This window comes from Tursiops truncatus, chromosome 9 (genome assembly GCF_011762595.2).
Source record: "Tursiops truncatus isolate mTurTru1 chromosome 9, mTurTru1.mat.Y, whole genome shotgun sequence".
Classification (NCBI taxonomy): Eukaryota; Metazoa; Chordata; class Mammalia; order Artiodactyla; family Delphinidae; genus Tursiops; species Tursiops truncatus.
The window spans coordinates 6,423,754-6,712,111 of NC_047042.1; the positions used below are offsets into that span (position 1 = coordinate 6,423,754).

The 288,358-nt window shown below is 46.9% G+C and overlaps 1 protein-coding gene and 1 long non-coding RNA gene across 6 annotated transcripts; one reads left to right on the top strand and one right to left on the bottom strand.

Annotated features, from left to right (window-relative positions):
- Window positions 1-15,554: 15,554 nt before the first annotated feature.
- Window positions 15,555-210,309, top strand: EGFR (epidermal growth factor receptor). Of its 5 annotated transcripts, none has more exons than XR_004528039.2 (29): window positions 15,555-15,785; window positions 146,306-146,457; window positions 147,560-147,743; window positions 150,853-150,987; window positions 154,504-154,572; window positions 155,332-155,450; window positions 156,759-156,900; window positions 158,269-158,385; window positions 161,838-161,964; window positions 162,065-162,138; window positions 162,893-162,983; window positions 165,286-165,485; window positions 166,515-166,647; window positions 168,410-168,500; window positions 170,404-170,561; window positions 174,191-174,229; window positions 176,234-176,375; window positions 177,131-177,253; window positions 177,878-177,976; window positions 183,432-183,617; window positions 192,941-193,096; window positions 193,915-193,990; window positions 197,010-197,156; window positions 198,548-198,645; window positions 200,107-200,274; window positions 200,658-200,705; window positions 201,304-201,493; window positions 202,117-202,764; window positions 208,866-210,309. XR_004528039.2 is itself a non-coding variant. In XM_033862782.2 (28 exons), the coding sequence occupies exons 1-28, from the start codon at window positions 15,698-15,700 to the stop codon at window positions 202,476-202,478; spliced, it is 3,714 nt and encodes a 1,237-aa protein (XP_033718673.1). In that variant the 5' UTR covers window positions 15,555-15,697; the 3' UTR covers window positions 202,479-208,714. The 5 variants fall into 5 exon arrangements, 3 of the variants coding, with proteins under 3 accessions (XP_033718673.1, XP_033718674.1, XP_033718675.1); XR_004528040.2 differs by having other exon boundaries at window positions 208,940-210,309; XM_033862782.2 differs by lacking the exon at window positions 208,866-210,309 and having other exon boundaries at window positions 202,117-208,714.
- Window positions 210,060-236,586, bottom strand: LOC109550610 (uncharacterized). The gene is made up of 4 exons (XR_004528041.2): window positions 236,413-236,586; window positions 227,556-227,684; window positions 210,336-210,495; window positions 210,060-210,191 (listed from the first exon to the last, which is right to left on the bottom strand). It is a non-coding gene; the product is annotated as an uncharacterized lncRNA (long non-coding RNA).
- Window positions 236,587-288,358: the final 51,772 nt, after the last annotated feature.

The following is a 288,358-nucleotide window of genomic DNA, read 5'->3' on the forward strand; positions in this document are numbered from 1 at the left end:
GGCACTAACTACTAACTCAGCAATAAAAGGCCCTACTGATAAAACCAACAGCATGGATGAATCGCAAAATCAATAAGCTGAGTGAAAAAAGCCAGACACAGAATACGGTTGACCCCTGAACGTTGAGAATGGACTTGAGGACACAGCGGGGGAAGGGGAGGCTGGGATGTAGTGAGAGAGCAGCATTAACATACATACACTACCAAATGTGAAATGGATGGCTAGTGAGAAGCTGCCGCATAGCACAGGGAGGTCGGCTTGATGCTCTGTGACCACCTAGAGGGGTGGGATAGGGAGGGTGGGAGGGAGGCTCAAGAAGGAGGGGATATGGAGATATACGTGTGCATATAGCTGATTCACTTTGTCGTACGGCGGAAACTAACTCAACATTGTGAAGCAATTATACTCCAATAAAGATGTATAAAAAGAAAAGAAGAACAACACAGGGGTTGAAAATTCACATACAACTTTTGACTCCCCAGAAATGTAATGACTAATAGACTACGGTTGACCAGAGGCCTTACTGATAACATAAACAGTTAATTAACACATATTATATATGTTATATGTATTGTACACTGTAGTCTTAAAATAAATTAAGCCTCTGGCTTAATATAAAATCTTAAAATAAAATCTTATTAAGAAAAAAAATCTTACTAAGAAAACTGTAAGAAGAGATAATACATTTACAGCAGTGTACTGCATTTATCGATACCCTAAGTTTACGTTGCCTGTTTACAAGATGAATCATCTGTCTGTCAGTACCTACGTGATACTGGCTTATGCAATAAAAAACACTGTAGATGTCTTACATATCACTAACACTAGACATCAAAAATAAAAAGATAATGTAGAAAAGAAATTCATATGTATTTACAGGTAGAATGATTCATGCATTGATAATGAAACAGCAGCAATATGATGGCTTCCCGGTCGCCCAGTGTAATCAACGTCAATTGCTTCATGGTAGCCTAGTCTATACACTAATGAATGAGTTGTTACCAAACTTTTATGGCATACAGTAGTACAGTCATATTCATAATGCAATATTGGAAATGTTGTTACATTTTTTAAAAAAGACCCTTACCTGTGATGATAGGCTGATACATAGTTTCTCTGATTATAAGAGAGAGAGGCATGCTGTATGGTAATGTAATTCTTTGAAAGCAATGTTATAAGACTGTAAGAAAACCAACACATCATTAATTTTGTATTCATTATCTCTCACCTTCTGCTTAGGTAAGGATAGCCTATCCACTTCATTACAAGTCTTGCACGTGATGTTCTACACGACGAATACTCAGGCGTTGATGATGATGACACAATAAAAGTCTCATATAGTTCTTGCTGTACAGTTCTTAGATGTTCACACAAAGACACACATACATAGTTAATAAACAGATAAGTTTATTAACTGTGTGATACGATGATGATTTACTATTCATTAAGTGGAAGTGGGTCATCATAAAGGTCTTCATCCTTGCCGTCTTCACGTCGAGTAGGCTGAGTGGGAGGAAGGAGAAGAGTGTTGGCCCTGCTGTCTCTAGGGGGCGGCAGAGGTTGAAAAGGTGGAGGATTTGGGAGCGGAGGCTGAGAGGCAGGTGCACTCGGTGTAGCTTCATGGAAATTCGTCGTCATTTCTGTCTGGCGTTTTTGCTTTTCCACTTCTCAAAAAATGTTTCTGTATAATATCAATCCTTCTTTCACCATTTGGTTTAGTTTCAGTGCCCATATCATAGAGGGTCCAGGCTGTAAAGTGTTGAAAGTGGTCCTGAGTAATCAGAGCCCTTCTGCCCTCTTGTCCAGCATCAACTTGTTTCCGGGCGCTGCTTCTTCCTCGTCTTCTTCCTCATCGTCTGGCCCAGATTGGGAAGTGCTCTTCTCCATCTAGTCGTCTTCTGTCAATTCTTCTCACGTGGTGTCTATTAGCTCTTGAATATCTCTAGGATCTCTATCTTGAAACCCTCCACCTCCATATCCACAATCTCTTTCATGGTTTTTTTTTGCCATATCCACAATCTCTTTCATGGTTTCCTTGATTGGCTCTGTTGTAAATCCTGTGAAGTCATGCACAACGTCTGAACGTGGTTTTCTCCAGCAGGAATTTATTGTTTTAGGCTTGATGGCTTTTTCTATAACAGCGATGGCATCTTCAGTAGTGTAATCCTTCCAGACTCTCATGACGGTCTTTCTGTTGGGTTTCTCTTCCATAGCTTGACGATCCTTTCCACAGAGTACCATGTATAATAAGCCTTAAGGGTCCTTATGACCTCCTGACCTATAGGCTGAATTAGAGACATTGTGTTTGGGGGCAAGTAGACCACTTTAATGTCTTTGGTGTTGAACTCATGGAGTTCTTGGTTTTCAGGGACATTGTCCTATATCAAAAGAACTTGAAAAAACGGTCCCTTACTGGCAAGGTACTTTGTGACTGCAGGGTCAAAGTATCGATGGAACCAATCCAGAAAAAGTGTTCCCACCGCCCAGGCCTTCTTGTTGTACAACCAAAAGCCTGGCAGCTGGTGTCTACCTTTTCCTTCAAGGCTCAGGGGTTAGCAGATTTACAGACAAGGACCGTCCTGATCATACACCCAACCGCATTTGCACAAAACAGTTGAGTTAGCCTATCCCTTCCTGCCTTAAACCCTGGTGGCTGGCTTCTCTTCCTTACTAATAAATGTTCTTTATGGCATCTTTTGTTTCCAGAATAGGGCACTTTCATCTGCATGAAAAACCTGTTCAGGCAGATATCCTTTCTCCTCAGTGATTTTCTTAAAAGCATCTGGTAACTCATCTGCTGCCTCTTGCTGGCAGATAGATAATAGGTTTTCCCTATTATCTTGACATTTTTAAAGCCAAATTTCTTTCTAAAATTATCAAGCCATCCTTTGCTGACATTAAATTCTCCAGCATTAGATCTTTCACCCTCCTTTTGCTCTAAGTTTTCATATGACTTCGCTTTCTCTAGAACATATTAGAGTCTATAGGTATGCATTTTCAATAGCAATCCTGCACCCGCAGAAATGCTGCATTTTTCAGTACAAGATGAAAAGGTATTCCACAAAAAGTGTAAGCCTGCTGGAATAGCAGCAGTGAGAGCTTCACAATTTTTCTTCTCCTTCTTCCTTTTTTTTCTCCCCCACAATGGTCCTTACACTGGATTCATTTGTCTTGAAATGGTAGCAACTGCAGCTGCAGACATCAACCTACCGTACATATCAAGCAATTCAACCCTTTCTGTATGTCCAGCATCACGAGTGGCACTTCATGGGTCCCGTTGTGTTGTTTAAGGATTACGGCATTGCACTAAACATGATGAAAAACACAGGAGAACCCTGAGAGATCCCTTTTTACTGAGATATCCAATTTACTGGAGAGACACGCTGCTCAGGGGGAGCTAATGGGCGTCACAGGGAGTTTTAAGCAGATACAACACTTGAGCTCACATGAAAGCAACAGAAGGGGCTCCAAAGTATTACAGTAGTACAGTGTGTACTACAGTTAATTTTATTCAGCTTTGCTTTAATGCTGCATCTTCACATTTGTTTACGTTTCTCTTAACTGCAAACGGTGCCTTGTGTGCATACATTTTGTTAGACTTCAACAAAACTTTTGACAATAGAGTTGCTTATATTTCATGGTAGTAAATGATAAAATAGACTAGCATCTACAGATATTTTATGCATTCATGGCATACCTTTTTCTTAATTGATTTGTCTAGGCTACTTGGTTTGTCTGCAAGTTTTTACAAATTGTTGCAAATCTCAAAAAATTTTTCTGATGTATGTATTGAAAAAAATCTATGTAATATAAGTGGACCCACAAATTTCAAACCAGTGTTGTTCAAGGATCAAGTGTACTTCATACAGTATAATTCCTTTTGAAATTCTAGAAAATGCAAACTAGTCTATAGTGCTGTAGGGGTAGATCAGTAGTTGAGTGGGGCAAGGGGCAGAGAGCTGGGGTTTGCCAAGGAGCATGAGAAACCTTTCGGGGTGATAAAAACGTTTGCGTCTTGACTGTGGTGGTGATTCACGGGGCTTGTATTGTACACTTTGAACAGATGCAGTTTATTATATGTAAACAATACCTCAATCTAGTTGATAACACTTTTTTCCTTTTCTAAAACTTTTATTGGAGTATCGTTGACTCATAATGTTGTGTTAGTTTCAGGTGTACAGCAAAGTGAATCAGTTATACATATAGATAATACATTTTTTTTCATTGGCAAGAGACTTAAAACAGATACTTCACAAATGGCCAATAAATACATGAAAAAAAGCTCAATACCATTAAACAATAGAGAAAGGCAAATTTAAACCACATAAAACCATAAAAACGTGCATTTCATTTCATGTAAATTATACGTTAATTTTTTAAATGCAGATCTCAAAAAGAGAATTAAAAAAATTTTATTTTTAAATCAGAAACAAAGCACTCAGAAATTCCACTTGCAAATGCATAAAACCAGTGCTATAGGTTATTCATTGTTTGGAAGTATTCAAAATGTCCTTCAATAGGGAACTAGGTAAATGAATTATAATACAAACATAAAAGGAAATACTCTACTATGGAAAGAAAGAATGAGGAGATGTTAAATACTGACGTGAAATAGTTCCACAATGTATTATTACATATACTTTTTTTTTTTTTTTTTTTTTGTTCGGTACACGGGCTTCTCACTGTTGTGGCCTCTTCCGTTGCGGAGCACAGGCTCCGGACGCGCAGGCTCAGCGGCCATGGCTCACGGGCCCAGCCACTCCGCGGCATGTGGGATCTTCCTGGACTGGGGCACGAATCCTTGTCCCCCACATCGGCAGGCGGACTCTCAACCACTGCGCCACCAGGGAAGCCCTACATATACTTTTTAAGTGAAGAAAGAACACTGTGTATACTGAGAGTATTGGAAGAACCATTCCTGGAAGGAAAACCGCCTGACTGGGAGGACAGGGGTGGGACAGAGTTTCACTCTACACATTTTTAATCCTGTTTAGTTTATTTATTTATTTTTTTAATTTTAGGCTGCGTCAGGTCTTTAGTTGCGTCAGGTGGGATCTTTGTTGCGGCATGCAGGATCTTTCGTTACGGCGCGGGCTTCTCTCTAGTTGTGACGCGTGGGTTTTCTCTCTGTAGCTGCGGTGCGCAGGCTCCAGAGCGCATGGGCTCTGTAGTTTGCGGCATGCGGGGCTCTCTAGTTGAGGCACGTGGGCTCAGTAGTTGTGGCTCGCGGGCTTAGTAGTTGTGGCTCGCGGGCTTAGTCGCCCCGTGGCATGTGGGATATTAGTTCCCCGACCAGGGATTGAGAACCCGTGTCCCCTGCATGGCAGGACGGATTCTTTGCCACTGGACCACGAGCAAAGTCCCTAATTCTATTTAATTTTGAACCACGTGAACTTATTTACTCCAAGTTTAAATTAAGTTCACTTAATAAGTAGACACAAACAGCCCACCAATCTTCATACCTAAGTGTATCAAAAGCCATTGCCTTTTGTCAAGGGTCCTTGGAACTCTCATCTCCTTCCAAGCCAAGCCAGTGAGCAGAGCTCACCCGCCCCCCTCCTTTCTCCTTCCCCCTCCCAGCTCCTTCTGATGCTTGGATCTGACACTTGTTCTCTCCCAGACCTTCTGGCTTCCATTTCCTCCAGTAGTTGCCCTGAAGGAGTAGCCCGGCCCCTCCCTCTGCCCTCCTTCCACAGATACCTTTCAGATCCCGGCACAGCAAAATCATCACTTGATGTCTGCCTATGAAATAAAGGGGGGGAAAAAGACATACGAGTGGGAAAACATTATTTTTCTGAATGTGAAGATTTAATATTATCAGCAGGTGGATAGAGTATTTTAAAGAGGTCAGTACTTCTTAAATATTCCTATAAATTTAATAAAATTTCAATCAAAACCCCACTCCAATCAGACTCTCGCCCCACCACTCTAGTGAAACTTCTTCCTGACAAGGACACCAGTGACATTCCGGTGCCAGATTCCACTGAGGAATCTGCAGCTTTGATGCAGCTGATTAAAGTCTCCTCTTTGAAGCCCCACTTGCCTCCAGGACAGTAGATCAGGCCACTCCTTCTCAGTCTCCTTGATTTCTTCCTCCTTATCTCCTGTGTCTTCACAATGGAGGCCCCAGGGCTACTTGCGGTTTATATTTTCTTGTAATCCCTTTATGACCTTATTCAATCTCAAGACTTTAAGTAGCATCTGTATATGGATGTTTTTATCTCTTGCATGGACCTCCCTCCTGAAGCTCAAACTCATAAATCCAACTACTTCTCCAGTATCTAAAAGTATCTCAGACATAGCAAGTCCCAAATCAGACTCTCAGATGTTCCCTTCTAAAACCCTCCTCCCATCTCAGTAAACACTACCATCAACCCCTTGCTGACCCCCGCCTTTCTCTCACACCCAGATTCATCATTATTTTGTGCCAGCTCTTACTGCCTGCCCCTCCTCCGTGCACTCAGGGGCTCCCTTCTCAGGGAGCACACCGCGCCCCCCACCCCCACCCTGGTCACCACCACCATCTCATTTCAAATCCATTGATCTTCCTGCTACTTCCTTCCTTCCTTCGTTGTTCTGCACAGCACTTACCCTAGAATGCCTATGTTTACTGGCAGTCTTCCACCCACTGCAATATGTGCTGAGCCCGGTCCTAACAATTGGAAGATTGAGCAGTAAGCAGTGCCCAGCACACAGCAGGCTCTCAAATAATGCACGCACGCAAGTATGGTGACCGAGGAGTTTACTACACAAACCAGACAACTTCACATTTAATTGGGGCTAGCTGAAGGCCATCTTCCACTCACTTTTCTCCTTAACCCCAAACAAGTGTGGAAACAAGGGCAAAGATCAAGTCTTCCTACCTCCGTGTCCCACATCTGGTGAAGAAGTGACAGATCAATGGGCTGTCTTGGGAGGTGACCAGAGCACATTCTGGTTACCGCTGGAGAGAAAGAACTTGGTGATTCTGTAAACGGCCTTGGAGAAGGCACAGCCTGCTGGAGCTGGTCCTGGGTTAACCCAACAGTCTGTTTGGTTAGCAGTGGCATAATTCCCTGCCTCGGGGTCAAGTAACATTTCCTAGCTGGAATTCTATGCCCAGGAATGCCTGCAGGGGCTACGAGCAGCTGGAACTTGACACAAAGCAGAGGTTCTGCTTTTTCCAGAATATTTTATACCCCTGGAGGCCCCCTTAGGTTCAGGAGAAGGTACTCATCAGCATGAAAGCTGATGCCACAGAATTTATCTTACTCCTTATCTAGAACTTGAGGTCATTAGGTGTCCTAAGGCTAGGTAAAAGTGTCCCATCCAGTAAACACACTGTCAGCTGACCTGTGGGAGGGCTTGCAGTGTGGGAACTGCCCCGATTAGATGACAAGGACCTGGTGAGAGCTTCTGCAGAAGTGTTTGCTTCCTTCAGAAGATGTGGAGCTCTTTAAGGTAGTTCCAGCCTTGGTCAAAGAACAGTCGGTTTAGAGGGACTGTGCATGGGGGTGACCAGGATACTAAGGAGGGAAGAAAGCAGGGCACAACCTTTAAAAGGATGACAAAGCCATTAAAGACATGACACAAACTGGTTAAAACCAACTAGGTCCAAGACGCTGGAAGATTCGACTTCCAGTAGACCTTGAGCCTCATTATACAGTCATTGTAATACATTAGCATCTAAAAGACACACCCACAGGTGCCATGACAGTTCCAGGGAAGACGGTGAAAGGCCAAAATGTGGGCAATGGCCCAATTCCTGGAAATCCCCACCCTTTCTCCAAGATAGCTGTAATAACCCTCCCTCCTGTTAGCCTATGAATTACCCAGCCCATCAAAAGTAACCACATCCACGCCTCCTGCTTTTCGCCTTTGGAGACAGACCATGTTCTGTGTATGGACCGTGCATCCCCCAGGGCCGCCTCTCGCCTTCTGGGCAGGCCCACACCCTGTCTGTGGAGCGAGTATCCCTCTAAATAGATCTATTTTCACTTTACTAGGGTCTCCCTTTTGAATTCTTTCCCGCGCAAAGCCAGGGACCCTCACTTGGCGCCCGTCGCAGAGACCTGGTACAGGAACATTCTCTTGAGCCCCATTTTCTCCTGCAACACTACCACGTGGCACTTCCCTTGATAGGACTACGTCCAAAGGACCAGGTCTGTCCCATCACACCTCTAGGAGGAGGAGTTGAATTCGCTCCACCCGGCGGGGCTGGACGCTCGGCGCTGCTCCTCCCTTCCCAGCCGCCGGCAGAGCGAGCCCAGCCAGCTTCCCCAGACCTCGGCGGGTCCGGGCGGGCGTCGGGTGTCTCTGTGGCAGGTGCCGGGCACAGACATCGCAGGAGACCTCGCTCACTGTTTGTTTGTTTGTTTTTTCTTTTTTTTTTTTTAACATCTTTATTGGAGTATAATTGCTTTACAATGGTGTGTTAGTTTCTGCTTTATAACAAAGTGAATCAGCTATACATATACATATGTACCCATATCCCCTCCCTCTTGCATCTCCCTCCCACCCTCCCTATCCCACCCCTCTAGGTGGTCACAAAGCACCCAGCTGATCTCCCTGGGCTATGCGGCTGTTTCCCACTAGCTATCTAGTTTATGTTTGGTAGTGTTTGAAAAACAAACTTGAGGAATTCCGCAAATCTCAGAAAAGAAGGGATAACAAAAGCAGCCAATATTGCCCTCCCTCGTCCTGCTGAAATCATGGAAAATCCAATTCTCCCGCTAGGCCTGCTTCCAATCCCTCATTTAAAAGTTAAATATTTTTTTTAAAAGCACACAAAAGTTTGGATAAGGTGGGGGGAGAGGGCAAAGTAGTAAAAACACGCAGTTACAATGAAATCCTTACCCGCAAAATCACAATACAGGGTCAGACCATCATCTCCGGTCAAATCAAAGAGCGCCGCACGGGCAGCACATCCCAAAGCGACCCAGACGCAGGGCCGGGAGAAGCCGGAACAACTCCAAGGGCGACCCGCCCCGCCGCGCGCTGCCGAGCTCCGCGCGGCCTCCCCTCCCCGAGCCAGACCGCCGCTGGGTGGCCGCGCGGGTCTGCAGTCGGACGGCCCTCGGCGCCGCCACCGCGAAGGGGGAAGCGGGCCGCAGGGCACCCGGGAAGGGAGGCTAGGGGAGCCGCTGCGCGGCGCGGGCGCCGGTGCACCTGCACGGCCGGCTGAGCGCACGGCGGGCGCTAGCTCGGAGGGTCATCGCCCGTTTCCCCCTGCACCTGCCGCAACCAATAGCAGTTCTTCGGAAGGCAAGGAACACCACTGGTCCTCCAAGTTCCTAATTAATGATTCATAAAATATATCATTTAAATATTTAACTAGGGGTTTAAGTCCTTCTTGTATAAATTAAGTAATGCCAGGGTATAACGGAGTAAGAAACAACCTGCACATCCAGGTAGCCGAACGAAGGTGAGTGTCTCTTCCACTCTTCCTGTCCATCGTGTAGACGCGACCAGCTGAAGGGTCTGCTCCCTGCCGGCAACCTTTCTCCAGGCCCAGCCCGAGAAGCAAGCCACTCTCTGGACCATTACCAATCAAGGTAGAGGAAAGGGTGTCATGGGGAAGTGTACCCCACTTTTGAGAGTCTGCCCAGAAGGAACATGAATCCCTCCATTAACATGTTATACAAGTCGAAGGCTGATTTCCAGGGGACCAGAAAGTACCATCCTCCCATGGAGGTGAGGGCAGGCAGACCCTGCGGGACACACTACTTTTCTCCACTGGGCTACAATGAACTGGTCTCCAGTGAGACTACTGAAGAGGAGAGGCAGCAGTGCCCTTGCCAAATGATCTCAGCATGTGACAAAACTAAATGCCACCCTCAGAACAACTCACCAATCTCCAGTGACACAACAGTAACTTCCCTGAATGCAGGCATTGAGGATTCTAGTTACGTCTGACATTTATTTTTATAGTGGAAGAGTAAAACATCCTATTATTTTGGTAGCATTGAAAAATCAGTGAAATTGGTGAAAAATAAAGAAAGGTTCCTATTCATACACGCACGCAAACACACACACACACACACACCCCTAGTTAGTCTAACTAATCTTTTACAGGCTGATTGTAAGTTCTATGAGGGCAGGAACTGGTAGCTGACCTCTGTCTCCCAGCCACTTTGTACTCAGTAAGTGAGTATTTAGTAAATGCCACTTATTCCAACTCTGAAGTTTAATAAAATTGCTAACAACCCTGAAAAGTTCTATGTGTTTTATTAACAAGGTGTTTTTTATTATTCCTTTCTCTCTCCCTGAAACAATTCTTTTGGACAAGGTGCTTACCTGTCACCTATAAAATGGCAGGGCCGTATCTCCAAGGTCCCTCTCACCTCTAAGCTTCAACCTCAGGCTTTCTTGTGGCTCAGTTCTACGAAATTAACATGTGCAAGAATTTCTGATTTTCTATTCAATTGCAGAAACAGAAAAGCAATTTACCTTGGATTGCTCTAGCCCTGTTAATCATTTTTAACCTACAATATTCTCCCCCTTGCAGACCCTCTAGATCTACCATCACCTAAAATGCCACTTTGAATCTAACTTCTGGGGACTTTCTCAAAAGTGATCTGCTCCCTTTCATAGTACTTCTCTTGCTTAAAGACAGTCTAAAGAAAGTAGTTTTCCTGGCCCTTTTGAACTCTTCGTACACAGTGTCCATTTGTTTGGGGTGGGGGGTGAAATCTCAACTAAAACATGAGAGAACACTTTAAGACTTTCAAAAAATTTCTCTGCATCTATATTCTTTGTGAAGAAAAATAAACTGATACCATTCTCTCTCTTCAGTCTCTTTAGTTGTTTCCTAAGAAAGCATGCATTCTATCATTTGTTACAGTTTACTATGGACAAATCGGTCAGACAAAACTTGTTGACCTCCTAATGCTCCACCTCCTTCCCTGGGCTTCCTCCGTCGCCAGCTCAGGGTCTGTTCATGCTCATCACACACACGTCCCATAACCGAGAGGTAGAGCCTTCTCTCTCGGCTCTACAACAGGGCTGCATTTCTCCCCAGCAGTTTTTAATTGGTTAAATTCAATCCTATGCCTCAAGAATGTCAACCAGAATAATGATAGGGTATCATCATGAGCTGTGATAAACATCTGTCCTTTTACATTATTCCATATTTGAAATATACTAATTTAAAATAAGGTCTATCACGGTATTCAATGCATTATGACCTCTGGACCAAAATCTCTCAACAAATAGATATGCACACGCAGGCCATGAGCCAGAATGAGTTGGATAGAGAAAGGAAGGGAGAGGTGAGAGGAAACCACACCTAAAAAGCGGCAGTAGCACTATTTAATCAGTGCTGCATAGGCTAATGCCTATAGTAGCCACGCAGGCCCCATGAACTGGTGGGTCAGGCTTGGTGGTGTCGGCGTGAGCTGAAGACCCAGTGTCCTTTCCGAAGGGGACAGTGATCACCCCGCCAAGTGCCAGCTTGCATGAAAGCACACCCAATTGGCGAGCACTTTCCATTTTTCAAAAGAAACACAAAATTCACATTTTATATATGAAATCTCCTGATTTTTAAATGCTGCTATTAACTCAATTAGAAGAAATATTAAATAAGCCCCACAAAACCACATCTGTATCCTGAACGTGGTCTGCCGGCCACCAGTTGAAACCTCCAGGCTAGTGTTTCTAGTTATAACTATTCCCTGAGACAAGTGGTGACACCTTGGACGAAATATTTAGCGTCAGTTGTAAACCCTTAACATGGGCAAGGCATTGTACAGAGTCCAGAAACCTCCTACAGGATCCCTGTGCAAAGTAATTAACAAACATCTCAACAACGCCAGAAACTGGCATTCAAAACGCGATCTTGCTTTTTGAGCATTACGTAACCCTCAACCCTAGAGATAAGGAAGAATACTAATAACATATACTACTACTAAGAATACTAATGACAAACGAAGGCCTCAGCACTTTGGTGTCAGTGTATGATCCCTGAAAAAGAAGCTGCTGTTTTCTATTCTGCCAGAGATAGGTCTCAACTCAGAGTCAAACGCAAATAACTCGACTCAAAGGGAGAGGAAACCTGGAAAGCCTGCCACCAGCACCGCCCAGGAACCTCGACAGGCTTTCTGAGGCCACTGACTCCTACGTCTCAGAAGCAGGTAATGCCTGCTCACAGCGTAAAATTGTAAGTGTGTAAAAGGACAGACATTTGAAAGACAAGTCTCCTTCTAATTCCTGACCCCCAGCTACCTAGCTCTCCTCCCCGGTGACAATTCTTGTGTCTTCTTAAAATATATCTTTAGAAGAGCTGTTGAGTGCGCGTACATTGAAATGGGAACCTGTTTTAGACATGCATGTTCTTAGAGAATTTTAGGATTGGAAGAGATCTGGTTCAGCCCTTAATTCACAGCTTCCCTTCGCACTCTTTCTGCATACAAACCTCTCTATGGATGGAGAAACACTTTCCACTTGGAGGCAGCTCGTCCCACTTTTAGATAACGCCAGTAGTTTACAAAAGACATTTTTAAAAATTCCGAAATCTGCCACTCTGGTGTTTCTTCCTCTTCAATTCCTGCTTTGACCTCAAAGGCCAGAGAAAACAGGTGGTCAAATGCCTTTTGCCTAAAATGGAACTTAAAATATTTGAAGCCCTCCCACTGTCACCCTGCCAAATAACCCCGGCTTCTCCTCCCCTTCCACAGGGTGTGTGGTTTCAGGGGATTCACTGCCATGTTCCTTCCAGAAAGGATTAAAGTCTTATTTAAAATACTCAGAAACTTCTTCAAAGAGGAGAACTGCTCATTAGAGGAGGGAAAAAAATTTCCGATTTGCGGCTAGCAAAGTAATGAACAGCCTGTGTCATGAAAATGGATGGACCACAGAAGATTTAATACGGGATGCACTACAGTCTCAGTGCATACTTGGTGTGCACGGATGCTTTATGTAGGAATTTGGGGGCCAAGTAGAAATTTTGGTTGTACCTCCTCTAAAAAGTTTCCAAGATATTCTGAACTAGAATTTGGGGGCCTCAAGTCTCCATGTGTCTCAGGTCTGGAAGAGTGGCAGTATGAGAGTGACGAAGGATGTGGCCAGGGTTTGAGTTCAAGGCTGGCCTCATGACTAGCAAGGATGCTTTGGGACTTTGGGCAAGTTATTTACTTAACCTTTCCCAGCCACAGCATCATCTTGCTATAAAAGGCAGACAAAAGCGTAACCTAGCTCATGGGTGGTCAGATAAGCTAATTTCTGATCGGTACTTAATACCGTGGCGTCAAGGCTGCTCCTGCTATGCCTGGGGTGGTGGTAGGGGCAGCTTTTGCTCGGGATATGGCCCAGGATGTGACGTGGGATCACTTTTTGCAGAGGCTGGGTGCTCAAGCACCCTGTCTACAGGGCCCAGTCTGGGCAAAGCTCCGTTCTCTCAAGAGGATGTCCTTTCTGTTAGCTCAGCCACACAGGTTTTTTTCTTAACAAGTAACACATTCATGAGTACACTCCACTCCACGTACCTGTCAAAGAGCATAAAGTCATCCTGAATGTCACCCCTCACATCACAAGCTCAGAGGAGAAACGGAACCTTCACATACATGTCCCAGGAGGATGCTGAGCCTCCCCATTCCTCTCCAGTCACTGGGACCAACCCTGTATGGGTTCGTGTGCCTGAAGTGGCACCCTGCCTCTTCAAGTAATTGTTCTCACAGAGCTCTGCTTCTTGAGATGCCATCAGGTCGTACGGAAGGATGCACTATGAAGGTTGTTGCTCTCTCCTTTAGGGAGAGTCATGGGAGAAATCCCTGTGCGGTCTTAAATATTTGATGTAGCTTGAATAGCTTGGTGTTTTAATGGAAAGTATTCACGTGCTACCACACAAATGTTTCCTTGACAATGGCTTAGGGCCCAGTCTGTGGCCCTTGTGGAGTAAACGCACAGAATTTCTGTGAGCAGATCCGCTACCAGACGCACCCTTGGCTGCATTCTGTGCCCCCACTGCTGTGTGCCTCGGTGTCCTTCTCTAGCAGGTTGTCCTTTCCTGAGGTTGTTTCTTTACAAACCACTTTAAGTCCTCGTTTGGAGCGTGTGGAGCGGACCGAAGCCACAGACTGCAGAACGTACACAGCCCTCTTCATCCAGGGGCTGGATGAGTTCAGCAGGCTCAGTGGTCGTCCTGATTCATTAAAACAAAGAAACAAACACAGATGACTCCAAACTTAACAGAAGTCTCAGGTTCCATGGACTTGCTGTCTGGGAAGGAAAGATGCAAAGTTCTGCTCCTTCCACCGTAGGAAAGGTCCTGCTTTAACTCCACTTACTGTAGGTTTGTGATTCCTGCTTAAACAGCAGGGAGACCAGAGCTGAACCGCCTGAATGTCACGGTGGACCTGGTGAGGAGAGGGAATCTGGCTGTAGACAGGCGGAAGACATCTGTCCTGCGGGCTTTGCTGAAGGAATTTAGCTTAAAAAGTTCCTGCAGGGGCTTCCCTGGTGGCGCAGTGGTTGAGAGTCCGCCTGCCGATGCAGGGGACACGGGTTCGTGCCCCGGTCCGGGAGGATCCCACATGCCGCGGAGCGGCTGGGCCCGTGAGCCATGGCCGCTGAGCCTGCGCGTCTGAAGCCTGTGCTCCGCGACGGGAGAGGCCACAGCAGTGAGAGGCCCGCGTACGGCAGAAAAAAAAAAAAAAAAAAAAAAAGTTCCTGCAGCCTGAGAAAGCCAAATTTCTTCTAGCCGAGTCCTTAGTGGTTTCCCTGGCTTTCCTCCTGCCTGAGGTACAGCGTGGTTGTCTCTGGGCAGAGGGGCACCTAGCTAGTGTTTGTGCTGAGCCTTGATTCTCAGCGCTTGACTTTTTGAAGTGATTTACTGCATGCATTTGCTTTTCAGGTACTCCTGGTACATGAAATGCTGCGGGCTCCTTCGGTGCCCACGCACTCGTTCAACACACATTTTTCCAAGGCTAGTCTCTGTGTCAGGAGTTGGGTGCCCTTATTTCAGATGACTTCGAGGGTGCCTGACGGGATCCGAAGGACCCTCGGACTTGAGAGCGCATCTCAAGAGGCCAGGCACCCACCGCATCCACGCGGGCGCGGCTAACTGCCTTCTTGGAGGCCAGGCCGCCGCTGACCCCCCACTGGGATGCCGGGGTGCTCAGAGGAGTTGGGGGCCAGAATAAATCGGTGGTTTCCCCCTAAGTACCATCATCCGGCCTTGGCCTAAGGCTCGGCCAGTTTGCCCGGAGCTAGAACAAGTTTGCTCGGCAAGTTGAAGGGAGGAAGAAGGGAAACGGGAACCCTGGCATAAAAGTGGCTCGCAGTAGGCTGGGTCAACGAGACAGCAAGCAAGTCCGCGGGGACGCGTCCCGAGGGACAGCGCGAGGAACGCCCGGCTCGGCAATGAACTCCCGAGGCCTCGCTCGGCTCCGCACGCCCCCTCCCCGGGCACCCGGCTCCCGGGGCCGCCGCTGTCCGCCTCCCCCTGTCCTGCCGGCCGACGCTCCTCCCGCCGGTTCCTCCTCCGCTAGGCGCGCCGTCCGCCCCTCCTCCCGGTCCCTCCTCCTTCGGCTCGGCCTCCCAGCGCCCCCGCCCCCGCCCCAGAGAGCTAGACATCCTGGCGGCCGGCGCAGCGCGCAGCCTCCGCCCCGGCTCGGTGCGCACGCCCGCGGCCCCGCGTTAGCCCCGTCCGCCCCGCGCCGCCGAGTCCCGCGCCCCCTGCACGGCCGCCGCTGCGTCCCGACCGAGTGCGGAGCCCGGCGCGATGCGACGCTCCGAAGCGGGCCGCGCCGTGCTCCTGGCGCTGCTGGCCGCGCACTTCCAGGCGAGTCCGGCGCTGGAGGAGAAGAAAGGTAAGGCTGCCCGCGCCGCCGTCCTTCCCGTCCTGGGCGGCCGCGCTTCTGCCGGGCCGCCGAGGAACGCGCGCCTCGGTTCCGGGCGGCGGGGCACCTCGGGCGCGAGGCGCGGCGGGCCGAGGAGCCCGGAGCGTGGCTTTCCCGTCCGCTCTCCTGTCCTCCGCCGGGTGGAAGCCCCGGCGAGCGCTTGGTGCGGGGCGGGTGCGTCCCGGCACGTGCGTCAGCAGTCAGCCCGGGCCCGGGGGCCGAGGAGAGGCGCGGGGTTCATCCCGCCCCCTCGGACCTCCGGAACGGGAGCGGCCCTCCGCACCCGCGCCCCGCCCCCGGGCCGGCTCTCCGACCCAGCGAGCCCTCCTCCCGGCGCACCCTTGACCCTGAGAGCTCGTCCCGGACACCAGCCACCTGTGCTGCGCGGCTGGGAGGGCCTCCCCTCCCTTCGGCACGGCCCGTCCGCGGCCCCCCTGCCGCCGCGAGCTGCCCCCGGCAGTCCGCGCCCTCCCAGACGGTGGGCTCTCGTGAGTGGTGGCTTCCCGGGACTCCCGAGACTCGCCCCCACCTGCAGCCTTTGGGCCGCGTGTCCGCGCTGCGCGGTGGAGTGGACAGAGCGGTGGGACCGGCCTCGGCGCGACAGCCGGGTCCTGGTGCGAACGCCCCAGGGGCGGAACCCTTCCTGGCCGGGGCCCCGCGGTTTCAAAACAGGACTCACAGCAAGCTTTCCTCCTCAAAATCCAGAGATTTTTCTCTTTGGGATGTGTCTTCTAGCTTTTTGAAGAATTTGACATTAGGCCAACCAAAATATTAAACTTAACTAAAAAAAAAAAAAAAAGGATTGATGTCCATGGTTCATGTGTGCCCTGCCCAGACCCAACATGAGCGAGTCTGGCTTCGTGACTACCGACCATAAAGTCGCTTGACGCGAGAAACATGCCTCAGAAGGTTTAATTGCACAATTTCAAGATCGAGCAGCCCGGGTTCCGAGAGTCAGGTCTGTACTTGCTGTTGATGTCATTGGCACAGGGAGTTGGGTTTGGGGCTGAGCGCCTTTGCTGTGGGAGCGCTAAGGCATAAAGCAGTGGTTCCCAAACTTGGTTGCAAATTAGAATCACTTGGACTTGAAAACAAAACACAACAAATGATGTGTGGCTCCCACCCGCAGACTTTCTCATTTCTCTGGGCTGGGGTGAGATCTGGCATCTGTATTTTAAAAAGCTCCTCCGGTGCTTTTGTTGGGCAGCTGGGTTTGGCAATCACTGGCAGTGGAGGTGGAATCTCTGGAGAGATTACCTGCCCATTTACAAAGCTCTTTTGGAACATCTGGAGTTTTAACAGTCTTGCAAAAATATGGGAACGAGGACGTGGGGGTGATTTCAGTAATAAGGGATTAGTCTTTTCACTGACGGGCTCCCCTACTCCATGCTGTGAACCCGGGAGGCTGTGGTCCTGCGCCTGAATCAGTTGACAATAGGGTTCTTCTAGGCAGGTGGCAAGGGGACCCCATCCTTATTTTAAGTGAAACTCTTGGAGTGCCTCCAAAGCGTCGCTTTTCTCACTCCAGAAATGTTCCCAGCTCCTTGCCGTTAGCCCTTTGAACACTACTGTTAGTGCTTGGCGATTTGTTTCTAAGAAATATATAAATACCACTTAATTTGCCTGTTATTCCCGTGTTTGTTGAAAACAGAATCCTCCTGGATAGAATAGTGAGAGTAGGTGGGCCAATGTCATTGGGTTAAAGTAACATAAAAAGACCAAAGTGTAAGGGGCAGATTATTAAGAAAAAGTGTGAAAGACCCATATCAATCACATTTGGTCAGTTCTGTTCTAGAACATTTACTCATTTTAGAGAGATTTGTTTGGTTCTAAGATATGGTGTCTTTTGTTCTTCCTGCACTTGGTCCTGTCAGACACCGTTTTAAGTGTCCTCTTAATCCTTACATCGACCACACGAGGTGGGTCCTCTCATTATATATGGGGAAACTGAGGTACAGAGAAGCGACTTTCCCACAGCCAGCAAGAGGCAGGATTCAAACTCAGGGCTTCCCCCAGCCCCTGCCTGTGCTGTCCTGTGTGAGTTCTGGTTTCAAGGGAGCCCTGTTGGTGTGTGTGATGTAGGAAGCTGGCAGGGGAGGAAGAGGACCGGGGATGGGGAACCCACCTGGCGCGTGGTCTGGATTCCTGCTGCCCGTCCTCAGGAGACACCTTTTGTGGAGGAGCTCGATCACCAAGTGAGCAGTGACCGTGGAGATTGCTGGACAGATGTTGAGCAAGCCCCTTGCTCTTGCAAAACGGAAAGGTGAAGGCGCTACTCCGGAAGTGATCCTGGGTGGTATTCCCAGCCAAGCCATCCTGCCTGGCCCCTCCTCTGAGGACATCCTTGGTTCAGTAGGTCTGGGCTGTATTGAAGAGGACAAACTCAGGGATTCCAAATTGTATCCAGAGTGAACCCTCCTTCCTCTAAGGAGACCAGAGGACTGCCACTCAGTACTGGCCTGGAGGCCAGGAGCCTGTGTCCTTATTCCCACTCTGTGTGAAGGTGGACATGTCCCTTGCCAGCTCCAGGTCCTTGAGCCCTCATTGCTCAATTCAACAAATATTTATGGAGTGCACAGAATGTGCCAGGGACTCCCGAGACTCCTGGGCAGGGGTAATCTTAATGGTTTCTGTTGTTGCTTCCAGAGTGGTTCTTTGGGCCACTAATTAAGTATTAGTGGATTGCTTTTCAGATCTGAAAAGGAGACCAGTGTCTGTGTGTCTGTCATCTGTCCACACCCGGGTAGCTAGCAGCAACAGGCTGATAGCTCCCATCGGCTTTGGACTGCCATTTCAGACTTCATATGTTTAGTTTTATAGTCCATAGATTTTCAGAAACTTATTCTGAAGTTTGAAGAAGGCGGTTGCCAGAATCCATTGTGCTGTGTAATTAGACTTGGTCCATGGGATGGCACTAACATGTTTTAAAGTGCTTTTAGAGGTAGTGTCAGTAAAGAGGAAGAATTCTGCCCTGTTTGAAAAGAAAATACTCTTTGTTTTTCCGTTGATCAAAGCTCCAGGACCAGCAGCTAGTGTCTGAAACTTTCTTGACAGGAGTGGCAAGCCAGCTCTAACATTAAATTGATGATCATGGTGTTTAAGAGAAGATAGCCCCATGCCGGTGCCCCAAGCGCTGATACGGGGGCAGGATCAGAGTGTTGCGGACACACGGCTTGTTGAAGGACACCTAAGAAATCGGCTGGCACTCGCCCTGTGGCTTGCTGTGAAAGTTGTGCTTGTGTGTGTGTTTGTGTTTTCATTTGGACTCAGTATAGTAGAAACGGGCTTATGGTTTTACCAACAGAGGTATGTTTTGAGAAAAGGTCCAAGTTCTAGAACATGGCTCACCCATGTGTTGTTTCCTTGTGGACACAATTGAAAAATTATATTATGCCCCTCAGATTTCTGCTGAACAAATCCCATTTTTGTTTTCTTCTGTCACTTGTGGACATTCAAAATTATGATAAGAAACATTTTTGGTCTCAGTTAATTATTACTGGCTTATTTCTGAACCATCCACACACATGGAACAGAACTTACATCTTAGCTTATTCTCGTAGGTCATTCCCGTTTGCATCAGAGCTTCTGCCCATACCTTCTTTTTCATCTCCCTTCTAAAAGCTTGTCTTTTCTGAGAAAATTCCAACAGTCGTCTCTTTGCACAGCATCTAAGGATAGTCTGCCATCCAGCCCATGGGCGTAAGCAGGTGAGCTTGAATTCGGGCAAGGATCCAGGCTTTGAGACTTATGCCAAATAACCGGTTTGACGGAAATTTTCACATTTTCAGAGTCATCAGGTCCAGCTTCCTTGCAACAGGTTTAGATAGAAACACTCGATTCAGTTGTCTAGAAAGTTCCCTGAGCCAGCTGGGGCAGGAGGGGTAGCTGGGGCCAGCGAGCAGTGGTGGCTTGTTTTCTTAGCCTCATTAGAAGCTAAGAACTGGATTTGACATTTTAATCTCCGAAGACGCCGAAGTATAGGATCAAATGTCTGACCCTGCTGACTGAGCATCTGTGAGTTGCATATGCTTAAAGTAAACTTTACTCCTACCAAATTTCAGCAGCTTTTGCTTAAGAAAGTCGTCTGTGAAAGCTTGAGTGTGGGGTAGAGTTTCCTTCTCTGCCCCACATTATATCCCATTTTGGTGGGTTCTCATGGAAAAACCCAGAGTCCAAGTATCTTTTCTGGCTCTATCTGGAACTCGTCATTATCAAGAGTCTCAAATTGCAATTGAGTGGACTCAGGGTTAGGTGAGAATGCCTTGTACACAGTTCTTGTTATAGCCACAATTGCACCTGTTACTAGGGGGCCAGCAAACATGGCCTTGATTTAGTTCATTTAATTGCGTTTATTTAATTATTATTACATAAGTTAACCACTGTTGTTCTTCCTTCGAATAAAAGGATGAGTATTGCTGTGTATTACAGCCTTGGCTTTTATTTGCTTTTTTTTCTTTATGTTCGAGCCATGGTGACAGTTTGTGCTGCTCCATCCCCATTTTGAACTCTAGGAATGAATCTGACTGGATACTTGCCCTTAAGTGTCTAGACGTCAAGTATGGGAAGAGAGATCTATAGATACCAAGTGTGAAGATGTCACAGAAGCGATGATAGAATTCCATGCAGGATAAAGAAGTCTTCTGGTATTTAGTCCTTGCTTTGAATTCTACCTGGAGAGGGGGCCAGGTATAGCCCCAAATGGAAGGGATTACTCATTTGAGCCTGCAAAGAGCTATGGGTATTTCCCCAGAGACTATGATGTATGATGTGAAGGGCATTCCGAGAGAAGTGCCAAGAGTGGCAAAGTCCTGAAGAGCCCTGGTGATTCAGCGTGATGGGAGGGGAAGGGAGAGCTGCCGAGCCTCCAGTTCGCGGGGAGCTATGTGTGAAGGGAGGGGCACCGTGGAGTTCGAAGCTAGGAACGGGCATGACGTGTTTGGTGTTTCGGAAAGATGACTCTAGCAGGATTGTGGGGGATGGATTATAGGGGCAACGGTAGCACTAGGGAGATGGGTGACTCCTGCAGGTGAAATGATGTCGCAGAACCAGTGAGGTTGCAGAACAAGAGACTCGGGCAGATCTGGAGGTAGAACTGATGGATAACTGTGTGTAACGAGTGTAAGAAATGGAGAATCCCAGGATGCCACACAGGCTTCTGACCCGGAAGCCTGGACAGATGTAAATCCGTTCACGGAGGCTGCAAACGCTCCAGGCGGGATGGAGTTGATGGGTGGGATTTGCAGCACTCAGATGGGAAAAGTCCAGGAGGCAGTAGAGCATACGGGTCCGGAGCCCAAGGGAGCCGTGTGGCCTTGAATTGTTGTTTTATTAGACGTTTCAATTGCAGGCATTGTCTTTGGCTGTAGGACAGCTCGCCCCAGCCTGCTTTATGCTCACTGTCACCGTCCATACTGAGCCTGGCCAGGTTGTAGATCACCAGCTGCTTTTCGGACTAGGCTGCTATGGTGAGCAGCCTGACCGGGGCGGTTATCAGCAACTGATGAATAATATATCGCGCATCGAAGTACGGTGGGAATTGTATTTGTGTAGCACTGCACATCCTCAGATGGGAATCCGCCGTGTCTTATTTAGGACAGCATCAGATTACTTGGTTTTGTACGTTAGTGACTGAACCAAAAAGACCAGGAGGTGACTCCTTTTTTAAAAAACACAGCAGCCTTTCCACTTTGAACATTCCTTAGAATCACCAAGGAGCTTCTGAAAAAGAGGATGCCTTGCTGCGCCCTAGGCCAGGCCAGTCAAAATTTCTGGAGGATGGAACACCGGCACATACTTCTGAAAACTCCCTAGGGGGTTGTGATGAGTGGAGTAAGTGGTGTGTATAGCTTGCAGCAGAGAAGAAATTTTGTCTTTGTTCTCGGATTCCCATGTTTTACTCATTACATCAGCTTCCTCAGGAGTGAGGGGCTGGTTTATATTTCGTTAATAAATGAGTCTCTGAGTTGCATTTTTTTCATGAATTGATACATGAGAAGTCTACTACAGTGGCTCTCAGAGTATGTCCCAAGAGAGCAGTAGTAGCGCCTTGAACTTAAGAGAAATGCACATTCCTGAATCCCCAGCCCGGACCTCTGAATAAGGTACTGGGGGTTGGGGCCAGGGTTCGAGAACTGCTAACATGCTGCCCGCAGGCCTTGAGCTGGGTTCTGGGTACACACTCGAGGAACGCAGGAACTGTGCTCGGCCTTACTGGACACACAGTTTGCAGGGCTGAGCTGGGGGAGGGGCACGTGTAGCACAACGTCTCATGATAGACGTGATGGGGGTTTCGGTGGGAGCCCAGAAAAGGGGCTGCGTCTATCTCTGGGACAGCGGCAGTGTCTCAGCAAGAGGACATTTAGCTGGAGCTCAGAGAATGAGGTTTTTGTCTGGTCTCCATGCGAAGGGAAAAGAGAGAGATGATACTGTGGCTGGTAGTCCTGCAGCAGGCCCGCCATGGCTGGCCACTTCATAAATGCACAGGTGAAGCCTTTAGCACTTCCTGCTTCCTTTTCTGAATGAGCATAAGGAAACTTACAATGTCAAAAGTAAAGTGCCCGAGAGCTGACACATTTTATATTTAAAAAATAAAATGGTCATCTGGTCATCTTCTTAAAAATTAACCAGATATGAAGGATTGAACTAGAATCTGGATTATAGTTCATAGTTTTAACATTCTCCCCAATAGCAAGATTTGTCCCTAAAACTTGTCGTGAATAAGAAAAATGACTTCGTCCGATCCTTTATTTAACTCCTACTACAGAAAGCAAGGAGAAAATGGCAACAAAACTCTGCATAATTCTAGACACAATAAACACATGTTGCATCACATTGAACTCAGAAAATCTCTCAAATTAGTCGAGCCACTATCGCTTACGAATTAGAAGACATCTATTTCCTGATTCACTGTTGAAAATTGCACAGGTCTACCTGTTTATTTGCAGAGCTCATTTGGAAACAACCAGGCAGATTTGGAACAGGGGATTAATGACTGCGAAATGCTCCGTTGTGCACTCATGCCTGCCTTTAAGTGGAAGGAAATATGGAAGTGGTTCTAGACCACTGTTTACTTAGCAGTTGTTGTAAGAGCATTTCTGAAGGATTTTATTTTGATCGCAGAAATGTGATACCTGAAGGTTTTACTGCTATGGACGTGCAGGCCTGCACATGGTAGATGATGTCATGATGGCCTTAGCAGTTGTAGTCCTTTGCACATGCTCTCATTATGACCACTTGCTGAAGTTCCTTTCTTTTACTCTAGGTTTTGGAGAAAACTGATGCATTGCATATAGTCTCTCAGTTTGACAAACTGAATGTATGTGAAAAACTGCATGCTTTAGTTTCTTTGCCCTCAGTCATAAATTCATCTCTACTTTAGTGTCTGGAATAAAAACAGATCATTTATTGAATCTGTGCAAGTCCTTAAGGACAGGCAAGTGTTCCCAGAAATCTCTTATAATTGTAAATGGGATTTCGGAAAGTTTTGCAAAAAAATTTTTTTTATATCAGAAACCTGGTTTTACTTATTTACCAGCACATGTGGAATACCTGAAGTCTGTAGGGAGATTTTATCGCCATCCCCCTTCTGCATTTACGCAGTATCTCTTAGTTCATTCGTATGCATCATAAGCTAGAGTAGATGGCTAAAACTGTGCTGAACAAGATAAACTATTTTAAGTTTCTTCCAGTACTAACTTGTAAGATCCTTTCTTTTTTTTTTAACTAAAGTATACTTTAACATAATATTAGAAAGTTAAAAAATTATCGCCTCTTTTCACAAGAAAAAAACACCCCACTACTTTTGATTAAGTCCAGATGAATGACAGAAAAGCAAAAGGTGGTAGTCTAGTCGAAGCATTATTGTATCACCTGTTGGTATTTAAGGTATTGATTTTTAAATACAATGCATTTCAGAACTTTTTCTTGGCTTTGATTTGCTACAGAGTTAATAGAGAATCAGAAACCTTTCCTTACTGTTACTTCCTGATTTCCTTCTCTTGCCATTTCCTGATACTTTAATAGACTTTATGCATGGAACATATTTATGAGTGAGAATAATGTATTACCTTAATCTGTCCTCCCACCCTTGCCCTGTTTGCGTCCTTCCTTTCCTCCTCCCTTTCTCTCTTTCCCTCTTTTTGGAAGTTGTTATGAATAAGCGTTTGCAGAGAAAGAAAACTTCGACAAAAGATTGCAGTGAAAAACTTTGAGGAGTGACTGCAATAATACACTATGTAATTTTTTTTAAGTTAGAAAGTATCAAAGACATTCAGTATTTATGATTTTTTTGTACAAATAAGCATATTCTTGTATCATTCCTTAAAACTGGTGTTGCTAAAGTTTTCCTTAGTATGTAGCTTAATGTATTTTCCCCCCAGTAATCTGTTGTTAGTTACAATAGGAAGAGAAAACAGATTAGAATCTACCTTCCTACTTTCAACTTCCAAAAAACAACTAAACCAGATGGTTCTGAGCCTCCTGCCAGCTGGAACTGTCTATGAAATTAAAAGCAAATCTAAATGCATGCAAGATATATATTTAAAGATGTCGATAATAAACGTATTGTCCCTATAATTTAGATGCTAAAACATTGATGTCATAATAATAATAATAACACCTTGCATTTATACATCACTTCACAGTTTACAAAATGCCTTAATATCCATCTTTCCTAGGCTCCCAACAACCCAACGGGATGAAGATAATTATCCACATTTGAAGGTGCGGGACCCAGGCTCACAGGGGTTCTGCAGTTTGCCCATGGTTACTGGGCTAGTCAACACTTAGGTGCCGAGAGCTTTTCCTGCTTCACAAAACACGCTGTCTCCCGACATGTGTGACACATCTGACACAGGTGACACATCTGATACGGGTGACACGGGTGACGCATCTGACATGGGTGATGCATGTGACATGGGTGATGCATCTGACACCTGTGACACATCTGACACAGGTGACGCATCTGACATGGGTGACACATCTGATACGGGTGACACGGGTGACACATCTGACACAGGTGACACATCTGACATGGGTGACGCATCTGACACCTGTGACATATCTGACACGGGTGACGCATCTTACACAGGTGACACATCTGACACAGGTGACGCATCTGACACGGGTCGCACATCTGACATGGTTGACACATCTGACACTTTTGACACATCTGACACGGGTGACACATGACACCTGTGACACATGTCACACGGGTGATGCATCTGACACCTGTGACACATCTGACACGGGTGACACCTGTGACACATCTGACACGGGTGACACATCTGACACCTGTGACACATCTGACACAGGTGACACATCTGACACGGGTGACACACTGTCACCCGTGTCAGATGTCCCACACACTCTCCTTACCCCTCCTCTGAGACGTCCCTGGTTCTTCGCTGTTGACGCTTCCTATCATTTTTAGTCCTGCTTGTGAATCAAAAAACTAACATAGAGCATTCCTCAACATTTCTGTTATACATCTATTACTTGTCTTTAGTGCCCCTCACAATTCCTGCTCTGTATTGTTCCTTTCCCACTTTTCCTCTTGTTGTGAAGTATTTTTGGAGAGTTTTCTCTTATATATGTGTTGTAATAGCCTGTTGCATAAGATACAGGCATTGAACTTATGAGCCTTGAAGACATTTACTTTAGAAATTAAAAGTATAACTTTATTTTAAAGAGTCATAAGCTTATGTAAATTTGCCAGACCTGTAAATACTTGAAGAAAAAATCAGGGGAGAAAGCACCTTGATGTAGCAGTTGGGTCAGTTCACAATGCGTGTGGCAAAGTGTGCTAATTTACTTACACAGTTGTGCAAAGAATCGTATTCTGTGATTTAAATGAAGCACATACTTCAGTTCATTAGGGTGTGTAAACAGCTATGATGAAAAGAGACACACTTAACAAACAGTGTGCTCTCCAGGGATGCTCACGTCTACGTCATACCCTTTAGACAAAGCCATTCTGGCAAGTATCATCCTTGGAAGTGTGGACTTAAGGAGAATGTATTACAAAAATGAAGCTGCCCCGCTTTGAGGAGCTTTGTCGGTTAAATGGATGGAACAAGGAACATGACGGTGGGTGGGCCCCTCATTGATGGAGGGACACCTTTCCTCAAAGAATTTCCAGATACAGTGTTCATTCTCCTCCATTACAAAGGAAAGAGCCTTTTTCAGTTATTGTTTATTCTTAACATAGTGGAAACTTTTAGTACTCCAGCAGAAATTCCCCAAGAGCATGTTTATATTTCATAATTATCAAGTGAAATAGGGAAAATTCTGTATGTAAGCTGAATACTTTTTTTTTTACTTTTTAATATTTATTTAGGCTGTGCCGGGTCTTAGTTGCAGCATGTTTAGTTGCGGCATGCAGACTTTTTAGTTGCGGCATGCGTGTGGGATCTAGTTCCCTGTCCAGGGATCGAACCCAGGCCCCCTGCATTGGGAGCGCGGATTCTTACTCACTGGACCACCAGGGAGGTCCCTGTAGGCTGACTAACTGATCTGCAGTGCAGCTGTGTACTCAGGTGTAGGGGCTGTCACTGAGAACGTGATTTTTGCAGCCTGAGATGGCATAGACCCTTACAGTGAACAGGCAGCTAATATATGGATTTCAGGGCCACTCTAGTAACTGAGCCTCTAAGTCTTGCAAAAGTTACTTGGGCAAAAGCTATGCCGTTTCACTTTCAATCAGCAAAGTCTTCCCAGCCAAGGCAGAACAGACAGTTAAGCAATTTGATGAAACGGGACAACGTAAAGAGTCAGATGAGTTGCTCAGATTTTCACTTCACTTTCAGCCTCCAGAGACTTTCTCTTGTTTAAATGCAAATTTAATGATGTCCCTGGCTGGGGGAGGGCATTAAGTGAGAAAGCCCCAGGTGGATGGAGGACTTGGGTGGGTACCTGAGTCCATGTTCCCTCGTGACATAGGGATTGTCCTTAAAGTCTTGGCTAGAAAAGCTAGCTTTTTAGGTTGAGCAGCGGCTACTAAATAGTCATAATGTTGCCCAGTTGCAGAAACAAAACATTCAAACTATAGCCAGGGAAAGAAGCAGTCGAAAATTCAAGGTCTAAACCATCCTAGGAGCCAATGAGAATGGGGTGTTTGATGCCACGGTGGGGACAGTTCTCAGGAGTGCGTTCTTCTGTTGCATTTTTTCTTTCTTCCTTGGACTTCATTTTGGGGAGACGTTGGACTTTATTCCCCTTCTAGGCTTGCATCCTCTCATCTAGGTGACAAGGAAGAGGTGGACCGAGGTGGCAACCCCGGTGCAATGCAACGGTGGTGAGCGCAGGGATGCTGAGTGCATCTTTGTTGAAGTTTCACAGGCCGGCTGACTTTTGGACACTATGTACAAGGTTGCTTTTTAATTAAGAGAGAACCACTGGGTACCACGTAATGTAATAACAGTACGCAGTCCTGATCTCATGACCGTCACATGTCCTGTTCACGAGGCGTTCTGTCGAGCCAGAAAAGGCATGGGCTGAGTTTAAAAGGAGCTTTAAAAGTAACAGATGATAATAAATTAACACCCAGTGGTTTTGAAATGAGCCATCACAATGCCAACTCAGCAGTGTCTCTCAGAGATGGGGAGAGGGTGGGATGATGAAGCCCGTCTCTGTCTGAGGAAGTGGCTTCGTGCGGTGAGGTGGGAAGAGCGTGTCTGCAGATGAGTTTCCTCAGCGTTTGAACGGTGAAGTTTCTTTCTGCGTAGACCTCCGCGTGCACACACCTCTGCCTCCTGGTGTGTCCTGGCTGGCCCTGACAGGTGGGAGTCGTGTGCATCCTGACACACGCGGCTGGGACGTTTGCAGGTCGGCGGCACGTGTGTGCCACCTCCAGAGACGTGCGACCACTGCCTTCTGGCCGCCTGTGACTGTCCTCGCTGTGTTGGTGGTGTCATTTTGCCGCAGATGCTTCTGGTCGCTTATCAATTTTCTGTGCCCACTAGTTGGTATAGAAACGTTATTATAGTAAGCTAAAGAATGCATGCGACCAGCGATTCTAAGACTAGTCATCACCAACATTTGACGGATGACTTTTTCATGCTAGAAAAGGCAATCATAACATTCGTTATTATTCGTTACTATTATTATCGCTATCATCTGTTTGATGTTCAATTTTTTGTAAACAGGAAAAATCAAATGTGTACATGGGACTAAACTATAAATATACAAAACAAGGAATATATCAGAAAATCTCTAGATCTGCTGTGTGGTTCTTTTTCTGGGCAAAAGTTACTGACTGAGGCTCTGCCTCCTGCACACTCACGGGAAGGTGTGGGGTCTGGGTCAGTCTCCCCGTGGTTGCTGGGCACGTTGGCCAAGTTGAGTAACCCCATAAGTCCCGTTTTCCCCATCTGTAGCATGGAGACAGTAATGGTGCTTATCTCCTGGGGCTGCCCAGAGGATGAAAGCAAATGGTTTGTTCAGAGGATGGAGTCCATTCCAGAAGAGCTCACTGTTATCACTGTGTGAAGCGCCGCTGACTTGCACTCTGACCTCTAACCCTCACCACGACCTTTATGATCCCTGTTGTCGATGGGGAACCTGGGGTGGGGCAACGTCACATCACTTACGGAGCTCATCCACCCAGGCAGCGTGGCCCTGGCCCCCTGCCCGAGAGCCGGCGTCCTCAGCAGCTGTAGGTCTCTGCCCCAGATGCCCACCCTGGCTCGGGATCCTCAGGAGGCCATGGGGTCCAGGCAGGGAAGGCTCAGTGGACCCAGTCAGGGCCTCAGTTTCCCTCGGAAGAGCATTGTTGCTGTTTGCTCCTGTACGGCCCTGGGCCAGTTTTCAAAATGCTGCTGATTTCATTGTACAACCTGATGATTTGTTCCTGTGCTGTTTTCACATCAGCACTTTGATTACAGCCACTGTGAAGGCCCATTTCTCGTCCGTTTGGCCTGCTCACCCTCCTTTCATCACTGCAGCGCACATGGCAGTGATGGCCACACACGTTTCCCCCGCCTTTATGTCTTCATGGTCCCCTGGACAGATGCCCTGCCGGGAGCCCTTGGCCCTTTCAGCCACAGTTCAGTTTCTAAAGAAAGAAAAAAATGGGTCTGTATTCCCCCTTTCAATTATTATTTGATCTGAAATTAAGCTGTTTCAGGTAGTGCTTAGTGCACTTGTGGTGGGTCCTGAGCTGCAGCATGTCCTGCCCGGGGGCCGCTGCCTTTATCTGTGGCATCAGCCTCAGAACTTCCTTCGCTTTCCGATTCTTTACCAAGTTTGTACTAAGACCTGCAGGTGCTCTTGTGGGACCAGGAAAATGTACCAATTATCTATCTATCTATCTATCATTTTATTTATGATTGTTTTTGAATTTGCAAGATAACAGATTGGTCATGAATGAACATGCTAGAGACTTGCTATTTCCTAGCAGCAGCATATAAAAGTTATTTTTAAAGTTGTTTTAAATCTGTGAGTAAAAATAAATTGCTTTTGCTGCAAGAAACACCAAAAATGGAAAAGCTAACAGTCCAAAGGCGATAATTCATCTCATAGGCATTGTTAGCAGCGTAGCTGCTTTAAACAGTGAGAAGATTTATGAGACGCTTGATTTACAACTGGGTTGAAGGGCGTTCTAACCTTCATGCTAGGTCTCGCCATCCTTGAGCTCTTTGGAGTCACACAGCACAGTCGTGAAGATGTGGCTTGCCTGCGAGCGGGCCATTTGAAAACAGGCAGGACACACAGGGAAGCAGTGAGCGCTCCTGACACGTAAGCCTTTGGGAAACAAACATTTATTTTCTGAGAAAATTAGCTTTATGGTTAGCTCTTTTTTGTTGTTGTTTTTTAAAGCATGGGAGAAAAGAAAACGTACAGTTAGGAAAGTTAGGATTAAGGAAGTAAACTGCTGTACCTTCCCTAGATAACGTTTGAGAGAATCAGTTCTTCACTTTCAAAACACACTTCAGGGCTTCCCTGGTGGCGTAGTGGTTAGGAATCCGCCTGCCAATGCAGGGGACATGGGTTCGAGCCCTGGTCTGGGAAGATCCCACGTGCCGTGGAGCAGCTAAGCCCGTGTGCCACAACTACTGAGCCTGCGCTCTAGACCCCGCGAGCCACAACTACTGAGCCGTGTGCCACAACTACTGAGCCCGCGAGCCACAACTAATGAAGCCCACGCACCTAGAGCCCGAGCTCTGCAACAAGAGAAGCCACTGCAATGAGAAGCCCGCGCACCGCAACAAAGAGCAGCCCCTGCTCTCTGCAGCTAGAGAAAGCCCACACGCAGCAATGAAGACCCAATGCAGCCAAAAATAAATAAATTAAGTAAATAAAACTTTTTAAAAAACACACTTTAGAGTAGGTATTTGTCTGAACTTAGTATTTGGATCTTATTTTTTTCTCAATAATTTTTTGTTTTGTTTTTACTTAATAGAGATGTTCAGAAGGCTTTTGAAATTGTTGTAGTCCTTAGACTAAAAATAAAACACTGACCACCTTATGTAAATATGAATGGTGGTGTGCTGCAACAGCAAAGCTTTCTGTTGTTAACTTTTTCTTTTTAAAGAATTACAGATTCACAGGAAGTTGCAAAATAGGCAGAGGGAGGTCCTGTGCACCCACCCATCCCCAACTGCCCCCAGTGGAACATCTTAACAGAGTTTTAAATATTTAGTTTGACGTCTTTATCTACTATAACCTAGGCTAAATGCTCACTATTTTAATTAGCTAGTAAGGTGGTAATATAGAAATCATAGCCTTCACTTACTATTTAGAAGTTAATTTTTTTTGTAAGAAAATTTTGGTCTTTAAATTTGGAGGTCATGGAGGCATGAGGAAGGAAATGGAATGAGGGATGGAGGGAGAACATAGACAGACAGACAGACAAACAGAGAAACAGAGAGAGCGATAGAGAGATAGATTGCTTTCTTACTTGATTGATTGGACAAGCCAAGCATTCTCTTCTAGTTTTGGGGTTAATTTGCCAAGTTTATATTGTGTTCAGATCATAAGCGGTTGGGTTTTTGTGTGTGTACCGTTATGTCCAACCCATGTTTATTCTCATCTGTTTGGTCTATTTTGCCTTCTTTAATTATCGGTGCCCTAGATGAGGGTCTTCTGGATCGCTGGTGGTGTCATGTTTCTTGATTCAGATGCTGATTCCACAGATGGAATCACTCAGTGAGGGATTCGTGGACCTGCATATTTTTGATTTGTACACTTTTCTGCGTGTACGTTATACTATACTGAGTTTAAAATACTGGACTCACAGTCACTAGGTAGAGAAGATAAAAAACCTATAGGGAAAGCCAAGATTTTATTAGAAAATTCAGGATCTCAAGGACAGTATTGGACTTCCAAGTCAAGGCATTGCATCTGTTCTTTCTTTTGGTATAAATAGCAAAACGATCTCTTCAACTCAAAGGGAGACTGCTCTTCCTGTTACTTCACTTTAAGTTAATTACAAATTATTTTAAATATAGGGTTGGAAAAGGATAGCATCAGAGTGGCATATTCCTTCTTCTTACATATATATAAAATTCCCCCCCAGGAGAAAGCCTCTTTTAACAGGTACTCACCAACTGCAGAATCCTTGCAGAAGGACAGTGTCATTGGAGGGTAACCACATCTTCCTTCCCTGTCTGTTACCTCCCATTGTCAGGGTCTCATGGAGCTATATTTAGACCCACACAGGGAAAGAGAAGAGAAAACCAATCCCATGGTCAAGACAGCTCCCAGTGCACACAACAAATGCATTCCCATACCGCAGATCCTCTTGTGGGAGTCTCTAGAGATTCCCAGATCCCCAAGCATGCTGAGCCCTGGTTCTTACACCTGTTCCAGTGCACAGCCATCAACTGTGCTCGCAGTACAGCAGGGGCGCTTTATCTTAATGGATTGGTATAATTTAGCAGAATCATATTCATGTTTCATTTCCAACTTTTCAGTTCAGTTCAACTCAGTAGGCATGCATTAAATGTTTACTGCATATATTGTGTACCAAGAAGCTGCTGGGGGCCGGGTTCCATAGTCAGAAAATGTAGCCTCTGCCCAAACGAGCCTGCAGTCCAGAAGCCCATTCCTTCTGTCAAGTTTCTGAAAGTGAGAATTTGGTCTCATGTCGTTGGTGAGTTCTTCAGAACTGGAGTGACAGTCGCAGGAAACCTGAATGGGTTCGCTGGGATGCTGGTGTGTGGCTGTGAATCAGGATGTCGCTTTCAGAGCCCCTCACAGCTTTCTCAGAGCCTTTGGCACACTTTATCTTGTTTGAATAATCATGCAAGAATAGCCTCATTTAGGGGACTTCCCTGGTGGCGCAGTGGTTAAGAATCTGCCTGCCAACGCAGGGGACGCGGGTTCTATCCCTAGTCCGGGAAGATCCCACATGCCGCGCAGCAGCTAAGCCCGTGCTCCACAATTACTGAGCCTGCGCTCTAGAGCCCACAAGCCACAACTACTGAGCCCATGTGCCACAACTACTGAAGCCCGAGCGCCTAGAACCTGTGCTCCACAACAAGAGAAGCCCCTGCGATGGGAAGCCCACGCACCGCAACGAAGAGTAGCCCCCGCTCGCCACAACTAGAGAAAGCCCACGCGCAGCAACGAAGACCCAACGCAGCCAAAAATTAATTAATTAAAAAAAATAGCCTCATTTCCCTTTTTGATCTCTTTGTCAGGGTGATCCGGTAGATTACAAGCCCCAGCTTCTGTGTTCACAGAACCGAATTGGTTCAGAAAATCTCTGAACTCCTTTGACATTTCTAAGTTGACATCTAAAATTGTTTACCATAAGCTTAATAGTTGTAAGAGGTAAGATTTCAATCCTTTGGTAAAGCTGCCAGAAAGATGCTGACGTCTTTTTCTGCTCAAAACACTTACTACTTTCCTTGAAAGACCTATCTCAGTTCTGAATGCCGATTCTAAGATGGATACTTTGACACTTGATGGGAAGCTGGGGCAAGGAGCCGTCAGGGACTGGCTGCAGGGAGGGAGTCGCCAGGCTGTCTGCAGTATTTCAGTGCTGGGTCCAGCACCGTGCACGCGGCCGTCCTTGCATGTGGCACCTGGGAGGGTTTTTACAAATGGGGCCTGAGATGGGCCAGGAGGGTGGTTGTGAACGGAGAACCTGGCTTCAGGTGGGTTGGCGTTAGGAAGGAGCACACACAGGCGGGGGGACCCCGGGAAGTCCGGTACCGTGGGGGCCACAGCCCTGGTGTCAGACTAAAAGGACAGAGCAGGCAGGAGTGTGAAAGTGACAATCCAGAAACTGGAGGAAACACACCCTGCCTGCAGCCTTTTCCTCAACAGTGAATCTTCCTCGAGAGGGAGGGAGGGGGCTGTGAACAGCATGACCGTTCGCAGGAAAAGGGCTGAGCGAACCCATCACAGCGCAAGTGCGCTGGTCCCTATGACAACGTTGAGCCCACTGTGCATCCCCGCCTGGGGCTGCTGGGGAGCAAACCCGCTCCCTGTCTCGAGCTTAGTAAGTAATGGCAGCAGTTACGAAGCTGCTCTAAAGTTGCTTTCTCAGACTTGGGGGCCACAGATGTACCCTTTGGGGGAAGAGCCTGTGGACTTTATGAGATTTTTAAATCTTGTTTATTCATTTTGAGGATCATCTAAATTCTTTTGAACTTATGTGCGGACTGAACCATTTTGTGGCAATAAATCACAGCCCGATGGTACGCATGTGTGTAGGTAAACCTCACCCTCCAGGGATATCTTAACAGTCACTTGTATATAAGGACATTAAGAGGAGAAAAGGAAAGCTGTTATTTTATACTGACCCACCCATTTACCATGCGTTTCCCTTCTCTTCTGTCGTTCAGCCTTGCACTGACCAGTGGCTGCTGCCTGACAACAGTTGCCTCAAATATTTCACTCAGTTTTCTGGTGGTTTATAGCAGGAGGACAATCTCCTACCAGTTACCCAGAAGTGGCCAGAAGCAGAGGTGTGTGGATGGAATTTTTATAATTTCAGTGTTTCTCCAGTTGGGGGTCCAGTGGCAATTGTTTTTCTGTCAAAAAGGCCCATACGGTATTAAATGTGAGAAACCTCACTCTAAATGAATGAGGCTCAGAGGAACGAACAGGTAGGTGCCTTGTTCAACGTACTGTACTAGGGACCTGATCATCAAACACTCAGCTGATGCTGGGTAGCAGAACTAAACCAAGTATCGAAAGTTCTGTTGTACACGCCACGCTTTAAGGTGTGAGGGGCAGTAGAGATGGCAGGGTAGTGTGGAAGCCTGAAGGACAGTTATCACAACCGAGGATATGTAATGGGAAGGAGAGGAACTTTTAGGGGCCACACCTGCCTCTTCAGGTTGACAGGGAGAGGAGTGTGCAGGGCTGAGAATGGACAGCAGAGGCCCGCGGAGACACGAGTCATTTCAGCTCTGTCCGGAGAGGAATGTGCTTGGGTGAAGCAGAGCCCCTCTGTCCCGGGGCTGGTCGGAGACGGAGCAGTCATTTGTGGGGTTAGTACTGAGGCGTTCGTTTATAGAGAGAGGCTAGGAACGCTTGAGTGTGTAGATATTTAAGAAATAAATTCTGCGCATCCCATGTTTTTCCCGTACTCTGTCGTGCTGTCAGAATGGTTGCAAAGGAAGCACTGCCTGACATGAGCCCCCCACCCCCACCCCAGGCCTGGGAGCAAGGAACTGTCCCTAAACTACTGAGAATGAAGGAAAGAGATGGGTCCTCTGTGGGTTTGCTCCCAGCTGATACCTTTGTCTTTCTTAGACCAACTGATTAAGCTCTGACACATGACTGTCCTCTTAACTAATACACTGAGAGTGAAGCAGAAATTCAGAGCTCCCTGAGGGTCACAGGGTGTTTTTAAACAAGTTTTGTATGGGGTAGATCCAGCCTTGTCTCCCCTGGCTCTCGTTACAACAGAGAAAGCTGCTCATCAAAAAGTTCTGTTGTAAGGGTGCCTTTCTGCATCAAGCTTGGAATCTGGCCATGTGGAGGTCGGAGGAATGAGCCCCCTAGGGAAGTATAAAAGATGGATCATGCCTCTATAGCTATAATGCTGCCTGTAAGATTTCTGCACAGAACTACTGTATATATATATACTGCATTTCTTCAAAGAAATATTAATCCTGAGACCCACAGTCAAGTAGGATCCAGAGATGCTTAAGAAGACGGTGAGCTTGGAAGATCTGCGTAGTTACATCCTCTGTGTGCTGTGACAGTGTGCTCCATCAGGGAAAACCTTTGGTAAATACGAAATGGGTGAATCAGACCTTTGCGATGCCTTTTACTTATGCATGGCTGTTTTTATTTCAAGGCTGGTTTGAACTACTACAAAGTAATGTTTAGAAGTGCTTTCCTCACTCTTCTTTGCTCTGCAGTTTCCCCATCAGATCACTACATAACTGGAGAGAGATGTTTCTTGGTTTTTGTTTTTCAGCGTCTACTTATAGCACATGTTTTCTGAACAAGTGTGTTTTAGGGACAGCATGCCTTTTCCCAGAAAATATCAGGTTAACATTCAATAGGCACTGGATGTTTATCTGATCTTGTTTATGGGAGCTTGAGAAATTCGGTAACCTTTGTATATACTTTACGCTGTTAACTAGGTAGGAGGTCATTGGAACATTTAGAATTCCACTATAAACTTCTAAAATTATCAGGTGATGATTTTATTTGCATTGCATCTATATCAGAAGATGTTTGTTATTCATCCAGGAATGAAATTAGCCATGTGACAAAGAATATGTGTGGCTTTGTTTGGAAATCTACATTCAGTGACCAGCAACTGCATGTCCTTCAGGAGTTCACAAGGCCATTCTGCACCGTCCACCATGGTGGACGCCTTAGTAAATTAGCCTGGGCCTCTGTGGTGGGAACTGTCATAGCTACACCCATGGAGTCAGTCACTGATGATGGAAGAGGTTACATATAAAACCATAGAGTGAGCCTGAGGTACTCTGCACTTCTTTTAGGACATTCTAGGTTATTTATGTTCTGGTACAAATTTCTTGCTAGATTGTCAGCTCCGTGTGACAAGCAGCTTCTGGTTCATTCAGCCCATAACTCCCAGCACCGTGCCAGGTACATAGAGAGCAGTAAATACATACTGGCTGCAATGCATCGAACATATCTAGGGTACGATTGCATTTCAAATAAACTTCCGAAATCTGAACACATCTTTATTCACTAAGAAGCACGAATGTATTTTTTAACAAGGGGGGAGGACTTTCTAAACCAGCAAATGATTAGATTATAATGATCTCAATTCGTAAATTTTCTCACTGGCCTTCTTTATACTTAATTTGGAGTACATAGGAAAACAAGCATGTCTGAAGGAGAGTGCCAAGTGTTTTCTTCTTTTACATCTCAGAGCATTCATCTCTAAAGTCAAGAACATACATTGGTTTAAAAGTATTTTTAAGGAATTAGTAGTTGGATGAAAATTGAGTTATCAAGGAAAAACATATCTTAACTTCATGCATTCATGATTAGACCTCTTCATATAGAAGGGTCTGAGATCTATCTGCCGTATTCACCATCATCCGAAGAACTCAGGGGCATAGATTTTTTTTTTTTTTAATTAAAGTTAGTAGAAATTGGCAGGCAGTTTAGAGTAACATCTGATCTTCAGAGCTCCCTTAGCAATTAAAAGAAAACTAATTATTTTTGCATGGAATACGATAAGGTGACTTTAAGTGCATATTAAAAGGTCATAACCATGACAACTCTTAAATATTACAGCCAAGAAAAATAAGTTTGACTCTCATTTATTTTGGAAATAGCTATTAACTGTAACCCAAGAAACATTATGAACAGTGAGTTTGCTTCACGCCAGAGTGTTGTGAAAGTCAAGTGGCTAGTGGTTATTTATTACTGACAAGAGGCAGAAGTCATGTCCTGTCTGTCTATATGTCTGGATCTGCCCCAAGTTGGTACACGGATGAGAAGACCACAGGTACTAAATGAGGGGCTTCAATGAAATAAAATTGAATTTCAAGGACAGGGAAAGCAAAGTTCATTGGATTCTGTGACGCATATCCCAAGGATCATATGCTTTCTTACGCTCAGTGCAGGATTCCTGTTTCATTTTATATTTCCGTGTAGCATGGATGTGGGTGAGAGTCTCCTTTACAAAGGCGGTTCATGTAATTTACTCTACGTAAGTGTATGAGGAAATTATAAAATTTTGAACCATCGACCAGATAAATTTTTGAATCTTCAAACCGGAAGACATAAAATAGAGGGAATCAGAAGAACTATCTAAACAAAATAATGATGGCAGGTCACACTTTGCTGCCACACATGAGTCTGGGGAGGAGCATTGGTCTTGGCTTTGCATGCACACGTTTAACAAATAGTTCTTTCTTCTTTCCCATTTACCTCTGGAAATGGAAATTAGCGTCGTCAGTGACTTTACTGTGAAGTAGAAGCTGTCTGTGAACTTCCTTTTGTTGTTTTTAAAACAGACTATCACATTTACATGTCAAATATGATAAGCTGGCATCCTTTAGAAATACCTGTTTCAAATCAAATGGTATCTATCCTTCAAACTACCATTTAATGACTGACTACTATACGCAAGGTGTTACCTCCAAACTTAGGACTTAAGCTGCAAATCAAGTTAACAGATGTCAGGAATATGCAGGTCCCGACCAGTGGTTCTCTACCGGGGACAGTTTTGCTCCCTGCAACCCCCAGTCCCCTTCAGGGAACATTTGGCAATGTCTGAAGCAGTTGTTGGTTTTCACACTGGGGTGTGTTATAGGCATCTAGTGGGCAGAGGCCAGGGCCAGTCCCTGCCATAAAGAAAAATCCCCAGCCCAAAACGTTAGTGGTGCTGAGGTGGGGAAACCCTGGGCTAGGCCAAGCCAACCGTATTCAGCTCTCACTCATCCGTCTTTTTCATATCACACCAGAATACACTCACGGGCTTTATTCCTCCTGGCTTTGAGTTAATTATTCCTTCGCCTGGGTTTTCTGTGTGCCCGCGGTGCAGCAGCCGGCTTGGAGTTTGGCATTCCCGATGATTGCACTCGAGCCAGCATTCCACCTCCACCTGCACCAGCCTGTCCAACCTGAACGCTTACCGAGTGAAAGCAAGAGTCATGGGAAGACGCCTTAATTATACCCACCCATAAACTTGCTTAGAAAGGAATCCGCGAGGTCCTGGAGTCAGAAATTGGCTCTATCGCTGTTGTAGAAACAACATAAATTGAACAGAAAACACGTGCTTTTCTCTTCCCTTCTTTTGTCCCCCTCCTGGCAGTGCAAGAGCGCCATTAGGTGAAGAAATCTCTCCCCACGCCGCTCCCCAGAACCAGAAGAAAACCCAGCTTGTTCTAGCCCAGCTTTGTCATGGAGAGAAGGCAGCTGCTGCATTCTGAACTAGCCTTTCTCTGATAGCAGCCTGCCCAAGGATGAAATGCGTTTAAGAGTTTGAATTACACAGTGCGCCGTGAATGCATGCCTGTTTCTGCTTTATGGTACTTGAAAGTGAGGCTGTGTGCGCTGAGGTTTTAGATCCCTACACCTACTGGCCTAGCAGAGGGGGAGGAAACCTTCTGCCAGGCAGGGATCACTGTGTCAGTATTGAGGTGCTGGCCCACCAGCTGCCTGAGACTCCCGAAAGGGCTAAGTCACCATGCTCTTGGCCGTGCCTAGAGGGAGTTACTAGAGTCTTGGAACAGGGCCACACACCTGTGGGGTGTTCCCTGGGCATTTGGGCAGGGCAGGTGACCAAGGGTCCTCTTGGAGTTGGAGGCCAACTTGAAAGCACATCTGGCTGTGAGCTCAAGTTCAGTAACACTCCCCACCCCCCATAATTCATGTGTGTCATAAAACACAATGATTTCTTGAACTTTAAAGTCATGCCTGTAATAGCGCCTGGCCTGCAACAGGGGCTCCATAAGTATCTGTTGAGTGAATGAATGAGTTCAGAACTGACGGGCTCTCGGTCCAACTCTCACTTAACGGAGAAAGAAACTTGAGGTCCACAGAGATTCTACGATTGCCAGGTGAAAAGGTTGCTTTCATGGGCATGGTTTGCAGGGCCCTGCGAGCTGTGTGCAAATACGGAGCCCCAGGAAAACACCCACTCAGCAGAAAGTGCTGGCTTGGGCACCCTCCCGCTTCTGCTCCCAGCTTTCTTTTAAAAAGAGCCTCCAGGCTTGCTTAGGCTTCAAGCTCCCCTAAATCTGCCTCACCCTACTTGAGAAAAATCAAGGAATAAATAGAACGGGGCTGAAGACCTCGACCTAACTATTAGTTCTAAAACAAATGTAAGACTCTTTAAAAATGTTTATTATATATATTAGTTCTTGCCCTCTCTATATGAATGTAATAAGTGTCGCTCTCTGAATAAATTAATAAGTTTTAGAGAGCCAAACTGATAACGTTTTTTATAAATTAGACACATTTAATCAAATTTAGTGTGACTACACCCAGCTACGTAACTGATTGAACTTAATTTGAATTTCTGTATTATATGTTTTCTCCCAGCAATTGACCCCAGTTTTCCCATCTGTAAAAGGGGGTCAGACCTCACGGTAGCTAAGGTACCTGCCGAGTTTAAGGGAAATGGCCTAACGGGAGGACTCTGGACCGTGTCCACAGAGGGTCCCGCGGCCTCAGAGTCAGCACCATCACTTAGTGACTGTGTGACCTTGAGAAGCACCTCTTTGTGCCTCCGTTTCCTCACCTGCCAAACACCAGCACAGTGGCAGCTAGGGCTTAGGGCCACGATGAGAATTCAGGGAAGTGATGCATGAAAAGTGCCTGCCATGGAGAAAGTGCTGAACAAAAATTAACTATTTTATTGCTGCTGCTGCCGCTGTGGTTATTAATATGACTTCTAGACCTTTGCCATCCAATAAGGTAACCATGAGCCTCATTCAGTGGCTTTTGGGTACTTGAAATGTGGCTTGTCCGAGCTAAGATGTGCTATGTGTCGAAAGTATGTACTGGATTTTTCAAAATGTTAAAAATAAGATTTTTCGCATACTTTTTCTTGTACTAAGTCAGGACAAGAAAAAGTATGTGAAAAATCTTAACACTTTTTAAAATTAAGGACACCTCGAAGCAAAAATATTTGGGGTATATTGCATGCAATAAAAGACATTATTAAAATGTACTTCAGCTGTTTCTTTTTACTTTTTTATTACTGTGGTACGAGAAAGTTTTAAGTGACGTATGTGGTTCGAATGGCAGTACTGGGCGGTGCCGTGGGTACTGCGGGCAGCCAGGGTCCCAGGACGGTGCAGCAGATTTGATCACAACTTGACCGTAGCTTCTGGTCTCCTCCACCCAAGCCCTCGCAGTGTGGGCCTGAATCTTTAGACTGGTAGCTTTATCTCTCGAGAGGGTTGGCCCGAGTAGATTGAAAAGAATAAGCATCTAAGCCACTGAATTTCGTTTGCTCTCTGACTGTTCTGCTCTGGCCAAGGGGAGGCCCTCTTTAAGCGTCAATCTGCCCCCAGTAAATGAAGGGCGATCTAGTTCCTTGGTCCTCAGAGAGTCCACTGAGAAAGCGTCACTGACCTTGCTTACGGCTCTCCTTTCAAGGGCAGCACGTGGCCTGGTGCTTCTTCAGTCTGTGGTTCCCGGCTTTGTTCCTTAGACACATGTTAGTGTGAATAGTTCTTGGAAAAAAGCCTTCAGTGGAAGGCCCTGCATGTACCAGGCTACTTCCTGTGCACATTTCATGTTAAGGACTCTGGGTGGTCCTGCAGTAAGGAGGCCTGTCTGGTGTTGTCATGACCTGTGGTCACTCAAGTTTATTTGACCGCAGAATCCTTTTCAAAGAACACCTGTAAGACACACCCCACCTGTAAGGCACACCCCAAACTGAGACAGTTTCAAAAACACTCTCTTAATGAAAAGGGTCCTTTCACATGAACAATGTTTTCAGGGAAGGCAGGCTGAAACGGTCCCCCTGGAAATGTGAGACTGCTTCTTACTGATTGCCTTTTGCTGGAAGAAATCGCCGATAACTGTGCTTCTCTAGAAAGAGTGAAGGGGGAAAAAGTAATTGCTCTTTTACTAGTGTGTCAACCTCTGATTCATACCTTTCTTATTTTTGGTTTCTCAGACAATATTGAAAGAATGCCTCGTTTAGATCAATAAAATAAGGAAAAAGTTACAAAAGGTTTGCCTTCAATTTATATTTATTTATAATTAGTCTATTTCCTGAAAGTAGCTGAGACATGAGAGTTGCAAAACTAGGGCCATTCCAGCGAAATTGTGAAGTAAAAAGAACGCAGCTGTACAGGAGGAGGCGACCCCGCCGGAGACTGCAGGCTAGTGGGAGTCATACAGCCAGGCATGAGCACACGCTCGGAGCCTCCTGGCCGCGGGGAAGGCCTTTGCAGCGTCATGGTCCCAACCCCAGGCCTGGTAGATTGCTGCCTAAGTCATAGCAGCAAGGCCAGCTCTGGGGGGGATCTCCTCCAGCATCTGGTTACTGCAGATGTCAGTTTAGAGGATTATGCACTATCGGAGTGTTGGTATACAGAAAAACTTCTGTATAAAAAGGCCTGAAAAGAAAAAACCTAATATAGTCAATCCAGATGTTTTTTAAATGAAAAAATGTATTTGTGTACTTGATCTGGCTTGCTCTTTTTAAAAGATTAAAATTAGGGTGAAAGAAGTCTGTGTGCAGCCAGATGTCTGATAAAGGGTTAATTTCCAAAATATATAACTCAATAGCAAAAAAACCAAGTAATCCACTTTAAAAATGGACCCAAATAGATATTTTTCCAGAGAAGATATACAAATGGCTAACAGGTACATAGAAATGCAAATTGAAACCACAACGAGTATCCCCTCATACCTGTCAGAATGGCTATTATCAAAAAGACAGGAAGTAACAAGGGTTGGCAAGAATGTGGAAAAAAGGGAACCCTCAGCACTGCTGGTGGGAATGTGAATTGGTGCAGCCATTATGCGAAACAGTATGGAGGTTCCTCAAAAAACTAAAAATAGGGCTTCCCTGGTGGCGCAGCGGTTGAGAGTCCGCCTGCCGATGCAGGGGACATGGGTTCGTGCCCTGGTCCGGGAGGATCCCACATGCCGTGGAGCGGCTGGGCCCGTGAGTCATGGCCGCTGAGCCTGCGCGTCCGGAGCCTGTGCTCTGCAACGGGAGAGGCCACAACAGTGAGAGGCCCGCGTACCGCAAAACAAACCTAAAAATAGAACTATCACATGATCCAGCAATTCCACTCCTGGATGTCTACCCAAAGAAAGCTAAATCAGTATCTCAAAGAGATATCTGCACCCTCGTGTTCATAGCAGCATTATTCATGAGAGCTGGGATGTGGAAACAGTCTAAATGTCCATCGATGAATGAATGGATGAAGAAAATGTGATACAATGGAATATTATTCAGCAATAAAAAAAGAAGGAAAGCCTGCCATTTGCAACAACATGGATGAACTTGGAGGACATTATCCTAAGTGAAACAGGCCAGACCCAGAAAGACAAATGCTGCATGATCTCACTTATGTGTGGGATCAAAAAAAACCCCAAACAAACAAACAAACAGTGAGCTCATAGGACCAGAGAGGAGGATGGTGGTTGCCAGGGGCTGCGGGGAGGGGAAAGTGGGGAGATGCTGGTGAAAGGATACAGACTTTCAGTTATAAGACGAGTAAGTTCTGAGGATCTAGTGTACAGCATGGTGACTATAGTTAATAATATTCTCTTGTCTAGTAGAAATGTACTAAGAGAGTGAATCTTAAACTTTCTCACTACACACACAGAAAAGGTAACTGTGAGGTGAAAGAAGGGTTCCAAAAAATCATCTGAATACATATTATGTGTATTATCACAGGGCTAGAAAATAATCAGTCCAATAAAAATTCATTAACATATTCATTAACTAGGAAAATACTCCAACGAGGAACAGAAACTTCTATTTAATTTTTCTCTCATCATTTTCCGTTTCCTAATACATAACATGTATTAGTACAGCTACCTATGTGCATTGTAATTAAATAATCATGTATTACGGGGATGTTCTCAATACGTATTTTGCTAACAGGGATGCTGACCCAGACTCTTTTAGGCCTTCCTGCTCTAGCCTCGTCCACTGGTTTTCCAGCAGTAATGAGGGGTATTTAAAATAATTTTTTGTAATGACACAGGGCTTCTCTGGGCCAGCGTGTGAGCAGTAGGTGACAGCCGTGTGCCTTGTTAAGCTGTGTAAGCTGGCTCCAGGGCCCTGCGTGGAATTTGAGTTACAAGTGCTGATGAAGTTGGTGAAGTTTAGGTAAACACAGCTGGGACTGCCCGATGGCCTTAGCGTGACCTTGGACATCACTGTAATTTACCTTTGGAGATGTGCATGTGCATCTTCCCTGGCACGATAGGACCTTCCATGATGCTTTTAAAGTGGTTTTGTCTGTGTTTTCTTGGTTACCAGACTTTCATGGAGCCAATTAGAAGACAGTGGTTACAGGCATCTCTTTATAGACAGACTGGGCTCAAACTGGCCGTGGGACCATGGGCACGGCGTCAAGAGTCCTCGCTTGGGATTGAGGGTAGAGTCTCTACCTCTGTCAGAGCACCGAACGGGACACTGCATGCCGAGTAGGTAGGCACTCACAGCAATCTGGGGCAAAGGTGAAATACGGTAGCAGCTGATCCAGAATTCATCCAAGGAGAAAAGCAAACTAAATGACCCGGAACAGATTTTCTTCCTTTGAATGTCTCTATAGCATAGAATGCCGGTTATTCTCAGGAAGGAGCTAGGTACATCAAATACAGCTGCCTCTTAATTAAAGGAAATCCAGACTATGAGCACAAACGGTGTGACCAAGCCGTGAGTACACGGTAAACCACGGCCCGGCAAGGCTCTCCTTTTTCTGTTAGTGTTTCCCAGACTTTCCACTCTGATTGTTGGTGTAGACACCAAGTAACCCTGGTTGTCTGCCCTGCTTTCAGAATACTTTGTAAGGATCCACACCAAGAGGGGAATCATTGGTGTGATGGGCTGGGTGTTTGGATTATACTGTAAAGTGGAAATAAAATCATCAGACCTTTGTTGCCTGAAGTTGGAGCCACTGCAGGTAATTCTTTTCCACGAGTATTTTGCTGACGCTGGTTGTAGCCTGGCTGTTCATGCAGTGTCTGTGGAACACACAAAGGGTGACCCTGTATTGAAAATCGACCCCAAACAAGTTTTTGTTATCCTTGTCTTTGGAGGCCCCTTATCCTCTGAATGGTGTCACAGTAGGGGGTGTCGTCTTTTTTTTTTTAAACATCTTTATTAGAGTATAATTGCTTAACAATGGTGTGTCAGTTTCTGCTGTATAACAAAGTGAATCAGTTATACATATACATATATCCCCATATCTCCTCCCCCCTTTTTTTTTTTTTTTTGTGGTACGCGGGCCTCTCACTGTTGCGGCCTCTCCCGTTGCGGAGCACAGGCTCCGGACGCGCAGGCTCAGCGGCCATGGCTCACGGGCCCAGCCGCTCCGCGGCATGTGGCATCTTCCCGGACGGGGGCAAGAACCCATGTTCCCTGCATCGGCAGGCAGACTCTCAACCCCTGCGCCACCAGGGAAGCCCCTCTCCTCCCTCTTGCGTCTCCCTCCCTCCCACCCTCCCTATCCCACCCCTGTAGGTGGTCACAAAGCACTGAGCTGATCTCCCTGTGCTATGCGGCTGCTTCCCACTAGCTATCTATTTTACGTTTGGTAGTGTGTATATGTCCATGCCACTCTCTCAATTCATCTCAGCTTACCCTTCCCCCTCCCCGTATCTTCAAGTCCATTCTCTACTAGGTCTGCATCTTTATTCCTGTCTTGCCCCTAGGTTCTTCTGACCATTTTCTTTTTTTTATTTTTAGATTCCATAGATAAGTGTTAGCATACGGTATTTGTTTTTCTCTTTCTGACTTACTTCACTCTGTATGACAGTCTCTAGGTCCATCCACCTCACTACAAATAACTCAGTTTTGTTCCTTTTTATGGCTGAGTAGTATTCCATTGTATATATGTGCCACATCTTCTTTATCCATTCATCTGTGGATGGACACTTAGGTTGCTTCCATGTCCTGGCTATTGTAAATAGAGCTGCAATGAACATTTTACATGACTTTTTGAATTACGGTTTTCTCAGGGTATATGCCCAGTAGTGGGATTGCTGGGTCGTATGGTAGTTCTATTTTTAGTTTTTTAAGGAACCTCCATACTGTTCTCCATAGTGGCTGTATCAATTTACATTCCCACCAACAGTGCAAGAGGGTTGCCTTTTCTCCACACCCTCTCCAGCATTTATTGTTTGTAGATTTTTTGATAATGGCCATTCTGCCCAGTGTGAGATGACTTGTGCTCTAATTGATCCAATGCTTAAAATTGTTCTCTGAGATTAAATTTTACAGGAGTCATATCACACCTTTCCAAATGCTTACTGTGTCTGTTTTAAACTGCATACCTTTCTGGAAATTTTAATCTATATTTAATATTTTTTTAAAAACAAAAGTACTCTGTTACGAGTGTTTGTTATGTCTAAGACTTATTCGTCTCACCCCCCCTATAGTGTTAAAAGTAAGCAAGTGTGGTTATGCTTGTGATATAAAAGGTATTCAAAAAGTCCCACCTATTATCCACATACACACTCGCAATTCACCAAGAATAGTAAGTCTGAGAAGCAGTTTGAAATTCTTGTATTAGAAAAAATGTGCTGTGTCAGTATTTTAATTCCCTGTGAATGATTGGTGGAGATGTGTAGACAGAACCACTCATGCTTTCAGAGCTTTTATAGAACTGCGTGCTGTCTGAGGCACTGGTGTCCATAGGTAACATGGTCGGAGGACCACGTGACCAGTTAATGGCGCGTTGGAACCTACCCGGATCTTTCAACCTCAGTTACTTCTGTAACACCAGAAGGAAGAAAGCCAGGCTAGAAGGATAACAGGAAACAGAAACCAGCTAGCTTAATTCTCACCAAGAAGATGTTGAAATGGGACAGATGCCTGGAGTGGCTGTGCTTTAACAATTGGAAACACAGGTGTCCTACAGTACATTGAAGATAGGACTCGAAACTCAAAAGGCTATTTTAAAATAATATGTTCCACCCCTTAAAATAAGTGGAAGTGTTACTTACTTTTAGTATGTATGCTTTAGCCACATGAAGTATTTTGATGCCGTTGATGCAGTACAATATTCCATGACTTTTTCTACCCAAATTAGCTAAGTATGAATTCCATCCGCATGATCTCAATCAACTTTAATACGATCTTCACTGATTGTAGCAATACGTAGGGATGATTATTGATATGTGTCTAGAAAGTTCCACCCCAGCTTCACAACCCCCTGTGGGAGGCCCGAAGAGAGTATCATTTTAATGTATCTTCTATTAGGGAGAACCTGGAGCCACCATGCCCTCCCGGCCCATGGACTTGTGAGCGCTCAGCCCCTCGTCGCTGTTTCCCAGGACACACCACAGGCCACTGCTGCACGGGCAGACCTGTCAGCCGTTAGACGGCTCTGGGGACGGAAATCTGACACTTGACTCACAGTGTCAAAATCTCACTTTTGACAGTTGGGGATTAGCTAGCTGTAGCTGAGCATGGGCTCCTTGCTTCACTCGTCCTCCTGCAGACCTTCCCCTGGCAGCCTGGCCGCGGCCCCGCTGGCCGTCCCTCGTGGCCTTTCCCCGGGCTGCAGGTACGAGGCTCTGCACAGCATGGAACCGACGGGATGGGGTCCGGCAGGGCCACCTCAGGAACAGGGCCTCAGGGAGCCGGGGGCTCTTTCACATATGGAATGATAAGCTCAAACAGAATCAGGACTGTGTGTCCACAAGCTCAGAGGAGCGCAAACGCCTTGCTTGCATGCATCGTGGCGGCAGATTCTAAATCAGCCCGAGTGGGAATCTGCCCGTCTTACCTGCAGAATTCCTACATGCCCTCACATCCGTAGACTCCCACGTGGCCTCTGAAAATGCTGCTTGAATCGCCCCTTCACCTGCTCCCACCCCGACCCAGCTGTCACTGCGGGCGAGCGATGGACAACCTCCCCAGTCGTGGGCCATGCCTAGGAGGTCCAGGTGTGATCGGGTCCACCCTGCTCCCTCTCTCTCTCTCCAACTATTTCTAACTGTGACAGAACATACTTAACACAACATTTACCGCCATAACCCTTTTTAAGTGTGCAGTTCAGTGGCATTAACTACCTTCACGTCGCTGTGCAGTCATCACCACCATCCATCCCCAGAACTCTTTTCATCTTGCAGAACTGAAACTCTGTCCCCAGTAAACACCTCTTCATTCTTCCCTTTCCCCAGCCCCTGGCAACCACCATTCTGCTTTTTGTGTCTATGAATTTGGCTACCCTAGAAGTCTCATTAAGTGTCATCATACAATATTTGGCTTTTTGTGACTCGCTTATTTCACTTAGCGTATCTTTAAGGTTCCTCCATGTCATAGCATATTGCAGAATTCTCCTTTTTAAGGCTAATAATATTTTATTGTAGATATTTACATTTTGTTCATCCTTTCATTCATCAGTTGACACTTGGATTGCTTCCACCTTTTGGCTGTTGTGAATAATGCTGCTATGAACATGGGTGTCAACTGTTCTCTTCTAAAGCCCAAATCTGATAAAGTCACTCCCCAGCTTAAAGTATTCCCCAGCTCCCTGTGCCCATGGGATAAAGGCCAAGGTCTCCTGTAGTTTTCTCCTGCCAGCCCTGCCCTGAGTTGTCTGGCCCATCACTGTGGCTGGGCCTTGCATCTCCATAGCCCTCTGCCTGTGTCCATACTCTGCCCTCCATCTAGAATGTGGTTTCAACATCTCTACCTGCTGAAATCTTGTTTCCTCTTTCAAAAAAAAACCCAAACCCAAAAATCCAAAGACTTCAAGTGGGGCTTCCCTGGTGGCGCAGTGGTTGAGAGTCCGCCTGCCGATGCAGGGGACACGGGTTCGTGCCCCGGTCCAGGAGGATCCCACGTGCCGCGGAGCGGCTGGGCCCGTGAGCCATGGCCACTGGGCCTGCGCGTCCAGAGCCTGTGCTCCGCAGCGGGAGAGTCCACAACGGTGAGAGGCCCGCGTACTGCAAAAAGCAAAAAAAAAAAAAAAAACAAAAAAAACCCAAAGACTTCAAGTGTCCTGGCCTCTGCCTGGGGTTCGGCACACGCCTGCTCCCCTTCCCTCCTCCTGCGTGTGTCTGTGTGTCTGTGTCACCTGTAGGATCTGAGCCCCTAGAGGGTGGGCACACCATCTGGTTCAGTTTGGAAATCCTGGTCTTCCCTAAGTGCCTAACTCACTGGAAATGTCCCTTGAGCAGTGTGACAGCTCCTGACCCTCAGGAGAGCCCTGCTAAGTCATTCCTTTGCAGATTACTGACGCTGCCCAGGTCACAGCTCTTTGCATGAGTGTATCTGGTCCCCAGAGAGTGACCTGTGGGGCAGGCACAGCCCTAGGAAGCCTTTACACAAAGATGAGGCTCTGCCTTCTTTGGTCCAGCTAGGGTCACGACCGTCTGAAGTCTGCGTGTCTAAGGTTAAAGGGAGGCTTTTGGAGAGCTGCGCTCATGCACATGTCCCCACCTGTTCCCCAGTGTCATGTTAACCCGCTGTCCCCCAGCTCAGTGGGCTCCAGCCTCACTGGCCACTGCTTAGTTTCTCAAGCTGAAGTTCTTACTCCCCCGGGGCCTCTGCACGAGCTGTTCCCGCTGCCTGGACAGCTCGTCCCGGATCTTCCATTGTAACGTCCTTCTCACCTTGTGGAGTGTTTGTTTGCTCTTTAAATGTCTCTCCAGCTGGACCACGACGGCAGAGCTCTCACCTGCTTCCTTCACCTGTGTACTCACAGAGCCCAGCACCACTGTACGTTGACTGACACAAAATGCACTGAGAGTGAAAAAACCCTGAATCCCAGCTCCGCAGCGCTTGCTTTAGCTGAGTACGTTTGCTCAAGTCCCGTGTCCTCCTTGGGCCTTAGTTTTCTCTCCTGTAATACGATGAAGATTCCCCTTGCTGGCGTCTCTCGGGGGACTACACGGACAGGCACTGAGCCAGCGCTTTTGCTCACTGACGATGAGAAACAGCTCCGAGCCTTGCAGAAGAGACTTACACGCCGTCCTTCCTCAGGCACAGTTTATTCATTAATTAGTTATGTGTTGAGAAATGGGTTCTGGGGGAGCAATGTGGTGTCCACAGCCCTGATTGTGCACCTTGGTGTCTGATGGCCTGGCCTGGACCCTCACATTTAAACCCTTTCTATTCTTCAAAAATTAGACTTCTTTCAATAGTTTCAGTAATCAGCCAATCAGTAGTAGTAGTAATAATAATAACGATAATGAGTAATCCTGCCCCATGCCGGCTGTGCTCCACGGAAAGCAAGCTAAATGCTGCTCTCCCCAGAAACCTCGGGGGTCTGTCCCGCCCGGGACTGTGGCCCTGTGGTGGAACAAGGGAAGATGCCACCAGGTAGAGAGGTGCCCCTGGCCGCCCAGGCTGGTAGCGGGGGATGCTGGCCGGGCTCTTGCACGCGAGGGCTGACGACGTCAGTGGCCAAAGTGCACATGCCGGACAGGCCGTGTGGAAAGGGGCGAGTCCACGGCTCCCGGTGGGGATGCAGTGGCTGCAATGCGACGGAGGTCAGCGGGGGCCGTCCTGGAGGAAGGGCCGGCCGGGGCGAGCGTGGGCTCTGACCCCCGCACCCAAGCCGCTCAGCTCTCGGCGACCCTGAGGACAGCGCCACGTGGGGACTGGGAGAGGAGCCAGTAAAAGAAAACGTGGGTTCCCAGCACCAGGAGAGGCCCTCCTCCAACTGTGCAAACAGTGCCCTGCAAGCATTTCAGGGATACGGTTTTGAGAAGTATGTTATTTTAGCTTTCTTAGGTCAGGGAGAGAATGCAGGCCGGCGCACATTCCTCAGCGCAGACTATTCTAATTATTACCAGTTTAATATGGGTTCTGCTTATCTAGGGAAAATCCCTGTGGTTCCCTGACATGTTTCACTGTCATAACTTAGTGTTGGAGTAAATAAGACTTCACGGCCCGGCGCCTGGAGGAACTCAGCCCTCGGCGCTGGGGGCTGGGAGACCTCCGGCCCCGGGAAGTACGGAGGCGTCTCTAGAAATGAGCCCAACACCGCGCGGTCCGGCTGCGAGGCGGTGCCTGGTGGGCCGGTGCGTGCGCAGCTTGCCAAGATGTTCTGCGGCCCGGGAGTCCCGAAACGTCCCAGCCTGCGGTCACCAGAGTCGCCTCCCGCCTGGCCACGCTTTCTCCTCCCGGGGTTTCCCACGTGATCCCAGAGCGCTGCCTGTTTCATTCAAAGCTCGGCGCCTACTGCTTCCCCTTAGAGACGGCGCTGCCTTCCCCGGCGGGCGGCGGCTGGGCGAGAGCGGAGATGCAGTCCCTGCAGGGGAGGCCCGCGGAAGCCCTGGGAGAACCGTGGGTTAGTCGTTTGCTAGCTGCCCCGGGGCCAAAAAGCAAGTTACAATTGAAATGCAAAGGATCTCACACCGGTCAGAATGGCCATCATCAAAAAAATCTAGAACCAATAAATGCTGGAGAGGGTGTGGAGAGAAGGGAACACTCTTGCACTGCTGGTGGGAATGTGAATTGGTACAGCCACTATGGAGGACAGTATGGAGGTTCCTTAAAAAACTACAAATAGAACTACCATTCGACCCAGCAATCCCACTACTGGGCATATACCCTGAGAAAACCATAATTCAAAAAGAGTCATGTACCAAAATGTTCATTGCAGCTCTATTTACAATAGCCAGGACATGGAAGCAACCTAAGTGTCCATCAACAGATGATTGGATAAAGAAGACGTGACACATATATACAATTGAATATTACTCAGCCATAAAAAGGAACAAAACTGAGTTATTTGTAGTGAGGTGGATGGACCTAGAGTCTGTCATACAGAGTGAAGTAAGTCAGAAAGAGAGAAACAAATACCGTATGCTAACATATATGGAATCTAAAAAAAAAAAAAAAAAATGTCATGAAGAACCTAGGGGCAAGACGGGAATAAAGCCACAGACCTACTAAAGAATGGGCTTGAGGATATGGGGAGGGGGAAGGGTAAGCTGGGACAAAGTGAGAGAGTGGCATGGACATATATACACTATGAAACGTAAAATAGATAGCTAGTGGGAAGCAGCCGCACAGCACAGGGAGATCAGCTCGGCGCTTTGTGACCACCTAGAGGGGTGGGGTAGGGAGGGTGGGAGAGAGGGAGACGCAAGAGGGAAGAAATATGGGAACACATGGATAAATATAACTGATTCACTTTGTTATAAAGCAGAAACTAACACACCATTGTAAAGCAATTATACTCCAATAAAGATGTTAAAAAAAAAAAAAACAAAGGTTGGCAAATCCGAGAGGCTTCTGTCCCAGCCCAGCCGCCCCTGTGTCCCAGGCGACCTGAGGTGGGTGGGGGCTGCATGTCTGTGGACACCTGATGCCTGGCCCTTCCTTCAGGTGATTCACATGAGCTCGCACTCTTTGGTTTTTTATTGATTGATCGATTGAGCTCTTAACTGATCTGCTTTACAATAAGCTGGTTTTGTTGGAAGCGGACAAACCCAGTTCCTAAGGGACATTGATGATTTCTTCAGTCTCTGAGGAAAAGTTTTCATTTCCCTCAATTTGTGAAAAAGGCAGGTGCCCTCCCTCTCCGTCGGTGGACAGTCTCCACACCCGTCGACGGGTGCCGAGTGCCGCGGCATGGGGCCTTGTCCACCCCGGAAGAGGAGAGCCTGCCCATCGGGCTGCCTGTTCCCCGCCTGTCCTCTGCCTGGACTCCCATCCGCCCTTTCTGGAAGGTCTGAAGGCCTGGCGCTCCACGCTTCCCTCCCTCAGATCGCCTGGCCCGGATCAGGCGGCTTCTGGGCCGAGCGCCCAGCCTGGAGCAGGAACCTGGCCGTCCAGTTCCCCCCACCTCGACCTTCGCTGACCTTGAGCAAGTTTCTCAGGTTTCACCTTTGATGAAACTTGAGCAACTTTCCCCCCCAGGTCGTCCTTCCGTTGGCGTGTGCGGGACCAGGTGAGGTTGCGTGGAAGACAGCTGAGGACTGAGGGCGCGGGGCTGGCGGGCTGGGCTGCCTTCACCCGGGCCCAGAGCCTCGTGCCTGCCTGTGCCCCGGCCTCCTGCGGGGACCCAGCTCCCCAACACAACCGCTCTGGACGGGTCAGCGAGGCTGTCTCACACACTGATGTCCTTTGTTCCCAAAATGAGGGCCCTTAGTCTCAATCACAGCTTGACAGCGAGCCCGGATGTGTGAAATCTGATTGGGAAAGTCTGGAGCACCTGGTGGCCAAAACCCTGGGCACAGTAGGAAACCAAGCACCTCTGCTCTCACACCCCTGCCGCGGTGGCAGGTCCTCAGGGCATCGTTGCTTTGATTTTCATGCCGTCTCCATCCTTGTCCCTCCTGTCCTCCTTGCCCTCAGGACTCTTCTCGGCGCTCACAGTTAAAGGCCCCTGCCGACCCCGGATGCAGAGCCTTCACCGTGGCCGGGCCTCACGTCTGCACACTTGTGTATAGAGCCCCTTGGAGGTTGCATTGGCAGTTCCACAGCCACTTCAGGTTCTGTTTACACATGCACCAGAGTCACACACCAGAGCCGTCCTTAGACATCCCCATTTTCCCCACTGCGTCCATCCTGTCCTTGGTCCCCACGATGACCTCTTGGGTCGGCCCTCACCATCTCCCGTGAGGACAGTGTCATTGCTTCCTCCTTGCCCCCCTCCCCTGCTCTTTCTCAGAGCTTCTCGGCACAGCTGCCGGAGCCATCTCTAAAACAGTGGTTTGAAACCTTGGCTGCACATTGGAATCGCCTGGGGAGCCTTAAAAAATCCCAGCGCTGGCCCCAGTCCCTGGTATTCTGCTGTAATGGGTCTGGAGTGGACGTCATGGGTGTTTTGTGAAAGTTCTCCATGTGGTTTAGCTAGAATTGTTCTGAAATGTTCTAAAATGCTAATCACATCAGGTCACGAGCTTCTTAACTCTGTTAGGTGATCCTTCTGTCTGATGTTCAAAATTGAACATATCTGGACTCAGTGTACACACTTACACTTGTGCGTTAACTCATCCAGCCCAGGGACATTATTTAGGAACTGGTTACTGTAGCTGCATATGACACGTGACTGTTTTCCTCATAAGTGCATGACCTGCGGAGAGGTCTGTCCTTGAAGTAACCACATTTAGCTGTGCAACTTCTTCTCTCCCCTTCTTTCCCTCCTCTTCCCCTAGCAGTTCCTCCCTCCCACTCAACAGACACACACGCACACTGACACACACCAGGATCAGTGTCATCTATGCTGAACCGCATCGTCTGCGTCGTGAACTCTTCTGAGTTTGAGTGACTTACTCTTCTGTTCACTGTTGTCTTGTCAAGTAGACTTCCAACTACTCGAGGTCAGTTCTTGAGCTTTGTGTGTTCACGGGGCTTATGAGCACAGAGCTGAACATGCCTGAATGAACCAGGGTGCTTCTGGGAGCCTCAGTGTAAGAAAACATTGGGGTTCTCCAGCTCTGAGCTTGAGTTTGCTCTTAATAATTACATGATTCTGTGACAGTTTGTTGGTTAAGAAGGGAATACAAAAGGTGAGTTAGACCCTTGGCACCTGAAAAATATTCACAAAACATGGAAAACCAGATGGGTGAGGGCAGAGGGAATAAAGGCATCTCGTAAGCGACATTGGTAGCTTAAGAGTTTAAGGAAAACTCATGAGTGTTTTCACTATTTAAGTAAAACAGATGGTCATCCTGTATTTATGTGTAGGGTAATACCTGGAAAACTAAGGAGCTTGTCTGATGTGTCAGAGTGAGTAAAGCAGCTACGAGTGCTACTTACATAACTTCTAAGAATAACATTTTGAACTAAAAGATGTGCTTTCCATTGATTTTCAAACCGGCGACAGTCAGAATCTGACTCTTTCTCAGCAATCTACTCTGTGCCCCTCCAAACACACGCGTCTGAGCATGAGGGTGGGACGTGATGGGACTTCACCTCGTTGTCTGCAGTGCCCCCTCCCACGTGACACTGGGACTCTGCGTGGCTGCTTTGCCTTTAACAACTAACTGATAATAATAGTTAACTTTTAACATGGAAAAATTTAATTTCGGGTTCACTTGTAGGTCAGAAGTCCATGTGTTTCCTTAGTCTGTTTGTTGCCCAATCATCTTACGGAAAATTGTCTACTTTTGGACATTTTTTTCTTGAAGGCACTATTTGTTGAATGACTGGCAGAATGAAAAAGCACCAGTTATGTAAGTGTGAAGAAGATGGGGTGTTTTCGTTGGCTCAGGTTAAGTGTGAGCCAACAACAGTGTGGTGTGGATGCAGCAGCATGTTGGTGGAAGCACAGGGTCCTGACTCCACGAGGTGAAGGTCCAGTGCCCGGTGCTGGGCAGGGGTGAGTAGACTCTGCTGGCTGATTCAGGGCACATCTTAAAGGGACCATGGCGAGTGGGAGTTTGTGGAGTGGAGTGTAGCCAAGACGACAGTTAGAAACCATGCATGAGTAATTCAGCTTGATGGAAAGACTTGTGGTGATAACAGCCATCCTCAGGTGTTCGCGGTGCCGATATGTACGGGGTTAGGTAGGGTTCTGATTTCATTCTTTTACATGTAGCTGTCCAGTTTTCCCAGCACCGCTTATTGAAGAGGCTGTCTTTCCTATATTGTGTGTTCTTGCCTCCTTTGTTATAGATTAGGTGACCGTAGGTGCCTGGGTTTATCTCTGGGCTTTCTATCCTGTACCACTGATCTGTATTTCTGGTTTTGTGCCAGTACCATACTGTCTCAATTACTATAGCTTTGTAGTATAGTCTGAAGTTGGGGAGCCTGATTCCTCCAGCTCTGTTTTTCTTCTCAAGATTGCTCTGGCTATTTGAGGTCTTATGTGTTTCCATACAAACTGTAAGATTTTTTGTTCTAATTCTGTGAAGAATGCCATTGGTAATTTGATAGGGATTGCATTGAATCTGTAGACCACTTTGGGTAGTATAGTCATTTTCACAATATTAATTCTTCCAATTCAAGAACGTGGTATATTTCTCCATCTGTTTCTCTCATCTTTGATTTCTGTCATCAGTGTTTTATAGTTTTCTGAGTACAGGTCTTTTGCCTCCTTAGGTAGGTTTATTCCTAGGTATTTTATTCTTTTTGTTGCGATAGTAAATGGGATTGTTTCCTTAATTTCCCTTTCTGATCTTTTGTTGTTAGTGTATAGGAAGGTGAGGGATTTCTGTGCATTAATTTTGCAGCCTGCAACTTTACCAAACTCATTGATTAGCTCTAGCAGTTTTCTGGTAGCATCTTTAGGATTTTCTATGTATAGTATCATGTCATCTGCAAACAGTGATACTTCTTCTTTTCCAATTTGGATTCCTTTGTTTCTTTTTCTTCTCTGATTGCTGTGGCTAGGACTTCCAAAACTATGTTGAATAAGAGTGGCCCGAGTGGACATCCTTGTCTTGTTCCTGATCTTAGAGGAAACGCTTTCAGTTTTTCACCATTGCGAATGATGTTTGCTGTGGGTTTGTCATATATGGCCTTTATTACGTTGAGGTAGTTTCCCTCTATGCCCACTTTCTGGAGGGTTTTTATCATAAATGGGTGTTGAGTTTTGTCAAAAGCTTTTTCTGCATCTATTGAGATGATCGTATGGTTTTTATTCTTTAATTTGTTAATATGGTGTATCACATTGCTTGATTTGCATATATTGAAGAATCCTTGCATTCCTGGGATAAATCCCACTGGATCATGGCGTAAGATCCTTTTAATGTGTTTTTGGATTCTGTTTGCTAGTATTTTATTGAAGATTTTTGCATCTATGTTCATCAGTGATTTTGGTCTGTAATTTTCTTTTTTTTTGATATCTTTGTCTGGTTTTGGTATCAGGGTGATGGTGGCCTCGTAGGACGAGTTTGGGAGTGTTCCTCCCTCTGCTATTTTTTGGAAGAGTTTGAGAGGGATGGGTGTTAGCTCTTATCTAAATGCTTGATAGAATTCTCCTGTGAAGCCATCTGGTCCTAGACTTTTGTTTGTTGGAAGATTTTTAATTATAGTTTCAATTTCATTACTTGTGATTAGTCTGTTTATACTTTCTAATTCTTCCGGGTTCAGTCTTGGAAAGTTGTACCTTTCCAAGAATTTGTCCATTTCTTCCAGGTTGTCCATTTCATTGGCATATAGTTGCTTGTAGTAGTCTCTTATGAGAGAGTCTCTTAGTCTCTTTGTATTTCTGCAGTGTCAGTTGTAATTTCTCCTTTTTCATTTCTAATTTTATTGATTTGAGTCCTCTTCCTTTTTTTCTTGATGAGTCTGGCTAAAGGTTTGTCAATTTTGTTTATCTTCTCAAAGAACCAACTTTTAGTTTTGTTGATCTTTGCTCTTGTTTTCTTTGTTTCTATTTCATTTATTTCTGCTTTGATCTTTATGATTTCTTTCCTCTACTAACTTTGGGTTTTCTTTGTTCTTCTTTCTCTAGTTGCTTTAGGTGTAAGGTTAGATTGTTTATTTGAGATTTTTCTTATTTCTTGCGGTGAGATTGAATTGCTGTAAACTTCCCTTTTAGAACTGCTTTTTCTGTGTCCCATAGGTTTTGGATCATCGTGTTTTCATTGTCATTTGCTTCTATGTATTTTTTAATTTCCTCTTTCATTTCTTCAGTGATCTCTTGGTTATTTAGCTGTGCACTGTTTAGCCTCCATGTGTTTGTGGGGTTTTTTCCTGTAATTGATTTCTAATCCCATAACACTGTGGTCAGAAATGATGCTTGATATGATTTCAGTTTTCCTAAATTTTCCAAGTCTTGATTTATGACCCAAGATGTGGTCTATCCTGGAGAATGTTCCAGTTGCACTTGCGAAGAAAGTGTATTGTCACGCTTTCAGGTGGAATGTCCTATAAATATCAATTAAATCTATCTGGCCTATTATGTCATTTAAAGCTTGTGTTTCCTTATTAGTTTTCTGTTTGGATAATCTGTCCATTGGTGTAAGTGAGGTGTTAAAGTCCCCCACTATTATTGTGTTACTGTCGATTTCCCCTTTTATGGCTGTTAGTATTTGCCTTATGTACTGAGGTGCTCCTATGTTGGGTGCATAAATATTTATAACTGTTATGTGTTCTTCTTGGATTGATCCCTTGATCATCATGTAGTGTCCTTATCTCTTGTAACAGTCTTTATTTTAAAGTGTATTTTATCTGATATGAGTATTGCTACTCCAGCTTTCTTTTGATTTCCATTTGCATAGAATATCTTTTTCCATCCCCTTACTTTCAGTCTGCATGTATCCCTAGGTCCGAGGCGAGTCTTATATATGCAGTATATATATATATGCAGCATATATATATATATATATATATATTAATGTGGTTTTGGATTCTGTTTGCTAATATTTTGGGATTGGGATTGACATTTATACACTAATATGTATAAAACAGATAACTAATAAGAACCTGCGATATAAAAAACATTAAATAATTTAAAAATGTGTGCCTCATTACATTTTTTTGTAAAATGTGGGACTTTGAAAAATCAGCATCACACTGTGAAATTCAAAAATTTACCATGAGACTGCAATAATTTCACTTTCTGAACTACACCCCAAGGACCCATATATATATGGGTCTTGTTTTTGTATCCATTCAGCCAGTCTGTGTCTTTTGGTTGGAGCATTTAATCCATTTACATTCAAGGTAATTATCAATATGGATATTCCTATTACTATTTTGTTAACTGTTTTGGGTTACAAATGAACGATCAAGGTAAAAACCTACAAGACCAAATAACTGAAGAGGAAATAGACAACTTACCTGAAAAAGAATTTAGAGTAATGATAATAAAGATGATCCCAAATCTCAGAAATAGAGTGGAGGCACAGATTGAGAAGATACAAGAAATGTTTAACAAAGACCTAGAAGAATTAAAGAACAAACTAACAGTGATGAACAACACAGTAACCGAAATGAGAAATACACTAGAAGGAATCAATAGCAGAATAACTGAGGCACAAGAACAAATAAGTGAGCTGGAAGACAGAATGATGGAAGGCACTGACGAGGAGCAGAAAAAAGAATGAAAAGAATTGGGGACAGTCTCAGAGACCTCTGGGACAACATCAAACACACCAACATTCAAATTATAGGGGTCCTAGAAGAAGAGAAAGTGAAAGGGTATGAGAAAAGATTTGAAGAGATCATAGTGGAAAACTTCTCTAACATGGGAAAGGAAATAGTCACTCAAGTCCAGGAAGTGCAGAGAGTCCCCTATAGGAGAAACCCTAGGAGAAACCCACCAAGAGATCCATTAACCAAACTAACAAAAATTAAATTCAAAGAAAAATATTAAAAGCAGCTAAGGAAAAGCAACAAATAACATACAAGGGAATCCCCATCATGTTATCAGTAGATTTTTCAGCAGAAACTCTGCAGGCCAGAAGGGAGTAGCAGGATATATTTAAGGTGTTGAAAGGGAAAAGCCTACAACCAAGATTATTCTACCCAGCAAGGATCTCATTCAGATTCCACAGAGAAGTCCAAAGCTTCACAGACAAGCAAAAGCTAACAGAATTCAGTACACCAAACCAGCTTTACAACAAATGCTAAAGGAACTTCTCTAGGAAGGAGACACAAGAGACAATACATTATTATTAACTGAAGTTCACAGTTTACTAGTGTTCACTCTTGGTGTTGAACATTCTGCGGGTTTGTACAAATGTATAAGGACATGACTCAACCATTACAGTATCACACAGAATAGTTCCACTGCCCTAAAAATCCTCTGTGTTCCACCTGTTCACCCTTCCCTTCCCAGAACTTGTGGCAATCACTTGACCTTTTTCTAAATGTATTTATTCCTATGCTTTGTGTTATTCTATGCTTACCACGTTCTGATAATGTGAAATTACATGACCTATAGTAGTGCTCCGTAAATATTTGTTGAATAAATATTTGTGTGGAATAATCAGAGTTTTGCAAGATTTCTTACCCATTACATCATCACTATGAGAAAACAGTGTTTTCACAGAGATGCGCTGAGGGGACACTGGGCACGTTCCTGACCCAGAGAACGTCTGGGCAGAAGTTGAACTGGAAGCACGGAGGTCTGCGCTCGTGTCCAGGTGTTGCTGGGCCTCCGGGAGCCTGTGCTGGGTGCCCACTGGTGGCTCAGGGGTGTGGGCTGAGGTGGGTTCCCCACCTGCCCTGAGCACACAGAGGGTTCTGAGGGGGACGTGCAGGGGTTGCTTCCACCCCACAGAAGAACAGCCTGATTCTAATTTATTTCTGTCATTCTAAGTTTTCTTACCTTTCCCAGTGAGCCATTTTATTGCTCTTAATCACAGAATTGCCATTTAAAGTCATATGATTTTATTTCATTAAATTTACGTATTCTAGTTTGTTCATCCATCCTTTTACTGGGCCAGTTGTATGGTTTCTTGATATTTCTTTTTTTATTAGTGCCTCAGTAGTTTTACACACAATTAGTTTTCTCTTTTGGATTATTTCCTTGGGGTGTAGTTCAGAAAGTGAAGTTACTGCAGTCTCATGGTAAATTTTTGAATTTCACAGTGTGATGCTGATTTTTCAAAGTCCCACATTTTACAAAAAAATGTAATGAGGCACACATTTTTAAATTTAATTTAATGTTTTTTATATCGCAGGTTCTTATTAGTTATCTATTTTATACATGTTAGTGTATACATGTCAATCCCAATCTCCCAATTCATCCCACCACCACCACCACCACCCCGCCACTTTCCCCCCTTGGTGTCCATATGCTTGTTCTCTACATCTGTGTCTCTATTTCTGCCTTGCAAACTGGTTCATCTGCACCATTTTTCTAGATTCTACATATATGCATGAATATACGGTATTTGTTTTTCTCTTTCTGACTTACTTCACTCTGTATGACAGTTTCTAGGTCCATCCACCTCTCTACAAATGACCAATTTTGTTCCTTTTTATGGCTGAGTAATATTCCATTGTATATATGTATCACATCTTCTTTATCCTTTCGTCTGTTGATGGACACTTAGGTTGCTTCCATGTCCTGGCTATTGTAAACAGTGCTGCAGTGAACATTGGGGTTCATGTGTCTTTTTGAATTAAGGTTTTCTCAGGGTATATGGCCAGTAGTAGGATTGCTGGGTCGTATGGTAGTTCTATTTTAAGTTTTTTATCCTTAAAACTTAAAACCACATACTGTTCTCCACAGTGGCTGTATCAATTTTCATTCCTACCAACAGTGCAAGAGGGTTCCCTTTTCTCCACACCCTCTCCAGCATTTGTTGCTTGTAGATTTTCTGATGATGAGGCACACAAATTTTTTTTTTTTTTGTGGTACGCGGGCCTCTCACTGTCGCGACCTCTCCCGTTGCAGAGCACAGGTTCCGGACGCGCAGGCTCAGCGGCCATGGCTCACGGGCCCAGCCACTCCGCGGCATGTGGGATCCTCCCAGACCGGGGCACGAACCTGTGTCCCCTGCATCGGCAGGCGGACTCTCAACCACTGTGCCACCAGGGAAGCCCCACACAAATATTTTAAAATAGACCTTTCCTTAGTATCTTTTCTGTCCGTTTTTGTAGGGGAGTGCCAGACTGTTTCAAGAACCCAAGACCTAATACCATCCCCCCATGAGCAGGGCCACAGTGAGCTTCTCATTGTCTCTATTTCAGGAAAACACTGTAGAACTTTTCATCTTGTGTTTTGGGAGCCATAGAAGGTTATGATAGACACCATAGTTTAGAAGGTTATTTGGGCTTGTTCCCAATGTAACAATGCAGTTTCCTCTGAATAGTAGATGAGCAGGTTTGAGGACTTAAGATGCTGCGTGACCTGGAGAAGGAAGCTGGCTTTGGAGCTGGAGAGACCTGGTCTCGGTCCAGCTCTGCCTGTTACCAACCGTGTGACCACGTGAGCCTTTGGAACGATGAGCATAGAGTGGGAGGCCAGCAAAGTACTGTTTTTTTCGATGATGTTAAACAGACATGGCCCAGTCTACTCTACTTCCACTTCTGCCACATGTCAGCCTTTTAAAGTAACCCTAAAGAAGGTGAACGAAACAGGGGGAGACACTCCTTGCTCTTTAAACAAGACGTAAACTACAGCCTAGGCACCCATGCATGCCACTCCTGACTGTGTTTCCACCAGCAACATTTGGGAACACAGGCCACTCTGAATCACTTAACATGAACCCAGTGGATTTCGTTCGTGATATCTAGTAGGCCCCCTGGGACTGGACAGGTAGGTCTCTTGTGTGGATGAGATTCTGTCTTCCATGTAGGTATGTGTTGCTGTTCAGCTTTCAGGTCCCACCCCTGGGAAGGCTGCAGGGCCTTTACCAAGTCGCCCACCCACACCAAGGAGAGCAGTGTCCAAATGTGGAGCGTTTGCTTCCCACTGTTCTCAGCTGCTTCCAATTAGCCCGGATCTCCATAACCCGGCTTGTGTCTTTATCAGTACAATTCTCCCATGCCCGTGCAGATTCTGAGCCACAGAGCGGGGGAACAACCGTGGATGATTTTTATAACAGAGCTCTCCCCTCCCCTCACTGCGGTACTCAACACTGCACGGATTTCTTTGCTCTGATTAGACAACGTTGCATATCCCAGCTTTGCTATGAAAGGCACGCTTCTCCCTACATGGGTCTCAAAGGATGTCATATATAAAAAATCCCTATAAATATACACGTCTCTCTGTGTGAAAGGTCATTGTCCGTATGTGGATGGTTGGAACCAAGACAAATGAGCTTAGCCAAGAGGCTGTAAAGGGCAGACCAACTATGATCTAATCTCCTTGACCTACAAAGCATTTTATACCTTGATTGACACAGTTTGTGCAGCACCTAAAAAGCGAAGCTGTTTAAGCCTCACAGACACCACTGTCTCTCTGTGGGTGCGACGGCTGGAGATGCGGGGCTTGGACTGACGGGTTCTCACAAGCTTGAGCACGTGGTATGCACTGTCGCTCTGGGCGGACCAGGGGCTGGGGATCTAATGGCTCAGGGTCATGGGACTCTAATCTCAGCTTCAGGGGAATTTAGGGCCCCGGAGGAGGAGCTAAGAAACCCCGTGAACCAGGAGAGGAACTGATGCTGGGGAGATGTGAAAAGTAAGAAATCTAGCCTAAAATGAGAGAGCCCGAGGCTAAAAGCCAGAAGTGGAGTAATGGGGGAGCGAAGGACTGTTCTAGAACTAGGTCCCAGCTCTAGCAGCTCCCAAGACATGGTAGAAAAGGAAACTTCTTTTTTTCTTTTGTTTTTGTTTTGCGGTACGCGGGCCTCTCACTGTTGTGGCCTCTCCCGCTGCGGAGCACAGGCTCCGGACGCGCAGGCTCAGCGGCCATGGCTCACGGGCCCAGCCGCTCCGCGGCATGTGGGATCTTCCCGGACCGGGGCACGAACCCGTGTCCCCTGCATCAGCAGGTGGACTCTCAACCACTGCGCCACCAGGGAAGCCCGGAAACTTCATTTTTGAATTAAGATTGGTCTTCAAAGACAGGCGGGGGATTTGTGATGCACCGTGTGAGAAAGAGGCAGGAGTTCTGGCTTCCAAAGTATCTGAATTAAAGTGGGAGTAACAGGTGGCCATGAAAGGGAGGAACAGTAGAGCAAAGGACTCCACACCCCAGGTACCCTTTCTTAACCGTTCATTTAAGATCATAGAAATGACCCTAGAAATAAGTTACAGTAATTGACTGTTGATCATTTATACCTGTTGCTTCAACGGCCATATTTTCTCTTTCATCACTGCTTATTTGCATGGAAAAGTGTACATGGGTTTCTGAGTATAATTTTGTGGTGTTCCTCTCCACTTGTATTTGTGCCATTTAGATCGTATTTGATAGGCAGGCGAACAGTATTAGTCAGTATTCGTCACAGTATTATTATTATTCAGTATTATTTCCCAGTAGCTTTCTTTCCTTCCCAGTTCTTTGGAAATAATCAGGAACTGACTTGTGGCATCACTGAAGAGCTACTTAACGTAAAACTGTGCTCTGAACTCGACAGATGGACCTTTAATACCAAGTCAACGGAGCCCTTACTGCTCGCATGAGCTGAATCTTACCATGCTGTGGTTGCTTGCCCCATGCTAGGCACTGCGCTTTAAGCCTGTGTGCTTAGACTCCGCCTGCAAGAGAAACGTCATGGCTCCTTTTCACCGGTGAGGAACAGAGAGGTGGAGTGACCACTCCAAACCCACAGAGCCGAGCCCGAGCCCTGAGCCGGCTGCTGCCAAGGTCACTCTGCTTCTCCACACCACACTGCGTCTCCATTCTCATCACTCAGGGTCAAATGGAAAGAACAGATGGGGTCAAGTTTCACACATAAGAGAAATCAGGAAATCTGTGCCCGGAAGCCAGACCGACTGGCCTCATCAAACTGGTCCAGTCGCCTCCTCTCATCTCCAACCTTTTCTGCCTGTGGCAGATCTGCTCTCCCCCGCTTTTCCTCCTTGATCTTCCCTGGTGAAGTCATTAAGGTCCAGGCTTTGTTTCACTTCGGTTCATAATTTAGATGGACCCACATGGGCCGATGCAGTTGGAAAGGTGTGGAATTCTCTGGACAGCAGTAGAGTTGTGGACGGGTCCAGTGTGTGTTTAAGATGAAAAGACCAGGCGTGGGGCAGGAAATAGAACGAACAAAAAATAGATGTTTTTCCATGAACACTAAACCTACACTTAACTGGAAAAGTTCTCTTCCCACGAGATCCCCCCCAAAGTATTTTACCATCAGCGCACGCAGACCTTACTCAGAGTGGGGCCATCTCGGGACCATCTGGGCCGCACGTGGCATCAACCAGGCCAACAGAAGTGCATCGTGAGCTGGCAGTGGGTGAAGGGCTGGGTCTGCGCAGCGAGGGGAGCACAGCAGTGGGTGGGATGGTTCGTGAGACACGCTCTCCATGAGGGTGACGTAGAGGAAGCAGAGCGGTGCCCCCAGGACTGGAGGGACTTCTCAGCTTGTCCTGGGATGTAAATTCCAACTGCTCTCTTCTTTTTTTTTTTTTGTGCGGTATGCGGGCCTCTCACTGTTGCGGCCTCTCCCGTTGCGGAGCACAGGCTCCGGACGCGCAGGCTCAGCGGCCATGGCTCACGGGCTCAGCCGCTCCGCGGCATGTGGGATCTTCCCGGACCGGGGCACGAACCCGCGTCCCCCGCATCGGCAGGTGGACTCTCAACCACTGCACCACCAGGGAAGCCCTGCTCTCTTCTTCAACTAAGAAATAAGGCTGAATCAGCCAGCACAGGAGTTCTTGGGCTTCTTTGCTTGGTGCTGCACAATTTCCTTGCTTTCGTTACCTTTCACCTCCACACACAGCCCTCAGGGAGTGAAAACCTAACCTGGAAAATAGAGGTTTTAGTCCATTTTTGTCATCTGAGCACCACTGCCCTTCACTGCTAATGGAAAGGCAGTTCCCTTCAACCTTCTTGTTTCAGCAGCGCTTCGTGATGTGTGATGCACAAGAAACCAGAAAAATTGTACCGGGTGTTCTGGGTTTATTTGCCTGAACATAATAGGAGATTTTTTTTTTTTCTTTTAAAAGAATGATCTTTCCTGGACTAAAGGAAAACTGCAAAGCACAAGTAAACATCAGTTTTTGATGTATAACAATATATTTCTTCAAACTACGTCTTTAATATTGAGTTTAATTTAAAAATGCATGCAGGCTTACGTACGAACCTATCGATATAGCATGAATGTTTAATAGTAGGTCGTGTGTATTATTCACAGGCCTGTTTGACTGTAGAAGTAATTCCAATTCATAATAATTGTGTCAATTATTCTTCTCCACCAGTAAGCCAATTTAATGGAAATAATTTAATGTAGTGTCTGTCGGTTGTAATTTCAAAAATCCAGAACTGGGTATTTTTCACAGAGCAGCCTGTATTGCTTTGTCAGGAGAATATATTAGAATCCAGACATCCAGAAAGGGCCCCTCATGTTCTCAGAGTCCATTTTCCCTTTTTTGAACAACACGGGGGTTAGGGTCACTGACCCCCGCGCGGTGGAAAGTGTGAGTATAACTTTACAGTCGGCCCTCGGTATCCGTGGCTTCAACCAACAGCAGATCGTCTGGTGCTGCAGTATTTACCATTGACCGAAACCTGTGTGTAAGTGGACCTGCACAGTTCAAACCTGGGTTGTTCAAGGGTCCACTTTACGGACAAGAAACACATAAATAGATGCAAACCAAACAGAGATCTTAGAGTGATCCCACTGATGTTTATGTACTTTTGTTCCCTCATTTGGTCCTTCAAATTCTCACTCAGTGGCTATTTGCTCTTATTTTAGGGACAGTTTAAACCTAATTAGAAACCAGAAGCTCTTACATGTCCACAAGGGATTTAAAAAGTTTGACAGCAGCAAGAAAAAATAGTGTAGCAATTATATAGCAAGGTAAAGGCTGCTAACAACACGAGGATAGAATTTCTCATTGATCTTAGACTTCTGAATTTAGAACTTCTCATAACAGCCTCTAGAACAAAGAAAAAGTCAATGAATAAAGGACATGAAAAGGAGACATAAGCCTAGTGGGCAGGTCATCTGTGTGACAGCAAACAGCCCACACAGGCCAGAGGCCAAGGAGGTTGGTGTGTCCCAGCCTTGTCTACAGAGGGGGTCACCTACACGCTGCACCACAAACCAAATATGGTGACATCGGAAGGCTCAGAGCAAATGTTTTACAAATATTTATCCAAAAGCATTGAAGTAAGCATTCTCAAGGCTTACAGAGGTCAACCTGAGTTATCTGGAAGGTGATGACATTTTTTTGGAGATTGCTTGATCCTTAATAAATGGGGGACCAGATGAGGATTTTCCCGTCTACTGTCTCAGAAATGTAATTCTGGAATTCCTTAGCTTCCTGGAGATTCTTGCTGCATTCTGGGCTTTTCCTGTATGAATACTTAGATGTTCTAAGTAAGTAACTCCCTAGGGAGGAGAGGGATGCATGAGGAGTAACCTTTGCTGATGACTCATGTGCTGTGTGGAAATTCCCCGTGCAAGTGAGCTGTCCTGGGTGAGTCTAAAGAGTTGATGCACTTTCAAAAGCCTCTGATTATCTAGGTGATACTAACACACTTGTAGCCTTTATAAGATCAGTTTTTTTTGTTTTGTTTTGTTTTGCGGTACGCGGGCCTCTCACTGTTGTGGCCTCTCCCGTTGTGGAGCACAGGCTCCGGACGCGCAGGCTCAGCGGCCATGGCTCACGGGCCCAGCCGCTCCGCGGCATGTGGGATCTTCCCGGACCAGGGCATGAACCTGTGTCCCTGCATTGGCAGGCAGACTCTCAACCACTGCGCCACCAGGGAAGCCCAGATCAGTTTTATTTTAAGATCAAAAGTACAGAGCAATGGCTGGAAAGTTATTAAAAACGGACAGCCAGTTTCCCATTTTTGAATGTATTCATTAAAAGGTTCCTGTTGCAAAAGGAACGAGAAATAGCTTGGGATCGTGGCAGCATGAATCGTGTTGTCAACACGTTAACTCCGGCTGGAGAGAGGTCTGCAAATCAAACCAGAGGTGAGATGAAGCCTCACCAGAAGGTGCTGTGGTGTAGGGCACATGGACCGTTATTTCCTCACCTCTCTCCACTACTAACATGTTCTGATATTCGTGGCAGGGGTGAAAGCACTGGGGACACGGGGTAAGTGAACTAATTTTTCTGCAGAATGAAGTTGAGTCATATAGCCTCTGTCATTCCAAAACTATTCTCTGCTGCCGCATTCTTCTGTAACTCTGGAGACGGGTTCCGGAAGTCTGTTCCTATCATGGATTATGAAAAAGATGAACTGTTCCAAAAAGCTGGAGATCGTTCCTAGCCTGTGTTTTCCTAGCTGTGGCTACATGACTGAAGTTCAGTGCACACGGGACATCTGAATAAGGTGCTAAAACGTCCCCATGAGCGTGTGGAGAACCGCCCTGTGGAGGCTGGCTCCTTTCTTCTCTTTTTTTGCAAGTTAATACATTCCTTCGATTTGGAGAGACTCCTTTTCGTTCGGTGGTGTTCTTACCTTCAGAAATATAAAATAAAATTTGCGAATCACCGTAATCTAGTTTGACTTTGGAGAATTACAGCCCAAGTTTTAGAAAATCACAGATTTGGTAACTGAAGAATCACAATATTGTAACACTGTGGTTAAAATATTGTGGCATTTGATAGAAAACGAGTTATCGCCATGCCTCCATTATTTTCAGACTTTCGCAGCCCCTTTTCAACACAGAGTTCTGGTGGAGGAGCCTGGGCGCGGTGGGTGGGTGGCAGGTGGCCGAGGCAGGGGGTGCCCGGCGGTGCCCGGACGCGGCGAGGGCTGGCGCGCGTCTGCCGGAAGAGAACCCAGATTCTGCAGGAGATAAGATCAGAACGCACGGTAGCGGACTGTCTTCACGACCGCATGGAGGCATCTCTTTTCACCGTCAAGTTTGGTTTGCTGAATCACACAAAAAAAGGGCAGGTCAAAAAAACTTTGATATTTAGATTGATATTAGGAAGGTAAGATAAACTGTGCCCGGCAGGTTGTTCCGGCTGTTCCTGGGGTCGGTGGCACGTTCCTCTTCTTTGAAATGGACCCCAGCAGAGACTAATGATGTGCGCGCCATTCCTAAGCTTGGAAAATGATACAGCAAGAAAAAATACATGATTTCACACTCACGCAGCCCTTCTGAAACTTAAAACTAATTTACACGTTCACGTAGAGTTGAAATGACAGAACTCGAGATTGAGTCGGCAGTTCCTGGAGCAGGATGGTGAGCCCCACGTGGCTGCAAGGTGATAGCGCCTGCTTGGGCTCAGCTCCGCCGCCTGTTGACCACGTGATCTTAGGCCGGCTCTGTACCTCTCAGGGTCTCTCTCCTGCAGCCCTGCTGCGGGATGCTGTGAGGTGAGGATGCTCGGCACTTACTCAGTGCCTGGTGCATCAGGTAAGTACAGTTCTGTGGCATCAGAGTAGATGGGGAGGGTCAGAATTTAAAAAGCTGGAGCTGGAAAATGCTGTTGTATCCAAAATGCTTTCAAGATTCATTAGGGACACGAATGAGGAGAGAAATGGAACCCACAAGGAAGTTATTTCAAAGTATTACATTTATTAGAGGAAGTCATCCAAATGGAAAATGTACACTAAAGCAAATAAATGCCTTAACAAGCAAGCAAAATAATGATGAGTCCCTGAAAGGTTACTTACTGGTCCATGACGTTCAAAACTTAAAGTGAGGACCCCTCATTGCTCTGTGTCAAAAGAACAGTCATTGTTTTGTCTTGGCTTTTGTTTTGAAATATCAGAACAATAATAATTTTCCAGACAAAAATCCTCAATGAACACTATTTTTCTGTCTCATATATTCTTTTCTTTAAAATCTTATATTGAAGTAAAGTTGATTTACACTTCTGTCAGTTTCAGATATACAGCATAGTGATTCAGTTACTTTTTTTCAGATTATATTCCATTATAGGTTTTTATAAGATAATGGGTATAATTCCCTGCACTATACAGTGTATCCTTGTTGCTTATCTATTTTATGTATAGAAGTTTGTATCAGTTAATACCACACTCCTAATTTGTCCATCCCTCCCTCTCCCCTTTCGTAACCATAAGTTTGTTCTCTATATCTGTTAGTCTGTTTCTGTTTTGTATATACATTCATTTGTATTATTGTTTAGATTCCACATGTAAGTGATATCATATAGTATTTGTCTTTCTCTGTCTGACTTATTTCACTAAGTATAATATTCTCTAGGTCCATCCATGTTGCTGCAAATGGCAGTACTTCATGAATTTTTATGGCCAAGTAATATTTCATTTTGTGTGTGTGTGTGTGTGTGTGTGTGTGTCTATTAAATCAATCATCTGTTGATGGGCACTTGGGTAGTTTCCATGTCTTGGCTATTGTATATAGTGCTGCCATGAACATTGGGGTGCATGTGTCTTTTCAAATTAGAATTTTTGCCTTTTCTGGATATATTCCCAGGAGTGGGATTGCTAGATCATATGGTAGTTCTATTTTTAGTTTTTTAAGGAACCTCCATACTGTTCTCCATAGTGGATGTACCAATTTACATTCCCACCAGCAATATAAGAGAGTTCCTTTTTCTCCACGTCTCTCCAGCATTTATTATTTGTAGACTTTTTGATGATAGCCATTCTGACTGGTGTGAGGTGATACCTCATTGTGGTTTTGATTTGCATTTCTCTAATAATTAGCGATGTTGAGCATCTTTTCATGTGCCCGTTGGCCACCAGTATGTCTTCTTTCGAAAAATATCTATTCAGGTCTTCTGCCCATTTTTATTAGATTGTTCTTTTGATATTGAATTGTATGAGCTCTTTGTACAATTTTGGATTCTAGCCCTTCGTCAGTCACATCATGTGCAAATATTTTCTCCCATTCTATAGGTTGTCTTTTTGTTTTGTTGATGGTTTCCTTTTCTGGCAAAGGTTTTTAAGTTTAATTAGGTCCCATTTGTTTATTTTTGCTTTTAATTTTTTGTGCCTTGGGAGACTGATCCCAGAAAATATTGCTACAGTTTATGTTAAAGAGTGTTTTGCCTGTGTTCTCTTCTAGGAGTTTTATGGTGTCACCTCTTACATTTAGGTCCTTAAACTATTTTAAGTTTATTTTTGTATGAAGGAAGGTTCTAATTCCACTGTTTTACATGGAGCTGTCTAGTTTTCCAAGCACTACGTGTTGGAGAGACTGTCTTTTCTCCATTGTGTATTCTTGCCTCCTTTGTCATAGATGAATTGACCATAGGTGTGTGCATTTATTTCTGGGCTGTCTATTCTGTTCCATTGATCTATGTGTCTGTTTTTATGCTACTACCATGCTGCTTTGATTACTGTAGCTTTGTAGTATAGTCTGAGGTCTGGGAGGTTTATACCTCCAGCTTTGTTCTTTTTTCTCAGGATTGCTTGGGCAACTTGGGGTCTTTTATGGTTCTATATAAATTTTACGGTTATTTATTTCTATTTCTGTGAAAAAATGTCCTGCATATTTTGATAGGGAGAACATTAAATTGTAGATTGCCTTGGGTTGTATGGCCATTTTAATAATATTGATTCTTTCAATCTAAGAACATGGGATATATTTCCGTTTCTTTGAATCATGTTCCGTTTCCTTCATCAGTGTTTTGTAGTTTTTAGTGTATAGATTTTTCACCTCCTTGGTTAAGTTTATTCCTAGGTATTTTATGTTATTCTTTTGATGTTATTTTAAACAGGTTTGTTTTTACACATTCTCTTTCATTGTTAGTGCATAAAAATGCATCCGATTTCTGTATATTAACCTTGTATCCTGCATTCTTGCTGGATTCATCTATTAGTTCTAATAGTTTTGGGTGGAACTGTCTCATATAGTCCTCATAGACTTCAGGCTCGATATTGAAATGTTTTTTCTGAAAATAGAGAAGGATACAAAGACAAGATTCAAAAGAATCGATGTCAGGCCCCTTCTCTTTTATATCTTGTTTCCTGCTCCCTCAGTTTTCCATGGGGATGGTGTTTCTGGTTGTTTCTGGTAGCAGTACATCCACATCAGACAATGGTTTTCTTCACAGATAGTCTGCAGTGAGACACCGAACGAGGTCAAAGCAAAGATTGCTTAGACACTCCCTGGGGACTTGCCCTGGGTGGTTACCGTCCTCTCCTCCTGCCAGTCCTCGCCGAAGCCGTGACCACAGTGCACGGTGAGAGTCACTGTGTCAGTGCCTTCGGCCAGGAGGCAGTATTCTGTCAACATCTAGGAGCAAACTTGGAAGAGCTGAGAGAAGAGAGAAGCTCACCTCCACGCTCGTGTTAGAAATGTATGGAGGTGAGCAGATGAGTAGGGCTGGGGCGGGGCAGCAGGGGAAGAGGGTTAGGACATGTGTTCCGAGAGGAGAGGTCTGGCTTTGTTACGGAAAGTCCGGGGCCCTTTGGGAACAGTAGCCACTCCTTTTTGCTACTGTTTCTTTAGAGAAAGGTCGTGAGACTAAAGTCTCTTATGAAGCAGTTTTGAGACATTCAGTTCTGATTACAGAGATGAGTATGAAGCTTATTTTTACTGTATTTTTTTAATGGAGTTCTCATTTCAGGAAAGGCAAAGAAACCAGTGAGAGCTCTGCAGTTAATATTTCTTCTAAAATCAGATAATTAAGACACATGGGCACGTGAAGAGAAAAATTTACACTGGTGGCCCTGGAGTTCCATGTGTTCAGCTACAAAATGAAGTCACTTATAATCACCTATTTTAGCCCTTGTCATGACTCTGCTCTGCTACACATATATGTCCAATAAGTATTTGTTGAACGAATAATAAACAGCCTCGGAAGAAGAGACAGTGGGAGGTGCCAGGTCTAAAAGAGCCCCTCGCTCCACCCATCCTGACTCTCACCGGGGTTCCCACAGGCCAGACTGAGCAGACTCGTCAGACCTAGGTCCTGCTCAGTCCTGGGTGCTACAGAGTCCAGCAGGTACTCTGCCCGCCAGGACCAGACTCCCTATTCCCTACTCACTTTGTCCTCCTCTCAAGGATCGGAGACCTTCTAGGTCACAGTACTGTGATGAGCACACACCTCCCTGTGACATTGCTGACTAGAGTTTAAATGTTAGACTACTGACAGTGGGGTCGGGTAGATGTGCTGAACCCAGGAAGATGCCTGAAAAGACTTCCCTAGTGTTTGAGGAGAAAATCCTTACAGGGTATGTGCCCCAAACGGATCTACCTGCTACCTACACTAGTCACAGGGGTTCGATTACACACACAAATATGCATTCTCTCTCTCTCTCTTTCTCTCCCCACCAGCCTCCCCTGCCGACACACACACACACACACACACACACACACACACAGAGAATCTGGTTGCTTAAGTTTCAGATAGTCTACTTTCAGAAGAGTTTCCAGAAATACATCATGTACCAAACGGAGATATTACCTGAGCTTTTTGTTAGTTCTAATAGAGAGCAACACAGGCTGCATTATTTTTCAAATATCACGCTTGAAAAGCACAGACAGGACACAAATATATTTAGAAAAATAGGTTATTAAAATTCTTTTAAAAGGAGAATAACGCTACATGCCTTATCCCACCTTTCTATGAATGTGGCATTTCTCCCCTGTCCCAGGCTGCATCTAAGAAAAACGAAAGGGAATACGCTGTGTCTTCTTTTTTGAGTAACGAAGCTTCGGTTTTCCCCACCTTTTCAGTGCATAGCACCTTCTTTTATTTCTGGTCAGACAGGCGTAGGTTTTGATCCCTGAAGGGTGCTCTTCTGAGTCCCCTAATATCACGGACTGACTTATTCTCATCTAGGTCATCGTAAGCATCACCAACTTTCCTGCCTCAGCAAAACCTCCACTGCTTGAAATATAGCAAACGTATCCATTTTGGAAAGGACCGCCATAACTGGAGTGGGAAAAGAACCGAAGTGTTGAACTTCTTACCTAACTTCCATTTAGCGTTCTGGGATTTAAATACATACGTGCACACACACCCACATGCAAGAAAGTGACAAAAGCATTTTATTTTATTTTTTTAAAAACTTTATTTATTTATTTATCTTGGCCGCACGGGCTCTTTGTTGCAGCACGCAGGCTTCTCTAGTCATGGTGCGCGGGTTTCTGTAGTTGCGGCACGCGGGGTCTAGAGCACATGGGCTCCGTAGTTGTGGCGCGTGGGCTTAGTAGCGGTATGTGGGATCTTAGTTCCCCGACCAGGGATCTAACCCCAGACCCCCTGCATTGGGAGCATGGCGTCTTAACCACTGGACCCCCAGGGAGGTCCCAGCAACAGCATTTTTAAAAATGATGAGTTGCTGGAGTTAGAACAGGGGTTTTCAGTCTCCAGTTCAATGCTCCGCTTTTACAGATGAGAGAGTTGAGGCCTGTGCAGATGGTCATTGGCAAATGATCCTCCAGGCTTCCAGTTTATGTCGTAATTCACAGCGAGTGCTGATTTTAGCAGCAAATGAACAAACGTGCAGGAAGAAATCACACAGACTGTGGCTTGGGTAACCTCCTATCTTGGTAGGATCGTTGAGCAGTGTTGCATTCCTCTCATTCCCCCACGCCAGTCCCGCAGAAGGGCAAGGAAGTGGAGAAAAGAAAAAGGAATGAACAAAGCTGATGGGCTTTCGTCCCAGAAGAATCCTATTTAATCCCAGCTTTATAAAGTTTTGCTTTATTCCATGGCAACGTGGGTGTACACATCCTGCTGGATGTTTCAGTTGCTTGGAGCAGGTGAGGTCTATGCCGAGTTCAAGCAGGAGGCGAAGTGGAGACAGGCCCCAGAGGTAGATGCCGAGCCTGTCATCCCGTCTGTGCCTCGGCCTTTGCTGTGAGATCCAGAAGGATCCCCTGACGCTGACCATCGAAGCAGAGCAAACGCTGTGTAGGCAGCTTTCCGCGTGGCCAGGAAGGAGAAGGGAATCGGGAGACTTGTGTCCTGTTCACAGGCAGGAGGTGAAGGGGCTGTCCCACCCCACTAGTTGTGTGCTACAGTGGAGAACTTACAAGAGATGCAGTTTCCAAAATTGACTTTGTGTGTTTTGGGGTTAAGGCTTTTGGGGGCAAGAGGAAAGAGTTGTTTTGAATATATACTTCCTTTTGCTTCTGTTACTTATAATTGTGTTTTGCCTAAAAATTCAGAATCTTCAAGAAATAGATGAAAAGTTCTCTCAGAATGTTTTGATTGAAAGGAGAATTGAAACTGGAGAGCCTGAGGGTGTCCGTTAAACCAGGGCCCGATGACTGTCTCTTCACAAGCCGCCCATGTGTGTTGGCAGCGTCCTGGCAACTCAGTGGCTTCTTGGGTCTCTTCGTCTCTTTCAGACTGTGACCCTCCTTCCCTTCTAACCACTCTTACCCGTGTGCCTGCGTGTACGTGTCTGTGTGTGCTCACGTGTAGCTCACAAGAACGCTAAAGAGATATATTTCTGCTTAAATACTGGTATGTCTGCAGTCTACATTTCAAATCAGTATAGAATCACAGGATTCTCTCCAAATTGTAGTTGAAAGAGAAAACAAAATTTATCTTACAGATATACTCACGGCACACGCAGGTCACACATACAGAGATGTTCCAGAACGTAGCTTATCTCGAGAGACAATTGACATGGTTTTCTGGACAAGGCAAGGCAAAATATTCTGTAACTTAGCAACATAAACAGAATAGAGCCAGTATTGCAGCACACTTTTCTCTTGGACTGGGCCAGAAAGTAACACAGGGAAAACAGTGTCGAGAAAGCTGAAAGACTCCTGCAACCAGGGCTGGGATTAGCTCTGTCCCCACAGTAGGGATTCCGCCAGGTATGCACCAGTGCCAGCACCTCCTTGACCACGACATTGCGTGCAGCTCTCTCTCCCTTTGTACGTGACCTCCAGGAAAGTGAAATGGGTATGCTTTATAAAGTTCCAGTGCCTACTTAACTGTTACTTTACAGAACATCAGTCCAGGTGTCATAGCTATTACTAGCAAAGTAATTTGGGGGTGAGTTCCTCGGGGAACTTTGCACAGACTTCAGCACATACAGGCCGGCACATGGTGTGTTGACCACTGTCATTAGTGGTGCTGGTTTCCCTTTTTAAGGAAGTGACTTTTCTATGCAAAGGCACCAACTACATAAGGACAGCTTCCTGTCAGCACATTTGCCCATTAATTGTTTCCACTAATAGGACCAGGAACGGTTGTTCAGCCTTTTGTTGACTCATGGATGCACCGTAGTCAAATTGCTTCGATGTGTTTAGATAAATACTGATAAATGCTTTTAACAATGTGCTGTTTTGTCTCCTTAAAGAGGTTCTTGAAAGATGACAGCACAGGTGAAAAGATGCCAGGAGTCACCTGGCATCTCCAAGTGAACCTGTTTTCTTTACTTGTGAATTTGCCAGCTTCTAAAATGTCATATACCTAGGACTTCCATTAATTTTTTTAGGTACATGGCTACAGTTCAGTTTAATTCACCATCTGGAAGGTTCCCCACCAGTCAGACTAAAATTTCTCATGCTGACGTCTCACTACTTGTACATAAGTGCTCAGGCTTCGCTCTGTGTGATCACTTTCACTCACTCCCCGATCCCCTTGTCATCATTTTCCTTCCAACCTGTCGGTCTTTCTTCTGTCATGTAACCACTTAATTATCTCTGATTTTTCCAAAAACTGAAGGAATTTCCTCAGTTCAGAGAGTCCCGGATCAATGAAGGGCTGATTCAGTCCTGGGCAGCCTGAGTGTGCTGAGTGCTGTCGTCCACATCAGCTTCCCAGGTCTCCCACTCAGCGTGCTCCCTTGTCTGTGGAAAGCTGTGAGTGTAGTGCCTTCCTACTAGGATTTTTTGTGAGAATAAAATCAAATACTCACTGGAAAACTTTAGCACAGTGAGTGGCTGAGGCACGTACCACCGACGGAAGGGGTGTGCAGTGTAGATGCCTTAGCGATGCATACATGTGTATCACCCCAAACTCCCCACTGCAACTTCGAGTGCAGCTCACACTTTGTAGGTGGCCCATGGGGACGTGAAATGTGTATTATTCCGTAATGTTCAAGTGTGAACTCAGTTTTGAATTTACATAACATTATGGGCTCTTAGCTGCTGTTAAGAGCATTTATATCTACTTTGTCCCGTTTTTCCCATGAGGAAACCAAGGAGCAGAAATTAGAATACTTTCTAGAATCATCTGAACCACATCCCTGTTAAGTAGAGAGACAGGCACACCTACATCAGATTTGGTTTTCCCCACCTCTTAAGATGTTATAAGCTTCATTTAAAAAAAAACAACGAGGGGGGGGCTTCCCTGGTGGCGCAGTGGTTGAGAGTCCGCCTGCCGATGCAGGGGACACGGGTTCGTGCCCCGGTCCGGGAGGATCCCACATGCCACGGAGCGGCTGGGCCCGTGAGCCATGGCTGTGGCCTGTGGAGCCTGTGCTCCACAACGGGAGAGGCCACAACAGTGAGAGGCCCGCATACCAAAAAAAAAAAAAAACGGGGGGGTGGCCCTGGCGGTCCAGTGGTTAGGACTCTGCGATGTCACTGCCGAGTGCCCAGGGTCAGTCCCTGGGGACTGATCTAAAATCCCACCACCCTGGCGTGGGGTGGCCAGAATGTTTTTTAAAAGGCAAATATGTTGTCTACTCTCACTTAGTCAAGCAATTATAACATATTTTTCTTTGAAGACTGTGTACTTACTGGGATGTGTATCTTCCACAAGGAATAACTTTTAGGCAAATTACGGTTAAAATACTGTTTGCATCTTTTCCCCTTTAGAATTGAAATAATCACGTCTTAGATTGAGTTAAACTAGCTCTTTCTGAGCGAGTGAGTGTAAGCCACACCCTTCGCCTGGCCTGGAGAGGCAAGTGGGCGGAGCCACTGGGTGTGGGCGGGGCTCCTCTGGCGCTGGGCGTGGCCGGCAGTCCCTGGCGCGTGCTCTCTCTGGTTTCCTGCGGGTCCACCAGGGGCACAGGCTCTGCTCCTCCTGAGGGGCCCTGGCTCAGTCTAAGGTGCTCACTATTAACCCCAAGAGAAAACCAAGAGGCTGGCTCCCCGCCCTGCCCACTTGCTCTGAGGCATGCTGAAAATGTTTCAGAATATCTGTTTTGACCATGAGTCCCCATCCAGATCCACAAAAAAACTTCTGTGGTGTGTTCACGTGTTCACTGTGAGATCCCATTTTGAGTCTCCTCCTGGCTAACCAATTACTTCTTGACTTTAATACCTTGCTGCATTTACATCCTGGCGGTCTCAGTTAGAGCTGAAAGTTATGAGGATGTCATCAAACTAGAGCCCTGGTTTACAGCTGATTCCCCTTGTCTGGTTTGTGTTTATAAAATAGAAACAGAAAGTGTGAGTAGTGACATTCTTTTTTTTTTTAACATCTTTATTGGCATATAATTGCTTTACAATGGTGTGTTAGTTTCTGCTTTATAACAAAGTGAATCAGCTATAGGTATACATATATCCCCATATCTCCTCCCTCTTGCATCTCCCTCCCACCCTCCCTATGCCACCCCTCTAGGTGGTCACAGAGCACTGAGCTGATCTCCCTGTGCTATGGGGCTGCTTCCCACTAGCTATCTGTTTTACATTTGGTAGTGTGTGTATGTTCATGCCACTCTCTTCACTTCGTCCCAGCTTACCCTTCCCTCTCCCCGTGTCCTCAAGTCCATTCTCTACGTCCGTGTCTTTATTCCTGTCCTGCCCCTAGGTTCTTCAGAACCTTTTTTTTTTTTTAGATTCCATATATATATGTGTTAGCATACAGTATTTGTTTTTCTCTTTCTGACTTACTTCACTCTGTATGACAGTCTCTAGGTCCATCCACCTCACTACAAATAACTCAGTTTCGTTCCTTTTTACGGCTGAGTAATATTCCATTGTATATATGTGCCACATCTTCTTTATCCATTCATCTGTCGATGGACACTTAGGTTGCTTCCATGTCCTGGCTGTTGTAAATAGAGCTGCAGTGAACATTATGGTACATGACTCTTTTTGAATTATGGTTTTCTCAGGGTGTATGCCCAGTAGTGGGATTGCTGGGTCGTATGGTAGTTCTATTTGTAGTTTTTTGAGGAACCTCCATACTGTTCTCCATAGTGGCTGTATCAATTTACATTCCCACCAACAGTGCAAGAGGGTTCCCTTTTCTCCACACCCTCTCCAGCATTTATTGTTTCTAGATTTTTGATGATGGCCATTCTGACTGGTGTGAGGTGATACCTCATTGTAGTTTTGATTTGCATTTCTCTGATGATTAGTGATGTTGAGCATCGACATATGCTTTCACTCAGTGTGAAAGGCCACTTAAAGTCTTTTCAAAATTATTTTTGAGACTAATATGGATTTTTTTTTAATATCTAATTATTTTAAACATCTTCTTGCCTGTTCCCCAAATACATGATGTTCTTACCTAGGATGTATCAGGGAGAGGATAATTTCTCCCTACCCCTCTTGAGTTCTTTAGGCTGGTCTAATAATTAAATTGACACAAGACAGATTAACAGGAGGAAAAAACCAATTTAATTCCTATGCATGAAGGTCTCATAGAAATGGGACCATCGAAGTGACCAGAGCAGACTGTTTTTATATCATTTTTAAACTAAGAAACACTTGTGACGATTTAACAAACAAAGGGGCTTGTGCTTGGGGCAGCAGCCTAATGAAGAAGTGGCCAGATTTTGTTTATACGGCCTTCTTAGCCTTGATTTCCCTAAATCCGGTGCCAAGTATGCCCTCTATCCTCTTGGTACAGGAAGGACACCGTCACATGGGAGATTATTTATTTCCCACTTTCTGGGGGAAAGAGGAGGGTCAGAGTGTGGGGTTTTATACCTTTTTTCCACCAGCTGTTTGTTAAGTAACTTTAATTCAAACTAATCAGTATGCCTTTGAGGCATGTTTTGGGGTGGCCTGCCCCGGGGCCCAACAGATGTATAGTATTACTAAAGAATATCTAATATTTAGGAATGCATATTTTCATGTTATAAACTACTACGACAACGAATTGACCCATTCATTGAAGTCAAAAGAAATTTGTAATCAATGAGTAAGCTTGTTGGCTGTCAAAATCGAGGTTATATTTTCTGAAGGTAGCTAACCTATCATTCCAATTACCAAATAAAGAGCTCTCTTCTGAAGAGTATTTCAACAACACTTTTCCATCCAGAATTTGAACCATGAGGTTGTATTTCAGAAGTCTATTTTAGACAACTTTGGTGAAGATTCTAACAGTTACGTTAATGGAAAACCGATATAAGAACAACCTCAAGAAGACATTTCACAATACTAGTGAAGTTCCTTTGTCACCCTCTTAAAACTCTTACGGAACATTTGGAAGTCACTGAGTGAGGGTCAGGGGTGTCCAGGTGGCTGCACGGTCAGCCCGCTGCTAGAGCAGGGTCAGGTAGCTCCAGGCTGCGGGCTCGTGATTGGCACGGTGAAGACAAAGCTCAAAGGAGCCAGTGTCAACTTCACCAGCCGGGACACCAGCTTTGATGACCTGGCCTTCCTCGCCCGTGCTTCCTGGGCACCTACAGCCACATTCCTTTCGCTCAGCCCTTCTCCTGGAGGTCATTCTATCAACTGAGTTGTAAGCACCGTGGCAGAAGTTCTCATCTCAGGGCTTTTGGAATAGAAACAGTTTTCAGACCGTGCTCACGGCGGGGGGTGGACTTAGCAACGACAATAACACAAGCAAAAAAGAAACCCGTGTATCTTGGAACACATTTGGCAATCTGAATTTCGCCCCAGATTTGGTCACGCTCACGTCGCAGCTGATACAGAGCTGTGTCCCTCCCAGATCTTGGGAACACATCTTCTTGAACTCGCTTACAAACGGGCTCCCTGAAGCGCGGGCTCCTCTGACAGGGACACCCCAGGGCAGGGCCAGAGGCAGTGGGGAGACGAGGCGGGAGCTCGGGCCCATCACAAGTGCACCGCAGCTGCCTTGGCTGGCAAGCGCTGAGCTACACGATGTACTCCGGGATTGGAACCCTTTTTTTTTTTCAGTTGGTTTGTAAATAGGATTGCACAAAAATCCATGCAAATCAACTCTCCGGATCAGAATCTGCTGAGCTAAGAAGACCGTTGAATCAGAGGGGCTGCTTTCAGTGGTGGGACTGTGACAGAGTAGCTCTGCAGGGCAGGGCTTTAGAAAGACAAGCTCACTGCACGGTAATTTCCAATAACCTGGAAATGTCAACACTGTTTAGCTCGATTAATTGTCCTTGTTCACTTGTCCAGCCTAGCAGTTATCCATTACTAACTAGAAATGAATGGGGTGTTTGCTGTTAGAACATCTCATTTAAGTAAGGTACTGCTACTGCTTTTTATGACATTCTGTTAGCGATGTTTCATCAGCTGGAAAGGTATTACAATCCAAACTCTGTGTGAGTTTTATTAGTTTTTCAGGTGGCATACCTAGCTAAAATTCTAATTGAAATATGATTTTCATCATAGTTGAATAAATAACCGAAATGGTAACACATGTTAAATACCCGTAAAACGTAGGAAAGACCTGTAAGTTCCTTCAATCTGAGGGGCACTACAAGACAGTTTTGTTATCAGACTCAGGGTCCCAGTGAAAGCTGGATGCATCAGTTAGAGAGAATCCCAGTAACCCCTGTGCTTGTTCAGTTTTTTTTTTTTTTTTTTTTTTTTTTGGTTTGATAGCTCATTTTTTTTTTTTCTTCTTATTCAGTTTGATGATTGAAGTTTCCAGTATGTTATGTGGCCTGGACTTAGGAACACAATTAACGTCGAGAGAAGAATTCTCCTTTTTATTTCTCTCATCTAGTTCACCTATTTTCACACACACCAGCCAAAAAGAGCCAAGCGAACACACCACACGCACACACGCACGTTCACCTTTTTCATCTGTATCAATTTTCAGAGCTCATCTCAGTAAGACCTGTTTCCTACTTGATCTCTGCTTCTTCCACAGTCTCCCCTGCAAGGAGGTAGTTTCTTCTCCTTTGTATTTCACTTGTAGAGGATACAGCTCATTCACCCTTGAGGAAGAGTATTGTCCCTCCCCTACTGTTCTGGTTATGTTCTATAACACCCATGGAGCTCTGAGCACCCCTTCATTTATTCTGGACCTCTGTAATACCACCCCATCATTGGCGTTGCCACGTAGGATGTCAATAAATATATGATGAATAAAACAGAGAATGAGGGAAATTGACTTAGCAACCGAAGTCCTGAACCTTCTCTGCTTTGGTGTTTGAAAACCGAGTTCACTACCATCACAGGACATATAAAGGCAGAATGAAAATTGTACAAAAATCTGTGTTGCTACCAATGTCTGCACGGTTGTTGAACAAACACCCGTGTAGTAATAGAGGAGTTGCTAAGTCATCCAGTGTCTTGGTGAGATCAATTACAGATTATTATTTAGACTCAAAGATTCCAAAGAAGATATTTGGATCAAATCTTCATTCTTTGTAAAGCTAGGTGGAAGTTGGCAGTTTAATATTCTGTGCTGGATGTGGTATTTTTAAAAACGTTATCAGTGTGCCTGGCATAGGACCTTGGCCACATAGAAATTCCCTGATAATCGTTGAATAGAAGTTCAATGCAAAAGATCACATTAAGACTGTGAAATTATTTTCCTGGGTGGTTAACATAGTAAATAACTAAATATTTTGCACCACATAAGCTGTAGAACAGTTTTATTGCTTAATTTTCTAATCTCAGTCTTGGTATTTACTTGGAAAGTAAAACTTTGGCTTCCTTCTCTTTCTTTAACCGTGAAAAGCATGTGTGTGTCATGTGCCCTACTGCACACTTCCTAGTCTAATATCCAGATCGACGATGCGTGATTGTGATGTAATTAAATGACAGAAATGTTGACTCGCGAGTGGAACCAACCCAGGGGAAGCCAGGCTGGGCAGCCTGTAGACTGAAAGATCCAGGGCTGCCAGAGTGCCAGAAACAGGCCAGAGCAGGAACCCAGGTCTCTGGGCAGGAGTGGAAACGTGCTGTGAGGCCGCAGGGGCTCTCGGGCGCTAGATTTAGTGAAACGCTCTTGCAAAAAGGCTTGGAGAGGTGCTCTTCTGGGTGCACCGTCAGCTTTTCTTTTGAACTAAGGCAGTGACAGAGAGCTGGATGTTCTCTCCTGGGCTGGGGGCTGCAGAACAGGCTCTGACGCCCTCGGGCTCTGCTTGGTTTGGTTCACAGAGCTGCACAGGATCGCGGTGTTTCGCCAGTGAAAGGCGATGGGTGGTGAGCCAGGATGCTGTGGGTGACGGAGGGAGCGGGGCGGGCACCTTAGCTGCCTCTCTTGGGGTAAAGTACACAGCGGGCCTGCTGCCTTTCCTCCCTGGGCGGGAGAACAGCCTAGAATAGGCTTCATATGTTCCTCCTGGCTTTCTAGAAACTCTGGAGTGTTTACCCTTCCCCTGCAGTATGTTCCAGTGCCCGGGTGTCCCCTTGCCTGTGGGCACGGGGGGAGGGGGGGCAGCGTGACAGCTGTGGGGCCGGGGTGGGGGAGGGTGGTTGAGGGCCTGCCTTCCACGCCGGCGTATCTCCCTAAAGCCCACAACAGTGCCAGAAAGGTCCCTTCTCACAGCCATACTTTAGGTACCCCACTTCTCCAGAGGTGCCGCACTTTTAGAGAAATACTTTTCTTTTGCTTTATTTTCCTTAACACTTAGACTCTATGCTGATCGTACTAAGTCAAACAATACCTAAGTGTGCAAAGAGTCTGTAAGCTTCCTCCTTCCTTCATCTGGTCCCAACCCGCTGAGGAGAACCGTTCTTACACGCCGTTGCGTGTCTTTCCACCTGTAGAAAATGTTTATCTCTACCTGTCAGCTTGGGGACCACACTGATGCTGCAATTGCTGAATCTGTCGGATTAAGGAACTGCCAGTGTGGCTGACGTGGTGAGAGCCTGGAAGCCGTGATGGGTCCACGGTGTGGGGCTCTGCTCAGAAGGACGGAGGCGTGGGCAGCCGCGGGCAACACTGGGTCTCTGGGTCCCAGAGTATCCCCTCCGTCACCTGGGCATCCTCCACAGAGACATGGAGTAAGCAAACGGTTCAGGAACTCTGCTGTTTCGTGCAGCCCTACATCCTTGTATGGCCTAGAGCGTGGTAACAAGCACAGGGCACCAGACTCTCCTCCATCTCCAGGTACCAAGTACTTGTGTTCAGTTTCGGTGTCAAAGGGAGAAGAGAAAATAAGGTCGGCACGTAGGGGTTCTTCTTCACTCTTTCCTGCCGTGAGTGACAGGCTGTTGCCAGAAGTGAACATCTGTGTATTTTGAGAGCTCTTCCTACGTTCTGTTTATGAGTCCTCTGTCAGATATGTGGTTTGCAGTGTTTACCCCCAGTCCGTAGCTTGTCTTTGCAACCCCTTAGAAGGGTCTTTGCAGGTGACGCGTTTCTTTTTATGAATCATGCTTTTGGTGTCATATCTGAGAATTCCGCACTGAAGTCCAAATCCTGAGGGCTATCTCTTATGTGATCTTATACAAGTTTCATAGTTTTGCATTTTAGACTTAAATCTTTGATCCATTTTGAATATAAAGTGTGAGCTTTAGGTCGCCATTCATTCTTTTGCCCCTGAGGTCTAGTTGCCCCGTGCCATCTGTAGAAAAGACGCTACCCTATTTCAAGACATATTACACAGCTGTAATAATCAGGCGTTGTTTCTTTTTGTTTTGATAATAAATGCCGGTCACTGCGATGTGGACATGGTGGGGACAAACAGGGGACGTTCCTCCCTGTGACCTCAGGGTGACCCGGTGGTTGGGGTGCTGGTGAGTGATGACAAGACCTCGCCACAACCCAGCCACCAGACACTTAGAAAAATGCCCACAAAAGGTGCGCTGCAAAGCATGAAAGCTCAATTCTGGACTTTAAATGCTTAAAAAAAGTACATGGTTGGGCTTCCCTGGTGGCGCAGTGGTTGAGAATCTGCCTGCTAATGCAGGGGACACGGGTTCGAGCCCTGGTCTGGGAGGATCCTACATGCCGCGGAGCAGCTAGGCCCATGAGCCACAACTATTGAGCCTGTGCATCTGGAGCCTGTGCTCTGCAACAAGAGAGGCCGCGATAGTGAGAGGCCTGCGCACCGCGATGAAGAGTGGCCCCCGCTTGTCAAAAAATAAAAGTACATGGTTACCCAAATGTAAAATCGATAGCTAGTGGGAAGCAGCCGCATCGCACAGGGAGATCAGCTCAGTGCTTTGTGACCACCTAGAGGGGTGGGATAGGGAGGGTGGGAGGGAGGGAGACGCAAGAGGGAAGAGATATGGGGATATATGTATACATATAGCTGATTCACTTTGTTATACAGCAGCAACTAACACACCATTGTAAAGCAATTATACGCCAATAAAGATGTTAAAAAAATAAATAAATTTTTAAAAAGTATATGGTTACCACGTTTATGTCAAACAGTTTTTCAGGTGGAATTTTTCCTAACGTAAAACAAAAGCAATCTGAACAGAAAGCGTTTTGAAACACGCTTTTGGTGGGGCTCCTTGCAGATAGGGAGTGGAAATGATTAACAGGGAGGTTATCAACTGTGGACTTCCGGCAGCAGAGGCAATGTTATTTTTTGACGTAGTGTGGGCCTGAGGCACATACCCCAGACATTCGATTTTGTGGACAGTCTCTTTCCTCGTCCACGGCAAGGAACAGGAGGAAAATGCAGTGCTGGCAGAGGACGTGCGTCTTTTTCTCGGTCATTCCTGCTGCTGGTAGGAAGCAGACGTATTTAGCCTGGCTCTGCTTTCTGCTTTGCTGTGTGTTGCAGAACCCCAACAGAGCCCAGGTCCCCAGGAAGCTGGGGTGTGGGTGAACTCAAGCTGCAGTGCCGGAGCGCACCTGCCCTTGGCCACGGTGCAGAGCGGGGGGGGGGGGGGGGGGGGGGGGCGGGCAGCCTCTAAATTCCCCGTGGGCAAAGCCTCCCCTTGGCGAGCAGGCCGTCACCAAGTTACCCCCCAACCTAGGGTGACAGTGGCTGTTTCTACACAACTCCCTGGTGTTGCTGGGAAGAGAAGGGCAAAGAGATCATTTTGGAGTAGTGAATTTTCTTTCTTTTTAACCTTCCAGCTCTTTTCCTCTCTTCAGAACATGCTGTCAGTGTTTTCTTGTTTATTCTATAGGAGATTTTGAAGCCGGTTGTAGACTCACAAAAAGTTGGCACAGGAAAGGTGTCAAGATAACATTTGGATCAATGGCTTTCAAACATTACCAAACTGAGAAATTCATTTTAAAAATTATGACATTTACACATGACTATATGTGAAGTTTCATGAAATAATACCGTCTTTATAATATCACTCTGATACTGTCCATTTTCTTTTCTTTCCATTCTATTTCTTTTTCTCGTCTGTTATGCTGGTATAACAACCCACTAAGATGATTTCCCAACACTGCTGGGTTGAGACCCACAGTTTGAAATAGCATCTAGGGCATGACTCTTACGTACAGAACAAGAAATTGAGGCCATTAGTAGATAAGTGATTAACCCAAAGTTGTTTAAAGCTAGTTACAAAGTGGCAGAATCTGGATTAGAACTGTTTTGGCATCAGGAACTTGGGTCGTTCTTGGTACTTCAATGAGTAGAAAGATAGTCTTTGAACCTCACACATGGATAGAAGATACAGTACCTTACATTATTCCCCATTTTCCTTTTCTCCTTTCTGCCACCAGTCATTGGATTAGGACCCACCCCAGTCAGGTATGACCTCATTTTAACCTGATTACATCTTTAAAGACCTTATTTCCAAATAAGGTCACATCACAGATACCAGAGGTCAGGACATGGACACCTCTTATTGAACAGTTCAAGTCACAGCACAGTCATCTGCATATTCCACGTGGAGACTTTGCTCTTAGTGGTCGTAACCACTGCAATGTCAGTGTCGCAGACAGCTTGAAGCATATGATCTCTGAAATGCGTTGAAAACATTGTGTTCCCTTCCTTAGTCTGCAGTCAGCCAGCCTTGAACTCCAGTGAAGGGCTTCCTTTGGATTTTCTTCATGACTCACTCCACTGAGCCCTCCCCATATTCCAGAAGGACTGTAGCAGATACCTTTGCCAATGGTCTAGAGCCCTCGCCGAAAGCTTTCTTTGGTGAATACAATGTGAGAACGACACACGGTAGGTCACTCTTGCAGGGGAATGACAGCTTACCTGCAGTATAACAAAAAGAGTGATATGGTGAGACACTGTATAAATCCCAAGTTTTAAATTACAGCTAGGCTGAGTGGAGATCTCTGCTGGGTCTACAGACGATAACAAAGACTGAGGAAAGGGAATCCTTTTATGCCCTTCGAAAATTGCAACTCATTAATCAAACTTGTGTTTTCAAAATATGTGAAGAGGAGATCAAGATGGTGGAGTAGAGGGATGTTGAGCTCACCTCCTCCCACAAATACATCAAAAATACATCTATGTGTAGAACAGTTCTCATGGAATACCTGCTGAAAGCTTGCAGAAGATCTCATACAACCAAAGCTGCAAAAAAAGATCCCCATGTAACCAGGTAGGATGAAGGGAAAAAGGAGAAGAAGAGGAATCGGGAGGGGACCTGCACCCCTGGGAGGAAGCCGTGGAAGAGGAAAGGTTCCCTTACCCTGGGAACCTCCCTCACCAGCCAGGAGGTCAGCCTGAACAGATAGGGAGCATCAGAGGCTGGAGAGGAGAGTGTGGGAGCTGGCCTGTGGCCCCACAGGGTAGAGAGAGACCAGGACAGACAGTCCTGGCCACATCACTGCACTTCCCAGCCCAAGACGGGCACATGCTGGTGTGTGCTGCAACTGGCTTCAGTGGACAGACCCAGGGAGAGGACTTGGTTTGGCCACTCGGAGACAGCCCGAAGGGTCTGGAGTGTGGCCACAGAAGGGAAGAGGTACGATTGTCATTGTATGTAGATCTCTATATACTCTATATAGAAAACCGCACAAAAACTATTAGAGCTGAGAAATGATTTCAGGAAGGTAGCAGGATACAAGATTAATACACATATATCTGTTGCAGTTCTTTACACTGACAATGAAATATCAGAAAGAGGAAGTGAAAAAAAAACAAACCTGTTTAAAATTGTGTCAAAAAAATAAAATACCTAGGAATAAACCAAGGAGGTTTCTGAAAGACTTATACATTGAGAACTATAAAACGTTGATAAAGGAAATCAAAGATGATTCAAGGAAATGGAAAAATACCCCATGCTCTTGGATTGAAAGAATTAATATTGTTTAAATGGTCAGACTACCCAAAGCAGCCTACAGATTTAATGTGAGCCCCATCAAATTACCCATGATATTTTTCACAGAACTAGAATAAATAATTCTAAAATGTCTGTGGAACAACAGAAGACCCAGAATTGCAAAAGCAATCCTGAGGAAAATGAACAAAGCAGGAGGCATAACCCTCCTGGACTTCAGACAATACTACAGAGCTACAGTAATGAAAACGGCATGGTATTGGCACAGAAACAGACATATGGATCAATGGAACAGAATAGAGAGCCCAGAAATAAACCCATACACCTATGGTCAATTAATTTTCGACAAAGGAGGCAAGAATATACAATGGAGAAAAGACAGTCTCTTCAGCAAGTGGTGTTGGGAAAGCTGGACAGCTGCATGTAAATCAATGAAGTTAGAACACACCCTCACACCATACACAAAAATAAATTCAAAATGGCTTAAAGACTTAAATATAAGACATGCCACCATAAAACTCCTAGAAGAGAACATAGGTAAGACATTCTCTTAAATAATCTTAGCAGTGTTTTCTTAAGTCAGTCTCCCAAGGCAATAGAAATAAAAGCAAAAATAAACAAATGGGACCTAAACAGACTTAACCAGCTTTTGCACAGCAAAGGAAACCATAAACGAAACAAAAAGACAGCCTTCAGAATGGGAGAAAATATTTGCAAACAATGTGACTGACAGGGGCTTAATTTCCAAAATATACAAACAGCTCATACAACTCAATAACAAAAAAACAAACAACCCAGTCATAAAATGGGCAAAAGACCTAAATAGACACTTCTCCAAAGAAAATATACCGATAGCCAATAGGCACATAAAAAGATACTCAGCATTGCTAATTATTAGAGAAATGCAAATCAAAACTACAAGGAGGTATCACCTCATACTGGTCAGAATGGCCATCATCAAAAAGTCTACAAATAATAAATGCTGGAGAGAGCGTGAAAAGAAGGGAACCCTCCTATGCTGCTGGTGGGAATGTAAATTGGCACAGCCACTATGGAGAATATATGGAGGTTCCTCAAAAAACTAAAAGTAGAGTTACCGTATGATCCAGCAATCCCACTCCTGAGCATGTATCCAGAAAAGATGAAAACTAATTTGAAAAGATACACGCACCCCAATGTTCATAGCAGCACTATTTACAACAGCCAACACATGGAAGCAATCTAAGTGTCCATCAACAGACGAATGGATAAAGAAGATGATGTGGTGTATATGTATACATATGTGTGTATATATACACACAGTGGAATATTACTCAACCATAAAAGCAGTGAAATAACGCCATTTGCAGCAACAAACGAGATTATCATACTAAGTGAAGTAAGTCATACAGAGAAAGACAAATATCATATGATATCCTGTGTATGTGGAATCTTAAAAATAGTACAAATGAACTTATTTACAAAACAGAAACATAGACACAGAAAACAAACTTATGGTTACCAAAGGGGAAGAGAGGGGAGGGATAAATTGGGAATTTGGGCTTAGCAGACACACACTACTATATATAAAATAGATAATCAAGGACCTACGTATAGCATAGGGAACTATATTCAATAACTTGTAATAAACTGTAATGGAAAAGAATAAAAAAACAAATATAGATATATACATATATATATATTACTGAATCACTTTGCTCTTCACCTGAAAGTAACACAATATTGTAAATCAAGTATACTTCAATAACAAATTAAAAAATAAATAAATAGGAACTATAATGCAGACAGCCATTAGTTAAGTCTACTGAGAAGTCTTTGGTGAAATGAAATCCGCTGTCTCTGTATATTCCTCACACGAGTCAGTAGGCGACATGTTGGGAATTTGTATTTTCCTAATACAAGAAATGATGAGGGATTCGAATATACAGGTTGGCAAGATCAGGACCCTAAAACACGAACCACAATGAAGGGAACAGAATGAGGGAATTCATTCACAGCGAGGTCAAGGCAGAGCCAGCTGCAAAGACACAGGACGGAGGAAAGCGGCTTAACAGATGCACCCATTGAAGGTGAGGCTTACTTTACCATAAGGAAGTAACAGCCCCACCTGGGATGTTGTAACAAATTACTGCAAGTGCTGTGGCTTAAAACAATACACATGCGTCGTCACCCTGTGTGGTGCCTGGGTTCTCAGGGGCTCACAGTGCTGTTACCCAGCCCTCCTCCATGCTCATCCTGGTTGTTGGCAGAATCCACTTCCTGGAGGTTGTAGGACTGAGGCCCTTGGGCCCTAGCAGCTGCCTGCCCATTCACAGCAGGACTGTTTGCTTCTTCATGACCACAGTGTCTCTGCCAGGAGAGACATTTGTTAAGAGCTGTCACCTGATCAAGTCAGGCCCACATAGATACTCTCCCTTTTGATCTGGGACCTTAATGACATCTGCAAGATCCCTTTGCCTCTGACTTAAAACCGACTCACAGGAGTGCTATCCAGCATGCATTTGGATCAAGTTGTATTAAGGAATAAGCAAGGGACATAAAACTGGATAAGCTTATATTGATTGGACGTGCTCAGCTCCAGGACTGCACTTGGGAGGGATGTTTGCAGATTGAAATGGGCCAAAGGGTGGGGAAAGCACTCAGAAAAGTCACAAGGACAGATGAAGATGGCCTGGGGCTGCTTGTTTGGGAGAAAACTAAGGGAGGATATAAGAGTTATCTTCAAATATTTGAAGGGCTATTATTGGGAAGAGGAATTTGACATACTGGCTTTTGGCCTTTGGAAAGGCACGATGAGACATCTGGAAACATCCATCCCAGCGCAGCACTCGCCTGCCACATTCCTTCCCGGCTCCCCAGTTCAGTTGCTTGTCTGAATTCCAGAGGAGCACAGCCCTGGCCTTCAGCAATCACACATACTGTGGACACTCAGGAAATAGGGAAGTAACTGTGGCAAAGGCCCATTTCCATCGGAATGACCTACTGAAGCGCATGCTCCAGTCCAAGGAGGGTGTGTCCTCCCCTTCATTTCTCTAGACCCTCAAAGGGTCAACTAGCACCAGAAAATCAGGACACCAGAAGCCTTGAGAAGTTTCCGGTGCCTAAGTGGACCGTGGTCAGCTGCCTACAATAAAACACATCCACACAGGTATTCCGTATTTAATCATATAAAGACTACATACCACCTTGAAGAATTGCTGCAGGTATGTCTTACCTGAGGCATCAGAGTTGGCATTCAGTTGCCCCTTTCCACTGCATTCATGCAAATTCTTTTAATATTGCAAAAACTCAGTATCATTTCCATCTTCTTTAAGTTTTCTGCGTGTGTCTGCTTTTCCATGGGATGGCGTGGCGGAATGGAAAGCTGGTGGGCCCTGGGGTCAGGTGGGCTCTGGTTTCAGGTCCCAGGTCACTGTGCGCTCCTGGACCCGTAGGCATCTGCTCTGTCGCACTGAGCCATTTTCTTTCCTATAAAATGGGGATGATTCTGTCTCTAAAGGAGTCCGTGAAAACTTAATAGAGCAACACAGAAAGAATAAAGTATATAGTTGGTGCTTTATAAACACTTCTACTTTCTGAAAATTACTTCTGAAATAACTAGACAAGAGTCCTTGAACATGTAGAATTTTCATTTTAACCATATACCATAACGTCAACAGTGTGGTGAAATTCTGCTAAGTGTGATCTGCTAAGTATCAGGCAGGGAGAAGAATTGACACCCAGGGTCCCTGTGTCTCCTGGCACGGTGCTGGGTTCTTTACCCAGCGTGTCCTTGATTCTCACAGGTGCCCCCAGTGACACAGTGGCAGATGCGATGGCCAAGCTCACGTGTTTTGGGCTCCATGTTTTGTCCACTGAACGTGCTGCCCTGAGTCTGACAACGTGCAGGGCTCCGTAGGGACATGCCCCCTGCCCCTGGGGAAGGCGACCCTCTTCCACTGCTAACTCCTTGTGCGTCTCACACATAGTTTAAAAGCAGTATTGATAGTATTATAGTAGCTGCTGTTTACCAGGTACCAGGCCCTGTGCTGGGTAATTATTATGAGTTATCTAATATTTATATTGCCTCACAGTTTTCCTGCTTCAGTATCTCCACTTCACAGATGAGGAAATTGAAGCTCAGAGACTGAATAACTTGCTTTCGTTCACACAGCCAGGGCTTCCAACTCAGAACGCTCTGAATGTCTTAAAACCAGTCATTACAGGTTGTAAGATTTACCCCCCAAAAAATGACAGTCTGTGGTAATCCAGAAAAGTGAGATTATCTGGCTCCCGTGGAGGAAGAAAGAGCGCTGGAAAGACGTATTACCAGAGCATGGGAAAAGTGAAACTACGGCTTCTCTGTGAGCCAGTTCTTTCCTGGCAGCGTCTTGGAACAAAACCAACTATAGCAGAATTTTCTGTTTTAATATGAGCTGCAGGGTGACTTTTTTTCTTTATGCTTCCACCTCTCTCCCCTTCTCTGCCTAGTTAATTCCGGGGAGCCCCTGCCTGGCCCAGCGGACAGCCGTGCAGCTTGCAGTGCCCGGGGCCAGACTCCGCGGCACAGGGGCCACTGGCCTCTGCTCCTGCCAGGAGGCCTAGAGGCCCACACAGCCCGGGGTGGGGGTGGGGGTGGGGGTGGGGAGGCGGCAGCCGCTGGCGGGCCGAGCAGGGGGTGTGGGGGGCTGTGAGCTGGGGGGGGTTGATGGCCCATGAGAGCACTGAAGTCTTGCCTTTCTTTTCGTCTCCCCTTCTAAGCCGTGAGTCGACCCCAGTCTCCCCCGACTCTGTCCCCTCTGCCCCTCTCCGTCCGTGCCCCGCTGCAGCCTCGCGTTCTGTGTACACAATGCTGTCCTAATATTTCTCTTTTCTCCGGGCAGGAAATGAGAAACTCATTTTTTAGAGCCATTCAGGAAGTTGTCCAGAGTTATAATGGCCCATTATCTAATGGCCAGAGTTTACTTAGGCTTTCACTACTTCCACTGCCCACTTGAAACAAGGAAAACCATTTCCCCCGCTGCCGCAAGTGTGCCGTTGACACGGACCACAGGCACCCGGACGCCCTGCACGCTCCAGGCTAACCCTACTTCGTGCTCTGAACATTGTGCTCACAACCCCCTTATTTAACCCGTCATTCCTTAGAGAGTCGATCAGCCCGAGCCGTGGCGCTTTTAAAAATGCGTATTCCTAGGCCTGCGGAGGGAGGGGACGGGGGGGTCTCCGGAGCGCTCATTCTAAGCCTCATTCTCTGCACCCAAAAGAGGCAGAGCGCACGCTTTAACAAAAGGCGGTTTGCGCCTGAAGCACGTAAAACGTTTCAGATGTGTGGCAAGATGCGTCTTATTGGCACCAAAGATTTTTTATTTTTATTAGGAGCATGAATGACAAGCACTGACTTTGAAGGAGGATTAAGAGAGCAGCCTTTTCTTACCTGCGCTTTGTGCTGTCGGGACAAGTTGGAAGCTCCCCTTTGGGGTTCATCAGTGCGTGAGCACCCACGCCCCCTGCTGAGACCCAGCCCCGTGGGCCGTGCTCTCACCCAGGATGTGGGAAGGCCTGACCATGAGTCAAGGCTTACAGGAACCCATGCAGGTGAGCGGGGAACATTCCAGCACCTGGTGTGCAGCCGCCCTTCCCAACGGCACTCCTCCCTCGGTGCAGCACTGGCCGCGGAAAGGAACCCACGGTAGTAACTCTGGGTGTGTATGTCCCTAGCTGCTCGAGATGGGCCCACGGGGGAGGTGATACATGGAAACAGGGATCTCCCTCCTCAGATCCTGGCATAACGCAGGGAGTAAAAGTGCACCCGCTCCCGCATGCTTGACATCTGCCACACCTGCTCGGTGCCCGTTCCTCTCCCGTCTGGATGAATAGCCCCACAAAGCTCGAGGTACCGAGAAGGGAATGAGACGGCCACCTCCGCGGAGAAGAAAACCTGGTTTCAGACTCTGCACCCACCTTCCCCTGCCCTGCTCCGAAGGTGGGGTCCATCAGGGCAGGCCCCCTTGGCACAAAGGACCCCATGAAAGAACCTGAAATCCAGTCTGTAAAACTGCAAAACAGATGCCAGCAGTGTTCCTAGGACGTCTTCGTGAGTCAGAACACAGGTGCCTTCAAGAACGTTTAACTTCTCGACCAGCGTGCCCTGAGTATGGGCGCTCTCCCTGGACCTGGCCACACTTGTGGTTGTTCAAATTACAGGGGTGATTTTAGAGTCATTTAAAAGTCAACTGCCGGGCATCTGCACTTGCAAACTGAACGCCTGGCACACGACTTGGTTAAGGTCATTGCAATACAAATTACAGGGGCGCACCTGGGCGACCTCCACAGTCATCCAGCTCCTGTGATTACCAAGGGCAGTCACCTTCCCTCTCAGCCCTGATGATAGCCTCCATCATTCTGCTAATGGGGCGCAGCCCTGTTATCAGCCCCATTTTTTTTTTTTTTTTTGAATGCTGACACTGTTTTCTTTCTGGAATGAAAGGCCTCTGCCCACCTCACTCCCGTCCCTTTGAATGTGAAGACAGCAAGCTCCGGAGGTTTGCCAGTGTGCCCTTCCTGCACTCCATCATCCTTCGTCTTCCCTCCCTCCACCATTCTTATCTGTCTCCATTTGTTTATTTGTTTGGCTGTATTTTAATTCCTTGATACAAAAACGCCTCCTCCTTGTAACAAGTTCAGTGGTCTCAGAAAGTCAGAGAATAGAGGGGGTCCTGCTCTCCACCTCCCAGATCCCACTTCCACTGGCCAGAGTTTGGGAGGTGCCTTCCAGAAGTTGTTCTCTGTATGCTACATACAAACGTATGCACAAATAAAAATACTCTAGGTTTGGTTTATAGTTTTATGCAATGAGTTTGTATGATGCAAATTGTTTTGCTACTTGCTCTTTTTTTTTTTTTTTTTTAAACTTCACTTTGACTGAGAGCTTTCCAAATTGCAATCTTTATGAAACAGCCTCATCTGTGTAATTGTCCCTCGTCCTCGGGGTGGCCTGCCGCTGCTGGTGGGCATTAAGATTGCTTTGGATTTGTTAGCCAGAACAGTGAGGGCTGTAGTGAACATGTTTACACAGTTTTTCTCTGCACACAGAAAGGGGTTTTCCAGAAGAGAGCTAGAAGGTAAGGACCATTCAGTGGATTTTTCAATAAATTGTTTTAAAAATTTCCATTATACCCAGAAGTTGTTATACATATCCAGAGCCCCAAATCATCAAGATTATTTCATCATCTATCCTTTCATTTCTGAAAAAGTTTAAAGCCAGTCACGTCACACCAAGGAATAATGTCATTTCACCACACCATCCTTCATCATGCATCCCTAAAACCGCGAATTTTATGTCATCCCAAGAAGAGTGTGGAAACAGTTCAAGGAATGCTCAAGCTGTTGGTCAAAAGAGCCCGGACTGTGTTCTAAATGTGGCCCTGAGTGGTGGCAACTCTATCAGAGCTTGCCTTAGACAAGGTCCCTCGGCCTTCTGCAGAGCTGTACACAGGTGACAAGACCCAGTCCTAACTTCGTGTGCACACCCATGACTGAAGTTTGGCAAAACAACGTGTACAACACACACCCTTAATGACTAAGCTGCCTCTGTTCTCCCACTGTGCCCATGATTCCTGCTGTGCTGGGAACAGAATGGCCTGAAACACAGTATTGTGGGTGAAATATCGCAAACTGGCCCTTGCTTCACTTTGCATTTGGCCTGACAATTCCAGTAGATGCTGAGTTCTGCAGATTTATTTGAGGAGGCCAGGAAATGCCCTGGAGGCCGAGATTAGGTGCTCCCTGTCGTGGAGCAGTCATCTTAATTGCTGCGGCAAGGTCTGCGTCAAGAGCATTGGCGCAACCTCACTGCAGCCCTGGGGTGCAGCGCGCCCCGCGGAGGCTGCGGTGTCCTTGCAACCGCATAGTCGGGGGCACTTGCAAATCCAGGCCAGCCCGAGAGCCCGGCACACTCACATTTCACCTACGCCCGCGATTGCAGCACATAAATGATCCCGTTTTTCATCCCCGAGGACGGCTGTTTTTTCTATATTTATGACTGTATAATTGGTTCTGAAGAAAGTGTTCAAATTGTATATCATGTGGAATACATTTATGGAATGAAGTTTATATACCTTTTTCACCGGTTCACAACAAGCTGTCCTAGCGAATGTCACCAGGCACAGTGACGAGCAGGTCACGTCATCCCTGTGCCAGGCTAATTACAGCTGCCTGCCCTGGCATCAGCCAGCGGGCAGGGCCAGCTGGTGGTGCATCTCCAGCAATTTGCAGATAATAAATGTGGTTTTGATGATGTTGCTAAAGATCTGTCAGTGTAGAGAGGGATCAGAGATGAGGAATTTGGAGGGCTTCTATTGCTAGCATTTCTACAAATGACCAGTTAGAGGACTGAGTCCAGCCTGCACACCTATGTGAAAACCTGTAATGGACAAAGTTCACTTAATTGGCTGCGTTGGGCCTTCATTGCTGCACATGGGCTTTCTCTAGTTGCGGCGAGTTGCGAGATGGTGGCTTTTCTTGTTGCGGAGCACAGGCGCTAGTCTCATGGGCTTCAGTAGTTGTGGCACGCAGGCTCAGTAGTTATGGCTCACAGGCTCTAGAGCACAGGCTCAGTAGTTGTGGCTCACGGGCTTAGTTGCTCCGTGGCGTGTGGGATCTTCCCGGACCAGGGCTTGAACCCGTGTCCCCTGCATTGGCAGGCGGGTTCTTAACCACTGTGCCGCCAGGGAAGTCCCTTAATTGGTTACTTTTATGTGTCCCGTCTTTCTAACTTGCCCAACGTTTTCCCATGTTTTAATTTTAGTCAAAAGAATCCAAACTACAATGGGACTTGGAAAAATTATTTACCTTATGTGTGTCTTAATTTCCTCAACTGACATCTCGGAAAAAGAAGATGAGCTAGAGGGTCCCAGGGGTCCCCTCCAGCGTGCATGCCTGTCAGCTCCTCACAGTGGGCAAGCCTTCAGGGCGCTTCTGTTGGTCGTGTCCTGTGAGAACAGATTTACCTTCTACCCTTTTAGTTCTACTTTCCATGTTTGAAATTATAGAGGTCATGTGTCCAGGCTTTTTAAATGAAATCGCCTTTGTGTTGGTGGTTGTATTGGTCATTTTTTACTCCACTTAGTTTTGGAATCCCTAGCTTGGCCAATTCATAACCCAAAACTGTAGTTTACAGTTAGTAGTAAATCCCACAGATGACTCCATATTCTCTTTCCACGGCTCATTTTCAGGTTTTAGTCCTAGTTAATGATTAACAGAAACAAAAGCCTTTCTCACCCTGATTGTGCAGCACCTCTGCACTACTCTTCCTCGTCCTTTCATGGTATTACACAAGTTTCTCTTCTGGAAACAGGAACTTCTGCTTATATCTGTGGACAATCAATAATGAAAAAATGATTTTTTTCAAGGAGGAAACTGTATTTATATCTACTCTAATTTTGATGGAAACTTTCTCTGGAGACTGGGGTTTTGTTTTTAAAGTTCTTTTCTTTTAAACATAGAGTTTTTGCATCTGTCATCCAAGGATTAACCTAAGTTTCTCTTAGGCGGTGTGGTTTAAGGCTCAACGTTTGAGTCCAGTCCACTCCTGGCGGCGGTGTTGGTCTTCCCGGTCACGCTGTGACTGTTCCTGGTGGCCCAGGGAGTGGCCAGGGAAGCACGGGAGGTGCCGACAGACACAGAGCAGTTGTCTTCATAGAACGTCAGCTGTATCGCAGATGATGGCAGAACCAGGACAGGAAGTGCATCCACCGAGCACTTACAGTACAGCCAGTGTGAGATGCGCATAACATATAAAAAATGAAACTGTGGTACACATGCAATGCATTGCATAGGCTTGTATGTTTTCCCCATTACAAAGGAAAGTTTGTCTTCAAGAGGGGTTGCTTGACAGGATGACATCTGGCGATAACATTTTTCGTTTGGAAGTTAACCTTAGAAGCGAGTTTCCATTGACTGGTGAGGAGAAGAATGAATTGTCCTAACCCAGCGTCCAGCACTGCATCCTCGGGAGAGAGAGCTCTTGGTCGGTCATGAGAGGCAGCTGCCTTGTGCCAGCACCAATTCTGGGAGGTTTGCCTAGGGCTCTTCCTGAGCATGGCAAAAGGGCCTCGTGGACGTGGCCCTCCTACTGTCCAGGTGATCGTGCAGGACAGGCTAGCCTGTCACATAGGAGGCCCAGTCAGAGAGAGGTTTTCAAGCATCTAGTTTGGGGGCAGTCGATAGAGCAGCGCTTGGAGACTCCTTAAGTCGGTGACCAACATCTAGGTCATAGTTTTCTACTAAGAGTCCATAATGAAAAGAGGAAGAGGAAGCTACTCCGGAGCATTCTAACAATTTTCTTTCTAACTTCATCTCTCACTAATGCTAGATACTCGAAGACTTTGCGGCCATGCAGCTATCTCAGATTGGTTTGGGAAGAGGGTGGAAGAAGGAACGCATAGTGCTTTAGGTTGTTTCTGGCCATCGTAATTGCTCAGCACATGTTCACGGGCGTTTATTTTGCAGGCTCCAGACAGACCCTGCTTTTTAGCAGATACGTAGTTATCCTTGAAATATTAGAAGGGTCCCAGCAAAGGCGTTTTGGATCATTCAAAACCATGACTCATAGTAATGCAAATTCATGACTCTGACTTCAGTTGAGCAAAAGAAACAGAGTTCTGTGGGGACATCCAGACTTGGGAAGTTGCTCTGAAGGCTTTTAGGGACTTGGAGAGGGGGCTCTGGGCCTCCTCCTTCAATGGTTCTTTCAATCCCCTTTCTTCAAATTGAGGCTCAGTGTCCCAATAATTCTGAATCGTCCTTTATCCTTTTCCAGTTGAAATGCCTTGCAAATGTGTACCAAAAGGTGGTCATTTCCCTGAGGATGCGGCTTGATCCTCTTATTCTTTTGTAACTCCTGGTGCCCAGGCTTGTGGCACTAAGGGCGTGGTCTCTCCAGCCCATCGCTGTGCCCTCGAGGGTGCATTCCCTTGGGAAATGCTGGGGGGAAGGAATTCGTCACCTTGGAAACTCAGAGCCGCCTCCAGCTAAAACAGGAAAATCAGTGGTGAACACAGGGTGATCCTGGGGCTACATCCACTCTTTGTGTTGGTAAGGGATAGATTTCACAGGGAAAGGAGAAAATAGTATTTTAAAACTCAAGTTTGTATTTTCTCTTGCTTATGATTCAGTAAAGTCTACAGAAGAGCCTTAGAAGTCACCTTGTGGAATTGAATGTATTGTTTTTCAGTTCCTAGTGGCACATACAGAGCCATCACCACTTTTGAGAAAACATCTTGTTTAGGCCTCACAGTGGCCCTTCTCACTCGCTCTGCCTTCTGATCCTCTGCTTGAAATCACTGACGTTCCACTGTGTCACCCACAGAGCAGATATCCTGGCAGGCAAGCCCTCACCAGCAGGCCTGCCGGGAGCTCCTACCACCGTTTCCTGGATGAAAAGTCAGGGTGCGGCAGGGAGCTGGGAGAGCCTGGTCTCCTAAAGAGACGGTGGTACAGACACAGCGTGGGTTCCCGGGGCGCAGCCAGGGGCCCGCTCTTGACTGTCTGTTCCTGACTCTGCACCCTTCGTGGCGCTCGTTGCCCGCCTGCGCTGACCCCACCAGCCATGGGCACGCACTATCTCTGGTCTTGTCTGGTATCCACTTTTCCCTCCGTCATGCAAAATTCAAAAGGTCAGATCACTTCACCTTCCTAGACTCAATTTCCTGCACCCTAGAGGAGGAGTACGAGGTTGGCATCACTGCCTTGTCCCCTCCGGTCTCCCGGCTGGTGCAGCGGCCACCTGGCGGTGATCACCCCGCGCAGCGCACTGGCCCGAGTGCAGGGCAGCTTCCCGATTTGTGCAGTGACCACAGGGTCCCACAGGCATGTGCGGGCGCGCGCGCGCGCACACACACACACACACACACACACACACACAGAGGTAAGGTGATAGCGCCTAGTTAAGGAGGAGAAAGTAACGCTCAGTCTCTCCTTTTTATAGAGGGGGAAATGGGGACTCCGTTTGAGGTGAGAAAGCACGGAAGTGAATCCCGGGCTCCACCTAAGCCTTTTCTCCATGAAAGTTGCCCTCACTCACACTGTACACATACTCAAATATTGTTTAATATCTTTTTCTCAACTCTTAGTCCTGTAGGGTCTGATGGCAAGAAACGATTGTAAGTATGCAGCTTACTTCAAAGGGACTGAGGATAAATGTGATAAGAAACCCAGTAATGTCTGTGGGAAGCAAAAGTCAAAAGAACGGTGACAAGGGCACCGAAGGCTAGATTGACAGCAGGGCATTGTGAAAACAAAGTAATTACTCATTGCCTCTATCCTCATAATGAAAATACACACGCACACCCAGGCACCCTTGTCTAAGTCCTGGGCCCACGTAATATCTGGCAGCTGGGAGCACACACATCGGCTACTTCCGTGCAGCCAAGTGGACGGCAGTCCGGGGTCAGGCAGCTGACCCTCAACGACCCCAGCCAAGTGGTTCTCAAGGCTGGCTGTTCACTGGAATCCTCTGAAGGGCTTTCAAACGCCCGTGCTACCCCGGCATGACTGACGTGCAAATAATATCGTTTAAAAGCCTTACCGTGACTTGCTGAATATCTGACCCAATGATTTGGTCAATAAGTTCTTTCCCTTTAATTTCCTTGTTTGTAAATGCAGGCTTCCCACCTGTGTCTTCTAGGTATGGCAACTTTGGGTTCTAGTTCATAGCAGTGCTGGCTCTGTCGATCAGAATTCACCTATGACTCCTTTCTAGAAAATCACGGGGGACGGAATTTGTCTCCCCAGCAAGGATGGAAGGGTGAATTTGTGCATCAGTAGGTTTCTCCTTATGGATGGCAGCTGTCTGATTACTGCGCAGCAGTTCCGTTTCTGAACGGTTTACAGTCACGCTGGGTTACGCACACGCGTCAGCACACCCTGAGGCACCGTCGGTGGTGGCTACCGAAGGATCCGTTCCCTCGCTCATTTATTCCGCAGGTTTCTCTCAGGGGCCTGCTGCGTGTTTGCCGATTGTTGGGTGCTCAGGCACGAAGCAGGCACAGCCCGTTCATCTCCCTGGTTGGTTCAGGTGCTCAGTGGGCTGACTACACCTCTTGGTACCGTGACCAGCCTTATTCTTGACTCCCCCGCTTGTTGTTGACCTGAACCTTACCTTTGGGGCTCACTTTCTTCATATGTGACATCTACATGCTAACAGATGCTGCTGGCGGGGGCCTTAACCTGCTCCGTACGCATCCCCTAGTCCATGCCCCCCAGCTGCCTGTCGTCTCTCCCTCTCCTGCTCCGACTGCTAACGCGGCCCCTCCCCGGTCCATTTCCCTGTGTCTGTGCCGCCCAGGCCCACATTAAATCTTGAACCTATTCACTGACCACTTGCTCTGGCTCTCCTCTGAAGGGCTCCGCAGTCGCTGCACCGTAACTCATATTTCGGGTACCGAGGTGCAAAGAGGTGTGCGAAGAGGCATCTCAGAGCTCTCAGCTGCTCTCAGTGGGACAATCTTAGGTACCCACTTCCTCATCCTTGAGGTATATCACTCAGTGCCCTTGAGGATGACATTCAGAACCCCAGAGATCTGCACCTCCAAATCACCTTTCCTACCTACCCCCATGACATTGGAGCTGTTTCACCTCAGAAATCTTGAAACCTAATATCAGAAACAGAAATCTAACTCTCGTTTTACAGTGCTTTGCTCTGTCACGCTTCCGAGACACTGCATTTTTTATTTTTTATTTTTTTACAAATTTAAGGTTTGTGGCAACCCCACATCAAACAGGCCTTTCGGTGCCATTTTTCCAACAGCATTTGCTAACTCTGTGTCTCTCTGTCACTTCTGGTAATTCTTGCAATATTTCAGACTTTATCATTGTTGTATTTGTTATGGTGATCTGTGATTAGTGACCTTTGATGCTATTATTGCAAAAAGATCTCAGGCTCAGATGATGGTTAGCATTTTTTAGCAATAAAGTATTTTTAAATTAAGGTATGTGCATTGCTCTTTTAGGCATAATGTTATTGAACACTTAAAAGATTATGGTATAGTGTAAACATAACCTTTATATGCACTGGGAAACCAAAAAAATCTGTGTGACTCGCTTTATTGCAATTTTCACTGTATTGCAGTGGTCTGGAAGCAAACCCAAAATACCTCCAAGGTCTGCCTGTTCTCTGGTTTAAAATAAAACAATGGGGGCTTCCCTGGTGGCGCAGTGGTTGAGCATCCGCCTGCCGATGCAGGGGACACGGGTTCGTGCCCCGGTCCGGGAAGATCCCACATGCCGCGGAGCGGCTGGGCCCGTGAGTCATGGCCGCTGAGCCTGCGCGTCCGGAGCCTGTGCTCCGCAACGGGAGAGGCCACAACAGTGAGAGGCCTGCGTACCGCAAAAATAAAAAATAAAAAAAATGAGCAGCTAGGGGTGCACAAACACCTCATACTATTTTATTTTTTCATAATGAAGCCTTGTCCCCTCTTAGAAGAATGTCGCCCCTCTTCTCTACTGGTTAAATTCTGGTGTTCCTTCCGGTCCCCAGTCTCTCATCATCATGTTTCCAGATGTTATAGGGCAACCTTCCTTTGCAGTTTTGGTGAAGACTAAAACCTGTATGCAGTTAACTTACCATCACTGGTTTGGATACAGGCCTGTCTGGAGCGCAGTTCCTCCCCGTGTTCTCGGGGCACTGCCTCTGTGTCTCTGATATACATCCGTGGGCTGTGTTGAAAGTGCCCCGGCCCGCTAACTGCCGAGGGAAGAGACAGGTTTGGACGAGCTGCCCAGACACGTCTGCTGTGCTCAGCTGCTCAAGCGTCCTCACGATCACTGTCATTCCTCCTGCGATTTGAAGCCCTGTTTTCTTCTGCTAATTTAGAGACAATTTCCTTTGCAAATCCTTGATAAAATGAAGACTTCAAACTTGTAGTTGATTTTCCAGTTATGTAGTTGTATGGACCAAAGTTCTTGGTAACAGTTCCGAATCTTGTAAAACACACCCGTGTGTACGGAGATCTGTTTCTGAGTTAACTCTGGTACGCCAGCGGACGAAAGCCTAAACCACGTCATGGGGGTAAGCTGTCTTTGCCATTCATGCTTAGTTTTTCTGCTCATTTATAGAAAATTCTATCAAGCAGTGGGAATTAGATGACAGAGATCACCTGTTATTTTAAAAAATTCTATCTGTGGATATTTTACTTGCAGGAACACGTGAAGCATCATGATCTCAGGGACCACGAAACCAAAATATTTTTCCCACTCGGACATAAATTGATTGATCAGGTGTTCCAGGGCCAGCTGCTCCTTACTCAGCTTCCACTTTCACATCTGTCGACTAGGAATGTACAGGTTCCCTTGGAAAAGGAGACCTCTCCTTTGCCTTGCACTGGTGACAGAGTCTGTGCTGCGTTCCTGCCCACCCGCTCAGGGGCGGCTGTGAATGGTGGCTGTGTCCTTGCTGGGGCCAGGCAGAGCACTGGGGTGGCAGTGTTTCTAGATTGCTCCCTTCCCGAAGTTACTTGAGGTTCTGCCTAGATTAGATGTTAATAAAGCTGCCCTGTGGGCTTCCCTGGCGGCGCAGTGGTTGAGGGTCCGCCTGCCGATGCAGGGGACGCGGGTTCACGCCCCGGTCTGGGAAGATCCCACATTCCGCGGAGCGGCTAGGCCCGTGAGCCGTGGCCGCTGAGCCTGCGCGTCCAGAGCCTGTGCTCCGCAACGGGAGAGGCCACAACAGTGAGAGGCTCGCGTACGGCAAAAAAAAAAAAAAAAAAAAAAAGCTGCCCTGTGCCAGGCTTGTGCAATGGAGCTAATGGAATGGAATGAATGTAATGTGAATTCATTACCGCAGCCCCTCACCAACCCTCCAGATGCATATTATCATCCTCCTTTGCCCGATAAAGAAAGGGAAGCAAGAGAGAGTGTGACTTTCCCAAGGCCGAGCCTGTGCTCTTTCTGGAGCTTGAATAACTGGTTCTAGAATGTTAGCATGCAAAGAAACTCCCGAGGACGTTTGTCGAAACGCAGACTTCTGTGTGCTGCCCAGATCTACAGAGCCAGAATCTCCCGAGGGGGCTTGAGCCACTTTCCTGGAATGCAGAACCGAAGCCTCCTTGCTCCTTTCCCGATGGCCTGAGGGCTCTCAGATCCACCGGGGAAGGAAGGCAACACAGCCACTGGGAGAATGACCTCAGCTGACAAAGCTCCCTCTCTCACCTCCCACCCAGTATTGTTTTAATAACACAACAAAACAAAATAAAACTGACCAGCCCAAAATATCCATCAGAGAACAAATGGATAAGTAAATCACCTAGAAGGAATTTACTGTAAAGCTACAGAAACTGAAGCTCCTTCCAAGGCCCTGGGTGGTCCTAGCAGTATGCTGGCAGGGCCTTATGGTGTATGAAATTTGCATAAGGAAAGTATCTTGTGATTTTTCATTCCAAGTATTCACTTGCACTTTGTACCTAATTTTATATGCATAAGTCTCAGGGCCCACAAACCCTGTGTCCAACTCTGGGGCCACCTGGGGGGGGATACTGCCCAGCAGGAAACAGATGGCAGTAGATCACAGTGTGTCTGGTGAGTGATGGCCAAGATGGAGTCTGTACTTTGCCCACAACATCCATAGGACAATCCCATTTGTGAAGAAAAAGGAGGTGATATATTTGTGTGCACCTAAGCACCTCAAAAAAATTCTTGAGCCCTCTACCTTTCCGTACTCTTGATCTTGCCGCCAACTTCAAAAATGGTATTGATTCTATTATTTCTCCTAAATAGAAAAGGATACATTTTTATAGAAAGCTTGAAAATAATTAAAAACGTGATGAGAAAATATTCTCAAATCATGCCTCACAGTAATAACTACTGTAATGTATTTAAAATTGGTGTTTCTTCCAGGATAGACCCCAGAGCCGCCCTATGCCTTGATGGTGTAGTTGCTGAAACAAAGAATCCCCTTTACTTTAAAAAACGAGGGTGTAGATAGCCTTATTAGAAATGGAAAGCTCATTGATTTTTTTTTTCCCCACACCTAAACAGCCTGTGTTTCTTTGAATAACCAATTTGTGACCTGGCTGGGACCAGGGGAGGGAGCGCTCCTGTTCACCTACTGCGAGCGCGGTGGCAGACCTGAAAACATGCATGGGCTCCAACAGTGGAGGACCTGTTACATATGTAACTTGGCTCTATATGACGAAATACTCCTCTGCCAGTAAAAAGTATTTTGTAGATAAATATTTATTAAAATAAAATACTTGGCAGTCTATTAAATGAAAAAAGGCAAGTGAAAAATTATGTGTAGTAGAGTCCCATTTTTATAAATAAATTCCCTACCTACCCGGTATGCATAGAAAGAATTCTGAAAATACAAATACCGTATGAAGATCGTTGGTTCTGTCTTTTTTTCCTGTTTGCTTATCTTTAAGCCAGTCATGCTTCAAAGAACATGTTCCTCCAACAATATAAAAATGAAATAATTGAACTATTTTATTTTTTTATTTTTTTTTTGCGGTACGCGGGCCTCTCACTGCCGTGGCCTCTCCCGTTGCGGAGCACAGGCTCCGGACGCGCGGGCTCAGCGGCCATGGCTCACGGGCCCAGCTGCTCTGCAGCATGTGGGATCTTCCCGGACCGGGGCACGTAATTGAACTATTTTAAACAAGGGCAGGCAAACCTGGCCCTCCAAGCTATCATCCTTCTGTGATTTGAAACTTCAGTTTTCTCACTTGATAAAAAGATTCAACAAGGTATTGAAATAATATGTGAATAAATAAACCATTAAAGGGGTGGAGGTGTTGTCTGTGAGCCGAATTATTAAGGGATTTGATTCCTTTGAAATCGCAGTCTTCTGATTGCCAGGCAGCAGTGGCTGCCCCAGGAGCTGGCGTCTCCAGGGGGAGCAGGTGAGAGGGCCTGAGAAAGGCCCCCAAAGCACGCGGCCCTCCAGCCTCTTCTCAAGTGCCTGTCTTCTCCCCTTCTCACTCCTCTGTCCAGTGGCCTCAAAGAGGAAATGGAAATCATTCGAGAAATACCCCGGTGTTCTCTCCAACCTGCTCTGCTCACGAGCACATAGGTGGCTTCCTCTGTATCCCTCTGTTGATTTATTCTCTGGAAGTCAGTGGATCGCAATCCCATCCCCGGCACGCTGTGAAGATTGTGGTGAAACTTCCCCACATCTCCTCAGTTACACAGACATTTCAGATGAGCTAACAGATGCCCGTTCTAGGGTAGGGTGGTCCCATTTGACTCTTTTTCTGTTTGGGGCCAGTGGGATGGGTTATATATTTTTTTAATGCTACATTCTTTTAAGCATTAAAGACCACCGTTTGACTTTCAGAACTGGAAGTCATTGTGACGGTAGCACCATTTGAGTTTCAGAATTGGAAGTCAGTGTGATGGTGAGGGCAACATTCCTTTCTATGAAAAGATGAAATAATTGCTTGGAATAGCTGAGCAGGACACTTGGTCCCAGAGGCACAGGAGGAATTCAGGCGCGAGGCAGGAAAATAACACTTTGCACTTAGCAGCCTTGAGGGCTGTGATCAGCCACTGCAGGACCTGCTGCTGCCAACGCCACCTTCTGGAGGGGTGCCCCGCTGTCACCAGCTGTGGCTGTCCCCCGAGGGCAGTCTCACCAGGCTGCGCCTGCACCAAGGCATGCTGGGGTGGGAGACGTCCTCTGCTGACGGCTCTGTGTGCCCCCTCCCAGGGTCTGATTCATGAGAAAGCACGGATTTCACAACTTCTCCCAGCATCTTCTGCCAACTTCTGTGAACAGATGTGGAATTAAAAAAAAATAAAAGCAAAGGATCTCCGTTCTCAATAACTGGGATGTTTCTTTTATATATATATAAAAGAAACATAAAATGTATATATATATGTACATTTTTAAAAATTTGTTTATTTTTGGCTGCACTGGGTCTTCGTTGCCACGCAGGCTTTCTCTAGTTGCAGCGAGCAGGGGCTACTGTTCGTTGCGGTGCGAGGGCTTCTCATTGCCGTGGCTTCTCTTGTTGCAGAGCACAGGCTGTAGGCGCACGGGCTTCAGTAGTTGCGACACGTGGGCTCAGTAGTTGTGGTGCGTGGGCTTAGCTGCTCTGCGGCACGTGGGATCTTCCCGGACCAGGGATCGAACCCGTGTGCCCTGCATTGGCAGGCAGATTCTTAACCACTGTGCTACCAGGGAAGTCCCAACTGGGATGTTTCTGATAGAAGAAAATAGGCTAATGATTTGTTTAAAATCTCAGAGATGGAACTGATGCATTAAATGCACCGGTGTTTACAGATACGGGCAGACCTTGTTTTATTGCAGTTTGTTTCATTGCACTTCAGAGATACTGTGTTTTTTTACAAATTGAAGATCTGTGGCAACCCTGCATTGTAAGATGATGGGTAACATTTTTACCAATAAGTACTCTTTAATTAAGTACATTTTTAATGTACATTTTTTAGACATAATGCTATTGCACACCCACTAGACTACAGTGTAGTGTAAACATAACTTTTATGTACACTGGGAAACCAAAAAACTTGTGTGACTTACTTTACTGCCATATTCGCTTTATTGCATGGTCTGGAACGGAACCTGAAGTACCTCTGGGGTCTGCCTGTGTTACAAGGTGGGCTGCTTATGATTGTAATCTTTTCTTTTAAAATTTTTCTGAGAGCTGCTGGGTCTAGGAGCTCTCCGTGCAAGCCAGGTTTGTCAAAAAGAAGTGGGCTTTCATCGTGGCCTTGGTGGCCAGCGTGCACGGCTAGCCAGCCTTGCAGCACCTCCAACCCTTCCCCAGGGCACGTGCTCCTTGAGCGGAGCCTTGAGCACCCTCCCATGCTCCTCGAGAAAGGAAAGCACTAGAAGATCACAGGCCTTCACCAAGCAGCCGCGGGCCTGTTTGCTAACGTTAACTATGTCAAGTGCTTTGAGAAGGCCCTGCTCCCTGCACCGTGGGCTGCCGGTCGAGAAGGCCTCCAATCACAGCTGTGCCGTGTGTGCCCCGTCCCCTCCGAGCCAGGATGTTCCGTGTAAACAGTGGTGTGTTGATTCCATCTGGCCAGCTCCCCTGGGCTCGGTGGGCGGGCCCCCAGGAGAGCCGAGCCTACAGGGCCTCCCCTCCCCCCTGCTGTCTGCTTTCTGAATTGTCTCAGAGCCACCACAGCTGTGCACTGCGGTGACCCTGCTCACAGCTGCGGTGCGCGAGGCCCAGGAGGGGGATCGTGGCTTCCGCCCTCTCAGAGCGCGGGGTCCTTGGGGTCCTGGGCTTGCGGCACACGCGACAGGAAGCAGCAGCCTGGGCGGCTTGGGCCTCAGGTCTGGGAGGGCTGCCCGGGGCATGAAGTCCGTGAACTCTGCCAATGGCAGGGAGCTCACCGCTACCCGAAACAATCTGTGTTCCACCTTTTTCAGCAGCTCTAATAATTAAAAAAAAAATTTTTGTCATAGTACATTATCTGTGTCCCCGCCTCACCTTTCTTCTGGCCCTCCGACACCACATATGACGCCTTCTTTCTTTGTGCCAACCCCCCAGTTTAAAGACAGCTGAGCGTCCTCTTCCCGGGGCCGAGAAGCCCCCTCCCTGCAACCAGCTGATGGCTCCTGTCACTCTTTGTCACTTGCCCAAGGGACCCCATGCTTCCCAAGCAGCCCCCCGACCACTCCTGCCCTCCCCCAGCTGCTGCTAGCTATCCTGGTATGTCGGGGTTTGGGAACCTAAGTAAAGCACTTGTCATCTGCCCCTTTTAAAATTAATGCTGTTATCAACACTCCTTCATTCTAGCTTCTTGAGGACACCTGGGATCCGATCCTGCCACCTGGCACATACAGTTCCGAATCCCAGTGTTTCATAATGATTTCTGTGGCTTTATGTACAGGATCGTGGCACAGATGTTGACCAAGGCTGAGTTGTACGTGGTTAACTCCGCTACCCTCATCTGCTTCGAAATCAACACTCTGTCAACAGGCTCTGTTTACCCTATGGGAATCCATGAAATCCTATCAGCCACCACATCTTTGCTAATTAATATTATGGTTTAGTTAACTAGATGGCCTCATTGCAGTTCATAATTTTAATATGCCTTAAAATGTCTCTACATTCCTAACACTCTCTAATGCGTTTTTGTAAAGATACCCTTGCAAAATTAACTGCACATTCACGAACCTGTAGTGTCACATTAAGAGATGGAGTGAAAGCTGGCATATTTCACTTGAAGCTCAGTCTGAGGAAGAAAGTTTGTATAGACAGAGCTGTGTAGGTAGCGTGGTTTGGAAAGAACAAGGTACCAGTGGATGGTGGTGTCTGAATCTGAGCAAGGAATATTGTCAAGGAAATTTAGACATCAGACTACGTTCTTCCAAACACAAGAATCTGTAGAATAATGTCTTGTAGGAAACCTACAAATATTCTGGAACCTGTCTCTTCATTGGGAGCTATTCATACAAGTTTTGTCATCTCTGGTTACAAGAATAAAGGATGCCGTATGGGAAGTTCACATCTTTTAATTCACAAAAATTAATTTTTCTTGAATGATATAGTTCCTAAAAATGTATTACTTGCATTACATTGTTTTATTTTTCCATGCCAGAGGGTAGAAGTGCCTGTGCTCATATTAAAAACAGCAGTGTTAATCTCTGCCTGAATCAAAACCCAATTTATAGGATCTGTAATGCTTATGCCCACCCAGAAGCACCCATGGACGTGCTGAGGATAAAAGAACATCTGTAGCTAATAGGAATAGGAAATGTTTAGCAAATGCTTACTGTGTGATAGGCACCGGCATGTGAGCTTTAGGGTCTCATTAACAACCCTTTGTGGCAAAAAGCATTGTAAGCAATTCAGCAGGAGAAAACTGAGGCATAGAGAGTCTAGGTCAATATACCAAGGCCACGCAGGAGACAACCTGCCAAGCTGGACTGAAGCCCACACACATGGGTTCCAGCTTTTCTGCATGGCTGCCGTGGATGAGTGACATCTGGGTAGATGGAGTTTTGAAGTCACGTAGGATGCTGACTTTAAATCCCACCCCAGCTGCCTACATGCTCTGTGACCTTGGCAAGGTCATTTCCTTGAGTCTCGTTTTTCTCATCGATAAATTAAGAAAAACTAGGGCTGATCATGGAGGTAGTTGTCTTAAGCATTCCAAGGATGTGCATGGCACTCAGTACCCGGTATGTACTACGCGGTCCACGGTGGTTAGCATCGCTTTGTATTCTCAGGGCAAAGATGCTGGGTGTGTTGGGTCGCAGCCAAGTTGGCCCGTCTGCCTTCTCCCAGCTCCCGCCCCGTGGTGAGGCAGGGCTCAGCCCAGCAACTCTGGGGAAGCGCTGACTCCTTCCATTCAAAACCCATGTCACTGACCCTGTGGAGTTTGTTTTTTGAGTGTTTGTTTTGTTTTTATTTTTGTTTCTTTCCGTTGCTTTCCAGTGAAGTAGGAAGTGGGCAGCCTGGCAGGGAAAGTGATTTAGAATCATTTTATTGTTTATGCTTTGACTTCATGTGATCTAAGACAGATCAGCTGCTCTCAGAAAGCTACTCAAATGGAAGAAAAGTGTCGGGAGGGTGGGGGGGAAGGGAATTTGGGTTAGCAAACTTTTGCACGGTAGAAATAGTATTAATGATTAATAACAAGTTTTTTTTGGTTAATATGGTCAATTTATAATACAATGATGCCCCTTTAAAAATTAATTGTACAGGCTTCCCTGGTGGCGCAGTGGTTGAGAGTCCGCCTGCCGATGCAGGGGACGCGGGTTCGTGCCCCGGTCCGGGAAGATCCCACATGCCGCGGAGCGGCTGGGCCCGTGAGCCATGGCCGCTGAGCCTGCGCGTCCGGAGCCTGTGCTCTGCAACGGGAGAGGCCACAGCAGTGAAAGGCCCGCGTACCGCAAAAAAAAAAAAAAAAAAAAAAAAATTAATTGTACAGTGGATGTTTGCTCTTGATTTGAGGATTTGGAGTAGAATCGGTATTTTAAATTATTGTTATGATCTTGCAGTTGTTGCATCCTTGCCCTTATTGCGCATTTTTAGCTGTCGCCCCCGATGTCAAACACTCAGGCAGAAATAACACATGCGATTACAGCGTGGCTCCATGTACTTCGGGAAACCAAGAAAAGGGTGTGTGCCTTCACTGCTTCAGGTACTAGAGGGGAAACTAGTTGACTTGCTGTTTTACTTTGTTTTAAATCTCATTCTAAGCGGTTTTGTAAGTCAGTTTCCTGTTGTTAGAAGAGAGGGATTTACTCTATAACTTTCTTGTAAAACAGAGTGTTAGACATCCCTTCTACGATGAAAGAGAAATTGGGTCGGAGGGAGGGGGAAATGGGGAGATGTAGGTACAAACTTCCAGTCTCAGGAGGAGTCTGTTCAGAGGATATAAAGTGCGGCTTGGTAACTGCAGTGAATAACACGGTATTGTACACTTGAGATTTGCTGAGAGTAGATCTTAGGTGCTTTCATCACACAGACAAAAAAAGAGCTTCACTGTGTGAGGTAATCTTGATCTTGGTAATCATTTCTCAATGCACGTCTATATCAAGCATCACAGCATACACTTGAAATGTGTGCAGTTAGATTTGCCAGTTATTCCTCAATAAAGCTGGCGGGGGGAGAAGGGAGAATCCGCGTCTAGTAGTTTCAGTGCCTACATGTAGACATGAATTGTTTCTCTCCTTTTCACCGTGAAAACAGCTCCTGCATAAGTGGTACATGTAGTGAATAAGGCACGGTCACAGCATGAGGGGCCCTCAGAGCACTGGGCGCAGAGCTGGACCACCTGTACCTGTCTCTAAAGGGGCTGACAACGTCCAGGTAAATCACAGAGCATAGGTCCACCCACGTTAGAACGCAGAGCCCATGCATAGAAAAGGAATCCTGATTTGACTCTAAAGTTCATTTATATTTAAGGTTATTCCAAATGTATAAACTTTTAATTTAGCTGTTTTGGGAGAAAGATCTATTTGATAGATAAGACGTAATTTAAAATAAATGTTCATTTGATGAGTGGGTTATTTTTATTCTTTCCTCTGAAAGAAGTAGGATGGTGAGAATAAGTAATAAAAGTTTTAAGCATGAAATAGGAAGGCTGTCCCATGAATTTCTTAGTTCTTTCTTGATAACAACAAAATTCAAGACTTTGTTAAAGGAGGTGTTTGAGGTAGTACATAGAGGCCCCAGGAGATCCAGAGACCCAGGTCAGGGCTGAGCTGGACCACTTCAGTAGAAAGCCAGGGCCACGGCCATTCTGAAGAGTAGATAGAAGCTTTGTGTCCAGACGTGGAGCCCAGAGACTCGGGTAACTCTGATAGTACATGGCCGGATAGTGAAGATAAACATAGATTCTTACTTGTCCCCTCCCAGCACTAGCTGGGGGCTCACTGTTTGTTCACGCCCACTCTCAGTTCAGGGATGAACTAGAGCACTTCTGGCCCTGAGTCAGGAGTCACCAGGAGTGTCGTCCTACCTAGATGTCCCACCAGTGGGCCATGCCCATCTTTTCCCTTCTTATTTGCAGCTGTATCTCTGTATTTCATGATGCATTTTGCCCTGCTCCTAACTTGAAGTCGATCTCATTTCTTTGGGCACCAGATTGTCCGGTGGTTGTGTATCAGTACTCAGTCCTGTTTCCTTTAAGCATCACTCTGCACGTCCAGGGATGCACTGTGTGCTCCACGGTCCACAGGCCTGAGGGAAGCTTTACCTTTATCAAAGACTTAAAGTAAAACCTTTCAAATTAATCATCTCATGTGAAAGTCTAGATTGATTAATACAAAGTGACTTTCCAGACTTTAATTCTAAGGCGTTTTCCCCAAACTCTGGAATTTTGTTGCATCCTATCAATACGTATCCTTAATGCAGCAGTTTATCAATTATTCCTCAACACCTGCATTGTCAAATGCGTATTTTACAATCAGTTTTTAACAAGTGGTGTTTAGAGATCTTGTTAAAAGTCTACGGGTCAAGACATTCCCCTATTAACCATGGAATTGTCTTCAGTTCTAACTCAGATGTTCCTGAATTCGTTTTCATAATGAACACGTTAAATAGATGTATAATATGTTTGCATATAAAACATGCATATGTATTTCCAACCTTGTGCTTTTCTGAGTAAAATTACAATACAGGAAAAGTAAGTCTGCTTTGTCAGAAATAACATATATTAAGCATATACTGGCAGCATCTGGTTTATTAAAGCCCAGGCATGCTCACTGTTTACACAAGATAGTTCATGTTGTAACAAATGTCTTTCCTCCCGTCTGTCACTTCCTCTTTCTCCCCATTTTTTGTTCCTGATACTTGGTGTATATTTTTTTTCCTATTTCCTTTGGCAAGCTGCATGACAAGCAAATGATCACTAGAAGAATATGATTCCTCAGTGAAGGAAAATGCCCATTAGGTCTTGTTAATTAGTCAGATAGACTATTTTCCACTTTTGTTGCTTTGTTTTGTTTTCAGTAGCACCTATAGAGTTAAGTGATATAAAAAATCGATTACTGTGTCAGGTGTTCATGTTTAATGAATTTCATGTGAAATGTTGGCATTATAACCCCAAAGAAAGGGACTATGTGAGGAGTGAATGCTGCAGCGAGTGGGAGATGTCAGAGTTCCTATTTTTCAGCATCTTGTAATGTCCCAGACATGTCCTGCCAGACAGAGTGCATCGTAAAGCACAGGAGTGAATTCCGCTTGTCCAGAGTACGTTTGACTTCCAAATTCCAGAGGCCGCAGCTTTGGAGATAGAACAGTGTTTGCATACGAAACTGTGGGATGATTTTTGCACAAGTACCTATACATTATCTGGAGAGAATTTGCCCACTCACTAGATTTCCCCCCCTGTTATCTGAAACAAACGACTGAAAAGACTGGCGTACTTGCAAAATAAATGATTTGCAAACTAAGAAAAATATTTAAAAACCATGCAAATGGTCATACTGTGTTACACTATGCATAAAAATGTCAATAAGCAAAGAATAACTGGAAAACAACTCCACTGCTGTGTAAATGAAACATCTTTTTACTGGATCCCACTGGGTTTCTTACAAAGCTCTGTATTTCCTCTTCAGGCGTTATCCTTGAAAGATGAAGTTGAAACAAAAGTTCTATTCTTTTTAAGTTGGCAGAACTTCTGAAAGGTGATTCTTAGCTGTACTGTGACTCATTCCAAGTACAAAATTCTCTGACCCTGAGCTAGTCTATTTTTCATGTAGGAGCCTAGAAAAGCCACGAGCGATAGGAAATGGCTATATGTGGACTCTTGCCTGCAAGCTTCGTGCAGACTTACTCTCTGCGTTCCAAAACACACCTTGAGCTCCTCTTATGAATTAATGGAAGGATGGCTGGTGTTCAGAGCAAACGAGGAACTGGGGCTGGCCTGCTTCCCTCGCCAGACCTCTCCTGGAGTAACACTTTGCTTTTCTGATATTCCAAGTTACCTTATAATTATATATACATATATATTTTTAAAACTTCAATAATTATGGAAATATATGACATAAAGTAAAAATCCCCATAAACCTATCCCCACACAACTGAGAAATAACAAGTTTGTAGCTTTCCCCCAGATTTTGCCTTTCATATAGAATATATGTGTGTGTATGGAGACATATATATATGTGTGTGTGTGTATGTATATATGTATATACGTGTGTGTGTATATATATATATATAGAGAGAGAGAGAGAGAGGTGTGTATACATAATGAATTTTCAACAAAAATAGAATCATATCCATGCTCTAACCTATAATTTAGAGTTCGTAACTCATGTTTGTAATCGTGTTCTACAAGTTCCTTTTTTCTTTTTAACTTCATACTACAACTTGAGCAGATGCCATGTGGATGCATGCTTTTAATAGCCGCCCTGTATACCAGGAGTAGAATGTGCCCTAGTCTGTCTGACCAACCTTCTATTGTTGGATATTTGGCTTATTTCTAGAAAAGGTTGCATACTTGTTCATACATTTTTATGCACTTAGGTAAGTCTCTGTTGGTTAATTCCTGGAAGTGAAACCTGGTCAGAAGTTTGTGAGAGTTTTAAGTGTTACATTTTAAGAAGGTGTGAAACTAGGCGAGGACTGAGGAAACGTAGCCTGCCCAGGATTCATGAATAATAATTCAAAGAGCTGAGGCTATTTAGCCCTGACAGGAGACATTGGGAGTGGGCTGCAGACAGGACAGCCATCCTCAGATCTTCAAAGAGCGTTTCTCCAGGGCAGGAATGGACTCCACCTGCAGGGAGGCGGGGCTGGGGGTGGGCGGGGCCGGGGCCAGACTCCAAGCTATGGGGCTTCCATAGGCTTAGAAAGGATGCATAGAGCACCTTGGCAGCAGGATCACAGGCCTGGCCAGTTGCCTGCTCTCGTGGAGCTTGCATTTTATTTCGGAAAACAGAAAATGCAGAAGTAAACTTACAGAAGAAAAAGGAAATTAATGATACTGGTCAATGATGGTTGGAAAGAAAACAGGGTCCTGTGATAGAGTGACTAGAAGGGAAGAAGGATGAAGGGCAGCATTTAATAGGATAAACAGTAAAGGCCCGAATGAAGAACAGTCTGCCTTATTAGGCAGTAAATTCCACAGCCTTGGAAGTTAGAAAGGGAATATATTAATATACACAGAGGATGAAATTATGGGATCTGCAATGTTATTTAAAGTCTCTTTCAACATAAATTATATGGATGTAATCCAAACAAAAGGTATCCTCAAGGACTCATATTCTTCCCAAGGATCAAATTTTACTGTAGTTACACTGGGAGACTTACATCCGTGGCGGGTGAATCGTAAGGAGTATCTAGAGGAGTGAAAGATCTTCGGGCATTGCACTGTGTTCCCAGATAACAGTAACTGCAGGCTGATTTCTGCCTTGAGGTTGTGGCCTCATGGCCGTCTTCAAAACAACCAAGGGCCGGTACAAGGCACAAAGCACAGTGCTTGGTTACAAGGGATCCTATGGCCCGAGACCAAGCAGAAAGCAAGATGAGACAGGTCCTGACGCAGTAACGCAAAGCCTTCCTCTCTTTCCCATATGAGTCATTGTTAGTCAGAAAATTACCTTTGCAGAAGGACTCAAATCCTTTTCAGGCTTTAAAGTGATTCTTCCTCTTGACTTAGGTGTAAACCTTTGTCTCAAAGGATAGATTCTATTAATCTGTTGAGCCTAGGACTGTGGGTATGTGTTTATTTGCATGACAAAGAGGCCTTTGGTATTTCAACAAACAAAAACAGGCATATAAAAACATTCTCTTTCTGAATGAGTACCAAAATTGTTCTCCAGTGAACTTCTGAAGGAAGAGAAAACCTGGGTACTACTCCAAGGCTGGTTGTGTATTTTCCTTGCAAGAACTCCAGCAAGCTAGCCCTTCGCTGAGAACAAGGTCACCTAGATAACCAAATGGGGAAGTACGTTAGGGGGTGCAAAAAGATAGAGGAAATTGAGAGGTATAACAATGCAAACAGATATCAAGAGGTGTGATATTATCACTGTAAGAGTCTGTGGGGGAAGAGGGTAGGAGAGAAGATTTTCTATGAATCTCATGAGAATTTCCAGAGAGAGACAAGGGGTCTCGATAGAGAGAGATGGCTCTGTGAATCCATCCCCACTAATCCCCATTAGGTGATAGTGCAGAAGTGTGTGTCTGTGTCCCTACAACCAAGCCCGTCCAGCCTTGCAGGGACAGCCCGGCTGCTGGGTCAGCCCTCCCAGCCCCAGCAGGGGAAAGGCAGCAGAGATTGAGCACAACCAAGGTTTGCATCAGCACTGCCCTCAATCATCTATAGGCCTTTGTCTTAAATCTTAAGTGTCTTAAGATTATTTAGTTATATATATAGAGAGAGAGCTCAATTAACATGTATCCATAACCTAAGATATTCATAAGAGACTGTATCTGCATGAACAGAATCAAGGACCCAGGCCACTCTCAGTCCTGTAATTACTGCATTTCCATGTTGCTTCCTGTTCACACCCAGAAGTCGAATCTCAAATATTGCTTTCCAGACAGTATTTGGGACCAATTTTAGCTCCGCTTTCCTTTCTCTTGCCTCTTGCTGGCCATCAGCCACCAGACTCTGCACAATGACCAGCTGGCCCCTGGCAGATCTTGGGCCCAGGTGTGAAGTAGCTAGAGAAACGTTTCAGAGCCAAGAAGGGAGTGATTTCATTTTCCATTGGCAGTATGCAGAACTGAAGGGGATTCAAGTGCCTTCAGAAAAGCTTCCTTCCAGTGAGTAGAGTTTTGGGGAGTTTCCAGACTTATACTGCTTTTATTCTTGGAAGCATCATTGTGCCTTTTCCCCCTTCCATTTATATCCCAGGAACTGATTCACAAACCATAGCAATTGGATTTGGACTTGCTGAATGCTAGCAGACAGCTGCCCGCACTCTTCCCAAGATTCCTGCCAGCTGGGTTAGGTACCAAGTGCGAGCACCCCTGAGCCAGCCGGCCAGGTCCTCCAGCTCCAGCCGTGCGACAGCAGAGTGACCAGAGCTGCAGTGCTGTGCTTCGTTCGTTAGACACTTTGTGGTTTGATTTCAGTCAACCAGGGTATGATTTCAACCCCCAGTAACGGGTTTGGGGCGGCTGCCCAGTGAGGCAGGTTTCATCTTGCTTCCTTAGCTGTTTTTTCTTACCTCACACCTTTTTCTTATTAGACTTGGATTTCCGTTTCCTGAGCCTGTTGTTTCCACGGATTCAGACAGGCTTCCGGGAGGACCTACCAGCCTTCTTGAATAAAATGCAGCAGTGAAGGTCTTAGGCTTAAAATTGCCTAAAATGTGGTCTAAAAAGTACTAAAAATAGTGTTACCATCCGGATTGAATAAAATCCTATAGAGGTGAATTCCTTGACTTGAACCGTTAGGTGAGCTGGCCTCACCTCAAGAGTAAAATGTGTTCAGTTAAATGAGATGAGATCAAATAGAGGAGTGTTACCCTGGGAAGCGGCCTGGCCTCTTACGTCAGCAGCCCTCCAGGTAAACACCGTGGAAATGCCACATTTAGGAGGGCTTAGGATAGTGCCACTGAAAGGAAAGGTTTTTAAAACAGGGAAAAAGTGAAATGTGTTCCCCAATCGTAGTTCCCCTGTGCCAGGCGTTGTGCTAAGTGCTTTCGTCCACATCGTCTCCCTCAGCCTGAGGGCACCCCAGAGCTGCTGTTTGGGGGTGCAGGGGCTTGGGGGCATGGGGTTGGAGGGGTGGGTTGGCAGCTCGCGCTAAAGGCCTGGCGGAGCTAGAGCCGGGCTCTTCCGTGACCGCTGCCGACCCCGGCCTTACCTGCAAGCCCTCCGCTGGGCAGCGCACAGGATTCGTGGGCAAAAGGGCAGCTGCCCTTCGCCTCCTCCTTTTCAGGCTGGAAAAAGCCCACTGCAGTAAGAGCAAGCCTTTAACCTGTGTGCCACAGTGACCTCCCAGAGATATACGAAAAAACCCGCACCACGTGAGCGTTCCGCCCTTCTGCGTCTCGCGGATATTCACGGTGACATCAACACGATCTTGGGGACATTCTGACGGCCGCCGTTCCGTGTCCTCCCTGGTCCCGTGGTCACGGCGGGCAACAGAATCTTGGGCCAACCATGGGGACACGACAGCCCGGTGACCAGGCAGCTGGTGGGAGGGGGCCATTGCTCAAACCCGTAATTCGCAGTCAAAACAAACAGACGATTAGCTGGGGGTTGTCACTTTCAGTCAAGGCCTTTAGCATCGTCTGGACGTGGCCTCAGAGTGAGCCCCGTGGGGCTCCTTGGCAGGCTCTGCGCAGATGGGGAAGCGTTGAGGAAGGAAGGGCTGCACGGATTCAAATCAGAAAGCCCACCTGGGCCTCGGTCACCTCACACGAAGAGTGAGAGGGGGTCTTCCTACGAGGCTTGCCGCTAGAGTTGAAAAACAAGAAAGAGTGGCTGCAGGATACCGTCTGAAATGTGACATCACGACGGTCCTTGTTAGGCTATGAAATTCCTGTCCAGCGGGCTTTTGTAACCGGCCCAGGTCGCCCGGGCACTTCGTGGCAGAGCCAGCCCTGGAGTCGGTCTCCTGACCTTCAGTCCTGTGTGATGTGCATCAGACGCGCAGCCTGACGGTCACACAGGAACTGCCGCCCAGGTCCCTGGGTTCCAGCCCCGTCTTCTAAAGATAGGTATCATTTTACCCGGGTGATCCTGGGGCAGTCATCAAAGGAAGATGAAACGATGCCCTGTAGATTCAGGATGTCCATACAATTTCCCCCTCCAAACTAGCACACCTTTGCGAGTGAAATGAGGGGATAACTGGACCAGACCCTGGAGCCAAAGCGCTAAGAGAAGCGCCTGGGCGGGCAGAACAGTGATTCCCACACACCCGGAAAGGTTCACGCGAGTCAGGTTTGCCACTCAGCTTCAGTTACATGGAGAGTTGAGTGAACTGGGACAGCTCATTGCCTAAGCATTCTGACTGCTAGTGACACAGCCCGATAGTACAGCTCGCCCTGTCTCATGGTCGTGGTGACTAAATAAGGTAGCGTGTGTGCCTCCTGCCCAGGGAGTGCTCAATAAGCATGTTCATCCCATGAAAACACTTCCTAGTCAAGTCCCCTGGCATCCAGGCAGTCGCTTGTCTCCCGGGTGAAGTGTACAGTGAGATGTATGCCCAGCTCTTGTTCTCCTGGGTGTTGGCAAGGGGGTTCTTTTGGTCTCCTTTTTCCTCTGAAAGTGTGAAAAGCCTTGGATGTGTATAAACGTTATGTTTTTGCCCTGTAGACAAGTAAATCACCTTCTTTTCACATTCCCGATATTTTTTCAATGGATGTCCTCCAGTAAGGAATCAATAAGGGGAAATTCATTGACTTTAATTAGGTTCACTATTGATCCAAAAACATACCTCAGAAATCCAGCTTTTGTTCAACATTCTAGCCCGGTATATTCACAGAACTTCAATTCTGATACAAGCAATTTATCTGCGACAGAGACCCCAAGGTGAATTGGTAAGAAGCAGGGCTGTGTATGGGCTCTGGAATGTTTTGGTAGGAGTTCAAGTCCCACCCAAAGGCCCGCAGACCTCTAGAAAGCAGGACACGTCTTACTGTGGTAGCCTGGGGCCACCTGGGGAGCTTTGAAGAAACGCTGCTGGCCCAGGCTCACCCAACCCGACTCGCTGTTTCCCAGGTCTGGGCCCTGCCTTGGGGGCGGGGGTTTGAAGGTTCCCGGGGTGGGGAGAAATGCCCCCCAACCCCGAGACACTGAGAATGGTGCTTCCCTTTCTCTCAGCACTTAATACCTTGTCTTCTGTCTAAAAAGTAAGACATGGGGCTTCCCTGGTGGCGCAGTGGTTGAGAGTCCGCCTGCCGATGTAGGGGACACGGGTTCGTGCCCCGGTCCGGGAAGATCCCATATGCCACGGAGCAGCTAGGCCCGTGAGCCATGGCCGCTGAGCCTGCGCGTCTGGAGCCTGTGCTCCGCAATGGGAGAGGCCACAACAGTGAGAGGCCCGCGTACCGCAAAAATAATAATAATAATAATAAAAATAAAAAGTAAGACATGGCTGTCCTGGAAAATGGCCATGTAGTAAATAAAAACCTTGTCATCCAGAGACAACCATTGTTAACAGATTAGTATGTATAAGTGTTTTTTACTCATTAACGGTGTATCCTGAGATTTTTCTGTGGCATTTAATGTTTTAAAAAGATGTTTCATTGTTAGAGCCCTCAATTTTATATTTATGCACAATCATTTATTTATAATAGTTTCTTAGTGTTGGACATTCAGCAATTTTTTAAACGAATACTATTTTTAAAAATGTCCATTTCTAATTTTTATCATAAGGAACCATTGGATCTGATGTAATTGGAGAATTCATTCTCTTCTATGGCACTGTGTCCAATAGACTCGAAGTCTTAATATGTGTGTTTCTGGGGGGGGTTTCCCAGGCATTTCAAAAAGAATGAAATACATTGTTACCACCTATGTAGATAACAGCTTTTGAGAGAAGGAAGTTTCATAGAAACAATGAAACATTGCAGCCTCTTATTTATTATTCTTTAAGTTTACATGAAAACCTAAGATGATTTCAAAAAATACCGTAAGTTAAAATATCACCAAGACTCTACTTAGACAAACGTACGATAAAAGTGCGTCAGGCTTTTGACAGGCATGATCTCTTAACGCCACGATAGGCTTGTGAAGCAGGATCTTACCTACCAGGATAACTGCAGAAACGCCACGCACAGTGCCCACACAGAGTACGTGTTCAGTGGTTGCTATCTTTATGAATTCTGTTTAATAAATATGTATTGTCCTGTACCACATTGAATAAGTTATATTTATCATTACCTAAGACTTTAACTCTTCTGTCTTTTAAAAAGAGATTCTGTAATCAGTCACAGGATTGCAGAGTGACTCACAGATCTGTAAATCTGAAGGGTTTCCTGGAAGCCTTCTCGGAGGTGGAGGCTGTTAGGAATCCCTCAGGCCTGGCGCAGGGGCCCCTGGGAACGCAGGACACGGGTTCCTCAAGGTTTCACTCCCCACCCACAAGTTCCCTTCAGACGCTCAGGCTGCTGCTAATCAGACCCGGTAATGTATTTACATCAACTCTGTCAGTTCCATGGAGAACTTCCTGTGTCCCCTTCCCTCTTCCATGTAATTCCATTTACACAACGACATGCCAGTGTCGTTGCTGGGTACTTGGACTGGTTGGCCCCTGGACTGCATAACTGGAATGGAGAATGACCTCAGTAAACTTTATCATCCTCAGGACAATCATGTATTGTTAAAATTTTACATTTTAAATGACAGCAGGTGTGTGAAGGAAGATGCACAGGGTTCCAAAACACAGATAAGCGTCTGAAGTTGGAAAAAAGTGTCCGCAAGTCAAGGTTCAGGGTGTTTTATTAGCTTCCTCAATTTGGAAGAGGGGGCGTTTAAACGCCTCTCCGTGCAGGTGGACCCCGGATCTCAAGTGCGGGGAAAGTCCAGGCCCCCTCTGCTTCCGATCCAGGGTAGGTGAGTGAGATTTCTGTGCCCACACTGCGCTTAGAACTCCAGCCCTGGCAGCTCTCCTCTTTGGCAGGTGACTTGGTGAGAGGCCGTGAAGGGTCCTGAGCTGGACCGCACTGTCCTGGCCCCCGCGGGGACCTCCCGTTCGTATGTTCTACCAGCCCCATGCGTGGCCCCTTCAGAAAGCCTGATTCCTGACGGGGGATTCTGTTCAACCCAGGCAGCTTTTCTTATAGGGAGCAGCAGTCCTAGAATTTTTTCAAGGAAAATTTCAATTCACGTATCACGTAGAGTCGGAAAAGTGCGCAGATCAAAGGGGTGCGATTTGATGAATTTCACAAACCAAACCCCGCTTTGTAACCAGCACCCGGATCGGGATAACCAGCCTCTCGTGTCTCCTTCTGGGGCATGGTAACCACTATCTTAACGATAATACCATGGATTGGTTTTGCCTCTTCTTGAAGTTTGTATAAATGGAGTCATCCAGCAAGTACTCTGGTGGGTCTGGTTTCTTTCACTCAACATTTTGTGTCAGAATTGTCCACGTTGTTCTACGGAGTTGTATTCCTCTCACTCGCAGCTGGATGGTCCATCATGAGAGAGTTCTACACTGCATTTGTCCATCGACCATTGACGGGCGTTTGAGTTACTCTCTTTTTTGCAGTTACGAGACGCTGAGTGCCATCGCACATGTTTCTGAAGACTATCGCACAGTGAATACAGTGCACTCCTCTGCGTTTCCGTTGGGTACCTAGGAGAGGAATTGCTGGGTCATCGGGTGTGGGTTTGCTCCACTTTACTAGATATTACAAAAAAATTTTCCGAAGTGGTTTTAGCAAACTGTACTCCACCTGCAGTGTTTGAAAGTTTCAGTTGCTCTGGATCTGCCCCAACGCTTAGGTTGTCTGATTTTCTTATTTTAACTGTTCTGATGACTGTGCTCCTGGAAATCTAATGGTGAAAGTCAATATTCATTAACCTTCTTAAAATTAATTAATTTTCTTAAATTTATAAATATAGCCTTTATGCCAAGGAGGCAGCGTGGGACCTGGAACAGGCTATAAGGCAGAGATGGGCTTGAATATTGCTTCTGCCGTTGTCAGCTGAGTAGCTTATCTGTAAACCTCGGTTTCTCCTGTCGTAAAATTGGAATAAAGGACAGGATTAAGTGAAGATTAAATGATATAACGTCAGAAAACAGAAAAGGCCTGAGGCACTACATTCAATAATGGTTTGTTTTTTATACCCCACTCCCTGCAGATTTTTTAAAAATTCACATTTGCTACAGAAAAGCTTGTCTTCTTCAACAAAGCGTGAGGGTTGTGTAAGGCCATGGGCCACAGTCAACTCTGACCAAGGACCAGGAGCTGACATGTGGTCTCTTTGCTTTGTTCTCTTCCTAGACGTTATGAATTTTCACAGTTTTCCCAGGGCCATTCCCTAAATCCTAGAGGATGACACTTAAAAGAGAACTTGGGGACTTCCCTGGTGGTCTGGTGGTTAAGACTCCATGCTTCCAAGGCAGGGGACAGGGGTTTGATCCCTGTTCAGGGAGCTATGATCCCACATGCCGCAGGGAACAGCGGAAAAAAAAAAAAAAAGTGTGGAAATCCTCCAGCCCAACAATTCACTCCATTAAACCGTAACTAAGCGTCAGGAGGTAGAATGACTCTCTCGAGAGCCTACAGGCAGTTGTGGCCTGGATGCTCCTAGAACTCAGACCCTCTGATTCCAGAACTGTTTGGTGCCTCTAGTCAGTACAGCGGAAATCTGTATTTAAGCTGTAATGAAAATGAAAATAACTTCTGACACATGCAGTTAATATAACTTCTATCTTGTTCACAATAAATCCAACACCTCTCGTACCCATGACAACTCCTCAGCAAATTCGAAAGGAAATGTATTCGCTCTTTTGATTCCGGTGGTTTATAAAGTGCGACAGGGGTGTGGTTAAAGGTTTTCTTGCCCCCATTTTAGATCAGTAAATGTTTATTGAATGAATGTGTGAGTGGAAGAGAGGCCATGGCACCCAAAGAAAGATGTAACGTTCTAGAAGGGAGGGGCATTTCCTCTGGGAAAACCCGTCCTCTCTGACTTCCACAGTTAAGAAGCATGTTACAGTTAAGCTGCAAGAATCAAACAAGGCAGCTTGTCAAAAGGGAAGGCCTTTTGGCCGTGGCCGCTGTGTGGAGGAACATTCGGTCCTAGGAAAGCCAGGGCGACCCTGGAGGCCAGGCACTGAGTGAGGGGAGATGTGCGTCCGGGTCACGGCCCTGTCCTAACGGTAGGAGCTGTGTGGAGTCACCCAGACCCTCCGCAGCAGGTACCATCCGTGGGCCACCTTCTCAGACTGGTCCACAGGCATTTTGTAGGATGCCCTTGACGGACACCAAGGAAATGGGCTGACGCCCCCAGCCTTCTGTAAATGCACGTTGGAACCGCACGTGCGCTCTTACCTCGTTGAGAGCTCCGCAAGTCTCCAGCACATGTTAAGTTTTTATTAATGAATCCTTTATTTGTCTTCATAAAATACTTAGAAGGAAGTTCCCCCTGCAGGTTTTCAGCAGAAATGCTAGAGCAGGGCAGGCCCAGCAGGTCACTGAGGAACAGGTCCACCCACTGCCGGGGAAGCTGCTTCCCATGGGGTCAGCCCTGTATCAGCCGCCACCCTCCCCCGACCAGGTGTCAGTGACACGGCTGCAGCAAGTCCAGCAGACACAGTGCCTACCCCACAGAAAGTTCACATCCACCGGCACGCGGCAAGTCAGTCAGTCACTCACAGCCCCGGGGTCAGCGGTGTGAGCTCGGGAAGGCGCCAGGGGTGGCGGGACGCTGAAGGGGCAGATCAGAAGGCCCAAATCGTCCCCATAAATGTGCTCTCAGTGCCAAACTGGCAGGAAAATTGGTGGTTTCACTTTGCGAATTCTTACTGGAAAGCTAGAGTTTAAAAATACACTCCAAAAATATTTTTATTTTTATTTTTGACAAATCCTACCTTTCCTCCAAAGGCAAGGAGAAAAGAATAGAGGTCCGTGGGAAGTTCAGGTAAGCCTGCAAGCACTTGCCCTTCCCCACTGCTCATTTTACAATTAAAGTGTTACTACATTTATTACTGCAAGAAAGGTATCATTTGGGCTTCCCTGGTGGCACAGTGGTTGAGAGTCCGCCTGCCGATGCAGGGGACATGGGTTCGTGCCCTCGTCCGGGAAGGTCCCACATGCCGCGGAGCGGCTGGGCCCGTGAGCCATGGCCGCTGAGCCTGCGCGTCCGGAGCCTGTGCTCCGCAACAGGAGAGGCCACGGCAGTGAGAGGCCCGCGTACCGCAAAAAAAAAAAAAAAAAAAAAAAAAAAGAAAGGTATCATTATTAAGACCTTAATTTCATAATATTGTCTAATCTGATAAGAATATGAATGCTGTGAAATGCAGGCCTTTTGAAAGCCTTCTCTAATACTACACTGAGTACTCTGTTCTCTGCATGCACAGTCTGTGTGATGGTCTGCAAGTCCTTTCCCATGAGATGTAACACAGTGAGATTACAGGCTCAGAATTCAACATCAGACTCTCCCTTTCTTTGATAGGATAGGATATGACCTAAGTGTCTGATCCCAATGCAGCCTTTGGAGTGTTTAAAAGTGCATGGTGACTATAGATAATAATACTGTCTTGTGTGCTTGAAATTTGCTGAGAGTAGATCTGAAGTGTCGTCACCACACACACACACACACACACACGGTAACTGTGAGGTGATGGATGTATTAACTTAGTTATGGCAATCATTTCATAACATGTGTTATTAAATCATCACATTGTACATCCTAAATAGATAACTTTTTATTTGTTAATGATGCCTGAGTAAAGTTGGGGAAACTATATGGAAGTAATGTTGGCTCTAAAGTTGTATATCTCCAACAAATGTTTAATCCTTGGAAACTAGAATTTCAAATTGCAAGGTAGTCAGAGATGGTCTTATCCCAGCAAACGTGAGAAGAGACTCACTGTGCATTTTCTCCTCCTAACCAGTGTGTGCATTTCCTCAGAATATCATCCGTGCGTTCTCACCGCGCCACTGAAACTCCTCTGGGAAAGGTTCGGAGACTGCCTCTGTAGTTGAGAGCTGGTCCGTGCCTTTCCTCTCACCTGCTCCAAGCTTTTGCAGCTTTGGACAACGTGGTGTCTGCTTTTGCCTCGTGGCCTGGGGGACCGCCCTGTCCCAGCTCTCCCGTCTCCTTCATCTCTCCTTGTTGGTGGTATATTTTAACAAAAGCCCTCCAGGGCTTGAGATGCGGTGTCCTGAGCTCCTGGAGTACGAGTATTGCTGAGGTCAGTGCTCTAATCGGGTGGCTAGATATGACTGGGGACGCTTTTTCTTTCGTGTGATCCTGGATGGGCCCAAGGCCATCCACCTGGCCAGAGCAGGCTTGCGTTCTGGGTTTTTCCCTTGCGTTGTTGTGTCTCTCCGTCCTCCCGCCGTGTGTGACCGCGCGCTGCAGCGGCTGCGTCTCCCAGGTTAGGGGCCCACGGGGGTGTTGGGCAACTTGATGAATAGTAAAAGGAAGTGCGTGCTTTCTTGGACAAATAATCGCTTCCCCTCTTTCATTTGAAAGTCGTTCACATTGATAGAGAAAAGAATATATGACCTCCATGAGGACATTTTTGTGGCTACGACCCATCTGGAAAGGCATCTACTCATTGCCCTGCAAATGAGCTCATCAGTGGTGGTGTCAGGAATCCCCAGCTGTATTTAGCGTCGGTCTTTCTTCCCAGACTGTCAGCTCCGTGAGGGCGAAGACCGTTCACCCCTCCAGTAACAAGCACAGGGCCTGGCGCGCATTTGGGGCCAGTGAACGTTTGATGAATGACGCAAGAGCTCGTTCATTTTCCTGGGAACTTCGCTGGTAATCTTCAAACACTCATTCGGAACAGAGGCTGCTTGTCACGGGCTGCCAGTTATTATTATTTTATTTTCCACTGGTTATGGAGTCTTCAGACTTAAAAGGCATTATGAATATTGCTTGTAAGAAGAAATGTTGATGGAAACGAGGCAAATGGCATTATGGTTAGAAACTTGCCAGGTGTCATTTTTGGGAGATTAGATAACTGTGTTGTCTGGTCGAGTGAATTGCCTGTTTGTTACAAGTTAGGACTTTGCTGGACTGATTTACGGGGCTGAGGGGAAAGAGATAAGTGAATCTTCTAGCGAGAGGTCATCTGTTTTGAAAGTGGGGACGATTCCATGAACCTGATCCAAGTGTTACAACATAGGGAAATGTCTCAGACCGTTAGCGTAAGGAAGCCCCCAGTTGAACGTTAAAGCAAAAATTCTTCACGCTGTCCTCTTTGGAAACCCCATGCGATCCAGACCTCTGAGTGCGCAGTCGTGAGTAGATTTGGGGATGAAACTCTGATGCCACAGAAAAGGTGAGCTTCTTCCATCAGGCACCCGAGAACGAGGCTGTCCTGCTGTCCTTGCCGCTGGCGTTCGGAAGCCGTTTCAACAGAGGAGGTCAAAAGCAGACGGGACTGCCCCTCCCCGCACGGGACCAGGGCAGGTAGGGCGTGTCCTCTCCATGGCATCATGCCATCTCTTCCTGTCAGGTAGTGACTTGGCCATTAGAGGAATGTCTTGGACATCTTTGCATATTCCGTGACAAGAAGAGCAGAAGATCCTGCCCTTCTAGAGATTGTACTTGTCCTCGTAGCCAGCGGGCTGGGCCGTGCTTTCTGCTGCTGTCTTCCGTTCCATCCCCCGCCCGGCCACCACCCCTATTACTTTCTTTCTCTATCTGAATTCCATTCAGAGAATCACCATTAAAAACAGACAAGAAGTACACCACTCTGCAGCATAATGGGTGGTTTTTATCTTTTGTTTTAGATTACCAAGCTTTCCTGGATAACGTCAATTAATTGAACTTAATATTAGAAGGCCCTCCCCGTTACCAGACTAAAAAGGTATTTCAGTGATGCCGTCAAGTGTGTACTGTAATTAATTCGACATCTAACAAGCGTATTTGCCGGGCTCTGTTCTGTGCAGGGGGTTCCTTGCCGTCCGATCCCATCAAGTGGCGTTGTATTGTGCGCTGAAAACCGGTTTGGAGGATAGGTCTCAACGTTAAATGTCTTAACACGATACAATTTTTAAAAATTAAATAGATACACTGTTAGATTTCTTTTAAGTCAATTCAGACCCTTAGAGTCCATCCCGAAAAGATTTAGAGGGTGGATCTGAGCCCACTTCCTGAAAGAAATGATATCAATTTACTTAGGTACTCTGTGAAACAAGCAGTATGGGAATCTCCTCCCTAAGAGCCCTCTGAGACCTCACCATGACCCAGGAGGCTCCGCCTCTGAGACCCCAACACCCACACCTCTCACTGGCCTCCTTTGCTCCCAGCCCTCAGCCTCCCTTGTGGCACCCAGGCCTCGTCCTCCCTGCCCTCTGGCAGCGCGCACGGTGACGGCGGCCCCTGCCTGCCAGCCAGCCAGCCACATGCCCTCCCCCCACTGCCAGCGCTTTGTGTGCTCCTTGCTTCTGATCAGTGCCCGGCTCACTCCTGGAGCTGCTGTTCCGGGCTGGCATTCGCTCAGCGGATGGACCTGTGTCTCCCTGCTTCTTCCCGCCCCCTCCGAGTCTTCTCATGTTCCGTTCCTTTGTTCTGTCTCCCCTGTGTTCCTCTGCACAACGAAAAGCTACTCTTCACAATACACTCAAGCATCAGATCCTTTAGGAAGCTTTTGTTTTAAAGGTGCCCTCTATCCTCGCTTAGCTGAGAATTAGCAGCCTGAGCAGTTGCCGTAGCTTCTTTCCAGCATATCGCGTCCTGTCTCTGCCACGGACGGAGTTCCTTCAGGGCAGGGGCCAGTGCACAAGTGCCTTGTGTTCAGTATATGGTGACAGATAGATTAATTGATTGGTTAATTAATTAATAGTTTACAGTAGCACAGCTTCGATGCAAAGGTCACATTAACATAATCCACATGCTGGGTTGTTCTAGAGGGATGGCCTATGATCAGGAAAAAAGTCACAAGACTAGGTCACGAATTCCTTTTTAATCTACTGGCTTCCTATAGAAGATATTGAAAATGACCCACCTGGTTCCTCCAGTTTTACCAGGCTGTGTCTCAAATCTCTTGTATGGAAAAAATGTGATGGGCGGCTACAGACCCTTCTCGGCGTGACCTGGTAAGTTTCAGGTGAACTTGTGGAATGATGGTGATGCTGTGGTGAAAGCAGAGGTATTTTTTGCGCATAAATATCTATTCAAGCAATTAAGAAATTAACATTCAAAATGCACTTATAGTAATCAGCATCATCATTCCTCTGATAAACAAACATGAGGAAAACGTAACTAAAAATACTGCATGTTTCTGCTCAAGACTATATTCCCAGAAAGGATATATTCTTCTTACGGTTTTTGGTCTTTACTTTCTGTTTAGAATAGAGTCTGTGGGCAAATGCATTTCTTCATACTTGAAGTGTACCTCCATGTGAAGTGTTTTCAGAGGTTACTTGTGTAACAGACGACTGCTGGCGCTGTCCTGAAGAGCTTCCCCCCATCTCTATCATGGGCTGCATTTCATGAGGCTTTGTAAGAGGAGGTTTAGAGCTGCAGTGCCTCACTAGTATAAATGTCAGTGTCAGTTTAAATCTAAGATGCAGTTTCTGAGAAGGAAAGCCTATAGGATAAGACGGAGAGGGATCAAAATATGGGGAAAATGTAATGCAAGACGAGAGCAACTGAACTTGCCCAGCTCACGGAATTAAAGCTGTGTGTGTGTGTGTGTGTGTGTGTGTGTGTGTGTGTGTGTGTGTGTGTCTAAAGCCTAATTAGAGAGCGTGCATAAAGGAATAGGGACATGAATAGGAAAGCTATAGCTTCAGTTACAGGAAAACTCTTTGCTCTAGATCAGACATGGTTTTAAAATGTTCAGACTTGTCGATATTTTCCCCCGTGCAATTGGCACAGAATGCCCCTGTGACACTCCATACCACTTCCATCAAATCTGAAAGCTTTGTTTCGGCATGTTTTATTGAAATCAGTACGTTTCAGATCTCTACCAGGTTTTTGTATAGGCGCATGTAGGCCTTAAATCGGCTCAGTTATTCACGGTGGAGGCTGAACCCCACACAAAGTGTGGACCCGGGCTCTGGAGGCTTGTTTGACATGGTTGGTGTTTCCAGAATCTCAAAATTGTGCGTTTAAACTCTACAATCACGATGTTGTTCGGGATGTCCTTTGGTTGTGGCCTCCAGTTAGAAAGCTATGGGGGGTCCTATGTGAATACCATGGATCTGGGGACTTTTTTGAAGTCTGCATCGTCACGATATGCAGGTTTGGACGTGGCGTAACTAACTCAAAGGACGGACCCTTGTGGGCAGTGCACTTGGCTGGCGGTCAGGAGCCATCACCACCTTGCTTGTCCCTAGGATGCGCCGCTGTCATCTGCAGCCCGAGCTCCATGCAAGGCGGGCGGCCCCTGTCGCCTGGTCTGGACTGAACGCAAGGTCTTTCCCTATTATCTAGGCCTTTCGTTTTTCCTTGCTGCCATGGCGAGCTCAAAACCATCCAGATATTTACTTGGAAAGGCCTCTTCTGTGCTTCTATAACAAGCTCTCCCCAGTTCCGTGGATTCAAACTCTAACACCTGTCGGGGTTGCCCGTGACCCTGCCACCGTGCTAGTGTCGGGCTTGGAAAGCTCGTGCAGGGGCAGTGCAGGGGCACTCCTAGTGCAGGGGCATCTCCTAGAGACCTTGTTAAGATTCTGATTAACGTTCTGATTCTGCGAGTCTGCGATGGGCCCAGGACTCTTCATTTCTAACAGGCTCTCCCAGACGAGGCCAGCGTTGCCGGTCTGCAGACCCTACTCTGCGTCTTGAGGCTCTAGACTGTTCTGCAGCTGCCTAACTGGTCTCCCCACACTGCTCTGGAGACCTTCTCCACGGGGAAGTAAGGCCTTTTGTTTAAGTTAGAAGAGAGAGATTATTTAATTTTACGAAGGTGCGACATGGCACGGAGGAAAATAATTCTTGTGCACCGTAGAAACCACATGCTTGTGTAGCACGGGAACTCTACTCAATGTTCTGTGGTGACCTAAATGGGAAGCAAATCCAAAAAAGAGGGGATCTGTGTATGCGTGTTGCTGACTCACTTCGCTGTACAGCAGAAACTAACACAACATTGTAAAGCAGCTATACCCCAATTAAAAAAAAAAAAAAGGATATGGTAGTCTTTAAAAAATAAGAATGGCTTTCCTCTTTATAAGAAAAACTCGCAGCGTTTGAAAATTACAAGCTATTGATATCCCACTTAGAGGGGAAGAGTCCCCTGTCACCAGGGCACTGCCAGAAGCCGGGCTCATGACCACCAGCACTGGGCTGCAGCCTAGGGCTTTGGCTTTTCCGACAGCTGACACATTCTAAGGATGACAGTTCCTGCCAGACTTCTGCCTTACAGCTTGTGCTTCTGAAAAAGTAATGTCATTAAACTTCTTGTTTTGGGAAAAGTGGAAACTCACATGTTGTGAGAACTGGCACGGAGAAGCCCCGTGCAACCTTTTATGTCGTTTCCCCAGTGGAGCATCTTGCAACACCAGGATGTTGGCACAGAACATCGCCTCCCACGGGACCTCGTACGGACACGCCCCCTTCGGGGCACCATCTAGGTCCTGCTCCAAAAAGCAGCGGGTTTTTCTTTTTCTAACATCTTTATTGGAGTATAATTGCTTTACATTGTTGTGTTAGTTGCTGCTGTATAACAACGTGAATTAGCTCTACGTGTACATACATCCCCGTATCCCCTCCCTCTTGCATCTCCCTCCCACCCTCTCCATCCCACCCCTCTAGGTGGTCACAAAGCACCGAGCTGATCTCCCACTGCAGGTAGTTTTTAAACACAAATCTGAGCGTGTTCCTCCTTGCTTGAAACCTGTCGGTGGCTTCTCGTCCCTTTAAAATGGAATGGAACGGCCTCAGCAGCAAGCCCTTCGGCGGCCCCCCTGCCTCCCCTTTCGCTGCTCTCTGGGCTGCATCTCTGCTAGGCTCACGTCCTGCCAGGGAGCCTTCCACAATTGCACCTCCTCCTACAAGAAAGCTCCCCAAGCCCTTCCCCACACTTGGCCAAGCTCCTCTTGTCCTTAAGAGCTCAGCTGAACGGCCGAGAGCTCAGGGAATCCTGCCAGGGCCGCTTTGACTGCGTCAGGGTCGACCCTCTACACCCACTCGCAGCCACGCTGCAGCACCAAACGGATCCATGATTTGGTGGCTGTCTGTCTCCCCCCTGGAGTGCAGGCTTCACGAGGCAGGAACAGTGTCAGGCCTATCTCAGCCGTGTGCCCGGACCTCACGTGTGCCTGACACACACTGATGCTACAGTGACAGTGCTGATGACAATGATAACAGCAATGGCCTCCGTGAGCAGACACGGTCTTGCAGACGTTAACAATTTCGTCCTCACACCGACCCCAGGAGGGTGGCACTTTTACCCCCATTTACAGAGAAGGGAAAGCGAGGCTGAGCCAGAAATAATTTGCCTGGGGTGACCCCACTGGTCCCCTCAGAGCTGGCTCAAAGGCAGGCATGGGAGCTGGAATCCTTGCGCTCAGACAGGAGCATTCACCACAGGCAGCCTCTGCGCTGGTCCCTACACACGGCGGTCGGGTGTCCAGTGGGCATCTGCCGTACAAACGCTGAAGGGAAGCGGTCCCCGTGCTGCCCTCACTAAGCGGGGTGCAGTCACAAGGGGCTTTCATCCTAGTGGGCTAGATTCTCAGTAGTTTCCTTATTAGGTTGATTTTCTTTAGTAGCTTAAGTATTAGGTAGAGATGGATTAGAAAGTTGAAATTAATTGCAAGTGCGAAGTATAATGCACTTTGTAAATGTAATTCTCTTTGTAAGTGGATGAGGGTATAATGAATATGACATTCATTATATGAAAAGTATTGTGGGATTTGGGGTATAAAATTGACTTAGGAATTGTCCTGTGAAACAGCCACAAACATCCAGTAATACCCAAACACCCCCTTTGAACCTCAAATCAACGCGAAATAAGAAGTGACTAGACTTAAGGTGGGGGGTAGTGCATGTGTATTTCTAGTGGTAAAAACCATTCCCCAGTGAAAATTAAATTATTATCTAGTTAATAAGAGTCCCCCGTCCCTTAGCACATTAATACTTGCTCCCAATTGCTGTTTAATATTTTTGGTTTTGTATGTCTCTTGCTAATTGAGGTAGCATTTGATGAATGGCTAGGTTCTGCTACCCCAACTTTTGGACTGTTTCCCGCATAAAAATTACAATTCCAGATAATCATGCCACAAAGATCTGGGTCTCATTAGGAGGGAGGGATGCTGGGAGGTGGCCCAGTCTGGCCTCCCCCACACCAAAGAGCCATGGCTTTCTCTCGTCGTCCTACAAACGATTCAAATTTTTCAGTAATTCTAAAACCTGATGTGTTCTTTCCATGCAAGGAAGTGTTACAGCATTTTCCAAAGGGGGAGGATCTCTATCCCTGCTCCTTTACCCTCTCATTCCCACCCCCTCACCAACACCCACACAACATCTGTAGTTCCTAAACGAAAAGCACAAATTATTGTAAAACTTAACTGAGCCTACAAAGAAATGTTTGTGTAGGAAACTTTCTCGGCTTCAAGGAGAAAAGTCTGGTTTGCATGGCCATTCCACAGGGTAGAAATGGGTTCACTGGAGGCATTCCTACAGCCCCACTGGGTAACCCCTTCTGCTGCCACCAGCCCCTTTCTGCAGATTGGACCACGTGCCAGATTAAACAGCTTCATGATGAGTCCTCAAACCATAAAGCGCACACTTACAGTTTTTCGCTTCTCTGGTTACTGGCCTCAATAACCAGAGAGTCAGCTGAAAAAGCAAAAGATAAAGAAACCCAAAAAGTTCTTCAGGTTACAGATTACCAACTTACTGAAATAGGTCCATTGCACCTAGGCCCCCCGGCCATTTGAAAGACCTTGGACACCATCCTCACACAGCACTGGCCTTGCAGGGACCTGCAGGGCCCCAGGTTGCCAGGAATGACTTGATGTCTGTCAGCATGTTCTGTCGGATTGAATGGGACAGCCCAAGAATCCGGGGCTGGCACGAGAACAAATAAAAAGTTTTCCCATCTCCTGGAGTGAATTGTTGAGCCTGGATTTGGTACTTAGACATAGAGTGCGGGTCAGCAGCTTTCACTTGCGGTGGTTTTCCAGACCCAGGTACTTTGCTCCAGCCCCGTCCTCCCACTGCTCTCCCTTAACGACCAGGAGTGACTTAGAGTCACAAGCAAACAGGCGGAGGCCGTCTTGGTGAAGCCTTGTAACTTCACTTACAGTACCTGCATTTTGCAAGACACTAACAATGATCAAAAGCAGCATATGTGGCTCCAGGAGATGAGTCTCCGATTTTCCCCAAGGGAAAAACATGCAAATAGTTTCCCACTAAGAGATGAGGAAACCCCACTCCAGGATTCTTTGGCCTAGAATTATCTTCATGGTGGAGCAGTTTCACCTTGGTCATTGAGCTTAAATGGAGGCTATTTTAGAAAGCTGAGCAAGGGAGAGAATCTTCTGTGAGTAAGAGAAAAGCAGAAGAGAGAAGTTGGAGGTAGGAATTGTTTCAAAAGAAGATACGAAGTGTGTTTTGTGAATCCCCTGTGTGAGTTATTTTTATGTATTCCCTTGGGTAATCATGAATAATGCAGCAAGGAGGGCAATGATAAGTTTTCTTGTCTGTTATTCTAACAGACCATGTGTTTGGAAGACATCACTCTGGTTAAATCCCAAATACATTCAGTCAGAAAGTGGGCTTTCAACAACAGAATCCTGTACCTGCAGTCAGGAGCAAATCCAATTCCATTAGGCCAGGAGGATGTAATAGAAACTCAAACCTAAGAGAGACCCGAGCAAGGAAAACGACTTCCTCATCCAAGCCTGAGAGGAATTTACGGTCAGCCCTACTATTAATAGATGCCGTGGAGATTCCATTTTCATTGCCCAACTGCCATTTTAGTTATTAAACTTAAAGGAGTGAAGCAAGTCTGCTGAAAACTCATATATGATGTTAGTACAGATAGTAGTTTAGCAATATTTATTCAGCCCTTATTGCTTGCTGAATTTCTCAGCGTAATAAGCTAAAAGGGAAGCCAAAGGAAACAGCATGTTTGCTGTCGTTCTCGGGTGACATATTATTCTTTAAAGAGACAGGATGTGCTGTGAAACAACAGAACGCTTTCACCACCCAAGTATGAGCAAGTGCACGTCCACAGAGGCAGCCGGGGCTGAGAAACCAGGACAGGAGGAGAAGCTGATGGGGAAGCCTCTCTGGAGGGGGTAGCTGTGAAGGGAGACCACACACGTGGAATTCCCAAGAGCACTTGGGAGGTGGAGTCAGGGTGGGGAAAGCACTGCGGTGAGAACAGCAGTGAGAGGCTACTGTTGTCTTCAGTATCTGCAGGGCCAGTTGCATCTGTGTTAAGTCAGAGGAAATTATCATGGGTCTAGCTTCAGATCAGTGTCAGGACTAATTCTGGGATAGAGTTGTAAGTCAGGAGTGGGCTGCTACGCAAACTCTCTTAGCAAGATTAAAACTCTTAGTCACTCAGAAAGACCAGCAGGACTTGATAACCATTTGTGGTGAATAGGGAAAAAGCCAGGGTTCCTGGATATGGAGTTCTTATGGATGTCCAGTTCTTTTTTTTTTAACATCTTTATTGGAGTACAGTTGCTTTACAATGGTGTGTTAGTTTCTGCTGTACAACAAAGTGAATCAGGGCTTCCCTGGTGGAGCAGTGGTTAAGAATCCACCTGCCAATGCAGGGGACACGGGTTCAAGCCCTGGTCCGGGAAGATCCCACATGTCGCGGAGCAACTAAGCAACAAGAGAAGCCACCGCAACAAAGAGTAGCCCCCGCTCGCCACAAATACAGAAAGCCCGTGCGCAGCAACAAAGACCCAACTCAGCCAAAAATAAGTAAATTTATTTAAAAAAAAAAAAGTGAATCAGCTCTACGTATACATATATCCCCATATCCCCTCCCTCTTGCTGATGTCCAGTTCTAAGAGTAGATGACGTAGCTTTGCACAGAACCGTAACCTCACCGCCCCAAACACATAAATGACAGCTTCCAGCCCCGCACTTCCTTATACGTTCTTAGTACCGTATATCTTCATTTCCTCTATTTAGCTGAGGATAAAATAGGAAGGGCTTAACCCTAAGAAAACCCTTCTGGAGTTTGGCCTTGGAGCAAAATGACTCACTTTAACCAGGTTTATCTTCTAGAAAGTACAGAATAAAGGGAATTCTAATCACGTGCTTCCCCACCTTCTGTCAGGCCTTCCTCTAAAACAGAGATTGGCAAAGTACAGCCCAGGGGCCAAATCCAGCTGCTGCCTGTTTTGCAAATAAAGTTTTATTGGCGCACGGTGGGGCCTGGCTGGCATTGCTTGTTGTCTGTGGCTGTCACAGCAGGGTTGAGTGTTGGGACAGAGGCCCTGTCATCTGCAAACCCAGAAATATTTACTCTGGGTGTTTTCAGAAAAAGTTTGCCAGCCCCTGCTCTGGACCAGCATACAGGATGCTTCAGACTGTATTTTCTGGACTCAGACCTGCAGGGTGAGAGGCAGCTCTGGTTGGCATCACTCGTTCATGCATTTTTCCAGGCACGTGACCCATCTAATAGCAGATGCTTCTGTAGGAAAACTATTACCTTGAATTGCTAGCTCCTCGTGGAGAGCTCATATGTTCTAGAAACAGTAGTATCTGAGCAAAATCAAGATTCTTCTGTGGCAGAAAGTTGGCTCCGGCTTCTTCTGAGTTAACTTAGAAGTTTTTAGTGATTTCTGAGTCAGTATTTCCTAGTCACTGAGCCCAGGAATTAGGGTGGGCTTTGGGTCACACTGCAAACCAAGGAAAGAGAGGCTGCGGGCCTCCCCCACTGGGACCATTTTAAAATGAAACTTAAAAGGAATATTTAAATTAAGTAGGAGTAAGTGAAAAAAATGGTTCATTTTAAAACAAGCGTTAATTGAAAACATGTGCATACACACAGCACACAAATCCAACCGCACTTACAAAACCACCACAAAGGGTCAGGCGAGGCTCTCTTCTAAATGAAAAATAACAACAGCAGAGAATGTTCTGAGCAGAAAGCTGGAGCCCTCCTCAGGGAGTTCTTCTAAAAGGCGCACAGTAGGTGTGGCCTCCTCAGCCTTAAGTGCCGGCACAGACCCCCTGGTCAGATACGGGCCCAGATGCCCCCGCTTTCAAGCCCTGGGCTCGTCCCCGTGGCCGGTTAGCTGTGGTCAGCGTCAACTGCCCCTTGCCTCAGTACAGGAGCCACGGCTGCTCACCAGGCCACAGACGGCCACGTGAGCAGAAGGCGGAGGGGTCAGCCTCTGGGAGTGCTTGGAAGGAAGGAAGCAATTCATTGGACTGGACCCAGTCCAGATTTAACTCAGATTCAAGTCGTAGTAACATTTACTGAGTCTACCACGTGTCACTGCATCCTCCCAAGAGTCCCTGTTTTATAGGTGAAGAAAAGGAGCCTCAATGGGATGGAGAAGTGACCTCCGTAGTGGTGGGACCAGACCGTTGGTCATTGACAAGTCATTGTAAAAGCCGGTGGGGGTTGGGGGGCGGTTGACTTGCCCCTTTTCTGACTTTTCAAATCCTTTATGACCTGAGTAGGAAAGTACTGGTTCAAATAGTTGTGCTGAGGACCCGACATGTTTCAGTAACTTTAAAAAACAAGCAAGCGGCAGACTCTGCTCGTGGGTGAAATCAAGCCCATCATCTTTTTAGGGAGATTACTTTTCTCCTTTCACCGCTTCTGATTTGTTCCCAGCAGCAAAAAGGATACGATGACTCCCCCGCAGAGAGCAATTCCAACCTGAAGCAGCACAGTGCAAGTTCAGACTAGAGAAGTCGCTTAGAAATCTCAGCCGCGTTAGCTTTGTCCCCTCCACACTCGCGCCCCCAATCCACCCTTTCCCAAGCAGCACCCCCGTAGACCGGCCTCCTTCTGCACCTCTCCTTCCTTTCTGTGATCCCCGTTCCTGTAGGTTCCCCCGCAGGAGTGTCAGAGGTCCTCTGTGACCTCCTGCGTATCGTCTCCTCTGGGCTTTCCTGCGGTTCTGCAAAGGCCGCCTTTGGAAGTCTTCACACAGCAAAGGCCTGGCGGATCCCAGACGCCACGGGGCAGCTGAGGAACTAGACCTAGCCTTACCGTGGCCCGTGCTGCCCAGGGAGCACAGCGGGCGGTACTGGGAGCATCTTGGTTTTCAGAAGAAAACACTGTTGTCATGGCCTCTCCCGGTGTCTTAGTGATTACTCCCTTCTTTGGATTTTCGTTGTCGTCATTTGCTTTGGGTTTTTGTTTTTTGTTTTTTGTTGTGGTGGGGGGTTTGGGTTTGGGTTTTTTTCTAATGCTCATGAGTAAACCAGCTTAAATGTGTGCATGTTTAGAGAGATGACCTTGAAACACAGTTGTGCCCTAGAGACTGATTTCTTTAAAACATGAGTGATAATAGATGAAAAAATTTAAAAGGACATTCAGACCATCTTGGGGTGGAGGGTAGGCACGCACAGCCGCATAGAACCCAAACACAGTGCTTCTGCAGAGAAATACTTGCCGGAAAGGTCCTTACCCCCCATTCTGGATTGGAAACCTTTTATTTCCTTGCAAATTACAAATCGTTTCCAGAATTTCCTTCAATAAGAAGAATGCATGGAGAAGTGATTCGTAGAGATAACTGTAAAGAACCCAGGAAGGATCACTTGTATCCCCAGGTGGCCCAGAGGAGGGGAATGCAGCGGGGGAAGGAGGAATGGACGAAACCTTATTTTCTTCGTGTAGCAGATTGTGTGACTGGGTACAGTGAAGTACCAAGCCCAGCACCTGGCCCATGTAGGCAGCCTGCTCTGTACTGGGAACGTGGGGTGGCGTGGCTTCATTTGCTTGACGGTGAGAAACGCGAGGACCGTTCCCGGGTAGCTCACGGTTGGCGACTTCTCCTCTTGTCGGCCTGGGTTCCTTCAGCGGCTCTGCACCGCTTGGCTGTGGGATGTCCTATGATTCTTTCATAGGTAAAGTCATCTCCCCAGAGGACTAACGCATTTCTTCACGGCAGTGAGCACTTCGGATTCATTCCTGGCAACTGTTACAGAACCATTTTATTAAATATGAGATAGGTTTTAGGTGAAGAAGTGAATGATCAGAAAAACAAACAGCCCTCGTGGCCCTGGTGCAGACCACAGAGCAGGAGGGAACCAACCCTCACTCGGTGGCCAGCGACACCCAAGGTGATGGCTCCCCAGGCCAGGGCGCTCCTAGGCCAGGCTGGGATGAGTTCCAGGGGGACAGCTCCCACTGCGGGGCGTGTTACCCAGCCTTTGTCATTAGAGGGAGTCATGCAGGCCTGAGCAGAATGGAAAGCAGAAGGGATGTGAGTTGGGTGGGGACGTGTCAGCCTTGCCCCGCCGTACCTCCGCGCCATCTTGTTGGGAATGACACCGATTGTGAGCTCGCCACAGCCTTCCTGCTGCTTTCTGCTCACCAGGTCTCTGCTGAAGAGGGTCAGGCCGAGTCAGAGGTGAGAGGTGGTGAGGGACAGCGTGCAGTCTTAAGTCAGGCTCTGAACCGTCACGTCACGTTGTGACCCTGGTTTCAAGCAGTGGTCTTTGACACCAACCCCGTCCGGGATTTTACATTTCCCACTTCCTTAACCAGCCCTCCTCTGGGCTTTCCTCTGTGCTAACCACCCGCGTCCCCTTTTCCACCCCACCCCCTGTCCCTCCCTGCTCTTTCAAGTCTCCTAGCTTTCGGATGGGCAGACCATCCCATTCCAGTGGGTGCTTCGGCGGTGAGAGAGGATAACTAGCCCTTCCTCGTCCAGGTGACAGGCAAGTCTCCGCGGTCGCCTTCTTGAGGAAGAGCTTTGCAAACTGTCATTGCAACTGTGCAGTGTCCAGTACTAATCTTACCGTGGACTCTGTGCTGCCCCACGCCGGTCGGGCTGCAGTCATCACCTGAGAACGCGCCGGGGCTCTGAAGAAATGGGTCAGAAGCACCAAAATCGCTGTGCGGGCAAAGCGTCCAAGCAGTGGTCTGGCCAGCGGACCTTTGGAGGGGAAGTGGCGTTACTCACTTCAGAAGTATGCCTGTGTGCAGAGAGAGAGCCCTGAGCATGAGTAAGCAATAGTCCCCAGCCAGGAGATTAGAAAAACAGAACCCGGGTCGGGAGGAGGCGCTTACTCACAATATATCTAGAAAGGAACAGCCAGACACACTAAAGTCACTCGTGTTATATTTCCACATAGAGAGATTTTAAACCAAATCCAGCCTTCTGTCCTTTCCTCAGTGCACCCTGCTCAACATTCAACATTCAATCAAGGAACACTCCAGTCCCATAGAGGTCTAGTTCTATGTTACCTGATACAGATTCTGATGTATAATCTGACCTGTTTCGTTCATCCAGCCATGAATTTTCATTCAGTCCATGTCCATGTATTTAACATACAGATGACCAGAGACAGAACGTGTTGCCAAGTCCTCCAAAGAGATGTATTGGACTGAATGAATAAAAGATGAGTATGGCTTTCTGAAATCTTCTCCGGTCCAAACCCATTCCTGGTATTCCAGAATAGGTACAATTCATTTCTGATCTACCAGCCATTCAACTACCTATAAAAATGGAATTGATGGTCAGCCCTGTGATTCGAGATTTTTCATGTCCATTGTCAGGACCATCCTCTGGACAGCATCCTATAAAAATGAAAAGGGATATCTTTAACTTCAGAATTTTAAAGCATCCCAAATTTCCACACAACTCATCCAATTCTGTGGAGTGCATTTAAAAAAGAAATCCTGGGGGGGTAAGTGGGGGGATGGTTTGCTGGTATCCTTGAAGACACATAGGCAGAAACAGACTGCAGTGGTTTGGCTACTGTGAAGACTGCTGTGGTGAAGCCTTAGTGTCAGACGTGATTTGTATTTCGAGAGATTTGTGATTTATGAAGCGCGTTCATGTCCACGATCTTATTACTTCCCACAACTACCCTGTCAAATGCATCAAGCTGGTCTGATTTCAACCAGCGGGAACACCGAGACCCAGAGGGTTGCGATAACTGGCTGGAGATCATCCCATAATGATACATCACCATCTTCACAGTGATAGGACAGATGTTTGATGCTGTCACTGGAAACCTTCCACAATCCCTCCTGGGCCTTCCTGGGATTCATAAACATCAGTTAACTCCTAAGAAAGCGGATATATTATGCACAGGTGTCCTAACTCAGTATATTTTTTAAAAGTCATAAACTGGGCTTGGGCTTATTTTCATGGCTAGGAGGAGAATCAGGAGGAAGGAAGTCAACCAGTTTGGGTATTCTGTGCCCCAACTCAAAAATAAAATAGGTGTCATTTGAAAGTCTTCTGCTTGTGAACTTAATTAGAGCTACCTGAGTTTGCAAATGTGCCGAGGCTTGGCACGTTTAGTCCAGTAGGCGTATTACAGTGCACGTGGCAAATCATCAAGTATTTAAGAGGACTTTCTGAGTATTACATGTGCATATTGCAAGTTGCAGTATAGATCGAAATTCAGTTTGACAACAGTCTTTGGACGCCTACAAACTGAGAACTATTTATTAGTTATGAGATCAAATATGATCAAATAAGGAACTCCTGATAAAATATAAAGTGTTGGAAAATAAAGAAACATCTTTTTCAAAATCATAATGAGACTTTTCCCCTTCCACACAACCTTTGATTAAACACACAGTGAAAACTTAAATACTGTTTTGTATTAACGCTTACTATTCTCCCAATTATTTCATTATAACTGAACCGTAGATCTAGTTTCCTACCAACTGTTGTGTGTATTACATAAGTTTCACAGGCTAGTCGGGTGCCGTAATCACAATTTATAACATTTTTCTATGGGATAAACTTACTCTCTGCTCCCCGAAATGGAAAAATGTATTGATAGATCAGGAAGAAAATGGAACTTGGGAACTCTTCACTTCTGTCATCATCTGAGGAGAAACCATGTGTGTGCGATGCATGGCGTCTCCCAGGGGCTGCCGTATGCAGCTGTTCTGAACAACACTGATGTGCTCAAGCTGCAGCTTACTCGCCTTTCTAACACTTTCTATATATAGTACTTCATTCAGTTATTTCTAATTTTTTTTTTTTTTTTGTATTACGCAGGCCTCTCACTGTTGTGGCCTCTCCCGTTGCGGAGCACAGGCTCCGGACACGCAGGCTCAGCGGCCATGGCTCATGGGCCCAGCCGCTCCACGGCATGTGGGATCTTCCCGGACCAGGGCACGAACCCGCATCCCCTGCATCGGCAGGCGGACTCTCAACCACTGCGCCACCGTGGAAGCCCCTATTTCTAATTTTTAAACCGCTTTCATAAAGCCGTTTAACATGCAAAACTTTGAAAATCATTTCTCCATTTTTATGAAGTGTATTTTATTATAAATGTCCTTCTTTTGGCCTTGTTCAACACAGATTTTTGTAAATGATCTCCTCGATAATGTTTTATTATAAAGAACTATATGGTCACTATAGAAAATTTGAAAAATGGAGAAACTGTAAGGAGGAAATAAGAAAAACCCAGAATCCCACTATTCATAAAAGACTGTTGTTAACAGCGTTTGGTGTATTTTCCTCCTGTCATATTTCTGTGCATTTTTGAATAGTTGAAATGTATATACATGCCCGTTTTGAAATTGCCACCATAATACAGTTTCAATAAGGCAAAAGAAATGATAAATCCTGATACGATGAAACCTCTAGCAAACTCGGAGTATCTTTTCCTGATTTATTTTTAAATCCATTATGTAAGTATCTTATTTGAGATTTCCTTAAACCTTTTCAGGATGAAAGTGGGCAAAATCTTCCTCTGGCTTTTAAAGCTTAATCAAATATGTTACCTAGCCTAGAAAGATTTTACGATAACCCTCCAGGAAGTTGTGAGGACTGGCAGTCTTCTGAGACATCCTGTGTCCTCCTCCACCACCACCAGACACACGGAAACAGGAGAGGCAGAGGGACCCGTGTCAAGTCATCCAAGACTTTGGTCACGTGGCCACCATTGACCCATTGCTTCCACGTCTAAAATGTAAATGCAACATGTGTATTCACATCCCAGCAGTCAGTCCAATGAGATATATCTGTACATATTCCACCTCTCCCCATTCTGTGTGTGTATTTGCATAAACAAATAATAATTTTAAGTAGTGATAAATGCTAAGAAGAAAAATCAGGAAAATGTGATAGAATGCAATGGTGGGGACTTAAGCTATTCTGGTTCCAGACAGGCTTTTCTGAAGGGATGTCATGTCCATTGAGTTGGAATCTCAGTGATAAAAAGGGAGACAAAGATGCAAAGAGCTGGGGAGAAAGGGAAGAGCATTCCAAGCAGATGGAACAGACCTGAAGGGAGCAGGAACCTGGCGCCGGGGAGAAATGGGGGCAGGGGGGTGTGTCGGGGGAGAACATACGTGGCTGGGCCGGTGGATGGGGGAGGGAGCCTGAGAGGATGTGGGGAGGCCGCGGGCAGGGGCCTGTCCCGGGTTCTGATGATACTGGGAAACCTGGATCGTTCAAACCAAGAGCAGTGCAATGTGATTTCTGCTTCAAAATGAGGTGCTCTGTGGAAAACGGGGTAACAGTAAAAACAGACAAGTTCAGAGAAGGGGATAGATTGGCAACAGCCCAGTGACTTTGGTTGCAGTTGAAGTGTAGAGAAAACAAATTAAACCAATTATGAGTTTACTTAGGCAATTCCACAAGCGTCTAAGTGAATTTGGAGAAATCTGGAGAAACCTGTTTTCATGTTGTGTCTTAATCAGCCATACACATTTGCCCGGGCTTGTGGGCAAAGAGAAGGGCCCACTCCCACACTGACACAGGAAAGCCACAGGCTCTCCCCCTCACATCAGGGGTATCTCAAGACTTAAAGGAGGCAGATTGTTTTATTTTCGGTTAAGATAGTTTGGGGGGTTCTTGAGAAAACGAACAGCCTGACTCTGGATCAGCTCTCAGTGTCCGAGTGTAATACGCAGATAACTTCCCGTAAGACTCCCTGGAAGCCACGTGAAGCCCGGCACCAGGATGAATCTCAGAAACGCCTGCTGTGCAGGGGACCTGACACCAAAGGACGGTGCAGCGTGATTCCAGGAGAACGAGGTCCCCAAACAGGCAGAACTATTCTAAGTGAAAACAGATCACGGTGTGTGGTGTCTGGGGCAGGGATTGTTGGGGCGGGGCTGTGAGGGAGCTCCTAGGGTAACCGTGATGTTCCAGGGGTAACAGGTTACACGGGTGCATGCATTTGTTGAAACTCATCAATGCTACACTTACGACTGATTATCTCACTGTTTGTGATATTACCTCGACAACAGCTGTCCACTCATGTTGAACTGTAACCAGTGGCATGTCAGGGTGAAGGGTACCGACATCTGTACCTTACTTTAAAATGCATCCAAAAAATAAGATGGATAGCTACGTGATAAAGTAAACGTAGTAAAATGCTACTTTAAGGATGTTCACAGTACAATTCTTTTAGCTCTTCTGTCCGTTTATGAATCATCGTAATAAACTGTGAAGGTGAAAAGCTAAGTGCTTTGCAGGGCCCTACTGTTCTTGGTTCAGTAGGATTTGTCTTCACATTTGCAGGAGGGAGAGCAAATCCCTAGTATGCTGTACGGAGCTTGACACAAACACTTTTAATTGTCTGGTTTTCAACTTCATAGCCCTAAGGTCATATTAAATTTCTATTTGAATCAATTGCTTAAATATGCCTAAATGCATATTTTAATGAAATTCTTAAAGTACAATGTATTTCTTTTTCTTTCTTCTTATGATTGGATAAATATTCTTCAGACAAAGAATAAAGTAACTCTGTTTAATGCCCAGTATTTGAGTAAGCCAATCGGCAGATTCAAACATGCCCCGTTCAGACAGCACCTTAGGACAAGGACACGTCCACAGGGGCCCCCAACGTCTGTCCAGAGGCACCTCATGTCAAACAACCGTCGCAGTTCCCAGTAGTTGGCTGTAGCAAAAGAAAGTTGAAGCTTTTGTGTTCATTCCATCCCCAGAACCATTCTGGGAGGCCAGAATTGTTTTCACCAAGTCAGCACTTGAGGAAAGCGTGGCGTAGAGCTCGGGGAAGTCGTTCAGTGTTGCATAAGGATGAAGGGCTGACCAAGAAACTTTCTCCTGGCTGAGCTAAGCGCTCTCACTCTTGCAGTTTTGTCTTAAATCTGCCTCACTAGTTAGTGATTTTTACTTTTTAATATGACTGATTCAATATTCTCACATTGAAATTTTCTCACTGCTTTATATTACATAACATGAGATATTTGGTATAAAGATGGAACCAAGATTATACTTTGTTCAGTCAAGAAACCTAGGCCAGGCCATTCCCATCCTCACCCTAGATTTGCTGTCTCCTTCTGGGCACATGACAGGGGAGGCCTCAGAAGAAACAGCCTTGTAAAATTTTCTTTTGATACTTTAGTAATTAACCCCAGAACAGAACTCAAGATGGACTTGCCTTACGCTGAATCAAATAGGTGTCAACTGCTTTTTCTCAAGGACAAACATGTTGGACGGTTGGACCATTTTTTGCCATTATCAAAAAATAAATCAACATCTTGCCTGACAGTTTAGGTCTATTTCCTCAAAATAGGTTTTCCAAAGTGGAACATCATGACATGGAATTTAAGCATATTTATTTGTTTACACAGGTTGTCCAGTTGCTTCTCAGAATGTTTTACAAATTAACCTTCCTATCCATAATGTGTAATGTTGCTATTATCTTCCAGATACAGGATCTTTTATGAATGTAAAAGTAATTCGTACTAATTGTAAACAGTGAAGGGTCATGGTAGGTATTCATCAAATAAATACTCGTTCAGCACTTTTTGAATGAGTGAATGACAACACAATTACAGTCTTCTTGCAATTATTTTCTTCTATAACAGGCTAAACTGACATGGCATGTTTTCCTTTTCTACTGATGAAAGTCACTTTTGCGTGATTTAATAATAAAAATTCTTTGGTTCAGCGAAGAGAAATTTACAAGCTAGTACCCCTGATCCTTTAAAATGAAAGTAGATGGGATTGTTTTCATCCTTCCGTGTACAGAAGAAACGCTTCAGAAATGCGCTCCAACACCCAGTTCTAGTCAATACTGGTCACCTGGCTGGTGTGAAGGGCATGATGGATACTTGGGGCTCCCTAGACCAGAGCTGACCAGTTAGGCTGAAATTTAGAGACCATGGTCTGTCAGCTGGAAGGCAGCTTTTGTTCCAAGGTGTGCCGACAGAAAGGTCACCCTTTATCATCAAAACCCTGTACTTCCGTTGGTGGTGGCATCTTTAAGGTCCTTAGAATTGGGAAATCAGTCTGGCCCCATCCACGTGCATTGCAGCCAACTGTGTACAGCGGTTCCAACTTGAGGTTCCCATCAGAGCGGTCCACACTCCTGGGTGAACGCAGCCAGAGGTGTTGGGTCCATCCCATGTTATGGTTGGAAGAGTGATGGAATCACTGTGCCCTGGAGCCCCTGCCGGGGGGCTCTGTCTTGTGGGCCGTCGCAGTTCCCGTGTGAACGTTCTCTCTACCACCAGATTTGAATGAGACCACAGAAGGGGAAAAGAGGGAAATCCCCACACAGTTAAAGAGGAAGTAAGGGTTGCTTCATATTTACTGTTGGTGTAAATGCTTTGCATTGATTGTGTGGTATCTGAACACGGGCTCGCTGCCGTGGCACTAAAATGCAAGAGCGGACGGTGATGCTCTTCGGAACACTTCTGTGGGGAGGGGACGAAGGACCTATCAAAGAGGAATGAAGACTTGAGGAGAGTTCCTGAAGGGAGTCCCTGCATATTGACTCTGGCCTTGGTGTTGTTCTCAACCACCTGGTTGCAGGTTGCATCCGTGGAAGAGCCTGGCCTGGTCTGAATCTAACTTCCAAAGCCAGGGGCCCTATTTCTTCACTTACGATAATTTGGGTTCAAAGTACAGTCCCTTAACAGCTCCCTGCTTCAAAAGGCCCGAACCTCTGTGTTTTCTTTTGCTTGCCTGTACATGTTGTTCAAAGAGCTAGGTTTATAAACACGGCTTTATTATAATCCTCTCCTTTGCTTTTAAAGATAGACTACCAAACGTATTTTCATAGTCTAACTTTGTCCCCTAATTTAAAATGTTTTCCTATATTAAGTTTGATACCTGGAAACGTCAGGGAGTTAACCGTGCCAAGGCCACATCCCGGCAGGGGATGCAAAACCCTTGTACCTGCGCCTGGGTGGGTGGGCTCCTTGGAGTGTAGGCAAACACAAAGGCGTGTGGTTTCTTAGTAGCTGAGTGTGTTTTTTAAATATATGTTTTCATGTCGTCATTTTCTAAATGTTATATAATATTTGATTTCATTCTTTGGTGCGTTCGTTTAGAATATCTTTCATCTCCAGCCAGTGGGTTTCAATTTACACTCTTGTCATTGATTTTAGGTTGTACAATGTTATGGTCAGAAAATACGTTTGTAGATATTCTTTGAGCACGCAATAATGTGACATGCAATTTTCTGCAAAGTAAAAAGTTCATTATATAGTTGTTAACTCATCATTGTAATGCTGAGTTGCATATTATGATATATTTTTTGTTTACTAAAGCTCTTATAGACTGTTTTATCTTAAAGATTTTCACAGAATTCCCATCTATTGCCCCTTGAACTTTTAACAGTTTTAAACAATTCCACGCATTATAGAGATGAACTAGTCCTTATTATGAACTGCACCTTATGTAAACTTTTAAACATTTTTTGTCACATTTGTCCTGAGTGGCCTTCGATCAGAATATGTCGTAAGTCACTGAAGTGTGCAGTTAGTTGAAGATCGCGAATATCGTTTTACTTTCGTTTTGCTCTTCTACTTGGCATTTCATGTGATACCTTTTTTCCTCTTGTTTCCAGTTTGCCAAGGGACAAGTAACAAGCTCACCCAGTTGGGCACTTTTGAAGACCACTTTCTCAGCCTCCAGAGGATGTTCAATAACTGTGAGGTGGTCCTTGGGAATTTGGAAATTACCTACATGCAAAGTAGTTACAACCTTTCTTTCCTAAAGGTTAGTTCAATGAATTTGATTCTTACCCAAATATAGTAGAAGTAAATATAAGTAGATAAAGGCCTTGGCAGAATTTAACTGGCAGTGTATTTACTTTTGCTGTGGCAATTATAAGTCCTAGGGACCTACACATGCAAGTTTTATGAAAAGGCCACTTTACCAGCTAGTGTCAAGTTATAGCTATAAAAGAACAACAAAGAGAAACAGACTGGTCTGGCATTCCGTGATCATCGTGGACACTAATCTTTTAACCATCACTTCAACCATGGTATCCTGACATACTGGCTCTTTTAAAAAAAGAAAAAAAAAAAGGAAAAAACTCCTGCTTTGTAGCATTTGTCTATTTCCTGGGTATAAATACCCCCACCATGGTTGATTTCCAGCTACCAAGAGTTTAACAACTCATTCACAAAATTCCCAAATGTTTCACAGTAGGCTCTAACGAGCCAATGGGAATCAGCCCTGAAGGCTTCTGAGTTTGGTGTAAACTTAGGATTTGATTGGTTTTCTTCTGGGTTTGTTTGGTTTTTTTTAATAGGAAAACCTGCAAGACAGATAGAAAATAAATTAATGAAACATTTCCATTTTCATCTCAGTGTGTTGAACAGCAAGCAAAATGAAAGTCACAGCATTCCTAAGTAATACACATGGTCCTTTGTTATTGTTATCAAGCTCAAAAGGCAAAAATGCAGGAATCAGGGCTTCCCTGGTGGCGCAGTGGTTGAGAGCCTGCCTGCCGATGCAGGGGACACGGGTTCGTGCCCCAGTCTGGGAAGATCCCACATGCTGCGGAGCGGCTGGGCCCGTGAGCTATGGCCACTGAGCCTGCGCGTCTGGAGCCTGTGCTCCGCAACGGGAGAGGCCACAACAGTGAGAGGCCTGCGTATAGTAAAAAAAACAAACAAAAACAAACCAAAAAAACGCAGGAATCATTGTAAATTCTGTCACCTCCCATGGGATCCGGTGGTAATCACCTGCCTGCTTTGCATCTGTCAAACACTCCTGTTCAGCTCGGTGTCCTGGGCTCTCTGGACCCGTTTCAGATCTTGCATTTGTGAGTTCCTCAAAAGAGAAATAATATGTTTATGTTTTATCTCCTTAGACCATCCAGGAGGTTGCTGGCTATGTACTCATTGCCCTCAACACAGTGGAGACGATTCCTTTGGAAAAGCTGCAGATCATCAGAGGAAATGTGCTCTATGAAAACACCCATGCCTTAGCGGTCTTATCCAACTACGGTGCAAATAAAACGGGACTGAGGGAGCTGCCCATGAGAAACTTACAGGGTGAGAGGCCAGGGAATGGGGAAGCTATAAATGCAGAGAGTGACCTCGGATGGTACTCAGCAGACTTGGTGCTTTTCTGAATTCCATTCAGAGAAGACATTTATTCATCAGACACAGATGTATTTGCGTGCCAGCCATGTGCAAGATACAGCAGGTGGAAGTCGCTAAGAAGATAGTAGATGGTGGGGTGGGAAGGGAAGATTTAAGCCAAGTACCAGTTCTCCCTGGTTCGTGGAAAAGTATCCAGGGAGTTCGTAAAAAGTGGTAAAGGTTCCGGAAAAAAGAGTATGACCAGGTGACCGGAGCTGGAATGCTTAGGTAGTCTGCCAGTCTTACTACCTGGACCTCAGGTATAAGGGACATACATTAAAAAAATCAACCCTTATTTGAGACGTTTTCCAAATTAATGCTGATATCCAGAAAGCCATTTTTAAGTTAAGGATAGGGAATAAAGGTATTACAGGAGAAGTTTGAATTCTCGTGAGTAGGGCACTTGTGTGAGTTCTGTGAGAGGAAACTACAGAAGATGAAGAAAAGACGTCAAGTTGATTTTTAAAAGTTGAGGGTAACAGTGATCGTGCCCTCACCATGCAGCAGGTGCAGTGCCAGCTGTGTTCAATTGGTAACTTCACTTCATGCCCACGGCCTTCCTTGAAAGCCAGTGGTGGCTCTACCACTTTCCAGATAAAGAAATGGTGGCAAAGTAACCCTCCTGAAGTCCCACATGAGCGAAAGGACGGCCGGCGATGGCCACCCAGTCTGTGCCCCCAGAGCCCTTGCCTTCGCATCTTCCACGCAGCTCTGATGAGCTGGGGGGCCGACCCCAAATGGGGGATGAGAGCAGAGGATGCACGACAGAGTGAGGGTGCTGGGCAGGGAGGGGCCTGGTCCCAGGCCGCGGTGCTGGGATGGCTGAGTGTCCAAGCCCCACGGAGCCTGACGTCTGCTGTCCAGGTTGCCTCCTGGGCTCTGCATTCAGGAGGCGGCCTTAGGGCTTCCCACACCCTCGCCTGCTGGGCGCAGCTCTGGTGCTGGGTTGTGCTGTCCGTGCTCGGTTGTGCTCCGCCTGCCTGGATGCCCATCTTGCCTCATGCTGTCGCTGTCGCGTGGCGACAGGCAGAGGCGGGTGGGAGCGGACTGGCGGGTTCCAGCCCCGGCTCCATTGCTCACCAGCCAGGCACCCGGGAGCGTGTTCTCTGTGTCTTCAAAAATGGGGATGGGGCTTCCCTGGTGGCACAGTGGTTGAGAGTCCGCCTGCCGATGCAGGGGACACGGGTTCGTGCCCCGGTCCGGGAGGATCCCACATGCCGCGGAGCGGCTGGGCCCGTGAGCCATGGCCGCTGAGCCTGTGCATCCGGAGCCTGTGCTCCGCAATGGGAGAGGCCACAACAGTGAGAGGCCCGCATATAGCAAAAAAAAAAAAAGGGGGATGAACGATGGTGACAGACTTCCGAGGGTGGCTGAGAAGACTAAGTGAATTACTCCAGATAAAGCGCTGGGCAGACGTTTCTTCGCCTGGTGTTATTTCCGTTGTGGGTATTGGGGTAGTATCAATCCCGATTATTTCATGTTATTAAATAATCCTCTAATGTGGGTTACTGGACGAGAATTACACACTGTTATTGATAAGTAACGCGGGCCTCTGGTCCTCGCCACGCTGCCCGCGGCTTCTGTCGGGCCCTCGGCCTCCCCGCTGGCGCTCTCCTGGCCCCTGATCTGTCGTCCCGAGGGTCCCGCTGCCCTGACGTCTCTCTTCTGCGTCTCCAGTGCTGACCTCTCATCAGTTTATCCCTTGACTCTGGCTCCCTCCTGGTGAACGTTTTCACTTGGTTGTCCTGCTGCCGTCTCTGACTTCGCATCCAAAGCTCCCTTTCCGACCCCCCAGCCTGCCTCTGTAGCCCCCGCCCCACCCCCACCCCCCCACCCCCACCCACCACCACACCCCCACCACACCCCACCACACCCCCACACCCCCACCACACCCCACACCCCACCCCTGTCTGCCGAAGGAACCGCCCCCCTGAGCCCTCGGGGCCTGTGCTGCGGTTGTATGTCCACTGGAGCCCGCAGCGCCCGCCCTCCCTCAGGTTCCTCCACGTGCTGCCGCCGTCAGCCTTCAGGAAATGTCATTCTTTCCATCAGCCTCAGAGAGCTTCCCAGGGAGAACCCTTCCTCTGCCACGTCCTTTTCCCGCTGTGGGATGCTGGGCATTTACCTATGTATCTAGATTTGAGTTACAGCCAGAGAACCGTGTGAGGATTAGCTCAGGTCATGCATATAGCCCAACTGGCCCCTGTTGTGAGTCGTGGTCCGCTGTGGACATGAGGTCATTAACTGTGTCTCCCACGCATGTCGCTTCTTAGAAAGGGACCAACAGAAATCACTCATCTCCGCTGACCCCGCAGCTCTTGGTGCTGTGCTCTGTGTACACAAGTCATTCAGGAAATAAACACAAATGTCATGGATAAAACACTTGTCCTGTGCTCAGGCTTGACTTTTCATATCACCCCTGATTTTTCATGTCCTCCCAGCTCTTCCTTTGAACAGTTGAACAGGTTTACATCTTGGCATTCCCGGCGCCCGTCCCGTCTCTTCCTCACACGTACACACCCTTCTGCTGCACCTCACTCCCACCCCCTTTTCTCCAATGAAATACTGCCAAAGCCCCTCACAGCATCCTCCCTTCCACCCGCCCTTCCTGTTGCATCTGCCATTTCACATCATCATCACACGGTCATTCCAGTTCTGCCCTTTCACATCGTCATCGCACAGTCATTCCGGTCCAGCCCAGACCAACCTCCCCGGGAACCACCGACTCACGGTACACTTGTCGTTTATGCTAAGTGACTAAAGCATTATCTTCTTTCCTCCCCATATTTCGAAATTCTGATCATTCACGGTTCAAAGACCCAGGGCAGGGGAACCCTGACTCTTCCACAGAGGAGTCCATCAGGTTATTTTCCGCTGCCCCCGGTGAAGTTCCAAGGGGAGTCTCGTTTGCAGGTTGCCGTCTTTTAGCAGAAGGCAAAACGTGAAGAAACGCGTGCATACTTCAGGAGAATTTAGGAGAGATAGCGCGTTTGTTCACGGTGGTTCCTTTCTCACGCAGAGATCCTGCAAGGCGCCGTGCGATTCAGCAACAACCCTGTCCTCTGCAACATGGACACCGTCCAGTGGAGGGACATCGTCAACGCCGACTTTCTAAGCAATATGTCGATTGAATTTCAGAGCCAGCTGAGCAGATGTAAGTGTTCCACATGACCCCTGCCCCCAGCCTGCAGCTCTTAAAGTGGGCAGAGCTGTGGAGGTGGGGTGGGGATCAGGAAAGCAGAGTTAACATTACGTTACAATAATCTAATACAAAAGTAAATATTGATAGTAAACAGATTATATGCTCACTAGAAGACGGAGGGGAAAAAAACCTGTTTTTCATGGTGACACCTCCCCTGCTGGCAGATCACCCGCCCCCACTCCCATCCCAGGACAGCTAAGCCCTCATGGGGCATTGAGAAGAGCCCGGCCTGTCACCCCTGGCGAGGGGGCTTCTCACGTCTTGTGTGAGGAGACTGCCTAGGCTTTTGTGAGCTTCTGACTTGCTGCTGAGACTCAAAGTAGCGCCAGGCCCTCTGGAAGCTTTGGGGCTGAGCTCTGTCCTCCTGCTGCCGGGCCTGGGCACTCCTACATGGAGCCCTGCAGCAAAATTGGGGAGCGTACGGTGACGAGTTTGTCCATATTTAGTGCCCGTTACCTAGTCCCTGCCATTCATCAGTAAAGCAGCCCATGCAGGGGAGAGGCTGGCCAGGGCCAGGCTGCAGGCCAGGGCTGCCCCATTAGCGCTGTTGGCAGTGGGAAACTCCGAGGACTCTAAGCTCCGCTTAGCCGGCTGCCTTCCTGATCTCGCTGACCTTTCGGTCTTGAAAATAAGAAGCCATCGTCGTTTCCTGTTTCTGTTTCTCTACAACTATGCAGTGGATGCATGGGTGTTTGTTTTTGCTTTTTGGGGGTTTTTGGGGGTTTTTTTTGGTCTCAGAATTTGGAGATGATACGGATCTTAAAAATCAACTGGAGGGCTTCCCTGGTGGCGCAGTGGTTGAGACTCCGCCTGCCGATGCTAGGGGACGCGGGTTCGTGCCCCGGTCCGGGAAGATCCCACATGCCGCGGAGCGGCTGGGCCCGTGAGCCATGGCCGCTGAGCCTGCGCGTCCGGAGCCTGTGCTCCGCAACGGGAGAGGCCGCAACGGTGAGAGGCCCGTGTACCGCAAAAAAAAAAAAAAAAAAAAATCAACTGGAGCTGCTTTGTTTTTTCTTTGATTTGATTGATTGATTATGATAAAATACCCTTAACATAAAATTTACCATCTTAATCATCATTTTTTAAAAATAAGGACCTTTTTTCCTTTTGTGTATTTTTGTGGTGAACTTTTTTTCTTTAATATTCTTTATTTTATTTATTTATCTTGGTTGTGCTGGTCTTAGTCGTGGCAGGTGGGCTCCTTAGTTGCGGCTCACTGGCTCCTTCAGTTGTGACACGTGTGCTCCTTAGTTGCGGCTCACAGGCTCCTTAGTTGTGTCATGTGAACTCTTAGTTGCGGCATGCATGTAGGATCTAGCTCTCTGACCAGGAGTAGAACCCACGTCCTCTGCATTGGAAGGCAGGTTCTTTACCTCTGTGCCACCAGGGGAGTCCCCATATTAACCTTTTTTTCTTTTTTCGGTACGCAGGCCTTGTTTATAATAAATTTTGAGAGCAACTTATGTATTTAAAAAGAAGAGATTGGTTAAATAAATTGTGGTTCAGCCATGCCATTAAAAATTCATGTTAGGTAGAAAGATATTTACTTTTTTTTTCAGGTTTTTCTCTTTTTTTTAAAATTTATTTATCTATTTTTGGCTGCTTTGGGTCTTCGTTGCTGCGCACGGGCCTTCTCTAGTTGCAGCAAGCAGGGGCTACTCTTCGTTGCAGTGCGCGGGCTTCTCATCGCGGTGGCTTCTCTTGTTGCGGAGCACGGGCTCTAGGCGCGCGGGCTTCGGTAGTTGTGGTGCACGGGCTTCGGTAGTTGTGGCTGTCAGTCTGTAGTGCACAGGCTCAGTAGTTGTGGCGCACGGGCTTAGTTGCTCTGTGGCATGTGGGATCTTCCCAGACCAGGGATCGAACCCGTGTGCCCTGCATTGGCAGGCGTATACTTAACCTCTGCACCACCAGGAGTCCCAGAAGGACATTTTAAAGGCATGGAAAAATTGTCATAACGTTTTATCCGTTTTTTTTTTAAGTTATAATACAGTGTGTAGTGTGATATTAATTCTTATATGTAGATATACTTATATGCCTATATTGATTACCTCTGGATAGTCTCATTTCTTCTTCTTGCTTTTTTCTATTATCTGTATTTTAAATAATGTCTAATTCTTTTTTTGTCACAGAAGGTTAAGAATAGAATCATAAGCAGACTTTGAATCCCTTGATTGGCAGATGTTTTCCTGTGTTACAGAAAGATGCCATTAAACGTTTTTATTTTAAATATTTTCTTTTATAAACATATTATATGCTTATAATAGAAATTTGGAAAATATGGGGAAGTATAAGGTAAAAACGAAAGATAACGTGATATCATTGTACAGACACAACCACTTTGAACGTATCTATGTGTTACTCTGGCTCTTTCCTCTTAAGTTTCTTTCTCTCTTTCTGTCTCCATCTGTCTCTCTTCACAATGTACAACCCGCACCATCCATTTGGGGCTCGTCCTCCCATCCTTCAGGATTCTGAGAAGTACCAGCATTGCACTGATGCCTTTCACCCCTGGGAGCGATTGTAAACCTTGTCGGTCTTATTGAAGGGGTGCCCTGGTCCAACAATCACTTGGCAAATTGTCAGCTCTTCTGTTTGAAACCGAAATTCTCCCAGAGACTGAATTCTTCCTGACTGGGGGAGACTTTGGGACACATATTAAGTCCCTTGGTTAATGTGTCTTTGCGATGGAAGTGACCTGCATGGCTGATCTCTTTCTAACAAACTTGGTGGTCAGCTCTTCTCTATGTCTGTATATAGAACACTTGGTCCTGAGATTTCTTAATGCCGATGAAAACAGAACACAACTAATGAAATTAAAACCCTTAGTAGCTGTCATTTATAGTCAATCATTTACAAAAACTGCACGAATGGATTGATCCATTACAGATATTTTCAGACAGTAACTTGCAAATTAATAGCTGAAGTTTTAGGTAATCAACCAGGTGACACAGACCGTGCACGTCCTACCCTTTGTGTGGCATCCAGGCCTCTCTCTCTTTGGCGTGGAGTCTGGGAGTATTTATTTACAGGACCCCAACTCCTGGGATCCCTGAGGATTGGACACGGCACGAATGTGGTTGGTACATACCCATCCCCCCAGATGAGGCATCCTTAACATCATTGTGGGAGATGCTGGAAGATTCTCCAAGCCTAAGCAGATTTGAAATGTGGACCCATGAGTCCATTTAAATCCCAGTTTTCATGGCCTGTGACCAGTCAATAATCGCTCTCCTCCTCAGTTTCCACAACTGAAATGTAAATAAAAGCAGTACCTGGTTCTTTTTTTTTCTCATGAGAGTCTTTTTTAAATCATCTTACAAACCAACCAGTCGAACAAACAGAATAAGAAATTTGAAAGCACTTCCTTGTTTCTAGGATGTGGCTTTGCCTAGGGCCTTGAGAAGGGGCCATCAGTTTCTTGTTCCCTTTCCCTAAAATATGAATTTAACAATTACGTTTATATTTTAGGCCCAAAGTGTGATCCAGTCTGTCTTAATGGAAGCTGCTGGGGTACAGGGAAGGAGAACTGCCAGAAACGTGAGTCGGGGAGCAGAGTTTCGCTGGCCATCTTCTCCCCTTACACTTGCATTTGTTTTCCCTTTGAAGACTCCGAAAGCATTGTTGATTTTAAGGCCCTGTCGTAAGTCAGTGCAAGTGGGCCACCCGTGTACCAGCCATTCTCTCTGAACAGTATGTTTGGCAGGTTTTCCTGGGAATGGGGGCTTGTCTGTGTTACCTGAGTCATGGCATCTCTTACGTCCTCGCCTCTCCTGCCGCCCCCCTCTCTTGAGTACCCACCTCCAGAAAAGCAAGAGTAGCTTCTTCTTCAAGGGGGTGTTTCTGCGGGAATCCTAGTTCGGGAGCGTGAACGGCCAAGGAATCTGGGGACATGTCATCTTGAAAACTTTAAGTCTAATTGTGATGTGACTGTTACGTCCTTTTAAACACTACTTTCTGGCAGGCGTCATGCTATGTGTACATGCTTTCTGTTACCCACCCCCAAACTCAATTCTCATCGGTATCTAATTTAGCAGTCTGAAAGTCCAGAGTTGGTCTGAGTCAGTTCTCCTAAGTGATGAGAAACAAGTAGAAAAAAAAAAAAAAAAAGTACAGTAAGAAAGATCAAGACTCCGTTGAATTTAGCAGAATGTGAATGTTGGGGAACTTAAGCCGCAGAATCACCAGATTGATCCATCTTTCATCCGCTGTTTGCAAGTGCTCTGCGAGGTGCCGGGGAAGGCATCCTTCCTCCCTCCCGAACCCTTCAGCTCACGGATGGCCTCTGCTTCTTTCCAGTGACCAAAGTCATCTGTGCCCAGCAGTGTTCCGGGCGCTGCCGCGGCAGGTCCCCCAGCGACTGCTGCCACAGCCAGTGTGCCGCCGGCTGCACGGGGCCGCGGGAGAGCGACTGCCTGGTAATACCCACCCCAGCGGCTTCTCTGGCCCGAGATTCAGAGAGCCTTCCTGTGACTGAACTGTACTGACTGACGTCTGTAGCCGCAGGGGTGACAAAGCATCTTTTAGTGTCCTGCCTTCCTTCACCCCTTACTTGGTGACCTTGGGCAACTTATGTGACCTCTCCGTGCCTCGGTTTCCTTGTCTGACAGTGGTGGAGAGTAAAGTACCTACCTGTTAAGTGCTCTAAACGGCACAGTGTGTGTGGCCTCCATACCCAGGACCTGGGCATAGAATGAGCCAAACTACGAACTGTGTGTTATGGGCCCCTAATGTCTCTTGTGGCCAGCACCCGCCTCGTCTCACTGTTTACTGCTCCACTCGATTCTCATTACAAACCTAGGGCGCTGATGCCGCAGGGACCCCTAAGATGTGTACGGAGAAGTTAAGGGGCCACACAGATCCCGAGTGGCAGGACAGCTGCGACTCCATTTGTGCCTTTCGCCCCTACAGCCTCTGCTCTTTCCACCCCGGCTCAGAGACCTCCTGTGCATATCCCTCCACGCCCACCCCCACCTCCTCGCCCCCCGTGGGGTCCCCATGCCCTCGCTGTTGTCCCTGTTACTGCAGAAAGCTCAAGCGAGACCTAGTGTCCCCGTGGGCCGCGGGGGCCACACATCTGATCATGGGCGCCTTGTGAGTCCCGAGACACCAGGGCGGACAGACGGGGTCCCAGAGTCAGAGCTGAGCGAGCTCCAGACTGGGAGACTCACCTTGGATGGGATCCAAAGGAGTCTGGTTTTCAGGAACAGGGAGGCTAAGTTCCAGAGGCTGGACAGGCCCCCCAGGCTTTGGACTCGGCTGGTCTGGGCCGGTCCTGATGTGCGGCTGGAAGGAGACGGCCCGAGGCTGCTGGTCAGGGCCCCTCTGTGCGTGGTCTGGTCCCCTCTGCACCACACCCCCTAGTCCAGGTTCTCTGCGTTTGGCAATAAATTCTAAAATGTATCCTCAAGTGTTGTTTAGGAGGGAAACCTGACGTAAGTTAGGCCGAAGAATAATTTCACCGTAGAGTTAACTACTCTCGTGTGTGTACTCCTGCCTGGTTTTGAAAGTTAACGGAGACGTATTTTTCCCTCATCATAATCCGTAAACTCTGACAGCTGGGACAGTGGATTTAAGAAAAACCATGCTTTTAAGAGAAAGGTCTTTCTGACTCTACCGAGAGTGCTTTGCTAGACGTGTGTGCTCTGACCAAACACCTGGACGCAGAGAACCGCGGCCGCAGCTCCCCGCACGGAGTCTAACAGCCGCCGCCCCTCCCCTGACAGGTCTGCCGCAGGTTCCGGGACGGAGCCACGTGCAAGGACACATGCCCGCCACTCATGCTGTACGACCCCACCACCTACGAGATGAAAGTCAACCCGCTGGGGAAGTACAGCTTCGGCGCCACCTGTGTCAGGAAGTGTCCCCGTGAGTGCCCCTCGTGGGGACCCTTTCGTTGTCAGGCACCCCGTTACCTGTTCTGTCTCCTGCTGGCATCCCCGCGTCCCCCGCTCACGTGTCCTTGGGTCCCCGTGTCCGCCTCAGCGTCAGGCAGGTGAGGGGACGGCTGCTGCTCCGACCTCGAGTCAGTTCTTGTGTCCTGAGCCCCAGCCGTGGTCGCCCAGAATATCCCGTCGTCTGATGGGCACAGACCCATGACCACTGGGCCATTTTCCCGTTTAGCTCTTCGCAGGTATTTAAACGGCCTAAGTTAGAGAGTAGTTAGAAGACCTGCCTTCTTTAGTGGTTAAACATCTGGTGAAGGTTGTGCCCTTAGGAATACTGCAGAGGGGTTTTTGCTTGTCAGTTGGCTTTGTTTAATCATTTGGGCTTGGGTTTTGCTTAGTTCAATTTGTGCTTTACAGATGACTCTGGTATTTAGGGAAATGGCAACATGAATTATTTCGTGGTAGAGGAAGTGTAGAATTGTCTCATTAAATTGTTTTAGAAACCAATCTTGATTTCCAAGAGGGAAGATGAAGGAAAAAGAAGAAAATGTTTAAGAACAATTGTGAGGGGGAGGTTTGCCCTACCAGATCTGTGAACATGAAATTTTATCAATTTGGAACAGAAAAAAGAACACACAACTAGAATAATAAACCACTGTAAGGTAAAGGACAAGCGAAGAAAAATTCGCCACAGTCATGACACAGACATATACTCTTTGAGAGACAGCTTAACGGGCAGAGTTTAAAGTCCACAGGAAACCACTCAGAGCCTCAGAGAACAAAAGTAGACAGTTTTCAGAAGGAAAATGACAGATGCCCAGCACATAGGTTTGAGGATCCACTTGGGAAAGTTGCAAGGAACACACAGAGTTCCTGAAAAGTATAGACTGATATTTGTGTTAATAGGTTATTAACACAAACACGGCAGCCACGAGACAGTGACCGGCGTCAGGGCTGGTGCCGAGCGTGGGCACCGCCACCCACGCTGGCCGGAGGGGATGAGGGCAGCCCCGGGTGTGGCAGCCCCAGCGGAAGCGTGGTCTTTGTGTAGCTTCCCATTTTTTAATCAATAGTCAAGCTTCAAGCACAAGTCCTGAAGGTAGACCCTACGGGAGCACAGGCTGCAGGGAGGGGGGGAACACGGTGACCAGCGGCCAGGCAGCAGCCCGGCACTGCGCCTGGCGGGGAGGCCCTGAGAACCCGTGAACCCCGCATCCCTCTCTGTTTGCAGCCATTCATTCTTTGTCCTTAAAGTAACCAAAACCAGAGGATCAGCCCGTCATGGAGGGTCCTGAGGCCCAGGAACACCTGGTGCCGCCTTCGCCACCTTCCTTTCACTGTCCCCCAGGTAACTACGTGGTGACGGACCACGGCTCGTGCGTCCGCGCCTGCAGCTCTGACAGCCAGGAGGTGGAGGAGGACGGCGTCCGCAAGTGTAAAAAGTGCGACGGACCTTGTGGCAAAGGTGGGAAGCCGCCCAGTGCGGGCGAGGGGCTGTCTCTGCTCCCTGCCCCCAGACCTTCGGCGTCACGCTCAGACGAGATGGGAGGGGATCTCCCGGCTCGGAAACGTGTCCCTTCCTTTACGCTCTGCCCTGTTTCTGGGTGTCCTCAATGCCAATGTATCCCTGCTTATCCTGTACTTTATGTTTTATCGAGAAATTTTTCCAACAACACCCAGAAACGTTGCAAGAATAGTGTAATGAACACCCATATGCCCTGCACTTAACTTTACCAATTTTCAGTAATCGCCACGTTGCTCTCCCTCTGTGTCTGTGTGTGTGTGTGTGTGTGTGTGTGTGTGTGTGTGTGTGTGTGTGTGTGTGTTTTCTGAGCCCAGTGACAATTACAGGTGTTATAACACTTCACCCTACGTTCGCCAGCACACTTTCCTACACACGGGACATTCCCCTAAGTAACAAAAGACGGCTTCACTCTCATCTCGAGTTTAACATCGATTCAGTGCAATTCTAGTTTTCAGTTTAATTTCAACTCCCCCACTGTCCCAATACATCCTTTTTAGCTGCTTTTCGATCCAGAGTCCAGCTGAGGGCTGTGGGTTCCATGCTCTTCCTTAAATCAGAACCATTTCTCAGCCCCCTTTTCCCCGATGCTGTGCAGAGTTGAGGCCGGGTGTTTTGCAGGATGTCCCTCGTCTGCCCTGGGCATGGTTTTCCTCCAGGCGGGACTCAGGTGGGCAGGAGCATTTCCCCTCATTGCGTCCCACCAGGGGGCACAACCATTTCATCCCGTTACCACGATGACAAATTCGATGATTTGCTTGAAGTAGCATCAGTCAGATTTCTTGGTGGTTATAAAGGAGTGATTTCCTATTTCTATCATGTCTTCTACATTTATTAGTTGATATTCTTTTCTAAAATAGCTTTTTTAGTACCCACGTGAGGTCATTGAATCCTTTTTTTATTCAGTTTATGGTAATCCCTCCTGTCATCATTCACTTTGATGTCCAGACTGTCTCCTATGTGGCCTGTGGGAGCCTCCCCAGTTGGCACCTGAGTCCTTTGGGCACGTGGCAGGCCTAGACCACGTCTTCCAGTTCCGCATCTACACTCTTTGTACCTTGCCACTTAAACTTAGCATACCCTGGAGATCACTCCAGATAACTTCGTATGAATCTTCCTCATCCTACTTTGCAGCTGCTGGGCACTCCCCGAACCCTATCCATAATCCCCTATATCCTATCCCCTCTACCATAATTTATCCAGCCAGTCTCCCTGTATATGGTCATTTAGATTGTTTCCGCTGTTTTGCTGTTAAAAAAAAATGCCTCAATGAATAACTGCTTATCTTGAACGTCTGCCTCAGAGGCCACCTTCCCTAAGAAGCATCTGTGATTTCAGCTGAAACTGATTACCACCTCTGTGCTCTTACATTGCACGTGTGTTCTTCACGGGGCAAACTCAGCCTCCGTGCTCCACGTCATCAAGTCCCTCCAGCCCCCCTAGGGGGTCTGTGCCATTACCATCCCCACTTTACAGACCCACGAGCTCCCAACGGGTCTCTCTGGCCACCTGGCCTTGTAGCTCCTGTGTCGCAGGGGTGTCGGGGCCCTGAGAGATGAGTGTCCTTTGGCTCCAGGAGACCTCCCGGCAGAGGGGACATGGAAGGAAGAAAATAAGAACCTGGGGCAGTGCCTGGCACAGAGGAAGTAGAAGAGTTAAGCCCCTGAAGAGAGAGAGGGTTATACCGTCAGCATCCTCAAATGGATCAATAAAATCAGAGATGATTTTTGTCTTTCTTCTGTTAGTTTTGTGTTCAACAACCACTTCGATGCTCCTGTAATCATTATGCTCTATTTTCTGCCCACCCCCAGTTCATATCCTGGAGTAGTGGCCAACTCAGATCCCTTCGGGTATAGGGCGATGCCAGGAAAACAAAGTTTGGAAAATGCGTGTGTTGATGGTCTACAGCTTCTCCAAATCTGATCGGTCTAGGGGTGAATGTGTAATTTACCTCCAAATTTAGGAATTCAGGTAACCCCACCATCACCATCACACCTAAACAGAGAGAGAACGGATATTCTTTCAAACACGTGGAAATCTCTTCCGAACCTGTAATTAAATGGCAAGTCCCCGTTGGCAGGCATCTGCCTCAGGGCTTGTTGTGCAGAAGCCAGCCTCACTCTGTTGTCAGCCAGAGCCTTGGAATCCTAAAACAGCCTCGCCCTCCCATTCCCAAACCCACAGAGAGGCAGATGCAGTGCAAGGCGAGCCTGGAGGTCCAGGGGGGCTGATGGGACAGGCCCCACTGCCAGGTGGCAACCCAAGCAGCAGGGACTCTGGACAGAGTGGAGCAGAGGGAGACGGAGGGACCGGGGGACCTTGTCCCCAGGGAGGCCTGGGTGAGGCCGGGGGAGGACCTCACCCTCATCCTTTCATCCTCCCCTTTCAAAACCTCATTGAAAAACAATGAGATTTTCCATGATTATTCTTCAAAGTAAGATACAATCTGAAAGAGAGGTACCAAAGATTGCGCTGTGAATTCTCTAGAAGAAGAGCCACAACAGATAAATGGGCTTTGGAGGGAACTGGCATCTGAGATGGAAATTCGGGAGTGAATGTAAATTCATAAATGGGCTCAGAGTGTGGAAAAAGGCGTCTGAGACTGACGTCACAATAGGACACAGATCAAAGCACACGGCTTAAGTAAACGCTGTGGAAGAAAAGCAATTTATCTGATAAGAGTTATTCCAGTATTTCTTATGATGTAACATCAGACGGCCATTAAAAACCATGTTTGTGAATGGTTTTAATGACAAGACAAATGTTCACAGCATAATAAGTGGAAAAAAACAAAACAGCTCCATATCTAGTGCGACATAACCATGGAGGATAGCTAGAAGGAAATTTTCTAAAATATCAAAGGTACATAGGAGAATTGCTTGTCATTTTGTTCCCCTTTATTCTGTGTTTTCAAGGTTTTCTCAGATGAATGCATCTTGCTCTTTCCATTAAAAACAAAAATATCTATGCATATTGTTTCTTTCAGTTAGAAGACCAAGCCGCAGGCCCAGTTAGGCGAGGGGAGGCGTTGAGGGTCAGTAGGGGCACGCGGGTGAGCACAGGACAGCACTGACGGCGCAGGGCACACTGTCATGGAGAGGAAGCTGGAGTCCTCAGGAGCAACTGTACTCTGGCCCAAGTGGGGAAAATGAGGAGGAGAAAGCAGGTTCCTTGAGGACAGCCATGGCGTCTCCTGTAACCACTGCAGCCCCAACCCCGCCATGGTCCCTGGGCCCTAGCAGGCCTAGCAGTGTTTGTTGAGTGAATGAATGACAGCCTGGCGGCAATAGTTCCCACGGCTGCAGTTTCCTGCCTGCTCCCCTCTGCCTGTGGAGCACTAGCTATTCTTAATTCAACAAATGCGAGTGAAATAAACACCTCCCTTATCTTTACAGTTTGTAACGGAATAGGAATTGGTGAGTTTAAAGATACACTTTCCATAAATGCTACAAATATTAAACACTTCAGAAATTGCACCTCGATCAGTGGAGACCTTCATATCCTGCCAGTAGCATTTAAGGGGTAAGTAAAGATTTTTAAGTTACTGATATAATATAGAAAAAAACGAAATCAGCTTTGTTCACCTGCAGGTTGTTACTGATCGTCCTGTTCCTTGTTTCAGTGATTCCTTCACACGTACTCCACCTCTGGACCCAAAGGAACTGGACATTCTAAAAACTGTAAAGGAAATAACAGGTGTGTGCCGCTAAGATATCATATGAACATAAACAGGAAATCAGTGTTTTATGAAGAGAACGTTTAGCAGTATTTTCTTCTCCTTTGGCATAAAAACATTTATTCTGAAATTCTACCATTCATGAGTAATCAGTTCTTCGATATTTTTCAAAAATGCAGTTTCCCCTGCACTCGAGAGGTGAGCTCTTTAAGCAAAGAGTTAGGTCATTCATGACGTGGTGCGGACATGTCTGCTGTCTCACCGCCCAGCCCAGGCCAGCCGTCCGAGGACCAGCCCAGGACGTGGTGGGTAGAGGGAGGGGGGCAGCGGCGAGCGGACAGCAGGCTCCCGGGCCTGGAGACGCACTTCACATCCTGCTCTGCCACCGGCAGGCCTGGGCCCGGGACCCGTCAGAACTCCACTTCCGACATCCCTCAAAAAGAAATAATCAGACTAAATAGCAAGGTTGTTTGGATAATTGGAACTAAATAAGGATACCACGTCAGCCTCCTTGGGGCGCTGCAGCTCGGCACTGGCCGCTGTCATTGAGCGCGGCAGCCTGCTTGGGGTCTCGCCCTTGGAGCACAGCCTGCGGGGTGAGTGTCGGGCGGCGGCTGGTGCGCAGCGACGCATGCGTGCGTGTGCTCGGGAAGATGACGAGAAGAACGTTCACCTCTCCTGCTCGTCGACACTCCTGAAAATCCTACAATAATGTCTCACACAGAATAGACATTTCTGAGTGGTGTGTGCCTGAACCTTCCTTCTGCCTTCTAGGGTTTTTGCTGATTCAGGCCTGGCCTGCAAACAGGACTGGCCTCCATGCTTTTGAGAACCTGGAAATCATACGTGGCAGGACGAAGCAACAGTAAGTTGACCCCAGCCAAAGCCCGGTAGACCCTTATTTTTTGTTTTTGAAATAAGACTTACGGAGGTGCTGCAGAGACACTACAGAGAGTTCCCACACATCCTTCACCCGGCTGCCCCGATGGTGACACCCTGCATCAGCGTGGCACGAGAGTCAAGTCAAGAAATCGGTAGTAACTGAACTGCAGACTTTCTGGGATCGCGCCAGTTTTTCCATGAACGCCTTGTGTGTTCCGTCAGCCCACACTGCACGCGGCTGTCACGTCTCCTTGGTCCCTGCCGTCGGTGACAGTTCCTTTGTCTCCCTTGTCTTTCATGGCCTTGACCCTTTTGAAACGTATTGGTCAGGCATCTTGTAGGATAGCCAGTGTTTTCTCCTGATTCAGCTGAGGTTTTGCACTTTTGGCAAGAACAGCACTGAGGTCACACATCCTTTTCAGCAAGTCATTTCAGGGGACCTGAGAGGCTGTTTAACATGGAGTGTATCTTTCAGGATTTTCACTTTTCCAGCTCCAAGAGTGAAACACACCCACACACCCACACGCACACGCACACGCACACACACACACAAGCACCTTTAATGTAATAAGGGTAATGAAGAGTTTTGTGGTGAGGGGAAGTTTGGGACTCTCTTGTTCAAACCTGCCTTGGAAACCGTCTGGTTCCGAGCACTCTTTCCCATAATTGACTCCTCAGAGGGCTACGTAATATTGTGCAATATTAAAGAAAGGCAGACGACAGTGCATGTGAAAGAAGCATCACTTTCCAAAAACCGTCGCGGCTTTGCATCGCTGATGCTGAACTGGCAGCTCATATCACTTCCCAGAAAGGCCCCTGTGCTCTGAGTTCTCAGGAATACTTCTTTTGCCCCAAGTTCATACAGAGATGAGAGATTTAGGTTCGTTTTCTTGGGTGACTAGCATATACCTCTCCGCTTAGTTTTAGGGATGTAAATAAGATAAAGATGACTTTTTTTCCTTTTCACATTTGCTGAGAAGTCCAAGGATGGACCGTCCCTCCTGGGGCAGTGTGACCCCTGGTTCTCAGCAAAGCCAAACCTGCCCGGCAGGGAAGACCTCAGCTTTGTCTCTGCTGGCTTGCCTCCCCTGGGCACAGTTTGGGGGGATTCCTAAGAGCAGGGGCACAGGTCTAATACACAGGAGCCAGGCTGTGGGAGGACAGAGGGAGGAAAGGGTGGAGAGAGAAAAAGAAACAAGGAGAAGAAGGAGTCCTCAAATTAGGCTTTGCCTTCTGTCATCTCACGCCTTCATTATCGCTCTCTCTACTGTACTGTCTCAACTGGCCCATTCCACGTCCTGGTGTCCAGTGAGCTTCCTAAAAGCGCAAATCTCCTTCCTATGGTTTCCCATCATTTGCGGACAAAAACCTCCTCCGTGTGGTGTCTAAGGTGGTCCGTGCTCTGGCCTCTTCCTCCCTCCCAGGCCCCCCTCCCAGGCCCCGCCCACCTCGAGCAGTAGTTCATGGTTCTTAGTGCCTGTCACGTTCTCCTGCAGGTGGTTCAGGACTTCCTTCCATTCAGTCGGAATAACTTCCACCTGGTCACTTGATGAACACGTACTGATCACCCCGTAGGATCCTAGCACAGGGTTGGGTAGCAAAGAAAATATCATAGTCCCTGCTCCCGGGGTCCTGACAATCAGGCCTCACCCCTTCCGGGAGACCCCCTCCGCAGACTTGTTTAGACCCCTACTCTTCGCCTCCGTGGTACCCCTGCTGGGTTAAAATTATCTACTCATATGATTGTGTCATCACTAGACAAAAGGTGTTTTGAGAATAGGAAACACACACTTAACGTAGAATTAGAATGAGTCACATGTTACCTCAAACGTTTGTTCAATAAATGGATGGGTGGGTGGATAGATGGGTGGATGGATAGATGGGTGGATGGATAGATGGACGGATGGGTAGATGGATGGATGGGAAAATGAACCTGTGATCTCTTAAGTGTATTTGGATATTTGAGAACTTAGAACATGTTCTCAATTCCCAGGCAAAATTAAAATGCAGCCAATCAAATAATGACATTAAGACCTTTATTCAGCCCCTGGTCTGCCACTGGGATTAGAGATACTAAACGAACAAGGAACTAGCTCTTCCCTGAACTAGCTTTAAAAAGCACTTGCAATTTGCCCAAGTTGCAGTACATACCTTCCACAACGTGACTTAACAACCCGTGGAAGGCAGTTTGTGGTAAATCTAAAGTGGTACAGAAAAGCAAAGTTCTTAGCGATGCTGTGTTTTCATAATTTTTCACGACATTGTTTTTCTTCTCTCCAACTTAGTGGTCAGTTTTCTCTGGCGGTTGTTGGCCTGGATATAACGTCCTTGGGATTACGCTCCCTCAAGGAGATAAGTGATGGAGATGTGATCATTTCAGGAAACCGAAAGTTGTGCTACGCAGATACAATAAACTGGAAAAAACTCTTTGGGACCTCAAGTCAGAAAACCAAAATTACAAACAACAGGAGTGAAAAAGAGTGCAGTGAGTCACCACTTCGGTCCATTGTGGAGATGGTTCCCGCGGGTCATTTATTTTGATTTAGAATATTGGAGAACCATTCCCAAACCTTAAAATTACTTTTTACATTCGTGAAGAAGCAAATTAAAAGAAATCTGTATATTCTTAATTGTGGAGTTCATCAGAATTGTTTCTAGATCATTCTCATTTCATAGGATGAACTTGCCTTGAAGTCTAGGCTATCAATTATTGGGAATTTACAGAACTACATTTAGTATTAATGATATTGCATTTTTTAAATTTAATTTTATTTACTATACAGCAGGTTCTTATTAGTTATCTATTTTATACATATTAGTGTATACATGGCAGTTCATCCCACCATCCTGACCCACCCCTCTTCCCCCAGTTAGATTGCATTTTAGCTGTGTGTTCCTCCCTGCTCATTTCATCCCCAGTGACTATAGCTAGACACACATGTGCACGTGCACACACACACACACTCACACACACACACACACACTCACACACACACACCGGAATGGGATGACTGTTTCACACGGGCATTTCCAGTTCTGAGTTTTGAGCCATAGTCAGCTTTTGAAGCGGGGCCTGCACCGGCATAGCCTGTGCTGTGAGACCCCGGCCAGCGGCCGAAGCAGACCTGAGTTCACATCCTGGCTCGAGCCCTTCCTGGCTTTGAGACCTTCATCAGTTTACGTAAATCTTTGGGCTTTGGCTTCTTCATCCATGAAATGGAGGTAATGATTCCCACACCGTAGTGCATTTGAGAGAATTGGTGAGATTCTGTGTGCCTCGCACACGGCAAGGAGCCACACGCTTCCCGTGCCGTTCTGGCAGCTCTGAGTGTTTCATCCAGGTACACTCAGCCCCCAGCAGGGCAAAGGGGACTTGCGGTGGGCCTCCGGAAGCCCTTTTGTGCTTGCATCACTGCTTCTCCCAGGGGGCCCAGCATGTGTTTGGGCACCTCACCCACAGGGCCCTTGGCCACTGTTCCTCGGCTGACCCGTGTGGCTCACCCTGTCTTCGCAGAGGCCATGGGCCACGTCTGTAACCCGCTGTGTTCGTCAGAGGGCTGCTGGGGCCCGAAACCCGAAGACTGCATGTCCTGCCGAAACTTCAGCCGTGGCAGGGAGTGTGTGGAGAAGTGCAACGTTCTAAAGGGGTAAGAGGCTTTGTTTTTTAATCCCTATGTTTTGATTTTAAAAAAAATAAGACTTAAGATTGTTTTATAGGTTTATGGTTAATCAGTCGGATTATTTTCCTTTTCCTTTGTTTTTGTGTGATTGACAACTGTTAATCACAAAGGGAAGTGAACAGACTTTTTTCATGACTTAATCCAATCCAATTTATAGAGTCTCTCTCTATCTGGAAATATCTTATATTTTTCCTAGCGGCACAATGTTCCCAAGACAAACAGAACAGTCTTCCATGGTTCAGATGGCCAAGACCGTGGCCACTGTAGCACAGCATTCCTGCTGTGTCAAAACACAGCTCCTGGTTAATTTTTGTTTATGTTCAAGACACACTGAACAGTGCAAATAACTTCAAACATACCCATGGACAGAGAAATAAACAGTTGTATAACATTTGTTGAATTTATTGCAATCAATAAAAAGTACAGTCTGTTGATTCTATAGGAATTTTGATATTGAGTAAGGCTTTGAATGACCACAAATAATGACTAAAATAAATTAATAGGAAAGTAAAATGGAAGGATAGAGACGGGCAGAGGCAATTTTTTTTTGTTTAATTTAAAGAAAAAGAAATTTCATGATAGAGAAGAGCGTAGGAGTTACAGATGGCTCTAGGAAAGCTTCCTTTCTGTTTCACTATCAGGGCTTGGGCTACAGCTCAGATCAGAAATATTCGGAAGCAGGATGAGAAGACCAAGTTCAATTCTGTAAGAATCTTTAGCTGATAGGCTCATTAGCCTAACAGTAATTTGCATAATTGATAGTATTGTTTCAACAAGTAAGAAATATTGGTGCAGTCCTTACAGCTGCAAACAGACACTAAGCTCTCATGTCTTCAGTGCTGACGTCTCTTTGAAGCGACAAGGTGATTAAAATAGCCACGGCGGTGGCGCCCGGGTCTGCCCATTAGAGAACCCCAGTGCCCAGCAGCACCTGTTCCACTTGCGAGGCTGGCTCCTGCAGTAGGTGTGGTAACCCAGAGAAGAAGCACAGGGAAAAAGTCCCACGGCGTATTTGGTTTAATTGATGCCGTCTGCCTGAGAGGACTCACGGACCACGTCTTTGGGTGTAAACACTCCTTGTTCACTGCCTAGTTAATTACCCGTCGTCTTAACACCTGCCACAACTACAGTGTCGTTTCAGTCAAACATCAGCTTGTCGCTTAACGTTAATCTAAGTTTGCGGAATGGTTAAAATAGTACAAGCAAAATTTTTCACGCCTGTGTTCCCTACTTGCTGTTTTTAGGAATAACCACTGAGGAAACGTTTAATAGCTGTCTTTCCTTTTCCCAGGCATTAGTCTAGATACCATTTCTTTGCAGCTTAATTTAAATATCCATGAATCTGATATTGGAGGGGGTATCTTAAATCTTAAGGACTGACATCTTAAGGACTGTTTTCTTCTCTTTTTTTCCCATGTGTTGCCTTGCTTATCTAATATTGAAAAACTGCGCCTGGAGAAAAAATGTAGGGAAGATGTTTTGATTATAACGGAAGCTGATGTTTTTGTTCCAGGATAAGATGACCAAAGATTCCGCTGACAAGAATCAGTTCATTACATTACAGTATAGTCCTAGATTCCCGGCCATTCGACTTCTCCCTAAAACTGTTTTGACTTTCTAAGAGAGGTGATTTGTGTCATCTGAGCTCTCAGACAGGTGAACCCAGACAGCATCCTGCAGCAGGGTGTCCAGGGACGGCACTGACCAGTTTCCCGTCTTCTCCCGTCAGAGAGCCCAGGGAGTTCGTTGAAAACTCCGAGTGCGTGCAGTGCCATCCGGAATGCCTGCCCCAGGCCATGAACGTGACCTGCACGGGACACGTAAGGAGCACGTTTAATGTCACCCCACACGTCAGCCATAGCCCGCAAGGATGACCCTCGCCCCCGTCACCCCGTGCCTGCTGGGACGCGCATCCAGCACACTCCCTGTCCACATCTCACAGCCGTCGGGGGCTGTGACTGAGGGGACGTCAGCACATACCCTGCTGGCACAGGCATTCCCCTTCTCTGTCCAACCCCAGACGCACGTGGTGATGCCCGTCCTCACACCACAGATCAGGGTGCCCTGTGGACGGGGCACACCCACAGGCAGCCTTCAGTGTTCTTGACATCTGTCTTCATTGCTTTATTGTCTTAATGAAACATCACCAAATTCTTATTTAACATGAGTTTATCGTTATTTGAAGAGTATTTTTTTTTTTTTTTTTTTTTGCGGTATGCGGGCCTCTCACTGTTGTGGCCCCTCCTGTCGCGGAGCACAGGCTCTGGACACACAGGCTCAGCGGCCGTGGCTCACGGGCCCAGCCGCTCCGCGGCATGTGGGATCTTCCCGGACCAGGGCACAAACCTGTGTCCCCTGCATCGGCAGGCGGACTCTCAACCACTGTGCCACCAGGGAAGCCCTGAAGAGTATTTTTTAATCACAAAGGAAAGGTTTTCAAAATTCAGTTTCACATCTACATGTTCAGTAATAATCTTTTAGAGAGTGTGAGAATGCAGTCCCTCTCACACCCGTGTGCCCATGTTGTTAATTCTCAGTTTATTTATATGAGGAGCTCTGTTTGGATTTGAATTTCAACAGCCATATCTAAATCTAGTAACGGAAAACATTTCTCAGAAGTTCTTTAAATCAGACAAAAGACGGTAAGGCTCAGTTTTGAGGTACAGGCTGCCAAAATGGCTGGTTACAAAGGAAACCACTGGTTTTTAGGTTGGTGTTCGGTTAAATTTTCATCAGTGAAATAAAATAACTGGTGATGTTGACTGACTTAGTCATCTGATTGTTCTGGCTCTGGGAATACTCAGTCTTTGAGACATGAGAGCACTGAGCCAGCAGGCAGACCCTCCCCTACCCACGTTATTTCAGCCCTTTGTGAAGTGTGCGGACACAACCCACACAGCCCCAGTGCATTCATTTCTGTGGGTTTTACCGACGCATTCACATTGGACCAACAGAATCCAATTTAGCCTGTTGCACAGTTAATTATGCAGCCATCACTGCACTTCCATGTGCCACCTTCCCAACACTGGACAGATGTAGGTGTGGCTTTTCTCAGCTTGGCCTTGGTGAGTCCAGCCTCCCACAGAGGCCCCCTCAACTCCAAACACGATTCACAAGGAAGTCCATCTGACTGATAAGGATATAAATATACGTGTAGGCCAATCAAGAATGCTTTGACGAGGAAAGATGCCCACAGTGTATCGAGTAAAATGTAATAAAGCACATAGTACAGTTTCTCTCATGTTATATATATATATATGTATGTATATAAAGTACACATTTAAAGTCAAGAAGACTTTATTCTCAGCTGTTAACAGTGGTCACATCAGGCAAGCACAGTCACAGAAGAGCTTGTCCACTTTAAGAACTTCCACGTCGTTTGATTTTTTTTCATGATAAGCATTTTAAGTAAAAAGTTACTTCATTCTGGGGGTTCCCTGGTGGCGCAGTGGTTGACAGTCCGCCTGCCGATGCAGGGGACACGGGTTCGTGCCCCGGTCCGGGAAGATCCCACATGCCGCGGAGCGGCTAGGCCCGTGAGCCATGGCCACTGAGCCTGCGCGTCCGGAGCCTATGTTCCGCAACGGGAGAGGCCACAACAGTGAGAGGCCCGTGTACCGCAAAAAAAAAAAAAAAAAAAAAAAAAAAGTTACTTCATTCTGAAAAAGAGAGAGACATAAGTAAATGTTTGATTTATGAAACGGTTTTTCCACCTTGGTGCAGGGACCAGGCAGCTGTGTAAAGTGTGCCCACAACATCGACGGCCCTCACTGCGTCAAGACCTGCCCTGCTGGAGTCACAGGAGAAAACAGCACCCTGATCTGGAAGTTTGCAGATGCCAATCACGTGTGTCACCTGTGCCACCCCAGCTGCACCTACGGGTGAGTGCAGGAAGCTCTGGGTCTGCAAAGGAAAAGGCAGAACAGGGTGCTTCCCATCTTGCAAATTTGTAGATTGAAAATGTCTCCGGACTTTCCAGTCAGTCAAGTACAGAGGTTTGTATTTGAGTCAGTTCCTCCAGGTGTGCTGGACCCACGGCCACGGCAGCAGCAATGATATGCTCGTGGGCAGATCATGGTGCTGGCGGGAGAGCCTCTCAGCCTCTCCAGGTGTGTCTTGTGCCAGGGCCCTGTTCTGCGGTGCCAGCATGTCCCAACAAGAAGAATAAGGGACGGGGGGAACGAGAGCAGAGGTCCTGCCCCATCCCCAAAGGTGCCTATATATATATATATATATATGTGTGTGTGTGTGTATATATATATATATATATATATATATACACACACACACACATATATATATATATATATATATATAAATATCTTTCCAGATGACTGGGATTCCTGTGGGAATCTTTTATTGGTTTACAATTAATAGAAGATAACATTGCCTGGAATGTTGCCTAAAGGTGCTTTTTCTTTTAGCTAGTTGATTGCTAAGCTGTTAATAGGGAAATTAAAACTTTTGACTGTAATTAGTAGAAGCACTCAGAACGTATATATCTTATTTACTAACATGATAAATTTGACAATGAAATTGGACTACTAGAAATCAGAAGGAGAAGTTGTCCCATATATTTCACATTCCCTTCTGTCTCTCATAATCCTCAACTTTATTTGGCACCGTTACTCTTCTCTGGAGCCATCTCTACTAGCTGTGTGGACTTGGGGAAGTGTCTCAACCTCTCTGTGCTTCACTTTCCTCACCTGTAAATTAGGATAATAAGACTGCATCGCTCACAGGATTTTTGAGATCTTGAGTTAATACGTGTACTGTACTTAGAATAGTGCGTGGACCACACGAGCACTCAATCAGCGATTGCACAGATGGCGGTGCGGAGCTGGTGACGAGGTGGCAGTAACGATGGTGGCGGTTATAATGCTGGTGAAGGAGGTAACGGTGCCAGTCCTGCTGGTAGTGACGGTGGTAATTATGACCGTGACAGTGATGGTTAGTGTTCCGAAGGGGTGCAGAACCTTCCAGTTAGACTTCTAAACATCAGGAGTCTTGAAAATTTTCCGAGTATGTCCTAAGTTTTTACAAAAAAACTATTTTAACTGCATTTATATGGAAGAGCCTGGGCCTGGAGACAAGTGATTTGGGAATGACTGTACCCTGGTCAACTTCCGTCGTTTCACCTTCCTTCTTGAGTTTCAGCCATCATGAGGGTAAATGGAAGGGCTCCATCATTCCATGACCCTGTGGTCCAAGAGTTTCAGTCCCAGGCAGCTGACTCCCCAGCTAACATGTAGGAAGCCTGGGCATTTCCTGTGTGGTTTGCATGTGACTGTCTTCTCCCTCTAATCTTAGTCTAAGCCATTGGTGTGTTGCAAGTGATCTGGAATATTTTACCAAGTTTAACACACACACACACACACACACAAACCCCACGAAAGCCAATTAATTAATTTGAGTAGGGCTAACATTTTTACAATATTTTGTACTCCCAGTCAGGAAATGATAATTTCTTCATACATTCAGATATTCTTTTTTATATTTCAGTAAAGTTTTAGTTGTGTTCTTTCATGTTCTGCCTAAACATTTTATATTTATTTTTGCTACTGTGAAGTGGACCTTGTTTTCTAGTATATCTTCTCATTTATTATATCTAGTATTTATTATATCTAATATATAAGATAGCCTTTGATTTTTTTTGGAGGTGTATATTCATCTCGTATTAGTGGTCTCTACTGAACTTCCTTTGAAATTAGCGTTTTAGTTCATGGTCTTGAATTTTCCAGGAAAACAATTATATCATCTCCGGTAATGGTATCTGTATCTCTTTTCCAAAAGTTTCAAATCATATTACAAGGGCCAGAATTTCTAGAATAATATCAGATACAATGGTAGTGGACATGAGAATTTTATATCTGATGGTGGTGGAAATGGCTGTAATAAGTCACCATTAAGAACAATATTTGCTATTAGTGTGAGATTCTTATTATCTTGTTAAAGAAACAGTTATCTATTCCTACTTTTAAACTCTTTTTTTTAAATCCAGAATGAATTCTGAACTTTACCAAATACCTCCTTGGTAGGAATTTCAAGATTTTTCATACTTTTCCCTTTGGGTATACCAGCACACTGGTTATACGGACCACTCTGCAAACTCTACAAAACATAGTATAAACTGTAATTTGCTAGTTTTTCACTTAGTCTATTTTTTTCATATTCCCCAAAATAAGCAATTTCAGAGCAGATTCTCAAAAACAGAATTATACTACCTATATAAAATAAATACATTTTTCCTGTTTTTTCTATCTTTGGGAAATAAATGTGTTTCTATATGCGTGTGTGTCTGTGAGCATATAGCATTGGTAGAAAAATATATAGTTTTCCGTAATCTTGTTATTACTATCTCTATCTTCTCCCAAAGGAATTACGTACTAAAAATGGATTTAATTTTTTAAATATGGAGAAATATTGATGAGGTGAGGGGAAATAAGAAAACATTTCTTTTATTGTGTATCCGCGATGTGCACAGCATCATCAAACACATAGTCTCAACGATGACTAAGAGCGAACGCGCTGCTTTCCCCATTTGTATTGTTAAAGAAACACTTAGAAAGGCTCTGGGGTCACCACGACTCATCAGCCAGCAGTGAGAAAGCCCAGGTTACAGGTGCATGCTTGCTTCCAGAAGCCGTGCCCTTCCCACAGGGCAAGTCTGCTTACCCCAGGGAATGGGTCAGCAAACTTGAAGCAAATCCACTTTTATTTATTTTATTTATTTTTTTTTTATTTTGGCTGCGTTGGGTCTTCGTTGCTGTGTGCAGACTTTCTCTAGTTGCGGTGAGCGGGGGCTACTCTTCGTTGCCGTGCATGGGCTTCTCATTGCGGTGGCTTCTCTTGTTGCGGAGCACGGGCTCTAGGCGTGCAGCCTTCAGTAGTTGTGGCTCGTGGGCTCTAGAGTGCAGGCTCAGTAGTTGTGGCACACGGGCTTAGTTGCTCCGCGGCATGTGGGATCTTCCCGGACCGGGGCTCGAACCCTTGTCCCCTGCATTGGCAGGCGGATTCTAAACCACTGCACCACCAGGGAAGTCCGCAAATCCACTTTTAAACGGAACCACATTTTATAGTAAGTCGTCAGGGGATGGTTTCTTTGAAATTTTATGCCAATAAATTAAACGAAATGACACGAAATTTTGCCTATTTTAATTACATGTAACAAAAAATAATAAATCAAGTGGGAGACAAGGAATAATTTTTCTGACAAAATTAAACGATAGCATGATATGGCCTCTTTTGCTTGATATTTGACAATCATTTCTGCAGAATTATGCAGGGTACCACCAGCTTTCCCAAGGACCCCTTAATCCTTTGACACTCAGGTGGTTCCCTCTTAGGGCACCTGTCCAGTCACTACCCTTGTCCATCAGCTCTTCAAATGTAAACTGGCTGAGCTCTCCCTATGAGCGTCTCCCTTGTCCATAGCTTCTTGCTAGAAACCCCATAGGTTTCTAAAGAAGTAAAATGATCGAAATGTGTATTTCTCTTTCAATTCCTACAGCTGTGCTGGGCCCGGTTCTGAAGGCTGTGCAGTGAGTGGGTAAGTGTGACACTGTATGCGATAACCTGATCAGAAATGACCAAGAGCGCTGTGGGCGAGGGTAGTGCTTTCCCTCTTTTCCGACGGCCCTCTGCCTTGGCTGGTTCTCACTTCACCCTGGGCCAGCCTGGGCATTCCTAGCAGAGCTCACCCTGCCCACGCTGCTGGCTGTGCTTTGGGGCCAGGGGGGAGGGCAGGACAGGAGTGCTGGGCCCCTCCACGCGGACCCAGCCTCACGGCCCAGCGCTTCTACACGCAGCCCTGCTCCCTAGGTCACCAGGGTGGTTGGGTCCTTCTCCTCTTCCAGCTTCCCTCCTCTTTCCTCGCTGACCCAGTTGGCCCTACCACAAACCTGTGTTTGAATGACCCGTCTGTTCAATGACAGAGCTCCACCTTGGGAGACTTTCTCCCCTTACTTCCTTTCCTAAACACAGGACTTCCTTCAGCATTTCAGTTGTGATCCCTTTGCCGTCATTGCCTGAAATGCTGCACAGAGAAAAGCAGAATTGGGACTTCCTGTTCAGACTCATCAGGAAAGAGTGATACTACCAACTAATAATGTCTATCGAAGAATCAGAATTATACACAAGACACTGACCAGTTATCCCCAAACAGCAGCCAAACGTCCAGGAACCTCTGCCATCTCCAGTAATGTTTACAGAATTCCTCCCCTCAACAACCTTCCTCAATGCCAGTCAGCTCAGTCTCTTGCCGAAGAATTAGCCAAGATAACTGATCCCTCCTGCTATCAAGTGAGACATGAAAGACAAATAGGGCAGTTTCTCAAAGATAAAGATTTCCTTTTACGCCCCTCTTCACTTGAGCCACGAGGACACCAGCAAGCTTTGTCCTCTCTTCGTGCTTCAATCAGCGTCTTAGTTATGAGGTTTTCCGTCACATCCCCACCCTGAAACCGGTCAACGACCATTCTTTGTTATATTTTTACCCTTTTAATTCTTTTCTTCTCTTTTCACTCCCCCTACTTCCCATGGAACACATACTCTGTACAAATTATTCCTTATATCTTTCAGTGTCCCCTTCAAAATGGGAAAAACCCATTAATTCAAACTGTATTAATTGGGAAGATGGTATAACTCAGGAGATGACTTTTGCACTTGCTAAGAAGAAAGTGTCATCAATACCATTTACGTGAAGTACATTTGACCCACTTATGAGAAATCTGTAAGAACACTGGCACATTTTTTTAGGTGCAAACGGTGCTACTGATTAATCTTTGATATTCATTAACATTTCTACCTGAAAATATGAAGTTTGCCAGAAGCTTAGATGGCACAGGTGCTGGAGAATAAAAGCTTTATGAAGATTCTAAATTCAGAATCTACTAATTCAGACGGTTCTTTCCCCGTGAGCTTTAGAACCTGAGTTTTGGGTGTTTGTTGACCCGAGCTCTATGGGGGGAGGGGTGGCTGCAGGATGACATCACTCATCCCTGACAGCTCTGCTGTCCGTGTGGAAATCCTGTCACTTCCTCACCGCCTCCACCCTCATGCTACAGCACTTCCTACGGCTCTGGTCCCATCTTGAAAGCCCCGGACCCCTCGGGAAGTCTCCACAGGTTTGAAAGGGTCCCTCCTTCCAGCCTGGCCAGCAGACATCGCAAGTGTCACGGAGGGCGTGCCTCAAACGCGTGGAGACACTCCGGGGAAGCCACACAGATTCATATGAAAAGCATGGCTGAACTCTGAGTTACTTTTTAAATGATGTGTTTTCTTAATCAACAGATGAAAAGTATGATCCTGTAGGGAGAAGTCCAAATGATACCTCAGTGTAAAACATGCGACAAAGCAGGCTCCTATACTGAAGGAAGTTGGAAACCCTGCCCAGGGGCTCCAAGTCCGCCCTCCTTTCTCCTTTACGAGCTGCGCCGTATTCCACTTTCTGAGCTAGCCCTAAATGACGTCATGCTATTAGAACGTACGGGAAATATGTGAAATGCCAAGAAGGTAACAAACCTCACCCCTTTGCGTGTCCACCTCGTTCCAGGCCCAGGATTCCGTCCATCGCCACCGGGATGGTGGGCGCCCTGCTGCTGGCCCTGGTGCTGGCCCTGGGGGTCGGCCTCTTTCTGCGCAGGCGCCGCATCGTCCGCAAGCGCACGCTGCGCCGGCTGCTGCAGGAGCGCGAGGTGAGCGCCGCGCGCGAGGGGGCGGGGAGGCGCGGCAGCCCGAGGCTTGCGTCTTGAAGATTTATTACTGTGCTCTTTTTATCGCGAGGAAAAAGTCGGAAGAATCTCTGAATGTCCAGTTATAAGCAACTACATGCACATGTTAGTACTTGTATCCAGGGGAATGCAGCTGTGTCTAGGGTAAGTCCCACGGCCGGTTCCCAAGACGGGGCGCCCGCTGCCCACGTGGGGCGGGCGCTCGGGCCGGCCAAGGGGAAGGCTGGCGCGCAGAAACGTGAGCTCAGGAGGTGTTACTTTGGAAAATGCCATTGTCCACACCAGCGGCTGCTCCTTTTGGAGCCACGTTTGTGACCGTGTTGTCCGTGGTTTCTCAACCGGCATCCGTGTCCGACAACGTGTCAGAAGCCAGAGGCCCTGGGAAGAGGGACCCGCCGCAGCTACAGCAAAACGGCTGTGAGGGGCCCGACCGGTTAGCAGAGTGACCACCACAGAACACTGTCCTTCCCCAAGTGTTCTCGGCCCGGACACAGAAATAGAAATTGCACTTATTGCAAAGGAGCCGTTCTGTTCAAGGATGCCTTTTTTTGAGGGGGGGAGGGGTCAGTCCCTGTTCCTTCCGAGCGTCTCACCAAGTGCCTTAGAACAGGCGTCCCTGTCTCCGGAGGGAGAGCCGCGAGTTCTGTCCCCTGGTGTCTGGACCTGCCACTCCTCTCCCCGGCCCGGCAGGCATCGTCTCTTCCTCTTGTCTGTCACAGCTTGTCGAGCCTCTGACGCCCAGCGGAGAAGCTCCCAACCAAGCTCTCTTGAGGATCTTAAAGGAGACAGAATTAAAAAAGGTCAAGGTGCTGGGCTCCGGAGCATTCGGCACGGTGTACAAGGTGAGCCCCCCGGGGGTCCCGGGCGCCTTCCGCGGCGGTCTTCATCGTGGTCACGTGCTCTTTGTGTCACTGAGCGTTTAGGAAGAGCCAGTGTTTTTCTCAAGTTGTCTAGAGGAAATCTTTTATAATCCCAGTGACAAGTAACTGGTGCGGTGAGATCTGTACACAGGCACAGACATTTTCAGGAGTTCAGTGTGAGCTTTCCGAGGGGTGGGTGGCACAGGTCCGTCTGAGAGAGGGTTGCCTGTCACGGCACAGCAGCATCTGAATAAAGCCCAGCTCAGAACAGCTTCCTCTTCATTTCTCTCTCCTACATCCCCATTGCATAGTCTGACTGCAGTTAGGCCTAGACCCGGAATCTCAGAATTCTGGACAAAATGACTCACACTGACTGTGTAACTGGCACGAGCTTAGGGGTTTTGTCTAACTGCTCTGATTTCTGGAACGTGATAGCTAAAGAGCTGCTGAGCTGTCGTGACTCCCAGCACCGGTGGCCTTGGGTGCAGAGCCGTGCTCGAGCCCCTCGCCCTTTGGGGTGGGGTCACTAATGCCCAGCCAGCCTAGGAGCCGCCTGTTACGTGTATGACGCTTGCCAGCCAATGTCTTCACCTCTCTTCGTCACAGGGACTCTGGATCCCAGAAGGCGAGAAGGTTAAAATTCCTGTGGCTATCAAGGAATTAAGAGAAGCCACATCTCCAAAAGCCAACAAGGAGATTCTTGATGTGAGTTTCTGCTTTATTCTCTAGCTCTCTGCGGGCCTGGAAGCCAGAAGCCACCTTTCTTCGTGGTTGGCAGCACATTGCTCTGTTTTAGACTCTGTCATCACCGCATTCTAAATGGTCGCTTTTCCTGGCTTTTTTCCTTCTGGCTATAGTTGGTATAATTCTCTCTCGTAGAGAAGACTCACTCTTCCATTCTCTTATCGGCCCCCGAAAGTACGGAAGCCTGCGGTCCCTGGGCATCCACCGGGGGCCGTCCCTGTGCTCATGGCTTTACCCCTGCCGTCTCAGTGACTGCCGCTGGCGGGCCTGTGCTGCTCTAGGTGTTGTGCTCGCCAAGCTTTCAGTGAAGAAACGGAGGCATGAAGCAGCCTGATGCTCAGGGTCACGTGGCTGGGGTAGGATTCCAGCACGTGGTTACTTCTGACTCTGAAATGCATGTTCGTTTTCTTCCACCAGCTAGCTCATCTTTGAAATGGCTTTGTAAAGGTGCCTAGGATTAACACTATGATGCTCTATGAACTCTATAATCTCTTGCTCCCCTTCTGTACTTTCTCTCAAAGTAATTTAAAGGTTATTTCCAGCGACTGCTGATTGCTACTTCATGGACTCTTTGAAATACTCCACAAGATTATTGTTACATGTGTTTACTTGCGATTCTCTTGAACTTTTTCCACCTTCCCCAGACCCTCACTAGCCAGTGAGGGGGCTGCACAGTCTTAGAAAGAGGCTGGATGCAGGAGGGGCCAGCCTGGAGCTGGGCAGAACCCTCTGCAGGTAGAAGCTCAGGAAGCTCCGGTGGACACACCCTTGGGGTCCCGGGCTAACAGCGCTGGCCTCCGCTTGCCGTGGTGGATGTGGGTTTCTCTTGCTCTTGTCCCAAAGCAGAGCCAGTGAAAGAGGAGCTGGAGGGGCTCAGCCGTGAATTAGGGAAACAGTCAATGAAAAAGGAAAACGACTGCCTTTACTGAGTCAAAAATCTAGAGAACTTAGTTCGTGTTACAGCCACGAAGGACAAAGTTCAAATATAACATTTCCCCACTCTTGTATCTAACCCACAGAATATACAGTAAGCAAAGCAAACATGGGCCTTTTTAAAAAAGCGTTCAGACAGTGAGCTTCCCAGGAGCGCACTCTCTCCAACCCCATTTTCTCCAGGCAGCCTCCTCTCCTTTCATCGCAGCAGGAAAGTCCCACCCCAGTATCTTCTACTTGAAGGATGATGTATTAACACAGTGCAACAGAAGGTCTCACACACTGATGATAGCTTACCAGGCAAAGTTATCTTTCATTTTCACAGTTTACAAATTAACGTACAGTCTGTTAACATAACGTCGACTCCTGTTTCCATAACCACAAGAATTACAGCAAACAAGTGATTTGTGAAGTCTCTTCACTTTCAGCCTCTAGCTCCTTCTCCTACACTGTTAAAAAGAAAATCTTTTTGCAGAATTGGCTTCCTTAATTCATTTGTTACTCATTTAAGACAGTCTAATAACTTTCACAAAACGGTGTTGCGATGTGAATTTTAACAATATTCACTACGCAGAGTAAGGGCGATTTTGAAGACAGTAGCTACACTTTGGGAAGGAAGTAGCTTCACTGAGAAGGGCCCTCTAGGACCCCTAAAACTGGAGGAAATCTGCGTTCGTGGGCCAGAGTTGGGGTAGAAGATAGAGAAAGGAAAGACTGACAAGGTAAAAAAAAAAAAAAAAGTGTGAAGTCCCATTTCGCCTCTTGCGCTGTCTCTGTCCTGCTCTCCTTCTCTCCCTGCGTCCCCCCACCCACCCCGGTTTCTTCCTCCTGCTCTAACACCTGTCCTGTGGCTGTAACCAGAGGGATGGCAGCCCGAGGCCCTCCGCCTGCTTTTCCCGAAGCTCCCTCTGCCCCACATACACAGGGAGCCTGTCCTCGCAGGGTGGGCGCAGCCGTGGGGAGCCCCTGAGGGAAGGGAAAGCTGAAGCAGCCGCCAGTGATTTGAGGGACAGTTTCAACAGTGAGTTAAAAGGCAAGTTAATTCTGTGACAGGCAGCCCAGGGGGCTGAGCGTGGGCTTTTTTTTTTTTTTTTTTTGGCGGTACGTGGGCCTCACACTGTTATGACCTCTCCCGTTGCGGAGCACAGGCTCCGGACGCGCAGGCTCAGTGGCCATGGCTCACGGGCACAGCCGCTCCGCGGCATGTGGGATCCTCCCGGACCGGGGCAAGAACCCGTGTTCCCTGCATCGGCAGGCAGACTCTCAACCATTGCGCCACCAGGGAAGCCCTGAGCGTGGGCTTTGAAACACTCACACGCACTTGTAAATGGCTCCAGCAACCCGTACTCTTATTCCCCTACCCAGGCCAGCACTGAGGTCCAGCACACACACCCTCCAGCCCTGGCGCACGCTGCGGTCAGTGGTGGCCTAGTTAATGGGACACTTTCAGAAATATTCTTAAAGTTAAGCGTCTGCCTCTCCTGAAGGAGTTTAAAGTCTAGTGGAATCCTTTTTCCCCAATCTTTAACGTAAACTAGTTCACAGATGAGGGAGACGGCAAGAAGGAAGGCCCCCCAAATTTCAACGGTTGGACAAAATAATAGACTTCCAAGGTCACCGAGCCTCAGAGGCCCTCCTGCCACGTGACTCTGACCTCAGCCTTGGGAGCCTCCGAGCGTGGGCTCTGCCTGCCAGTCTGCACGCCTGGGGGGGTGGCCGATCAGAGATGGCTGGGGGATATACCAAGCATTCTTGCCGTAGGTCACAGTGCACCTTTGAGATTCCAAGAAAAACAAAGCTAAGGACAAAGCTGACGTTAACTCCTGCACACACTGAACAGGACACACCACCAGGCAGCATCCCCATTGTGCCCGGGCTTCGGGAGGCAGAAATCTGTGGCTGTACCAGATTTTAATAGGAGCGGGGTCCTGGCAGGGCTCCAGGCTCTGTGTGGCCGGACACCCACGCCCATGCTCTGCTCCCCGAGCCCCAGGTCAGCTCCCCACGGCCCGCAGCAGATGGGCCGCTCAGACTGCTCTGATCTGCAGATTTCTCTCCCCTCTAAAATGAATACAACATGTTTCCAAGTCTCCACCAGATCTTAAGAAAATAAGAACAGCCAGGGGATTTCTTTGGTGTTATGGTTGTACAGTTTCCCAGACTGGGGGAGAGACGTGATTTGTGCTTTTCTGGCGATCGCACGGCCTATTGATGTTTCCACAGACTTTCCAGCTTAAATTTAGGGCAGGCAACGGAACGAGAATGCAAAACACATTTATATACGTGCTCTTTCTGTGTCATGAGGTGTGGCGCTTTCTGGTAGCCCATCTGCCGGAGCACTCAACAAGGCCTCGCGGTGCGTGGGGTAAGCGGGGGAGGGCCTGGGTCGGGGGAGCCCCGGGTGTGGGCCCCGCCCTGACATAAGAAATGTGGTCTCTGGTCGTCGTTCACTGGGCCTCAGTTTCCTCTTCAGACAAATAACGGCTTGAGAAGAAACCACTTGCAGGCCTTCTCCAGTGTTAACTTTTTATCAGTAGCCCTTCTCAAAGGTGAAGAGCTGTCAGAAGGTCCATAGCATTAAACACCTGCTCTGCTGTTGTGATGCGCGTTTGCAACACGGACGAGGAGAAATGCCTGTGAGAGCAGGGTGTCTCCACTTGGGGCAGCGTCCAGACAGACGGTGGCTCTGCAGCGGATGTCAGAGCTGTGGGTTTCTTTCCGTAGTGGACGTGGCATGGGCTCTGTCTCGTATGATTTCAGTGTCGTTCGGCCGTGGTGTTTCTGAGGCAGCTCTGTGCCTAGAGATGTGTTGGGCACCACGGGAATGACGTAGCAGGAGCAGGTGTTGGGGAGATGAGGTGATAAACACGCCCCAGCTCCGTGCATCTCACACGGCACACCTGCCCCGGGTGAGGCCCGAGGGTTGGCATCTCTGGCAAGTTCGCAGGCCGTACGGAGCCTGCTCCCCCGAGGGAGAAACTGCAAGATGCCAGGGGAGTTTAACTTAGGTTGGGGCTCAGGGATGCCCTCTGAGGAGGGGTCAGCCAGGGAAAGAGGAGGTGGAAGGGCATTCCAGACAAAGGCCCTCCCGGGTGCGGGCGAGCAGAGTTGGGGAACAGAGAAGAAGGAGGACTGGGGGTCTGTGGGAGGAGAGGCTTTGCGAGGCCTGGCGGGCTCCCCAGGAAGAGTGAGGCCAGGGGAGGGGTTCAGGCTATCACGTTTGTGTTTAGGGATGTGTGTACGTGCCCCTCCACCTGTCTGTCAGCACTGTCACTTCTGGCTCCTGCGGTGCCTGCCCCAGCATCCCCCCTGGCGTGCCTTCACCTGGCCCAGGCCGTGTTCCCTTCTGCACAGAGGGCCCACACCCCCGAGCACAGCAGCAGTCAGGTGGGGAGAGGCGCCTCTGAACTTTCTCTTGGAGACCAGGTGGTCCCTTCTGTGTCTGTATAAAATGTCACCCCCCCCCTTTGGATTCTAAAGGCAAAGAGATGGAGTTTCTTGGTGGAAATTGAGGATTCCCTAATTCTTAGACAAAAGCGAGGCCCAGTTATGTGCATGGTGGTAAATGAAATCCGCTTCCTCCGCCCAAGGATAGCAGAAGGGTTCAGATAAAGTCCATGGCTGTGGGTCTGTGCCGGGCTCCCGCCACGGCAGCCTCCGAATTAGCAGGGGCGGGGCTGTGGGGAGTGGGTTCTGCAGAGCAGCATGGATTTCCCTTCCCAAGACTGAGGCGGGGCGACACAGACCACCTCTTCAGAAATGAATCCTGGGCCGCCAGCAGAGTCTGCGATCGCTGTAGGTGTAACGTCCTCCGTCCGGTTCAGAGCCAGAAACGGTGCACTGAAAGGGCTTCTCTGCTGTGCGTGGCAGCGGTTCCCGTGGTCCCGGCAGTGCGGGGGGGGGGGGAGGCGGGGTGGCTCCCCCCTCTGCCCCCGGTGCTCTGTGGGGAGGTGAGGTCCCCCTCCCTCTCCCGACCCCCCCCCCCCAGAGCTCTCAGCATCTCCTTCCACGGTGCCCAAGGCCGGGGTTCCGGAGTCAGCGGGCAAGTCTTCACCAGGGTGTGGGCCCCAAGCACGGGTTCCCACCGGCCCTGACACCATTTTAAGCGGCGGCATCTTTGGCTTTGAGGTGGAGGTCTTCGTAAGGGCTCAGCAACGCCCAAACTTGGAGACGTCAGGTCTCATTTTCACCCAACGCTTTGCCGATGGCGAGCGCGGCCCGGGCCTCTCTGTGATGCAGAATCCGCACGTGCACTCAGAGGACGCCGTCTCCCGTCAAGCCACTCCACAGCCTCGCGTGCAAGAGACCCCACGGGAACGTCCACTGCACTAGACGTTTCACGGGCACCCTTGTCCTCCACACGCGCACATTTCCAAACTCAACATCGTGTTCGACTTCTGTACCCGGAAATGGTCTGTCTGCCTGTTCCTTTAGCCACGGCGGGGAGCCCTTCTGATGCGCCCTCTCCTCCTCTCCCCGCCAGGAAGCCTACGTGATGGCCAGTGTGGACAATCCGCACGTGTGCCGCCTCCTGGGCATCTGCCTGACGTCCACGGTGCAGCTCATCACGCAGCTCATGCCCTTCGGCTGCCTGCTGGACTACGTCCGCGAGCACAAGGACAACATCGGCTCCCAGCACCTGCTCAACTGGTGCGTGCAGATCGCAAAGGTAAATCAGAGGAGCGTGCTCGGAGCAGGCGCCCAGCTCTGCAGGGAGGGCAGGCAGGGCCACGAGGCAGCGCTGGTGGCTGCCGTCGCTTCGCCGCCCCAGCCTCACCTCCTGGGATGATGCGATCCTGAGGGAGAGCCCCGGAGAACAGCGGCAGAGGGGAAATAAAGACACCCGAGAAATTAATCATTACGTTCTCCATCCTCGGACAGCATAGAGTTTGCCAAGAGGGTGTGTGTATGTGTGTGCACGTGCATGTACGTGGCATGCAGTCTTCTTTAGTTTGGATTGAATTGAATCGGTTGTCCTTTGCATCAGATCGGTGCCTATCCCACTGCACGTTGAAAATCTAATTATTCAGCTACGTTTGCACAGTTTTCTCTGCACTGGGGGCTCTCAGTACGGTTGATGTTAGTGTTCTTGTTTCCCTGGCATTCTTTTTGTTGAATTTGGAGCAGGGGAGGAGGTGTGGCTTTCACCCAGGCAGGACTTGATCACAAGGCCAGCAAACCAGGCCAAGGCTGTCAGGTGACAGTGGCCGGGTGGACAGACAGGTGCTGGCTCTGACGTGCGGTGGCAGGAGGTGAACAGACGTTTCTGCTGCTTCACGGGGCTCCGTAGGGGTCCCCCTGTCGACAGGCTAGATCCGGAGCGAGGGAGGGGCTGAGGGGGCAGACAGTGGCCAGGTGGGGCTGAGACCAGGAGCACAGCAATGAGCCAGGTGTTAGCTGCTCATACGGCCTCACAAGGACCGTTCTTCCATTTCAGATCTCCCTCTCTTCAGGCCAGTAGTGCATCAGTTGTCTGCAACCCGACTTGCTAAATTCTGTTTCTCCTGACAGTGGGTATACCGTTCACTCCGCTGAATGAATGGAATCTGTGGGCAGGCCCCGCCCTCAGCCCCGGGGCGGGTGTTGGGAGCCTGCAGGAACCAGGGAGGACAGGGCGCCCCTCGTCCCCCAGGCCCCATCCAGGTCCTGGTTGCTCGCCTCACCCAGGGCGGCAGCACCCTTGGTCCTGCAGATTTCCTCCTGAGGATGCTCTGAACTCGCTCGCTCAACCCCCAGCAGGCGTAGAAGGTGACTAAAGACACGAAAACGTGTTCTGGGCTCTGCCCAGCCTGCAGCCGCCTGAGACGCTCACTACAGGACGGGCTCCTCTGGGGTCAGCGGTGCAGGGTGAGGCTGGCGGTGGGAGGCCGCCTCAACCCTCTTCTTCCAGTGCCCGTCGGGGTCGCTGTCTCAGCCACAGCCCCGGAGGCTCTGGCACGCGGTGGTGTGGGTGTGCCTCTCGGACGCCCGCCCATCGCGCGGTGCTCTCGGCGTAACCCCGGTCACAGAGCAGAGGAGTCACATGGCCGCTGCTAGGCAGTGGTCCTGGTAGAGCCTGTGCGCCTCGCGTGCTGTGGTCTCATGAAAAGGCTGGTTATTTCTCTGTCTGACCGTGTTAGTTTCCTAGGGCTGCCACCAAAAAGCACGACAAACTTAGTGGCTTACCACAACAGAAGCTTACTCATAGTTCTGGAGGTCAGAAGTTCCAAATCAAGGTGTCAGAAGGGCCGTGCCCCTCCCAAGGCTCTAGGGGAGAATCCTTCCTCCCTCCCCAGCTCTGGTGGCTCCAGGTCCCTCCCGTCTCTGCCCGGTCTTCACGTGGCCTCCTGCCCTAGGCCTGAGTCCAGATCACCCTCTCTCTTAGCAGACACCAGTCATTCCTAAATCCAGGAGGACTTCATCTCGAGGTCTTTAACTGATTAGATCTGCAAAACCCTATGTCTAAAGAAGGTTACATTCTGGGGTGCTGGGTAGGCGTGAGATCTGGGAGGACGCTGTCCAGCCCAGGACAGAGGCTGGGGTCGGGGAGGAGGTCGTTAGCCCCAAGTAGTTTTCGCTGAATATGGCATTCTTCCTGGAGGTTTACTCGTGTCCTGACTCCTGTCCCCAGAAATTCTTCCTTAGTCTCTTCCCTGATGAGCTAAGGCAGGAGAATCACCAAAGCTATCCCCCTCCACCCCAGGCAGCCTCTGTTACCTTGCTTAACTTGCTTTATTTTTTAAAAACACATCTTGCTACCTGCGAAGACCTGGTTTATTTACTTGTTTAACTTGAAACGGGGAGGTGAGCTCCGTCAGAGCCAGGCCTTGGCTGCCGCTGCCCCGGTCAGGCAGGGCGGCCAGAGCTCTGCACGCCTGCCTGGGTGAAGAGGCCCAGCTCACCAGAGGCTGCCTGGGTATTTAGCATATTGTGATTATCTTGTGTCAGTTGGCAGCTCCACAAAAGTGACTTCTTACGTGATGCGACGCATAGCCTTGGCAAGTTCTGCCCGGTACGGAACCGGGCTTGTGACTCTGGGAGATTCACAACTCAATTCTGGCTTTTCTTAGGCGAGTTGTCTCTCTGTGGCCGCAGAAGGGCCTCTGCCGTCTGTCCTCCCGGCAGCGAGAACGGTGCTGGGTAGCCTCTGTGAGGTGCCCACTCGGGCCCCAGTACGCACCCCATGCTCACCTCTCTGGTTTTCTCGCCATATTTTGACTAATTTAAGTTAGATTCATGACAAAAATCTAAGCTGAAACATTGTCTCATTCTGGTTCTACATCGACTTTCTCTCCCTAGAGCAGCGTCTCCTATTTCCGGTCCTCTCTCGTTCATGAGCTTTTCCCCTTCTCTCCTTGGCAACCCTACATTCAGATCTGCCTGCTCACAAGTGTCTGCATAGATGGAAGTTTATTTGACCCCAAAAATCAGTCCTCTGCCAGCACGAGGAAGAAACAAACACCTGGCCACGGCAGTGCCCGCCACAGGGCGAGTTCAGCTGTGCCCGGGCCCTGGTCAGCCATGAGTTTCCAAAGTTCCTGAGTTGACTTTCCAGGGCCTGCAAGTTTTCCAAGACAGTGCTCTAGATGATATTACTCAGAATTTCACCTTGTTATTTCAATCCGCTGCTCTGCCTGTTGAACTCTGTTTAGGTTCACTTTCATCCGAAGTCGGTTCACGTTGCAGCTGTTAGATTTGTCTGCGACGGAGCTGCTCCCTATTTCACAAGAGAAACCTAAGGCACTGTACTTGAATAGCTGTGGCGCTGCAGTGTCTGTCCTTGCAGGGAAAGGAAAGTAATGGTTTCTTCAGCTGTAAAGAGAGAAATTTGCTCTTGGGTTAGTGACTGTTTACCTAAGGATTGAACAGTTTTCTCTGTAAAAGTTAGAAGTGAAACTACCCAGAAACACTTAGTGGCTGACCAGAAACTAATCTTGGTGGCGTTTTCGAGGTGGGATTTATTGACTTACAAATGTCCTCCCTGATTCACAAAGGCACAGGCTCTCTTGGGAAGTTTTCCAGGATTGATGGAGACCTGGGTACCATTACGCAGGTTTATTGTCCTGGCTAAACTGCTAAGAGGACAAATAAAATTATATCACGGGCAAGAGAAAAAAAGAAAAAAAAAACAGAGGTGGCCTAGTGGGGAATCTTGCTGGGGTTGGGAAAGCAGAGGTGCCCTTCCACACAGGGTGAGAGTGGATTCTAGACTCAAGTCTCAGGAGGCCGTCGAGACGTCACCTGCTCCCTCATCACCGCTTCCTAAGCTCCTGGCTCGGGAAGGTACAGGGGGCTCTCACTCACGGGGAGTGACTTAGGTGCTTCGGAAAGTGTATGCATTCTTCCTGGCTGCATAAGCCAGCTAGTGAATCCCAAAATAATTAGATGGGATAATAATGTAGTAAAATGTTAGCATGCAAAAGACGCTGTCTGTCATCAATTCAGTTTAGAGAACACCGCTGCCGCGCCAGGCTCATTCCTCTTAGAGCACCGCAGAGCACGTGACTGCCAACTCCTGCATAAATCAGCTCTCTAGGCTGTGATTAATTTCACATTTTCACAAACCTTTGGGACCACAGAGCTTTCTTTCACCTAACTTGGATTAAGATCTCACAGAAGTGAGTTTTTAGAGAGACGATATACGTTTCAGATACTTGACCAGGCCCTGGTGAGGTGTGAAGGTAGCTGGGGGCTGGGGTCGAGGGGTGGGTGGATGCTGTCAGAAGGAAACCGACCACAACTTCACAAGCACTGAACTACACCTAGTTCATTCTATAAGATGAGACTTAATAAGGATGAACTTCAGAAAACATTCCATTCGAAGGATCCATTTTTTAAGCAGATGGGATACTTAGTTTGGTCTAAACTCATCTGAAAAAGCCCCAGCGTTTTCACTGCTCAGACATTTATAGGCGCTTTCAGGGCACGAGAGCAGCGAAGGGAAGACCCATCCGGGTGAGGAGAGGAAGGTGGTCCTGCCGATGACGTAGCAGAGCATGCTGGCCACTCGTGTCTGAGTCTAGGTCATGACACCCACATCGACAAATTAGAACCTGGTCGTGAGAGATGAGCAGGGGTGGGAGAGAATGAAAATCATGCTGGAAGAGGGGCCGGAAGAGGGGCTGTTGTCTGCGCAGCCTTCGGGGGCAGGGGGAGACGCTGACGGTCCTGTGCACGGCCTCCTGTCTGGGCCCAGGTGGCTCTGGCCTTCACGCCCATGTCTGCTCCCCCATCGCCTGGCTTTCCTGTGCGCCACATCAGGACTCCTGGAGGTGAAAGGTGAGGTTCCAGGCAGCCCCCACCCTGCTGACTAACTGCAGCCTGAGGGTGGTGATTCAGCCTCCGGCCTCCAGCCTCCATCCACCCGGCTAGAGAGGAAGACGCTTCCTAAGAGCTGATTCAGCGGCAGAGCAGGTACCTGCGTGAAACCCTGGGCAGCAAGACCGCAGACAGGGACAGAGCCACACAGCAGATCCGGTTACCAGATAGTCTACTTATTTGAATTATTTTTTTATTTATTCTCACATCGTTCCACAAGACTACAGTTGAACTTAACCTAAACGATCACTTTACAGTATGTCACTATAAAGCCAAAAGTTGTCGTACTGTTAAAGTACATTCATCAACTTCTGGTCATTTCACTTGGTGATTTCTTGAGCATATATCTGTCAGTGTCAGGTATCATGTGAAATACTTATATAAAGAAGACAGAATTTCCTATCTCCCCAAACTTGCAAACAGATGAGGAGAACAGATCCATACAGAGGTAACAGTGCAGCAGGAAATGAGTGGGTCAGAGCAGGAGAGCCGAGGGACCAGACTCCCAGAGGCTGCTCTGGGCGTCACATGGGCATGGCCAGGTGGGCTCAGTCGGCCAGCCAAGCGCCAGGTGCGGGGACGGCAGTGGTGAGGCAGCCGCCCTGCACCCTCGGGAGCCTGGACGTGGCTCTGGTGCTGTGCACACGAGTGAGAGCCCGTCCCTGTCCTGGGGACCATCTGAGGCAGCAGTGAGAGGTGGCCAAGAGACACTGAGGGCTGCCGGAGGGGAGGGGAGACCCCGCAGGAACCCACAAGCGCAGCTTCATCACGAAAGCAAAGGGCGCCGCGCGGGAAGTTATTCGTGATCAGACTTCGTTGGGAAGTGTAGCAGGACGTGGCAGCAGCCTAATTCCAGGTCATGGCACAGGGGTGGAGAAGAGAGGATGGATTTCACATTTAGGAGGAAACGATGGCAATCAGCACTGAGGGAGGACTCTCTGGGCCCCGTCCTAAGTGCTCCATGTTGATGAACTCACTTAATCCTCTGAGTAGCCCGTTTTACATTGGGGGAGAGTGAGGCAAGGGGTGTTGAAGTAACTTGCCCAGGTCTCAAGCTAGGAAGTAGCAAAATCAAGATTCCACCCCAGGGCTCCTTGCTCCCAAGTCTGTGCTTTTCCCCAGCACTTGATGTCACGGGTCAGAGTGGAGCCCACAGGCTGGTGAGCCTAGCAGGCCTCCTGTCCCTACACAGCAGGAGGTTGGGGCCTGGAATAGGAAATTCGGACACTTCCCTGCCTCTTCTGAGGGCAGGGGTTCGGTGGTGTGGACGCCGTGCTTTGCTTTACTCTGCCAGAACCTTCTGCCTACCCCCCGCTTCCTATCCTGCCACCTCCGTAGTCACCAAGTCAGTGTCCGCCCCCACTACCCACCACTGCCCCACATGGTGGTGAAAAAATACACTAGAAATGCAGCGCATTCCTGCCTCTTGCTCTGGGCGCCTCCTAAGTTGCAGGGTGCTGCAGGGCCTGGGAATACGGTCCGTATGTGTCACACCCAGCCCAGGCCTCTCTCCTTCCCCGGGCGTTGTGCGAGGAAAGTCTTTAAAACCCTCGTGAAGCGTCCTGTGTCTCCTGTGCGTTCAGGTCCCAGGGTGGCTCTTCAGATCCCCTTTTAACCTCAGGATTGCCGCATCCATCCTAGCTGTCCTGCGTTAACTAGCAAAATAAATACGTTCCATTCAGTTAAAGTGAGGATCTCAGAGAGAATGCGTTTCCGAGAGGCCCCATGAGGCTGACGCTGATGATGTTGCTTCCTGTGGTTCTGTTTGGATTCTGAGAGTTTACGAGCGATGTCAGGGCTCTTATCTTTGGTGCTGGTTAAACTATAACTCTGCTGGGCCTAGAGTTATAACTGAGATGGCCTTTCAAACCGCCATATTATGTGGGACAGAGACCAAGGAATAGAGTTTTATCTAAGTTCAAATGAGTCTAATCTTGTCCCAAAATTATGTCTGATTTAAATCCCTCTAGCTGTGTGCTCCAGACACGTACTGCTCTTTCCTGCCCTTTCCCAAGCCTTCTCTGAAGGCTGGTGTTACGAGAAAACGTTGCAGTGCATTGCAGTTGCTCTGCTCATCTGAGGTGGGTGGGGGTGGGTGGGGAGGGAGGGGCGGGGGTGGAGCTAGTTCCTTTGTTAGATTCCCATCCACCTGCCCTCGGGCACGCTCAGCTCCGAGGCACAGGGCCAAGATGCTGGGGTGTGGCATCCGTCGGAAGCAATCTCTGGGTCTGCAGACAAGTCTCACTTGGAGGCCCCAGCGGGAAATTAAGGGCATGGTCCCAGTGGTGGCCTCAGAGCCCTGGGGCCCTGGGGCAGCTGTCGAGGCTGTTGTGTGGGTCCCGGACCTCCCAGCACCAGGAGAGGCATCTTCGCAGGTGTGTTTGAAGTGCCTGGCTCGGAACTGTCGGCCGCTGTTATCATTCATTCATCCCTTCCTTCCGTCATCTTCAGCGAGCTTTTGTAAAAAATGTATCCAGTGCACCAGATCCTCTCTTAGGCACGTAAAGAGGCAGAAAGAAAGTTCACGATAGTTAAATGTAGCTGGAAATGCCTTCTGAAGTCCTCCTGTGGGCTTAGTGAACCACAGGGGAGACGATGCTGCTGAAAGGGGCCCCGTGAAGCGGGGGAGGTGCCCGGGAGTAGGAAGTCCTCCTCTGCTAGGAAGCCCTGCTTCTGTCTTCCTCTCCACGCTCCATCCCGAAGGAATGATTCCTAACCTGGAAGTGCTATTCCAGGGAAGCACCTGCCCACCTCCTCTTGAATAGACATGAGCCCATTAACCTTATTTCCCGACACCTGAGACATCTTAGAAAGGAACCATTTAAATCAAACAGCATCTTAAACATTCAGGAGCTTTCTAGATAATACAGTGGACACATGGGAATCTTTTTCTTTTCCCCCAAGAAAAGAAAAACATTAAAGGCTTCGAAAATAGCCCTCAAAGACTAACTCCTGGGTAGTGTCTTTATAAGATCCTGTTTTCCTGTGATGGCTAGTTTAACTCTAGAGGGAAAATTTGTAAACTTCACTTTGATGTGACAAGTTAATTAGTAATTTTTACCTAATATCTTATGCAAAAGGAAGCAATGAATTTGCCAGAAAATTTGGGATCTATCCTTATCTACAGAGGTATTCCCTGCATTTGCACTAAAATGAAGAGAGCTACATGCAAAAGGCTCGAGAGTAATGCAGAGTTGGTTTTGCCCATTCATTTCCATTTTGTGCCCTTCGGTAAGCATTTCTGTGGTGCCTGCCCTTCACTGGAGGAGAGTTCATGGGTGTCGGCTGTAAAGGAGGCTGGAAATGTGGTCCACCTCCCTGACTGGGGAGAGGAGAGGCACCTTTGTGAGCAAGTAGGAGAGGACGTGGTTCCAGCCACACGGGCCGTGTGCAGAACTTGACCCTCCGGCTTGGCTTCTCCTGCCTGCCCGTCTGGCCCTGCACAGGGGCGAGGGCTGCCAAGCTCATGTCAACGGGTTAGAGCTTGCGAGGGTCCAAGGGAAGCTTGGCTCAGCTGGGCAGGCTTCAAGCCATGAATAGGGGCAGGGAGTGAGCCCGCCTGTCAGGGGAGAAAGGGCAGGTGACAGAGACACCAAGGAGGCTGTGGACAAGGGCTAGAGGTGAGGGGTCACACAGTTAGCCCTTCGTAGCCGGGGTCCTGCATCTGCAGAGTCAGCCAACCGTGGATCAAAAATATGTGGGAAGAAAATTCCAGAAAGCTCCAAAAAACAAAAGTTGAATTGGCTGGATGCAAGCAACTGTTTACATAGCATTTACATTATGTTTACAAGTATGTACATTGTATGAGGTGTTATAAGTAATCTAGTGGTGACTTAAAGTATGCAAGAGGATGTGTGTAGGTAACAAACACTTGCTCCATTTTTTATAAGGGACTTGAATATCTACGGATTTTGGTTAGGGGGGTGGCAGGGAGAGGGGGTCCCGGAACCAGTCTCATGGGTACCAAGGGCTGACGGTACCTCCGAGGATTCACTGTGTGTCGGGCCTGCGCTGGGCACTTCTCAAGTATTCTGTCTTTCTGTCTCTTCCAGCCTTGATTCTGATTACAGCAGTTGTGGAGGCAGCCAGGGAGGGGGTAGGGAGTGGCACCTTGTATCCATAAAAGCAAATTCAACATCCATGTGATTTCAATTTCAAAAAGAGAAAATAAAACAGGACCGAAACCTTCACTGGTAGTGAATCACGTACGACGCTCCAGGAAAGCGTGATGAGAGCCCTGGGTCCTGGGGAGGTGGCGCCGCAGACGCGCTGGCGCGCAGGGAAGGCGAGGCCGGGCAGGTGGGGTCGGCCGTCCCGAGCAGGAAGCAGCGTGTAACCAGGTCACGGCCGACGGCGGGGCTCCTGCTGCGTCACTGGCTTCTTCTGTTTGTTCAGCTGAGTTTGAAGCTTGAGTAACTGGATGGACATAAGGTAGTAAGTCAGCAGCCAGTTATGTCTTCATCTCTTCCCCTTTTCGTCCGTGGAGCAGGTAGACTCTGGTCACTGATGTTACCAGGTGCAAGTCACTGTGTCCGTGGAGGGCAGTCCGTCCGCAGACAGACTCCGGCTCGGAGGCTGTCGCGTACGTGACGCTGCACCCTGCGCTGGGGCGCCCGCCCTCTGTCTGATCCCCGCCGCGCCCTCCAGGGGAGCCCGCTGAGCACCCGCCCCTCACCGTGCCCCCCCGTGTTGCAGGGCATGAACTACCTGGAAGACCGGCGCCTGGTGCACCGAGACCTGGCGGCCAGGAATGTGCTGGTGAAGACGCCGCAGCACGTCAAGATCACGGATTTCGGCCTGGCCAAACTGCTCGGCGCCGAGGAGAAAGAATACCACGCGGAGGGGGGCAAGGTAAGGCGCGGGCCTGTAAAGGGCGAGCACTGCCCTGCCAGCAGGCTGACCCGGGTGGGGCCACCCTCGGGCCCTGCTGGGTGAGCTCACAGCTGCCACCAGCACCCGGGTCCAGCCAGGCTCTTCTGGCCGTGCAGCCAGAGCTGCCCGCGGAGCAAGACTTGCTGGGAAGGTGCGTAAAGAGGTTTCTGACACACCCAGAGGCCGGAGGCGGTACATGTGAGCTCAGCTCCATCGCTAGGTGACCGTTAGCCAAGGGTAGGTGTCAACCTCCCAGTCCTGGGTAAAGCCCCTCTCAGAAGAACAGCTGGGAGAGCGGCACGGAAAGGGCCCCATGTTGTTCCAGCAGCTCCCGAGGGGCGCTGGCTGCGGCCGCATTGGCTTCTTCCTCTCGGACGGGCCTGGGGCTTCTCCAGGGGGCTGTCCCAGCAGCGACGGGTGCGGGGGTCCTGATAGGCCCTCCAGAACGCCCTGGCTCAGCTGCTCCCGTCTTCGCTCTCACTGTGGCCCGCACGGCTCCAAGCAGCTAGCCCTGCAAACAGCCACAGACGCAGGGCACAGCCAGGGCCCCCAGCTGCCAGCACATGCACCCAGCTCAGCAAACAGCCCACGGACCAAAGGGCCTCAGCTCTGGGCCTGACAGAGGCCCTGTTCTCTACCAGACTAAACCTCTCCCTACCGGCTGGGAAGGTGCACTGGGCTGGGCTGGGCTGGGGGCGGCCCGGCGTCCTCACCTTTGTTGCTTGTAATTTATTCCGGTGTGATTTCCTTTTTTTCAACACTGTTGTCTTCTTACTTTTCTCTCTCATCATCCCAAGGTGCCTATCAAGTGGATGGCTTTGGAATCCATTTTACACCGAATTTATACCCACCAGAGTGACGTCTGGAGCTACGGTGAGTCGAAATCCCGAGGCTGGTGAAGCAGGGCTGGGGCTGCACTGGCTTGTGTTGTTCACGCACGTTGTGCGCTCTGCCGTCCAGAACAGTGACTTAACAATCACATAATCGCCACTGTCTGTCTGTTGTACTAGAAAACGTGAAAAAGGAGACTGAGTCTAACTCCCGTACCAAGTGTCACTGGAGAGAACAGTGAGCTTGTCAGGAGAGTGGGTAACGGGAGGGAAGGAACTTGAACCTAGGAGACGCCTGTACCCCCAAATCAAACCAAAGGTGACCTCTTGCCCTGAATCTGAAGTGAACCAAAGGGAGATGACAAATCAGGTTTCATGGGGAAGAGTTTCCCGGTAGAGGAATGTGGTTTTATGATGGACTAACTCGCGGCGGTTTTGGTTTCATATAGTGAGGGGTCATCTTTGTGTATCAGAGAGAATGGCTTCAGGAAATGCACTGTGAGGGTGTGTTTGTGGGGAAATGTGAGGAAAGGGAAATAGTTACTGTTTCCAGCTCTCGTGAAGGCCGTCTCGTCGGGGTCTGATTCTTCTTCCTTCAAAGCCCACACAGCCCTGTGCTCCGTCCTCTGACGGGCTTCCCTGTCTTCAGACACACCTGTCACGCTCTCGCCTCGTCCTCTGTACAGAGCATTTCCTGAGTCCGCAGGGGCCTTGCCTTCCAGGAAGGCATTTCCACTGGCTGCCGTGCTGGGGTGCTTCCACCTCTGTTACTGCAGGCAGTCCTCCCTGTCACCCAGAATCAGCCCAAAGGTTGCAAAACACCTGATCCGCACTGAACTATGTATGCATCAGCAGCCTATCCCAGCTATGAACGCAACAGAGGTGAAGGGGTCACCCACCTCCATGGAAACGTGTATTTGGGGAGAGCAATAGTGAAAGGAATCTCCAAGAGGAATTTAGCCATTATCACAAAAACAAAATCATTCAGGAGATTGTCCATTTAGCATTCCTTTCATAGCATTATTAACTTCCTAATATTCCGAATGCATCTTTAAAAATTGCATGGGTCTTTGTCTTTTCTGCTATAATGTAAGCTTTACAAAGACGGAGATCTTTGTGAATGAATAAGTGAATTTTCATTTATACCTGTGAGCTGAGCTGCTCACAATGAACTAGATAAGGAGCTAAAGCTATTCTGATGCCTTATTTTCAGTCACGTTCAAGAAATGTCTACTCTCCCAGAGGGATGGGAAGAAATGCCGCTTTCCCATTTGTGGTCCTGCCCAGAGCTGTCATTGTCATTGTCACAGCCCAAGCCACCCCACCCCCACCCCCAGTGACACCAAGGAGGGGCTCCTCCTGGGTCTTCTCTGGGCTTGTTTTACACCCACTCATCTGTTCTCCAAACAGCAGGAAAATGTATTTTTAAACTACATTAGACGTTCGCTTCTCTGCTTAACATCCTTCTTTGGTGTTCCACATATGTTCCAGATAAAACCTGAGCCCCTAACCGTGATCAGTTAGGATCAGAAGTGGTCTGCCTTTCCCAGCCTACCGGCTGCGCTCTCCCCTGGCCCTGTGTGTCCACTCGCAGCGCGCACTTGGGCCACGTTTGTCCAGTAAATGAAAACTCTCCGACTCAGTGACTTAATCCCTGTGAATGATTACAACCGACATCAGAAAGCCAGCATCACCACGGGGGCGCTGTGTCTTTCGTCTCAGTGGAAATCATGTTGTCAGTGATTCTAATCTGCTGTCCTGGCAGTACACCAGACCTGTTACAACATGAACCTGAGTTTTTAGGCTAAAAACATATCCTGTTACTCCACTGTCTAGGCTCCAGTCGAGGCAAAATAGTTTAGTCAGTTAGGGACCTATGAGTTCCGCTTAGGAGTTGAAAAGAGAGAGAATTCATAGCACCTTCCAGCCCCACTCATACCCCACAACCGGGTACACACACCGCCCGCTTTCACCATTTGTTCTGAAACCTGAAAAGCTGCCTTCCCGCAGGAATTCATTGTGTGTGTTTAAATGCAATGTCTAAACCTAGTTAGAGGAGGACCAATCGACTTTAAAGATCTGGGCATGAGATTTTCTTTCTTTCATCAAGTCCATATTGACTCCGTGGTGGGCAGGACAGAAGAATCTATTTTCTTGTCCCTGGACCACTGCTTTCCTTCATTCTTCAGCCTTGCATTTTGCGTGTTAGTTCAGGTCATTCGGTTTTGGAATGACCTCTGAAAAATCTATGCAGATCCGTGGTGATAGGCATTTGGAAGCCAGTCTCAAGAAAAGGGGGGGTTAGACTAGCTGGAGACCAGGAAGGCCCCGGGTTCCTGTGTCTGGTCCCTCCCTGTGTGCTCTGGGAACCCAGGCTCAGGCCCACTGCACTCATCGCTAGTGGCACCTTGCTGTCCAGGTGGGGACATACTCCCCACGGCATTTGTGTGTTTCTGGAGCAGAGAATTCCATCAAGGGAGGCACGGAGATGGAAGGACCATCAGAACTTCGGAACAGTCTTAAAAAACACCAATTCTAAAATTACTCCTGCTTTGACTTTTTTAATCATGACGATTGATGGATGTTGAAATTAAAAGTATGGGGTTTTTATATTTATCAAAAGGAACACAGGGGGTTTTTCTTCCAATTTTTTTATGCTTTAAAAACAGTTTATAACCTTGCTGGTAAGTCACCTGGGGCCGATGATGTCTGGGTGTGGCACTCCAGCTCCACAGACGGTAATCCGTATGTTTCAGAGTGGTGGTATTCCCTTTGCTGTTATTACTAAAGTTTACTATTTATTGGCTGCTTACTATTTGCCTGGGATCGTCTGAACACTGCAGTTGTGTTATCTTGTTTGGTCCTCACAACTGTCCTATGAGGCAGACACTGTCATCACCCCCGTTTACAGGGAGCTGAACTGAGACTTCTAGCATCAAGCAAATTGCCCAAGGCCACAGACATGGGTTTTTAAACCTTAGAAACAGTATGTCAACAATGATGACTAAAGACAAGGTGCAGTGATTATTATTGACTCACAAAGCAACGCTTCTTCCTCTTAGGAGTCACCGTTTGGGAGTTGATGACCTTTGGGTCCAAGCCTTACGACGGGATCCCCGCGAGTGAGATCTCAACCGTCCTGGAGAAGGGAGAACGCCTGCCTCAGCCGCCCATCTGCACCATCGACGTCTACATGATCATGGTCAAGTGTGAGTGGCCGGCTGCACCTGGCCCTGGGCTGCCCCGAGCCAAGCGCCCCAGGCCTTCGACGCCCTGAACACATGCTGTCACGGTCCATAGGCAGGCACATCTGTAAACACCCCCTCAGACACTTCTGGAAGCACTTACCTGACGCACTGAGCGCTGTGAGCTGACGTTTGCCCATGTTCACAAGCAAACAAGTAAAATCCAAGTCCCCCATAAGCCATTGCACCAAAATATTCTTCTCTCTGAGTTGCTCAGTGAAAAAGCTGCCCCACTTTTTGAAGCCTGTTACCAGAGAGACTGTTTTTAAATGCCTAACAATGAGTAACCACAAGAGGTTAACAGAATCGGCATTCCTGCTTTGACGTAAACGTTTTCAGACAGTGGATTTATGTGAGGCCTTCTGCAGTGGGAGCAAGTAAACATTTTAATCCAAGTAAGAATGTGTAGCTTGACGGTGACACTACCGCGCCATCAGAATCACGAATTCAGTAGGCTCTGCGGGTCACATTACATGTATGACGAGCATTTATACAGAAGGTAGCACAGGGAATGTGATCGAGTTAATGTAAGTATTAAGCCTTTCTGAACTTTAGACCACAGTTAATCATTTTTAACGTCCTTGCTTAAGGTTGCGGAAGCTGGGATCCAGAGAGGTTACATGATTTGTGTCAGGTCACATAGCAGTCTGGCCCAGAATAGCTTGACGTCCTGCTGATAGAAAATAAATAACCCTCAGGAATCAGGAGGATTTCCAGTCGATAGCTGTTCCTCCAGCATGTTTAATCTAGACTTGGATCATCGTGTACTCAAATGCACTGGCACGGCTGACAGAAGTATCCCCACCATGGAAGGCACCGAAGCACCCCTGTCACGTGCACATGTGATTGCTTCAGTGTGTGATACAGTGAAAGCACCAGGGTGTGGAATTCCCAAACGCCGAGGTTCTTAAGAAAGTCCCTAATTTTCCCTAAACCGAATCTGGTTTCCAGCTTACTAGACTGCTGAGTGAACATGGATGAGGGTGAAGGTCAAGGGAGGGCTTCACCGAGAGACCTGGACTCAGGGCACCCTCCAGTCCGAGCGGTTCACAGAAAGCAGTGCATATCCTGCAGTCACTTAAGGTGATGACACCAGAATGCTGGCCCTTGGAAGGGGAGGTGCAGGAACTTAGAGCATGTTGTTGTCATTCTGACTCCAATATGTGATGGCATCATGGTCTTTAAACAGTAATCAGTGCTGGTTTGCCAAGACTGAAAAACCTGTCACAGATTAGGTTTCGTCCTCGTTTATTTGTCTAAAAGAATCTCACCGTAAGTGCGTTCTCTCAGCGATGCCATCTTTATCACTTCTTTCAGGGCTCTAATTGCACTGACTTTCCTCCTTCCTTCCCCAGGCTGGATGATCGATGCAGATAGTCGCCCAAAGTTCCGTGAGTTGATCATTGAATTCTCCAAAATGGCCCGAGACCCCCAGCGCTACCTTGTCATCCAGGTACCAGATCCCAGTCTGCACACGCACTGGGAAAATCCGTCTAATATGCATCAAATGTCACTGTGCTCCGTCCAGTGCCGACACAGCCTCCCCGTCTCGCAGGTCACACCATTAATCCTCAGTGCATTAGGACAAGCGCAGCCCAAGCTGTGGACTAAGTGGAGTGCGCCGTGGGGCCCCCCGCTCCATCTGCCACCCCTGTGAGCCCCTCACACTCAGGTCATATCATGGTCCCCTTAGCCAAAGCCTTATGTTGCTCTCCTGGAGGACCAGGGCTTTGGTGTCGGGCAAACCTGGGGCTTCAGATCCCTGACTCTGTACTTACAACGTTAGGTTAACGAAACTAAGCTCGCAGAGCTGCTTTAAAGATTCAGTGAAATAATACATGCAAAACACTTTGCAAAACGCCTCAAGGTTCTGCTCAGCAATCGCAGGGTGTGTGTGTTGGAGGGGAGAGACCCCACACCACCAAGCAAGCAGTTCTCCAGCACCAGCTGGTGTCCTTCAGTTCAGCTCGATCTGACACTGTCCACCTGGAGACAGCGTCAGATCCCACAGTCCTCCAGGGCCACTTCCCCTCCCCCCAGGTCACATGCCCGTCCCAAGTCCAGGTTGTCACCTGGGCATCTGACCATCTGGCAGAAGGTTCCCACAACCCCCTCCTTGGGTTCCATTAATTTGCTAGAGTGGCTCTCAGAACTCAGAAAATCTTTTTACTTACTGGATCACTGGTTTACTCTAGAAGGGTATAACTCAGGAACAGCCAGACAGAAGAGATGCAAGGGGCAAGGCATGGGGGAAGGGCGCAGTTTCCGTGCTGTCTGGGTGCACCACTCTCCCCAGCTCTCCAGCGGTTCACCACCCCGAACCTCTGAACCCTGTCCTTTCAGGGTTTTATGGAGGCTTCATTACATAGGCCTGATTAAATCACTGGTCATTGGCAGTAGCTTCGACCCCTAGTCCCCCTGCACTCCCTGGAGGTTAGGGGCGAGACTGAAAGTTCCGTGTGATCACATGGTTGTCTCCACTGGCCACCAGCCCCCATCTTTAGGTGCTTCCAGAAGTCTCCTGGTTAATGTAAGAGACACATAGGGAATTCCAGGGGTTTAGGAGCTCTGTGCCAGGAGCAGGGAAGACGACCAGATGTGTATTTCTCATTGTACACAGCACAGCACTCTGAATGCTGTGGCTTTGGCCCTTCCTTTTTCCTCCTGAGCTGTCTGCATTTCCTTTGAGGACTTTGAGACATCAGGGAATTTTCAGTGTCTTAGTTCCAGGTCTGGGGACATGGAAGGAGGAGCTGTACTTCACAGACCCAGGCAGGGGGAGGGGGGACGAGTGTATTAGAACTAAATTGGCAAACACACAAGCCACCTGCTGACAGCAGACCCGCCTCGACAGCCAGTGGGTGGAACAGCGGCTCTCTGGACCTTTCTAATGGTCTCACAATCTCTGTGCCAGGGGGACGAGAGGATGCATTTGCCAAGCCCCACGGACTCCAACTTCTACCGCGCCCTGATGGACGAAGAGGACATGCAAGATGTCGTGGATGCGGACGAGTACCTCATCCCCCAGCAGGGCTTCTTCCACAGCCCCGCCAGCTCCCGGACGCCCCTCCTCAGTTCTCTGGTACCAAAGTCACTCTTGTTCAAGCTCTGCCTCCTGGTTTGAACAGGTTGAGTTTTAGCAAAAAATGATACCCGTCTTGTGGAACTCACGCAGAGACAAAGAAGTAGACGTTAACCAGACGGTAAAGGCAAAATCAGAATGAAGCAATTCAGTGTATTAATTATCTTACTGCATTGCAACAACTGGGTCATACCCTCTTCTGGTCCACTAAGGAACAGCGTTAAGTCAGAACTAAATCTAGTTTTTCTAAAGCTAACGAGTCAAGACGGAATCAAGCCCCTTTAACCGCGCCCACTCCCGGAGCCCCCCCCCCCGCTGTCCTGCTCTCAGTGGGGATGGGCGAGCGTCCACGTGCACCGTAAACAGCTGTGATTCTTTTTCAGAGCTCCACCAGCAACACACCCACTGTGGCTTGCGGTGATCGAAACGGGGTAGGTATCAACTCCTGTAAAGCAGAATTAAATAACAGCTCTGTACCATGGCTCTATTAGACATAAGAAATGCCCACCCTAACTCAGAAAGCTGGGATTTTCCTTCCTGTGTTGTTTGATCCCTACCCTAAGGCCAGCAATTAGCTATCACTTATCAAAATGCTATTGAAGATAGAGTTGAAGGACAGCGCGTCGTGCAGGTCATGGACCTGGCAGTTGTTAGAGATGCGAACGGTCGGGCCAGCACCCCGCACCTGCTGACTCAGGATCTGCGGGGAGGGGCCTGGCCGTCTGTATGTGAGCCCACCTTGCAGGTGATGCTGTTGCTTGGTGTGTGAAGCCTTGATTAGACCCACACTCACCAGTGTAGCAGCCACCAGCCACATGTGGCTGCTTAAGTTACAATTTGAAATTCAGTTCCTCACACATGTGGTTAGTAGCTACCGCGTGGACGAGCACAGACTACGGAACATGTCTGTCATTGCAGAAAGCCCTGCTGGACGGCCCCGGCCAGGGCCGTGCCACTTGCCCTGGGGTCTGTGGGCCGCCTGTGGGTGGTGCGGGTCCTCTCCTAGACCTGCTGAATCATTATCTGCAGGTGAACGGGCTGTCAGGTGATCCTGATACCCCCGCCGAAGTGAGCGGCACTGGCTGGAGTAACCTTGCCTCATCTCCTCCCCAGCAGAGCTATCCCCTCCAGGAAGATAGCTTCTTGCAGCGGTACAGCTCAGACCCCACTGGCACCTTGACCGAGGACAGCATAGATGACGCCTTCCTTCCAGCACCCGGTGAGTGCCTCACTCTGGAAGCAGCCATGCCCCTGAGCCCCCGTCCCCAGTGCCCCGGCCAGCTGCTGCTTTCGAGCTGGTCCGGAGGTGGGGCCCATGGCACGCGTGCAGACACGATGGATGGAGGAAGAGGCCGATCGACAGAAACCGCTGGGCGTGTGCACGGGTCTCTGAGGGGCTCAAGGCATGTCCAGGCTGTCTATAGAATGAATCTGCACATTTTCTAGAATTGAAGCAAACAGCAGAGATATACATGTGTCAGTGTGTGAGCATGTGTGGGTGTGTGTGTGACACATTTGATCTCTGTTCTCTCTGCTGGCTCCATTCTTGGCCTGTGAAACATGTATTTCCCTAATCTAAGCTTTATCCCCAGACACACACACACACACACCCCTCAAGGGAGGCTGTCCTCTGAGGACTTTAAATTGGCAAACGATAAACGTGCCCATTGCTTTGAGAAGGACAGAAAACAGCGCAATTTATTTTAGCCAGAGTCGTCTCCCCAGGCTTCCCTGCTTCTGTCACCCGTTGCCTCACTGAATATTCACGGCTTCAGAATGAGCCGTGGAATCCTGCTTAGGATGATGCTTTGCTGATTACGTCTGATTTCTTTTCAATTTCAGAATACGTAAACCAGTCTATTCCCAAAAGGCCCGCGGGCTCTGTCCAGAACCCCGTCTATCACAATCAGCCTCTAAACCCGGCTCCAGGCAGAGACCCTCACTACCAGAATTCCCACAGCAATGCCGTGGACAGCCCTGAGTATCTCAACACCACCCATCCCGCCTGCAGCAACGGTGTGCTCGACGGCCCTGCCCTCTGGGCACAGAAAGGCGGTCACCAAATTAACCTGGACAACCCTGACTACCAGCAGGCCTTCCTTCCCAAGGAAGCCAAGTCAAATGGCATCTTTAAGGGTTCTGCCGCTGAAAATGCAGAATACCTAAGGGTAGCACCAGCGGGCAGCGACCTTACCGGGGCCTGACCATGGAGGACGGCCTCAGCCCTAAAAAGTCCAGCCCCTTCATTCCCCAGGACCAAGCCACGGCAGCTACTCAGTCCCGTCAGCCATACTCACATTAACTCTTGGACCCATGGACTGGTTTGGCCGCATCTGCCGTGATCAGCCCATCTTTCAGCCAACAAGTGCCCCCGACTCGGATGCACTTAGGGGAGCTGGAGGGACGTTCCTTTGTCTTCAGACTGTGAGGCTTCCACAAAAGGCATCCAGAAAGAATGTCCATTTGGGCAGAAGTTCACCTTTCAATGAGGTATATTTGAAAAACACTAAATATGTTTAAGGAGTTTTATTGCTTGGGGACCTCTGGGGTTTTGTCATTGATTTTGCTCTCAATGGGCTTGTCCAATGAGGGACAGTCTTGCTCGTAGCACCTGTGGCACTGAGTTGACCCAGGCCCACCTGTGACCGAGAAGCAAGGGTCAGCCTTCCAGCTAACACTTGATTCCATTGGCTCCGCTTGGAGACTCTTCCACTGCAAGACAGTTGAATAACGAACCAGTCCTCTGGATCCTAAGCAGGCCCGATTGGTACTATATCAAATCACGGCAGGTGCAAGAGGATAAGCCACTTGGAACTCTTCCTGGGCAAGGAAGAAACAGAGGGGGTAGAATTCTTCCTCAGACTTACTTTTATATGAATGTCTCCATGGTACGTAACTCTCCATTGGTTGACCCGTGTTTTCTAATTACAAGTATCAGATTTGTTTCTTTTCCATTCCACTGCGGTGAAATTCAGCATGCTTTCCCTGTCAGCAGGAGGGGACGGTAACCAAGACCGGCTCATATTTCATTCGTCAGCATTCAGACCAGTTGCCTTTAATTGAGATGGAATGACAGTGCAAAAGGGGACCAATCCCCCAGATGTGAGTCTCAGAGGAAACACATCAGGTCCTTTGGGGGTCAGGGGACAGGCATATATCGGGAGACTGCAAGAACGAAGCTGCTCTTACAACTTCTAGCTCCCCCCGACAAAAAAAAAAAAAAATTTGTTCAAGCTACTCACGGAAGATAGTTTTCTTTTTATTTCACTTCCAGGCTTTTTTCCTCCAAGGGTACTTTGCCCCTCACTGGCAAGCGGCCCCGAAGCTCCTCCTTCCCTTGGTAAGCTGAAGGGTCCTGGCTCTGGGGCAGCTCTGCGGAAATGTCTCGCCCTCACCACCACTGGCACGCTTTAGAATAGAGACAGCAGTTTGTGTCGTGTGGAATTCAAGCGGTAAATATGAAATTTAATTTGATGATACTGCCTTCATAGCATCTATAGGCATGTGAGAAGAAGAAAACAATTTCCCCTTAAAATAACTCCCTGTAATTGGAGGACCTGCTGCTTAGGACACCAGCATTTTCTCACCCGTGTCCCCACACCCTGACTGTTAACGCCCTTCTTGGTAGACAGTGTTATAAACACTCTTAGTCAACACCCACCTCAGCCAGGAAGAAGTGTTTCAGACAATATTTTCAGCCGCCCATCCCACATCCCACATACACGATTTTCCTTTAGCTTTTAAGTTATTTATTGACTCAGATGGATCAGGGCCCCAGTTTTGTTACCAAAGTATTTTATCTTGTCTCAGTGGAAATATAAACTATATTCAATTCAATTCCATCACATCGTGTTCCAAATACCCTTGAACACCTTACCAGCCTGGCATAGGTACTGAAGATAAACAAAACATAATCCGTGATTCCACGAAATTCACAATTTAGCGAAGAAAACTGACTCACAAACGCCAGCCTTAAAACGATATGACACATGCCAGACGTGACATGTCAGCCCAGCACCGTGACAGCACAAAGCAGGGAGTAAGGGGGACCGGGTCCTGGAGGAGCCGTGGTGGAGTTGGGTTAAAAGACCCCCCCAGGGCGTCAGCCACTGGAAAATGGAAAGTGCGTTCCCAGCAGAGGGAGCCTCAACCACGGAGGCATCTGCCGCAGGAACCACTCGTGCAGCCGGTCTACAGGCCCACTGCCCCTTCCGGCCTGGGAGTTACATTCCCCAGGGGCCCTTCGGATCCGTCCCCACGGGGGATTTGAAAATGATTTGAGGAAAGATTAAACAACACCTCTTAAGAATCTGAAATTTTATGTCCTTGTCAGTAAACCACTTTCATTATTTATTCACCTCAGAACATAAATACTTTAGCCCACGACTTATCCAGCCCTGAGAAACACAACGATTCACATTCTGCTGTCACTTACTTGTCAGGAAACAGATGGTGAGGGAGGACCACAGGGTGCTGGTCCAACTGTAGCGCTAAAACCCTAGTATTTTTGTAATTTGAAATACTTTACTATAACATAATAAAACAGCGGGAACTATTCAGCTTTTTTCTTCTTTGTATTTCAGTTTTCCTGCATAAAATGTAGTTGCTAAATTCTCTTAAAGATTGTTTCCTAGAATGGTCTCACTATGTCTGTCCAAGGAGGTGCAGGGGGGCCTGTAGATGCTTCAGAGCCCAAGAGAGACTGAGTCCAGTCCGGGGGTCCCTGGGAGGTCAGGAGGGGGGCTCCCAGGGCTCCAGGATTCCCACATCGTGGCTCTGACTGGCCAGACCTCAGGGCTTAACGCTCACCCCTTTGGTTCCTCCTAGTTGACACGAGGCCCCGAGGTCCCACAGAGAGCCTGTCTTCTGTTTCCTCCCCAGCCATCCCTGGAACCCTTCCCCACGGCTCAGCTCCAGACCAGGCCTTTGGACACAGGTCAGGGGGAAGTAAGAGTCGGAGGCTAACATTTACAGCTGACCCTTGAACAACATGGGTGCGGGTCTCTTGAGGCGTGGATTCTTTCCCTAGTGAACGTGGCAGTTCTACGCGAGCCCCAGCTGGCTGAATCCTCACATAAAGAACCGGAGGCTGCAGAGCGCCGACTTGCTAAAGTTACTGGCGGGTCCACTGCTCAGAAGGGTCAGCACCCCAGCCTGAGTCATTCCAGGGTCAGCTGTCCAGTGGGCCTGACACACATCTTCTCACATAATCTTTAAGGAGTCCCTGTTGTCACACGCTACGAAAAATTGTTCTGTCACCTCAGGAAGACAGGCGAATCTTCCAAACTCTAGGTTTGCTCTGGTCCGAGTTGTCACTGATTCTACAGCTAGGGGCACAGTGGTGGAGACAGCAGGTTGCATTCCAGCTGACACTAAGGCTAAGGTATTTGTTGAAAGTTCTTCATTTTGAGCTTTAGTCCTCCCCCGCCCCCACTGCAGACAGACGTGAACCATGAATTGCAGAAGCACAAAGGTCGTGGTTCTCAGGCTGGCTGCCCTTGGGAGTCTCCTGGGTCCCAACGAAAAAGGGTCTGAATTTGCCTCAGGGCAGCCTGGGCCCAGGGAGTTTCAGAGCTCCCCCAGGTGACTCTAATGAGCACCAGAGTTTGGGAAGCAGCCGTGCTAAGGAAAGGCTCTGCAGGGGAGACTCAGCCCTGGGCCGGCGGCCTCCCGCTCGTGGCGTGCTCAGCGTATAGGATGCAGCTGCTCGCTTTCAGTGCCACGGTTCTCACCCTTGCTGCCCACCAGGACCCCCTGTGAGCTCAAAAGGACCAAGTGAATGGGAATTCTACGGGCTCCCCATGTGACTGTAATGGGCAACCAGAGTTGAAACCCTCATCTCTAAAGTCACCTTCCCTTGTACAAGCCTAGGCGTCTACACCGTGCCCCCAAGTCAGGGCAGAATCAGAGAAACTGTGTGTGTGGAAGAGATTCCTGAGGCAGGGCCAGAACGAGCCCACAGTCCCTGGTGTGCCTGGAGACTCAGCCACTGGTGGCCATTCCAGAAGCCTCTAATTCCTTGTCACCAGCAGCTAACTGATCCTGAAAGTGGCAGATACCCAAATCTGAGCCTTGAGAAAGCCCTGGACAGTTTCATTTCCTAAGAAGTATTAGAAAAATCCATCTCCTGCTGCAGGGAATGAGCTGCTCACCCAAAGCAACAGCTGTTGAACTTGCCCTTAACATCTACTCTGCATTTCTTTCCTGGTGACGAGCACATTATTACAACATAATGATCTGTGTTTTTTCTTTGCTGGGGCTGTAAAACCTTAGTGAATAGAAACCCCTACCTCTGTCACCAATCACACCGGCTGCATCAGGAGCACAGATTTTTTACTATTAAAGACACATTCCAACAAGATTTTTAAACGTAAGCCTATTTTTGTAACTTTTTTCAGCACTGAACTTTGTAAGGTGTATTTATAGGAAAACTCACTTTTCTACTAAAAGAAATAGCTTACCTTAGAAAGACTGCAAGAGAATCAAAATTTGAAACGGAAATTTTTGTTTAAAGGGATTTGACTGAAACAAGAGGAAATTCTCTTCTCTCTCATAAAAAGGCACAACATCATTGCAGAGCTAGGCTAGGTCGTTGTCCTGATGAAGAGGAGACTCGTTTTTATATCTATAAAGTGAGAAAAAGGTGGAAAGCACATTTAGTTTCTTGGTCTGAAGCAGGTTCATTTGACTCTGGGGCAATTCAGTGGGAAAGAATCACTGTTACGACTAATACACAACTTCAGCTGCATGCCGTGCTCCACCCATCTGCCAACGGGACCCTGTAAATGTGGGAAAAACAATAGCGGAGCACTTTGTTGGTTTCTCTATCCCAATCTGACTTTGATGCAAAGGATTTTATTTTTGTATTTACCATTGATATGCAATTACAATATATAGACGAGAGATACCAGCAGAGCCCTAATAATGTTTAGCATGTTTGATGAATGCCACCAAAGGTCTTCCAAACTAAGCCGTTCCCACACCCTAGGGATGGGGTTCTCAACGCCGGCTGCACAGTGAAATCGAGGGGGGAGCTCTTGAAATCTTGAGGCCCAGCCGTGCCTCAGGCCAGCGAAACCCAGGATCTATATACTTTGTAAAACTCCTAAAATCATTCTGATGTGCAGCCAAGGCTGAGAACCACCTGCCTAGGGATTAGCCACAGGTGTGTGGACTCGCAGGCAGATTCTGCAGTTGTAGACACCTGAGGACTGAGAGAAGTCCCAAGCACAAACACCCCAGCATCGGACTTCCCTGGTGGTGCAGTGGTTAAGAATCCACCTGCCAATGCAGGGGGCATGGGTTCCAGCCCTGGTCTGGGAAGATCCCACATACCACAGAACACCTAAGCCCATGCGCCACAACTACTGAGCCTGTGCTCTAGAGCCCACGAGCCACGACTACTGAGCCTGTGAGCCTAGAGCCCCTGCTGGGCAACAAGAGAAGCCACCGCAATGAGAAACCTCTGCACCGCAACGAAGAGTAGCCCCCGCTCGCCACAACTAGAGAAAGCCTGTGCGCAGCAACGAAGACCCAACACGGCCAAAAATAAATTAATTAAATTAATTAATTTTTTAAAAAACCCAGCATCACTCGCTGAGCGTCAGGAACCTGGCTGGACGGGGAGGGTCCAGGGCACGTGCCCAAGCACTAGAGGGGAGAGGGCCAAAAGGAAATACAGAACAGACCCCTTTTTTCCATGTCTTCCATTGAAAGTGGACTGATCGTGAGCATCCTTGCTGCTTGTGCAACCAGCTGGCTGCCCTGCCTGGAGCCGCTGTGCATCCTTTATTGCCCAGGGAGAAGGGAAGCAGTTAGCCACAGAGGGAGCCGGCAAGGAGACTGCATGAGTAGTTGGATGGCATTGGTAAAAACCAGAGCCAGTGAGAGGATGCTTGCTTTAAGAAACACGTCTTACATTTTTTTTCTATATTACATCTGGGATAAAATCTGAAGCAATTAGTACTGTTTTCTCTTCCACAAGCACAATATGCCTTCCGAGATTACACATTCCCATCTGAATTGCCAGCAGAAGTACTAAAAATCCCCACCCTATCACCTGGTAGATAAAACTACACAGTTTTAGGTGCGTTTACTTATTTATTTTTTTAAAAACAGAAACCCTTTCGACTTAATTTGGCTACAGAGTAATCTTGCTGTATAATATACACTCTCGGAAACAAAGACATGCTATGGATCTGATGACTGATAGTAGAGGTGATGATGTAACTGATTAGCCTCAGACATCAATAACTTCGTTTTGAAACAAGCAATACTTTTTATAGCCTCTATCTATGGTACGTTTTAACATTGTAAAGTTTTGCTATGATGAAAGCAATATTTGTACAAATGGAAAGCAAGGTTTTCTTTTATATGGTTTACACTGTTGATCAAAACATGTTGATTGTATATGGAGTATTAAAAAATTAGATGTATACTATTCATTGTTCGTTACTCATACTTACCTTATAAAAAATAATATTGCATTCCTGTTAATGCAGTGTTGATATTAGTTATTAATCATATCTGACCTACTGTAGATGCTCTTTCCTGACAACTTTTTAACGTTCATTAATAAACTTTATTTTTAGAGCAGTTTGAGTTTCAACAACTGCAAAACCGAGGAGAAATTATGGAGAGTTACCGTATGCCCTCTGCTCCCCAGGCTTCCCGCTCCCGCCGTCTACACCGTAGGGCCTGATACGCTTCAGCGAGTGGAGCCGTCTCAATGCCGTGTCGTGCAGGGCACACCTCCCAAGATCTCCCCTTCCCAGATCTCCTCCAAGAGAGAGGCCTCCTTGCGGAAGAGATGAGTCTGTAGCAAGGTTGTGTTTCCTCGGGACACCAGAAGTTTGTTGTTGCGATTCTGCTCCGTAATAAACACTGAAAGTCAGAGACGTTCACAAACCACAACCCTGTGCTCGGGCGTCGGGCCCAGCTGCTCCAACTCTCTCCCCATCGCCCCCCGTACCACGGGGAAGACCTGCCTGCCCACCCTGCGCCATTTCCTCACTCGCCCGTGGAGGAAACCAGCAGCGCTGAGGGAAGATGCTGTGTTGAGGTTAAATCCTTGAGCGGCTCAGGGAACCGGAGGGGGTCGGTCATCTGAACTGGCCGTAAGGGGCAGCGGGTGGTGGGAGGGAGCGCCCAGGCAGGGGGCGCAGTCACCCGGAGCCGTGCCACCCTCCCGAGGCCACCGCCCAGGCTCCCCGTGTCACAACCTCCCTGATGCTGGCCGCGTAGGCGCCCGTCACTTCCAGGGGAGGCGCAGCTTTGTTTGGTGCGGTGCTTCCCGGAGATCATTTGTCACCTGCGTGCAGCACAGGCTGAGGGGCATCTGTCACTCAGGTGGCAGCAGGACTGCAGGATAACCAGGTTCCGGAAGCATAAGCGGATCCAGGGACCTCTCCGGGTCGCTGTGGGACCCCCAGGCCTCCCTGGCCTCCCGAGCCCCCAGCCCCTAGTGTGCTCGGTGCCCTGGGCCTCTTAGAGCTCACAGCCTTCCATCAGGGCTGAACCCTCACGGAGAGAAGGGGGAGGCAGACAGGGACAGTGCTGGGGCCCCGGCTGCCTGGAGCCTGAAATGTCACCCCCACGGGAAGGTCGTGGCTTCCATCCTGCTCAGGGCAAACGCAGCAGCAGCCCGCTCTCCCCCGCCCCCGCCCCCGGAACCCTAGCTGAAGCGCAGTGCACATGGGGTTTCAGCTTGAAGGGATTCTGCCTTTGGAATCACAAAGGCAAAGTCATCACAGCTCTCTGGAGAGAGAAAAGCTTTCCCAAGAATAGGAGGGTTTGAAAACGATGAGACGGTTCTTCCCTGGGTTTTCCGCTTGTTCAGGGCGTGGGCAAGTCCTCCTGAGCCGGTTCTCCAGGTTGTGTCGTATCCTGGCTCGTCCTCCAGGCCATCCAGTTCCTTCCTTCACACCCAGGAGAGGACATTTAAAAACTTGGGTAGAAAAGCCGTAAGATCACATCTAATTTTTGCCCTGGCCTCAAAAACACAGTAAACAAAACATAATAAAGAGCCTGAGGGCATCCATTTGTAGTTTGTAAATGTGTACCTTGAAGGAGCCTCGCCCTCCGGCCCCCCAGGCAGGCACGGCGCCCTGGGAGACAACAGTGCAAGGACGGCCAGGCCCACGCTGAGGTCCGCCACGGCTTCTGTCTGCAGCCTCTTCCTCCTGCCCTGGACACTGAGCTAGAAAAGCTGGATACTAGGTTCTAAAGAAAACAAAAATACATCTTTCACTCCATGCCTGAAAGTCAACCCCGATGAGCCCAAGCACAGAGCTGTCCCGTCAAGGCACATCACGCGTGCAGGTCGCAGAGCAGGACAGACGGGAGCCGTGCGTCAACCACGCTGTCTCACCTGTGGCTCAGCCCCACGCACAGCAGGTGGCCCCCCACCTCTCCAGGTGGTCTGCACCATAAGGTGCTGTCAGCCGGGCCGCTTGGGCAAGGAATTCCTAGGGGACCAGCACCTGAGCATGAAGACAGAGGGCAGGCTGCAGGGGCGCTCTGCCTACCTCCTACCCCGCCCCCAGGAAAGGATGTATCCAGGGATCCGAGGGTGGTGAGGGGGAGGGAGCTAGAGAGCACTACAAGCCAGGGTCCCCAACACCCGGAGCTGAAGCTGGTGTGGCCCCAGCAAAGGCAACCTGACAACTCAGCAGGGAGCGGAAAGCCCAAGGTTTCCAGGAGCCTTAAACGCCCATCGAATTTTCCAAAGTGCAAAATCCCTTCTTTCCTTGAACCAGTGATGCCCTTTAACAATCTAGCCCTGCTCCCTCTGGGTGGAAGCAGAAGTTGGAGGGGTACCCGCCCTCTTTTCTACTCCGGAGCGGCTCAGGGCCTCTCCTTACCACTTACTTTATCTCTAAAGAGCTTGCCTTTTCTGCCTTTTCTGCTTCTCCTCTGTCTTTCCTTATTGTATAATTTAACCATTCCGGAACTCAAACAGAAATGGGGGAGACATTTTAACCTATGACGGGTTTCTTCTGCTCTCACGTCCACTCAGCTGACCAGTTTCCACAACAGCAAGTCTAAGTGGAACGGATCCCACGCAGCACACAGGCTTTAGCCATAGGGGGCAAAGAGGTGCTGGGAGGACCCTGCTTCATAAAGATCAATGAGTAACAGAGGAGATGGAAACGGCACAGCCCATCACTGAAAAAGTTCACTAAACCCAAATAATTTCTGGGTGTTCTAGCAAACCTGCAAAGAATAGTTAATTTTGATATCATTTAAAATATTTCAGAGCATAAAAAAAGATGGGACATTTCCCAATTCATTCTACAAAAGTTAGAATAGTACTAAAAAATCAAAGAAATATTATAGAAAGAAAATTATGGCTTCATTTATGAATGCAGATATAGAAATCTTTAATGAAATACAGGAAATGGAATCATTTCTTCCATTAATTCAAGGACAGTTCATTATAAGATATTTTGTTTATATTCATGAAGAAATAATAGGGAAAATGTGAATATTAAGAGATACATGGCATTTGCTAAAATTCAATTACACTGCTGTTAAAATCTCTTAGTAACCTAGGAATAGATGAAAACACTTTTAACTGGGTAAAGATATCTGCCAAAAATTTAATAAGAAACATTGAACTTAATGGTGAGATACCAACACCTTAAATAAGAACAAGACAAGAGTGACTTTTATCATGCCTATTATTCAACACTCTTCTGAAATCCACTGTTTTGGAGACAAGGAAAAGCATATTATTCATATACAATATATTTGCATCCTTAGAATATAGTCAGCAAACCCTGTCCCATGTCCAATAGTCAAATCCAGCCAGCAGCCTGTTTTTGTAAATAAAGTTTTATTGGAACATGGTCTCATCTATTCCTTTATTGCCTACGGCTGCTTCCACACTGCAGTGGCAGATCTGAGTAGCTGCAACAGGGCTCCTATGACCAGCAAAGCCAAAAATATTTCCTATCGGTCCCTTCACAGAAGAAGTTTGCTGACCCCAAACAACTGGCTGAAAACATTATTAACCAACATTAATAAAATGAGAAAACTCAGTAGGGTGGCCACCTGTAAGTGTCACTAATCCTGCATGCCATCAATCATTAATTAGACAATGTAATGGAAAAGAATCCCATTTAAAATAGCACTGAAACTACAGAATAGCTGAATATAAACTTAAATGTGCAAGAACAGTATGAAAACAAAAACTATAGAACTTTGCTGAGGCATAAAAGAAGACTTAAAAGATATACTGTATTCATGGATAAGAGGACTTAATCTTGTAAAAATACCAATTCTCTCCTAATTATTATATAAAGTCAACTGAAAATTTCAATCATTATTTTGAGAAGCAGAAGTTTTAGAACTTGGAATCCAAAAAAGAAAACGCATGACAGTAGCCAGGAACATTTGGAAAACAATTGGGTAGTGATATCAACGATATAAAAATACACTACATAAAACTAAAATAATTAAAGCTGCATAGGACCAATGCAGCTACAGGAAATAATTAAAGGAAAAAAATTAGAATTTTTGGAAACAGACGTGTACATGGAAGTATAGCATGTGATAGTGATGACATTTCCAGATAGTGGAGGAATAAAAGGCTCCCCAATGAATGATTTTGGAGAAAACGTTTACACATTTAATTATAAATAAATTAATTAGAAAATTAATTAGAGCTCTATTTCAAATTCCAGATGGACTAAAGAACTTCATTCTTTTACATGTAGCTGTCCAGTTTTCCAAGCACCACTTATTGAAGAGGCCTTCTTTTCTCCATTGTATATTCTTGCCTCCTTTATCAAAGATAAGGTGACCATATGTGCGTGGGTTTATCTCTAGGCTTTCTATCCTGTTCCATTGATCTACATTTCTGGTTTTATGCCAGTACCATATTTTCTTGATTACTGTAGCTTTGTAGTATAGTCTGAAGTCAGGGAGCCTGATTCCTCCAACTCCTTTTTTCTTTCTCAAGATTGCTTTGGCTATCCGGGGTCTTTTGTGTTTCCATAGAACTCGTGAAATTTTTTGTTCTAGTTCTGTGAAAAATGCCATTGGTGGTTTGATAGGGATTGCACTGAATCTGTAGATTGCTTTGGGTAGTATAGTCATTTTCACAATGTTGATTCTTCCAATCCAAGAACATGGTGTCTGTCTCCATCTGTTTGTATCATCTTTAATCCCTTTCATCAGTGTCTTACAGTGTTCTGCATACAGGTCTTTTGTCTCCTTAGGTAGGTTTATTCCTAGGTATTCTTTTTATTGCAATTGTAGATGGGAGTGTTTCCTTAATTTCTCTTTCAGATTTTTCACCATTAGTGTATAGAAATGCAAGAGATTTCTGTGCATTAATTTTGTATCCTGCAACTTTACCAAATACATGGATTAGCTCTAGTAGTTTTCTGGTAGCATCTTTAGGATTCTCTATGTATAGTATCATGTCATCTGCAAACAATGACAGTTTTACTTCTTCTTTTCCGATTTGGATTCCTTTTATTTCTTTTTTGTCTCTGATTGCTGTGGCTAAAACTTCAAAAACTACGTTGAATAACAGTGGTGAGAGTGGGCAACCTTGTCTTGTTCCTGTTCTTAGTGGAAATGGTTTCAGTTTTTCACCATTGAGAACGATGTTGGCTGTGGGTTTGTCATATATGGCCTTTATAATGTTAAGGTAAGTTCCCTCTATGCCTACTTTCTGTAGAGTTTTTATCATAAATGGGTGTTGAATTTTGTCAAAAGCTTTTTCTGTATCGATTGAGATTATCATATGGTTTTTATCCCTCAATTTGTTAATATGATGTATTACATTGATTGATTTGCAGATATTGAAGAATCCTTGCATTCCTGGGCTAAACCCCACTTGATTGTGGTGTATGATCCTTTTAATGTGCTGCTGGCTTTGTGTGCTAGTATTTTGTTGAGGATTTTTGCATCTATGCTCATCAGTGATATTGGCCTGTGGTTTTCTTTTTTTGTAACATCTTTGTCTGGTTTTGGTATCAGGGTGATGGTGGACTCGTAGAATGAGTTTGGGAGTGTTCCTCCCTCTGCTATATTTTGGAAGAGTTTGAGAAGGATAGGTGTTAGCTCTTCTCTTAATGTTTGATAGAATTCGCCTTTGAATCCATCTGGTCCTGGGCTTTTGTTTGTTGCAAGATTTTTAATCACAGTGTCAATTTCAGTGCTTTTGATTGGTCTCTTTATATTTTCTATTCCTTCCTGGTTCAGTCTCAGAAGGTTGTGCTTTTCTAAGAATTTGTCCATTTCTTCCAGGTTGTCCACTTTATTGGCATATAGTGGCTTGTAGTAATCGCTCATGATCCTTTGTATTTCTGCAGTGTCAGTTTTTACTTCTCCTTTTTCATTTCTAATTCTATTGATTTGAGTCTTCGCCCTTTTTTTCTTGATGAGTCTGTCTAATGGTTTATCAATTTTGTTTATCTTCTCAAAGAACCAGCTTTTAGTTTTATTGTTCTTTACTATTGTTCCCTTCATTTCTTTTTCATTTCTTTCTGATCTGATCTTTATAATTTCTTTCCTTCTGCTAACTTTGGGGGGTTTTTGTTCTTCCTTCTCTAATTGCTTTAGGTGTAAGGTTAGGTTGGGATTTTTGGGGGGGTTTTTTTTGAGATTTTTCTTGTTTCTTGAGGTAGGGTTGTATTGCTATAAACTTCCCTCTTAGAACTGCTTTTGCTGCATCCCGTAGGTTTTGGGCCATCGTGTTTTCATTGTCATTTGTTTCTAGGTATTTTTTGATTTGCTCTTGGATTTCTTCAGTGATCTCTTGGTTGTTTAGTAGCATATTGTTTAGCCTCCATGTGTTTGTATTTTTTATTTTTTTTCCTGTAATTGATATCTAGTCTCATAGCATTGTGGTCAGAAAAGATACTTGATATGATTTCAATTTTCTTAAATTTACCAAGACTTGATTTGTGACCCAAGATATGATCTATCCTGGAGAATGTTCCATGAGCACATGAGAAGAAAGTGTATTCTGTTGTTTTGGGATGGAATGTCCTATAAATATCAATTAAGTCTATCTTGTTTAATATATCATTTAAAGCTTGTGTTTCCTTATTTATTTTCCTTTTGGGTGATCTGTGCACTGGTGAAAGTGAGGTGTTAAAGTCCCCCACTATTATTGTTTTACTGTCGATTTCTTCTTTTATAGCTGTTAGCGTTTGCCTTTATGTATTGAGGTGCTCCTATGTTGGGTGCATAAATATTTACGATTGTTATATCTTCTTCTTGGATTGATCCCTTGATCATTATGTAGTGTCCTTCTTTGTCTTAATAGTCTTTATTTTAAAGTCTATTTTGTCTGATATGGAAATTGCTACTACAGCTTTCTTTTGATTTCCATTTGCATGGAATATCTTCTTCCATCCCCTCACTTTCAGTCTGTATGTGTCCCTAGGTCTGAAGTGGGTCTCTTGTAGACAGCGTATACACGGGTCTTGTTTTTGTATCCATTCAGCTCGTCTATGTCTTTTGGTTGGAGCGTTTAATCCATTCACGTTTACGGTAATTATCAATATGTATTTTCCTATTACCATTTTCTTAATTGTTTTGGGTCTGTTATTGTAGGCTTTTTCCTTCTCTTGTGTTTCCTGTCTAGAGAAGTTCCTTTAGCATTTGTTGTAGAGCTGGTTTGGTGGTACTGAATTCTCTTAGCTTTTGCTTGTCTGTAAAGTTTTTAATTTCTCTGTTGAATCTGAATGAGATCCTTGCTGGGTAAAGTAATCTTGGTTGTAGGATTTTCCCTTTCATCACTTTAAATATGTCCTGCCACTCCCTTCTGGCATGCAGAGTTTCTGCTGAAAGAGCAGCTGTTAACCTTATGGGGATTCCCTTGTATGTTATTTGTTGCTTTGTCCTTGCTGCTTTTAATATTTTTTCTTTGTATTTATTTTTTGATAGTTTGATTATAATATGTGTCTTGGTGTGTTTCTCCTTGGATTTATCCTGTACGGGACTCTCTGTGCTTCCTGGACCTGATTGACTATTTCCTTTCCCATATTAGGGAAGTTTTCAACTATAATCTCTTCAAGTATTTTCTCAGTCCCTTTTTTCTTTCTCTTCTTCTTCTGGGACCTCTATAATCCAAATGTTGGTGTGTTTAATGTTGTCCCAGAGGTCTCTGAGACTGTCCTCAATTCTTTTCATTCTTTTTTTCTTTATTCTCCTCTGTGGTAGTTATTTCCACTATTTTATCTTCCAGGTCACTTATCCATTCTTCTGCCTCAGTTATTCTGCTATTGATTCCTTCTAGAGAATTTTTAATTTCATTTATTGTGTTGTTCATCATTGTTTGTTTGCTCTTTAGTTCTTCTAGGTCCTTGTTAAACGTTTCTTGTATTTTCTCCATTATATTTCCAAGATTTTGGATCATCTTTACTATCATTACTCTGAATTCTTTGGTAATAGGGAGACTGCCTATTTCCTCTTCATTTGTTTGGTCTGGTGGGTTTTTACATTGCTCCTTCATCTGCTGCGTACTTCTCTGTTTTCTCATTTTGCTTAACTTACTGTGTTTGGAGTCTCCTTTTCACAGGCTGCACGTTCGCAGTTCCCGTTGTTTTTGGTGTCTATCCCCAGTGGGTAAAGTTGGTTCAGTGGGTTGTGTAGGCTTCCTGGTGGAGGGGACTGGTGCCTGTGTTCTGTTGGATGAGGCTGGATCTTGTCTTTCTGGTGGGCTGGACCGTGTCCAGTGGTGTGTTTTGGGGTGTCTGTGAACTTAGTATGATTTTAGGCAGCCTCTCTGCTAATGGGTGGTGTTATGTACCTGTCTTGCTAGTTGTGTGGCATAGGGTGTCCAGCACTGGAGCTTGCTAGTCGTTAAGTGGAGCTGGGTCTTAGCATTGAGATGGAGGTCTCTGGGAGAGCTCTTGCTGATTGATATTACGTGGGGTCAGGAGGTCTCTGGTGGTCCAATGTCCTGAACTCGGCTCTCCCACCTCAGAGGCTCAGGCCTGATACTCGGCCAGAGCACCAAGACCCTGTCAGCCACACGGCTTGGAGGGCTTGTACACAAACAGCATTACAACAGCAACTTTAAAGTACTCTCTGCTTAGATAGCCTTTGTTATCTTCATCACATGCTTTAAATACTTCTTGTGTTCTGATGGGCTGGCTTCCCACATCCACAGCCAGGTCCTGGCCTTGTAAAACCCCAAGGACTTCATGCTGCCTCAGCCAGAGAGGATGGACTGCGTGGACCTGGGCCGACTCTGGGGAATCCTCAACCCTGCGGGTCCCAGAGGATGCAGAAAACGTCTGTTGGGGATGTTGGCAGGGCACCATTCTGGGGAGGTGCATGCTAGGGGCAGGAATCCCCTTCTTTTTAGTTTTTAAAGAAAGAAATAGCAGTAAAAAAATCAAAATTCATATAAGGAGAAAAAACTTTGAGATATATCAGGGATTAATATCTTAAAATATGAAGAATTCCAATGGACTCATAAAAAATAGTTAAACACCCTACTAAAATTTTGACAGCATATAAATGGATAATTCATGGAGAAATTACAAATGACTCATAACACTTATGAAAATGTAACTCAACCTCACTAACAGTCAAGAAAATGCCAATTAAAATGAAACAATAAACACTTTTCACCACACATTTTGGTAGGGATATAAAGTGTCGTAAACTTTTTGGAGGACAATAAAAAGTTTAAATGTGTATATCCTCTGATACGGCAATTTCACTTGTAGAAATAAACTCTATTAAAATACTGTTATTGACTGAACATCTCTCCCCCCCAAAATTCATGTTGAAGCTCTCGTTCTGGAATTTGGAGATGGGGCCTTTGGGAGGTAGTTAGGGTTAAGTGAGATCAGGAGGCTGAGACCCCATAGCGGGATTAGTGTCCTTACAAGAGGAGAGAGACCAGAGCTCACACGCTCTCTGCCACACGATGACATGGCGAGAAGGCAGCCGTCTGCCAACCAGGAAGAGTTCCCACCAGAACCTGACCACGCTGGCCCCTTATCTCACACTCCCAGCCTCCAGAACTGTGTGAAATCCGTGTCTGTTGTTTAAGCCCCGCGTCTGCAGTGTTTTGTTTTGGCTATCTGAGCTAAGACAAATATTCAAACAACTATACAAAGATATAGGAATGAAAATGTTCAGTAAAACATTATTTGTAATAGAGAAAAAAAATTTTTAAATGCTTAATATCCATCAAAAAGGAAATTATTAAATAAATCATGGAGCACCCATAGTATGGAATTCTGAGCAGTTGTAACAAAGAACAGGATAAATGCTCATTATATAGTTCTAAATGAAATAAAGCAAATTGCTGAATAACATTTTTGTTATTTTTAAAAGCTTATGTTCGTGTATATACCTACCTTTGAGTGTGTGTGTATGTGGGTGTGTGTGCACACAATCTGGAAACCATCTGGAACTATTAGTGTCAGCCCATTAATGGTGGAGACGGGTGGTGAGTAGGGAGCGGTATGTGAAATAATAAAGTGGCAAGGAGGGAATTTCACTTTTTATTTTCTATATTTCTGTGTTGTTTGGCTTTTATAATGAATATATATTACTTTGGCAGTTGTGTTGGGACAAAATTTAATGTATGTCAGTTCCCTTCCCTCCACTCACAACAAAACATTTAGCAATTTCTTGTTTTGTTTTCTCTTCTCCCTGCTCTCTCTCCCCAGAACAAAATCCTTGTGGTACTGTCTCCTGGGAACAGGTCAGTGGAAGGAGAAAGCAGTGCTGGGGCACTGCGGGCAGCGGGAGGATGTGGCCAGCAGGCAGTTGGGCTGAGCATGCAGGTTCCTCAATCACTGAGGATGGGGTGACAGAGCCCCTCCACAGTGAGGGCGTCTTAGTCAGCTTGGGCTGCCATAAAAACACACCACAGACTGAGTGGTTTAAACAGCAGACATTTATTTCTCACAGATCTTGGGGCTGACAAATCCAAGATCAAAGCAAAGGTAGAGAGGCCTCTTCTAGGCCTTACAGAGAGAAGCCTCCTCACTGTGTCCTCATGAGGCAGACAGAGGGAGAGAGTGAGTTCTCTGGTGCCTCTTCTTATAAGGACACTAATCCCGTCACAAGGGCCCCACCCTCACTACCTGACCTAACCCTACCTCCCAGAGGCCCCTTCTCCAAACACCATCTTTAACTGGAGGTCAGGCTTTCAATGTATGGATTGGGGGGGACACAAACATTCAGTCTATAACAGAGAGCCTTCTTCACTTTAGGATGCAAGAGGCTCAGGGAGGATAAAAGACTTTAGTGAGAGCACATGTTTACATGTGTTTACAGTTTAAGCGAGATCCAAGTATGCCCTGGAATTTCTGTTTGGATCTTGTTTCTTTAAATGAGATACTGATCTAAGTATCCAAGCCTTTGCCATTATAGGTCAAAGTTTCAATACATAACTTTTTAATGCTTAAGAAACAGAACCATATTTTTAAGTTTACTGGCTACAGGAACTGGCAACAGAAAGATTTGGAATGTGTTTTAAAAAGTGAGTTGGAGCAGGGGGATGCTAGGAAGAGTTTCCTTAAATATATGCACTTCAAGCAGCACATCCCAAAGCCAGTCTCAACCCAGTTCCACCAAAGAATTTAGCCTTAATGCAGGAATCCACTATATGTAACAAAAAACTTCTCCCTGCCCTTCTAGAATTGTGCAGTTATGCACCATCCTTGGGAGAATCAAGACAATAATCGCTTAGATTTCTTCCTATAGAGCTAAATTCTCTCTCGGTACCCAAGTTGAAAAAGGCCGGCTGACATCCAAGAGTAAAAGAGGATTCCAAGCTTCATCCATTACACTAACCAAAAGGAACGCACTAGTAAAGTGCTAATGAATACTTGGGCTAGTGAAAGAATTAACTAAAGAAACAATAATCATTGGTAATATATATTGATTTTTAACATAGATCAGATGCTGTGCTAAGTGCATATCTACACTAAGAGAGAAAAATGATTTTCCCATATTACAGATGAAGAAACATTTAAAATGCTGCATTATACTACTGTTTTGGACATAGGAAAAATCACGTCAGCCTTGTTTGGGACCAGAGCCCACAGAGCTGGGGTATTTCCTCGGGGTCAGCTGCATACTGCCTGGGCTCCAGACACAAAGTCAAAGCAAGCAACCCTGGGATACGGTCATTCTGGGCCCCCTGAGAGTGACAGGCCCACAGAGTATACACCAGCAATGAAGGACACCGGCTCATTGCAGCAAATATTTATGGCCCTACTCTGTGCCAAGAAAGGTGTTGAGAGCTGTGAAGACACTAAGGCTGGTGTCCCACAGCAAGTAAAGTTGAAGGCACGCACACACACGCGCGCGCACGCACACTTGTGGGACCACACCGTCAGAACAAGGTATGGTTACACTATGGAATACTGTGCAATATTTAGATAGAATTAGCTGAATTCCTACGTCAAAATGGAGAGAGGTTTCCAAACCATATTGCTGAGGGAAAAGAGCAAGCTATCGAATTATAAATATAGGAACTACCCTTCCTCACCAAAAAAAAGAAATCCATTGCCATCGGCAATACCATACCATGAGAAAGCTGGCCAGAAGCCACACCTGGGGACGCCTCGCCCTCAGCTGCCAGAGGACATCCTGACAACCGGAACGGTTATGGCCAAGGTGAAACCACAGAGCCTGACAAAGGGCAAGCAAATAAACAAAACAACCAATGTGGGAGCTAAGATGATATCCTTTAGTCTAAAAGGTACAGACTGGAACGCAGGAGATACAGAAGCGGAGCATCCTTTGAAAACAATAAAAGGATCGTCCCAAAGGAAAGGGAAGCGCATTTTAAATAAATCCTGTATTCGCCGGGTCGAAACTACTTGTTCAGATCTTACCACTAGGAGGTTTTCATTCATTCATTCATTTGTTCAGCAAACATTACTGAGCACCTACCATGGGCCAGGAACTGCTCTGGACCCTGGAAATGTGATGGGAACAAAGCTAACAAAGCCCTGCTCTCCCCCAGAGCCTACAGCTTGTTTCTTATGTCCCCCCCTTTCCTGTGATGACACAGATGATTTTAAAATACCTAAATCTGAAGGCCCCCAGGAATTCCCAGGACAGCCACGGTGGATTCTGCAGGTGGCTCCCTTTTCTCGGGGGGTATTTGCTTATCCTAAGGACCCCTGAAACCTCCTCACTGAGTCTCCCTTTTACCAGCCCCTCCAGGGCTCTGTGACTGCTGTGTCACTGCACTCCTGTCCCTGAATAAATGCTGCAATTCTGGTAGATAGCCTTTAATACTATACCCATGTAATGTGAATTCATCCCTCTTTCAAAAGAGTCAAATATTGCCGATGGCAATGGATTTTTCTCTCTTTTTTTTTTTGGTGAGGAGGGGTAGTTCCTCTATAATTCAGTAGCTTGCTCTTTTCCCTCAGTAATACGTTTTGCAAACCTCTCTCCATTATGACATAGAAATTCAGCCAATTCTATCTAAATATTGCATAGTACTCCATAGTGTAACCATACCATTTTTTTTTAAGCCACTGTCCCTTTGTTGATAGCCCTTTGGTAGCTTGTTTCCAGTCTTTCACTTTTTTTTTTTTTTTTTTTTTTTTGGCTGAGTTGGGTCTTTGTTGCTGCGGGCGGGCTTTCTCTAGTTGTGGCGAGTGGGGTCTACTCTTCGTTGCGGTGCGCTGGCTTCTCAATGCAGTGGCTTCTCTTGTTGCGGAGCACGGGCTCTAGGCACATGGGCTTCAGTAGTTGTGGCACATGGGCTTCAGTAGTTGTGGCTCATGGGCTCTAGAGCACAGGCTCAGTAGTTGTGGCTCACGGGCTTAGTTCCTCCGCAGCATGTGGGATCTTCCTGGACCAGGGCTCGAACCCGTGTACTCTGCATTGGCAGGTGGACTCCCAACCACTGCACGACCAGGGAAGTCCCTCCAGTCTTTCACTATTACAAACAATTTTGCAACGGATATTATTTTATATGCCCTCCTGTGCACCTCTGCAAGGCTCTCTCAGGGGTACAGCAAAAGGGAATTGCTTGTCAAATCATGGGATATTTTAAATACATACTGTCAAATTGCCAGAAGAATATAAGAGGCCTGTTTCTTAACATCCTTGCCAATTCTTAATATTATCAAACTTTATAATTTGTGTCAATTCAATGAACATTAAATAGCTGGTTTGTTTTTGTTTTTTACTTTTTTTTTTTTCGGCTGCGTTGGGTCTTCGTTGCTGCGCGTGGGCTTTCTCTAGCTGCGGTGAGCGGAGGCTACTCTTCATTGCGGTGCGTGGTCTTCCCATTGCAGTGGCTTCTCTTGTTGTGGAGCACAGGCCCTAGGCGCACGGGCTTCAGTAGTTGTGGCATGTGGGCTCAGTAGTTGTGTCCCGCGGGCTCTAGAGCACAGGCTCAGTAGTTGTGGCGCACAGGCCCAGTTGCTCCACGGCATGTGGGGTCTTCCTGGACCAGGGATTGAACCCATGTCCCCCGCATTGGTAGGCAGATTCTTAACCACTGTGCCACCAGGGAAGTCCTGTTTTTGTTTTTGCTTTCTTTGTTTGTGGTTTTGCATTTTCCTAGTGAAGACGGGCATTTTTAAATTTTTATATCTGCATATAAAATGCTTATTGTAAGTAAAACATATAATAAAGATAAACAAACATTAAAATATATATACACATATTTATTTTTCTTATTTTATTACACATTCCGATTATGTTTGTGACCTTTTTCTATTGGGTTGTCTGTCTTCTTTTTATTGACATTTAGGAGTTCATTACATACCCTGGATTCTCATTTTCAATTTTCTAGTCACATACAGTTTATATGGTAACTGGTACCATTGGTAAACATAATTTTAACTTTGTTTATACAAATTTATTTTTTCTTTATGGTGTTTGCTCTGAGCATCTTATTTTAGGTCTTCCTTTTCCCTAAGGACATAAAAATGTTTTCTCATATTTTTGTCTGTCTCCGGGGTATTTTTACTCTCAGCTTTCCGAGTTTCAACAGCATCGTTCCCTCTCTGGTGCTGGACCACACATCCTCCCGATGAGGCAGTTTCCTTAGCCGCACGCTCCTCAGCAGGCACTTCTGGGGCTAAGGCACACCCATCGGGTCTGCTGCCCTCAGCACCAGCTGCTCACATCCGCCCTGCAACCTCCCAGTGTACCCAAAGTCCCAGCACTTGGTGAGAAAAGTGAGGGAAACATTCTCAGTGGCTCTGCTGCCCACGCCACCCACAGAGCCTGGAAACCCAAGGAGCAGCCCTGGGACTTAAGCGGTAGGAGGTTCATGGGATTCCTAAAAAGCCTTAAAAATGCTTCTCTGGTTTTCCTGGCAGAATAACACACCCCCATATAAATCAGCAGGAGGCGGTGGCAGTGAGGATTCTGAAAAATCTTGGCAGGTTCCGTCATAGCCAGGGCCATCTTTCCGAGAAGAACTCATGGATGCTGTTGGCTTCCAGGGTGGTACTGAGCCGCCTCCAGACTACAGAATCAACCCACACGACCGTGTCTTCTCCTCCGGGGGCCAGAGGAAAAGTGCCCCACACCCCGAGTGCCTGCCAAGCCCATCAGGGTCCCCCTTCCCTGGAGCCACGCAGGCTTCAGACCACCACACGTTTTCAGCAGGAGACACCTTCCCCTCTGTCGAAGACCTTCCCCTTTGTCAGAAAACAGCCTAAATTCCAAGACTTCCAGGCCTCAAACAAAAAGGAGCACCAGACTCTCCCTTCCAACAACAACAATCCTCACGGCGTTGGCTTTCATTATCATCCTAGTTTGCAGGACGGCTGCTATACCTCCAGATGGCAAGCCAGAATTCCAGGAAAGAAGGTGGGGAAAGGGTAAATAGGTAAAGAGGAATGTCAAATAAGTGCCTTTGGATCAGAGAGTCTAGATGTTTGATTGTATATCATCTGTCAGAACACTGACCGAGGGCAGCAACAGTACCAAAACCTTTCTAGGGCCATCGTGTTTCATCCATTTGGGCTGGAGTAGTCGCTCACCCTCCCAGGATCAAGGAATCTCTGCCACCTAAACAACTGGGCTACTACAGAAGAAAATAAGAGAGAGGAGATGCTGTCAGATAGATAACAGCCAGTGCGTGCAACAAGGAGAAATCTGTGAGGAAACAGGACAATGGGAAAGGTACAAAGTCAACAGGGCGGTGACCAGCAGTCTCATCACAACTCCATCAGGCCAGGCGGCAATGGAGGCTTGACGTAGGGAGTGCCCAATGGCTGGGATGTGTTCCCAGAATGCTAGGGATGCCAGGGATGTTGGAATCCTACAGTTACCCAGCACGTTCTACCCAGTGTGGAGCAGAACCCTGGAAAGCTAATGGTGACATGAAGAGCAGAGCCCAACCCATAGAGCAGGGACTGGAAAACTGGAACAGGGTGTGTGGGCCCAGCTAAGTGGGTCAAAGTGCAGGGCTAGGCAGCAGCCTCAGGAGGAAGCTAGAAGGCAGCCAATAAACCAAGGCACAGCTGACTGCATGGCCCAGGCAGACGCAGCATCAGAGAGGAAAGCTGGGACTTAGGAGACATGCAGTGGCCCAGAACTGCCTCCAGGTATAGTCCAGGAATTCTGAGACCAAGGCTCAGAGCAGGACAACTAAGTCTAGCCCCCACCCTGGGGGTGGGGTGAGTCTCTCTAGTCCACCCCGCCCTTGGTGGACGTGACCAGGTCCTGTCAAAGCTGACCCCAGTTGAGGCAACATGGCTGGAAGGGGAGCCTGCAGCCTGGGGAAGAGAGGCTAACAGTCCTCGGCTTCTACTCATCTCTGCTTGTTCATCAGCCTCCTCTGCATCCAGCCCTGTGATGGGGCAGCCCCACCCTCTCCACCTCCCTGCCCAGGTGCTTCTCTATGTCTGTGCTTCTAGAGGAAAGGTCAAGAAGAAGGACCCTCCCTTCTTTTGCTCCCTTCCCGTTCTCTTGACTTGGGTTTGAATTCTACTCAGTTGTGCCAGACTTGGGTACGCTCTGGGTTATTCCTGCCTCTTTCCATACAGGAGTGGCCCATCCACTAGAGTCCGCAAATTGTCTGTGCTTCAGGCCCCAGCCAGCTGGGCCCACTTCCCACCTGGAATTCTGATTTGCTGCCTGGAGGTGCAACAGCCAACTTGTCAAGCACCTTAATGCATTTATTCACTAAAACAAACTTAAAAACAAACTTCCTCTTGTGACTTTGTCATCTCTTGCATCCTGCAGCTCAGTTTTCACTCTCTACCTCTTAGTCTCCCCAACTTACTCCATCTAACAGAACACAGCATGAGTAGTATGATGACCATTTACTACAGAACAAGAAACGAGGAGGCACTGTGCCCATGGCCTCATGTATTTTGGAGTTTTCATTCCTAAACAATATAGAATAAAGAGCATCCTCTTGCTAGTAAATTGTCTGAAATTGTTGGAATAAGACATCTTGCTTAGTAAAGACTGCTACCAAGTCAGAGGTCCTGTCCAGAAGTTGGCTTAATATCTTACCCCTCCCCGGCTTTTCCCCAACTTACAAATAAGAACATCATCAATTTCTTGCATCTTTCCTATCACATCCCCCTGCAGCCTTCTCAGATGTAAGCACCATCCGGAATTGTGTTTTTAATCATCTTCTTGTTTTTTAAAAAAGTAGTTTTATCACAAATCAATGAATTTCTAAACAGTATATTATTTCATTTTGCTTGATTTTTACTGCTCTAATTTAGGTGGTCTCCTGGGGCTGCTTTTTCCATTCTACATGTGTTGGCAAGATTGCTTGGGGCTGCTTTTTCCATTCTACATGTGTTGGTAAGATTGCTTGTGCTTGTTAATTCATTTTCAGTGCTGTTGTTCCCTTTACATTCAGGCAAGAGTGGATGAGAATTACAGCCCTGTTCCCCTGCATTCAGCCTGAGTGGCTTCCTGTCCTCCACGATGGACTTGGTGATGGCTCATCTCATCACACTGCATAGCGTCAGGGTATTTCCCAGCCAGGTAGGTGAGGGCTGCTGTGTGTATAATGTTTGCTAGGAGAGACAGGAGCTATTTTTATAAGTCAAAAATGATGTCATTGCTCCTCTGGTTTTAAATAGCTCTGCAGAAAACGGAAACGGTCATGTTTCTGAAGAGTGCATTTAGTGGGTTCTAAAATGATGTCATCACAGCCTACAGACGGGTCTCATGATGCACCACATTTCCTTTGATCTTGAATGCATGTGACTTCAGCCTCCAATCACCTTCCATATGGTCTTAATAAACAAACTTCAGCAAGAAACGTGAGTGCTTGTGGCACTACAGGTGTGGAGCGTCATCTGCAACAGGAGCTACAAGATCGGGTCTGGTCCGGAGCCTGCAAGCCATTCACTGTGTGCCTTTGAGTGAGTTTTCCTCTCTGAACACAGTCTGCTCAGCTCTGAAAGGAGGAAGCTGGACCACATGGTCCTTTCTGGCTCCACAATTCTAACATCCTTTAACTTAGGAAAAATCCAAGGAAGCAGAAACATTACTGGCCAACTCCAGGGTGAGAGAAAGGTTTACGCTGTACTGCCTGTTCCTCGTGCACATTCCCCCACGTGTTCTCAGCAGCCAGAGATGTCTCATCCCTTTACTAACGTACTTCACCAAGCCCGAGTCTGGGTTGGAGGTGGACCTAGACTAGTTGCAGGTGACAGGAGCTTCAGACTGCCTTTCTTCTCATCAAAACAGCAAAATCCCCTGTCTGAGTCCAACCCATCCATATGCATTTTCCAGTAACAAAGGAGCTTTAAGGCTGTTGGCTTCCAGGGTGGTACTGAGCCGCCTCCAGACTACAGAATCAACCCACACGACCGAGTCTTCTCCTCTGGGGGCCAGAGGAAACGTGCCCCACACCCCGAGTGCCTGCCAAGCCCATCAGGGTCCCCCTTCCCTGGAGCCACGCAGGCTTCAGACCACCGCACGTTTTCAGCAGGAGACACCTTCCCCTCTGTCGAAGACCTTCCCCTTTGTCAGAAAACAGAAATGAGCTCACGCTGACGCTACAGATGCTAAAATTAGAATGCAAAAGAAATCTCTGCACCTATTTCATCAGTGAGCGTGGTTTTATCTCCAGGATGGAGAAGGAACACACCCTCCCCTCCTTATCCGAGGGGCTCACCTGGGCTCTGCTACACACTGCTGGGTGTGACCTTGGGTGAACCCACATCCACCCTACAGTGAGGGGTTGGGTTAGAGGGTCCTTAAGGTCTGCCACCTCTAAAGTCCCAAGATCAGACAGTCTGTCTACAACAAAACAAACAAATGTGGATACCTATTTTTGGAGAAGGTTCAAAGTACAGAAGAAGAAATCTGGATCCAGATGTTACCTTCCTCTGCATCTTGGAGCTTCACTGCGCTTCTGTCCTGTCCTGGACGCCAGCCTCGTGTCTCGCACATCCTGCCAAAGTCAGCACCTCAGTGACGTTGTTCCCATTTCACAGATGAGGAAACTGCATCTGAAATACAGTAGGTCACTTTCTTAATGATTCAGTTACTTAACACACAGCTACTGGACGTCAGTGCTAGGACGCGAGCAGAGGCCTGCTCCACAGTGCGTGCTGTTCAAACACAGCAGAATCCTGCTGGGAGACAAAGCACAGAACTGCTCCGCTCTTCACGGGGTCCGCAAACCGTCTCAGCACAGCCCCTGCTTTGGATGCCAGCATCTCTCCTGTCCTCCCACTTTAAAAGTACAAGGGAAGGACTTCCCTGGTGGCACAGTGGTTAAGAATCCACCTGCCAGCTCTATTTACAATAGCCAGGACATGGAAGCAACCAAAGTGTCCATCGACAGATGAATGGATAAAGAAGATGTGGCACATATATACAATGGAATAGTACTCTGCCATAAAGAGAAACGAAACTGAATTATTTGTAGTGAGGTGGATGGACCTACAGTCTGTCATACAGAGTGAAGTAAGTCAGAAAGAGAAAAACAAATACCGTATGCTAACACATATATATGGAATCTAAAAATAAAATTTAAAAAAAGGTCACAAAGAACCTAGGGGCAGGATGGGAATAAAGACGCAGAACTACTAGAGAATGGACTTGAGGACAATGGGAGGGGGAAGGGTAAGCTGGGACAAAGTGAGAGAGTGGCATGGACATATATACACTACCAAATGTAAAACCGATAGCTAGTGGGAAGCAGCCACATAGCACAGGGAGATCAGCTCAGTGCTTTGTGACCACCTAGAGGGGTGGGATAGGGAGGGTGGGAGGGAGGGAGATGCAAGAGGGAAGAGATATGGGGATATATGTATATGTATAGCTGATTCACTTTGTTATACAGCAGAAACTAACACACCATTGTAAAACAATTATACTCCAATAAAGATGTTAAAAAAAAAAAAAGAATCCGCCTGCCAATGCACGGGACATAGGTTCGAGCCCTGGTCGGGGAAGATCCCACATGCTGTGGAGCAACTAAGTCCGAGCACCACAACTACTGAAGCCTGCACGCCTAGAGCCCGTGCTCTGCAACAAAGAGAAGCCACCGCAATAAGACCGCACACCGCAAGGAAGAGTAGCCCCCGCTCACCACAACTAGAGAAAGTCTGCATGCAGGAATGAAGACCCAACGCAGCCAAAAATAAAATAAATAAATAAATTTATTATCTAAAAAAAGTACAAGGGAAGAAGGACCTGAGGACTCCACACAGAGGGTGGGAAAGCACTGTTCTGCTTACCTTGTTTTATATTCTCTGAAAAAAGGAAGGAAGCCCGCTTGGGTTATAACCCGAGGAGCCACTTTCTTGGCAGTGAGAGCCTCAAGGTAGCCACTAACATGACTTACAAGCTTATGTGAAACAAACGCCAGGCAGACTGGGTGCTTCTACAAAAGTGCAATGATTCTATGGAAATGCGCTCGATCATTTTCAAAGGACTCATCTCCAAGAAAATCAGGCTTTGTAATCTACAAGCACAATTATTTTCTCATTGATTCAATGCAAATATTTTATAGAATGCCTGTTCCCAAACATGAGGAAGCCATACGCTGTAAGGGGACCCCAATGGTACGTACAGGATTATGTAAAATGAGATTCTCTTCCTATAAGTTCGGAAGGTGTACAAGTTGAAAGAACACATTGCTATCTGAATGCCAATTTGGGGAAACAAATGTCTTCTAGGATGACTCACATTCTGGTGAAAAGTGATAACCAAGTTATGACAGCAGAACAGTGAGTCGAAATTGAGAAGAATAAGAGGCGATGGCTGCCTGCCCTGCTTTCCCTTCCCCTCCCTTGTTCCCCTGTCGTCTGGCCATCACAGACACACAGTAGCGGGCACAGCCGCAGACGCGGGCCTGGGAGGCGGGCCAGGGCTCAGGCCGGGCTTCCAGCGGGTGCCAGACCAAAGCCCAGGGCTCCAGCTGGGATTCTGGAACAAGGCTGAGTGTCATTAGCTGATTTCCTGAAGGCAAAAGCGTCTCGACGAGGTGACAGGAGAGCCAGGTGGCTCTGTCCGTGGAGGCCCGCTGGCAGCCGCTCAGCCTCCCTGGACTCCGGCCAAGGCCTCCAGCCGCCGCGGCCCGCGAAAGGCCGCGGAGGCTGGTGCCGAAGGGCGGGCTTGTGGTAAAGAGGCACTTTCTCAGAAGAGACAACTTCTTGCCCTTTTCTCCCACCCACCCGGGCTCCCTAGTTCAGGCTTTCCTCACGTCCCCTCCCCCCGCCACGCTCAGCCCTCCTCTCCTTCCAGAAGCATGTGCACCGGGGGCGGCAGCGAGGAGAGATCGCCAGGCACACGTGGGGGCTGGAACCCTGACGCAGCCCCACGGAGGATGTGCGCTCGCAGCCGCTCGTTATGCATTTCAGGGCGCGCTCCTCGCTTCCAACAAACAAGGACGGCCGCGGCACGAGCTGTGGCCATTCGGTGCGGACCACGGCGGCCTCCCGCGGCCACTGCTGTCCTGGCTGCCCAGCCGCTCCTCCTTCGAAAGCGATTGCACCGCTCTCCGCTCCTCGGCTGGCCCAGTGGCGTCCTCACGGCTGTCCTGGAGCACGAGAGACAGACAGTGCCTGCCGAGGGCTGCCCGAGTCAGAACGGTCCGGCGTTCCCACCTGTGCTCGGCGGCCTGTCTTATCGGCCCGATGCCAGCCAGCTCCACAGGCCTTGGCCCCGTGCCAGCGCCCGTCCAGCTTTATCCGTGCTGCGGGGCCTCCTCTTTGTGATGGAAAACGGTCATAAGCCGGGAGCCACCAGCACACACCTGGCAGGTGTAGTGCATGTGAACGGCCCAGAGCAGGACCTTGTCTGTACTCGCAGGTGCCGGGAACTGTTACTTTCCTAGTTTGTCATTACTTCTTCACCCTTGTCCATGTTCAAATGTCAATGAAAAGTAAATAATAAAGAAAAACAAAAAGAACAAAATGCATTAACCAAAAGCTCCCCTCTTTAGGTGTATCTGCCATGTCTCTTTCACAACTTACACTCTGTGAAGACAGTGACTGGTTCATTTGGTTTGGCAAACATAGCCATTAATATATTATAAACACTCGGTCTGATGTCAATACGAAGGAGAATTTAGAAACGTCACCTCTACAAAAGAAACTCTTCTAGGTAAGCAACCAGATCTTGTGTTGAGTCAATAACCTGTGGAAACAAACTTTTTAGTAGTACCTGGGCTGAAATTCCAAAATAATATAAAGATTGATGTATCTCCTGAAATGAAGATTCCATTACAGTCTAATTCCCTTCCAGGCAAAGGCCACGTGAAGCTGAAGGTTGAAAAAATGCCGGAAGTGACAGAGAAAAAGACGTCACTTTCAAGCTGAAACGCGAGGAGAACTTGTCATGGCCCAGAGTCCACATGGTCTCGCAGTTTCAGGGCTAGTGGTGACAGGCACAGGACACGAAGACCACGTGTGATGGGAGTGTGGGGCAGGAAGAAACAGATGAGAAACAGTTGCAAGAGATTTCCGAAGCTATAACAATTTGAACAACAAAATAAGTGATGATCGTAACAGATTATAACTCATTGAATCAATAGTTCCTGAGTCCATAGCCATGTAAGACACATAAATAAGGAGAAGTGAAAGTTCTTCGTTGAAGTAGAGCGCCAACTCAAAATACAAAATAAAGATGGAAACCTCACAGTGTTGACACTCACACTGAGAGTGCAAACGCGGTGCGCCTAAAGCCCACTGGAGTCTTCGCACGCATCAACGCACCGGCTGCCAACTGCCAGCAGCCACGTGCCTCCCCGCCAGGCACACACAGTCACGAATAAAGAAACGTTAACACCAGCGACAAGTGATGTCAGTTTCTCTTAAGAATGTTCTAGATAAACTGGTTAAAAAAAAAACTATTAATTTCATTAAATCTTGGCCCATTAATACATGTCCTTTTACTATTGTGTGAAATGAGAAGGCGCGTCTGCCGTGTGCTGAAGGGTGACGGTATGGGTTTTGTGGGCGGAGCTTGTCAGCTTTCTCATGGACACCAGTTTTACTTGAAAGAACAACTGATAGACAAATATGTTATTCACACATGGGTATTAGGCAGACATTTTCTCAAAAATGGACAAACCAAGCCTGATGCTTCAAGGAAATAACTGAGAGTAAGTGTTGCCAGTGAGAAAATTCAAGCTTTTTAACAAAAACTAGAATTTGGAAAACCTGAATCTGCCACCATGAGCTTGACCGTTTCCCATGACCTAGTAACTTCTGTAACGAGATCAGTGGTGATAGTAACAGATGTGACTTTTCAGTACTGTATAATGAAATGTGTCAACATTTGATAAATTTCACAACTCAAGGATCCAGCATTTTCCAAATGGCTAATGTCACAAAATGTGACAAAATAGTACACAGATAAAATATCTATCCAAACAGCAAGATAGAATAATGGATTTTAATGTAACAGAGTATGAAAATTTAATTGACATGTTTCAAATTCCACATTGCAACTAACCTTTAAGAAACTACTACTGTTGAGTTTTGGTGTAGTATCAAAAAAGAAGACCCATAATTATCCAAAGTGGATATTTAAATACTCCTCCTTTTTGTGGATTTTCTGCAAACATTTCTGCCATAAGACCATACTCCAACAGATCACAGAGGTGTGTAAAAATACGAAACAGAGCCACTTTCCTCACTAAACTTCCTTCTGAAAATATTACTTTTCATGAAATTGTTCATTTATGTTAACATGTATTTGGTTTATTATTGTTATTTTTAAATGAATTAGTAAATACTTTTAAAGTTTCCTACCTCTAATTTCTTCTTCTTTGTATATCAATAAATATTGATAGATCTAAAACATATTAACAAAAGCTTTTTGGAGCCCTTAGTACTTTTTTAAGAATGAAAAGGAGTCCTGAAATTAAAAGGCTTAAGAATTGCTACCTTGGGAAAAAGTATGCTCGGGGAAAAGGTGTTTTCTTTCTTGCCGATTCCTCAAAAACATTAAACTGCTAATGAATTGGAACTCTGCAAGGTGCCGGGAGAGAGAGATGGGCTATTTAGCACTGTTCAGACTTATCTGATCCCACAGACACCAGTGCACCGTGTGGGCATCTCTCCACAGACAAGAGCCCTGGAGACGGGAACCCAGGCTCTGCCATGAACTTGCCATGTGGCCTTGGTCAAACCCAAACCTAACACCCTGTAACAGTGGCACATCAACATTCCCACTTGCATGTGGCTTTGCACTCCAAATTCATATGTGGAAGCCCTAGCCCTGAATGTGGTAGCATTTGGTGACGGGGCCTCTGGGACATGACTGGGTTTACATGAGGTCATGAGGGTGGGGCCCTCATGGTGGGATTAGTGCCCTTGTAAGAAGAGACAGCAGAGAGCTTGCTTCCTCTCCCCTACACGTGAGCACACAGCCAGAAGGCAGCCATCTGCCAGCAGGTAGAAGGCCTCACAGGGAACCGAATCTGCTGGCACCTTGATCTTGGATTTCCAGCCTCCAGAACTGTGAGAAACAAACGTCTACTGTTGCAGTCCCCCAAGTGTGGTGTTTTGCAATAGCAGCCTGAGCTGACAAAGACACACACACCTATAACAAGGCGGCACAGCTAAGGAAGGCTGGCAGTGCCGTGCAGTTACGTACATGAGCCCCGTGGTCCCCACTCAAGTACGGCTTCTAACCTGAGCTCCTTTCCAAATGTTTTAAATGTATTTTCAATCAGAATAACACGCACACGTTTTCTAAAAATCAACTAAGGAGAGACACTGATAAAGAAAGCCACTTGTCCCTGCCTGCACCCCAACCCTCAGCCCTGCTCTCCAGAGTAACCTGATTCCATCATTTCTGATTTGGTTCTGTGGTTGCCTCTGAAGTTCCCAATACCAAGCTCACAGAGCTATTTCTGGATTTATCAGCTCTACATATTATCCGCTGTTACGCTGAATGATGGTTTAGTTTGCTTACACCCTCGATATCTTTCCCCATAACACATTCACCTACTACATACATACATATGTATATGAAATATAGGTGTATGATACCTTTTTCAATTTATCTATTTGTGACCTTTATAATTTTTAAATTGCATCTTTATATCTCTATTTCTTTCTTCATTAATTACAGATAGGTGGTATTTCTTTTTTAAAACATCATTGCCAATGCTCATTTATTAATCAAAGTCAAATGGGAAATACATCTGCTCTGATTTATAAATTAAGATTCTTAGTTGTCAGAGATGGTAAGCATCAGCTGGACATCTGGTTTTCTTTCCATCTCAGTGTTTTTTTAAGTCTACTGCAAAGTGTACATTATCATAGTGGTGTGAGCTTTTGATGACCCATACGCACAGACTGGCCATCTATGGCTCAGCTCTTTCGTGGAATCCTTTGGGCATCTTCACGATATCCATGGTCTGCGTTTTGGAGAAACGTAGGCGTGTACTCCCGGAGCCCCCTTCTTCCAAATCTGTGAAGACGTGCTCTTTCTAGGACTGAGAACTGCTGTCTCCCAGGAACTCTCTTCAGAGCGCTCCTGAGTTGGACCCACTGTTTCCTAGACCCCTCAGCTCCCTTTTTTTATTTTCTCCTTGTGTTTGCTAGAGTACCGCCTTGCACTAGTTTCCCAGAACAGACACAGGAGTTAAAGTGGTTTTACTGTGCTGTTAATGAGCCTATTCCAAGGGCCTGGGAAGGAAGGGCCTTTGCCTTAGAGTCACATGATGGTGTGTTTTTTATAAATTCTTCAAAAATTAGACCCTTCAACAGCAACCGTTTAAGGCAACGTCTCTCTCCCGCCTGTGTTCGGTCACATTCCCCACATTGCTGGGTGGCGGTGGAGCAGCCCCAGCGCGTGTTTGAAATCTGTCTGAGGGGAAGCTGAGTAGGGAACACACTGAGCTGCGGCACCTCCACCCCCATGCAGAGCTGGGTTCTTGCCAAGCCAGAGAAGGAACGGCTTCCACGAGCCACCCCACTCACCGCGTCACCTCTCTCCCCAACAGGCCACGCCCCTGCAGGCCCTGAGGTCATATCCCAATATGAACACGGAGTTTCCTATACTATCAGTAAGAAATAACAAATTTTGACCAACCATAGCAGAGAAAGGACTGAATGCTTCTCTTCTCTCCACAAAAATACTATAAAACTGTTGTCATATGAAGAAGCAACAAAAAAGTATGGGGAAAATATATGATTAAAATATATGATCAAATCAATATATGATCAGTCAGTGAATCAAATTTTTTCTGGATTTTATAATATTTAAGGCTAATATTTGTATTTAGTTGTGATTTCTCATATGATTCTAAATAACTATTCACTTTGTATCTAATTATATAGTAGTAATTTTTAACGTTTTTCTGAAAGAGAGGCCCCCCAGATTGTACAGGCTTCACGCCCCACCAAACCTAAACCTATCACTGTACTGCAAGTACATTTCCTGAAGCCTTGCAGTTCTGAAAATAACTTGTATTTGATAGATAATGCGGCTAAGTAAAAAATTTTAGTTTGAATTTTTGTTTCTCAGATACCCAAAGGCACTGAATCAGTATTGAGAGTACCATTTTGATTCACTTCCCTGCTTTGGTGGAGTGGGGTGGGAAGCAGGCAGGATGGGTAGTCAGCTGGGCCACATGAAACACAACCACACCTGTTGCTAAAATACAGAAATTCTTTTGCACCAGTTGGTACATGGTCAGCATCCTATGACCCCCAGCCCCAGACCTAGCCCTGGAATGTCCCAGCATCCTGCAGACGCTCCTCTTGGACCTTTAGACCTTTCCACCATCCAAACAGCTAAAGGGCTAATACCCAGTATAGCAAGACCCCACTGGAGAGTTAATTCCAGTGGCATCCATTCTGATGGGCCAGTGCCCAGGCCATACCAAGTGTTAAATATTTTGAATCCTGCCACCGGGTGGTGGGATTTCGTTCTTATTGTTGGTATTTCTTTTTCTCTGGAAGTCATGAATATTTTCTTTTGTCGTATGAGTTCTGAAATTTCACAGTAACGTGGGCTGTACAAGCCTCTTCCCTTTCATTGTGCTGGGTTCTCCACCCTGGAGATGTCCAGTCAGTCTGGAAATTGCCCTGACCCCTCTTCTGCAGGAAGGCTTGCTCTCATTGTGATACAGGGGCAGCCTGCGATGGGAGTTTTAAATTCTTTCCTTAGGGAATTGCCCTGAGGCTGACCTTCCAGTTCACTTCCAGAAAACACTGGGCACAATTAGGCAGGAAGCTGCGTCCTCCCACGGGGCCCCCAGCCCTGCCTCACCTTCACCAGCCACACGCGCTGCCGTTCACACCCACCCTCTTCTCCCTCAGCATCTCTTGCACTGTGGTCTCCTCGCGTCACCGCCAGGGCGTGGGTCCTGTCACTCCTAAAGCATCTTTGTATTTTGCTCTTGCTTCTGACACACACGAGCTCATCCATCCCTTTTTTCTTCCAAAATTATACAGAACTGCCCTTTGCATGCAGAATATTGCCTGTAGGAAGGAGCCCCTGTCTGGTGTCTCGATCTGTGTGAAACCATCCCCCCCCACACCACTGCTGCCCACACCATCTCCTATTCCAATTCCTGCTCACTCACGGCCTCCAGAAGCTGTGCTCTGCCTGGGATGACCTTTACCCCCCTTCCATCCTGTAGGATTTAACTCACACTCCACCTTCTCTATCAAGTTTTCACAGATGCAACACATACGGCCCTCCCATGCCAAATACACCTCTCACTTAGCCAGGCCCTCCTGAGTGTGCACGTGTAGCTCTTACCTTAGCTGTCTCTCCTGGGTTCCGAGCCCCTGTACCCGGCTGTGAGCACAGTGGGTTGGACATTACATAACAGTTACCGTTCAGTTTGAGAGACTGGGAAGAGAGATGGTTCTGGGAATAGAACGGAACTTCCTTGGGTAACAAAGGTCTAGGAGAGCCAGAGAACCAGAACCTTGCACAATTTTTGTAACAGAGGCCTGATTATATTTTGGGTTTGCTAAGACTTTGCACCTCTGGATTTCAGAGCACCAGAAAAGCTGGATTAGTAAGAGCCTTTTCCTCTGGTTCTACCAGATCAAGTATGATTGCAGAACCGCCTCCTTTCAGTCCATGACCCAAGTTTAAGGTTAAGGGGGGAGGATCAAGCGGAAGGCTCACCCCTCGTCCCACTAAGTGAGAGCAGCACGCAGACCGTAAAAGCAGGGGCTGGCCAGCACCGTCGAGCGCCGTGGCCACCGCTCCCCCCACATGGTTCCAGATGCTTTAGGCCTCAGAACTTGGAGGCCAGCCAAGGAGAGTCTGTCTTCCCACCCCGAGCCCCACCCCCACAGGCAGGAGCCCTTGGCCTGCGCTCTGAACCCTGTCCAAGGGGCTGGGCCCAGGCATGTCTCGTTGTTTTGTCTAAGTTTGATCAGGAATGAGTAGAAGACGCAGCAACGACATTCTGCCCAGACAGAAACATTTGACCCGCTTTCGGAAAAGCAGGAACATGGAAAAGAACTGACTTTCTTCTCCCTCTGGGAATAACCAACCCCCTGCACCCCTCCACGCTGATTTCTGTCTCCTTTGCTCCTCACGTGTTGCTGTCAAGGGAAGCCTCAGAGTTCAGTTATTTTACAGAAGGCTGAACGGAAGGCTCAGTTAAAGATGTGAACACCTAGAAACAAATCAGGTGTCCAAATCTGACCTCTGCTGCCAGTACTCCAATAACCTTTTTTATCAAAACAGTGGAATATTTTAAGAATCAAATTATCAATTATTTTATTTACCTTCTTTGATATGAGAAAATAACAGAAGTCTTAAGAGAGAAACTAAAATTTTAAATAGGCCTCAAATCATGGAATTTAAGGTTTTTTCCAATCATAATGTATGTAGGAAAAAATACGATAAAGAAAATTTTAGGAGTTACTTTTCCTGGGTCTCTCCTATGTATACATGTTATTAAACTTTGTTTTGAAAAGAAAACTTAAAATTGTTTTCATTTAAATAGAAGTTTTCATCGTCTATCGGGGCCCGTTTTTTCTCTTCTGTGGCACCTGCTGTCCTCAGCACACAGCTTTTAACTCTTCCTCCAAGATTGCTGTTCTAATTCCAGCCATAACATCCACATTCCAGGCAAAAAGGAGACAAAGGCAGGAAAGGGTGCGCCTCCTGTCTTGGAGGACGCCTCACAGAAGAGGTGTCCACACTCGCCTGCATCCCCTTGGTGCCCTGTACTCACAGAGCCGCGCTCGCCGGGAGACGGGGTCTGTTGTGGTGGCCACGTGTCCAGCTAAACACCCTGAGTTCGTTTACTGTAGAAAGCTGGGAGAACAGACATTGGATAGTGCCAACAGCATCTGGTACAGGGAGTAAATCCCAAGGAGAATCCTTTTTAAATCAGCAAAGGGATGAACATGAGGATACAAATTATGGAGATCACGCTACATAAGAAAAGAGATGGTGTGACGAGCTCTGGGAAGACAGGGCTGAAGCCAGCCCAGCCAGAGGGGCCCAGCCACACTGCCTTCTAGGTGGAAAGACGAGGCTGCTGACTCCAAGAGGGAGAAAAAGAAAAAAGGTAGAGGATTTTGTAGTGAGGGGGTTTCCATGTAAACTCTCTACACCGCCGTAAGTGTTGACATGGAGTGGAGCTGGACCTGTTTGGGAGAAGAGGCACATCCTGCTTTTTGGGAGGGTGCAGTAAAGCACAGCTGCTGGAAACACCAGAGTTTGTATGTTTTCTTGCAGAGGGTGCTGGACACATGCAGGGAGAGATCCTTGAGTGGAGAGTTCTCTCGAGGGCTGGTCCCCGTGATGAAAACAGGGTATGGAGCATGTCTGCAGCCCACACTGTCCACATGTGTGTTGGGAGATTCCATCTGGTTGGGCACAGGGTTCCCGAACATCCCAGGTGGCTACTGCCCGGCATCCTGGAGGGTGTGGCCACCATCCCGCTACAGGAAGCCGGCGGTATGAATCCCCATACTCTCCACCCCTCCCTCCTGCGCTGAGACGCGGGGCGGGGGGGGGGGGGGGGGGGAAGGACACACAGTTCAGAATTACCTTCCTAACTGGCCTTTATTAACAGTGATGTGAGTCCAAGTTTCCCGGGAAATTGGGGTAGGGTCTTCTTTTGCTATCACCCTATAGAGCTGTTTTCCATTTCTGTCTGTGGTGGATGCTCACGAGTTCCTATGAGAAGAAAGGAAAGCGCGTTTGTGTTGTTCATTGGGCATCCCACAGCCTGAGGGCAGGAACTGCTGGGCTGTGGGGAGAGCGTTCTAGGCGTAAATAACAACACGAGAAAACGGAGTTAGGTAGGCAAAGCCCCAAATCAGGAATGAAGAGCAGAGTGAGGACATGGGGTGCAGGAAAAGGCAAGTCTAGAAGGATCTCAGGCTCTGTCCAGGTGCCTGGAAGCAGCTGCCCTCAAGGGTCTGGGGCTTGTGAAGAAGAACCCGCTGCTTAGCTAACGACGTTGGCCCCAGGGGTGCAGAAGGAGGAGAGCAGGGAAGGAACGTGGAAACCCCATCACAAATCTGAGACAAGCGTGTCCAGGGCCTCGGAGCCCCACGAGGAAGTCTGCAGTCTGTCTGAGGGATTCGCCTTAGAGCAAGGGCCAAGTCCCTCTAAGGACTGCAAGGTCCCGGGCTACTCTGGCCTGAAGATTCAGCACAAACACCCCTCTCTTAACCGTCGGCCAGAGGAGGCGGTGCGGTGAAATGCAATCCCTGGGACTGTCTTTGCCTCTGAGAAGCCGGCAGGAAGGAACTGAAGAGGCACAGATAAGAAGTCGCATTTCAGGACTCCCCCCAGCATCTCCTCCACTTCCCCACGGTGGTTACAGGGGAGCTTGCCCACCCAGGCTTCAAATCTTCAAGTGACCTCAGGCATTTGAAAAGTAGCTTTGTATTCCGGTCTGCTGTCCTTTCTGTGAAAGAACTTAAGGCCCACTGGGGTTGGGCTGATAGCACGGAAGTGTCACCATCGTGTTTCCTAAGTGTTCTTTCCAAAAGCTGGTATACCTGGATGAGATCCATGAAATTCCATGTATTCCTAGAGATTCTTCCTCACGCTCAAGGGTAAAGCAGCTCTTATTGCCCCACCCATGTCCATGGATCTTACATCAAATGCCTGTGAACCCTGACTGTGGGTCCTCACACCCACTGGGCCGTTTCTCAAAGACCTCAGGAGCTGCCATAGAAAACCTTCTCCTGGCAGCTGCCCTGATAGCTCAGGCTTCCTGAAATGTATATTCAAAAAAGAACCCTTGTATACATGTGCCACATCTTCTTTATCTATTCATCCGATGATGGACACTTAGGTTGCTTCCATGTCCTGGCTATTGTAAATAGAGCTGCAATGAACATTTTGGTACATGACTCTTTTTGAATTATGGTTTTCTCAGGGTGTATGCCCAGTAGTGGGATTGCTGGGTCGTATGGTAGTTCTATTTGTAGTTTTTTGAGGAACCTCCATACTGTTCTCCATAGTGGCTGTATCAATTTACATTCCCACCAACAGTGCAAGAGGGTTCCCTTTTCTCCACAACCTCTTCAGCATTTATTTTTCTAGATTTTTTGATGATAGCCATTCTGACTGGTGTGAGATGATATCTCATTTTAGTTTTGATTTGCATTTCTCTAATGATTAATGATGTTGAGCATTCTTTCATGTGTTTGTTGGCAATCTGTATATCTTCTTTGGAGAAATGTCTATTTAGGTCTTCTGCCCATTTTTGGATTGGGTTGTTTGTTTTCTTGTTATTGAGCTGTATGAGCTGGTTATAAATCTTGGAGATTAATCCCTTGTCAGTTGCTTCATTTGCATATGACACATATATACAATGAAATATTACTCAGCCATAAAAAGGAACGAAACTTGAGTTATTTGTAATGAGGTGGATGGACCTAGAGTCTGTCATACAGAGTGAAGTTAAGTCAGAAAGAGAAAAACAAATACCGCACGCTAACACATATATATGGAACCTAAGAAAAAAAAAAAAAGGTCATAAAGAACCTAGAGGTAATAAGACGTGAATAAAGACACAGACCTACTAGAGAATGGACTTGAGGACAATGGGAGGGGGAAGGGTAAGCTGTGACAAAGTAAGAGAGTGGCATGGACATATATACACTACCAAACGTAAAATAGATAGCTAGTGGGAAGCAGCTGCATAGCACAGGGAGATCAGCTCAGTGCTTTGTGACCACCTAGAGGGGTGGGATAGGGAGGGTGGGAGACGCAAGAGGGAAGAGATATGGGAACATATGTATACGTATAACTGATTCACTTTGTTATAAAGCAGAAACTAACACACCATTGTAAAGCAATTATACTCCAATAAAGATGTTAAAAAAAAAAAAAAGAACCCTCACCTAATCGTGTGACCTTAGAAATATCACAATTGGAACACTTCACCTTTCAATTCCTCTATCCATCCAAAATTTTTTTTTGAAGATCAACAGTGGCTTCAAAAGTTTGCCTACCTGTCATCAGACTTCAATCCAACTACCTGATACTGGCAGAGTCCCTAGAAAAGACACTGAAGGCTTCTTAAAACTAAGATGTCTTTTCAGGTCCCCTTCACTCGGTCCTCCCTGCAGTGGGTATCGCGCTGGGCATCTTCATGCAGTCTCGTCTTGTTCCCATGACAGCCCTGCAAGGTGGTCTTCTTGCCACCTAACTGAGAAGCTAGAAGATGCAGGGCAGAGTTTCACCCCAGCTGTCTGCTGCCCTGCCCTGGGTGCTGCGTGGAAGCAGTGCCCTGTTTTAATGTGATGCATTGCTCTGGAGAGGGAGTGAGTCCGGCATGTTCCACCTGTTTTATCTCAGCACAAAGGGAAGTGAGTTTTTGTGCCTGGGTGACAAGGACAGAACATTCAGTGACCCCCGAGGAGCTCAGCCAACACTGACGCTTCTCTAAATCTGGTTTTCAAAAGAGCTGCCCCTTGTCCCAGCTCTATTTATCTCCGCATTAGAGCACATCGTGATGTTTCATATCCTTCTGTAAAAGTCAGCGTCTTCAAATAGTTCTTACAATCTATGAAGGCAGTATCCCCATATTACACGGTATTAAATCTTAACACATTCTCCGTAATGCCTGGACTGGAAACCAAAGTTGTTGAAAACACCCACAGACTAATGGTGCCCTCTGCTGGTGGAGCGCAGCAGTACAGCACAAGGGATCCAGGCCGCAGTCTAAGGATGCTGAGATTCACAGTGCGCTCGCTTCTTCAGTGAAGAAGCTGAATTCCAGCCCCAACTCTTCTGCCGACTGACTAATTGGCACCGCGTAAGTGATTCCCCCTCCTGGGCCTCGGGGGTCTGTTCTGGAATGAAGAGCTTGAGCCGGTGCTTCCACATTCCTACGTTCCTGGATGGCAAGAGCGCCAATCCAAGGTTTAGGAACCGGACCCTTTCACAACCTGGCGTAGAAGCAATAAAAGTCCCTGAACCACCATCATCACCTCCGGTCAATAAAACATCACCTACTTCATCTTGACTTTTCAACTTCCTACGAGAGCAGAGAGAACCTGGGGCAGAGGAGACACAGCTGCTCAGACATCCAGCTCACGTGTGGCCAGCACACCCCCAGTCCTTCCCGCAGTCGGAATCCCACTGCCCTCCCCCAGCCACAGCTGGCCCACTGCTGCTCTCTACTGTTGCACTTACAAGTGTGCGGGTTGTGCATTATCTAAAGCCTGAGACTCACTGCCGGTGAGGGTCACTGACAAGCTGTCCTGGAGACAGCACTGGGGTTAGTCTCTACAGGGGGCATGGTGATGCCAGAGGCCAGAGTCAGGCTCCACCTCTGCTTCTGCCACGTTCCAGCTGGGTCCTGTGTCTCCACTCCTGCGTCGCTGAAAAATAGGAGTTTACTGAGGACCAAAAGAGAAATGAATACAAAACTGCCTCATCAACCCTGAAGAACTGTACACATAGATGTGACCATTAGGCTGCGAAGCCATCAAATAACAACCTGGCAGGACTTCCTTGGTGGCACAGTGGTTAAGAATCCGCCTGCCAATGCAAGGGACACAGGTTCGAGTCCTGGTCCAGGAAGATCTCACATGCTGCGACGCAACTAAGCCCGTGCGCCACAACTACCGAGCCTGCGCTCTAGAGCCCACGAGCCACAACTACTGAGCCGGAATGCCACAACTACTGAAGCCCACGTGCATACAGCCCGTGCTCCACAACAAGAGAAGCCACTGCAATGAGAAGCCCACACGCAGCAACGAAGACCCAACGCAGCCAAAAATAAAATAAAATAAATTTATAAAAAAAACAAAAACAAAAAAACAACCTGGCATAGTTAGGTAGTAAAGAATGAATCGAAGGAAACTGAAAAGGAAAATCCAAATTTATGCAAAAAAATAAATTAGGAGGTCTTGAACTAATAGCAAGATTATCTCAGGGCATGATTTCCCAAAATAAAACTCTCCTGAGATTGCTCCAAGGGAAAATAACGATTGCATGGGCTTTATTCCCTCCTGGGAGATTCACAATGCCTGTCAGATTTTGCTGCCAAATTTATTACTAAAAATGCTCAATTTTTAGAGCTGTTTTGGATTTCAGAATTGCAGAATTTTGATACCTGTAAACCTGTATCAAAATCTACAAAAAAATTTCCAGTCTGAGTGGCTCCTATGTCTCTGGTCTCTTCAGAAGGAATTGTTTCAATCTAGTTTTAGTTTATATCGTTGTCAGTAACTTAGTAGTCAAAATAATCCCACCAACTAGTGTTGATTTAGGACTAAGTTGCCCAATGTATACAAAGTGCTTATCTGTAAGTAGGCACACCAGGGTTTAATACGTGTGCTATGATCACCATCTGTAATAAAAGCATTCCTTCTGGCTCCAGGTCACCAGGAAAGATACTGCATGCACCAGTGCCACCTAAGAAAGGACCCAGGCCACCACCTCATACTGATACTCTGAACCTCAAATTAGGACTAACGATCTGACAAGTACAACAGTAAGAATCACAGGATAGACTATTTGAACTCAGGACTGCCACAGAACATGTAGGATGCATAGATGACATAAGAAATGCATGAGAAAATGGGATCAATTGTCTAACAATTGACCCATCCTGGAATGTCCAATTCCCATCTGTCATATAATTCTTATTACACAGGCTGAAGGAGGATGGAGAAGGATGGTTCCATCAGTGAATACAGTGAACGGCTCTAAACTTTCACCATGTGCTGCGTCTTATTCTACAAATCAGGGTCTTTTTTCAGCCAGCACACACTTCCTTGTCCTGAGAACACTGAATACAGGATCAGGAGAACCACTGTTCCCCAGTCGGGTCATGGTCATACAGGCGTGGACCCAATGCTCAGCTCCCCATGTGCTCCTTTGGCCTGTTTGTGGTTTCTCATGCCTGTACCACACTGTGTTGATTACTGTGGCTTTATTAGTGAGTCTTGAAATTGGGCCATGTAAGCCCTCCAGTTTCGTTCTTTTCTTTTTTTCAAGATGGCTTTGGATATTCTAGGTCCTTTGCATTTCCATATAAATTTCAGAATCATCTTGTCAATTTCTACAACAAGCCCTGCTGGGATTATGATTGAGATTGCAGTGAATATCTATTTGGGGAGAATTGATACCTCAATAATACTTTCTTCTAACCCACAAACATGGTATATCTCTCCCTTCATTTAAGTCTTCTTTAATTTGTCTCAGCACCATTTTGCAATTTTCACTATAGAAGTATTGCATGTTTTTGTTGATTTATTGCAAAGTATTGTATGTTTCTGTTGTTATGGTATATGTTTTTTTATTATTTCATTTTCCAACTGTGTACTGCTGTATATTAAGTACCCGTTGATTTCTGTATATTAACCATACACCCTGCAATCTATTATCAGTTCTAGTAACTTTGTAGATTCCTTAGGATTTCTCTATATAAACAATCATGTCATGACTATAAATTAAAAACCAAGCCAAGCCATACCCATAAAATTAAGTCTCTCTTTGGAGCCTAAGAAAAATGAGGAAAAGTAAAACTTAAGATACTTCATTAATGAACTAAAAGTTTACATCTACATGACCCACAGTAATGAGTGCAATAACACAAGAAGGTCGACCAGATTATCAAATTTTATGTCATTTGGTTGTCATTTCCTTTGATTTATGGAGGGGGGGAAAGAGAGAGAGAGAGAGAGAGAGAGGGAGAGAGAGAGAGAGAGAGAGAGAGAGAGAGAGAGAGAGGGAGAGAGAGAGAGAGAGGGAGAGAGGTGCTATTCTCATCTACATTTGGGTAAATTCTCATCTACTCCCCAAATAGTGTTACTATCAGTAAAGATATCCAGAAAGTATTTGTCATACATTAAATAATGGCCTGCATTAACTGCTGTAAGATAATTTAAAATATAGGGACTTCCTTGGTGGCACTGTGGTTAAGAATCCACCTGCCAATGCAGGGCACATGGGTTCGAGCCCTGGTCCAGGAAGATCCCACATGCCAGGGAGCAACTAAGTCCGTGCGCCGCAACTACTGAAGCCCGCGTGCCTAGAGCCCATGCTCCACAACAAGAGAAGCCACGGCAATGAGAAGCCCATGCACCGCAACGAAGAGTAGCCCCCGCTCGCCGCAACTAGAGAAAGCCCATGTGCAGCAACAAAGACCCAATGCAGCCAAAAATAAATAAATAAAATAAATTAATTTTAAAAAATAATAACCACACAAATATTTTTGTGATCCTGTAACACAACCTCTCTTCTTCCACGTTCTTGCTTCCCAATCAGCTCTGACACCATGCGATCGTCTCCACGGTGGTCCCACCCACGCCCCCCAGCAGGGGGCAGGAGCCCGATGTCTGACATCGTGTAGAATCTCCAGCCCAAGGTGATTATAAAAAGCATGCGGACTTCAGTCCTTTGCATTACTGTCTGTAGACTCTCTGAGGCGGTACACCCCATACAGTGTGTGCCGGGTGGGCTGTGTCCCTATCGCATCCCCGTGCAACTACCTCTCTACCACCACCTCCAGCTGGGTCCGCAGTTTCTTTGCTGTGGACAAACTACCAGTGCTCAGAACCCCTAACTCAGCCCTGGTCCTGTTCACCAAACATTCCTGCTGGCTCAGCTGTCTTTGAAAGTGCCCAGGGCAGATTCTGAACTCAGAGCCTTTCAGTTATGGAGAGAGGCGTACCACCTTGGCTCATTCAAGCGTTCAGTGCAGGTAGGCCTCTGGTTTCTTATGTGTCTCGAGTAAAATGAGAAATATTACTGCTCCCAACATAGACTAAACTTAGGCAAAATTTAGACTAAACCTCTGGCCGACAGAATAATAGCGCCCCAAAGATGCTGCCCTAGTTTGCTAAGGCTGCCATACCACAGACTGGCACACGGAAATTATCTTGGAATGGGTGATTACACAACAGAATTTATTTTCTCACAGTTCCGGAGGCTGGAGGTCGAGATCAAGGTGTCAGCAGAGCAGGTTTCTCCTGAGGGCCCTCCCCCTGGCTGCAGAGGCCGTCTTTCCCCCTCTCTCTGCCCTGGATCTTTGCATCAGCTTCCCTCTGTGTGTGTCTGTGTCCTGATCTCTTCCTCTTATAAGGGCATCAGTCAGATTGCATTAGGGCCACCCTAAAACCTTCATGTTAGCTTAATTAACAGTCACAGTCTGCGGTACTGTGGGTTAGGGCTTCAACATATGTGATTTGGAGGACACAGTTCGGCCTGTAACAGACATCCATGTCCAAATCCCCAGAAGCAGTGTCACCTTACATGGCAAAACGACTTTGCAGGTGCGGTTAAGTTAATTTAAGGATCTGGGGACGGGGAGTGGCTCACTCTGAATCATGCAGGTGGCCTCACTGTACTCACAGCGTCCTTAGAAGGAGGCAGAAGGGTCAGGGTCAGAGAAGGGGGTGTGACAACAGAAGCAAAATTCAAAGGGAGACAAGACAGACATGCAGGGGTAGGCTCCACGGGCTCTGAAGACAGGAAGGGGCCGCGGGGATACAGGTGCCTCCAGAAACCAGAAAAATAGAGGACACGGATTCTCCCCCAGAGCTTCCAAAGGAGCACAGCCCTGCTGACACGCGGCTTTAGCTCAGGGAGACGTCCCACCTCCAGAACTGCGAGATAATAAATCTGTGTTGTTTTGAGCCACTAAGTTGATAGGAATTTGTTACAGCAGCAAGAGGAAAACTAATATAACTTCCCAGTCTGGAAATATCTTGGAAGCTGTGAAAATGAGGAAACAATCAGAAGGATTGTTGCAAAAAATAATGAAAAACTAGAGTTCAAGGGAAAATACCAAAGGAAATGAGGGAGGGGGAGAAAGGAGGAAAGAGAAATCAAGGAATGCGACAGCAGAGAGCATAGGATGCCTACAGTGGCAGCCCTGCAGAGGACACGTGCTGGCCTGGAGAAGATTATAATATGAAGGAATTTAAAACACAAAGCCCATAAGACCAGTTGTGGAACGCTGAGCCTCTAGGAAAAGCGGCCAGCAGTGTATTCAGCAACTCTTTGCATCCATGACTCTGACCACACCGCCAACGCCCCTGGCTGAGCTGCCTTAGAAAGACCAGACCACGAAGCCCGTCAGCCCGACCTGGAAACGGCCCAGGGCGGGCACGCTTCCGAGAAGCCACAGACGTAACAGGACCTGGCTCTGAGACCATCCAGGTGAACAGTCTGGGCGCCCTCCGTGGAGGCGACAATAATAATAACAGCTACTTTTAGAAGCCTATTACTACGTCCAAGCACTTGAGAGGCAGAATATACAAAGAGACAATGGCCAGACCGTATATAAGCAAAGAGCTCTGCCCCCCCACCCGCTGCAGCCCGCACAGGGAACCGACCTCTCATCCACAGTCCTCCACAGGAACCAGCCCAGGAATCAGCCTGCTGTCTCCAGGAACAATGCAGAAAGTCAAACAGTAACCCCTGCAACATTCAGCCCCAAATGCCCAGGACCTGATGAATGAGCGACAGCACACTTTTGTCCCTACTTCCAACTTAGGACCAACCAGAGGAAGCCAAATATGTCCCTCTGACAAATCGCATAGGATGCCCCGTCTAGTAGCCACCTCCAGCCAGGGCACGCCTGAAACCTTCTACTTCTTCCACTATAGAACTTTCTCCTTCCTCTGCCTGCCTTTGAGTCTCTGACAAAATGTCAGGGAAGATGGTTGACTCTTGCTGCAGCCAGCTCTGCGTAAATAGCCTTTGCCTGTTTTCACGTGGGTGGTCTTCATGTACACGCTTAGGAAACACTCACAGCCGCCCATGCAGTGATAACTTCCATGACGCTATGCAGCAGAAGCTAGAAGTCACTCTCTGATTGGCACCTGAGGCTACATGCTCATCATCTGACACTTGGAGCCCAGAGAAGTTTGGCTCCTTTTCCCAAAGCCTACCACTAACCATGTTTGGGAAAGACTGAACTAGAGTTTCAGAAGCAAAGCCGTAATTTGGAAGCCAGAAAGATAAATAGTTGAATGCCAGAGAAGGATTACACAGGGAAAACCAGAGAATGACCAACATGATGGTCAGACGTGTCTGGCCCTCATCACAGGGGCACTTCCATTTAGAAATTAACACACTTCAAAATGTGCCCAAGTATTCCTGGAGGTTCCTCCAGGGTCTGTCACGTGCTGTCCAGTGCAGTCCAGGCCACCACTGTGCCCATGTCGCCCTGGGTCTCACGGACTCTGGAACCTGAGCGCTAACGCGGGGGCCTGCCTTCAGAATCCTGCACTCTTGCGCCAGAGCTGAGACCACTGCCCCCGTGGGCCGGCCTGCCCCCCAGACATCCGAGCCTGAGCCACACACCCGCCCGGGGACACCAGCACGGCCCCTCGCTCCTGCTCAGCGCACCTCCTCGAGCGTGTTTTGTCCCAGCATCACTGCCACCTCAGATGATTGACAGAACATTTACTCCTTCCCCCCGTGATTCTTAAAGATGATCACTCATTGCTACATTCCCATAATCACCTTGTTGAACGTGCAACAGTCTTAAAGTTATTTTCACAAACACTATTCATGCATTACACTATTCCTCTTTTTTTTCTTTTTTTTAACATCTTTATTGGAGTATAATTGCTTTACAATGGCGTGTTAATTTCTGCTGTATAACAAAGTGAGTCAACTATACATAAACATATATCCCCATATCTCCTCCCTCTTGCGTCTCCTTCCCACCCTCCCTATCCCACCCCTGTAGGTGGCCACAAAGCACCGAGCTGATCTCCCTGTGCTATGCGGCTGCTTCCCACTAGCTATTTTACGTTTGGTAGTGTATATATGTCCGTGCCTCTCTCTCACTTAGTCCCAGCTTACCCTTTCCCCTCCCCGTGTCCTCAAGTCCATTCTCTATATCTGTGTCTTTATTCCTGTCCTGCCCCTAGGTTCATTTTGTTTTGCACAGCAAAGGAAACCATAAACAAAACGAAAAGACAACCCTCAGAATGGGAGAAAATATTTGCAAATGAAGCAACTGACAAAGGATTAACCTCCAAAATTCACAAGCAGCTCATGCAGCTCAATATCAAAAAAGCAAACAACCCAATCCAAAAATGGGCAGAAGACCTAAATAGACATTTCTCCAAAGCAGATATACACTATCCCTCTTTTGGGGGGATGATGGACACTCGGGGGACCCTGGGTTTTCATCCAAAGAGCAAAAAATAGTTAAAATCCTAAAAACCTCTCCTCAAGCTCCATGAAGCCCAGGACGAGATTTCAAACAAACCACGTCACCCCGGCTGCCATCCACCTGGGCTCCCTGTGCTGCGTGGGCTGGAATCTGGGCAGGGGCTGGGGGACGTGATGGGGGACATGTGAAAAGAAAAGGGTAAGTCGAGGAAGACTACCAGGAAATGCATTGGCAGAAGGCCAGCTCGTGGTGAGCACTCCAGGGTCACAGCCCACAAGCGCGGCCCCCTGGCGTGTGGGAGATGGGGTGTCCCTGAGCCTTGTCCTGTACGGCCCGTCGTTCAGGACAGAGCTGACCCATCCCCGAAGGCGGTGCGGACGCCAGGAGAAATACGATGAACAAAGGATGAGAAACAAAGCTGAGCTGTCTTCTGAATGGAGACTCTATGAGAACCAGGGGGAGGGGAGCAGAGCGGCCCCCTCCACCCCTGCCGTCCTGAGTGCAACGGGGGTGACCCTGGTCCTCTTGTGTGGGCACCCCGCCGTGCCTTCACCTCGGGGTGTGCAGTGGAGGTGTACTGACGCTGCCACACATGCTTTCTTACAGAAACTTCTGCACTCGATATACGTAATGCTGTCGGAGCCGAGAACAGAAGGTTGTAGCCTCGCCCGTGACCAGGCTGGCCTATCACTGCCCCATCCCTCCAGATACTGCGAGGGGTTAAGGGGGAGATACGAGCCCAGCAAAACCAATCAGAATATTCAGGGAGATGGAAGAGGTCACTGAGAGACGAGAGCTGTTCTTTACCAAATTCGGAGCTGCAGGAATACTGTAACCGGGAGCCCCTGGAAGGCATCGTCCTGCCACCTCACAGGTGCAACGCAGACCTGCAGACGAGAGGAAGTGGCCCCTGACAGCAGGGGCCAAGGACCAGCAGCCTGCCGTTGCTGTACTTGGGCTTCTGCCTCTCTTCCCAGCTAGAACAAAGGGAAACTGGCTGAGCCTATACCTGAAACTAGGACAGATACTGAGTGGCAGAGCCCCTGCCCCTCCCCAGTGCCCACTGAACAGTGCGACCCGGGAGGGATCAGGGAGACAGACCCTTCAAGAAGCGCGGCTCCCACCAGAGCCGAGCCCAAGATGAGGCAGTGACCTTACAGTGTGTCAGGACAGCCAGGAGAGCAGAAATAAAGCCTGTTCTCCTCCAAAGGGGCCGCGGCCTCGGGCCCAGGCACGTCGCTCTGAGTAGCAGAACACACCCACTCTGGTGCAAAATCCCTGACCCTAGGGCGAGGCTGGTCCAGATGCCACTGAGTCAGAAACTCCTCCTCCAGGATGCAAACCACCAGGGACCACCTTCACTGGCTCTTTTTGTTTCCAGAGCTGGGACTGGGCAATCCCGGTAGAGCCACACTGAACGTGCCTGGCTGCAGCCTGGTTTGGGACCCTGGAAGGGACTCGCCAGGTCCAGGTGGGGCGCTTGGATTGCTCTGGACGGCACTGTGCCCCCTCAAGATTCATATGGTGAAGCCCTAATCCCTCATGTGGCTGTAGTCGAAATAGAGCCTTTCAGGAGGTGATGAAGGTTATATGAGGTCATAAGGGTGGAGCCCTAAGCCCATGGAACCAATGTCCTCGGCAAAGAGGAAGAGGCACCAGAGATCTCTGGTGAGCACACAGTGGGAAGGCAGCCATCTGCGAGCCCGGAAAAGAGTCCTCGTCAGAAACCACATCCGCCAGCACCTAAATCTGGACCCTGCAGCCTCCAGAACTGGGGAGAGAGAACTTTCTGTTGTTAAGCCCCCAGCCTGTGGCATTTGCTTCGTTGCCCTGAGGTGACTTAGATGAGGACTGCAAAGATCTCTGGGTAGATACGCACCCACCCGACCCTGTGGTTTCCTGGACAAAACCTCAGTAATGCTGAGCTCCACGTGCTGAAGGACAGGGCTGCTGCCTGGAGCTCCCCTGCCCCGATGACCAGCACGGCTGGGCCGTGGAGCCTACAGACACGAAGGGTGGACTCTGGCCAGGAGCTCCGTGTCCTCACTGAGGAGGTCAGGGCTGCTGCATAACCCTGAAGAAAATGAGGGGTCCGGCAAAGTCCTGGCTCAGGGCTCAGTCAACTGGCCCCACGGTCTGGACGCTGAGCGGGCACAGAATGAAGCGGGCCTTCCAATTCCAGATGCTTCAGCTGCATCTGAGGCCAGGTAGCAGGTGCCCCCTACTGACGACTGGTCAGCAGAGCAGCCACCCTGGACAGTGTGCAAAACGGTCTCCCTGCGCTCCGAGCCCAGGGAGGGCAGGGCCGTGTTGGCTGTGCCCACCTTCTTCTGTGCTGAGCATGGACGAAGGCACCCGGTGGGCCAGCTCTCCCGCGGACAGTGCCCAGCCGCTCCCCTCTCCTTGCCATCACAGCGGCTGCTTCTGAGCACCACGGGGCCATCTGCCTTGGACACTCAGCACAGTTCTCCCACCCTGCAGCTCTCTCCCCAGGCCTTTAGAGCGGAGGAAATCCCCTGACTCAGCGCCACCCTTGCTGCACAGCACGGCCGTCCATCAGGGAGAGGGCTGAGCGGCAGGTGAGATCCATCGCGCGGCTGGGCGTCTGCTGGCTCTTCCCCTGCACGATGTTACCCAAGATGGGGTCCGGCTGCTCGTCCCTCGAAAGCCAGTACTCAGGAGGCAAGGTTGGTGGAAAGAAAGATTGCTTCGTTCCAGAGCCCCGCAGCTGGCGGGGAGGGCGGACTCGTGTCCAAAGGCCAACTCCCCCCACCAACTATCAGGAGAGTTTCAGGGGTGCACAGGCGGAGGGAAGGGGCTACACATGGAAACAGCACAGTCGGCTCTGACGGTCATCCTGAAACTGGTCCTGCGGTGCTCTGACCGGCGTCATCGTGACCGCTTTGAGTACACTTAGTCTTCAGTTCCAGGCTTGGTTTGCTCCCATTTCCTTGAGGCCGATTCTCAGAATTGCGGCAGCTTATGTCAGGGCTACAGCCTGGTCATCATGTAGTTCACTCCTTCCACCTGGTGGCGGTTTCAGTGTCTACGAGACAGCTCACAGGATATGGCTCAGAATATTTATCTGTAGCCCTTGAGGAGGAACTAAAGGTCTCTGACTTTGCTTAACGATTACACTATTATTATTTGGTCTCATTTGACTGTTTTCCTTTGTTTTTGCATTTTCTCACTTCTCTGATTAAACTTATTCTTTGACTAAAGCTTTTATACAGACAAAAGGCAGGTGGAGGACATGGTGGGGAAGGACCACAGCGTCCTTCAATTTCAATTCAATTTCAATAACCATCCCGGGCAGGAGATGGCGGTGGGTGGGGGAGCGGCGGCCTGCCTCACCCAGTGATCCCAGCACATTTCTGGAATCCTTTTGCTCTCTCACTTCCCCGGGAGGTCATTTCACCATTTCTCCTGGCTGGAACACCCCACACCCCTCCCCCTCCTCACTCTCCACCCAGAGCATCCCCTTCTGCTTCCTTGAGGACACAGAGGCAACGATCTCCCACAACCTGTCTGCAAAACTCCCTGCACCGAGAACCACCAGTTCCCTGTGTCCTCCCCGTGGCAGCTGGTGAACTGAGTTCGCTCCTTCTAAAGCAGCCCCTGTCCTTCATTTGTGCTCAGGACCTCACCCCCTCATGTCAACTCAAGGACTTTTCTCCTACGGTTCTCTCCTCTCCCTCTGTCATCAGCGGTTTACCCTTGTCTCCTGGATCATCACCATAAACATGCAACATGTTCTAGGATCCCCCACCTTTTAAAACTTCTCTGTCTGGAACGCATGTCCCCCCTTGAGCCGCTGCTTCCCTCGGTGCCGGCCCCTTGCCCTCTACACGGAGCCTCCTCTCTCTTGCGTGTGCCGGCCCCCTGCCCTCTACACGGAGCCTCCTCTCTCTTGCGTGTGCCGGCCCCCTGCCCTCTACACGGAGCCTCCTCTCTCTTGCGTGTGCCGGCCCCCTGCCCTCTACACGGAGCCTCCTCTCTCTTGCGTGTGCCGGCCCCCTGCCCTCTACACGGAGCCTCCTCTCTCTTGCGTGTGCCGGCCCCCTGCCCTCTACACGGAGCCTCCTCTCTCTTGCGTGTGCCGGCCCCCTGCCCTCTACACGGAGCCTCCTCTCTCTTGCGTGTGCCGGCCCCCTGCCCTCTACACGGAGCCTCCTCTCTCTTGCGTGTGCCGGCCCCCTGCCCTCTACACGGAGCCTCCTCTCTCTTGCGTGTGCCGGCCCCCTGCCCTCTACACGGAGCCTCCTCTCTCTTGCGTGTGCCGGCCCCCTGCCCTCTACACGGAGCCTCCTCTCTCTTGCGTGTGCCGGCCCCCTGCCCTCTACACGGAGCCTCCTCTCTCTTGCGTGTGCCGGCCCCCTGCCCTCTACACGGAGCCTCCTCTCTCTTGCGTGTGCAGCTGCTCGTCCATCCCATGGCTTTAATGACACCAAGACGCTCATGATTATTAAATGTCTACTTCCGGCCCCAACATGTTCCCTGAGATCCAAACTCAAATATCTCAGTGCTTACTCAGCTGTCTAGTAGGTGTCTCAAAATTAATACAATCAAAACGCCCCTCAAACTTGCAGATGCCCATTTCAGCAAACGGCGCGCACATTGCTCCCATTTTCAAATCAAAACCCCAGGAATCCTCACTAATTCCTCTTTCCCACATACTCTGGGATTCATCAGCGGGTCATACCCACTCCTTCATGAATCCCAAATCCAACCGCCCCCCTCCCAGGGCCTGCCAGCCCCAGGGGCCCAGCTTGGGGCCCCTCTCTAAGCTCTCGTGCTGACAGCCGCCAGGCCATGGGCGCTGCGGCCCCTGGGGCAGGACAGGTGGTGAAAGATAAGCAGGGACAAGGGACATCCCCACCAGCTACCACACTCAGGACCAGGGCCACAGAAATGGTCATCACTTGCCCTAAATCACAAGACAGTAAGTAGAAGAGGCAGGATTTGAACCTAGGAAATCTGGCTCCAAAGTCTGGGCTCTAAAATACAGGCGAGACTGGACATGCAGAGTGTCCGGCTCACCTAAAGAACTGCCCAGCTGGAGAGAGTTGGACATATTCAAACCCCACCCACGCATGCCCACGGATACAGGCCATCCATGGTGTGGGCAGTCACGAGGCCATTTTTTCCGTCTTCAAAATCACTCTCCTCCAGGGATGAGGGTCTAGTTAAAGGTCTGGGTCCATGAAAGTGGCCAGTTGGAGAAGTGGTGCAGCAGGGGTGAGGATAACGGGAGCGTCCAGGGAAGGAGCGACGTACAAAGAGGCGGTTCCTGAACTAACACGGGGCTCCTTTCCTGGATTGCAGGGTCCTCCTTGTGGCCTGGCTTGGGGAACAAAATCTAACAGGGGCCCGCCTCTACCGGAAAAACTAAGTGCCGACACCAAACAGGCCATAGGTTCCCAGCGTGATCTCAGGAATTGCTTCGGAAGACTGAAAATACAGATTTCTCGGCCTGAATGAAGCAAAACATCTCGGGTGGCATCTGAGAATCTTTACTTTTAGAAGCTTCTCAGATGAGCTCATCCAGGTTTGAGAACCACTGGTGCAGAGTGGAAGAAGGAAGAGGGGTTTGGGGCCTGGTGTGATGGCGAGCTTCCAGGCTGACCCCCAGCCACCCCCACTGTCTGGCAGGAGCTCCTCCCTGGGGCATCTCCTGCCATGCATAGGCCTAACCGGGGACAAGTGTCCTGCAACAGGGCAGTGCAAATGGTGCTGTGAGGTTTGAGGCCAGGTCATAGAAGACATCACGGCTTTTCCCCTCACCCTCTCAGGATTATTGATGTGACACATGATGTCACAGGGACACTCCAGCAACCCTACAGAGGAGCCCCCGTGGAGAGGAACCCAGGCCTCCTGACAACAGCAAGCACAGCCACGTGGGTGCACCGTCTTGGAAGTGGATCCCCAGTGCCAGTCAAGGCTTCCTGACACAATGACTCTGCATGAGACAGGCTCCGAGTCAGAACCACCCAGCTAAGCCACTCCTGGACTCCTGATCCACAAAATAGTATGAAATAATAAACGTTTATTGTTGTTTTAACCTGCTGAGTTTTAGAGTGACTTGTTAAGCAGAAAGAGAAAATTAATAGGCCTGGAATGATCAGGACATTTTGTGAAGGAAACTGGACTCTGGGGTCTGATAAGAGAAGAAGGGAAGGGCATTAGATTAAAGAGTAATCTGTCCGGAATGATCTATTTCACTGGAAGTCAAATGGAGAAGAATAAACTTATCCCTTACCCCGGGCCCAAATCATCCTGCTTTCCCATTGACAGTAACAGTACTCCTCCGGGATCTGGGGCAGGGCCTGGGGGGTGAGCTGGCATCACGATGCTCTGTGAGGAGCTGGCCTGGATCCTCACTGATGCCGTCCATGGGTCTCAAGCTGGGTTGCATGTTAAGATCACCTGAGGAGCTTTAAAAAATATTGACTCCTGGGCCATCTTCCCAAAGATTCTGATTTAACCGGTCTGGACTGTAGCCTGGGCATGGGTAACATTAAAATCTTTCCAGGTGACTGATATGCAGCTCTGGCTGAGGACCACGGCTGTAGATAAAGAGCTTCAGCGTCTTCCTAGAGCTGGACTAAATATACGTGCAGCAAGGGTGGGCAGAAAACTGTGCACCTTTGTCCTAACGCAGCCCAGTATGCAGGGGCGCTGGGACCATGCACACTAAAGTCAGGGTCTTCTGAAGGGCAATAATTATTTTTTAGTATGTTTGGGGGTTTTTTTTGTTTGGTTTTTTTGTGTGTTTTTGTTTGGTTGGTTTTTTGGTTTTGTTTTTTGTTCGTCTGCTGTTTTTACAAGCTGCTCAGCTTGCAGGATCTTAGTTCCCCGATCAGGGATTGAAGACGGGTCCTCGGCAGTGAAAGCGCAGAGTCCTAACCACTGAACCGCCCCGGAATTCCCATGAAGGGTAATAACTGAATAGCCAGTGAGGATTGCTGCTCTGGTCATCTATAGCTGTGCAGCATGAACCACAATAACCGCTGATTGTAATCATCGTGCTTGGTCTGGGATCGATGGAATTCATCTAGATGGTCCTTACTGAGCTCTCATGCAGTTACAGTCAGACAGTGGCTGGGCTGGGGTCCTCTCTCAGACTGCTTCACACGATGGTTGACACTGGCTATCAGCTGAGTCTCGTATAGGGCTGTTGGTAGAACAGCTACATGCAGGCTTCCCATGTGGCCTGGACCTCCTCACAGCATGGTGGCCAGTTCCAAAAGTAAGCTTCACAAAAGAAACCATCAGAAGCTACTGGACCTTTTCTAAGCCAGCCTTGGAAGTCATGCAGCATCACCACATCTTTTTTTCTTTTTTTTTTATTGAAGTATATAGTTGATTGACAACGCTGTGCCAATCTCTGCTGTGCAGCAAAGTGACTCAGTTATACACATAGAGACACTGTTTTTTTTAACATTCTTTTCCGTGTGGCTTATCACACGATATTGAATACAGTTCCCTGTGCTACACATTAGGACCCTGTTGTTTATCCATTCTAAACGTAATAGTTTGCATCTACCAACCCCAAACTCCCAGTCCATTCCTCTCCCTCCCCCCCGCTCCCCCTTGGCAACCACCCGTCTGTTCTCTATGTCCGTGATTCTGTTTCTGTTTTGTAGATAGGTTCATTTGTGCCATATTTTAGATTCCACATGTAAGTGATATCATATGGTATTTGTCTTTTTCTTTCTGACTTACATCACTTAGTATGATAATCTCTAGTTTCATCCATGTTGGTGCAAATGGCATTACTTTGTTCCTTTTTATAGCTGAGTAGTATTCCATTGTATATATGTACCACATCTTCTTTATCCATTCATCTTTCGATGGACATTTAGGTTGTTTCCATGTCTTGGCTATTGTGAATAATGCTGCTATGAATATAGGAGTGCATGTATCTTTTTGAATTATAGTTTTGTCTGGGTATATTCCCAGGAGTGGGATTGCTGGATCATATGGTAGTTCTATTTTTAGTTTTCTGAGGAACCTCCGTATTGTTTTCCATAGTGTCTGCACCAACTAACATTCCCACCAAATGTGTAGGAGGGTTCCCTGTTCTCCACACCCTCTCCAGCATTTGTTATTTGTAGACTTTTTAATGATGGCCATTCTGACCAGTGTGAGGTGATACCTCGTTTTAGTTTTGATTTGCATTTCTCTAATAATTAGTGATGTTGAGCACCTTTTCATGTGCCTACTGGCCATCTGTATGTCGGAAATGCCTATTAAGGTCTTCTGCCCATTTTTTGATTGGGTCGTTTGTTTTTTTGTTGCTGAATGGTATGAGCTGTTTATGTATTTTGGAGATTAAACCCTTGTCTATCTCATCGTTTGCAAATATTTTCTCCCATTCCATAGGTTGCTATTTTGTGGATTTTTTTTTTAATGATTTCCTTTGCTGCACAAAAGCTTGTAAGTTTGATTAGGTCTCATTCATTTATTTTTGTTTTTATTTCTATTGCCTTGGGAGACTGGCCTAAGAAAACATTGGTACAATTTATGTCAGAGAATGTTTTGCCTATGCTCTCCAATAGAAGTTTTATAGTGTCATGTCTTATGTTTAAGTTTTTAAGCCATTTTTAGTTTATTTTTGTGCACAGTGTGAGGGTGTGCTCTGACTTCACTGATTTACATGTAGCTGTCCAACTTTCCCAGCACCACTTGCTGAAGAGACCATCTTTTACCCATTTTACATTCTTGCCTCCTTTGTCAAAGATTAATTGACTGTAGGTGTGTGGGTTTATTTCTAGGCTCTCTATTCTGTTCCAGTGACTCATATGCCTGCTTTTGTACCAATACCACACTGTTTTGATTACTGTAGCTTTGTAGTATTGCGTGAAGTCTGGGAGAGTTATGCCTCCTGCTTTGTTTTTTTTCCTCAGGACTGCTCTAAAAATTCTGGGTCTTTTATAAGTTTTTGGATTATTTGTTCTGGTTCTGTAAAAAATGTCATGAGTAACTTGATAGGGATCACATTAAATCTGTAGATTGCTTTGGGTAATACTGCCATTTTAACAATATTAATTCTTCCAATCCAAGAGCATGGGATAGCTTTCCTTTTCTTTGAATCCTCTTTAATTTCCTTTAGACATGTTTTACAGTTCTCAGTGTATAAGTCTTTCACCTCCTTGGTCAGGTTTATTCCTAGGTATTATTTTTGGGTGAGATTTTAAAAGGTTTTGTTTTTTTACATTCTTTTTCTGATATTTCATTGTTAAGTATAAAGGAATGCAACCAACTTCTGAATGTTAATCTTGTATCCTGCTACTTTGCTGAATTCATTTACTTGGTCTAGTAGTTTTTGTGTGGAGTACTTAGGGTTTTCTATATATAGTATCATGTCATCTGCATATGGTGACAATTTTACCTCTTCCCTTCTGAATACCTCTTATTTCTTTTTCTTGTCTGATTGTTGTGGCTAGGACTTCCAATACTATGTTGAAGAGAAGTGAGAGTGGGGCAGCATCACCACATTTTATCATCAAGGTAGTCACAAAGGCACAAGATAAAGGTGCTACAGATTGAACTGTGTCCCTCCCAAAATCCATATGTTGAAGCCCTAACCCCCAATGATATTTGGAGATGGGGTCTTTGGGAGGTGATTTGGTTTATATGAGGTCATGAAGGTGGAGCCCCCATGGTGGGATTAGTGCCCTTGTAAGAGACGCCAGAGAGCTTGTCCCCTCTCTCTCTCTGGTTCTGCCATGTGAAGATACAGCAAGAAGAGGGCATCTGCAAGCCAGGAAGAAGACCCTAACCAGAACCAAACACACTGGCACCTCGACCTCAGACTTCCAGTCTCCAGAACTGTGAAAATAAATGCTGTTTAAGCTCCTGGTCTATGGTATTTTGTTATAGCAGCCTGAGCAGACTAAGACAAAAGACTCCACCTCTTGTCAGGAAGAGTGTTAAAGGACTTGCAAGCATATTTTAAAAGCACCTAAAATAGAATGGACATAAGCAACACCTCTACAATACATCAAGTCTCATGCCGGTGAGTCTAAAGCTGAGAAGTTTCTGGGATTTTATAGATGATCAGCGGTAGAACTATTTTGTAATCCATAGATTTCCTGGAATTGCAGCTCCCAGACCCTTTCTAGCCGAAATGGGAGGAATGGAGGTTGACTTGGTGGTCTCACCAGGAAAGCAACAGAGGAGATTCTCACTTATTTTAAAAAATTCCAACACATGTGCTCTGCCTAGCACATGGGAGGTGAAGAATAAACACTTGATGAACGGATGAATTCGGTTCTCAATTATCACCTCAGTCACAGCCTTGAGAGCCCAACTGAAAGGCCCTGGGCTTGAATCATCTCCATCCTATGTCTGGCATTGGTCTGCCTGTTGGGAAACAGAAGACATTAAGTGGGGCTTCCCTGATGGCACAGTGGTTAAGAATCCGCCTGCCAATACAGGGGACATGGGTTCAAGCCCTGGTCCGGGAAGATCCCACATGCTGCAGAGCAACTAAGCCAGCGCACCACAACTACTGAGCCTGCGCTCTAGAGCCCGCGAGCCACAACGACTGAAGCCCGTGTGCCACAACTACTGAAGCCCACAGGCCTAGAGCCCGTGCTCCACAACAAGAGTAGCCCCCGCTCTCTGCGACTAGAGAAAGCCTGCACACAACAACAAAGACCCAGCACAGCCAAAAATTAATTAATTAATTTTTTAAAAAAAGAGAACAGAAAACATTAAGTGTATGAGGTGTCCACCTGCCGCCCAGTGACAGAGATGGGAGCCAGCAGCAGAGGGCTGAGGCTGTTTATAAGTAGTTATTGGTATAGATTTCTGCTCCGAGGAGACAGCGTGGGAATCTGTGAGGGGGATTAGGCTGGGGCTGAGATGCTGGAATTCGTTTCAGATGTGGATGACAAGACACAGTGGGACTGGAACGCAGGCAAACTTTTCAAGGCTGCTACAGCCCTTCAGCTGCTGTGCCCTGGCTCTGTGACCAGACGTCAGATACTTGCTAGAGGTGCCGGCCCTGGGCACTCCTCCCCGGGGCTCCTCCAGCCCTCACAACAAGAGTACAATGTACGTGGAATTTCCACAGGCCACCCTGTTCTTGCGTCCATTAAACTGGTGTCACTTGGGAGGGCAGATGGGAGGACGTCCACGGGGTGAAGGGTGCAACCTCAGCTGTGGCTAGGGCAGCAGGACACAGCGCCCTAATGCTGCCATCAAGGTGTCAGCCAGAGGGATTTGCTAACTGGGTGAAGCATGACAAGGCCACAGGGAAGGTGACCTGAGATGAGGTGAGAGGGGATTCCCAAAGATCAGGAGGATGTCCCCACGAGGACCCTCAAGAGCAAAGAAGCAGCCCAAGTGATGACTGTTTCAAGGGGTTACTATATGCCTGGCAAGAAGCCAAAGCATGGGCCCGTCCAGGGCTGTGGCTTGGCTGTCAGATGTGCCCACACAGCCATTCATTAGACATCATATCCGTCAATCTCCCGGCAGCCTCTGAAGTGATGTCATCCCCACTCTGCATCTGAAGAAACTAAGTGTATTCCTCTCCTGTGCTGCTGTAAGAAACGACCACAAACTGAGCAAGGTGTTCTCTGCCAGCGTGGGCAGGGCCTGCTCCAGCTGAAGGCTTCAAGGAGGACCCTTCCAAGCCTCCGCCTGGCTCTTGGTGGCGCCTATGGTCCTTGGCGTTCCCAGGCTGGTGGACGCACCTCGCCAGGCCCTGCCTGTCTCCCCTAACCCACCCCACCCCACGCCCCGCCTCCTGCCGTGTCTCCTCTGGCTGCATCTCTCCTGACCCCCCTCCTCTTCTCAGAACACCTGCCATTGGGTTAGGGCCCATCTCATCCAGGAGGACCTCACCTTAGCTAACGACATCTGCAAAGACTTAATTTCCAAATAAGAGCACATTCTCAGGCTCCGTTGAACATGGATTTCAACCCAGTGCACTGGGTTTTAAAGAGGTTTAAGGAATTGCCAAGTTTCCACAACCCATAAGAAGGCAGTTGGAACAAGGTTTGAACCCACAGAGCAAAGCCGCTTGCAGGCATCCCAGACGTGCCTTTGCAACAGAGGGGTTTCACCCTGTGAAGCCCCCGAGAAACATTCCCACCGCTGCCCTCACTTTTGGGCCATGAGGTGGAACTGGAAGACAAGTACTGTGCTGTCACTGTGAACCCCTGTGCCCGCACCCCTCAGGGAGCTGAGGGAAATTCTGCCCAGATGCCTGACCTCCCGACAATGTTCCCAGATGGCTGAGGGAGACCATACAACCTGACAGCCCTCACCCCACCCTCACCGGATCACTGGGTGTGGATCAGATCCCAAACTCTGCAGGAGGCCACAACCTCAAGAGTCCCACGCGGACTGCCGTGACCCCTGGTGGCCTGGAGGAGGGGCGCTGGAGGGAGAGTCAAAGCCTGGACCGGGGCGAGGAGGATGCTTACAACTCAGGGAGGGACCCCGGAATCCCAGAATCCCAGGGGAGGGCCTGGGTGTTCTTGAGCTGGGTGGGGGACTCTTAGCGATGGGTGGGCCCAGGATAAGAAACAATCCTTTCTTGGTCCAAAGACTCTGCACTGCACCGCAGTACGTCATCAGAAAACAGGAACTCAAAGCAGCACAGGGCTCAAGGGACACCTGCTCGTGCACTGGACACCATGGACCTTCCTTCCCGTGTGAGGGTGGGTTTGAGGGAAGGAATGACAGAGGCCCTCTCGATGACCAAAGCCCCCCTCCATCCCCCGCCAGGCCTCAGGCCACTCCCGGCCCATGCCTTACTGGTGCCACCGTGTGCCTGGTACCTCCACCAAGGCGCCAACCTGCACTGGGCTTCAGTCCCTTCAGTTCCAACAGGGAACAAGGACGACCTGACAGAATCGTAGCCAGGACAACGGGACAGCAACTGACAGTGTCGCCTGCAGCTCCCTTTCCGAAGAAAAGGAGTATTATTGACTTTTTTAATGTTCTAGATAGCCACCAAGCAGGTCAGAAGGGCTGGAGCTGGTTCCGCATGGCAGGACCCAGGGACCGGGCTTGGCTGAGCCAAGTGGGTGTCAGGAGCAGTGACCGGGGCCTCAGAGCCAGCTCAGGGCCCTGCCCGGTCCCCCAGCAGCACTGTGGCCTCAGCAGGATGCGTCCATCCACCGAGCGCCGGGCTGTGGTGGGACCCGGAGGAGAGCACGCCCGGCACCCAGGCAACCCTGACGTTCCCGGAGTCTCCACGGCCTCCCCAGAATCTGCCTCTCTCCTGGCCCTAGACTGTGCCACCACCTCCCATTTACTATGACCCGTGAAGTGCCGCAACTAAGACCTGACGCAGCCAAATAAATAAATAAATATATTTTTTTAAAAAGCTGAAAGATTTTCCTCTGAATTCAGGAACAAGACAAGGATGCCCACTCTCACTACTTATATTTAACACAGCATTGGAGATCCTAGCCAGAGCAATAAGACAAGAAAAAGAAATAAAAGGCATCCAAATTGGAAGGGTAGAGGTAAAACTGTCATTATTTGCAGATGACATGATACTTTATATAAAAACCCTAAAGTTTCCACCCAAAAACAATTAGAATTAATAAACGAAATCAGCAAAGTTGCAGGGTACAAGACTAATATGCAGAAATTTGCTGCGTTTCTATACAATAACAATAAACTACCAAAAAGAGAAAGTAAAAAAAAAAAAAAAATACCAGAAAGAATAAAATACCTAGGAATAAACTTAACCAAGGAGGTGAAAGACCTATACTCTGTAAACTGTCAAACACTGAGGAAGGAAACTGAACGTGATACAAAGAAATGGAAAGATATCCTGTGCTCTTGGAATGGAAAAATTAATATTGTTAAAATTACTACTGTGTACTACACAAAGCTATCTACAGATTTAACTCAGTCCCTACCAAAATATGACATTTTTCACAGAACTAAAATAAATAATCCTAAAATTTATATGAAACCATAAAAGACCCTGAATTTCCAAAGCAATCCTGAGGAAAAAAGAACAAATGATATGACCGATAAGGAGTTAATATCCAACATATAAAAATAGCTCTTACAACTCAACATCAAAAGAAAAAAAACTCAATTAAAAAATGGGGGGCTTCCCTGATGGCGCAGTGGTTGAGAGTCCGCCTGCCGATGCAGGGGACACGGGTTCGTGCCCTGGTCTGGGAAAATCCAATGTGCCACGGAGCGGCTGGGCCCGTGAGCCATGGCCTCTGAGCCTGCACGTCCGGAGCCTGTGCTCCGCAACGGGAGAGGCCACAACAGTGAGAAGCCCGCGTACCGCAAAAAAAAAGGGCAAAAGAACTGAATAGGCATTTTTCCAAAGAGGGAAGGCTAATGGCCAACAGGCACATGAAAAGATGTTCAACATTGCTAACCAACTGCAAATCAAATCCAGCAACATTTAAAAGGGATTATATACAATGATCCAGTGGAATTTGTCACAGCAATGCAAGGTTAGTTTAACATATGAAAATCATTCAATATAACAGATCATATTAATAGAAGGACAAAGTCCACATGATCATCTCAATCAATTCAGAAAAAGCATTAGACAAAATATAACACCCTTTCATGATAAAAAATATCCAACAAACTAGGAATAGATGGTACTTCTTCAACCTGATAACGACCATCTATGAAAAAAACAGTTAATATCACACTTAATGATGAAAGACCAGATGGTTTTCCCCTAAGATCAGGAACAAGACAAAGATGTCTGCTCTCACCACTTCCACTCAACATTGTATTGGAGGTGCTAGGAGGGCAATTAGGAAAGAAAAAGAAAGAAAAGTCATAGAGACTGGAAAGGGTAAAATCCCTATTTATAGATAACATAATCTTGTATATAGAAAACCCTAATAAATCCACTAAGAAACTATTAATAAATGAGTTCAACACATGTATTAGTCAGAGTTCTCAAGAGAAACAAGACCAGCTTGGGGGGGAGGGTGCAGAAGAGAGGAGAGGAGGAAGGGAGAGGACAGAACAAAGAGGAGAAAGATTGAGATTTATAAGAAACTGACTCACACGATTGTGGGGACTGGCAAGTCCAAAATCTGCAAGACAGGCCAGCAGGGAAGACTTAATGTTTCAGTCTTGAGCCAAGGCAATCTGGAAGCAGAATTCCTCCCCCCTTGAGAAACCTCAGTCTTTTTCTTTCAGGTGTTCAACTGACTCGATGAGGCAGTCCACATGATGGAGGGTAATCCACTTTACTCAAAGTCTACTGATTTAAATATTAATAACATCTTAAAAATATCTTCACAGCAACATCCAGACTGGTGTTCGACCAAACAACTGAGTACCAAAACCTAGCCAAGTTGACACAAAAATTTAACCATCACAGCAAGGTTAATATACAAAAGCCCATTTCCATACACTGGCAATGGACATTCCAAAAATGAAATTCAGAAAACAATTCCATTTATAGTAGTACCAAAAAGAATAAAATATTTAAGAATAAATTTTTAAAAGTAGTGCAAGAATCATACACTAAAAATTGTAAAACATTTTTAAAAGATATTAAAGATCTAAATAAGTAGAAAAATCCCCATGTACATGATTAGAAGACTCTAAGATGGCCACACTCCCCAAACTGATCTGCAGATTCAGTGTCAACCCTATCAACTTCCTAGCTGGAAATTTTGATAAGCTGATTCTAAATTTATATGAAAACTCAAGGGATCAAAAATTATCCAAAATAAATCTTGAAAAAGAAAAACAAAGTTGGAATAGTTACATTTCCCAATTTCAAAACTTATACTATAAGTTTACAGAAATCAAGAGAGTGTGATACCAGCATAAGGATAGAAATATAAATCAATGGAATAGAATTAAGAGTCAGAAATGAACCTTTACATTTATGGCTGATTTTCAATAAGGGTGCCAAGATAAAATGGGAAACAATAGTCTTTCCAATAAATATTGCTGGGACAACTGGATATTCACATAGAAAAGAATGAATTTGGACCCCCTATCTTACACCATACACAAAAATTAACTCTAAATGATCATAAACATATATGTAAGAACAAAACTATAAAACTCTTAGAAGAAAATGACCCCGGGTTAGGCAACGGTTTCCTAGGTATGCCACCAAAAACGTGTGATGAAAAAAATATATAAATTAGACTTCATCAAAATTAAACCTTTTGTGCCCCAAATGATACCATCAAGAAAGTAAAAAGACAGCTCACAAAAAAAAGGAGAAAATATTTGTAAATCGTGTTATCTAAGAAGGGACTCTGATTCAGAATATATGAAGAACTCTTACAACTCAACTAAGAGTTGTAAGTAACCCAACCGAAAATGGACAAAGGGTTTGAACAGACAATTCTCCGAAGAATATACACAAGGCCACATGAAATGATGTTTAATATCATTTAGTCTTTAAGGAAATGCAAAACAAAACCACTTCACACCTCCTAGGACAGCTGGAATCAAAAAAGATAGATAATAACAAATGCAGATGAAGATGTGGAGAAACTGAAACCCCCATACACTGCTACTGAGAATATAAAATTGAGCAGCCACTTTGGAAAACGGCGTAACAGTTTCTCAAAGGCTAAACATAAAGTTACCATACAATCCAGCAATTCCACTCCTGGTTATATACCCCAAAGAAATGAAAAGCATATGTCCACACAAAGGCTTGCAGGTGAACGTTCACAGCTGCGTTACTGATAACAGAGAAAAGGCAGAAACAACCCAGATTGTCTACAAACTGATGAATGTATGAATCATATGTGTTAGATCTATACAGGGGAATATTATTTGTCAATGAAAAGGAATAAAAGTATTTATGTGCTACAACGCGGATAAATAAAAAGGAATAGTGTGCTGACGTGCTACAACATGGATAAATCTTGAACACTTAAAAGAAGGCAGGTGCAAACAACTACCTTATGCATAAGCCCATTTACACTGAATCTACAGAACAGGCAAATCTTCAGAGCCAGAAGAGAGATTAGTGGGTGGGGGGGTGGAATTAGGAGTGACTACTAACGGGTAAAAGGTTTCTTTCGGGAGTGACGAAAATGCTCTATAATTAAACTGTGGTAATGGTTGCACAACTCTGTAAATAAACTAAAAACCACTGGATTGTACACTTTACAGGGAGGGATTTATGGTAAGGGAATAATATTTCAATAAAGCTGTTAAAAATTTAAGAGAAAAAAGATTCAGACAAGAAGGAGGAAAGAGAAAAAAAAGTAAAGAGAAGGAAGAAGTTATCTGTGTTGTCTTTCCAAAGTCATAAGGAAAGCTCTAAACACATCCTTGGAATGAGAGAGACCAACCTAAAATCACAAGAGGGGTCACAAGTCCAAATGCCTTAGACATGTGTATCACGACTGCGGAACACCAAGCTTAGGAAACCAGAATATTTCATTAATCTTTTATTTGTTTGTTTATCTTTTATTTATTATACAGGCTGCTAGCAAACCTGTCTGACTTTTACCTTGAAGGGAGACGTTATTATACTAGACAGCAAACAAAACCCTACTCTCTGCTCCACAAGGACACGAGTTCTCTATTTTCCAAGGCTATTCGCCATACAAGTGTTACCGAGCAAAGGCTCGCCGCCTGACACGCACAGGAGCCAATATCCTGGTACTGGCTTTTGAGAAAAGAAAGAGCTTTATTGCAAGGTCGACCAGCAAGGAGACAGGAGGCAAGGCTCAAATCTCTCTCCCAATCCAGGCTTGGGACAAAGGAGTTAGGAACAAAGGAGTTAGGGGAATTTCAAACTTGGAAGCTGATTGGCTAGTCTTCAATCTGGCCATATAAGCTACTCATGCTGCTGGAAGCCAGATTCTCCCCCCATTGAAGGACTTCTCACTTCATAAAAGGCTCTGGTGGCAGCATTTTTTTTTTTTTTTTTTTTTTTTTTTTTTGCCGTACGCGGGCCTCTCACTGCTGTGGCCTCTCCTGTTGCGGAGCACTGGCTCCGGATGCGCAGGCTCAGTGGCCATGGCTCACGGGCCCAGCCGCTCCGCGGCACGTGGGATCTTCCCGGACCAGGGCACGAACCCGTGTCCCCTGCATCGGCAGGCAGACTCTCAACCACTGTGCCACCAGGGAAGCCCGTGGCGCATTTTTATTCTTTGAGTTCCGTAGACTGAAGGTTCTTGGTTCCAGGATCATGCTGGAGACACGGGTTCCCATCTTGCATATGCACAAGGCTGTCATTCTCTAGTCCCTGGATAAATTCTCATTTGGGTACGTTTTCAGTCTTGTCATCATCCCGACTCTTGCGTCTATGTTCCAGATTACTTACAGTTTTCCAAACATGTGGCTTTCGGAAATGAACACACTACTCCCGGTGTGGCTGACCAGCACAGAGTGAAACGGCCTATCACTTTCCTCTTCCCAACTTCTGGACTTCTATTAATGCAGTCTGAGCTCATTCTAGGGCTTCTGCTTTTTGTGGATTTTTTTGGCAGTCACTTCACAAACTGATGACTCACACTGAGATAACTTTTTAAGAAAGGCACGAAAAATCCAAAAGTCTATTTAATAGGAGATGCTGCAAAACTACATAGTCCACATTCTGCACTTGAGCAAGTGGGTATATGGATCAAGACCAGGACTTTTCCTAACTGCTACTTGTCACGATTCTTCTGAGTCCCGATTTCTGTTCCACAGCTCAGTGTAACATACAAGTGTGAGAACTGTGCCTTCTTTGAGTCATACTGCAGGATTGGCATGAGACATGATGCTTCCTTACAGCACCCTAGAGCAGGTGAGATCAAAGAGGGAGCCAGGACCTGAGACAACCTTTATCGAGAGAGTCAGAGGAGTAGACGGAGCCTCTGCAGAGAATGCTGTGCCTGGAGGGGCAAGCGAGGTACGGCCAGCCAAAGGATACGACCAACGTGGTCTTCAATCTGGCCACTGGTGCTAGGGTAGTGAAGACAGTGAAATCCTTTTCTGGGGGGTTACAATGGAAGGGGCTGAGAATCTGATGGGCAAAAAGCCATGGTCCAGGGCAGCTCTCCAAAGGGCTACAATTATTTGGAATGTGCAAAGAAAAGGCTTGGTCCCTGGAAGTAGATCTAGCAAGAACAGGACAAGAAGCACAATGGAAACCCAGTCCTAGCAAACAGGGCCTAAGGAGAGCTTCTGCTGGGCAAGGGCATGGGGGCAGGAATAGCACTTCCTGATGACCTGAGTCCAGGAGTGACAACCTGCTGATGGACCTGCCTGGACAGGACTGGTTTGGAGGCTGGGATGAAAGGGGGTGGTGCTGGGGATGAATCCAGCAGGAGACAGTTGCAAGTAACGGAAAAGGCAGAAACTGGGAAATGAGGTATCTGTGCCGTCGCTGAAGCCCCCAGTGAAAGCGCAGAAGAGGACTGGGCTAGATAGGGTCCTAACACCCACTTGCAGCCACACCACTCTCATCCTCTTCACTGTGAATTCCCCTTCTATGTAGTTTTCTCCACTTCTTTCTAAAATCTCACTTCATTGAGAGCAATTTCCCCTGTATTTTTTCCTGATGTTACTTGGCCCTTAAATAGGAAGATATGTCTTTAAATAATCAGGCATCAGGTATCAGTACTCAGCACTTACACCTAATTGCATTAGCATTTAACCTGCATTTTCCTCTTAACCAAAGGGATAATGTTTTTTAAAAAAATTAGGGGCTTCCCTGGTGGCGCAGTGGTTGAGAATCTACCTGCCAATGCAGGGGTCACGGGTTCGAGCCCTGGTCTGGGAAGATCCCACATGCCACGGAGCAACTAGGCCCGTGAGCCACAACTACTGAGCCTGCGCGTCTGGAGCCTGTGCTCCGCAACAAGAGAGGCCGCGACAGTGAAAGGCCCGCGCACCGCAATGAAGAGTGGCCCCCGCTCACCGCAACTAGAGAAAGCCCTCGCGCAGAAACGAAGACCCAACACAGCCAAAAACAAATAAATAAATAAATAAATTTATATTAAAAAAAATTCTCTTCACAAGGAAAAAATCTTTAAAAACAAAAATTATATGCCTTGCTAAATTTCAGTAGCAACGTTGACCACTTTGCCAATCTCTCAATTTTATAACTGGATCAAAAAAGGAAATGAAGCTACTTCAGTATAGTTTTTAATTGAACCTACTGCCAAATTCTAGTCACCTCTTGCATAGTATAGACAAGCAATTCATTTGCTAACCTATTCTACAGGACTACAGTCTATAGAATGTAGGATGTACCTTCTTTCCCTTGGAGAAAATGGAAGCACCTCTTCATCTTTGTTCTTCTTACATACTCCAAATACCTGTGATGTGGTGAGTTCAGCTGCTCTGAAGTTCCTTTGGCTCAGACCTATAGAACAAGCAGATAATCTCTCAGTAGAGCTCACCAACCACCAACCATATGTGGTCGGACATATCCAGACCACAGCTGTATTTGATTCACTCAAACAGGTTTTAAAAACTATGAATTAGTTGCCAATGTTGAACATTGAAGACGTCATATAAAATCAGGATTCCTGACCTCTCTTGAAAATTTGGAAGCTATGACACCCCTGGGCCCTCATTTCCACATGGTACATCAGGTGTCTTGGGGTAGCACGTGTTTCTAGTTTGCCTCTCCACCTGGCCCACCTGCTCCTCCATACTGGCTTGCTGGCCCCTTCTGGTGTGGCGTTTGTGATCCCTGATTTAGAGTTTCAACATTCACCCTGGACTCGGTTTCCCCCTTCCAGTTACAACCTTCCTATCTGAGGTTAATACTCCCCAGATGAGTACTAAGATGCAAAATTTGAGTTGAGAGCAACGGCAAACACCAACATAGCACCTGCCAGGCACCACAGACACTGCACTATTAGTTCATGTCACACTCAAAACAACCCTGTGTGGAAACTGCTATCATCCCCACCCGCCCTTACAGGTGGAGACACTGAGGCTCAGAGCTCTTAGTCAACGGCCATGTCTACATCTTCTGCTCAACTAACCCTTACACTATGGATATTTTCTGCTCTGAACCTAATATTCAGACTGGTTTTTTTTTCTTGACCTCAACATTTTGGGCTTAGCCTCAGCATATCTGGGGGTTAGGGTGCTAGCCCTCCAGACACTATTCGTCCAGCTCTGTGATACTTCAGTCTCCCTTCTCTCATGTTCTGCGTTTGCCCACTTCTAAACTGGAGCTCATCTGAGTTTGACTCCCGCCATGTCTTCTTGGCTCAGGAAACAGGAATCTGTTAAACAAATGAAGTCATTGTTTTGGATACACCACTAAGAATACTTAACAATAAAACTGTCTGATAGAACTGTGTGTAAATGGCCTGGGAAAATGAAGCGTGGATGAGCATGGTAATTATTCCTTATGAGTCAGGGAAGTTTTAAATTTACTTTCTGAAGTCAGAGGGTTAGAGGGTCACCACTGCAATCTGGTGAGTAAGTGGTTTCAGCCCTTTTCACTTGTCATTGTAAATAAACCTGAAACTGAAGGGAAGTGAAGAAACACGTTTCAGAAGAGCATGGTGTCTTTGACCTGAATTACTAGGGCAGGAACTGCACACAGACTCCTAAAACCTCACCCAGTAAAGCAGGAGAGCATTTAGATTCAAGGACATTCACGCACTCAGTAATTCATCAGGTATGTATTAAGTGCCTACTGTGTGCCGGAAACTGTGCTGGGTGGGTACCAACAGTTTCATCCAATCGTTAATATCCTTTTGTGGGCCTACTACGTGCAAGCACCACATTGGGCTCTGGGATGTAGCCCAAACTCTGGAGCTTATGTATTAGCAGAAGAGCCAGACTTTCAACAACCAATTACACAAAGTAGTTAATTATAAGTGCTGCAAAAAGAAAACGCAGTATGCTCCCCAACTTAGATGTTCCCGAAGATCTAGTTCCCGACAACTAGTCTGGGAAGCAAGGAAAACCCCCCTGGTGAGGTAAGGTTTGAGCTGAAATCTGCAGGAGTTGGAAGAATAGTGAAGTGAAGTAAGAGAAAAGGGAATAGAAAGTGCGAAGGACCTAAGGAGGGAAGGAGCCCTTGACTTCAAGGGACTGAAAAAGGCCAGTAGCAGCACACGTGGAGCACAAGAAGTGAGAGGAGAGGCACGGAGTGGGACCAGTGACCTGGGCAACGATCACGCCAGCTACAGCTGGTGGACCATGTTAAGAATTTTGAGATTTATCCTAAAAGCTCTGGAAAACCAGTACAATTTTAAGCAGGATGGTGATAGGATCAAATTAGCATTCCTAAAGTTCAGCCATTATGTGAGGGAAGGCCAGAGGCGGGGAAGAGCAGGTGCCGTGGGTCAGTGATCAGGCTAACTCAGTGGGCAGGCAAGGAGTGCAGGGTTAGGGACTTCCCTGGTGGCTCAGTGGTTAAGCATCCGCCTGCCAATGCAGGAGACACGGGTTTGATCCATGGTCCAGGAAGATCCCACATGCCGTGGAGAAACTAAGCCCACGCGCCACAACTACTGAGCCTGCATTCTAGAGCCCGTGAGCCACAACTACTGAGCCCGTGCACCACAACTACTGAGCCTGCGCTCTAGACCCCAGGAGCCACAACTATTGAGCTCATGCACCACAATGACTGAGCTTGTGCTCTAGAGCCTGAGCTCGGCGACAAGAGAAGCCACCTTAATGAGAAGCCCACACACCGCAATGAAGAGTAGCCCCCACTCACTGCAACTAGAGAAAGCCTGCGTACCACAACAAAGACCCAACGCAGCCAAAAATAAATTAATTAATTAATTAATTTTAAAAAAAAAGAAGTGCAGGGTTAGTGCTGAGTTTCTCAGCAGCAGCACCACTGGCATTCTACACTAGATGCTTCTTTGCTGTGGGGCTGTCCTGAGCATTGCAGGATGTTTGGCAGCAACCCCGGCCTCCATCCACTAGATGCCAGTAGCACCCTCCCTTAGTCATGACAATCAAAAATGTCCCAACATTGTCAAATGTCCCTTGGGGAGGAAAGTCACACACAGTTGAGAACCACTGGTTTAGACTAAAGTGGTGACAAGGGAGGTGAAGAAATGTGGAGAGATTCAAGATGTACCTTGGAGCTGAATCAAAAGTAATTAATGATGGATGCATTAAAAAGAATAAAATACCTAGGAATAAACCTACCCAAGGGGGTAAAAGACCTGTACTCGGAAAACTACAAGACACTGATGAAAGAAATTAAAGATGACACAAACAGATAGAAAGATATACTGTGTTCCTGGATTGGAAGAATCAGTGTTCTTAAAATGACCATACTACTCAATGCAATCTATGGATTCAATGCGATCCCTATCAAATTACCAATGGCATTTTTCACAGAACTAGAAAAAATCATTCTAAAATTTGTATGGAACCACAAAGGACCCCGAAGAGCCAAAACAAACTTGAGAAAGAAGAACAGAGCTGAAGGAATCACGCGTCCTGACTTCAGACTATACTATAAAGCTAAAGTAAACAAAACAGTATGGTACTGGCACCAAAAAAAGACACATAGATCAATGGAACAGAATAGAGAGCCCAGAAATAAACCCACACACCTATGGTCAATTAATCTATAACAAAGGCAAGAATATACAATGGAAAAAAGTCTTCAACAAGTAGTGCTGGGAAAACTGGACAGCTACATTAAAAAAAAATGAGATTAGAACATTCCCTCACACCATATACAAAAATAAGCTCAAAATGTATTAAAGACCTAAATGTAAGACCTGAAACCATAAAACGCCTAGAACAGAACGTGAGCAGAAAACTCTTTGACATAAATCGTAGCAATATTTTTTGCATCTGTATCCAAAGGCAAAAGAAATAAAAGCAAAAATAAACAAATGGGACCTAATTAAACTTAAAAGCTTCTGCCCAGCAAAGGAAACCATCAACAAAATGAAAAGACAACGTATGAAATGGGAGAAAATGTTTGCAAATGATATGACCAACAAGGGGTTAATATCCAACATATATAAACCGTTCATACAACTCAGTATCAATAAAAAAAAAAACGAACAATTAAAAGATGGCAGAAGACCTAAACAGACATTTTTCCAAAGAAGACATACAGATGGCTAACAGGAACATGGAAAGATGCTCAACATCCCTAATTATTAGAGAAATGTAAATCAAAACCTCAATGAGATATCACCTCACACCCATCAGAGTGGCTATCATCAAAAAGAACACAAATAAAAAATGTTGGTGAGGATGTGGAGAAAAGGGAATCCTCATTCATTGTTGGTGGAAAAGTAAATTCCAGCCACTGGGGAAAACAGTATGGAGGTCTCTCAAAAAACTTAAAATAGAACTACCGTATGACCCAGAAACCCAGAAACCCAGAAATTCCACTAGGGTATATATCCAAAAAACCCAAACTACTAATTAGAAATGATATACGCACCCCAATGTTCATAGCAGCATTATTTACAATTGCCAAGATATCAAAGCAACCTAAGTGTCTATCAACATATGAATGGATGTGGTATATATACCACATCATACATATATATATATACACACACACACACACACATACACACACACACACACACATACATACACAACGTACATGTTGCCATCTGCAGCAACTTGGATGGAACTGGAGGGCATTATGCTAAGTGAAATAAGTCAGACAGAGAAAGACAAATACTGTATGATATCATGTATACTGGAATCTAAAAAGTACAAAAAGCTAGTGAATATAACAAAAAAGAAGCAAAGTCACAGATATAGAGAACAAACTAGTGGTTAACAGTAGGGGGAGGGAAGGGGGAAGGGGCAATATAGGAGTAGAGGATTAAGAGATACAGATTATTATGTATAAAATAAGCTACAAGGATATACTGAACCACATGGGCAATACAGCCAATATTTTATAACTATAGAGTGTAACCTTTAAAAATTGTACACCTGGGGCTTCCCTGGTGGCGCAGTGGTTGAGAGTCCGCCTGTCGATGCAGGGGACACGGGTTCGTGCCCCGGTCCTGGAAGATCCCGCATGCCGCGGAGCAGCTGGGCCCGTGAGCCATGGCCACTGAACCTGCGCGTCCAGAGCCTGTGCTCCGCAACGGGAGAGGCCAGAACAGTGAGAGGCCCGCGTACCGCAAAAAAAAACAAACAAACAAAAACAACTGTACACCTGTAACTTACATAATATTGTACATCAACTATACTTCAATAAAAACAATAAATAATAATTAAAAAGAACTAGAAAAAAAGAAATTAATGATGGGTTTGAAAATGGACAGAGCACGGGGTCAGGGATGACTCTAACTTAAGCTACCAGTGGACGGCATGGCACCCACTGATAGAAAATATGCAGACCAGGAAAAGAGAAAGGGTTCCATTTGGGGTATGCGGAATGTACAGTGCCTCTTAAGACCTGCAAGGAATGCAAAGAAAAACAAACAAACAAAAAGTGCCTGTCTTCCAGCAGTTTAGAATCTAGAGAGACTGACAAATACGTTAATGAGTGTAGCGCACCAGGTCAAACACTGTGTTAGCTGTGCTCACGTGCGTGGCCGGGAGTGAGGCACACACAGACGCAACCAGATGTAACTGGAGAGGGAGGCCAAGGGTGGCTTCTTAAAGAAAAGAACCTCAGGGTGGCTTTTTTTTTTTTTTGCGGTATGCGGGCCTCTCACCGTTGTGGCCTCTCCCGCTGCGGAGCACAGGCTCCGGACGCGCAGCCGAGCGGCATATGGGATCCTCCCAAACCGGAGCACGAACCCGTATCGGCAGGCGGACTCTCAACCACTGCGCCACTACGGAAGCCCCTCAGGGTGGCTTTTAAAGGCTGGGTTTAAAGAAACTGCTTAGAGACAGAGAAGGGAAGAGGAAAGCAAATGTGAACAATCTGTGCAGCAGCGAGCAGCCTAATGAACCCAGACAAGGTGCAGAGCCGCTGAAATGAGGGCCTCTGCTAAGAGAGTGAAACTGTAGACGGGGTGAGTCTGAGGAGTCTCCTGAGGTCCATTCCTCAAGACCTCAGACCGACTGGCCGTAGGGACGAGAGGATGGGCTGCTCCAGCATGACCTCCAGCTGGCGCAGCGGGTAACACCACCAGGACATGTGCAATATGGGGCCACTCCCCTTGACAGAGACTTCAGGGTGAGAACTAGATTTCGTGGGAGATACTTGTGTGAGTTTGGGAAAGGCGAGTTTGAGGTGTGGGAGGGAGACAGGCAAGCGGCAGCAGCCTCTAGCGCACTGACCCCAGGCTCCTAGACCCCTGGCCTGTTTCAGAGCGAAGTCGGGCCCCAGCAGTGGTCCTTCCAACAATCGTCCTCCCCCACCACTCCCCACGCCTCCCCCCGGGTTCTGAGCCGGGTGCTGCCTACATCTCACCATGTCCACCGCCGCCCTGGTACACCTCGGACTTCCAGTCTCCATGTGTAAGCAGCCAGGGTCCGAGCGGGGAGGCGGAGGGTCTGCGCGACGCGGAAACTGGGAGCAGGGTCGCTTCCGGCGCCAGCGCCGGGGCCTCCCCTGGAGCCGCTTCCGGCCGGCGCCGCGGGGCGGGGCTGCACCCGGAAGGATGCTGAGCCTCTACCTAGCTGCTCACGCAGCCCGCCCAGGCCCCGTCTTCCGTGGACATTTAGTGCAGGTTTCCGGCACTTCCGCTGAGCTGAACTGCAAGCTCCATGGCGTCGACCCCGTTCTGTGAGGCTCTGGGAACTCCTTACGCTGCAGACATTGCTCAGGGCGTTTCAAGGGATGAAATAAATTGGTAAAATGCGGCAAGCTGGCAACGTGTATGAAATGGAGATGAAAATAGGTCAATTTGAAAACTTATTTTAAAAATTTCTAAGAAGGCTTCCCTGGTGGTGCAGTGGTTGGGAGTCCGCCTGCTGATGCAGGGGGCACAGCCCGGTCTGGGAGGGTCCCACATGCCGCGGAGCGGCTGGGCCCGTGAGCCATGGCCGCTGAGCCTGCGCGTCCGGAGCCTGTGCTCCGCAACGGGAGAGGCCACAGCAGTGAGAGGCCCGCGTACCGAAAAAAAATTCTAAGAAGAAAAATGCTTCCCCCATTATGAACCAAGACTGTACCTCATCCCTTTTCATCAATCCAAAAAATACCGCTATGGCTCGTCCACTGTCTCTTCTGGCACTTGGTCACAACTGAATTGAAAAGTGAAAAAACTAAAACGTTGTGCATGGAGTAGGGTTGCCAGGTAAGATACAGAACATTCAGTTAAATTTAAATATCAGATAAACAGCCAAGTTTTTAGTATACTTATGTCCCAAATATTGCATAAGACACACACTAAAAAAAACAAAAATAGGCATCGTCTATATAAAATTGAAATTCAGCTGGGCACCCTGTATTTTTATTACTAAATCTGACAGCTGTACTGTGGAGCAGTCTGAAATTGGACCTTCAGCCTCCTAAAAGAGGTATTTAAATGTGTTTATTCACTTGTCAGTAGGTCCCTCCTTGTTCCAGAAAGGATGGGACGTGCCTGAATAAAGTTGTGTCCTTCTAGGGGACTCTGTTGCCAGCTGTGGTCACTTACTCTTTATACTGAAGAGAAGGTCCCCCCCGGGGCAGTCAGAGACCCAGGCAGGTTCTGAGAGACCCCGACACCCTCTCTCGGTGCCTCCTGACTATCCTCTCGGCTCAGGGCATCTATTTTCCCATCGTAAAGCCGGCATTGAACCTACAGCAAACGTGATGAGAATCAAGGAGGTCTGTGTGCTGGTGCCACCTTCCTCTTCACCCCCTACTCTTTCATCCTGGGGGAAAGCAGAGCCTCTCACTCCCCACACAGTGCTCCGGTTCATTCTGTTCCCTAAGGATGGGTTCCCAGCGAGTCAAGAGGAGTGTCCTTCAAGTGCCAGGGGTCCTTTCAGACCTGTTAGGTGTGCCATGGAACCAGCATTCTGAGCTGATTCTGTTTGGGTCAGAAGCGAAACCAGGGAGAGGGACACTCAGGCAGTGGCATCTTCTTAAGAGTTATGTGTCATGGTGACAGACACAAAGACCGTGAGGAAGACTGGAGAAGTCCGAAAACACCTGAGAGAGAGAGAGAGAGAGACCAGGAGTGGTGCTGTTTTAATGTCCTCGCTCTCCCAACCGGGCTGACCCTACCCCCAGGCTTAGCCTTTTCAAAACTAAGAAACTGGTTGAAACTCTGTGGTCAGAAGTGCCTTCGAAAAGCTACCTTTTCAGGCCTCAACTCTGTCTGGTTTTGCTGGGAAGGGAGAGAAGCAAGGACGTGGACAGCAAGGCTGGCTGTCCCAAGGAAGAACAGGCACGGGCTGGTCTTCAGAGGCACACACCCACAGGGCCTGGTCTGAACTCCAGCCTAGAGTTCCATGGCAAGTCGCAGCTCCTAGGATGTCATCTTTAGTCACTCGTTAGAAAAGTCTGAACAAATACACAAGTCACATGCCTGGCCTCCTCCAGATGATGGCTCAGAGCTCTTCAAGGCCATTATTACATGAATACTTTTTAAGATTCACAGCAGTCATATTTGATAAGTGGTTGTAAATATTCCTTTTTATAAGAGAGACATGGGGGCACTAAGTTTACTTAAGATCAGGCCAGAGAATAGTAATAAGACTCCTACATAAAAATGATTTTTTTCTTTTTTAAAAATATTATTTAAAAGGTTAAACATATACAAAGTAGAGAGAATAATATAGTGAACACCCATGGACCCATTGCTCAACTACAACAATTATCAATTCATGGCCCATCTTATTTCAACATCCACTTTCCCCTCTCTCATATTATTTTAAAGCAAATCCTAATTATTTCATCTAGAAATGTTTAGTATGACTCTCTGAATGATCAGAACTCTTTTTTAAACATAGCCACATTACCAATCTCATACCTAAGAAAGAGTTAATTTTCCAGTAGCATCAAATATCCAGTCAACGTTTAAATGTCCATTGATCTCATAAAGGTCATAAATCTGTTTTTGGTTTATTTGAATTAATAGGATCCAAATAAGGTCTACACACTCGGATTGGTTGACATATCTCTTAAATCTGTAACTTCCCCTTCTACATTATTTTTTTCCCTGCAATTTGCTTGTTGAAGAAACCAAGTCATTTGTCCCGCGGAGTTTACCATAGTATGGATTTTTCTGATTGAATCCTGAGCTGTCGTTGAACCTATTTCTCTGCCTCTGTGTTTCCTACAAACTGGTAATGGGGGCTTGATCCACCTTTCTTTGGAAAACTTCTTCACAGGTGGTGCTGTCTACTTCCAGGAGTTCTTTTCATTCATCACTGGTTGTGAAAAGGTGACATTCTGATTCAGTCTTTCCTTCTTTTATCTGTTAGCTAAACTACATCCACAGAAAGAAACCACCCTCTTCTACTATCTGGTTACCCACGGGTATAGTTCATAGAGGAAAAGTAGGTCAACTGTTTGATTTCTTCCCTTATGTATCATTTTCAATGTACCACTTTTCAAAATAATGAGGTGATTCACTAGCGTTCTGCAGCTGTAATCAGCGAAGTTTCTTTTGTGTTTGTGTCATGATGATCACAAATTAAGATTTGATAGATCATGAAATCAGAAGGTAATAGAAGATTGGAAAAATAATTAACAAGCTTACATCCATAATTGCAGAAAATATAGTTTTAATTGAAATGTAATTCAGACATAAAATCCACCCTTATAAAGCATAAATTTAGCAGCTTTTAGTATATTCGCAAAATCGTGCAAACATCACCATTATTTAATTCCAGAGCATTTTTATAACCTCTCCCAAAACACCCTATAATCATTAGTGGTCATTATCTACTCCTCCCTCCACCCAGCCCCTGGCAACTCCTAATCTACTTTCTGTCTCTATGTATCTGCCTGAAGATAATAATATTCTTTACAATCACATTTGTAACATTTAAGAAAAATTACTGTATGAAAAGTCAGAAAGCAAGTCTCAAGGAATGTCAAAGGACTGATAATATTCTTTGACTACAGTACAAATAAATTAGAAATAAATAACGAAAAGATACCACATAACTGGAAGATCAACAACACACTTATTTGACTCAGGGGTCAAAGAGTCAATAAATCATGTCAATATTTACAGTACCTAGGAAATTACTTCCTCTGCAACTATTTAAACCTAAATTGAAAAGTATTAGATATCAACTTAAAGGTATGGAGAATTTTTCAAAATCCTTTTATGGAAGCGTGAAAGAAAGAAGGAGGTTAGAAAGGCAGGAAGTTCGCTGGTTTAGAGACCTCTTAAGGTGCCTGCCAGCGGGGGTGGAGCCCTGCTGAGTGAGGTGGTGCTGACCTGGTGGGCGGGGTCATCAGCGAGAGGTGATGGGCCATTCCTGGCAGTTCAGAACAGACAACAGATGTGCTCTGACTACAGGAAACATCCCTTTAAGCCAGGCAGTGCTCTGCCGGAAGTGAGAGTGCTTACTAAATTGGTCACTGGAGCATAGGTGCTTCCCCAGTATCTCCGTCACTTGAAATCCCCTGCAGTAAGGACATACATCCCCATAGCTTCTTCCGGTTACCACCCAGACAATTGCCAGTCACTTCTTCACAGGTTGTACGATGAATGAGAATCCCTCTCAAAAGTGAACTACTTCCACTTTGCTGCACACCTGAAACTAACACAACATTGTTAATCAACTATACTCCAATATAAAATAAAATTTATTAAAAGTCCAACTTCCAACAATCCTATATTTCTAATTTTATGCTAACTCATCACTCCAGTAGCTCCATAAGTGTGCCATGAAACTTACATTTTCACTTGCATTTCAAGTGGCCCTGGCACGCACCTGGTGGGCACATACAGCAACATGACTTGAGTGCCTTTTGTCAACCACCATGGATCAAAGCCACTCAGATGAACACACAGCAGTGGCGGGAAGCAGGACCACAGCAGGGGAATAAACAGATTGGTCAGCACTTGGGAAGATGAGGAAACAACACAGGGACCCGCACTGGCCACGGGGGCACATCTGACTCCATGCCATCACATAGCAGCTAATGGGATATGAGGATTGTGTTAACTGTACTCTTCAGAATTCTAAAATAAAAAATACTTCTGAGGGAAACCGAGCCATGGTGCCTCAGCCTGCACGCGGTCGCTGAGTGGGCATGATGAGACGGTGCGGCCTGGAGACTCAGCTGCAGTGCTCAGGCATCAGGGTTTCACCGAGCCCAGCAGTGGTATGGACTAGAGGGAGGCCTGGGGTTCCAGTAGTTACTGGTTTTGTTACCAAGAAGAGGAAGGTCCATTCCTCTTTGCTCTGTTGTCCTTTCTTAGACCTGCGGCCGAAGGAAAAAATGTAACTTGTGGAACTTGAAAGTTGCTTGAAAATTCAATATAAAATAGTAGTTAGTGGGGTTTCCTTCATCCAAAACCATCTTGCTAAAGCACATATCAGGGGACGGTCAGTGACTGAAGCCAGGGTAGAAGGGTTCACAGATGGACAGCTAGGAAGCGGTTGGCTAAGGGCCCAACAGGACATCTGTTAGCCAGGAAAGTCAGACCTGAGAATAAAATATTTTAAAATATTATTTTCCTCTGGACTAGACTTACAAAGCATAACACAAGATGAAGAGGAAATGTTTCCAAGAGAAACAACCTGGAGTAGAGGGAAGCCTCGTTATCTTTGTACTCTTAGTAAGTCACCAAGCATGGAGTTCATAGAGGAGAATTCCTGATCCCCCCAGATCACAGAGAATGTCGCGTGATGTTAATTTTCATTATTTTATGCTAACTGTGCTACATAACATTTCAGTGTAAGTCTCAAAGTGCTGGCTAGAGTAGGCCGAGCCAGCAAGCAGATGCCCTCTGGGAGGACTCGTGCAAGAAGTCCGCTCCTGGCCGCTACCCTCTCCTCCGTTACTGCTCTCCTGCGGGTCCCTCCAGGGTAACGTGCATATGGGCACTTACGAAGGAAAGCTGTCATGTGGCATTGCACACAGACTTCAGGGTAAAATCGTAGATGTTTTAAATAAATTACAGCTACACAGTTTCTTAATCAACCCAGGTTCTAAGCATTAATCATATAGATGTTCCAATTAAGGCCCATCTACTTTCTTTCTTGAATAAGATAGCTGTTGTTTTAAAAATACATATAATAATAAATGCTAATCATCAGAAGTTTAAAAAATTAAGAATTCTAGTGTATCAAGATCCTACCACCAGTGATTACTGTAATATAACACATATACACATACGTGCATACACACACATATACACACACGCTGAAATCTTGGCATTCACGAGTTAATCATCTGCAGTTTTAGTGATTCACGAGTAACTCCAAGTTCAACAATGTACGAAGGTCACTTCGGTGTGTGAGAGCATGTCACTTTGGTGTTATCACTAAACTAACGAGCTATCTTGCTGAAGTTCCTGCCTCGACTACCTGGATCTCTGGATGTCATAAATTAATGCATAAGAGAACCCGAATTCAATCCATGTGAGTACATTTATTTGAAAACCCTACTGATATCAATAGAGACGCATTGACACTAAGGGTATAAAGGAAGAGGGTGGGATTAATAAGCAGCAGCCTCATTGACATACGTGGAAAGAAAGGGACACACGTGTGGAACTCACAGGGAGTAGAGAAGAAAATTGGGAAACCAGAAACCATGGCTACTCTCTCTGCCCTGTCTTAGGGATTTACTGGCTTCTAGTTGGTTCTTTTTGTGCCTCTGTGTTCCCCTCCCCAGTTTTCTCTGCTTCCTCCTCTTGCAAATGCCTAAAAATGGCCACCTCACCCCCAAGGATAACTGAATCTGTCTTATGATGCAGAGAAACTGTCACATTTTCAGTGTCTCAATTTCAGCATCCCTGGAGTGGAATCAGAATGGCACAGTTCATCTTTGACTGCCAGGCCAAGACCTGCTAGTCCTTTGGAAGGACTGTCTTTTTTTTTTTTTTTTGCTTTGAAACCATGTTTATATAATTCAGTAAAAGATAAAAAGCGGATGCATTCATCCATCAGTGTACTTATTTAACTGAGTGATTTCAATCTAGTGTGAATATGTTAAACTATTACTTCTCTTGGACATTTACAGTTTAACTCATTTATTTAGTGTAAGTATAGATTGAAAAGTTTTATGTAAAGACATCTCAAGCATCAGTAACTTTTCCTGCAGATTGGGCAGAAGTGGTGGGTTGAGTAAGATAAAATTCAAACTGGCCTTAGAAGTGATCTGACATTGTCCTTGTACATGGCTGGATCCAGAGAGTCTATTTCAAATCTCTCTTGTGGGAGATGGAGCTGGTCTAGTCAGATGCTGGAGGCTTATTCCCACAGGTATTTAGAGGCTCAGAGGAACCAGAACTCTTCCCTGTCTTCCAGGCAGAGGGCAATTCAGCAAGTTTACATCTTCTATAGAAGGATGGTCTCCTTGAGTCCAATATCTATCCTGATCTCGTCAGCTGTCCTCCCTCTCATGAAGGGCAGCCTCCCTTGGAAGGGGCCATGGACATCTTTGGCGTACAGATGCTCAGACCACCAGAACTTAGCACTTAGTCTTTAATGTGACAGTGTGATCTCCTTCCTTTGTAGCTGTAAAACAGATGAAACTTTATTTGGGTCTTTGCAGTTGATTTTGTATTCAGGGAATGATTTATCTTCTCGAATATGAATTCTGACAATAATCTCTGAAAATTAATGTTTGGCCTTGGGAGATTGGGTATATGGTGTGTGTGTATATGGGGTGTGTGTGTGTGTGTGTGTGTGTGTGTGTGTGTGTGTGTGTGTTTAAGCAAATCATCTTCTGTTGGAAGACTGGGAATAATGGAAAGGGTTTTACTCTAATGGGAAAACCTTCAAGGTCTTTGACTAAAGTGCTGAAGCCCAGGTGCTTTAGCAATGTTTTACTGACAGCTCCTCCTCTGCAACTTGATATTGGTAGAGTTTGATTAAATCAGACTTTAGGAAGCATGCTAAAGTGGTTATTATACAATAAGAATGTACCAGTGGGATAGGAATGTACCGGTGGGTGAGGAAATAAATCCAACAGCCAGAGTAGGTCACTTGGTCTGGGTTCCCCAAAATGCAGTTTCATAGGTGCAGCTAGTTTATTTGGAAAGAGGATCTCAGGAAGCAGATGCAAGAGAGTGGGCAGAGGCAGGGAAGGGAGAAAAGTCAGCAGCGGCTATATTTTGAGCTGTACTTGTTGTAGGCGAGTGGAGCTTCATCCACCTGGGAGCCTCTGAAGAGCCTGGGGGAAAATGCCTCAGAAAGGCCTCACGGGAAGATGGGAACATCTGTCCACGGGTTTCCACCTTCCTGAGGCTTGGGTTGCCCCCAGGGGCATTAGCTCCACTGCTCCTGGGCAGGGGCTGAGTGTCCTCCTAGGCCTTCACAGCAAGCCCTGAGGCAGGGCGGCTGAGAGCCACTGCTGGTTGTAACCTGGAGAGCCCAAGGCCTGCGGTGAGGGCTCCAAAAGCAATGGCTGGAGCTGGGGATGGAGTTTCTCTAGAAGGTGGTGGAAGTTCCCACTGTAGAGGCGCCTGCAGGGAAGCTGAGTTCTCAGGACAGGGAGCTAGTCTGGGACCTGGGAAGTATCCTGAGAGCATCTCCCATGGAAAGTTTACCTATTACTTTGTTTTCTTTGTTTTCCCAAGAACTGTGGGACTAGTTGTATTTCCCAGAAGTGCTCAACCTTTCAATATTCTCTAGCTAGCATCAAACATCTGCATACAGTTGCCTAACTCCATCTGCGGTTAGTGTTTTGCCAGGTTTTCATTAACCATATGTATATATCTATCTGTATGTGTATATAAGTATGTAAATAAAACTTCTGGATGATTTGAAAGTAAGTTGCAGATGTTACGTCACTTCACTCCTAAATACTTCAGCATTCTTAAGAGCGGCATTCTCCTGCATGACCACAATACCATTCTCATAGCTACAGAGATAATTCAATAATGTCATTTAAGAGAGAAATCATTTTCAGATTCCCCAACTGTCTCCAAGATGTCATCTAAAGTACTGACCCACCCCAGATCCAATTTGGTTCACACACCGAAGCCGTTAAATGTTAGTTTCTTTTAGTCTAAAACTTACCCCTTGCCTTTTCTTCCTTTTCATGATAATTGACTGTTTTTTTAAGAATCTGGGCCAGATTCTTAAATTAACCACATTCTGCATTTGTCTGATGGTTTCCTTGTGATGAGATTCAAGCCAAATTCTTTTGGTAAGAGTATAAATAGAAGATATTGAATATTTCTTATTGTATGTACCACGTCAGGAATTCCAAAATGTCAGGTTTTCTCAATGTTGGTGCTGTTAAATTAGATCACTTCGATAAGGAACCAACCAGTCTCTCAATTCTAAAACCACATCTTCCCCCATCTAATTAGTAATTAACCTATGTAATCTGTAAGTAATCTGTGGGATGAGGGTTTTTGTGTATAACATCCCGTTCCCACAACATTTTATCTCATCGTTTTATCATCTATCTAATGATCACTGATGAATCAGCAATTAATGATCACTTAGGGGTGCTGTTTAAAATTCTATCATTCTTTCTAAATTTATTCGCCGACATTTGTAAATAAGAACTTGCCTTCTTCTGCCTTTTCTTTCTTTTTGCTTTTGAATTTTATATGGACTCATGCAATTTTTTACTGTTATGACTTATTATTGTCATTATTCTTTTTGATGAACTGACCCATTTTGGGGCAGTGGGAGCCTCTTCCAGACCATGTGTTTGTTGGTTTTTTGGGTTTTTTGGTAAGTGTTATTGAGGTATACAATAAATATAGAAAAGCAAATCCTGTGTCCTTTGACCCTGTTTATCCTTCACTGAATTCTTCCTTGATTTCTGGTAAAACAAGATGATATCCCAGGCTCACCTCAGACTCCCCCGGTCCCAGGCCTAGTGTCAGATATTTCTTCAAGGAGTCCTAGTTCCTTTTTGTAAGAAATGGGATTTAGAAAACAAGCTCTTGCAACTAGAGATTATCAGACTAAGTGAAGTAAGTCAGAAAGAGAAAGACAAATACCATACTATATCACTTAATGTGAAATCTAAAATATAACTCAAATGAACCTATCTATGAAACAGAAACAGAATCACGGATATAGAGAACAGACTGGCGGTTGCCAAGGGGGAGGGATGGCGTGGGAGGTTGGGATTAGCAGATGCAAGCTTTTATATACAGAATGGATAAACAACAAGGTCCTACTCTACAGCACAGAGAACTATATTCAATATCCTATGATAAACCATAATGGAAAAAACTGTTTTAAAAATAATGTATATATTGTATAACTGAATCACTTTGCTGTACAGCAGTAATTAACACAATATTGTAAATTAACTATACTTCAATTAAAAAAAAACAAGATCTGATGTTTGTTGCTTTAGATCATTTTGGAATACAGACCCCCCCAAAAAAAAGATAGTATTTTTAAATGTTGATAAGGGCTACAGAGAAAAAAATAAACAGGGAGGAGAAGGCAAAGATAGCAATTTCAAAAGGGAACAAAGGAATTAGGACATTAAGAAAAAATGGAAGAGTAGAGCATAAAGGGAGGTGCGCTCCCTCCCACACCCACCCTCCAGCCGTTGAAGGCGACCAGCAGATGGGCAGGAAGAGGCTGGAGAAGTGAGGACAGCTGAGAGGATGGCTCAGGCACAGACTCAAGACTGAGCACCCCACCCCACCCCTGCTTCTCGGCACGCCAGCCACTCCAGGACGTCAGCAGGAGCGATGAGTGGTGGTTGGGGGGCAAGCTGGCGGTTGGGTTACAGAATCATGGCCATTTTTTTAAGTAATTAATTTTTTATTGGGGTATAGTTGATTTACAGTGTTGTGGTAGTTTCTGCTGTACAGCAAAGCCAGTCAGTTATACAAACACCAATCTCCACTCTTGTTTAGATTCTATTCCCATATACGCCATCACAGAGTATTGAGTCGAGTTCCCTGTGCTATATGGTAGGTTCTTATTAGTTATCTATTTTATATATAGTAGTGTGTACAAGTCAGTCCCAATCTCCCAATTTATCCCTCACCCCCTGGTAACCATGAGTTTGTTTTCTACATCTGTAACTCTATTTCTGGTTTGTAGATAAGTTCACTTGTACCTTTTTTTTTTTTTTACGGTACGCGGACCTGTCACTGCTGTGGCCTCTCCCGTTGCGGAGCACAGGCTCCGGACGCGCAGGCTCAGCGGCCATGGCTCACGGGCGCAGCCGCTCCGCGGCATGTGGGATCTTCCCTGACCGGGGCATGAACCCGTGTCCCCTGCATCAGCAGGCGGACTCTCAACCACTGTGCCACCAGGGAAGCCCCTGTACCCTTTTTTTAGATTCCACATATAAGTGATAACGTATGGTATTTGTCTTTCTCTGTCTGACTTACTTCACTTAGTATGATAATGTGTAGGTCCATCGATGTTGCTGCAAATGGCACTATTTCATTCTTCTTTATGGCTGAGTAGTGTTCCGTTGTATATATGTACCACATCTTTTTTATCCATTACTCTGTCAATGGACATTTAGGTTGCTTCCATATCCTGGCTATTGTAAATGGTGCTTCAGTGAACACTGTGGTGAATGTATCCTTTCAAATTACGGTTTTCTCAGGATATAGGCCCAGGGGTGCAATTGCTGGATGATATGATAGCTCTATTTTTAGTTTTCTAAGGAATCTCTATACTGTTCTCCATAGTTGCTGCACCAATTTACATTCCCACCAACAGTGGAGGAGGGTTCCCTTTTCTCCACACCCTCTTCAGCATTTACTGTTTGTAGACTTCTCCGATGGTGGCCATTCTAACTGGTATAAGGTGATACCTCACTGTAGTTTTGATTTGCATTTCTCTAATAATTAGTGATGCTGAGCATCTTTTCATATGCCTCTTGACCATCTCTATGGCTTCTTTGGAGAAATGTCTATTTAGGTCTTCCACCCTTTTTTTGTTTGGGTTGTTTGTTTTTTTTGAAATTGAGCTGCATGAGCTGTTTGTATATTTTGGGGATTAATCCCTTGTCGGTCACTTCATTTGCAAATATTTTCTCCCATTCTGTGGGTTTTCTTTTTGTTTTGTTGATGGTTTCCTTGCTGTGCAAAAGCTTTGAAGTTTAATTAGGTCCCATTTGTTTATTTTTGTTTCTATTTTCATTACTCTAGGAGGTGGATTGAAAAAGTTCTTGCTGTGGGCTTCCCTGGTGGCACAGTGGTTAAGAATCTGCCTGCCAATGCAGGGGACACGGGTTCAAGCCCTGGTCCGGGAAGATCCCACATGCCGTGGAGCAGCTAAGCCCGTGAGCCACAACTACTGAGCCTGTGCTCTAGAGCCCGCAAGCCACAACTACTGAGTCTGCATGCCACAACTGCTGAAGCCCACACACCTAGAGCCCATGCTCCAAAACAAGAGAAGCCACCGCAGTGAGAAGCGTGTGCACCACAACGGAGAGTAGCCCCTGCTCGCTGCAACTGGAGAAAACCCAACGCAGCCAAAAAAAATAAAATAAATAAATTTTTTTTAAAAAGCCTTATTAAAAAATTTTTTTAAAAAAGCAAGGACTCTTTAAAAAAAAAAAAGAAAAGAAAAAGATCTTGCTGCAATTTATGTCAAAAAGTGTTCTGCCTATGTTTTCCTCTAGTAGTTTTATAGTATCCGGCCTTACATTTAGGTCTTTAATCCATTTTGAGTTTATTTTTGTGTATGGTGTTAGAGAATGTTCTAATTTCATTCTTTTATGTGTAGCTTTCCAGTTTTCCCAGCACCACTTGTTGAAGACACTGTCTTTTCTCCATTGTATATCCTTGCCTCCTTTGTCATAAATTAAGTGACCATAGGTATGTGGGTTTATCTCTGGACATTCTATCCTGTTCCATTGATCTATATTTCTGTTTTTGTGCCAGTACCATACTGGTTTGATGACTAGCTTTGTAGTATAGTCTGAAGTCAGGGAGCCTGATCCCTCCAGCTCCGTTTTTCTTTCTCAAGGCTGCTTTGACTATTGGGAGTCTTTTATGTCTCCATACAAATTGTAAAATTTTTTGTTCTAATTCTGTGAAAAATGCTATTGGTAATTTGATAGGGATTGCACTGAATCTGTAGAATGCTTTGGGTTGTATAGTCATTTTGACGATATTGATTCTTCTGATCCAAGAACATGGTGTATCTCTCCATCTGTTTGCATCATCTTTGATTTCTTTCATCAGTATCTTATAATTTTCTGAGTATAGATCTTTTGCCTCC

What these genes read in the sequence shown, in the direction of transcription:
- EGFR (XM_033862782.2), top strand. Translation starts at nt 15,698, where the DNA reads ATGCGACGCTCCGAAGCGGGCCGCGCCGTGCTCCTGGCGCTGCTGGCC. An exon ending in TCAGAGCCAGCTGAGCAGAT is followed by an intron (nt 150,988 to 154,503) that starts GTAAGTGTTCCA and finishes TTTATATTTTAG; the next exon opens with GCCCAAAGTGTGATCCAGTC. An exon ending in AGCGCTACCTTGTCATCCAG is followed by an intron (nt 198,646 to 200,106) that starts GTACCAGATCCC and finishes TCTCTGTGCCAG; the next exon opens with GGGGACGAGAGGATGCATTT.